The sequence below is a fragment of the Sphaeramia orbicularis genome, chromosome 3 (genome assembly GCF_902148855.1).
Source record: "Sphaeramia orbicularis chromosome 3, fSphaOr1.1, whole genome shotgun sequence".
Lineage (NCBI taxonomy): Eukaryota > Metazoa > Chordata > Actinopteri > Kurtiformes > Apogonidae > Sphaeramia > Sphaeramia orbicularis.
Window position 1 is genome coordinate 53,458,407 of NC_043959.1, and position 273,313 is coordinate 53,731,719.

Sequence of the window (273,313 nt, forward strand, 5' to 3'; positions counted from 1 at the left end):
TGCCTGCAAGGTGTACTTTTTAATATCTTCTCGTCTTCTGCTTGTAACCCCCTCACCTTAATGGCATTCAGACTTCTCAGAGCTGTTTATTTCCCATGCCACTCCTGCATCCACACAGCTCAACCATCTGCTTCAGAGATGAACTCATGAGGATGGAAGGAACTCAATCTGAAGTCTCTGGAGCAGAGCTGAACTCGGTCCTGGCTGCTCTTCACTAAATCCAACTGCAGAACATACTGGTATTTATTATTCCTAAAGTAAGGACCAAGGCATTGCAGGCTACTGGCCACTCTGATGTGTCCGTACAGATATTATTTTGACCTTTGCAGCTACCAGGAGTTTGTAATAGAAAGAAAACTCAAGAGCACTTTCGACTTCATTCCAATTCATCAGCTTTGATAATTAGTAACTGCACTGTATGACATATAATAATATTTTTTCCATTCTTCATCTCATTAAAAATTTATCTTTAAGGCAACCTGTGGGCAAAAATCCCTTTTTTGCCATTGATTATCTCTTCTCACACATATTTATTCATAATGGATCAATGTTCTTTTCTGAAATTGATTATTGTTATGGGCTTTGTTACTAGCGTGTGTGGCTTCATAGGCAAATAAACATTGCTGTTAATAAAAACATTAGCAAGGACCAGTCGGTGATTAATTCATGTTTCAGTGACCTACTGTTTAGCTTCACTCCCACACTGGTTACACTTCTGTGACGGCCCGCTGGTTTTAAGATGATAAATCCCTTTTACACATACTTGTAAATAAAAAATATTAGCAATAAGAAACAATCGTTAAAATTCTGAAGTGTAAGCAGGTGAATATGACCTTTGAAAAGCCCAATTAAAATTACTGGACCTACATTAACATGCATTGCTGGAGGGTGCCCTACATGCTCATCAACCACTTGACACACTTCCAAGATTCACAAACCCAAGCAAGGCCAGATGGATAAAGCTTTATTGACTAAGATCTTTAATTCAGCCAGTACACAAAAGGGGAGGGGGTAGTAGCTCTCTAATGGATTTTTTGGGTCTATCAGAAATTAATGTTTTGAGGACAGTGTCCCTTATCACAAAGCTTTGTTTGGTATTTGTATATGTAAATATCAGGAGAGGGTAGAGGTGGATGTCTTTAGTTTTGGATGAGAGCAGTTTTAATTAGAATAAGCCTGAGTCTAATCAGGTTTATTCTGCCTACAGCTGCTCTTTTTAACAATGTAGAGAGGCCATTTCAGAATTGTAGCTTTCAATTTATGGTGAGGGAGTTTTGCTAAACAAGCACAGTGATTTAATCTGCATCACTGCATCACTGTTCTTGTTCTTCCCGATGAACTGGTGTTTGGTCTTATCAGTTATTTAGAGCTTTCTGTAAAGCAATGCAACAGTGAACACTGGGCGTCCAGAGAGACAGAGAGAGAAGCTAAAGGTTCAACTGCATCTAATCCGGCGGCTGCTGCAGCAAGGACACATTGAAAACTATAACTATTCTGGCTGGATATACACTTGCTGCCTTGGGCGCTCATGTAAGATTCATGGTTAGATCGTCAACACAATTCAATTCTGTGTGTATGTGTATGTTTACATTTATTTATGAAGTGTTGGTTTACTTCTGTAGTTATATGGTAAAGTAGGCTGTGCTGATGCTGAAACCTTGGCCCTGTTTATGAGGACACTGCATATTGTACCAATAGAATTCACTGCATCGATCCCCAAACAAATCATAAATGGATGTCTTATTTATACTTTATGCTTAACCCTTTTCCCTACAGCCTCCAGTTCACCTTACTTGTCAAATGTCCGATATTCTATATATTAACCCTATAATGCCAAACGTATCATATTTGATACATGAGTTTTGAAGCCCTCTACATGATCAGTGTGATATTCTTTTTCTTGAAAAACCTGATGTATACAATTACATGCATGCAATACAAGGATAATCCACCAGGGGGAAGGAATTTGTTCACCAGAGGCCTTTCCAGTGACACTTAAAGATTGTCATTAATGAGGAAGGAGGCAGAACTTTGCCAATTTTGAAAAGGAAGTAAAAATTTGTTAGACACATTTTTGTTGTACTATGTTTTGTTAAAAAACAACAATAATAATATTTGAGCATTGAGACCCGATGTATCAAATATGATACAAAATTGAAACTCATACATGGAACTTGATATTTGAAAAATAAAAGGTTTTTGGCTGTTCAGAAGGAACAATAAAGGCTCCAGTTTCAAACAACCAGAATTTTCTGTCAGTAATTTAACGGTTCAGGCGTTACAGGGTTAAAGTCCAAGTGAAATCTCCAGCCATGTTCTGATATTAAGGATGTTTAGTTCAAGCCATCAAGAATCAGAAGCAGACAAGAATGTGTTAAACCTAACCAGCTTTGGTGTCACCATGACAGGATTACCACATCAAATGTGAGGGCAGTCTCCTGCAGTGGCATCCTGTCGGTACAGGCCCTTTCATGTCCTGTTAAGACCCGAGGCTTCGCTGTATGCACTCCCCCAAATCCCCTGTGTAACTAGGACACGATGAAGGTGCTGTGAGTGTCTGTGAGCCTAAGTGTGTTTGGTTGTCTGGTTGAAAACGTCTGTGTCAGCACCTTCAAAAACGTAACACCTACAGTTCAAATTATTAGGCATAGTATGCCTTAAGTAGCAGATATACATACAAAACGTATCGCATCATATCAGGAGCATTTTAACCAGTGCAGCAATTAGTTCCACATAAGTCATTTCATGGCATGTGGAAATGTAAAAATATATATAGAGCGCAGACATATTCAACTTCAAAGCAGAATAACCACAAGTTAAAAGCCAGGTTTTTCTGTTTGGCCCACACATACACAACACATTTACTGAACATGGTTTCAAATGTCTTTCAAAGGTAACATGAGCAATAGTCCCTGACCAGGTCTACAAAAAAGAAATCTAAAAACATATTTTAGAGAGAAAAAAAATGTAAGGGAAGTTGAAAGAAATGGTGTGAAAGGGAAGTTGCTGGTGGCCAAAGAAAAAAAGTGAACAGTCAGTTGTAACAGAAATACTGAAGTAATAGGATTATAATTCGACAATAGAATTATAATACTGAATGGTAATGCAGAAAATCCAGTAAAATAAATCCGTTAAAGTAAGTCCAAGAGATGAGTAGAGAGAAATGAATCTAATGAAATATGCATGCCTAGTGAAATAAGTTCATTTTGTCTTTTAAAATTCATTCTCACGTTCCTGGTTGTAAGAAATTCTGAGTGGTATTTATAGTAGTGAAATTGTTTTTATTTTTGCAACTCCAAGCCTGACCGGAGCAAGCTCTTTCTTGTCAAAAAATGAATTATTCGAATCATAGGGAGGCATAATTTACAAAGAGCAGATGTGTAGTGGTGTTAAATATTCAGCACAAGAGGAGGAAGTTATATAAGTTGTCAAATTCCAAGTCCTCTTAAGAATAGAGTTAATTTATACTGTATGAAGTGTTTATTCTATTCAGTGTGAGCTTTATTGAATGAACCGCAGGGTGCTGTGGCCTGTAGCTAAAACCAAGATAAAGAAATTCTGCTGCTCACTAGGTTATTACCTCAGGCTTGGTGGAGCTAACCTGATAACTCCTGCTCTCTCTCAGCTGTCTGTCCATCAGCCCCAAACAGCAAAGCACATCCCGCAGACTCAAGGAACCACGAACCGCAAAGGCACGCTGGCTGCAACATGCACACTGCAGGCATTTTTAACAGCTGACATGAATCTAACCTCCCTCCTATACGTGCACGATAAGGGCCGTTTCCAAACCAGTCGAAACATACTGTAATAGTACAAATGACCTAAATTCGGAGGGGTCAAAACGCTGTATGTTTGCAATGCATTTCATTGAGTCTTTTGCTAAGCAGATAGTCTCTGTTTTTCATTGATGAAAGTGGATCATAAATCAGGAGGAGTAGTTGAACTCTAAGGAAGCCGTGTTCCCTACAGAATAAATACATTGAGTCGAGGTGCAAAATATGAAACTTGGCCTGCCACTTTTATTTATCATAAACCTACTGTTTGAATTATACATGAAAAGTATTTTATCATTTTAACACACTTGCATCAAAACACATCCATATCCACATCAACAGAGCACTCCCATCTGCTGATGAAGACCATGTCGTACAGTTTAAAGCTCTTGAGGAATGGCTAGACCTGCAGGAATTGGACTGTAGGCTTAAGTAGATTAATTAGAATAATTCAGAAAAATATTACCAGTCATGTGTAAAAATCTTTCAGACCACTGTGGAGACATCTGAAGTGGTAGCAAATAATTAAAGAGGTTGGAGTTTAGAGTTGGAAAAGTGCAATTCCTGGTACTTGATTTACTTTTCCTGGATTTAAAGTTGTTTTTTCTACACTAATACATTAATGCCCAAGTGTTACCTAAAGACTTAATAGTACAGTAATTACTAAAATGATAGTTTGTTGTTTTGGGTTTTTTTTTAAATCAATTTTATAATGTTGGTTCAGCACCAGGGATGAAATATCACTCAAATTAAAATGGAGGAGCTGTGCATTATTTCAGTTGTTATTTTTGAAATATAAGTGAATAAAATGTATAAGGCAGATATTTTGTAGTAGATATATATTTTCAGAAGCCTGAGGAATTCGACATCTGAAATTGGTTCAATTTACAGGAAAAATTGCAACGGTCTTGAAAGCAATAGCATTTCTCAGAGAAGGTTGTGACCTATCAACAACGGTCTTTCTTTGAAGAATACATTTCAACACACATACACACACACACCTACACACATAATGAAAACATGGCCTGTGTAATCTTAGCTCGAAATGGACGTTAGTTTTATTCAGAAATAGTTTTTTCTCTCATCACTGTGATGTAGAGTTTGTGCACTTTTTTTTTATTGCCAGAGATTGTCATCTTGTAAAAAAAAGACAGAATAACATGGTTGAATTTATTAACCCTTAAAGACCCAAACATCCACTATATATTATATAAGATTACATAAAATGTTTAATAACTGTTGATCCACTAATCCTATCAATCTGTGTAAATAATTGATGTAAAATACAGTTTGTCATCTTTTCGTGGTCATCAGATATGACCCATTTGGACGTTCAGAGGCTCCGTAGTTACCATGGAAACACTGTCATCTTCAACAACATTGATTCACCAGTAAAACCCATGGACTTTGATCAATGACAGTGGATGGACACACTTATTTTATGTTCAGTTAACTATCTTTTGCAGGTTTCAGGTTTCTTTGTTTTGAATATAATAACCCTCATCTTTAATCTGAGCTTTAATGAATATCTACATACTTTTTCACTAATAAATATAAAATACAGAGCATAATATTAGAGTAAATGGTGATAAATCACTTATGAAAGGTTAAAATCAGAGAAAAATTCATTTGGGAACTGCCACACAAGCAGCACTGGGTCTTTATGGGTTAACTGACAACAGCTTAATATCCACATTTCTACATTAATAAAAAAGAAAAAACAAAGCCCTTCCATCTTAAACAAAACTACTGTAATATTTGAATATTTCAACCACCGTTGCCTTAAACTCATGTATTTTCTGTCATGAAGGACGTTGTTAACTCTATCAAAATGACAAAATGACAAAAAGTCACAATGCACTTCAGTTCTGTGAGTCTATGTGTGTTTTTCTCTTGTTGACTGGTCTTCCGATCAGACTTCTTGCTGAGTCCAGATGGAATCAGTTGGGGGTGACCGCTCATGCCAAATATCAAAACTGAAAAGTTTGTCTTGTATGAATCAGAGATGAACAGAGTATGGATGAAAAACAAAAAGGAAAGAAAAAGAACTTTGGACAGTAACACCCATCACTGGAAACAAAGAGAAGGAGCAAAACAATGTTTGATGTAGAAATGCAACTATGTTCATATATATATATATATATATATATATATATATAGAGAGAGAGAGAGAGAGAGAGAGAGAGAGAGAGAGAGAGAGAGAGAGAGAGAGAGAGAGAGAGAGAGAGAGAGAGAGAGAGAGAGAGAGAGAGAGAGAGAGAGAGAGAGAGAGAGAGAGAGAGAGAGAGAGAGAGAGAGAGAGAGAGAGAGAGAGAGAGAGAGAGAGAGAGAGAGAGAGAGAGAGAGAGAGAGAGAGAGAGAGAGAGAGAGAGAGAGAGAGAGAGAGAGAGAGAGAGAGAGAGAGAGAGAGAGAGAGAGAGAGAGAGAGAGAGAGAGAGAGAGAGAGAGAGAGAGAGGAGAGAGAGAGAGAGAGAGAGAGAGAGAGAGAGAGAGAGAGAGAGAGAGAGAGAGAGAGAGAGAGAGAGAGAGAGCTTCCTAAAAATGACCTTTTTGCCTAAATTGTCAAGTACTGAATTTCTAGTTAAATGTTTTAGTGTTTCCTGAAAAATCTGGAAAAAAAAAACGTCAACAATTACTTAAAGCAGTAGATGATATGATATATTTGTTTCATTACTGTTTTGAATAATATGGAGAGTTTCAGTTTCAGGTTTTTATGGAATATCTATATATTTGTGTGTGTTTGTATGCTTGTGTTAGTGCCTGTTTTTGGACTGGTAATTATCTTTGATGACTAACTCCATTTCTAAACTAGCAGATGTCTATGATTATCAACAACAGGTATATTACAATTAATGAAATTTAAATTTTGAAGATCTGGCAAAATAATAAGACGAAAAAAAAAAAAAAAATATATATATATATATATATATATATATATATATATATATTAGGAATTTTGTCGTAGAGTACAGCCACTTAAAGTTTGTTTTTTCTTAGGGTTTCACAGCTAAATTTTGATGAAGCAAACATTTAACTCATGTGACTGATCAGCTGACTATTCAGCTATATGTACAGGTTATGAGGGGCTGATGATGGTGGCCAAATTATTGAAAAGAAAAGAAAACAAACATATTAAATGGAAAACAGTAATGGAATCCTCTACTACTTCTACTCCATTTATTAGAGCTGTGTGTGTAATGTGGTCTGATGAGTCCAGATTGACCCTGTTCCAGAGTAATGGGTCCATCAGGGTGAGAAGAGAGGTGGATGAAGTGATTACCCATCATGCCTAGTGCCTATAGTACAAGCCAGTGTTATGATCGTGGGTTGGTTCAGTCGGTCAGGTCTAGGTTCAACAACGATATGTGTCCATAAAATGAGGTCAGTGACCCTGAATAAACTGAATGACCAGGTCTGAACATCAGTGGGTTTTTTTCTTTGCTGATGACACAAACATATTCCAAGACAACAATACCAGGATTCATCATGCACAAATTGTGAAACAGTGGTTAAGGAAGCATGAGACATTATTTACATTCATGGATTGGCCACCACAGAGTCCACACCTGAATCTTGTGTGTTGGAAAAGACTTTACCAGTAGTCTGACTCTCCATCATTAATACAAGATATTGGCCAAAGATTAGTGCAACAACTGATGGAAATAATTGCAATGACATTTACAGTGACATTGCACAAGCACTGCATGGTTAATGTGTCCTGAAATAAAAGCTAAAGGCAACCCAATGAAATATTATGTGTATGACTTTTTTCTTTTTCTTTTTTTTCTTTGGAATTGTCATATTTTTCTGAGACTGACCAATATTACCTTGATGTGAGTGTCAAGTTACTGCTCACAAGTTAGCGTTAAAAACAAAAATATGTCTGCTTTCTGTTTTTGCCTGTGGCAGGTGATTGACATTAAAGAGAAGTTAAAGGAGTCCAAGCGGTTCTGGTCCAACCTGCCAGATGACATCTGTGCCAAGGGCAAGCTCACAGAGTCTGATGATGAGCAGTGCTGGAACAGCCACACTAAGGGCAGGTGAGGACTTCTACCACTCTGTATAACAACAGCAAAGTCAGCTGGCTGTCTGGTTATCACACTTTGCCTCCCAGGGATTAAAAAACCATAGTGTGGTCTCAGATTAATACTCTGTGTAAGTACAATGGTTGGTTCTTATACGAGAAGTTCTGTATAAGCTCTGCGGCTATAATACCTCGAGGACTGTAAAGTTTCCATCACCTCTTTTAACCACTGCAGTGAGTTCAGTGTCACAGAACCATAAAGTAGACTGGACGGTCAGTTGTGTTCTGTGACAGTGAGTCACTGGGGAAAAAAAAAACAAAAACTGGGCGATGCCTCATTCAGACTCAGGTCCTGGGGTTGATTGGCCATCACCATCTTATCAGTCTGGATCTGACAGTCCCACAGGATCTTGTCCTGCTTTTCTCTCTATCACCTTTGGGGGTGTTTCCCATTTTGACCCTTGGACCTCCAGTCCATACTCAGTACAGTTGTCCCTGTACACTATACCCACTACCTGGTTTATGCTGCTCCATGTATGCCTGGCCTGCATCTTACACCCCGCTGTGACATGTGTATATATATATATATATATAGTTTTTGCCCTTTCTAAGTAACAAAATACCAGATGGTGCAACAAAAGACATGTTAATCCGCATCTTTGTGCCAGTTATTAAAGTTATGCAATATCCCTGTATAATATGAATTATGTGCAAATTGTTTGTGCAATAATCCTCTGTTTTTGCAATAACAATGTACCATAACATAAATGTACCATTTTTTAGACTTGTGCATAGATATACGTACTGTTAATATTGTTAATATTGTGTCTATTTATCTTTTATGTCTATTTTTATTTTATTCTACTTTTAGTTCTATTCTACTTTTACTTTTTTTTTAATTTTGCATTCTATCTTATTTTACTTATTTTAATTTTATATTTGCTCTACTCTTAGTTTGTTATTTTTTTTTATTCATATTGTAGCACTCCTAATTTCATTGCACACAAATGTGCAATAAAGGCTATTCTGATTCTGATTTCTAATTATTCTGAATTGTGTTTTTAAGTATTGGTCTAAAGCCGGTAGGTGCAGTAATAATTCAGCCAACATGAAAAAATAGGCTACAGTGTGTGTATTAGGAGTGATTTCATTTTTCTTTGTTAAAACAAACTCAGTGTAAAAAATGAGTTTAATGAATGCCAGATCTGTGTTTAATTATTTACACTGTACCACATATTCATAACAAATGCACAGCATAAACAATGCCAATTACTGAACCTTCAGTAAACACAGGTTGTCTGTATTATGCAATGAATTTGATATACAGCCAAAACAGACTGAATTTAGTCTTTCCTCAGAAATTTTGAGAGCTCTCTGTAGGGAAGTGCAACCACTCCTAACCTGAAATTGGCTGTTAAGCCTGATTACACACTTACATTGTGTCTGATTTCAACTGCTACTGTTTGAAAAAATAGCTCTTTTAATTTATTCTAATTTTAGTTGATCTAGTTTCTGACTTGTCACTCTTCTACTGTACTATTGTACTAAAACTATGAAATATTACCACTAAAGTGACAGTATATTGAGATAACAGGTCACGCTGACAGTGTGTCATACCTGGCTGTTATAAACATCTTATGACAGCCCATCTAATAGTACTGTCAGTGGTCATAAGTCGATATGAATTGCTTTGTTACAGCTTTGGTTTTTCATCCTTGTTCAGATATTTCCCTGAAGTAGTGAAGGAGGGTCTCACCAACCAGATGAACAACCCAGAAGTGGATGTGGATATCACCAGACCTGACACACTGATCCGACAGCAGATCATGGCTCTGCGTGTCATGACCAATAAGCTGAAGAACGCTTACAACGGAAATGACATCTACTTCCAAGATTCCAGTAAGTTCTCCAGTTACTTGGCTGGTAGAGAAAAAAAAAAGAAGAAAAAAGCAGAGATTGATATCAATTTGTGTTTGCTGCAGAACACAGGCACATCCCAGAATGACAACACAGCCAACCCTAAATATGACCTTAAAGCAAGTCTTCAACCAAATACTGAATGATTTATGTTATGTGGATGTACATTTTGTCTCCATATGGGAACTGAGTCCCCATAAGCAGCTGTATAAATAGATTTCTATCACCATAATGTACACACACACACAAACACATATAATCATATTTCCATCACCTTAGGGCACACTGCATTGACTTAGATTTACATTTATTTCCTGGCGTCTTACACTAACCTTAACTAAAACTACAACGTGCATAAACCTAATCTCAAGCTTGAAAGAAATACTCAAAATCCATGTCCTTGCACACATACACGCCAACGAACACTGTGACAGAAATATGAACTGTTATTATGGAAACAAGATCTCAGGTGTCATTCATATAACAATTCATCATACAACTCCACAGACTGCATCAGTGCTGCACCAAGGCAAAACCGACATTATTAGCACAGAATAAATAGCTGTAGTGTGAGTGTGGTGACAAATTCTACCATGACAGAAACCAGTCTTTCTGAGTCTGTGGATCCTATTGAGCTGACAAGATGGGTGATTTTCTGAACTACAGGTAATATCTGCAGTTGTGTGACTATAACAAAATGTTGTACACGAGCTTGATTTTCAATGTTGTCACCATTGTTTTATTTTTTGTTAGAAGCCGCATGTTCTTCATCATCGGTACAAGACAACTCAAAGAGCTCATGTGCTGGAGTTGTTCATTTTGTTGCACACCGTTTTAATGAAATCTAATATATGTATTTACTCATACTTCTGTTTTTATTGAATTAAATCATACGCAGGAAACATTAGACTGGATTAGAAAAATGCTACTGCTGTATGTTTTGCTGGTGCAACATCACTTTCCTTGTTACATGATCAAGAGTTTGCACTGTTATTCTTTTTCTCTTTATCACACATGGGTTTTTTTTTGGGGGGGGGTGGCTCTTATTCCCATAAAAGCTTTGTTAGAACAACTGTATTTTTCAGGGGAAAACAGTTCATTTAAAGCCATTTGCCAAAATTGGCTGAATGTTTTTTCAGGGTGAAGTAAAACGGTGAAGTACTTCAGCATTCATTTTTTTTGTCTTGTGTTCAATTCAGTGAACTTTGAGAGAGTAAACACATTTTTGCAATTAAACTGAAGAGAACCGAAGAGTCCAGAGCTGAGAAAATGTATTATGCTATGCCAGCCGCTTTTAATTAACATATCTGTAGTGGATGTTTTTGTATGTGGCAGCCTTGCTTACAGGCTAACTGACAATCAGGTAGGTAATTAGCTTAAAGATTTAATGTGACAGGGAAGAACTGCCATGGATGTGACATACTAGTGTGTTAGTTGACGATTTACAGTATTTTACCGACAAGCCCTGCTCAAAATCATTATGGTACAGAACCTCTTGCCCACATACTGATGGAAATTGCAAGGCTGCTTCTGGTTTGATGCAGTTTGTAATAATCTTTGTATGTGATTTGTGTGATTTCGTTGCTGCAGGTGACGAAGGCAGTAGTTCTGGCAGTGGCAGTGGCTGCACTGACGGTTGCACAACAGAATTTGTTTATGTTGGAACAGAGGCTTCTGTGATCGGGGTCGACAGAAGCAATGAACACGCGGCGGCGGCAGGAAAATCAGTTTCCTGCGGACCCTCCCTCCTGCTGACGATGGTGGCCGTCACAGTCCCGCTCTGGGCAGTGCAGAGTCAGTGGAGATAATACACGGGTGTGGCCTGGTCACTGACTTTCGTACTGTCACATACAGTGCGTTTAACTGCAAGTTCTACAGCTGTTCCCTTCACTGAACGTGTAGAACCTCTTGGAAACCTGTTGTGGAAGGTTTACTGTATGGTGTGGTAGGACTGGAAGTGAGTGCAGTGCTGCATCCTGCTCGTCCCCCAAAGAATGCTCGGTGCCATCACTGAACCAGCTTTCACATCTCTAAAAATAAGAAAATGTGGTGTTTTCTCGATATTCTAGTGGGGTTTTGTTTCTCAAGAAAAAGATGCTTCTCTTTTAAAATGGATAAATTGTCCTTAAATGGTTATGTCGATGACTTTACAAATAAAGGGGAATCTATTTTTCTTTTGCTTTGTATGACAAAGTTGTGTAAACGAGTTAACACCCATTTTTTTTCTATTAGTTTTGTCCCCTTCAGACAAACGGTGAAAGTCTTACTGTGTGCATGCATGGAAATGATGTTAACTGACAAACTTTGTTTTAGGTTTTTATTGCAGGCTACACAGTTTTGGGTTGTTTGGTACAGGACTGTACAGAGCTAGTGGTTCACCTGGTTTCCTGTTTGGTCATATCAGTGTGGCTTCTGGAAGCAGCATTTCCTACAGCTACTTTATAGTTGCACATTTGATTATCTCTAAGAAAGTACCACTGTACTGCACTAAGAGAACTACTTTGCACAAATTATTTTTGTTGGCTTCATAAGTTTATAAAGCTACCGAAAACATCCAGTCCATATAGAAAAATCTATATTTTCAGATCATTTAACTGATTGTATTGTACTGTACCTATCAACAGTTACGTATTTCACTGGAAGGTACTGTAATGTAATCTTGCTGGTTTAGTTAATGGTTACATTTTTATATGTGTATTATTTGTTTTTAAAAAAAAAAAATATCCGATCATCTGTAAAATTAAAAAAACAAGCTTGTCTCAACATTAGCCATTATACTACAATTTCCTGCTACTGATGTTCAATTATCTGATCTACTCTCTTGTGCTTGGGTACTTAACATGCACTCAAACCAATTTCCTTTTTGTTTTTCAGAGGATATATTAGACATATTAGGTATAGGAGTGAAATTTAATGAAATAGTCATTTGTTTGTTCATGGCTCAAATGCTTTAATTATTTTTGATGAGCACATATGTTGTCCTCTGATGAGCTCGACACTCTTGCTCACTCACACTTTCTGAAGCAATGCAGTGAAATTTGCATGTGCTTGTTTGAAAATTCTGATCACACCTGCCCACAGCCTACAGGGTAAGACTGTAGAAGTGGTCATGTTCTCTTGCAAGGCATGTACAAAGTCAGCAAGTTAAGAAGCATCGTGCCAAGGTTGGACGAATACAGTATGCCTCTTCCTCTAGGTTTATTATTCATAATCTTTGTTTTACTTCCTAAAGGATCTGACCTTTGATGAGGTCCAGGGGCTTATGGGGGAAAACCAGATACTTGCACTACCTGCCCTCGCACCAGTACAACATGATGGCAGTGACCTTGGGTCACACAAAACAGTCCCAGAAACATTCCAGACAAACTCTGGAAGCAAACAAAGGTGCCAATGTTCACAATGTTTCACAAAGAGGGGCCTCAAATCAACAGCTCTCATGGAGTATTCAGATCAAACACGTCAGTTAATAAGCACCTGAAATGCTTTCATGTATCCAATAAGCCAGTCTCCTGTCTCCACAGGGGCCTTCCACACAACGCAGCTCTGTAACAAATTAACAGCTGCTGTGAGCATCTCAAAGAGCCTCTGAGCTCCACATAGAATACTAAAGTTAGCATGGGGTGCAAGACTTTCTCCTCTTTGTCTCAAGCAGCAGGCATCAAGTTGCCTGTTCTGAAAATGTGGTTATTGGATTTTCTAGCATAAATGCCTGAAGCCGGTGCTTCTGGGCCTCCGTTAAATGAGTGAGCACATCAAGTAGACTTAGACCCACATTGCCAAAGTTTTCACCAGCAAAAGAGTTGTCAGCACCTTAAGGTACATCTCTCTTCTATAATCTCGTATGATTTATCAGAAAGTACAAGCTCCATAGAAAAAGGGCAAACAATTGACCTCTGTCGCCTCACTCTCTACAGAAACAGCTTTAAGAGAAGGTGACTGTACAGCAGCCTCCCAATGAAACTATCACGACAAAAGTAAATCACTGACACATGAATGAAATGAATGAAAGTGACTGACATAAGTACCACCCAAACAAAAAACTGACCATTGCAGGAGCACCAAGATGAGCTAGTACATAAAGAACATGACAAACACCACAAACAAAATGCCAGCATCACAACTATGACACAGTCACTATTGAAAAGGACAAATTAGGAGACTGTGTTTGAATAACAGCCAACATGGGTATTAATGAGGCAGTTGGAAGCTCTGGTTTCCCGATTTGATAAACCGTTGTTGGTCGTTATTAGATGATGAGTGTAGAGAAAAAAGGGTGGATGCCATGGTCAATGAGATCCATCCACAATAGAGGGACACAAGGCCACCTCTCAATGGTTAAGACACTTCAGTCACTACACTGTAGAGCAGATGATACCTGGTTAATATTAAAAAAAAAAAAGATAAGCTCGGTTTCCATGAATCATCGTAATTGGTAGAAACATCATGTAAATTGGACTGCATCGTAAAGAGTGATTGAGCAGACCTGTTGAGTTCTTCAGAGGGTGACGCTGTATGGGACAGGATGGAGACAGTGTACAGGAGACCAAACACATAAACACGCCTTTACCCATGTTTTAAAGACAATACATAAATGTCTGTGTAAGCCATGTTCACACAGACATTTATACAGAATTAACATGGGTTTAACTGTTTTGTTTGATAAAAGACTTTTCTAGAGCAGCTGCTATCCATTTTGCCATGTGAATATGAGGATCCAACTGGAAATATGCCACTATAAAATAGTATGAAACTATACAGTGAACATCATTAGATATCAGGATCTATTTGTGTTTTCTCTACGCATCAGTACAGTCATTGAAAGTTCATTTCTGCAAGTGAAATTCAAGGATGTCCATCTTTCATCTTTCATTTAGTTTTATATTTCTTTGAATATTCTACATACTACATAGGCTGCAGAGTTTTTAGGCATTTACAGTGACATAAAGTGCATATCTCCACAGCAAACAATGCCACAATGTGTGTTAAAACTATTGTAGATTCAATTCATGAGATTCTAACATTGATAAATTCAATAAATATGCAGTAAACACTAGGAAGAGGAAAAAAAAGAGTTGTTTCTAAGTGGAAGTTATATATCACTGGAGTCAAACACAGCTATATAAATTCAGTTTTCAGTATTACAAAAAAAAAAAAAAAAATTGTGGAGGCAGATATTTTTAGTGAAGGTCGGAAGTGAGGCGGAACAATCAGTGCACTGTGTTTGCGATAATAAGGCAGGAAGTTTGCTGTGTGGCTTCAGATATTGGCATTGTTTCAGCTTTGGCTCTTCGCCTTCTCAGTGAGGCTTGACGATTCTGTTTTAAAAGCATAAAACTCTGTAACAGTCTGCAGCCGCACAAAAGGTCGAATACACCCTTAAGAGCCTATGCGAGATCTGTTATGGCAGCAACAAGAGTCCGGAATGAGCATTAGGCAGGTTTTTACTTTGTCTTCACCAAACACAGAGAAAAATATCTGACTTAAGGAAGATAGTTTTAGTAGTGGGTCCAATTTTTTTCCAAAGAGTTCGTGTCAGTGCAAACAAGAGTCATTAGCCATTTCCAATGTCTTGTGTATTCCTCTCTCCTTCCTGAAAAGCTATGTAATCATGGTCAGACATGCAGTACATTATCACTGTCTGAGATGCTTCAGCAATTAACTTAATTTGTCTGTGAACCATATTTATTTTGTTGTCTTTTCCCTCCTTGTTGGCATCGAAAAATTTAACAAAAAAAAAACAAAACAAAAAAAAAAACAAGTAAAGTCATGGTTGGCTGAGATTTTTAGGGTGTTTTTTTTTTTTTTTTTCTTTTTTATACAGAATGTTAAGAAGAAAATGTGTTATGCAAGATGTTCTCCATTTTGATGTTAATCGTTTGCTGCACTTTTGCTAAAACATGCTGTGAGTGCGGTAATGTTGTGATTTGTAAAATCGGATAACTAAGGAGCACATTAAGATTTCTGGAGCTGTCAGTGCACGCTAGTTAAAGTGTTTTGGGGGAACTGAAGTTGATGGTTGTATAAGCAGACATGCCTTACCATTTTTTAAAAGACTAAAATGGATTGCTTATTTGGCTTTTGTTACACATTCTTGTATACAGAAAATACTACAAAGATAATAATAAACATTTTATTAAAAAAAACATATTGTCGTCTAATGTGTTTTAATGAGACTGTAGACCGACAGATGGAGGTCATGTATTTCCACCATGCCAGTTTTAATGTGCATAACATAATGAGATGTATTTCCTGACTTTTCCATAGTGGAGGAATAAGAGGGACAGATAAACATAGAGCTGATGCTTCTATTACATACGTTACACATTGTGTGTAGGACACTAAGTGCAAGTAGGCATTAAAATAACTAGGGATGTGCACAAATAATTGATTAGTCAGGTTGTCACGACGGTAAGCGTAGTCTTTAATCTTTCAAGAAGAGTTGAGTAATTTCTATCTTAGGTGGGAGGAGATTTGTGTTTGACTTCATATAGAAGCAGAACTAATGTTTAGGGTCTTGCTTCTGTCTGATCACTGCTTATGTAAAGTCTGAAAAAGTGTTAAAAAATGATTCAGTGTTGTACTTCTGCTCAGTCCCTCCTTGTTTGGCCAGGATAATAATAACAATAATAATAATAATAATAATAATTATTATTATTATTATTATTATGTTTATGCATTTGGCAGACACTTTTTTCCAAAGCAACTTACAGGGGAAAACCAATCAAATTACTTAATCAATCAAATTTTATTTATATAGCGCCAGATCACAACAAAAAAGTTATCTCATGACACTTTATATTTACACTTTTTACTATTATTATTATTATTATTATTATTATTATTATTATTATCTGGGGCGCCACTAACAATTGTGGGCCCTTCATAAAATAAAGTATCTGTAAATTTGTCACTGGACCCCGAGGGGGGTATGTACGTGGTGTAGGGGTGGGAGGTATATACATGGTGTATTCCATAAGTGCTATAACTACCGTATCTGGCGTGAAACCCAAAGGGAAACTTAACTTTGGGAGTCCCACTCCCGGCTTCTATGCCTCTGGAGCTTACATGATACACAACTTCTAACCCAGTGTTTTTCAACCTTGGGGTCAGGACCCCGTATGGGGTTGCCTGGAATTCAAATGGGGTCGCCTGAAATTTATAGTAAGTGATAAACAATTAAAACTTACTAATACAAATTTACATTATATATCCTAAATGTTGCCTAAAATTAACATTTATTTGCAACATAGTATAGCAAACTATTACATGATCAAAACAAACTAATTTTAGCCACAAAAAAAAAAGGCTTAGTTTTCAATGTCTGGGGTTGCCAGAAATTAATGATGTTAAAATGGGGTCACAAACCACTGTTCTAACCTATATCTACTGGGCCCCCTGGGAATGCTGGGCCCCTTGAAATTGTCATGTTCACCCCCCCAGATTATCATTATTATTATTATTATTATTATTATTATTATTATTATTATTATTATTATTACTAATTTACTTAAACTGGTTTGATTTGTTTGTTTGTGTTAATTCCTCAAAAGAAATATGATCATAATTATGCAAAATAATCATTAAGATTTAAGATGATGCTTACTTAAAACTGGTACCAACACATTTACAGACAATACAAGGTAGATTTACACACAAAAAATGAACTTTTGTGTTCCATATAATGTGTGTCTGTCCTCAGTGAGACAGTGGGTAAATGGATCCATCACTGGACCCTTGTGTGGTTTGAATCCATGTACTATAGATTTTTCATTCTTATTTTTATTTTTATTATTATTTCAATTTTCTTTTTTTTTTTTTTAACAATTCCACTTTTCAGTCAAACTACTTTTAAGGACCAAAACTATTGCATAACAACTTCAACCAGGCTGCCAGGTTTGTGGGTGTATTTATGGGTTAAAGACTTGAAATGAAATTGACCATTTCAAGGTGTTGGAAAGTGTTTGCATTCTGGCATAAATGGACAGAAATACTGGAACATTTCACAAATATCACACAGTATATACACATTCCCATTGATTTTAAACATTATCATGATGTAAGAAGTCATATCAGTTTTTGTCAATAGCTATCATACCATTACACATTTTAAACCAATATACTATATATTTCTTTTGAAATTTAAGGGCTGGGCTTTCTTTCTGGCTGACATCTGAAAAAATCAGGTGGTTACTGGTAGTTTCAGATGATTTCTTTATGGTCACAACACAACAAATATGTCAGAAATCGAGCGATAGAACATTATAATATTAGTATATTATTTGTTTGTGAAGTGTCTTTGAGTGTCCAAAAAGCGCTATATAAGTGTGATATTATTATTATTATTATTATTATTATTATTATTATTATTATTATAAACAATTGTAATGCTTCTAAAAGTTCAGTGTTGAGAAAAATTAAGTAAAAACAAACTGGTCAAACTCTTTTTTTTTTTTTTTTCTTTCCAGAAATTTTATATGACAATGGCAACTTATTTCTACAGATAAAAGATAAAAATGTTTATTGTACTGATATTTATCATAATAGAGCATTATATTATGACAATTAGTCATTATAGTTGCACTTGTTAACAATGAAATTCCTGAATTCTAATATCTATGTAATTTATCATGAATTAGAGAAGGTATAAATATTGTTAGCTACACACAGATTGGGGAAAATAAGTCATAACTATCACCCCTTAGACATGTTTTATTTAATTTTATCTGTATTATAAAAGCCAAGTGGCCTCAGTGTGTGTCTGCATGCATGTGTGTGTGTGTGTGTGTCTGGGGATTCACACAAAATCGAGAAAGAGCTGACTGCTGCAGTTTGGCATACTTGTGTATTTTTAGTCACAGAACAGACTAGTGAAAACAGCTAGTTAATAGGACCAATATTTTGGGAGATATTAGTAATTTTGAAATACAATAGCTTTACAATCACGTTGCTATGCCCAGAACACTTTGGCGGTGACTGCTGGACAAATGCGGTACAGCATGCACAAATACACAACAGCATAAAACAGTCCCTCCAGGAATTTGCGTTGTTGTGATCACAACTAACGCAAATTCAACCAATCACTGCGAATTCTGCGCGGCGCTGCAATTTCGTCCAATCACTGCGAATTTTCTGCAAATTTGACAAATCACCTTAGCCCCCTTTCGCCCACCCCTGTCTACATGACATGTACGTCATCACGTTCACTTGCTTGTTGACGGTTGAGAAGGTGAAGACATGTGCGATTCAAAACACTCACATTTAGCGACAAATATCACTGCCAAAGTTCGCGCAAGTCAGTTTCCAGATGTGTTACACAAAAGCGGAAGTATACTGTTGTGCACTGCCTGCAATATTGTGGTATGGCAAGGCAATTGTCATTTTGTCTTGATCATCTTTATTAATGTGTTTTCTCTGATATTAGTTCCTTGTACACAAAAAATGTTTAAATTTTTCTTCTGCTCAAAACAAATAAATGAATGAATGAAAAAAGCCTGTTTTGTTTAAAATCATTGCTTCCTGGTGCGTTTTAAGGCTAAAAACTCAAAAAAGACTGTTCTGGGTAATTTGCAAATGCCCATGTTCCTGTGACTTTAAGAAAAGAAGCCTCAAATCATCGCAACTTTCACTGCAATTTTTTTTGGGAAAAAAATCTGGCATTTTAGGGCTCAACAATCAAAAAAAAGAAAAGACAAAACAAAAAACCGCGAAATCCTGGAGGGACTGATTAATAATGTACTACATGTATTTGGATGAAAGTCATGTTGTTCTACATTGCATTTGTATATATGTTATTTATTACAAAAAATGTTTGCTATAACTGTGTAACAGCACAAACAGGAAAGAGAAAAACTAAGGATCATGCTCTCAGGTTGTGTGACCCTATGCTCTCATTGGCTGGCGTTCTGTGATGCTGTGCTCTGATTGGCTGGTGTTTTGTGATGCTGTGCTCACACTAGCTGATATTCTGTGATGCTGCACTCTGATTGGTTGATGTTCTGTGACGCTGCGCTCTCATTGGCTGGCGTTCTGTGACGCTCCGCTCTGATTGGCTGATGTTCTGTGACACCGTGCTCTCATTGGCCGACGTTCTGTGATGCTCCGCTCTCATTGGCTGACGTTCTGTGACGCTGTGCTCTCATTGGCTGACATTCTGTGACGCTCCGCTCTTATGGCTGGAATTCTGTGACGCTGCGCCCTCATTGGCTGACGTTCTGTAACGTTCCGCTCTCATTGGCTGACGTTCTGTGACGCTACGCTCTCATTGGCTGACATTTTGTGACGCTGCGCTCTCATTGGCTGATGTTCTGTGATGCTGCGCTCTGATTGGTTGATGTTATGTGACGCTGCGCTCTCATTGGCTGATGTTCTGTGATGCTGCGCTCTCATTGACTGACGTTCTGTGACACTGCATTCTCATTGGCTGATGTTCTGTGATGCTGCGCTCTGATTGGTTGATGTTATGTGACGCTACGCTCTCATTGGCTGACGTTCTGTGATGCTATGCTCTCATTGGCTGGCATTTTGTGACACTTCGCTCTAATTGGCTGGCGCTCTGTGACGCTTTGCTCTGATTGGCTGGCGTTCTCTGACGCTGTGCTCTCATTGACTGACGCTCTGTGACGCTGCGCTCTCATTGGTTGATGTTCTGTGACACTGCACTCTCATTGGCTAGCGTTCCGTGATGCTTTGCTCTGATCGGTTGACGTTCTGTGACACTCTGCTCTCATTGGCTGGCATTCTGTGACGCTGCGCTCTCATTGGCTGATGTTCTGTGATGCTGCGCTCTGATTGGTTGATGTTATGTGACGCTGCGCTCTCATTGGCTGATGTTCTGTGATGCTGCGCTCTCATTGACTGACGTTCTGTGACACTGCACTCTCATTGGCTGATGTTCTGTGATGCTGCGCTCTGATTGGTTGATGTTATGTGACGCTACGCTCTCATTGGCTGACGTTCTGTGATGCTATGCTCTCATTGGCTGGCATTTTGTGACACTTCGCTCTAATTGGCTGGCGCTCTGTGACGCTTTGCTCTGATTGGCTGGCGTTCTCTGACGCTGTGCTCTCATTGACTGACGCTCTGTGACGCTGCGCTCTCATTGGTTGATGTTCTGTGACACTGCACTCTCATTGGCTAGCGTTCCGTGATGCTTTGCTCTGATCGGTTGACGTTCTGTGACACTCCGCTCTCATTGGCTGGCATTCTGTGACGCTGCGCTCTCATTGGCTGATGTTCTGTGATGCTGCGCTCTCATTGGCTGACGTTCTGTGACGCTCCACTCTTATGGCTGGCGTTCTGTGATGCTGTGCTCTCATTGGCTGGCGTTCTGTGACACTGCGCTCTCATTGGCTGACGTTCTGTAACGCTCCGCTCTCATTGGCTGACGTTTTGTGACGCTGCGCTTTCATTGGCTGATGTTCTGTGACGCTGTGCTCTCATTGGCTGACGTTCTGTGACGCTCCACTCTCATTGCCTGGCATTTTGTGACGCTGCGCTCTCATTGACTGACGTTCTGTGACGCTACGCTCTCATTGGCTGGCGTTCCGTGACGCTCCACTCTCATTGGCTGCTCAAAACAAACAAATGAATGAATAAAAAAAAGCTGGTTTTGTTTAAAATCATTGCTTCCTGGTGCTTTTTAAGGCTAAAAACTCAAAAATACTGTTGTAGGTAATTTTCAAATGCCCATGTTCCTGTGACTTTAAGAAAAGAAGCCTAAAATCATCGCAACTTTCACTGCAATTTTTTCGAAAAGCTGCCGCAAATCAGGCATTTTAGGCCACAACAATCAAAAAAAAAATCCCGCGAAATCCTGGTGGGACTGATGAAAACTACTACATGTAGAACCCGTGGATCCCTTGTGGTCAACACACTATTTTTATTACCTCCGCCAAGGTGGTTATGTTTTTGCCAGGGTTTGTTTGTTTGTTTGTTTGTCTGTCTGTTTGTTTGTTTGTCTGTCCGTTAGTGTGCAACATAACTCAAAAAGTTATGGACAGATTTGGATGAAATTTTCAGGGTTTGTTGGAAATGGGATAAGGAAGAAATGATTACATTTTGGTGGTGATCGGGGGTGGGGGGGCCCACGGGTGGGGGCCACTGATCAGCCTTGGCGGAGGTCTGCGCTCTCAGAGTGCTTCTACTTTTATTTTATTATGATGATTGCACATACTACACATCTTTGGTGTGTTTGGAGGGTTTTTTTGTTCATATATGGTAAAACATTCACACATACATACATTCATGTCTTACATGTAACAATGGTGATGAAAATACATGTCTCCAGTTGAAATTGGGAGGATAACATAAATCAATTCTGTTTAGAGCATCCAAATGGCCAGCAGCGACACTGATAAACATATTGACGTTGGGTTCAAAGCAGCAGAGGATGACACAGTCTGAGCTGAGTGGCTCGAGCTCATGCCAGGAAACACTGGATCCTACATTTATCATAATATCACCAAACACCATCTTTTATTAGATCCTCCGTATCACTGGGTTTTCAAATGCAGCATACAAAACTACTTAAAACGCAGATGTGTAAGGGAGGGCTCGATAAACATCTCTTTACTTTGAAATCGCCGGGGCTGCTCTCTTTCTTGTAAGTAAACTGACCTTCATCAGTGGGCTGTGTCTTTCAGATACAGTTAGTTGTATGAACACTTGTGTTCTCCAGCATGGCTTCAAACATTAAACCAACTAGAAACATACTGGATTTTTTTTTTTTATTAATGAGCAACATAAAATAGTTGTAAGCCAGTTTACAAGATTCAACATTAATACAAAGTGAAACTGTCCTCTTTTGTGAATGTAAGAGTTCTTTTACTGTTTGATATTCCATTACCAATCAGGATTTATACACAGATACTCACATTTTGTCCTCAGGTGTAGTTAATTATCCAATGCTATGAGTGTTTTTTACTCACAATGCGGGAAAGTTCAGTCATTATCTTGAAATACAAAAGAACAATCTATTTGATGTGACTGCTCCAAAATGCACTAACGAAGCCTCATATTTCAACTAGATTGTAAATTAAAATGCTTTAACATTTGGTCTCTTTTTGCATGCTTATTTAATTGCTCAGATTTGCTTTGTTGTTGTTGTTTTTTTGTTTTTTTTTTCTTTAAAAACCCTCATAGTAAAATCATTACATTTCAGATTTTACATTTGTTTATATTCATAAGAAAACACACTTTGTTAATTGGTCCTTCACAATATGTGAATATTTATTTGAAAATTCAGAAGATAGTCAAACGTGTTACAATGTCTGTAGAGTCACAGGTTAACAATTTGGATGTCCAATATTTTTAAACAAAACACTTATTGATGCTTTTGTAATTTATTGTCCAAAACAGACACAAGTGGACTTCAACTATTATTGTCTACAAATGTGAAGGAACTGTTTGGTCTATGACTTACAGGCATGGTGTCACTTCAGAAAACAAAAATGAACATAAAATATTAAAAAAAACAAAAAACAAAACAAGACAAAAACTAGCACACCTACAGACTCACCTAAACCCCCATAAACATAATAACCCCCTGATCTTCCACACATAACCCAGAACATGGCACACAGTAGAGTTGTACAAACATCAGAATTTAATTCAATTTAATTAATGACTTTGAACTGACTCCACCCTACAGAATATTGAATTGAATTTGAATTGGAATTACAGGAAGTGGAATTGAAATCATTGCAATTCAGATAAATTCACTCTTATCACATATCAGTGAGAATATGATATTTTTAACATACATTTTTTCCCAAATGTAAGTACAGACACTAACATTAAGCATACATTTCCTTAATGTTGAATAATTAGCAATATCTTCATTTCAAAGTAACTAAATGAAACAATGTTTTGGTAAATGCAATTATCATGTATTAAAGTACTTTACGGGGTAACGTTGTTGCATCTTCCTCATGTTCCTCAAATGTTTTGTCATTGAAATGGCATCGTTCTGGTCTGAATATCTTGCCTGTAACATTTAATATCCTCTCAACAGTTGCAGAGGATGCAGGTATGGCCTGATATTTACATGGAAGTACAGCTAGGTTGGGGAAACTGTTTTGGTTTTCTTTCCAGAACAATAAAGGATCGGCATCCACAGCCAAACATGGTGTTCTCAAGTAATCTGGGAGCTCATGTGAGGCTGGGTCATATGGGACAGCAGTTGTTTGAGTCTCCATGTAGAAAAATGTATGGGGCGTCTCCTTGTTTGAATACTAATGTTAGAGGTGGCACTGACTTCTGGGCAGAAAGACTCAACTTTTGCAGTGAGGAGAATTTTGATTATGATCTGTTCTTCACCGTTACACCAGTCTGGTTTAAATCTTGGATCAAGCGTTGCAGCAATCTGGAAGCATTCCATGTCCTCAAATTTTGTATTGTGTACATAAAGTTCATACAAAAATATCTGTACGGCCTGATCACAATTAAGGTGTACAAGTATATTTGCATCAGTTATTAATCAGTGTTGCAAAAAGATACCCCCGAAACCCTTCCCAAAATGTTTCTTTGGCCATCTTATTACTAGATCTTGCAATCCTCCAAATCTGAAGAAAATCAGATAAAAACTGATAAAATGGGGACCCAATGAGCGTGAAAACATGTGCGCAATTTTATTGTTATAAGAGAGCAAAATTATTGTACATAATATTTTGTAGCACAATAAATAATTACTACTCAACTCCTGTGTCTTTTTTATTCCAAAATACACACATCATATTGCTTTTCATTTATTGATCATTTTTGTTGAACAGCTGTTTGATTATCAATTCTTATTTTCAGTATTAAGACAATCAACCATTTTGTTGTGAAAACCCTTCTTTTACAGCCCTTTAATTGTAACAATAGAATGGGAACCTGTTATTTAAGTATTATTATGACTAAATATGCACAACTAGACAGATTTTGGTCTGCTCCCTGGCAGCAGAAAATTTGGGAACAATGTGGCAAACGGATGTTTACGTCGAACAGCATGTTTTCAATGGCGCGTTGTTCGCCAAAATTCATGTAGTGTCCATACACCAGTATACTTCCATCAATAATATGGCCTATATGCCTTATACATATACTGTTATAACTTATTCACAAATGTTTATTTACTCCTGTACCAAGAAGACTTAGTTACAGATCTAACAGAGATGTGACCATGTGGTCAGACAGATTTCCATTCCAAACTTGTAAAGTCCATACACCAAGTAGTGTCCATACACCATATCAAAGTATGTGGGTCTAATTTTATTGTTTCTGTCAATATATGGAATTTTTCAGCACGCATGCTTTGGACACGACATCTATGCAATAAACAATGCATGATTATCCTGAGTGCTGAAACACTTGTATATCTTTGTAGGCATTAAATATGGAGGCTATTAGGCTGGAGTGTCCGTACACCAAATAATTTCTGATTTGACAGGGGCAAGCCTGTGAAATTTTTAGTAGACACCATATACAAAAATATTGTGGACTTTAAAAGAGAAATATCAGACAAATAAAATGGCCTGTCTGATTTTTTGATAGAGCAGTATTATTTTTTATCTATCTGCTTGCCCTTGATTGTGATCAGACCGTGTAGGAAATTCATGTTGTAATCATACGTAATAATGTAAAGCTTGTTTGTTAAATACACCTTATTTACATATCATGAATTTCTTTGAATTTCATGGAATTCCAATTCTCCTTCCTGCAATTTGAATTTGACTTGCAATTCTGCGTCCTGTTTGCAATCTCAATTCAAATTCAAAGTATTGAATTTGATTTTCCAATCCAATCCAACTTTATTTGTAAAGCATTTTAAAATAACCTCAGTGGACCAAAGTGCTGTACAGAACAATAAATATAAACCAAAATAACAGAGTAAAATACAAGAATAAATTAAAAAACAGAACAATTTAGAAGAATTTAGGGGTCATTCTCAATTCACTTCTGAATTTTGTACAACCCTGGTACATAGAATGTCAAACACCCACAATGCAATGCAGCAATATACCCACAGCATGCCACAATATTAACTTACCTCAAACTGAAGCATGAAAACATTATATTGTCTGATTGTAATACAACAGGAACTGATTATAGATGTCTGTGAAAGTAAACACAGCCGAAGGTTTATAATTCAACATGTGCTTATTTTCTGCTTAGAATGATATGCGAAGGTATTTATCTTTTAGATGAGTGTCTTTTTGTAATAAAAGAGACTACATGCAGAATTTCTACTTCTTAGTGTTAAGAATTACCTAAAATTATCATTAGAGTGTTGAAACTAAAGAGCTATGAAGTTTTGCCAAAGATGCATATGTACAGGGTTGTAGAGAAATGAACTGAATCTACAGTCTACTCTCGTTATACCGCCAACTTCCGTTCACAGCCAAATTGGCGGTATAGCGAAAATGGCGTTACAACGGGTTGCGTCCATAATGTGCATGTCTTTACTATATGATGTCTATGCCGCCTCCGTTAACCCGTTCTAATTGCGTTTCTAAATAAATCTTGATTCTGTTATGTTGTAAGGGATCATTTAAAGTGGGGAAACATTTTAAGCATTATTATACCGTGTCGGGAAATGACACCCCATCATCTTGAGGCTTTGGCTTAATCCCACGTCCTCTTCCCGACATCCTGACCTACTGAGTGTTCTGCGATAAATGAACGGTGGCCGTTCCGTAGACCTACTCGTAGCTTGTCGCGATCAGCGTCTGGCGCGTTTCTTTCAGTGCATTGTTAAAATTTATGTGTACTCGATGGCAATCACGCTGGCGGTATAACGGTCAGGAAATCAATGGTATAAGTGTTGTTTGTGCATGGAACTGGGCTGGCGGATGGCGATAGGCGGAAATGGCGGTAGCTAATGGAATAATGCATTGGGGATTTCAGTGCAATGGTTTTGGTCAGCGGTGAGCGAAAATGGCGGTATAACGGCGGGCGGTTTAACGAGAGTAGACTGTATTTACACTCATGGTTTGGTCAATTTCTGTGACCACTAGAGGGAGTAGTGAGTCATTCTGTGTTTCTATTGGTGAGGAAAACTAATGCCATGGGGACCAAAGCATCAAAATGTGACCAGATGAGCATGAGGACTTTTTTTTTTTTTTTTTTTTTTTTTTAAGTCAAAGAATATGGCAAAGTGATGAAAGCTAGAGCCACTGTTGTTATTTTCACCACTGGACACAGCTGTAAATGAAAATAATGGAATTCAATCACAGAGTTTCTTCTACACAAGTGAGTTTGATTATGAGGCTTATGACAGCATAAAAGGGTGGTTGTGGTTTTACTCTGGCTGTTTTCTTAAAACAGAGTTGAGTTAAGATAAGACTTATAATCTAAACTGTCCACTGGCGCACTACATTAAGTCAAAGTCATATTCAGCTTTTTTTTTGTCTGTTTGCCGCATGCACAGTACAGAAAAACTGAAATTACGACCCTCTAAGATTCCTGGTGTCACAAGGAACATAGTAAAAAAAAAAAAAAAAAACAGAAAAAATGGAATATAAATATACCACATAACTGTAAACATGCAATGTGATTCTAAGCAGCAGGGGCTGGAGAGAATAAATAAAACTATAAAGTGACATTTTTCATTAACACGACAGGTGAACAGTAAAGTGTCAGAGGAATTATTGTTATAAGATTAAGTCACGGTTATTTTGACATACTGTCAGAATAACTGGCTATGACTTTTTATTTGAAAAATAAAATTTGGCAATACCACAGTGTGTGGCAAATGTGTAGTATTAAACAATGTATGCTGTTGTTGACAGATAGGACTGTATATATATATATATATATACAGGGTGGGGAAGCAAAATTTACAATATTTTGAGGCAGGGATTGAAAGACAGTGTATGACCAATTAGTTTATTGAAAGTCATGAGAATTTATTTGCCACAAGAAAATTTACATAATAGAAAATATTTTTATTCTATGTGTCCTCCTTCTTTCTCAATAACTGTCTTCACACGCTTCCTGAAACTTGCGAAAGTGTTCCTCAAATATTCGGGTGACAACTTCTCCCATTCTTCTTTAATAGTATCTTCCAGACTTTCTCGTAATAGTTTTGCTCATAGTCATTCTCTTCTTTCCATTATAAACAGTCTTTATGGACACTCCAACTATTTTTGAAATCTGCTTTGTTGTGACGAGTGCATTCAGCAAATCACACACTCTCTGACGTTTGCTTTCCTGATTACTCATATGGGCAAAAGTTTCTGAAAATGTATGGATAATAGTGTTAGGTATGATTATGACATCAATATATGTTTGGTTTCAAAACAATTGATGTAGTGCCTGCTGAGAAAAAACAACTAAATGTTCATTGTAAATTTTGCTTCCCCACCCTGTGTGTGTGTGTGTGTGTGTGTGTGTGTGTGTGTGTGTGTGTGTGTGTGTGTGTGTGTGTGTGTATATATATATATATATGGCCTTTAAAGGAGTGATATTTTTCTTTTAAATGGAATTATGCATTTTAAAACATTTCCCTGTCATCAACATAAACTGTAAATGCTCTGCTTGAGTCTGAATTCTTCATTAATTCAACTCCACAGGTCCATGTTCAACCCTATTTCTGACTGATGACATGAGAAGGGTCATTTTGAGCGCTGGCCCTTTAAATGCAAATGAGCTACTTCATGCCCCACCCCCTCCAGGTTGTTGACTGTGCTTTCTGTCCCATTCAGCCACTTATGTTCCTTAATACAACCAACAACTGAACATTTTATAATTAAGCAGGAATTAAAATGGGTTGTAGAAATCCACTCGATTTTTGCCAAAATGAATATGAAGATAACTTTGCAGCACCTGGAGGGTTCAAATTCAAACTTTATGAACTATTAGGGTCCAAATACACAAGTAAATGTACCAAAGACTAATAAAAGTGGGCTTAGCAAAATATGACGCCTTTAAAGCATTAATATCTATATTATAAAAGCCAAGTGTCCTCTGTGTGTATGTGTATGTGTCCGGGGTTTCACACAAAATCCAGAAAGAGCTGACTGCTGCAGTTTGGCAAACTTAAGTATTTTTGGTCAAGGAAGAGACTAGTGAAAACAACAAATTGATAGGACTAATATTTTGGGAGATATTTGTAATTTTGGAATACAATAGCCTTACAATTATGTTGCTATGGCCAGAACACTTTGGTGGTGACTGCTGGACAAATGTACAGCATGCACGAATACACAACAGCATAAAAACTACCGTATGTAGCACCCATGGGTCCCCACGGGTCAATGCACTAGCAGTATCCTAACCTTTAGTGGAGGCTGAATTTACAGGAGCCTTGTCTTAAAGGTCTGAGTGTTTTTCTATTTGTTATTTCATGAACAGCTGAACAGTTGTACTGACCACAATGAAAACGTATTTCTTTTGTATGTGTTTTATTGTATAAGCTGTATTCTTGTGTTTTTCCTGTGAGATTCTGGATTCCTGATTGTCTCATTATAAATATGTCCTCCCTGTTTTATCAAAGACCTGCAACTGTTCTGTGTGCTAGTTTTAAGTTCTAAGAATTACAGGCAAATTTTCCACGACAGGTCCCCCTTTTAGATGTTAATGTATTTTTAAAAAGCATAATGAGAAGCTGTGTTAATACAGTTCCAGGCTAAATTACAGACCACTTCTTATGAAACAGATCTCTTTCTCTGAAAAAAAAAAAAAAAAAAAAAAAGACAGAAACAAAAATTATAACTACATGAAAGCTAATGCGCTCTAATGAACCTGAGTAAAAATCTTCTTTTATGTCATTTCTTTGAGCTAATTTGCATCCTCTCAAAACAAGGACTCTGCATTTTGTCACCTACTTTTTTTTTTTTTTGTCAATTGTTTTCATCAATGCAAATAGTCATGTATTGTTGCAGCAAAGGGAGCCAAAGCAATCATGCTGAAGAGAAGTTATAATTCTGTGTTATTTTTACATAAATATTAAGTTACATTAGTGTTAGTAGTTTTAGAATAATATGCTATTATATTTTGATGTACATAGACCATAAAAGTGAAATGATTTGTCAGGTAGTATGAGCCCTTTTTGACTGAGATTATAATTATAACTAAGATTAAGACCTTACTCCTACACTCTATGATATAATTACATTCATAGAATTTATTCATGGTGATATTTTACAAAATAATGGTTGCAGATTTCAACCTGAAATGCTCCACTTCTCCTTTAGAGAGAAACATGAACTGGTAAGAAACAGATCTGGAGCCGAGCTTTGTCAAGATGTGATTAATGCATTAAGCGGTTCCTGTGATCCATCAGTCCTTAAACCTGGCTCTGTGTCAGGTTTTGTCAGGGGATGCAGCAGAACATCTGGTTGACAGAAAAATCACAAAGACAAAAAAGCTTACTGCATTGCCACATACAATACGTCTTAGTAGCTCCCCCAAACATCCATTTATTCATTTTCACATGACACCATCAATGAGGACAACACAAAACGGCCTCACATCTGAACCAGAATTATTCATCATGATTTCTCTTTCTGTCTGTACAATTATTTATGTGCTTCAATTATGGATAAAGCAGTGTGAAAGGGCCAAACTCCAGATGAAATACAAAAAGTTTATGGATTTCAAAGACATAGAATATTTTTTTTCTCTCTTTTCTGTGGCATTTACTTGATCATTTTGGATTGCTCTTGGCAAACCCCCTGTGACTGTACAAAGAATTAATTCTGCTTCGCAGTTGGACTGGAGAAATACAGTATATGCTATAAGTGCAGCCGCACCATCTGATCTGCCTGTATTTAAAAAGAAAAAGTAATAATTGAAGCCATTTGTTCTGCACTTTATCTTTGCATTCAGAATGTTTGAATAATTTTTACAAATCCATGGCACTGTAGAATTCTATTAATTTTAGTGATGAGTATTTTCTGTTGCTGTTTCAGCAAATGCTAAAGTAGGCAGGCCAAAATGTTGAGCCAGGAAAGATGATGTAGTTGGCATGAAATGCACTTTAAATACCATTAGGAACAGGATTTTACAACTTTCTTATACTGTAATGCTTCATTAATAATATATCCTGCAATTTGTATACTTAGCTTTATTTTAAGGTCATTTGCACAGTATGAGGTTTATAACAACCTGAACTGGGTTGCTAGGCAATGTGTACGGCAATATCCATTTGGAGTGAATTAGTGCTACTATCTATCTATCTATCTATCTATCTATCTATCTATCTATCTATCTATCTATCTATCTATCTATCTATCTATCTATCTATCTATCTATCTATCTATCTATCTATCTATCTATCTATCTATCTATCTATCTATCTATCTATCTATCTATCTATCTATCTATCTATCTATCTATCTATCTATCTATCTATCTATCTATCTATCTATCTATCTATCTATCTATCTATCTATCTATCTATCTATCTATCTATCTATCTATCTATCTATCTATCTATCTATCTATCTATCTATCTATCTATCTATCTATCTATCTATCTATCTATCTATCTATCTATCTATCTATCTATCTATCTATCTATCTATCTATCTATCTATCTATCTATCTATCTATCTATCTATCTATCTATCTATCTATCTATCTATCTATCTATCTATCTATCTATCTATCTATCTATCTATCTATCTATCTATCTATCTATCTATCTATCTATCTATCTATCTATCTATCTATCTATCTATCTATCTATCTATCTATCTATCTATCTATCTATCTATCTATCTATCTATCTATCTATCTATCTATCTATCTATCTATCTATCTATCTATCTATCTATCTATCTATCTATCTATCTATCTATCTATCTATCTATCTATCTATCTATCTATCTATCTATCTATCTATCTATCTATCTATCTATCTATCTATCTATCTATCTATCTATCTATCTATCTATCTATCTATCTATCTATCTATCTATCTATCTATCTATCTATCTATCTATCTATCTATCTATCTATCTATCTATCTATCTATCTATCTATCTATCTATCTATCTATCTATCTATCTATCCGTCTTATCCATACATTTCAGTTTGCAGTCTATTGAACCCCTCACCTCATCATCTCATCTCCAATCAGTGTTTCCCAAACTGTTTTCAGCTCAAGGATCAAAGTCATCAGTTTTGTGTCTCCATGGGGATAAAATGCACAAAAAAATACACCATGAACTAACATAATGTCTCAATTTTTCCAACATCAAAACAATGCTGAATATATACATTTGTTGGAAAGTCAATCACAGAAAAGATAATGTCAACAATGCCACTTCTAAGAAGTAAATAGCAACTCACCGTAGCATAGAAACAAACACTGTAATTCAGATGCTAATAACACATGACTGACTGAATATTCACCGTTAAAACACAGTCTGTGAAAATCTTCTCCTCGCAGTTGTCTTTGTCCGGTTAGACATTGTCCTTTTTTTGTCTTCTATTGCATATTTTTCATATGTATCCATATATTTTCCTCTTCCGGAGAACACCATTCTGTCATTTTAATTTACATATTATATTACTGTGATATATTTGACTCATGACATTTGCTGAACCAATTAAAATAGCTCTGTGAGTCCAAAACTGCATAAGGCAGTTCTAAAGGGTTTGTACATTCTCAGTCAGTGTAAAAGTGAACCCACGCTGTCTGTAGATCCACAAGGCTAATTCTAAGATACAAAAAGGCTTTTTCATTTTCAGGTGATATACACTACAGACCATATATTTACGGATATATATGGAACCCCTAAATCCACACTGAATACACAGTTCACACACTGAACCCTTATGATCAGATATCTTTGTGGATTTTCTCTTTTTATGACATGACAACAGATCATAACACCCACAATGCAGTGGTTTCTATGAAGAGGTTTCGGGTCGGACTTTCTGCAAAAATCCTTGTGCTCTCTCTTGAGTTCTTCAGTGCCTCTCATCTGCTCACTAGCACAGCAACAGTGTGCAACACTAGATACTTAGAGCTTAGACATGTTTTCAGCTAATGTCAACAGAGGACCAGCTCCCAGCGCAGCACAAACCCCCATACACACCTCATGTCCACACATACACATACATCTTACTATCCTTTCACAGTACATATCTACATAGTACCATTTGAGCCAAAAACTAAGCACAATGTGGCAATTTCTTCCACCTCTGTTACCTTTTGACATCACTTCAGTCTGAGTGTATGAAGACTTCCTGCTGCTGTTTAGATTATTAGCTACTTAACACTAGAATCCTAGAATTAATTTTCCTCAGCATTTAACCTTTCCTAAGAGGATTAATAGTCATGTGTTGTAATATTATTCTCCGGATTTAGTATTTTTCAGTGAAAATTTGATAATTTCCAGTATTTAATTTTCTGATTATGTAGATGTTCCTAAAAATTCAGAGTAAATTCAAAGGTTATTACATCAGATCAGAGAAACTGCAAGAAACCACTATTTGTCTCCTTGGGTTTTACCAGTGAGTCAATGTTGCAGAATATAATGTTGTTTTCATGTTCATTATGGAGCCTCTGAACATCCAAATGGATATATCTGATGTTGCTGTAAAGCTGAGAAACTGCATTTTACCTTATTTTTCCAATGTATTGATGGGATTACTAGCTCAGAAGATATTAAATGTTCTAGATATAGATCAGTAGATGCTTTTGGTCACTGATCTCGAGGGTTGTTGAGATTTAAAAGAAATATTATGTATAAAGTATACAGGCTTAATTTTGTGTTCTGTAACTTAAAAGATTAATTATTAGAAAAGTATATTATAAGATATTAATTCATGGTATTAACATGTTAAAAAAAAAAAATATGTTTCAGTTTATCACTATGAAACAGGTAAGTTTTACAGTAGAAATAGCTGCTTTTTTTTTTTATTAAGTGATGTAGTACATAAAATGTGACAGACATGACAACAAATAAGACAAAACAAAAACAGATACTGATTATATATTCATCGTTATACATTGGTGTGTGTGTGTGTGTGTGTGTGTGTGTGTGTGTGTGTGTGTGAGAGAGAGAGAGAGAAAGAGAGCGAGAGAAATGAAAGAAAAGACAAAGGAATTGGTAACAACAGCAATTGATAATTTGCAAACAAAAAAAGTAAATAAATAATCATTAACAACAGTGATAATAATAGTGATGATATTAACAGAAATCATAATGAAAAAAAAAAAAAAAAAAACTAAACTAAATAACCAATAAAAATAAATAAATAACAATAATAAGGACAGGAATTGGTAATGTGGTTGTATAGGGGGGCCTCCTATAGAGACAAATATCAGTGGTCATTGGATTTCAGGCAAATTACTCTGAGTAAAAATTTTTAAAAAAATCAAAAGCTTAAATAAATAAATAAATAAAAATGGGGGTAGGAAATCAATTTTAAAAATAGACCATGACACAAAAAAAAAAAAAAATAAAAAATATATATATATATATATATATATATATATATATATATATATATATATATATATATATATATATATATATATATATATATATATATATATGTTTCAGTTTATCACTATGAAACAGGTATGTTCAGTTAAGTTTTACAGAAGAAATACTTCAGCATGTAATAGCACACCTTGATCTATATTACAATTGTGAGGGCCATCGTGTTCTTCCCTAAAAAGTATGAGAAACACTGTTATAGATACACCTGGCAGTTAATAAGTATGTTCTCGCTCCTTCAAATACAAGGATTTTCCTTGGAGACAAATAATCATCTCTAATGTCCTCTAGCTGAACACCATTTATTGACTCTCACATTTCAAGTAATAGCAGAAGTGAAAATAGTGCTTTTCCTGTCAGATAAAAGGGTTGGACACACAACAGAAACACTTGTATTATTTAATGTAATATAATGGCGCTGTAAAATGATAATTGTCTCAAATAGGCTGCCTCGCACAACATGCCTGACAATGAGAGCTTTGTCTTCTAATTGTCCTTCACAACTCATGCAGCTCAGTGTTGCTTCTCAAAGTAGGGTGGTGACTGTAAATATTAAGGTCTGAGGACATTGTTAATGGATTCTCTGATGACACATTTCACCCTGGCACTGATTGTAATTGCTTTTTACATGACAAGTAATAGTGCGAGGGCTTTGGAGACAGTCAAAATCCCCTGAAAATAGAGACCTATGAAATTAAACCTTGGTTTTCAATTTTCCCTCCCACAAGACTTGAGCAATTAAATGGATTTAACCCAGTAGTGTATAATAAGGCATAAATAAGTTTCAAAGAGAATCTGAAGTATCATATTTTCTCTTGGACATGCTTCATTAAAAGGTAGTCTTTTTTCTATGATCCACTTAATGCTTCAACAAACAAGAACAGATGCTGGTGTTTTAAACACCCACTCTTTGTGTTTACAATTCACCTGCATGTTCAACACACCAACACACCTACATGGTTTCTGTGATACTGATACGAACTTGAATTAGAATTAGAGAACAAGTAGTGCCAAGTACAACAAACCCTGCCCCTTGCACATATTGTAGCTTATTTTGGCATCAGTCCAGCTGATGTCATCATGTCTATGCATGTGCTGATGTCAGCATAACAATTGCTTCTACATATGTATGAAGTTTGGAGTTAATTGAAACAAAATTGATGTTTTAATTGACATTTGAAATTTTGCCCATTATAAGTAAGTGGGAGAAAAAAAGATTTAAAAAATTCATAAAAAAATTTAACTTTGACCTAATTTTTTTCCAAATTGTAATGACATATATTCTGGGTAACTGGCAATCTATAAACCCAATTTGGGATGAATCCAACCAATAGTTTTGCTGCTACAGACATTTGAAATTCCACCCATTATGGGAAAAAATAATGGGAAAAAAATAAGATTAAAAAAATTCATAAAAAAATTTGAACTTTGACCTACTGTTCCCAAAATGTAATCACATCTATTCTGGGTCACTGACAATCTATAAACCTAATTTGGTATGAATTCAACCAATAGTTTAGCTGCTACAGACATTTGAAATTCTGCCCATTATAAATAAATGGCGAAAAAAAGATGATAAAAATTCCTAAAAAAAATTTGAACTTTGACAGACTGTTCCCAAAATATAATCACATCTATTCTGGGCCACTGGCAATCTACAAACCCAATTTGGTATGAATTCAACCAATAGTTTTTTTCTGCTAGAGTGTTATCAAACAAATAAACAAACAAACTGAACCAAAAACAATACCCCTTTCCTCCCCCTCAGTGAGCAGGGTAATAAGTGAAACAAGACAGCGTGAACCTGCAAGTCAAAAGGACATGCTGTTAAGTCAAAAGGCTGCGGTGCACTTCACTTCTTGAAATTAATCATCGTAATGAAAATAGTCTTCATAATCACGCATTAAAATCTCAGTGCACCTCAACATTAGTGAAGCAAAGTAGTCCCTTGTCAGTTCTCTAAACTCTTAACAATCAACCTACCAGCGGGCACCATTTTATTTTTATTTCTTTCATACATCTGAGGTTTTCAGATAAATTCTCCTACTTCTTCCTCTTTCCACTTTCTCTCTCTCTCTCTCTCTCTCTCTCTGGATTTAGGATAAAGACTGAATTACACAGCAGAACAGTCCTGGATAGCAGAGACAGAGATTACCCTCCCTGATCTTTCTACAGACAAGAAATAGTTCAGTGCAAAGCCTCCCTGAGGGCCTTGCCACCTCTGTACTGACAGACTGCGTATTAGCATGCATCAGAGAAGAGAAAGAAAACGGTTTTATCCTTTTTGACCCACCACTTGACTCGAAAATGAGAAGAATCCAGGCAGCGCATGCGATGGATGTGGGCCTGTCACTACACTGATCAGTACACAGAAAAAGGAACATTCTGCATACTGCTGTGTCAGAGGCGTAGTGCTCCAGTGCCAACAGGTACAGCATGGGGCCGTTTTTAAACAACTGACAAGAGAAATGTATAAAGGTTTAACTCCCAAAGCAGCTCAGATTTGTTGGCTCTGAGCACAACATTTGCAGACAGGTTCAGCATTTTTTGGAGGAAAATGAAAGTTAAACAGTGCCCTGTGAAGGTGGTTCTGTGGTGGCAAGCAAATAATTGCCCACGCTCAATCATGGCGTCAAACCAAAAAATTCTACTGTCACCACATTGATTTTAAAAAGTCAAAAAGATCAAAAGGAATGTATAAAAGGTTCCATATGTAAAATTTGCATATGTGTATTCATGTGGGGGTCTGTTTTGTAGATTTGTTCAGCTCTGTTTCTAATATAATGTTGTCCACATTCAAGATAACAGCCCGTACACTGATTTCTATACTCAGGTGTCTCATTTGGGATTTCCGCTCTTCTGCTCCTCTACAGTGGTAACACCACAGACAATGGATGAAGCCACTGGTTCTTCAACTGCCATATACAGCTCTAGAAAAAAAATTAAGAAACCACTGCAATTTGCTCTGAAATCAGCATGACTGCATTTTTGACAGCCATTCTTTTCCTGTGTCTGTTGAATTCCAACACAAGCACACCTTATTCTACTTAATAAACACCGATCCGTGTTTTACTGTGAAGGAGAAGTATAAAAACCACTACTGTGGACATCACTATCTTCTTGCTATAGGCGAAGCAGTGCTATTAGCAGGGTGCGATTTATCAAAAAAACGTGTGGGGGGGTATTTTTTGTTCTTGTCAGAATGGGGGGTGGGGGGGCAGCAGTTATATAAGTGGGTGTGGGGTCCATAATTAATGTAACTAACGCTGCCGTGAAACTTTACATGTTTTTAACGTCCAACTCCCAGGTTCTGTTCCTCTATTATACAGCGGATCTCACACGAACTTTTCACAACTTCTACCCTGTATCCACTGGATCCCCTCCACTGCTCTATGGGCCCCCCACAAATGCTGGGCTCCATGAATTTGTCAAGTCACCCCCCACCCACCCCACCTTTATGGTGTTCCAGTGCATGGGGATGTTCGTCAGTTCTGAGACTGCCGACAGTTCGGTTCAGGTGAACATTAGTGCCAGTAATGTAGGATATAGGTGTAAGAAAACTGTCACAAACTTACTGTTATTTCAATTGGTTGGTTGTACCCCCCAAGGATGAAATTCATTGAGCAGAAGTAAGGATGTAAAAGCCAGAGGGGGGGGGGTTGATCCCCCTCATCCCCCCCAACAAATCGCACCCTGGCTATTAGTACTGCAAAAGTAAGTGGAATCCAAAAACAACTATTGAAAACTACTGGACTTCTGCTCTGACAATGTTCCCAAACTCTGAGGACTGCTTTTTCTATCAGGACAATACTCCTGGCCTCAGCTAGGTCAATAAAGGTGTGGATGACGGACCACCAGATGAAGACCCTGTCATGGCCAGTCCAATCTCCAGACCTATACCCACTTTGAAAACTTCTGGAGGAAGATGGATGGTCATAAGCCATGGAACATGTCTGAGCTTCTTGAATTTCTCTGCCAGGAGCTGCATAAAGTCATCCAACAGCAATGGTGGAGAGCCAAGACATGTGAAAGCTGTCATTGAAAATCAGGGTTATTCCACCAAATATCGATGTCTGAATTTTTCCCGAGTTACAACATTAGTATTGTGTTGTTTAGAAATGAATATGAACTGTTTTTTTTGTATTATTTGAGGTCTGAAAAGACCTGCATCTTTTTGTTATTTTGACCATGTGTCTGTTCTGCAAATACATGCTCTAAATAACAATATTTTCATTTGGAATTTGGAAGAAATGTTTTAGGTAGTTTAGAGAATAAAAGAAAAATGTTCATTTTATTCAAACACATACCTATAAATGGCAAAATCAGAGAAAGTGATCATTTTGCAGTGGTCTCTTGGTTTTTTTTTCCAGACCTGGAGAAGACAGTAGTTTGCAATTTGGCCATCGCTGAGCCAGAGTTGACTATGTTTAGATAAATGGGGCCTAACTACAGGAGTTTAAGGGGTCAGAGGTCAGCTTGATAAGTGATAAACTTCATCAAGCACTACAAAATGAAGTTTTGTTAGTGGAACCGACTAACCACAGTGGAGCTGTTTGTCAAGAATCTCCAACAGTCGGACTTGGCAGGTGACTGCTTTGTCATACAGACCTGTTGCAGTCAACACAGCAGATACAGAAGCCATGTCTTCGCCCTGGGATAGGATTACCAAAGGAAAAATTTGATACACCGCCAGATTACTTAGAGGTTCCAAAGAAGCCAAATTGGGTCAGAATGATTCCTGGAAAAAATTGACTTAGCACTCTATGGTGTAACTCTTTATTTATTTTTTTTTTTTTTTTGGGGGGGGGGATTTTCACTTTATTTTTTGGGAGCTTGATGGTCTCTGATAATACATCCATCCTAAAATCTGACACCCCCACCCCCTTCCTTATTTGATTTGTTGCCTCAGGACAGAACTGTGCTAGATGGATTCTAGTACGCCAAGGTTATCAATTGTGATTCTGAGAAGTCCTATACAAGTCAAACAATATAGTATTTCGAAAGCAAGTTCATTTTGACAAAAAATAAATACGCTATGGTTTCCACCAATGAAAATAAAGAACAAAAATGTTCCTGGTCCAGGTATGTGGTTTGCTGCCTGAGAGTAACACCATGCAATACAGGGTTAGCTTTTTTTTTTTGGCGTGAAATTTAATGAAAGTCTCCATTTGGAATAATCCTTGGTGGCCACAAGGTTTATTAAGATACATCTGCATAAGCTTTTCACTGACTCCTATCATTATTTGAAAAACATTTCCTACTGAAAGGGTTCTGGTGACTTTAAGGGTGATCACAAGTATAAGTAGGCCATACTTTTAACTAAATAACCTTTTTTTGCTTCTTTGCATGTTATATAATATAAATAATAAAAACACCACCTCTGCACCCTCCTGCTGTCATTTCAAATCATATTTTGTTTGGGAAAGCAAAGTCGTGTCGAGAGTACCATCCAAAACCATGATCAACTAAATGTCTCGCTCTTATAAGCCCCTGCTCCACTACCTAATTAGGAAGCATGAATAATGTAATGACTTGTGTCATAAATGGAACTGGCAGTACGTTTGCCCTGGATGCAGTGAGAGGATGTGTCAGACCTCAGTCATACACCAATATTAAAACAGGACACCCACCTTGCACTGAAGAACTACAGCAAAATAAAATGGTGATGGTATTTGAAGAGGAATGTGAATAGATATGCAGTGGTAGCTGCAGGAGGCGAATATTAGGGCATGACTGATGTGAAAATGTAAAATTTTTCAAGAGTAAGTTTGGCTTGTCTGGCAAATGGGTCAGTAGCCATGGGGACGGTCTTGGTAGTGGCAGCCATGCTGGTGTGAGTGCTGATAAGTAGGTCAGTAAATAAAATGGAGCTCTCCTCCCAGAACATAATGGAAAGTGAGGATCATGATAAAGGATACAAATGTAAGATATTACAACTGAGTAACACAGAAGCGCATATTAACTAAAGCTTTCTAATGTTATTTTCTTTCATTAAGCTGCTATAGCCTGCTGACGATTTTAGCAATAAGGTGTAAACAAAGAGAAGATTAATGAAATCCCTTCCTTTCTCCTGAACCTGAAAGCATTTACTGCACGTTTTCACATTTTAAGGATTAGCAGAACCATGACTTATTATTTCATTGTGAGCCAAATCAGACCTCTGTTTTGTGACCCACTGCCTCTGAAGGCACACACAAAAGTGAGGAAAATGAAGATGAAGAGGACAACACACAGTACGTGACTCCAAGTCCTGGTCACATGGGGCAGGAATCAGCTTATTCCTGATATGCTAATTCTGTAACCACCACTCTTTCCTGGAAATAATTATAGGGGAAAAGTGTTTTTCATGTCCTGTATTTTAGAATATAATCTTTGCTGATTTTTTTTATATCTGATGTTTCTGGTCTTGCCTTAAAAAAAAGAAAAGAAAGAAAGAAATACAATATACCTAACTTGATCTAATTTAATAGGTTTTCATTTTGTTAACCGTCTTCCAATCCATCATTCTATGTCATCCACTGGTGTTTCTCAGCTCCCCTTTAACTGCCCTAGATTTCTTTCTCCAGAAGGCAGGTTCACTTGACACCACAGCGGTACATCAAATAGCATTTTTATAAATGTTGGAAACCTGCAGACACATTTCATGCTTATTTATGGTCACTTATCCTCACACCTGATCCCCAGTTTCCAGCTCATGGAGAATGAACCTGTGGCTCACGTCCCAACAAATCTGACAAACGTCAATTTCAGGTCAAGGTAGCAGATACCTACAGTATACCAAAAAGTAGATACACAATAGATGTCCAATATGTTGCATATGTTATTTCTCTTCTAATAATTCTAATATATTATGGGCCATTTTCATCTAGTACACTCAGTATATTCATATTTACTAAAAGGGAAGAATGAAAATGCTGTAAAAAACAGTTTATTTAAGCTATAGGAGGAGAAAAAGTTAGGCAAATGTGAGAAAGAAAGTTGGAGGAGTGAAAAAAAAACAATGAGCGATGAGGAAAGCAGAGAAGGAAAAGGATGAGAGGATTTATTGTGAAACCTGTGCTGTAGTCCTGTCTGATCATCTGAAAGCAGTGGGTGGGTAGACAGCAGGAAAACACTATATTGATGGGACTGTTTACTCCGTTCGCTAGAAAAATAGCTTGAACACAGAAAAAGGGAGAGAGTGAGAAGACATAGGCTGCTTTCTCTGGGAGATGGGAAGGTTGTGTGCATGTATATGTCACTGGGCTGTGCATTCATCTCACTATTAACATCTAAAAACACACATTGAGACATGTAAAAGTACCTAAGGGGCTGTAGAAGGACTCCATTTGCTGCTCATTGGTTCTGACTGTTCCCTTTTCCCTTGAAAATGAAGAAATGAAATAAATGAATAATAGAAATGTTACAGTGCAGTCATGAATAAATGCAGGTTCTTAACCTTACTGTTGAATCCAAGCTTTGGATGTTCAGTTAAATATACCTGTGATTATCCATAATGTCTTTGTATCATTACACTGTGCAGGTCAACAGCTGCACTTGACCTGATCTTCACCTGTTGGCACAAGTACTACTGGTCCCTACTTCAGTTTGTAAAAGTGCATTTGGATATTAGCTTTCCTTATGCATAGGGAAGGTTTGTGTAATGGCAACTTAGAAATGAGAGCTGACTGAAAATTGGATTTTCCACAAACAAAGCAATACTTGGTATTCAGACCTCCACCTCATGCATGCATATCTTTCTTAGAATTACAGAGGAACATACCAAGCACTGAGGTTTGCTGTAAAAAAAAAAAAAAAAAAAAAATTAAATAGGGACATAAAATATGCAATTAATGCAAACACATTTGTTAATACTGTTCTGACTTTGAAAAGTACAAAAGCCCTGCCAGGCAAGAAGAAAAATTCAAGAAATTCAATGTTACCAAAAGCTTTCTTTGCTAAAAACGGCCTTGTTCAAATTTAAAAACAATTCATCTCCATGGTTCATTCAAAGACATGTCCTGAGTTCACGGTTAAGCTTCTAAAAACACCAGCCTCCCTGTGAACAACTTAAAGAATGATACAAAGCCCTGTCTGCGTCTGCACCGAGATGATTAAAGCTAAGTTGAGGCTAAACGTTAGCGCTTGTCAAGGTCACAGTAATAATTCTGAGTGAAACAGAAACCTCGATGGGAATATGAAATTAATCTCTGTATACATTTAAGCGGCGCTCAGCAGTATTCTCCTCAGAAGGTCCCAGAAGCTGTTCTTCAGTATGCAAAGATAAAAGAGTCCAAAGACAATGGTTCATACTATCTGAGGCTGTACCTCAGAGTCATTTTTAACACACCAAAGTGTATTGTAATTAGACTCTCCCCAGCATAGAAATGCTACAACAATGAGAGGTGTTCAAAACTACCTGTGCGCACCTCTTTAAAATGCAGGGACTCATTACAGTCTTTTTTCATTCCTTGGTCTGTGTCGAACCTGAACATTGTCCAGGTTTCTCTGCTCTTAATTTGTAATGACAAAAAATATTACAGAATTAAAGAACAGAATTTCTCCAAAGAATTACCTCAAATATAACATTGGGCCATTTTATTTGGATGATCCAATTTGATTTTAATATTTCTTGAAAATGTTTTTTTTTTCTTTTTAATTTGGACATGATACAGTATGAACAGTATTGTTTTAAGGCTACTAGTTAGCTAAACTGTACATAGTCAATATAAAGGGTGAGTGGAATCTCTAAATAAGCCTTCTGCAGTTCATATATCTGTTTTTCCATTTAGTGGTTCAATACAGAGTTCAGACTCTGTTCAGTCTCCTTCTTTGGTAGCTTGTATTTATCCATTTATCCATGCTGTAAATGCAGGCCACATCAAACCTGATCCGTGGCACTCCTGTGTCTAAAAGGTACAAAAACTGCAGAGTATTGCCTTGTCAGTATGTCCTTGTAAGTATCATGAAAACATTTGACATTGCGGCTTTAAATGAACATCCATGACACTACAAATTATTGATTTAATTACCGACACAGTAAAATGTTATACTTACAGGACCCACACAGGCAGCAACACTGTAATAGTAAAAAAAAATAGTTCATACATTTATGTGAATGTACTGCATTCATCACATAGATAAAGAAGACAAATAAGAGATATATGGAGCCACAGTCAACTGTTTTGTTGAACCATCACACATTCACTGTGGCATCAATTCAATTCATTTAAGCAATGTCAAAACATTAATTTCTACCATTTTTTGAACACATAATATTTCTGAACTTAGACTAGTCTGACTGAACCAACCTCAGAGCTAAACACTGCCCCCACAGGCTTATACTGTAGGTACTAGGCATGATGGGTAATCACTTCATCCACTGCTCTTCTCACCCTGATGCATCCATTGCTCTGAAACAGGGTCAGTCTTGACTCATCAGACCACATGTCCCCTTTTTTCCATTGAAACACAGTCCAGTCTTTATGCTCTGTACAAACAGATGGTTGTTTAAGAAATGAGAAGATACGCACTGCATCAGTTAGCGAACATGTGCTGTAGCTAAAACACATTAATCACTGCAGTAAATATCCAATGGAAGGATCTGAACTATTTCCTTAGTTAAATCCAGGAGAGGACTTTTGTTTTGTTTGCATACTCAGACTGAGCATATCTCCCTGAATGTGGTCTCTTCAGTTGTGATCTGGGCCACTTGTAGGTCCCTAAATGAAATACAGATCTAATGTTTTCCACTTGACCTCAGTCTGAACAGTCAGATCATAATTCATGTGACTTTTATGTCTCTTTAGGGTGTGATTCATCACAAATCTGCACTGGAGGGAGACACTCAAATTCTATAATAGTCCAAATGAACTCAATGTTACATCAGTTAAATGCAACAGAAATATTTATCTAAAAACATCACACCCAATACTGAGAGGAACCAGTTTAGTGATCATGACTAGTTGATAATATTTTTTTTGTGATATAACTTTTTGGATACATTACATCTACCTGTAGTAGTATTGTAGTAGTATAGTATTGTTCTTCTCTGTAGTAGTGTGATATGTAGTATTTTCAGTGATATTAGCATTTTAAGACAGAAACAAAAACATCTGAACTGTATATCTGAGCAGTAAATTTCAGAAAGAGTTTGAATGCATCGTAGGAAAATCAACTTTCAACAACAGTGGTGAAATAAAAAAAAACTTCAGTCACTTTATCATAAAATATGATCGATGAAATGACCCAACAGTATGAAAGTTGTTAACATGGACTCCAAGAGCCATGCATCATTAAATCTGTGAGCTGAATTTATGGATATACATGATCACATTCACATTCAGGCTGTCTTAGTTGACTAATGTTCACTCTCCGGCAGCGATAGCTAAACAATAACAACCTATGAATATAATAATAATGTCAAATAATCTGACATCTGCTACATTAAATGCATTTTTTTTTTTACATTTGTTTTGTATGCAAAAATCCAAATATTTATTCAGTACATAGCCAGTAAAGTCAAAATGACCACAAAGCAGATGCTGCTGTTGTTTTCTAGCCACTTCACATCAAATATGAACTAGATCTCAAGAGAAGACATGAGCTGTAAAATCTCCATTTACCTCTCGGTGTTTTGACCTGACTCGGACCTTTTGTCAAAATACCAAAGGATGAGATCACACATAAATGTCAAAAGTCAGGGTTACCTGGTGATACAGTTATGTGCAAGGACAGAGAAATAAAACCACTGAAAAACATTATATAATCAAAAAATGTTTCCCTTTCATGCTAACAGTAACTATACCTTACCTTAAACAATCCTAGTGAATCATATGTGATGCTGCTGAATAGTGTTTATATTTTATTCACATGTAATCTCATATGATGTATATCAAAGAATTGGAAGAACAGAAACACATACAATGTTGTTATTTAATTATTAAGACTTTATTTTAATACTATAAAATCTAAAGTAAATTTCCAGTCATTGCAAGAAGTCTCGGTTTATGCAAGAGACGCAGTGATTTATGTCTGGAGAGAAACTTCTAGAGTGAGAAGAAAATATTGAACTTTGGATTACACTAACATTTCATGAGCTCTGGAGAAGTTCTTCATGATTAATAAAGGATGGTCTGTGCAGCCCTCCAAACCGGCCCTGGAGTGACTGACACACATCTGTACACACGTCTATTAAAAGAAATCCAGGTGTGAAAGAAATCCACGTGCTCTTCGATGAAATCCGACGCCAGCACGAAAATGCATTCAATGTGAAAAGTCGCACAAAAACTTTCAATTTTCACACAGAATTTCAGAGAGCAAACACTTTAGTTGAGAGATTGTGACACATTGTGGGAACCTGCAGGGTGCCATCTACAGTAGGCATTACTAATGCATGGATTATGACGGTCCTTATCATCTTCCCCCTTGTCTTCCTCCTCAGGATAACTGTCTCAATATGTAGCTATAATAATTACATAAGACATCACACTGATCTCTTTCCTTTAAGTAAAGCTGAACTAATGTAACCTCACATCTATATTTAGCCAAAGGTACCATTGTCTCTGAGCCTGCTGCCAGCTATCTAGTTAAAAAGGTAATACCCTCATTTAATAGTGTCATTAACGCAGTTGTTCAAAAGACAATGGCTGCAACGTTAATATCCTGCGATATAACTGGCTTAGGGGAGCAGTCATGACTTGGTAGATAGCATACCAGCTATGACCACGTGTCACCTCAAAAACCCTCAAATACTGTAAAATCATTAAAAAAACCCCATCAACTTCTTTCAAAGATTAAAGTAAAATTCAGACCAAAGTTTGCATTTTTTGTTACCTTGAGGTTTTTTTTTTTAGCAGAAACACTCAAGGCCCACACTTTATTTTACATCCTGATAAAAGTCTAACCTAGAATACTAAAGGTGAGGATGACTAATGACAACAATTATTATTCATGCTTTAGGACAACTGCAGTGTAAGGAAGGTCGCAGGCTTTTAAAATATGATCATATGTGATATCAAACCGTGTACCTGAGGAAATTGTACCTTTGGCTGCCATAAGAAGTTCTGTGGTTGATAAAAAAAAAAAAAAAAAAAGCTGTGGCTGATAAAACAAAAAAAAAAAAAAAAAAAAGACTTTAAGGCTGAGTTTGACTGTTAAAATGAGCAGAGTATGGAAAGACAGCAAAACGCAGGTCAGACTTGTTTAGGAAACAATTAGCTCTAATGCGGTTTAATAAATTAAGGTCACATCATCTTTGTAAGACTGTTTACATCTTGACAATTTATTAAACCTCACTTATTTACAACGTTAGTATGTCAGTACATTTGGACCCACTGGAATATAAATATGTCTCAAGCCATATTGGAATGTCTCATTAAATCTTCACACTCAGATGCATTTACAGTAACAGTATTTTTTTTTTTTTATTGCATTTTATAATTTATTTATCTATTGCTGTGTTTATGTGTATGTATGTGTTTACCTATGCTACATACAGTAAATAAGGGGCGTTTGGTAGAATATCGTTTCAGGCTCTGCTGCATCTGAATTACTTCACGAGTCTCTCCCAGGCACATACGAGCCAAAAGAGGGAGAAAAAATAAAAAAAATACTCGGTAAAACGCTTTTCTCTCTTCGTCATTGACCAGACATGCATGGCATATGTGAAACAAATCATTTTCTATTCCTCTCCACAAAAACCTGCCAGTAATACACCAATTGGAAGTAGCGGGAAAACACAATTTGATTCTTCCTTAGCAGTGGCTCCAGGAGCTATCAGCTCCCATCCAGGCCTGTGAAGGCAGAGGGGGATTGAGTTTGAAAGATGATAATAGACTCCTGAGAAAACTAATCTATTTCTAAAGAAGAAAGGGGCTATGAATTCTCTCTCTTTTACCACCACCCGTACCTTCCACCTCCACCCTTTCATCATTTCTCTCTGCTGGACCATTACAGGTCAATTTTGCAATTGAAATATGCCAATTAAATGGACTCTGGGATGCATGGCAGCTGTTACAAGTGAGGAGAAGCTTGAATTATTTTCTGTACCTTTTAGCAAAATGAATAAGCGTATAAAGTATGTGCTGTATGTGAGAGCACGGCAGAGGGTTTCAAAAAATAATTTGAAGAATAATCTAGGTGAAATGTCTGGAAAAAAAACACATAGGTTCAGGTGTCACGGATTCTTGAGAAGATATAAAAATAACAGGCAATTTTAATCACGGATTTGTACAAAAGTCATGTAGTCGGTTTTTGTGATGATAATTCCAAAAAGTAATGTTTTAGACTTGATTTACAGCATTTTTTAAAGATGGGCACAGAAAATAAAACTCATCCCATTGCAGCATAATATGCTGAAGCAGATTACAGCTGATTTATATACACATCATATATATTATACGCTCAAGCACAATTAAATTAAACCAAACTTTTACAACATAGAGTCATTTTTCAAAGCCTTTGTAATTCTTGGCATTAATATCAGCTGTTATAAATAACTTACCGTTAGTGCTAATGAATGCCTGGTAATAGATAAAAAAAAACAATCTTCAGTAAATACAGGGTTCCTACAGGTTTCTGCAAGTTCAATTTAAGGCTTTTTAAGACCTTTTGAAGATTACTTAGAACATAATTTAATGCCCATTTCTCACGTCATTTCTCACAGGGGGCTGCAAAGTTAGCAGTAATTGGTTCCTAATTTCAATATAAATTGTCAGGTTGGAACGGGTGGAACTGAGTCGACTAATGTTACTGTCTTTACTGCTTGGACATTTAAACACAATACAGCCAACAGGTTTATGACAATATAACTTAAGACCTACCATATCAAATTTAATACACTTTAAAGATTTTTCTAAGGTATTAAATGCAGATTTGTAAATTCAATACTTTTCGACTTTTTAAGACCCTGTGGAAACCCTGTAAATATTCTCAAAGCTAACGCATATGCTTGGACATGAGCCACAGTGTCTTGTACTTAATACACAGTCAATAGTGTTCACTCCTACCCTGTGTCCTGCACCGTGTGGAAGCGGTGCTCCCTCAAATTAATGGAGCCTTTTTACGTCCATTGGCCATTTCATTTCTTGATAAATAGGCTTGAAATCAAGTCTCAAAAGTTTCATGCTGCAAAAAAGCAGCTGTTACAAGTGCAGGAGCAGATGTAAACAAGGCAGTATCAAGACCCAGATGGCTCTTGTCAATCCTTGACTCCTGGATCTGCCGTCCGTTTCAGAATCCTCGGCAGATGGAGAATGATGATGATGATGATGATGTTTGTGATCACTGGTCACATCTGGACTCACTGAGGAGAGAGCAGAGATGAACATACTAATCAGACGGATTCTCATTATCGTTAAAACATCATAAAGGATGGATTCTTGCTTCAAACAGGAAAAATAGTGTTACGGAAATGTTACCAGGCACTATTAAAACAAAACTGCAAGGAGTTTGTCGCTTACAACTATATATCTTCTCTAACATCGCTTTCAAGACCATCTGAAAATGTGCAATTCTAAAAATGTTAACAAATTATCTTTTCACGGACGTTGTAGGTGAGTAATACAGTTTATTATAATTACTATTGGGTCCGATCAAGTGAAAGTGAACATCAACATGAAAAAGTACATTTGCACACATCATTTATCAAGTGGGCTCATTTTGTAGCTAAAGGAACTGTGGTTCTTTTTAAAATACCACTTGTAGAAAAAAGTTACAACTGATTTTATCGATTGTACTTTTTACGCCATAGCCACGCCTCAGACATAAAACTACAGCTACAAATTTGACGCTAAAAATTAAATGTAAAAAAATTTAAGATGTATTCAATCTGTCACAATTAAAAAGACTATCTGAGAACTGTTACCAATAAATTACTCTTTATTTGCAGTTTACCTCTATCAGTATGAACCACCACAAGTTGTAAATAACACTGTTAGTATGAAATACATTGAATAAAGCATTGTGATTATATCTGGTTTGTTGTTATAAAAAATAAGTCAACATTTTGGGTGATGCATACAATGGTACTACAATGGCATACAATGGTTACTATGGCAACCTGTCCACGTGTTACTATATTCTCATGTCAATAAAACACAGACTTTTCAATATTTTACTCCAAAATGTATTTTCAGCATAGTTGAACATAATATCTAAAAGGTTTTGTCCTACTTGGTATCAATTTCTGTCGAGAACCAGGTGTTTTGAATGTTTGTGTAAAGCTTAAAAAATTGATGTCTGTTTCAAATCCACGTTACCGAACAGTAATTTGATATTTTTCACCTAAAAATTTTATCTGCTTATAAATACCAACTCAAATATGTATAATACATGCATATAAGTTACTCTGCTTACATGGCAGAGACTGTTGAACATGAAATGTATCCACATGTTACCGCTTGATCAGACCCTATTACGTACTATCTGGGTCCAATTTGACTCAATTTGACAGTGATATACATGCTCTAAATTACATTTTCCTTTATTCTGAAAGTTGATGACCTTTGAAGTTGAGCTGAAATGAAAATGAAAACATGTTTGTACACTGAGGCTGAATAAAACTATACTATGTAATAGTGTATGTTTATTTCCTCCATAAATATCAGAAAAAAAGCCTAAAAATACACACTCTCTGCTCTCTGAAACATTACTCAAAAATGTGTCATCAAAATCTTCAAAACTTCAAAAGCTCATACTGTAAAGGTGTAGAAAAAGGTACAAAAAGTGAGGATTAAACAGGCTAAATAATCCATTTGTTTTGGGGATGGATTAGTAATTCCATTTAATGTGCAGTACTAAATATTTAGTGCTTGGGGATCTGCTAAAAAATAAACTACAATGCCTGTGTTCACTGGAATGCAGATGAAAACAACAGAGAAGAAAGCTGAAAATTCTGAAATATAGCCAGTATTACCCTACTGTCTTCATCAGGTAGGCGTTAAAGGCACTATGTGTAGTAGGCCCGTGGATATTCCACCCAACATAAGGGTGAAGTCACATACCAGAACACATTTGCGCCTACCAAAACCACCATCAAATCAACACTATGTATCCACAGACTGTATCATTCACTAAACTCAATGTTTACACACATCTGTATTTGGGTATCATCAAGTTTTGTTCTTCAAATAAAACCTCATTCAACCAGTCAAAAATGACGCTGTGTCTTACAATCTTCATGTGATCCATCAGCTGATAGTTTACATTATAGCTCTGTTAGCTTAGCCCTGTTTTTAGACAGAAAACAGCCACAGAAACACCACAAATCACCTCAGTTTTCTATATGGTTTGTATGGTCAATATCTGCACTAAAAATCTGTTTGGAATTGTCAGTTGAATTTGAACTGTGGATCATCAAAAGTAGCAAATAACGTAACAAAAAAACATAACATAACATAACAAAACAAAAAATATAACAACATAACATAACAAAAAAACATAACATAACATAACAAAACATAAAACATAACAAAACATAAACCATAACAAAACAACAAAACACATAACATAACAAAACAAAACATAAAACATAACTTAACATAAAAAAACATAGCAAAACAAAACATAAAACATAACAAAACATAAAACATGACAAAACAAAACAAAACATAACAAAACATAAAACATAACATAACAAAACATAAACCATAACATAACATAAGTCTAACCTAGCCTAGTATAACATAACCACAGCCTCACAACCTCTCATTTGTCGGAGAAACCATTTTAGCAACCTTCATTCTTATACTTGTGCCTCATGTGTCCAGTGATGAAACAAAACAACAGTGCTTATATTTTTCAAACACTTTTTTCATTTTCTTTAACCACTTTTACACAGAGATCCTGGGAAAAAAGTGAGATGGTGATGCCACTTTTTTGCCACCATTGACTGATTTCCACAGCCAAAGGAGTAACAGAGGTGAGACAGGCTGGACTTTTACACAGCGGACCTGCATTCTGGAATCAAAGGGGCAGTGACACAGCGCAGCGTATAGTGTGACAGCATAGCTAACCTCTCCAGAGTCTGCCTGTCTTTATAGAAGCTCTAGTTAGCCCCCTGAAAAGCTGCTATCGTTTTACCTCTAAACTGAGACGGCATTAGTGTAATAGTTTGTATATTTTATAATGTGCTTAATTTTTTTTATCTCCTTTTTATTCTTTTTTATCCTTTTTATTTTATTTATTCTGTATGTTGTGTGCTTGTGCTTTATGGACCTGTGTCCGCAATAAAGTTTATTATTTCAACTGTTCCACATATGTTAGCATGGATGGAGCATCTCCCCTATTCATCTTTCCGGTCACGTCGATGTGTTTGTTTAACCCTTTCATGCATGAATTATGAGAACCTTAGTCGAGAATTTTTCCTGAGTGTTTTTATTCCTCTTTAGGCATGAAAAAAACAATGCAATTGAATTTTTTTTTAATAAACCTGTTTTTTATGAAGGTAGATTTGTTTCTTTATTGCTTTAACTAAAAAAATTCAATTAAAAAAAGTGTTTGAATGCAAAAAAAAAATTTACAATCCAAAAAATTGCATTTGAACACTTTTTTTCTTTGATTGAAGTGAATTTTTTTAAATCGATTTCTTTCTTTTTTTTAATGAATTTTTTTTTTTTTTTTTTTTGGTTAAAGCAATAAAGAAACAAATCTACCTTCACAATTTTTTGTGGAGTTCCAATAATGTCCACTCCGCTGGACACAATGTGTTTAATTTTTGAATATCAGAAAGTGATATACAAAATCAAAACATTTTTAATGCGGCTAATCTGATGTTTTCTCACATTTTATCATATGCGCAATTTTTATTAGCAATTGATTTACACTCAAACATGTCACTGCAGATCAGGTTTATGAAGAAGAGCAAAGTTATAGTAATGGTATGAATGTCAGTGTATGGGATGATGCATAGGTGTCCACTGAGTTAACTCATATTGAACTAAAACAACAAAACCCATGAATATATTAGAGAATAGATGTAGAATAGCTGTCCACTGTAGTGACCAATATGCATGAAAGGGTTAAGTAAAAGGGGCTTATGATTCTTAAAGTTGTTTCTTGATGGTTCTCATCCCGCACTTACTACGGTGTGGGTTTTGCTTAAAGCCTGCTCCATCTTGCAGCTAACAGTCCATAGCTGTGTTAATTCAGTTAATATCTTTGCAATACCATCCACTGACATCTATAACATAACATGACCTCATGATTCAGGACACTCTAATGATACCTCTGGGTCATTTTTTTTTTTAATATTTAAACAGAGAAATACCACATATTGATCCTTTAAGGTCAAAATTCCTAACCTGACACATAAAACCAAGCCAGAATAAATAGTGAAATGAAAACTCACTTTCATGTAAATAGCACAGTTATATTTACAACAGAGAAGCAGATGATAGACAGTGCGAAAACAAAAATGTGGCACCTTCCCTAGTGAAATAATTTGCTCCCTGTTTCTCAACAGGTGCATCCCTTCAAGGTGCAGCACAGAGCAGTGTGTGTGATCCTTTATGTCAACAACCGTCAAACAGCAGTGACTGTCTGAGCTGTGAACGGTATCCTAACCAAGAAGTTGAGGATTCTGGAAAAGTTTTTAATCAACATATGCGTCTCTTTCTGATAATCCTCGTAATTTATGTCTAGATGCCAGTTTGTAGAGCCACTGTGGAGCTGTTGTGAATGAAAATACTAAAGTAGAAGGAGCAAAGATCTTTGACAGCTTTTGAGGAATCCTCAGTATTTTGTGTTTTTATGTTTTTTTTCTTTTGTTATTTATAAACACAAACCTTCCTCAATACAGATGAAATTCAGTTGTATATCTCTGTTACACCTAATGATCCACACAGGATGCGACCAATAAAAACTTCACTTTATGGAGTTCTTGTTCTCTTTAATGTCAGATTGTTCTTGTTTTTGTACAGAACAAGTGAATTGAAGTCTTACCCAGAACACCACTAAACTATTCAACACATTCCTGTTCAAAGAACGTGAATGAATAAATTGGAAACTGAATAGAAGAGGGGTGAACTGAAAAGTAAGATGAAAGGAGAGAATCTCACCATCATTCACTGACCTGGGATCAGACCTATCACTGAATTTTCATCAGTCACTTTTAATCTATTAGGTGAAAAGATTGTGTTGAGTATACAAGGTATTAAATACACCTACACTGTATCTGAATGAAGATGAATATCACTGATGGTGAGTATGAATGTCTTATACAGAAACACCTCTATACTAATATTAATAGTAATAATAGTAATAATAATGAATACAAAAATGATCTCCATAATCATTTCTGCTGCTGGCTTTTTCAATATCCTCGTTGCTAAAACCCTTTCATTTCATTATTTCCACACAATAATATTTAGACGAGACAAAAATGCACCTCATCTTTATTACATTTTCTGGCTGTTGTATTTGATACTGAACATAAAAAATGCAACAATCTACTGGCTCAGCCAAATTAAACTTTTAACAATAACACATTAAAAGTAATGTCTTCATCAGTGTTGATCAGCGTTTTTACAAACTGACTCGATTATACACCCTTTCTACACTTATGCTGAGATTTTGCAAAACATATGCGTTGCTGTGCGTTTTGGGCCTCTTGTCCACATGGAAATATCATTTTAGATCACAAAAACAGAGATTTCTTAACAGTTTATGTAACAGTGTGGGTGAAAAACTGAGAGAATGGAAAACAGTGGCATCACACTCGATTTTGTGCACATCTGTTTGTGCTTCGTGTGACGAATCTGCACCAGAAACATCAAATCCAGGTGTATAAATCAGTGAATGACCTCCAGTGGATCAAAGTCAGCACAGATACCTTTAGGAAACCAGTGCTGCATAAATCCATATCATGAAAATAATACACTTCAATAACTTCAACCAACATTTAAGGTGACTTAAGTTTATTACTTAACTCATTGTTGCTGCTCACACTCATGACAGATTAAAGCCTCTGTGTCTGATACGTCCAGTATTATCCACAGTTTAAAGTCCATTAGATTAGATTAGATTAGATTAGATAAAATAATATTAGACTTTATTGATCCCACAATGGGGAAATTCAACAGTCAAGGCAGCAACAAAAAGTGTGCATGCATAAAGATAGTGCAAAAAACAAGATAGTGGAACAACAAAACAAACAAGTGGTCCCAGGCACAACAAACCCCGCCCCTCACCCATACTTGCCCATTATGAGTAAATGGGAAGATTTTAAAAATTAATTAAAAATTTCAGCTTTGACTGACTGTTCCCAAAATGTAACAAGATCCATTCTGGGTCACTGGCAATCTATAACGTCAATTTGGTATGAATTCAACCAATAGTTTTGCTGCTACAGACATGTGAAATGTAGCCCATTATAAGTAAATGGGGAAAAAAAAAGATATTAAAAAAATCATACAAAATTTAAACTTTGACCTATTTTCCCCAAAATGTAATGATATTTATTATGGGTAACTGACAATCTACAAACCAAGTTTGGTATGAATTCACCCAATGGTTTTGCATCTACAGACATTTGGAATTTCCCCCATTATAAGTAAATGGGAAAAAAAAAACATTTTCAAAATTCATAAACATTGTAAATTTGACCTGCTTTTCCCAAAATGTAGTGAGATCAACAAAACAAACTATAAAATAATAATAATATTCATTATTATCTGAACCTGCTTTATCCTCACTGGGGTCTCAGGGGTCGCTGGAGCCTATCCCAGCTACTTATGGGCGAAGGCGGGGTACACCCTGGACATTTCACCAGTTCATCACAGGGCTGACATATAGAGACAAACAATCGCTCTCACAGTCATACCTGTGGACAATTTAGATTAACCAATTAACCTATTAGTGCATGTCTTTGGATGGTGGGAGGAAGCCGGAGTACCCAGAGAGAACCCACACAGACACAGGGAGAACATGCAAACTCTGCATAGAAAGGTCCCACCCCCCGTCAACTGGTGTTGGAATCGAACCCAGGACCTTCTCGCTTCTCTCGCTTCATGCTAACCACTGCACCACTGTGCATATTATTACTAATAATATTAGTAATAAAAATTATTCAGACTATATCCATATTTACAACAGAGTGGTTCTGCAAAATGTCAGACAGTACAGATGAGAGTACCAGTTTGTAGTTTTTATGTTGTCATCTGATTTTTTAAAATGAAGGTCGTGCTGACAGAATTTTTGAAAAAAAAAAAAAAAAAACAACAGAGGAAGAAAATATTTGTGTAGAAAAATGTATGTGTTATGAACAGGGGAGTAGACTAACAGACGAGGACAATGATGAAAAAGAAGTATAAAATGAAGACGAAGACAAAGAGGATGACAAAAAATCAAAGAGAGCAAAGACAAAAAAGCCGACAATGAAGATGATAGAGTCAAAGAAGAATAATGCTTTAGGAAAAGTTGAAAAAAAGAAGAAATATACCCGGCAAAATTCCCTCATTCAGCCATATTTCCTCGACCTGAATTCTAGCACCAGTGTAACTCCCCACCTTTAAAATTACACCTTAACAGCAGCTGTTATCAATTCAGACAACTGCACCACACCAGCTGTCAACATCCATCGTGCTGTTTACATCTCTTCGCGGGCCCTGAGTGTGACGAGAGAAATTCAGCGTCCCCTCCCGAGAGAAGCACAGTGGCCTCTTTAGCCCCGCTGATGTTACCTCAGGACGCCTCAGACTGCACACCGGCTCAGCCCACAGGGAAGAGTTAAGGCTGAACCTCCGACAGATGACCGACCTCTCCGGGACTTTCCAGTCTCTCACTTAAGCCTGAGGGTCATAAGTCTGTCGTGAGCAGGATTACTTTAACCGAGACCCTTTCAGAGTCCATAAAGGCTCTGTTATCAAACTTTATCTCGGTAGCAGGAAAAATAAGACCAGCAGCGGAGGCCATTTGTACTCAGTGGACTTCAATTCTACTTTTTATGGTGCAAGAGAAATAGCCTGTAATTCCTTTTCACACAGATGGATCATTTGTTGTCCTAATGGTGAAATCTTCCTTTGAGGGTCAATCAAATGTAATTTCATGTGATTTCATATAATTCTATTGGATCTCATTTAGACTTATACCATATAATACACCATACTTTACTGTTATTAGCAAATTTAGAAACAAGGAAAAGACCATATTTATCTGAACTTGCAGGTTTAACTAGATTTTAATGCAAGGTTCGGATCTAAATAATTGTGTTTATTACCAACCTTTTCCTCTGGCCATTACACAAGCAGTGTTGGAAGAATCTGAGTGTGGCCTGAAATTAACTGCCTATTGATTCACTGCTGAGGAGTCCCCAGGACAGCAATTTGAAGATATACAACTCACACATATCCGTCTGAGTTTTGTACCCAAGAGCAGTGAACTTCAACACTTCAATCAATTCCTTTTACTGAAGCTTCAAGGTTTCTAATATGGCAACAAGCTAGACAGAAGGGAAAAATGCATCTTCTTGATAAATAAATGCTGCACGGCTACTGTTTTTCCTCCGCGGTAGAAAAACAAAAGGAAACCGAGGCTGTAAAAGTGAAATCTGAAGACTTAGATCATCTAACCTTGACTGTAAATCTACGAGACTATGTTGTTGGCACTTAATTAAGAAATATTTAGCCACATAACAAAAAGAACATAAAAGGTGAACAGGACACCTCCACTAGCAATAATATTTTCAAAACTTAACAGTAAAACAAAGCCGGTGAAGCACAAAAGCAGACAATAGGGCTGTGTTAATCTTTGTATGTGATATGGGCAGAATTTTCTGGTTCTTCTTTGAAGGTCGTGGAAGCTTTTAGTCACAGAGCAGAGCTTTTGCATTGAAACACGACTGACTTTCACGCAGAGACAGGGTCAAATGGAGGAAGGATAACAGCAAAGAATAAAAATAATGCTACATTAGACCATGCTCCGTTTCAAATTGAATTAAAGATTCTGCCCTGCAGCACCCAGCTGTGCATTAAAAATAATCTTTAAACCCTAAAATAAAATCTGTAATTAACATGAGAGGAATGGAGGTCTCCTTTCTTGGCACTGCTTGTAAGTGCATAGATGATTATAAACACAGACATACATGTTATTTAATATCTCACATACAGTGCGCACACATTATTGACTACGTTGCAGCTATTAATATGTGCATCACTGATTAAATTTCTGGCTCAGTTCTTTTTATAGATGATAATGACAGTCCAAATGGAGGAGAATAAGACTACCGTAGAAAGCTTGAGTTGAATAAAATACCTCACATAACTGTATCTGTGTTGCTACTTCAGTGGTTTAAGAGTCACAGAACACCTTGAAAATAGTTATTTCATTTTTTAGGGGGAAAAAAAAACATGAATTTTGTGAATTTGCTTGTTGTTATGTGCTCTTGTAATCATATGTTTCACTAAACCCTCAGCAAAGAGGTTAGGATGTTTAAAAAGGTGCTTGGTTTGAAGAGAGACATAGGTCTGAAGGAGAGGCTTACAGCTGAAGTGAAATCAATAGAAGCTGATTCCTGAGGACTTGGGCCAACGATGATCAATACCACGCTAACTGCTCCAGGAAAAAACACAACCGCGGCAATGGAAAGTCCCCTTTGTGTGAATATAAAAGGGTAAATTCACAGTCGTGCGTCCATATCTTCAGCTAGTCAGTTTAAGTTATTATAAACAGCTCCGGTTTGTCAAACTGCATTAGAGCCTGAAGCTACTCCTTTAGTTCTGCTGCTTTATTTCTTCAGGGAGGCAACTCATCTTCACTTTGTGATGACTCCATCTTGGTACTAGAAACTGTATGTAAGGTTGTACAGTTTATTAAAGTTTAAATCACACTGGGTGGAAAGTAACAAGAAACAAGAAAGTATAGTATATAGTATAGTGGCAAAATTATATGTCACTTTATGTAACTGTGAAACCCAGGTCACTTAGGCCGTTCATATCTGACATTTGTGTGATTCTTATCTCACTAGGCATACTCATATTACACTGGGTTACAAAAAAATGTTTTTTGCAAGTTGTCTAGGTTTTTTCAACTGAATTAGGACCATTTTGCACCGCTAAATCCAAAAATGACATCTGTTTTTCTCAATCAGGTCAGGTTTTTTTTGCTAATTTGATTTTGAAAAATTTGATCTTCTCACAAAATTGATGACATTTTTGTTACTTTATCAGTTGATTTTTTATATAGTTCTCACCCAAAATAGGTTTTCAGAGAAAAAAAAATCATTTTTACAAGCATACTTTATGAAACTTGTGACTTGATTCCTGTTAGGTACAATGGTGTATTCAACGCAGATGTAGCAGAATACGTCAGGCTTATTTTTGCAAGATCTTCTAGTCGAAGCCATTTCATTCACCTGTAATATTAATCATAAATTGGCAAAAGTAAAATCTTCAGAACTCGTTTATTGCAAGAAATATGAAAGAATTTTGTATCATATGATGTGAAAATGCCCATAAATGTAAGCAAAAATGTTAAAAAGCCAATATGTAGCATAGTTCAGAAAGTTGACCTGATTGAGCAAAATGAATGTGATTTTTGGATTCAGCACAGCAAAATTATCCTAAATCAGCTCAAAAAACTTAAACAATAAATTTGTTGTTGACCAGTGTTATTATATAACTTGTGTGCCTCTTACTTTAGACCTCTTCACTCAGGACACTCAGGACTAAGACAAACAGACTCAAGCACAGGTTTTACCCATAAGTGGTTAAATGTGTGCCCCACCCCTTCTAGAATGAACAATCTCCACCCCCAGAGTAATGGACAGTACAATAATCACCCTACCTCAGTGCAATAGCCACAACACATGCACCTTACCTGTATATATCCTATTTGTTGTGCATATCTCTCATCTGTAGTATAGCGTTATTCATTCATTTTCTGAACCCGCTTTATCCTCACTAGGGTCGCTGGAGCCTATCCCAGCTACTTACGGGCGAAGGCGGGGTACACCCTGGACATTTTGCCAGTTCATCGCAGGGCTGACGAATAGAGACAAACAATCACTCTCACATTCACACCTATGGGCAATTTAGATTAACCAATTAACCTATCAGTGCATGTTTTTGTGCAGTTTTTTTTTTTTTTTTTAGTGACAGTGACAGTAAAGATCTATTCTATTCCATTCTCTCTGTGATCACGCCGAGTGTTTTGCTGCTAAATTGAACTGAGCTGCTAAACTGATTTTCATTGTTCCTGTGACAGTGACATTCATTCATTTTCTGAACCCGCTTTATCCTCACTAGGGTCACGGGGGTCACTTGGAGCCTATCCCAGCTACTTACGGGTGAAGGCGGGGTACACCCTGGACATTTCGCCTGTTCATCGCAGGGCTGACGAATAGAGACAAACAATCACTCTCACATTCACACCTATGGGCAATTTAGATTAACCAATTAACCTATCAGTGCATGTCTTTGGATGGTGGGAGGAAGCTGGAGAACCCAGAGAGAACCCACGCAGACACAGGGAGAACATGCAAACTCCACACAGAAACATCCTACCCCCCGTTGACAGGTGTTGGAATCAAACCCAGGACCTTCTTGCTTCTCTCGCTTCGTGCTAACCACTGCACCACCGTGTCGCCCCATGACAGTGACAATAAAGAATAGAATAGAATAGATCTTTATTGTCTTTTTTTTTTTTTAGTGACAGTGACAATAAAGATCTATTCTATTCCATTCTCTCTGTGATCCCGCCGACACATGGCGCAGAGCATCCTACACTATCCATATCTAATGTCACAATACACTCTTGGAACATCGTACAGTAGAAGAACATAGACTGTTTTGTCCCTCGTTGGCGCACATGACCAGACCCCCCCCCCCATTCTTACATCTGGTGGTTCTCCCGCTTTTCCAAGTAGAGGGACCCTGGGTGTCTCCTGTCTATCTCATGATGGCTCCATGATGTTTAAACCACTTGTCAGCTGACTTTCACTTTGCCCTCATTTCTGTAAGAATCATGTCTGTCATGCCATATCTAGTGTGTAGAAAAACTCACTGCCTGTGCTCCACCTGACCCCTTTTCCTCCTACACTTTAGCTTTGTGCTTTTGTTAGAGAGGGGTCCTCATTGCAAGAGGTGAATAAAACTCACATGTAACCTCAAAAAGCTTTGACTTTTGTGTTCTCTATTGACAGATTTTTCCACCACAAAAGTAAAGCCAGGATTTAGTTTGTGAAACAAATATGATCATCACTAGGGATGCACCAATACTGATACCAGTATCGGGTCCGCTACTCAGTGTGTGTACTTGTTCTCGTACTCGTAAAAGTACTCCGATACAACCGCACAGATACCACTTATGGCAGTGTGACATTCCCAGTTAAGTGCAGCAGGTACGCAGCAGAGGAGTAATGTCAGCAGTGTGGAGATTTTTCAAAATAAATGACGGTGATAAATGTAAGGCTGACTGCAAGCAACGTTAAAGACACAGACGGATACAGACGGAGCGTTCTGTCTGTCCTCTGCCTACATTCCATCAGTTTTCCAGGTGCTCGTGGATGCGCACGCAGAATACCACCGGGAACTGTGAAGGTAGAGGATCTGTTCAAAGAGCGACTGTGTGAGTTAGAGAAAAACTACTGATATATTTACTTAACTATCCTAACTATTAACTATCCTCATCAATATCAACATTAGTCTACACATTAGTGTTACCTTTGTTGTCTCCATGTTTGGTATTATTTACTGTCTTCTTCTTCTTTTTGAAAAACTTTACTTTTCTTCATCCTATTTGTCCAGTATGGTTAATTAAGAGCAGCGCCCCCTGGTGGATTGATTGAGGAACGCTCATTCCAACGCATTAAGGGGCCGGATCTACTAAAGGTTTGCATGTACTAAAACGTGTGCAAACTCATTGCACATGCAAAAAAAACGTACAAACTGATTTACTAACAGTGTGCACTTAGGGTTGTGTCTTTCAAAGGTGCAAAATAGAGCGTCTGCATCCAGTTCGTACGTTTGCCACAATGAATATGCAATATGATGTGTTTACATGCAGTTGTGCATGTGCTGGGAGGAGAAAATGTAAATATATTAATTTAACACACTCAGAGTGATTTATAAAACCCGAAAGTAATTTTGGTCCTCGAAACTGCGTCTATATTTAACACGTCTCAAAAGGAGGAGCAAACGGTTTGGATGCGTAATTGCGCACACATGGATATGAGACATTGAAATGATGAAACAAGATGCAGAGAACGCATTTTTCACCCTGTGTGAACATTTTTGGAGTGACGGAAGAAAAAATAATTGAGACGTGCCCCCCCCGAACACACACACACACTTTACGGGACTCTTTTCCACTCCTGATGATTGCGATTAAAAATACGCACCGACATTCGGCTACAGTCGGACTAAATTATGTGCGCCTGACAGTCATTCAATCCAACCACCACCACCACCCCCCCGACCCCAAACACACACACACACACACACACACACACACACCTTTAAAATGAAAAATTAATGAAGGAATGAGTCACACAATACCCTCTATAACTCCTCCAACGTCACATTTCTGTCTGTCTGGATCATTCACTGCACTGTTCCCATTAGTGCTGGTTTATCCCAGAGCAGTTTTTACAGCGAATTGTCTCCAGTAGCGCACGCAAAACCCTCATTTAAATAGCGTGGTCTCCAAGACTTTGTACCTGTTGTAATTTGCGCAAGCAATCTTTGTAAATCACCCACAAACCACGGTTCTACCCCACACGCAAAATTCTAGATTGCGCAAACAAATTAGTACGTGCAAATTGGGATCTTAGTAGATCCGGCCCTAAATGTTAGTAGCAGCACTTTATTAATATTAATAATAATAATAATGATAATAATAATAATAATAATAATAATCTTTATTTATATAGCACTTTTCATACATTAAAAACTGTAGCACAAAGTGCTTTACATATCAGTTTAAAAATCAGTACCACCACCCACCCACACCCACACACACACATACACACACACACACATATATATGCAAACCCACAAGCTCACACATACTTAAGAAGACTGGCTGAGCACGGGTAGACCAGAACAAAAATGTAAAAGTAAAAGAGGAGATTAAGTACTCATATTGGTACTCGGTATCAGCAAGTATTCAAATGTAAGTACTTGTACTTGTACTCGGTCTGGAAAAAAGTGGTATTGGTGCATCATCACATCAGTGTATCTAATTCCTCTCAGGATGTTCAGTCTTTTGTTCACCAGAAAATGGCATTTTAATGTCAAGGTAGAACTAAATCTCATTACTGTTACTTCATCACACATTTCAGGGATTCATATTTATTAGTTCCGTGAGAAAATCGAACACATGTCGATGCAAACGTTCATGTAGTTACACAGGACGCTGCTGTTTGTGGGAGCTCTGACAGAAAGTAAGCAACAGCATAAAGTCTACAGTGAGAATTAATGACACTAACACTTAATGATACTGTAAAATGCATGAGCATAAGATGTTAGTCATCAATATAACAGTAGATTTTTCAAGGACAATATGATGACAATATTTTGGAGCAGATAGCTGATTAATCATCACTTTACACGTCCTCTTCTGACAGAAATTAACGACACTACAGAGACAAAACTGTTACATCTGTAACTTGTCACACTTCCCATTCCTGCTGAATTTATGCACATATAGCACTGGATGATATATCCAAAAATGTAACGGTGAAAATGTTCATGTTGGCTGTCATCCATAATTATCACAATAAATGTCAAATCAATGTTTGTTTTAGGTTTACAGGCTTATTTTTCTTAGAGAGTGATTATAATGATTGTGTCAAATTAAGTAAGCATTTAGCTGACAAAGTAAACAAAATGGAAACAACATTAATTATAATATGTATATAATAGAAATGTCATAATATTACAGCATTTGTCACCATCGTTTTATTGCTCAGCCCCATGCCCTGTTAGCAATAAAACATTCAGTGTGTCCCAATAATTTTGTCCACATAGTGTATCTTTGGGTTAAAAAGTTATTATTATCACTTTATAATCATTAGAGGAATGGGGTGGAATGGTTGCAGTTACATCAGGAAGCAGTGGGAGAATCTGCAAAGCACTTATGATACGTGACAGTTAATCAAACTGGACACTTAACTGAATGTGATTGGATGTGACTAGTCAGCTGATCATCAAGCAGCTGATTTATTAGTGACAGGACATGAGAATGATGTCTGTTGTTGATTAGCTGATGTGGACACAACTCCGCTCTAAATTGGATGTGGACAAATAATGCATCTAGACAGTAATTCCCAGCACTTGTTATTTTGCAAACACATACCAGTGCATACGCAGCAAAAAGGGAATTTGTTTCCAGGAAACAAGCCTTATTTTTTCCCTCAAAAAGAAATCTTGGCATGCATGATGATCAAATCTAAGACAGTGCATCTGAGTTTCTTTAATTACAATGTTCCAGCTAATATTGACTATTATTTATTACGATTTAACCACAAAGCTAAAGTAATGGTTTGCATTTTATCCAAACAGAGGAAAAGAATATTTCCCTTCTTCTTTTAAAGAGTGAGACCATTTGCATAATGTCTCAGCTAATAATGCTACATGAAAAAAAAAACAAGAAATTACAGACATAGACTAATCTAAGAAATACATATAGTAGTTGGCATTTTTTGTAAGAAATGTAAATGTTTGATGTAAGAAATCTATCTTAACCCATAAAGATCTGAACATCCACTATCGACCAAAACCATCTACTAATGTAAACTGTTTAATACCTGTTGATCCACTAATCCCTTCAATACATGTAAATAATTGGTGTAAAATGCAGTTTGCCATCTTTTCATGGTCATCAGATATGACCCATTTGGACGTTCAGTGGCTCCGTAGTTACCGTGGAAACACAGTCATCTTCTACAACACTGATTCACCAATAAAACCCAAGGAGCTGGATCAATGACAGTGGATGGAGATACTAGGTTTATGTTCAGTTTATGATATATTTGCTGAAAAAGTCACTTTTTCTTTAGTTGTCTCTGTTTTTGAATATAACCCTCAACTTTCATCTGACCTTTTATGAACATCTGAATAATTAGTTAATTAAACTAGCGACATTGTACCCGTGGTGCCATTGTATGATAGCACCCTCCCGTGGTGCAACAGCGGCATTGCACCTGTACGCCCTCCCGTCCTGTGCTGCAACATTGGGAAACACGTCGGACACGCGTCGGACAAACACGTGCCGGACAAACACGCGCCAGACACAGAATGTCCATTAAAGTAGGATGTAGGAAAATACCAGATTTACACTGAAAAACCACAAAATACAGTCAAAGAAAAAAATATTAGACCATCAAAAGTCATCAAAAACAATGGTTATACAATCAAGCACTAGCTCCTGTGTGTATCATGTGACTAAAACAGACAGAAAAGAAAATATGGAATGCCTAAAAGCACTGTTTTTGGCAGTACAATGCCATAGCTATTGATGTAAGAACTGAAGTGATTTGGATTATTATCAAGAAAACATGGAAAATGCATAGATATCAGCTCTGAAATAAAACTCTTATGAGCTGTTTTTGTTGTTATCATTATATTCATCCAAACAAATGTACCTTTAGTTGTACCAGGCATTAAAATGAATAAGAAATTGAAGAGAACAAGAAGTGGTCTAATAATTTTTTCCGCGACTGTACAGAAGATAATATTACAATAAATGGTGATAAATCACGTAAGGAAGGTTAAATATAGAGAAAATGGCCACAAAAGTAAAAGTGGGTCCTTATGGGTTTCAATAATAATAATAATAATAATTTGTTTATATTCATGCATACTGGGCTTCTTTCTACTAGAGTTGTTTGATGGTGACAGAACTATTGTTTACTTCACACTATCAGTATACTGCATGTCGACTTAATCTTAACATGACAAATGATATTTTTATGTGGTAAGTATGTATTTTGCCGTATATAAATGCATGTCAGTACACCTCCTTTGGATTATTTGGCTTCTGTATTAAACAATCACACACTTGTGAAGAGCTAGGCTTTTTAACAGTATAAGCAGGAGCTTCACCATAGTTTAAGTGCCTTGACTCCTGTGTTATTTGACAGCGTTATTAGAGTACTTGCTGCCTGAAATAAGCCCAAATAAAATCTGAAATTAACCCGAGGGAAGAAACAGAATCCTTTTTTTCAGGCTGTTGTGAACAAGTGAAGTTAGAGGGATTATAGCAGCATTATATTCAAGAAACCAAGAGCAAAAACCAGTGATTCAATTTTCTAATCCTTCTCTAACCGAATGTGTCTATATAGTTTGGTGATAAGAAGTTAAGTAAATAAAAGCCCGGTATCCAGGCTCATAGGAAATTTCTGAATACAGTTTAATCCTAATTAGGATTCAACAATCATATTATAATGGATGACAGTGCTTGTGCGATGCAGAAGTTCTTGTACTAACAGAACTGAAAAAAAGACCACCAATCCTGTTCTAATCTGTTCCTGGGAATGTGAAAATGTGTTTCGCCTGTCTGTATTGTGAAAAAGCATCTGTGTGAAGTGACTCCCCAAAGCCTCCATTCAGGTCCTCCTTTAATATCTGAAGTGTGTGATTACACTCTGTGTGTGGTGAGTCTTGGGACTGCTCCACACGATTCTTCAACTTCTATAAAAAAACACACGTAGCGAGAGCGGCATTTCAGGTTTTGCAAACGTGAATTCACACTGGAAAATTTAAATAGAGAAGAACATAATGTGTGAAGACAGTGTGAACGCCACTTTCTTCAGTGCCTGTTAACATTTGGTGATGGAATGCAATGCAAAACACATCGGGGAACACTTTGCAAATGAAGATGAAATTCTGCTCAGAATTCTATGTTTCTATGAAGTGATGATGCCGACATGATGTTAAACAGAAGCAGCTGCGAGGCTGTACTTCTAAACATTTGTGTAAATACATGAGTTTACTCCATATCAGGACTGTACAAAGACCTAAATAGCAGCTAAAAAGAATCTGCTGATTTCAAATATGTCGTAACTGTTGAACCACTAATCCTATCAGTACATAATTCAGGAAAAATGAAATTTCCCAGCTTTTCATCATCAGATATGATCAATTTAGACGTTCAGACGCCCGACAGTAAACACAGAAATACCAACATCTACTGCAACACTGATTCCCCAGTAAAACCCATGGAGCTTAATACATGACAGTGGTTATAGATGTGTGTTTTTATGTTCAGTTAATGTTACATCCTGCTGAAAAAGTCACTTTTGCATCAGTTTCTTCTGTTTTGATAGAATAACCTTGTAGTCCAACAAAATGTAACAGACATCTACATGATCTGTAAATTACATACAGGAAAATACCTGATTTTCAGTGAAGAAATGGAAAATTCAGAGAGCAATATGCTAAAAAAAGGTGATAAATTACTTCGTAACAGAAAAAATGATGAGGAAAATTCATTGGTAAGGTCTTAAAGGAGTGATATTTTCAAAGTCAAGTCAAAGTCATCTTTATTGTCGCTTCTGCCATGTACATTGTATACAGAGAGAGCTGAAATTACTGGACTCTAAGGCCCCACAGTGCAAGTAAACATAAAGTGCAAATAACATAGAAAAGTGCAAATAACATAGAAGAGTGCAGTAGAGGAGTAACAAAAGAACAATCAAGTTGTATATGTGCATCACTTGCACAAAAGTGGCGATGGTTTGGGGGGGGTTAGAGTCCCGAGTTTGAGTGTGTGAGGGGGGGTAGAGCAGGGAGGGAGTTCAGCGTTCTGATAGCCTGGTGGAAAAAGCTGTCTTTCAGTCTGCTGGTCTTAGCCCTGAGGCTCTGCAGTCTCCTCCCTGATGGCAGGAGGCTGAAGAGGCTGTGAGACGGGTGGGTGGGGTCCTTTATGATGTGGACGGCTTTCCGGGCGAGGCAGGTGTTATAGATGTCCTGAAGGGAGGGGACAGGGGCTCCAATGATCTTCTCAGCTGCTCTCACTATACGCTGGAGGGTCTTTTTGCAGGATGCGGTGCAGGCACCGAACCACACAGTGATGCAGCTGGTCAGGACACTCTCGATGGTGCCTCTGTAAAATGTGTGCATGATAGGAGCTGGGGCTCTGGCTCTCCTAAGTTTGTGGAGGAAGTATAGGCGTTGCTGGGCCTTTCTGGCCAGTTATACGGTGTTTATAGACCAGGAGAGGTCCTCCGAGATGTGCACACCCAGGAACTTGGTGCTGCTCACCCTCTTCACAGTAGCACCATTGATACTCAGAGGAGCATGCTAGGTGTGCACTCTCCTGAAGTCCACTACCACCTCCTTTATCTATATTTTGCTTTTTTAAATGGAATTATGCATTTTAAAACATTTCCCTGTGGTCTAAATAAACTGTAATTGCTATGCTTGGGTCTTAATTCTTCATTAATTAAACGCCACATGTCTTCCTTCAACCCTATTTCTGAGTAATGACATGTGACAGATCGTTTTGAGTGCTGGCCCTTTAAATGCAAATGAGCCACTTCACGCCCCACCCCTCCAGGTTGTTGACTGTGCAGCTTAGTGACTTGTGTTCATTAATACAACCAACAACTGAACATTTTAGGTAATCAGCTCAAAGTTTGGACATATTTTCAGTATGGACTACAACCACTGCTGCTGACAAACAATTATTTATTTATTACCTGTATTTAACCAGGAAAACCTCATTGAGATTTGTTGGCGTTATTATGTCGTACATGGAGAAGTGTTCGTCGGAAGTCTTGACCTTATGTGTGCAAATGTCGTGACGTAACTAGTTATAGACAGAACAAATTAAGCAGGAATTAAAACAGGTTGTAGAAATCCACTTGATTTTTGCCAAAAGGAATATAAAGGTAGCTTTGCAGCACCTGGAGGGTTCAAATTCAAACTTTATGAACTATTAGGGTCCAAATACACAAACAAATGTACCAAAAACTAATAAAAAATGGGTTTAGCAAAATATGACCCCTTTAAGGGTTAAACCTTCATCAAATCTCTCTTGAACGAATGATCTATATCGCAAGGGGTTGAGCAGTGCTTGAAAACCAACTAAAACAATAATATATTTTATATTTAACTGCATTAATCTTCAAGAATATATTAAAATTTCCTTTTGTAAAGCACTTGACAAAAAATGTCTCTGTTAGCAGACCCCTTCCTGCACCTGTTCCCTACTTTGTCGATCAAATCAAACAAACGGCATAAGGCAGAGTTCAGAAAGACGTTAGCTTTGTGTTTAAAACAGAAAACCCTTCTTTCATTTGAATGAAGCTCGGCCAGACATGCAGCAGTGTTGCCAAAGCACAGCCGTCTGGCAAAAGCAGGGCTGTCAGGCAACACAGTTAAACCTGGCTCAACAACATAAAATCCAATCAGGTGCTGCACCGGCCAAGTATGTGCACACATTTAGTGGGTTACTGTTTAATGTTAATACCCTGTATTTCTACTGGTATTTCTTACTGTCCATGTTCTTCAGGTGAATAACGATGAAACATGGTGAAATATTTACTAAAGCTGTGTCTGGGAGAATGTGAGAACAGAGTTACAAATCTTTCACATCTACAATTCAGTCAAACTGGATTTACTGGATAACTTTGCTTAAAAGAGGTATTTATCAAATTTCTACCTTAAAATATCTAGAAAAAAATGTAAATATAGTCATTACAGTTTTGTTGAAATATCAGTTTAGGTGTAATGTTAAAAGTGAATTGTATCGTAGGAACATGCAGCCAAAACCATTAAACAATTGGTCGACTGCGGACTTGAGTCAGCCCTAACAGCATCAGTCCAACAAAATGTAAATAAGAAGCAGTGCTGTTAAAATTGGCCAAAATTATATTCAATTATTTTCTCTAAAAAAACACATTCAAACTATTTGAATATTTATTTTTGCGCATTTTGTTCCTAAAAGGCAGCAAACCAATACAACAGTCATAAACACTGTTACGTTTATTCCACGTCTTTTAAAGATCTATACCTACATGTTACAAAATCAATACAGAATGGCTAGTGCTGTGATTATCCCATGTTTCTTATATATGTGGGTGCATAAGTCAGCGCAGTAAATCGCTGTCTGCACCGACAAATACATTGTTAGAATGAAATCTACATAGAAATACATTTACTCTCCAGTGTTATCTGAGTGTTCACAGTTTGTCTAAGTGTAGCATACAACTTTCTCTCCTGATTCCACAATTTTGTTGTTAACTAGTAAAAAAAAGTATTTCCAAACAAGGTTGATTTTTTTTTTTTTTTTTCCAGCTTGGAGAGCAAATCACTCGCTCTGCATCTGAGTTGGGCTGTGAACTCTCTGCACTCATAGATGCAGGAATGTTTTTGTGCCAAACACTTCTGCTTGACCAACAATTCATTTTAAACCATGTAATGTAACACCATGTGACTCCTGTCCATCAACCATTGTACTCAGAGCAGCAGCCCAGACCCCCGTGAGATCTCCCTAAATCTACAGCAATGACAAGATGATACAACTGAATATTAGCTATCTTTATCAGAGGTTAGTTGTGGTTTACAAATATGTATTATTACCCCACCCCCCAGAGGAGAGGCAAGGGGTATTGTTTTTGTTTTGGTTTGTTTGTTAACACTCTAGCAGAAAAACTATTGGTTGAATTCATACCTAATTGGGTTTATAGATTGCCAGTGACCCAGAATAGATCTCATTACATTTTGGGAACAGTAGGTCAAAGTTCAAATTTTAATGAATTTTTCAAATCTTTTTTTTTTTCCCCATTTACTTGTAGTAGGTGAAATGTCAAATGTCTGTACCAGCAAAACTATTGGTAGAATCTATACCAAATTGGGTTTATAGATTGCCAGTAATGCAGCATAGATGTCCTTACATTTTGGGAACAGTAGATCAAAGTTTAAATTTTTTATGAATTTTTCAAATCTTTTTTTTCCCCATTTACTTGTAATGGGCGAAATTTCACGTCTATAGTAATAAAACTATTGGTTGAATTCATACCAAATTGGGTTTATAGATTGCCAGTCACCAAGAATAGATCTCATTATATTTTGGGAAGAGTAGGTCGAAGTTTACATTTTTTATGAATGTTTCAAATCTTTTTTTTCACCATTTACTTGTAATGGGTGAAATGTCAAATGTCTGTAGCAGCAAAACTATTGGTTGAATTTATACCAAATTGGGTTTATAGATTGCCAGTAATGCAGAATAGATGTCCTTACATTTCGGGAACAGTAGGTCAAAGTTAAAATTTTTTATGATTTTTTCAAATCTTTTTTTTTTCCCATTTTCTTGTAATGGGCGAAATTTCACATGTCCGTAAGAAACAAAACTACTGGTTGAATTTATACCAAATTGGGTTTATAGATTGCCAGTGACCCAGAATAGATGTGATTACATTTTGGGAAAAGTAGGTCAAAATTTACATTTTTTATGATTTTTTTTACATCTGTTTTTTTTCTCCCATTTCTTGTAATGGACAAAATTTCATGTCTGTATGTCACATGTCTAATTTATTTCAAACTTGGCACATATATAGAGATAATTAATATGCTGACATCACCACATGCATAGACATGATGATATCAGCTGAATCAATGCCAAAATAAGCTACAATACATGCGGGGGGTGGGGTTTGTTCTGCCTGGCACCACTTGTTGAATTTAGAGTACTGATTGACAGCTCCAGTAGGAGGTAGCCTAGCTCTACCATTCTATAAAGACACAAATACTATTTTCACATTGCAGGTCGTGAAGCTCAATTCTGAGTTTTTTCAGATTTTTCTTGAATAGTTGTTCACATTCTAATTTATATTGACCTATCATCAGACTCATGTGTGAACAAAAATCTACAGCACTGAAGTGACATGTGCAGAAGACATGACGCCAAACGCAGCATGTTGTGTTCACGTAAAAGTAGTAAATATGAACCCTACCAGGTCTGGCCTCCTCCAACACAGAACTGTCATGTTTATTGTATTTCAGTGATATGAAAGTCAGATGAAATGTGACATGACTGCTCAGACATTGCAAAACATCAGATATTTATGCAATTTAGGACCACATATTAAAGTGGTCTGGGTCTGATTGGAAAAAAACTGATTTGTGCTGTTCAGACTGTCAGATATAAAAAGTCAGATATGGGCTACTTTTACCTGCAGTGTGAACATAGCCACAGTCAAGAGCAAAACTGTCAGGTGACCATTATCATGACCAGCATTTGCTACAGTAAACACTATCCAGAGTCAGAGAAAAGACATAATACAAATATAAGCCAACTGAGCCATTGTTTTCTGCTGTTATAGGCAGATTTATATGAGTACAGAAAGAAATGTGATGCTGATATCGCAATGTCTCTTCAATTTGACAATGTAGCAACAGCTTATAAAGGTGTGAAGCTACTTAAAGTGTTGTTATATTTGTTGAGTTTGGCATTTGTTGCCCCACCCCCCGAAGGGGAGGCAAGGGGTATTGTTTTTGGTTTGGTTTGTTTGTTTGTTTGTTAACACCCTAGCAGCACAACTATTGGTTGAATTCATACAAAACTTGGTTTATAGATTGCAAGTGACTCAGAATAGATCTGATTGCATCTTGGGAACACTAGGTCAAAGTTAAAATTTTTTATGAATTTTTAAAACCTTTTTCTTCCCCATTTACTTATAATGGGCAAGATTTCAAATGTCTGTAGCAGCAAAACTACTGGTTGAATTTATACCAAATTGGGTTTATATATTGCCAGTGATGCAGAATAGATGTCATTACATTTTGGGAACAGTAGGTCAAAGTTCAAATTTTTTTAATCTTTTTTTCTTCTTCCCATTTACTCATAATGGCTGAAATTTGTCTATGCTGTCTATGTCTATGCTGACATCAGCACATGCATAGACATGATGACATCAGTTGGATCGATGCCACAATAAGCTACAATACGTGCGAGGGGCGGGGTTTGCTGTGCCTGACATCACTTGTTGATTCTTAGTTCAGACCAAACAGAAGCAGCTCTGACCTTTTAGTCATAACAGTGGAAAGCAGACATTTCAGCATGGATCTATAGTGCAATTATTGTCAACACAAATTATACAGAAAAAACATCTTTAATAATGATTTATGAGTTAACTGTGAGTGTTTTCTGCTAAAAAAACTGTACTATAAATTAGGGCTGCTCAATTATAGAAAAAAAATAATCACGATTATTTTAGCAATAACTGAAATCATGATTATTAAAAACGATTATTTGTTAACCTTAAAGTTGTTTATTTTTTTCTTGCAAAACAATGTAAGATATACTCTTTAAATATAAATAAAGCTTTTAACCATTAAAACAAAGTATGTTCACTTTTGTACAAAACAAAAAAATCTTTGAATGCAAATAAGTATACTGTAAATTCAAGTATGTTTCCTTTTGTAAACAAATAGTGCACTGGAATTAAACTGCTCTAGACTTGCCATTGAACTGGAGCAATAAAAAAAAAAAAAACTCACGTAAAGTGCAAATTATAAATTCAAGTATGTTCAGTGTAGTACGAAACATAGTAAATTCAGTGGCGTTCCGTGAGGTTTCAGTTAGGTTAATACGGGAGTTGCAGCGTAAAGAGATTCGGAGACTGAAGATTGCATTGCGGACGAAGTTGTAGACTGAGTTTTTTTTGTGTTTTAGTTTTTCATAAGATTATGATAAAGGTCGCGGTGGTTAAACTTTAGATGGTTAAAAAGGTTTGCTGTGTTACCGGTCGGTGCGGACACAACTACGAAACACTTTTTGCACGTAATGGGTTTTTGCTCTTCATCAAACCCAAAGTGATTCCATACAATTGAATTTGACTTGCCTTTTTTGTTTACCAAGCACTTCTGCTGCGATTCTCCTGCTATTTTCCCAGACCGCTAGGTACAACTTTCCTCTTGGGGTGGACCTGTCGGCTAGCAGTCAGCTGTAGCTTAGAGGGGGGCGGGGCAGAGCAGCCCATGGTAGCTTGCGTGCGCGTGAATTAAAAAACTCAAAATTAATAATAGTTTTTTCTCGATTACATAATTTTTGTAATCGTTGCGTGTAATAATCGAAATCGTAATTGAATTTCGATTAATTGCACAGCCCTACTATAAATGTAAAACTACAGGACACAAAAAACACAACAGTGTCATCACAGTACATCTGTGGTGATACACTGTGAACAATAAGATCCAGACTTTTTTCAATGAGTAACTGACCCAATTTTGAGTGTAGTGGTTGGTGAAGGCTGATTCTTTGGGCGACACTGTCTGGTACATTACTGCCTCCTGCTTTTGTCAGTTATTGTGAATCACTGCATCTTAAAATCATGAATTACTCCTTTAAGATGCTGATGTATGCATTAACAAACCCCCCACTTGGCCTTTTAGATGCCCATGCACATACAGGACAGACAGTAGATACAACTGACATCTCAGTCTGAATACTATCTCGTATTTCATCTGTTGCGTCATTTAACAGATGCTTTAATCCAAAGTGACACATAAATGAAAACCCATCCAAGTTACATTTTTAGAAGCAAGGAGAAGTCATTTGGAATAAGTAACTCAACACACTCATTACACTAGAGAAAGTTGCCACAAAACTTGCATATGCAGCGAGTAAATGCCAAGTTGAGTAAGAGAAGGATCAAGAGCTAGAATGTGAGGGAAAAAAAGTGTTTATTAAGCAAGTAGTATTCCTGTAAATTAGAAGTCATTAGATAGTTTTTGAAGACTGAAATAGACGCTGCCACTGACTCAAGTTTGCCACTGCAAAGGCTCTAAAGAACAAGAATAATTAGTAGTAACTGTGATTAATTTGCAGATTGTAGTGAATGATGACCGTAAATTATCCCTGAAACACATCCAAACCATGCCCATGTAAAAATATTTTTACAGTTACAGACATATATATATATATATATATATTAAAAAAAAACACACTTTACACACACTGCACATTCATCCTGACAGCATTGGTGCCTCAGGGTTTTAATTTTTAGCTTTAATGATCAGCCTATAACTCAATCTAACACAGAGAGAGCATTCAGCAAATGCAGCAGACGGTATATTTTTAAATAAAAAGACAAATGCATATTTCTGAATCACTTGTTTTTTTCTTACCCTCACAATTGTTTTGTTTACACTAGAAGGAGATCAACTGAGGAGAGAAGCTAAATGAAGAGAAACCACCTGAGACCTCTTGGAGAGAAGGCTGAGTGCTCCCATTCTCAAACAGAACAATTGAATAGAGCTCTGTGCTAGAGACGGCATCCCCATTCAATTAGATTCAGACGCCCAGAGAAAACGGAATAAATTAACTCTTTATCCACAAAAATCATATGATTTTGCACAATTTCATTCATTTTCTCAGTCTGTACAATTACAGTGTTTAATGAATAGTTAATTTGTGATGACTGATCCTCTGTGAGTGAGCCTCTCCACTTTTCTTCTCTCTATTTTTCCGAGTTGACATAATAAAGAACTGTCACATCTACATTTTTCAGCTGCCACCACTATTTACTCCACAGCAGTATAAGAGGAGAGCAGTATAAGTGTGCCACATCTGACTCAGAAGCAGAATTAAACCCAAACCAGAGGATCAAGTAGCCAGGAACAGTGACAGGAGCTTATTTATAACATTACTAACATTGTAATGACCTCAAGAGACACACATATGAATACTTTACATTTTTTATGCTAGAAAAAAAACATGCTGTCTCTGCTTTATTTTATCTTGAATTTATTTGCCTCTGTACACCATCAAAGTGGATCAGACATAAAGGAATCATTATGTTATTGAAATGTGGGCTGTCACTGTCCAAATTCTTCTGGACTTGACTTTGTGTGGCAACTTTATTAAGATTTGTAGTCTCTCCATTATTTTGAAGGCATAACATGGTAAATTTGTACAGTTTGGGACCCTGAACATCTAGCAATCAAGTCATCACAAAAACTGTTGCAGGTACAGCTGCCATTTAATTCTATTTATTTATTTGTTTATTTAATTTTTACATGGTAAAAAACAAACACATAATACCTGTTGGTTAAAAATTGTGATAGATGGTTACCAAAAACCCTCAAGGGGCTTAACAAGTAACAACATCCAGATTTCAAAGGTTATTTACAACTGCAATTAAAAAAAAAAAAAATATATATATATATAAAAAAAAAGTACTTGCAAGCTGCATAAAATACATTTTCAACAAATAGAATTCCACAGCATTCAAAGCTTGGAAATGTATCCCATATGGAAAATTACAATCACTCAGGAGCAGAGTAAATTTTCCATCACGACTGAATTATTATGAAGCATCATATGTGCAAATACAATGCCAATATGTACATAATATTTGAATTTAAATCAAAATTTACTTCTTTTTTTCTCTTTATATTTTATGTTTCTCTAGTGTATATTTTCTGTTTTCTGTCTTTCCTGCACTTTATTTTTGTATCTGCTGCTGTCAACTATAGAAATTCCCCATTGAAAATCTGTTGTATCGATTTGTATCATATCATATCGTATCGTATTATATCTTATCTTCTGAACCAATCAGAATCTGGTCATTCCTCCCCACAGCCATCAGACTGTACAACAGTACACAGTGACCCTCCACCACCCCCATATCACATCATGTATATGAGCAATCACTATGTAAATATGTAAATATCTTTAAATTTTATTCTTAAATTTTTATACTTTAAGAACGTTTATTTCTACCTGCCTTTTTTTGTACTGATGTGTTGCATATTGCTGCTGTAAACTGTTAAATTTCCCCGTAGTGGGCTCAATAAAGTCTTATCTTATTTTAAGATGGTTAAGGAGATATCTATTTTCTAACATTATGCTTTGACTCTCAAGGATGGCAGTAATAAAACATCATATACAACATCATAAACTGTTCAAGGGAAAAGTAAATGGTAACATTCACTGAGAATGAAAAGTACATAAAGGAGACAATGAAGCACAGGTGCAACAACTGAAAAATAAAATGTGAATCTTTGTGTTGAAGTATTAAGTTACTGAACTCATACTGAATAGTTGTCACTGTATTGTCACTTTAGAGAGAAAGATGCAAAGCGTTTAACACTGAGTTTCTTTTTACACCCACACTGAATTCACATCTCTGGATAACAATGTGTTATTGACAACATAGCATGTTACTGTGTTTGGTTCAGGAGATATAATAAAAAAATATATTTGGTTATTTCTGAGAGAAAAAAAAATCCACATTGAAGCATTTTTTGTACTGGCTTCATTTCTTTCTTAAGCTTTAAAATGTTCCCAGTATCACATTTTTATGAGAAATGTTTTCGTTTTCTTATTACAGTATCACCAGGACCATCTCGGGACCTCTTCCTAACTTCTATAACTCACTATACTTAACTTTGACAACTGTTTTGATGACATTTAACACACACTGTGAGAATAACTCACAAGTACATAAATTTAGCCAGCAATAGCATGAAAGCACAACACTGTGGTTTTTAGTAAGCTTTAAACATGTATTGGACTAGTCCAATCATTGTTTTGAGTGGCTATTAATAATTTCTTTGTTAATACATACTTGTTTAATGAAGTATCAGGCTTTTGATTTCTGGGCTCCATGATGTTTTTATTGCTGCTTTTCTCTGAGCTTGGCTTATTTTGATCATTTCTATGTTGACTGATATGTGATTTTCTCTTAGTTTATCTGGGATTTGTGTATTGTAAATTTCATTTTGTATCTGTTAATTTACTGACTTGTCCTGTTTTGTCTGGTGTTGAGATTAATTACTTTTTGAAAGCATCAACCTTGTCTTAGGTCCAATCCCAATTCATCACTTGCAACTCTGTTTCAAGGGGTAGTGCCAAGTGTGAGGGGTAAGAGGGAGGGCCAAGGGGTGAATTGGGATTGGGCCTTAGTCTTGGACAAAGGGTCAGGTCAGGGTTTAAACACTGGTCAAGATCACAGCTGTAAGGATTATCAGTCATTTTCTGGTGCTTTTTGTGATTTGTTTGTTAACATTAATATGTTTATTTGGAGAAAAATATTGAAAACATTTCTTTTTGGTGTAAAACTCGGTGCCAATTCTTGATTCTTCTTCTCATAAGGTGTCACATTCAGCTACTCACTGGAAAATGGGAATCAAGTGTGCTTGGTCCTGGCACATTCTGGTCTTGGACATGATTTGGTCTGAGTTTAGGGTGGTCTTGATTATACCATTAACCATCATTGTTTGTAAAAGGGGGTGCAAATCTCAAAATCTCACCATGCTAAATTAAGGCTATATAGAGAGAAATAAAATATGAAGATAATATGTGTGGAAAATATGAAGAATATGTGTGGAAAATATGAAGCTGGAGGAGGTGTCTGGGGAGAGGGAAGTCTGGGTGTCCCTGCTTAGACTGTTACCCCCGTGACCCAGCCCCGGAAGAAGTGGAAGATAATGGATGGATGGATGGATAATATGTGTTAAACAGCACATCAGATGATACCAGAACAGTTTGTTTTTAATAGGGGAGAAAAGATAGGCTGTTGTTCGGTGTTGGTTTTGGTCATTCTCGTGTGTTTGTCGAAGAGTTTTAGAGGCCAGACTCATTTTTTTCAAAGTGAAACATGCTGCCTATATTACATGATACAACATCCCATCAACAGCCCTGCAGAGAGTGAGGGCTGCATCCACAAATAGCTGCACCCTCAGATGGTAAATTTATTGGCTTCCTTGGACCTTTACTGCAAAGCAATCAGCAACCAGGCAGGTTGGTAAACATAAACATACTGTTTACTGAGCACAGTGTTTATCACATGACTGTTTGTGGAGATAGTACTTAGAAATGGAAGATAGCTGCCTTTACTACAGCCGCTACTATCAACAGTCTAGTATCTACATTTTATTACAAATAAACAGCTGTTGTAATTACCTTTAAAAATAATCCATGGAGCACACAATTAGAGATGATTTAATGATTAGTAGCAGTTAATAAAAGTTTAAAGTTAAATGAGTTTTTTAATAACTCAGACACACATGTTTTCTGTCCAAAGATGAACACTCTGACAACTGTCTAACAGTCAAATCAGCTTAAACCAGGTCAACCAGGCTTCTGTCTGATTTAATTTACCTGCTGTACTTAAGCTAAAGTATTTCAAATGTCTGCTCTGACCCTCAATAAAACCAACATCCATCCTGTTTGTGCAATTATAGAGAAAAGCAGGATCAATGGAATCTAATTTAAGGCAGAAGCATTATTCTAAAACACAGAGCCCTGTGAATCTCTGCATGGAGCCAGCGGAATGATTAAGTGCCTTGGTTATATCCTGTATAGCTCTGCTGCACATGCCACAGAGAAGAGAGTGTTCATGTCCTGGATCCCATCACCCCAGCCTCTATTACATCCTCAGAGCAGTCAATACTGGGCTCTGACCGCCAGTCAGTCACTCTCAGGTTGCACACACAGCCAGAATACAAATCAGCTTTGAAAACTCAAAGCCCTGCATCCGCTCTGTGCCCACACCTTTTCTAAGAAGGCTGCTGTTTGGACAAACTACCTCCCACAAAATTGGTATGTCATGCCGCACACTAGAGCCTTCAATAAGGAGACAGGGATATATAAATTGTGGACTCTACAAATTGAGGCAAACTGATTTGATCCATTCTTATTAAAAGGAAATTAATATATACATCATTAGGTTATGACTTTGTAACCCCGTTTTCTTGGTGGGTGATGACTCCAGAGTCTATGGGCTATGGGCTATAGTTTCTCTGTGAATAATCTTCTTTAATAAACACCAGCACTGCAGGATGGTACACTCAGCTTTTCTCCCTACTCTCAGCTGCACACACACACACATGCATATCTATCTCGCCATAATCACTAGTAGGAAACAACGTCAGACACAAGCCACTTAAATGTTAAACATATAGTTTCATATATTAGTTAAACCAGGATTTCTCCACCTTTTTGACCATGTCCCACTAATGGCATCATGAGCCTACTGGGGCCCCCTCTATGCCCGAAAAAATGTGTGTGTGGTTGGGGGGGGGTATGTGGAGGAAGTGGTGGGTTCTATAGCTCTGTAGATAAAGCTGTGAGAAAGTGAAAGTGAGCTTATCACTGACTACCTACCTGCTGCCCCCCGAAAACAAATTTGTGACCAGGTGGAGGGGGGGAGTGTGTGCCGAGCGATTTATATTGTTGTGATGTACAACTGTAGTCGCTAACACACCCGCACGCATGCACGACGATGTCACTCGCGACCATCCTCATGTGCTCGCGCCCCCCAGTTGACGACCGTTGAGTTAAACAGTTTCCGGTCCTGCTATAGTCTGTTCTTTATGATGCTGTTATGAATAACAAACTATTAATTAAGAATGGCAGAGAAATTGTTTGCTAATGTGTCGCTGAGCAAGGCATTTAACCCATTTATTTGCTCCCCAGGCAGTGTGCAGTGCATGGTGTGTTCCTGCATGTTCAGCTAATAATGGCTTGAATGCAAATGGTAAATTTTGGTGTGCGTTGCATATGCGCATGTAAAATATATACTGACAAATAAAGATTCTTAATTCTTTGATTCTTAATAAGGTCACTTTCAGCTCAGTTTTGTATCAATATTGTTTATCAAATTACTCATTTCTTCATCAAGTGTATAATTAGCAGAATAGTGCACAGTGTGAAATAAAACCCCTCATGAAACTGCATCAGCCTCTCAGAGTTTATTTTAATACCAACCAACTCGCTCTGCATTATCCTCCTTATATTAAACAATGAAATATTGGAACTGATAATAATATAATAAATTCTATAATATGGTCAGTTCTAACATAAACATGAAGTTATGCACTATAGTTAACAGTAAAAATGTAGTGTACATGTATTAAATTTATTATTAGAGTTTGTCTTGTGTAAATGTGCTGAGTAATAAGTAAAGACTGATGGTTTGAGATACTGCTAACACATGATCAGGCTCAATAAGCCAATCTTTGAGCTCTGTCTGGATCTAATGAGACTAATTTAACAGGCAAAATAAAAATAAAAAAAAAAACTTAATCTCTTGTGTTCTTTTCTGGCAGGCGATGAAGACAAGCCCCAAACAACCCTGTTAATATTGTATCAGATGGAGTCAAGAGTGTTAACAAAAGGAGGGGATGTGTTCAATTTTTCATGTGCAGTTCCTTTTTCCACTGAGGAAAACAAAACATACAGGCCTGATCAAACCAACATGCGCTGGTAAAGGTCTCTGCAAACCTGCCCTCTCCAGCTTCCCTTTCTTTTGATTTCTAGACAGCTGCTCATATGCTCTGAATTAACCCCAACTGAGGTGAACTGAGTGCCATGCTAAGCTATTTAGCTGCTTCAATAAAGGAAGAATTACACTTCCATGAAATGTTTCCTGCCATAAAAATGACTTTAATAACTATAAATCAACTTTTATACCAGTCAACCAATCATTTGTGATTTTTTCCTTTTTGGCAAGTTATCATTTTGGCTTCATTTGTGAGCATTGCTGACTGCAGATGACTATCAGAGGGACGTAGTGCTGTTCCAGCTCCACACCATTATGTCTGAGTATATGCTGAGCTCAGCATGACGTTTACTGCATCAGCGGCCAATTGAAACGCAGTGGCCCGGCTTTTGATTATGTCAATAATAAACCACACAGTCAGACAATGTTGTGCAAGAGTTAATTAAAAAAGGAGGAGATTACAAAGCCACACCACCAGTTCCAGAGGTTATGATGAAACACCTCTATCAAGTGCTATTTCCCAGTTTGACTAAGTGGTTCATGCGCCATCTTATAAATAATGAGATCTGCTCTTAAAATCATATCTCGAAGGTGGCTATATTTTAAGTAATTTATAGAAGAGCCACAAATTATCATGACCACATAACAACTAGATATTAATCTTCTCAGAAAACATGATTTGCATAATAAGTTTTCTAAATTTGCACTGTTCCCTCTCTTATTAACCTTCCATTAACCTTTAGATAAACATAGGCAGCTCTGAGCGTTATTCCCTGGGATCACACACCGAAAGGATTGGCCCAAATTCATCAGACCAGCTGTGGAATTGCTTATGGGCGATTAGACCACTGATAGTGCTTCGCCTCACTGAAGATGAAGATCTTGCAGAAGCTGCTCAGGATCAAAGAGGTTACAAAAAAGGATAGACTTTTCCTTGAGACTGCATCCTCTAACACTCAAGTAAATTGGAGGGATATGGTGGTGATTGGTAAATCAATAAGAGGGGAAATACAACGGTGACACTTCAGAATAGTGTGATGATTAGCATGATGATGGTACGCTGTCTGGAAAGTATTTAGTAGAACTAACTAAGTACCAGTTGGCACTGTCAGTCCTGGTATCAACCAGCACTAACAACTACGCAAAAATGACACAAAAATGAGAAATTGCAACAAAACAAAATGTCTTGGTCCTGAAAAAATATTCTTTTTTTTTTTTTTTTTAAACATGACAAATGATCTTGTCCAGCATGTTTCACTTTCACCTCATTTTGTATCTTACTTTTAGGACAATGCAGCTGAGCTACAGCATGTGTGGTGTGGTATGTATAACGTTTCTGCAGAAGAACAAGATTTTATTCTTTATCTTAAGAGAGAGACTACTTGTGGACCTTCTCTACTGAGAAAATTGTTATTATTATTATATCGTGCAATAACCAGTGCAATAAACTGTATCTCTATCCAACCAGTGGCATAATCAGCATGTGCAAGTAAATAGAATAAATAGCTTTTTTAATTTGTCTTTATTTTTAATTTTGCACTTCTTTTGCTCTTGTTTGCTTTTGTGCTTTGCTGCTGTAAATCTGCCATTTCCCCTTGTGGGACTAATAAAGGCATATCTTATCTTATCTTAGTAAATGTACCTAAAATTACTTTGCTTTTGTAGCTTGTAATCAGCACAACTTCTTTATTTTGACATTTGTTTTAGTGAAAATTTTCATTGCCTAGAATCTCTATTTTACTTTAAGAAATGTCACAAAATTTACTTTTTTAGACAAACAATATAGGTATATTTCAGAATTTTGGGCTTATTTATGTGGCTGTAAATCATTAACTTTAAATAAATAGTGCTTTGGTGCAGGTTTTCCTATAGTCTATTACTGCTTTAAGGATATGTGTGTGTTCCCAGAGGGACAACCTAACTGAACTGGAGGAACAGTGGTTCAATTCCTTCAGTTCAGTCAGTTTCTCCCTCTGGTTGATTAACTTTGTGATCCATTAAGTGGCTTCATCCCCTGAGCAGGAGGAAAGTGCCCTCTACTCTACCCTCTGAGGATTAGGGGAATCCCTTAGACATCATCAAAGGGACTCCAAGGTGAACAGTGCTGCTGACTTTCACTGAAGTCAGTGAAGACATAGTGAAAGATGAGCACCTTGAATGAGCTAAAAAAAAAAAAGTCAGCTCAAATAAATAGGTTCGGATACTGACTTTGACTTTAAAGCACAGGGTTTTATTTTCACCACTTGAATAAAACAGAAAGTTCACTCTTATTAGACTTCTTGTGTAATTTATATACCCATAAATGTTCTGCATGTTTAAATGTCAGTGTACTGATGTGTAGACACTATGTAAAGTCAGGTCCATAAGTATTTGGACTTTGACACAAGTTTTGGAATTTTTGCTCTTTCCACCATCACAATTTTAATCCAAGGGGTTTAGAAAAGCTACTGCAGTAACATTTAGAAACTAAAACCATATTAAACATAGCGCCTCTACCAAACGCCTACTTTCCTCCCAGGAGACGCTTTGTCTTTATTACAGCCGTCTTCAGTTTCTGTACTTGTAATCATCCACTTTATTTGTCCTCTGAGGTCTGCCAGGACTCTCGGTGTTGCTGAGCTCACCAGTGGATTCTTTTCTTTTTAAGAATGTTCCAAATTGTTGATTTGGCCATCTTTCTCATATATTTATTTTGTTTCCTCAGCTGAATTGTATTTTTACTGACTCCTCTTTGGACCTCATTGTGATAATTCCAATGAACAGCTATCAAATGTTAATTCAGCATCTGGAATGAAGTCCAGACCTTTGATCTGCTTCATTTGTCATAGAATAACCAGGGAACAGGACACATCTGGACACGACGCTGCTGGTCAGTTACTTATCCTTTTAATCTGAAAATAGAGGGACTGCATTTACAAGGGTTGCAATTTTTAAATGTTAAATACAAATAGTTTGTTTAACCCCTCAATTCCACACTTCAATCACATTTTAATTGTTTTGTTAAATCCATCCTGAAGCAAACACACCTAACAGTACACTCCTCTAAAGACTATTCCTTTAACATAGTGAGAATTCAGGGCTATTATTCAGCTACTCTGGGAATAAACAACGTTGTTTGCAAAGATTTAATTGGTGCGATTTTTTGTGTTATTTCATCCTTTTACATTTCTTTCGAGTCTAACAATGTGCCGAAGGATAACCAAGATGCAATGCAATTATGAACTGCTCTCAGATTATCAAGCAAACAATAAAATGATGTGGGAAGTCTGAAAGGAGGAGGTCAGTGTAGTACTGTCTTGAACTGAACAATTTGCTGTGCAGCAGCATTGGAGCATTCTTAAATTCAATGGTTGTTGAGAGGTGTTAATCACTTCAAAACTCAAAAAGCTGAACTGTAGAGACTGTTATGAGATAGGAGCATATTATAAATGGATGTGGGTGTGGATAAATACAGTCACTTTAACTGAGGATCAAATATTGTGCGATTTTTTAAAGTGATTTTGTAAGTATGAAGACTGATACTATGAAGTATGGAACCATCGCTGCAAAGATGACAAAATACTTAATATCTGAATGAGCCTGCCTGTTGCTGAGTGTGCGATTTGACACTATGTTATGTCATTTTTACTCTAATCTCTTCATTCACCACTACTCACATCTTTAGCATGGGTAACACCGAGCCCACCCATCATCCTGTAAAATGCCAAGGTTCAGTAATGAATTTAAAAACACCGAATTATTCTCTCAAATGATGCAGTCATCTATTTCAGTGATTGTCGCCTTTCGTCACATATAATAAGTTGAACTATAGCAATCAGCTGCAATCATCTTTCAAGTTTATTTTTTTTCTCCTTCTTCTCCAAGCGGCAGTTTTGTTTCTGTTTTTCCAGCAGAAATCAAGTCAGAACTATACAGTTAAGGACGTCACACTGCAACTGAGTAGAGCTATGAGTTGTTTGAGGTTTGAGGCTGCAAGGCCACAACTTTCATTTTAACTTTTCCTCAACAAGCCCAGACAAGGTGTGAATGTGGCATGAAATGAGGTACGGAAGCGGGGCCAATTGATATTTAATTAATGCTGGGCCTGACTGGAGGGCCCAGACTCATCTGCTGCATGTCTCATCCAATATGCATGATTTACAAGCAGGCCTCATGCCACAGCAAACTTTCCACGCAATGAGAAACATCAATGTGAAGTGGTGTACACAGCCAGCACACAGAGGAAGCAAGGATTCTGGAGCAAGACTCTGTAAATCTGGTCAAATGCTATGTACACTCTGCCAGCATACAGTATATTAAATACACAAATTCTCACAAAAAGCAATGAAATCTCAAAGGGTCTCAAAGTGGTTGAACTTTGGTTTTTTGTTAGATTTGTGTTCAAGGGCTTTGTAAATTTATTTAAAACATTTATATGTGAAGCAAAGTATAAACACCTTTGCTGTTTTGGGACACTTCCTTTATTCACATCATACTGTTTTATTAATAATCATTGACTTTTAAGAATAATCTTGTTCTATACAGGGTGGGGAAGCAAAATTTACAATATTTTGAGGCAGGGATTAAAAGACAGTGTATGACCAGTTAATTTATTGAAAGTCATGAGAATTTATTTGCCACAAGAAAATTTACATAATAGAAAATGTTTTTATTCTATGTGTCCTCCTTCTTTCTCAATAACTGCCTTCACACGCTTCCTGAAACTTGCGCAAGTGTTCCTCAAATATTCGGGTGACAACTTCTCCCATTCTTCTTTAATAATATCTTCCAGACTTTCTCCTAATAGTTTTGCTCATAGTCATTCTCTTCTTTACATTATAAACAGTCTTTATGGACACTCCAACTATTTTTGAAATCTGCTTTGGTGTGACAAGTGCATTCAGGAAATCACACACTCTTTGACGTTTGTTTTCCTGATTACTCATATGGGCAAAAGTTTCCGCAAAGGTATGGATAATAGTGTTAGGTATGATTATGACATCAATATATGTTTGGTTTCAAAACAATTGATGTAGTGCCTGCTGAGAAAAAACAACTAAATGTTCATTGTAAATTTTGCTTCCCCACCCTGTAGCTGAAATAAAACAGGATGTTACAAACCCTGCTTGTAGGAAAATATGTATGAACTGTTTTGGCATTCATTTTAATGTCGCTGCTGTCATTATTGTAAGCAAAGACAGCTGTAAATAAACACTGTCACAAAAAACCTGTATGTGGACACTGATTACAGGCTTCACAAGTATTAAATGAATGTTACTGAGCTTCTAGAGCTGCCAAACAAATGTTACAGAAGCACACACCTGTCAAACCTCAACAAATCAACTATACAATCTTTGACAGGCCTGAAGAAATGTAATACGAATGTTGAACATTTGTATTGTAGCTTAACAACATTTATCCAAGTGTTAAAGAGGCAGGTTATAATTTCTTGATGCTTTAAACAATGAATATTTCCATTCACAAATATTTGACAGTTTAGATCATTTCTACATTCAAATCTTGCTATTTCTCTGTTGATAACATTTAATTTCTTAGATCTACCCTAGTGTTTTGGTGGGACTTCTTGTATAGGAAAAGAATAAATAATAGAGATTTTCAGATTTTCAGTGGGTGGCATGGTAATACACTGGTTAGTCCTGTGACCTCACAGCATGAACATTCTGGGTTCAATGCCAGTACGTGGACCTTTGTGTGGAGTTTCAATGTTTTCCTAGTGTCTGTGGGTTCCTCCTCCCACCGTCCAAAGACACACACCTTAAAATCTGTAGGTGATGCAGTCGTCTATATCCATAGGTGTAAATGGTTGTTCATCTGTATGTGAAATGACGACAGGCGTTGACATCTGCACAATCCTCCAGTGGAAAAAGCAGTTCAGAAAATACATTTTCAGTTTACATACCATTAATTTATAAGAAGAATGTATTATATACAAACTACAAAGGAAAATAATGTTGAATCGTTCATTCTGAATACATCAGTATAAAGTTCACGGTCATTGTCTATTTTGCCTAAAACAACGTATTTTATAGCGATGGGAAATGATAAGAATTTAGCAATTCCGATTCCATTATTAATGGAATTAATTATAATTCCATCGATTCTCATTGGGTAAAGGGATAAAAGAGTATATACGGGTTTGTTTGCATTAACTTTTATATTTCCATCTCTGCACAGAAAATATAACATATTCACCTTTTCACAATAGCCTGCCTCCCATAAGCTCTACTCTCCATTCTACAGCTTCATTTCTATATATAGTAATTATTTGTTTTAATCAGTTTATTTCTTTGTAATTTATGGAGATTGTTTTATCTTGTTGTACAGTGTCCTTGGGTGTCTTGAAGGGCGCTTATAAATAAAATGTATTATTATTATTATTATTATTATACAGTATGCACAAATAATAATAACAGATGACCTCACACTATATGGCTGTAAAAAGTGAAAGTTACACTTAAGACACTTTACTAATTCCTCTATGTCTGCTGCTGTTATGCACCTCATTTTCCTTTTCCCTTCCTTTGGAAACTTATATCTGAGGGAGCAGGACGTTTGTTGCCCCCCCCGAACCGGGTCCAGATGACACTCTCACAAGCGTTGCAAAGTAGCCTATCAAACACGTGACATTCCTGCAAATGAATTACATGCTGTGTGGACAAATGTTTGAGCATATTGGAGGGATTTCCCCCCTCTGAAGAAATGGAAGCTCTGCAAGTGTTACAAGTGGCCCTGGTGTCCTCTTTTCACGTGAAATATAGCCATACTTTGGAGCATTTCTGCCTCAACGCCATGTTGGCTACGTTCTAAACCAAAACAATGCAGCGTACGTGTGATGTCATCACGCATGTGCAATGAAGGCGGAATCGATAAGCAGAATCATTAAGCAGGCAGGCAAACAATTCCAAGGAACTGAGCTACTGAGAACCAGTTCTTTTTGAGAACCGGTTCTCGATTCCCATCCCTAGTCTTTTCCAAAGTAAATTATTACTAATATTAATAGTATCTATAATGAAGTCATGTAGGTTATGTAACTGATACAGAGAGATTGTTTTCTTGGCTGTAATAACGAGATACCGTGTTGATTTTCCACTGTATGACGTATTCTAAATCTTCCCTGTGTTCTATGAGCTTAAAACAATACATACATTAGAAACTGCAAAACCTGGATCTTTGCCACAAAAAAAATCACACCTCATGGTTTGGATAAAACTACTTCAGTGAGCATAAACTATCCTGTCAAATTTAAAGCACGCTTCATTAAGTAGTAGGATGCCAGCAGTTTGGACAGTTCATAGACATAGTGGTTATTCTCAAAAAGATACCCAGAGAAATAAAAAGTTTTTATTTCCATTTAATCCCTACAGAGACTCTAAGGCAGTGCCTTCCCTCCCTGGTGGTTGTCCTCCATGAATTCAGCAGGTAGAGGTAACAGGACATCATTTTTCCAGCCTGGGCCATCTGTCAGCCCCCCAGCATTGCCCACGTTACATTAAATAAATGCCTGGCTTTTCTCAGGAGTCCACAGCAGCGTTATTAAACTGCCTACCTGTGTTACAATGATAGATCTCCCCCAAACTTTGGACCCCAGCAAGTCCAGGTTACCCATAAATGTAGAACATAAAGAGATTGCTTGTGTGGACAACCAGTATAGGCAATGAAATCAGGCTCACCACAGCTGACTGGGTCTCTATTTGGACAGAAAGCTGCTGGAGGGTTGGAATGATAAGCAGTTGGCAATGCATAGAATCTGCAGGTAACATAAGTATAGGGAATAGATGAAAAAAAGGGAGTTTTAATCACAATGCTGTGTCTTTTTGATGAACTTAACGACTTTCTGATAATGCATTAAGTAATGGAAGCAAACTGAAATCCACTGACATTTGGTGAATTATTTACTGGTTAATATGGATCCAAACCCAGATTCTAAAACACAGAAGATTAGTTGAAGAAGAGTTGTCTTTTTCATCCTTGACTATTACTTAGTGTAGGTTAAATATTTCAATTTATAGAGAAATACAGGAGTCTGAGTCCAGTTGGATTTCACCAGAAACAATACTGATCGATGTTTGAACAGAGTTTAAAAAAAAAAAAAAAAATGATGAAAAATTGTGTTTAAATACACAATTTCTTGCAGTTGTATGAGTAAGAGCATATTTTAAAAAAAAAGTTTTTGGAACATTGATCACATTACTTCTTATTCATTTTAAACATGGTTGTTTTTATTAGGAACTTTTCACAATTTTAGCCTTGAATTAATCAAATCTTCACAGCATAGATGAAAGAGTCATTTATTATTATTACCTCCGCCAAGGAGGTTATGTTTTTGCCAGGGTTTGTTTGTTTGTTTGTTTGTCTGTTTGTTTGTCTGTCCGTTACTGTGCAACATAACTCAAAAAGTTATGGACAGATTTTGATGAAATTTTCAGGGTTTGTTGGAAATGGGATAAGGAAGAAATGATTAAATTTTGGTGGTGATCGGGGGTGGGGGGGCCCATTTCCAACAAACCCTGAAAATTTCATCAAAATCTGTCCATAACTTTTTGAGTTATGTTGCACACTAACGGACAGACAAACAGACAGACAAACAAACAAACAAACCCTGGCAAAAACATAACCTCCTTGGCGTGGGGGGGCCCACGGGGGGGGCCACTGATCAGCCTTGGCGGAGGTCTGCGCTCTCCGAGTGCTTCTAGTTCTTATTATTCTTATTTTTCTTCTTCTTCTTCTTCTGTTATGATGATGATGATGATGATGATGATTATTGTTATTATTATTATTATTATTATTATTATTATTATGTGTTGCATCATGTCAACAAATTTCATCCATACATGTTGTTTTGGGAGTGATTTCCAATCGCCCTATTCTGTCAGGGCGTCTGTGTCTATTTGTCATGTGCTGTCGAAACTGTTGTCTCAGAGGGAATGGACAGAAAGAACTTTTAGACAGCATTTCATAATGAGCAAAGGATGCAGTTTCACTACTGATTAATGTGATGGTTATTATCTAGACAATTAGTCCTCTCTGTGCAGTGTTTATCGATGTTTCTGTTGTTGAAATATGACTCTTCCATTGAACTACCCATTCATTATTTAGCATTTTTCTTCAGTCCAAGGTTTTATTGAATAACCTAATCACTTAATTGATTATATGACTAATTGTTGATTTTTTTATTTTTTTGGTCAGCTGATTAATCAGTTCATTGACATGTGTCAGCACTCACTCCCTCAGATGGCGTCTCACTGCTTACCCATGATGCCATTTTAGGAGTTACATGTGTGGCTAATGTTACACATCTACATTACATTGAACGTACGAGTTAATATAGATAATCAGTGTTAGCATTACAATATTCAGTTTATTTTATTAGTTTATTTGACAGAGACAGTCCAGATTAATCATATTTCTGTAAATGTGCCAGAATTTGCTAGAATTAGGCTGTTTTCCATCTGTTGTCCCTGGACAAATATTGTGTCACCATAAAAACAGAAGGAAAAAGATTACAGTTATGGTAATCCTTTACAAGATTGCATAGGAAATAATAAATAATAATAATAAAATACCACTATTTAGCACAAAGACACCGAAAAGAAAGTACAAGTGAGTTTTACTGTTGTCACTGATCATTAATAAACCAAGATATGGCTGTGACCTCTGAAAACACCATGAATCGGAATTAAGTTTTAAGATATAAACTATTTAACTACATATTATTATTACATTACAAGCCATTCTTGTGAAGTAAGATGTTCAGAAAATACATTAAAAAAACAGTAAGTGAAACCAGGAAGCGGTTTAGCAAACAACTACAAATAAATGGTGTCAAATATTACCTAAACATCCCAACAGGTCAATCTCATAATGAACACACCCTTTAAGATAGTTTTGAGTTTTATACGAAGACCTAAGATTAAAATGTAATTATTTGTCTACGGCCAAACTGAAGCATTACATAACAGTCAACTAAAGATTTACCATTTGGGCAAGTTATAATCCACAAACTTCACGCATACTATAAAATCCACATATTGTAGCTCATGCAAAACAAAACAGCAGCCCAACTCACCAACATAAAAACACTTTTCACATATTCTAAGCTGTAACACAACTATACAGTATAGGCTTAAGTCGATTAATTATGCAATAGCTTGCTGACAGAAACTACAGAATCTAAATCTGCTGCTGCCTCACAGTCACAATCATGTCTGCTTGCCAATTTCCCACCAGGCCTCAGTGACAACTCTGTGGATGGCGAGTGTGATAATGGATAGTTCTAATGGTCAAGCCTGGACCGCACATTAGGAATCCGGTCGATTCTCAGTATTGCACACAGGAAGTGCTGCCAGCAATCAATGCTAGGCTAATGTGCGAAAAGGAGTAAGTTGAATGTCAGTCCTGCTAATCAATAACTATTCATTTTCAGCAACCACATTTCCACAAATAGGACACTTAATATTGTGTGATTGGATAATTACCATGCCCAATTAAGGATGTGTGACACTAAGCGATGGATGGTAGATGGAAAACATCTGCCACAAGGTGCTAATGGAGACACACGCCAGACTCTGATCGACAGCTGGGAGATGGATCTTGATGTCTGCAAACTGTGGGACGCCAGCTAAACCTGCAGGAGTCAGATAATCCTCTCTCTACCTTCACGGCACCAGAGATAATGGATGTCCGTCCTCTCAGATTCTGCTCTAACAGGAAAACACTGCTCTAAAAGGAAAAGGACACAACCACTTTACAACCACTGCATTTATGGCTAATACTCTGCTTTTTAAGTCTGTTTTTTTAACTACAGGCTTTTTTGTCTTCAGAGAAACAGCAAATGTTGTTTCCTTTCTCATCAAAACAGATACGCTTTTATTTGGACAGAAAGAGGAAGCATCAGAACTTTTCCGATTTTGATTCTGCAGCTGCTTCAATTGGCTAGAACGTAGGAGCAGGTTCAAACACATTCTAGGACCAAGGCAACAGAAGGTCAGCGCAGATTATCTTGTACAAGGTTGAAGTGGCTTCTCAATCCAATTCTTCCCCATCCAGCTGATTTCATATCAGTCCCTGCTGATAATGTCCACACATTTACTTATTTATTAAATCTCAACACACAAACTCCAGCAAGGCACTGAAACATTTAAAGCTACATGTAGCCCACTCATCCTGCAAGGCAGATCTGAGTTTTTGACACAACATGCAACGTGGACCTTTCAGGTCATGTCTTGCCAGTAATCCTTAGTGAAAATAAGATTCTTATCTGGTAAAAGTCAGTTTTAAAGCTACAGCCAAGATCCAGATCCAACTCGATAAACTGGCTCTTTGCATTTCTTCTGCAACTACGCTCAAAGCTAATAAGTTTCTGTAATGCATTATAATTTATAAAATATACATTACAGTCAAGCTCATACTGTAACAAAACTATCTGTGCTTATCTTACTTAGAGTATAAGTTCAGTTCTATAATTTTGATTTAGTTGGGCTAACCATGAAGATTAATAATGGGAAAATACAGCACCTACTGAAATGTAATATAATGTGTAGCAAATGCTCTATCATATTTTTAACAGATAGGTATTGCTGTTTCATATGCAAAACATATTTCTTATTGTCTGTCAGTACTGGAGGCAATGGAGCAGATTAAAGTGATATATAGGCTGATGTTGAACACATTCATCTCAGGACAATAGTATTTATAATGTCAAATGAAGTAAGGTGTATGAGGCATATTTACATGTATTATAGATAACAAAGACATACAGGCATCATAGCATAATACTGTTTCATGAGGGCTGTTCTTTTGTTGTTGTTGAATTGTATTCCAGTATTAAAACAAATACAACTACGATTAAATTAACTAAAGCACAAAATAGTATTGAAATACATTCATCAATATAACATGAAATGATCTGAATATCTCTTTATCTGGAGTATTTTCTTTGTTTTCCAGTAGAAAATACTGATAACCATTAAAACTGACCTTAAATTTAAGTGCTATTTAAAGCTATACCTACCGATGTGGCATTTCTCACAGCACTTAGTAAAAGTCTGAACATGAACAACCCACTTCTCTCCAAAGCCCCGCCCGCTTCCCCCTGCCTGAGCTCAAACGCTCCCCTCCTCTCACTTGATGCGCGTGGTGGAAGCAGAGGTGGAGGTGGAGGTCTGGTCCACTTCAGTGTGTCCGCAGACCCCCCCCTCAGCAATCAGACACATCATCCACCTGCCGCGGCTCCTGTTTCATCAGTAGACCCTGTATTTAAGGGGCTGGTCTGTGCAGTGCTGGGTCAGTCTCTTCAGTGCACCTCATCGCCCAGGTGATGGGCACTGGCACTGTGAACACGTGGCCTCTGCGAATTTTCCATGGACATTTGAGATTTCATAGTCCATACATTTATCATCCTACATTAAGTGACACCAAGTACATGTACCTGTATGAGTCCCACGGTCATAAAAGATGACCTTTGTGCAGACCTGTCTGTTTAGTCCAGTACACCAGACTTCCGGACTTTTATTTCCATCTTTCATTCATCGGACTCCTGTTTGTTCCCCTTAGTTGTTTTCTGTTAATAAATCTGTTTTTTTTTTTCCTTCCACATGTGCATTTGAGTTCTATCCATACACATCCTTAGACAGGACTGTGGTCAGTGACAGGAGAAGCAATGTAAGTGAAGCGTCACATTCAGAGGTACTCATATCAGATGCGGAGACGGCGATCATGGATCAGATGCGGGACGGCCGTAATGGATGATTGACAGGAGGCTCAGCCAGGCTCGGCCAATTATTTCATTCAGACCGAATAAAATGATTGGTCAGAATTTTATCAGAAATATGAGCAATATATGAGAATTAAACATTTTTGAGTTTCAATACCTGGTGGATTTCTTTCTACATTTTAGTTTGACACATGCTTATTAGGAGCATTTTAAGATGACAAAAGAAAAGTGTAAAAATGCCACATCATACGGTATAGCTTTAATCAAACACCCTTCTTGAAATGAGGAAATATTGTTATAAATGGAAAGACAGGTTTTTGACAGCCAAAGTCATTTGGAGCTCTCAAAATACTGATTATCTGCAGAGATACAGGCTACCAAGGACATGTATGCAGAGACACCTCTGCATATGAAAACATTGTAATAATGGCTGTATTTGTTTTCTTTTTTCTGTGCTTCACATTCCTGATGTGAACAGAAAATGAAGCATCCACCAGTTTTATCAATCTCACAGCTGCAGTGCATGAAGGACAAAAAACTGATGGGGCTTCATGAAATCAGTATAAAACAAGAAAAGCACTCGGAGAGTGCAGACCTCTGCCAAAGAAGATCAGTGGGCCCCTGTGCCCTCCCAGATCACCACCAAAATTTAATCATTTCTTCCTTGTGCCAGTATCAACATTTCCTGAAAATTTCATGAAAATCCATCCTTAATTTTTTGAGTTATCTTGCTAAAAAAACAAACAAACATGTACGCACGCCCACAAAGCAAAGTGATCACAATACCTCCTGGCGGAGGTAACAAAATACAGTGGTATAGTGGTGTCTATAATCTTAAATTGCATGCTAGATCACTACAGGTAACTTATTTCCGAGTCAAGGAATAATAGTAGCCAAATCATATTAAAGACAGCTTTGTAAAACTTTGCTTTTTAAAACATTATTTACAAGATACAAACTAATATTTTCATTTAAAAGAAGAAATGTGACAGACAATAGAAGCTCAAGAGAGGTTTGGGAGACTTCATTCTGGAAATTCATAATACAGAAAATGTCAAGGCTGCTTTCTGCTTTATACTTCATAAGCACCAGGAGAGATAATGAACCCTTTCAACATGGGCCTTAATGGAGAATGTAATTGCTGAAAACCCCACCCACAACGTAATCTTTGACTGTATTTCACTTTATTTCTTTTTGACAGAAAGTTTGTCTGAATAGCAATGAAACCTATTTAATGTTGAGGTTGAAGAGGCTTTAACTCTGCAGCAGCGTTTCACGTGCGAGTTAGGATTCAGCTATACATTTACCCAGCACTGTGTTCAAAATAGTACATGTAAACAGTGATAAAAATAAAATCTATTGAGATCTATCTATTAATGGGTTTTAACTCCACCAAATAATGTGTTTAAATATAACCTTAGCCTTTTATGTTTGATGGAACAATTACTGGGTCATAAATGTTTATCATTCTTTGGCAGCAAACAAGCTGAAACCATTAACCAGCGTGCAAAAGCTGACCCTATTAACAGGTTTTCACGAAAGCAGAGTATTCATTTTATTACCGTGTTTCTCCTTGTAAAGCTTTGGCAGAGGTGGACAACATGTAGAGTAATAAAGCATTCTGTAATTCAAGTCTTTAGGAAAATAAGGATCTGCTTTTCCCTAAATGTTTTATGTGTCTCATTGTTAAACACAGCCTCAACTGCTCTGAGTTAATTGAAAAGGAATAAAGAAAACCTATTACAGAAATCATAAAAGAGGAAAAAAAAATGTCTGTGTGCCAACTGCTCCAGTTTTGGCATGTGTGCCTTTTACAGTGCAATCATTCATTCATTGGATGCATTCAAATGAAAATATGAATTTTGGCCAGAGATGGAAAACATTTTCTCCTGCTCCAAGAGGAAGCACAAAAGGCTGTTAAATGCTCTGCTTTAATAAGGAGCATAGTCTGTGTGTCTGCGTAGCTGCAGGGTTTCTGTTTTCTCTATATGTTGTTTGTGCTGTGCAGGTGACAGAATGGTTCACTTATTAGAGCTGCAATTACAATTATTTTTCTTTAAAATATAGCCTGCTAAAATCATTTCAACACCCTCGACTCTTAACCCGGGCAGGTCACACCTGACTCTAATGGGAATCGAGTGGAATCCTCCAACATGCTGCCAGTTTAATGCAGTCTGACTTGTTATCAAAAACATCAACATCTTTTTAACATTACATGCACAACATCCTTTAAAAAGCTTCATCCCCTTTGACTGAAGTGAGGGGAGCTTAGCATGGAATAATATCTTTGCTAAAACCTTTTTACAGCCAGAGGTGTATTTTCTGGTGCAGCTGTAGCCTAGAATAGATAAAGAGACAAAACAGTAGATGGTAAACAGAGAGCAACAGGCTAAATGTTCAGGATGAGGAGTCTTTGGGAGAGTTTTTGACTCATACAAATGTATGTGTTTTGATTAGCTTAGGAGTGGATATATATGGATTTTAGAGCTTATAGGGTGGCTCACTTTATTATCCACAGGGAAATTCAGCCTCTGCATTTTACCCATCCTCACACACAGCACCTGGCATTAGCATTAGCATTTGGCACATTAGGAGTGGTGAGCTGCCACTGACGCCACTTGGGGACCAACTCCAGGTCTTCATCAGTACCATGGTCAGGGGTGCTGACATATTAACATATGTATATGTACTGTATACAGTACTGTGCAAAGGTTTTAGACCAAGTGGGTTTGTTGTTGCACCAAGAGTATAATGACATATTATAATATACAAATGCATCTCAGTTTCTGTCAGAAAATTGAACTGAATTATAGACATCATTAAAAACAAGTTGATCCTCTGTGTTTAAGGTCTTGAACTTCACTGCACAAACATTATAAGATTTACTGAACTAATCTTCTCATGTTTTACACCAGGTTTCATTCAGCACGTGTTTCTTATTCTTTGGGCTATTTTTTGTCATGGGAACACAAAATACCGACTCTAGAGTGTACTGTAGAAGCTCTGTAGTTTATATTTTTGCCAGTTTTTAATGCCGTGCACAATAGTCCCCTCTATTTTTAAAATATTTACCCCACCTCCTGAAGGGGAGGCAAGGGGTATTGTTTTTGGTTCAGTTTGTTTGTTTGTTAACACTCTAGCAGCAAAAATATTGGTTGAATTCATACCAAACTGAGTTTATAGACTGCCAGTGACCCAGAATAGATCTGATCACATTTTGGAAATAGTAGGTCAAAGTTCAAATTATGTTACGACTTTTTAAAATCTTTTTTTTCTCCCAAAGGGGCAAAATTTCAAATGTCTAAAAAAAAAAAACATCAATTTTGTTTCAATTTACTTCAAACTTCAGCACATCAGCACACGCATAGATATGATGACATCAGCTGGATCAATGCCAAAATAAGCAACAATACATGCAAGGGGCGGGGTTTGTTGTGCCTGGCACCACTTGTTTAAAATAGACTAAGAAATAGATATAGTATTCATTACAACAGCATAAAAACAACATAGTTAAGGGTGGCCTAAAACTTATACATACACAAATATATTTACTTGTCATTCTCTTTTCTTCAGATACAACAAGAAAATACTGGAAATCTGTGCACAGCCTTAAAAGACACACAAAATTGAACTAAATGGGTTCTAAAGGTTAAAGTTACAGTTTAGTGTGACTCTTGACCCCATGACAAGAGGCAGCACAAACAGTTAGAAACATCTGACATGTGCTGAATGAAACAATAAATTGCATAGTGTCTAAAATAAGAAGGTTAAAGACACGTTCAGTGCAAAGGGAGGTCACAATAAATACTACCACTTTGGTTTATAGAAGCAGAGAAACTTTGATTTTTCATACTGTACATACTTCTCATACATCCAGATTAGATCTTAAAACAGAGACTGGAAATGCATGTGTGGTCATTAGAACTTTACTAAACCAATAAACCTAATGTTGGCCCTAGACTTTTGCTTAGTACTGGACCAAAGAGAACAGTCAAACTCCACACAAAACAGCCCAGTCCAATTTGCTGTGAGGCAAGAAAGTCTCACCATCTGACCACCCACAACTTGGATATAAAGTCATTTTACAGGCTGTTATTATGGATGTAGTCAACGGATAATCTTCAGCTGGGAAATGCAGTTTGGTAATGTCCACAAACACACAGCACCTATCACAAACCACTGCATATGAGAACTTTACATACTGAATCTCTACATAGGCAAAGTATTCATTTATATAACTTAATTGTTTTTGTTTCAGTAAACTGTATAATGAAATTGTCCTGAGTTTGAAATCTGCATTCAGTGTAAAAGAATAAGTTTAAGGCACATTAATGTCATTTTGATGTCACAAATAAATTTTTCTCTCTTAGTGATGTGAATGTTAACCAGTTTCAGTCTTCACCGATGTAAATAATTATTGATTTTCTCTTCTTTTTCCTGTTTATTTTTCCCGATTCTTGCTTATTTTAGGCAGTAAAATGTGGCAGTTCCTTTGCAATTTGCATAGTTTTCTGAATTTTTTCTCATTCATGCCACAGGCTTTGTTTTCCTGGTACTGGGATGAAGACATATGCAAATTGCGCAAATAGAAAATGTAAAGTGAAGCCTTGCATATACAATTGATGGCAGTCATAAATCATCAGTTAGTTCAACAAGGTGAAATGATACTGATAGGGAGCACACAATACTTAGTGTTCAGTTTTTATTTATTGCGGCTGTTTATCACAATTGCTGAGGGAATGCTGCTGTATCACTGGAAAGTTTTCGCATAGAATATGAGGGTTGGGTTTTTATTCAGAAACTTCCCATTGAAACTCAGAGTCTTGTGCAGTTTATTAACATATTATTATTAAGAATATAAAAAATCTGTTTTCAAAATGTACCAATTAAATTCTAATTTCCTCATGCGGTACTTCACCTTGAGATCCTATAAACAGTTTTTCTCTGCCAGGCTGTGTGTTTTGTACATCTTGCATGTTAAAAATTGTGATTCAGCAGATGTGAAAGCGTCGGAGAGCTGCTCGCAGTGTTGTGACATTCAATCACTTTGACGTGGGAAATGAGTCTTTGTGGGTCTTGAGGAGGAAAACCCGAGAAAAAGACGCGAGTCCCACAGGGGGATAACAGATCACTGACACATATCAGCTCTCTGATATCTGACTGATATGATCATGTGGTTACGTTACTGTTGACACTGGTACATTTTCAGTTCCAGATGGTTATCTTTGTCCAGAACTCATTCTTTTTTCACCCTCAGGATCCGGAGAAGCTGCACATTGTTCATTAAGACTATATAATTCTACTTATTTTGGACCATTTTGTGCACATTTCATGCACACAATTGGATGTCTTGAAGCCCTGATTGGCTGTTCTAGCAGATGCACTTAAGTAAACAGGGTGAATAGGTTAGTATTACGCATAATTGGACAACCAGTTCCAGATCTAACAGATGCTTTAGGCAAGAGTTCAAGGAAGACCAATATGTAGTAAGTGGTAATTTTGTAAGCAAAAACATCTTATCAGTGGGAAAGTTCAAAGGGGATTGGAAAGAGTTATTTAGACTAACAGGACTGCTGCGAGTACATGAAAAGTGAAGCAACGTGCAGGAGGCTGTATTGGTGCCATGTCTTCTTGAACCTTGAAAATCTGCAGGTTACGGCACTCCAGAAACCACACAAGGCTGTGGTCCTGTCAGCTTATAAGAAGAAAATGAGACTACAGAGGGCATGCAGTCAACAAACCTACTGGACTGCAGAATGAAAAAACCAACAATGAGGTGAGAATTCACAGTAAATTACATCCTGCATCTGTCCAGTATGGTGTCTAAGGAACACACGGTGATGGGGGTGATTGTGATAAGTGTTTCTTGGAACAAATTATTATATCTATTAGGCCTGTAACGGTACACAAAATTTTCGGTTCGGTACGTTTTCGGTTTTCAAAGCCACGGTTGTTTTTTTTTTCGGTTCAGTACGGGAAGAAAGAAAACCCCCCAAAATGTCTTTAATACATTTATGAATTTTTGAACATTTTCCCCCCAATTTTTGGACACAATAGAATATAGAAAAACAAGAATAATATAATTCTGCTGCTACAAATCAAATAGAAAATAAAATAAATTATTAATATTACTAAATGTATTTTAAACATTAGTACTGCACTTTTCCCTGAAAGGTAGTTTTGAACAAACAAAAAAAACCTAATCACAGTTCTGTCAGTTCACATTCTGCAGAAAAATAACAACAAAAAATTCTGCATGAAGTGCAACATTAACAGGAGGGTAAACTGGTATTCTGTTTAAACAAACTAAAAAGCAACATTGACAACACAATGAACCAAATTATTTATTTTAGGACAGAGAACAAACTGTTTAGGCCACTTTGTGTGTGTGTGTGTGTGTGTGTGTGTGTGTGTGTGTGTGTGCACGTGCGCGCGGAAGGTGCGATTTGTCTGGGGGATGGTTTGTTTGTTGTTTTTTTGTTTTTTGTTTTTTTTTTTGGTCAGAGTGGGGGGGGGGAGGTTGCGGTCCGGTCCATAACTAACATAACTAACGCTGGCGTGAAACGAAAGTGAAACTTTATTTTTATATACTTTCAACGTCCAACTCCGAGTTCTATTCCTCTGTTATACAGCATGCGTGAGAGAGAGACAGACAGAGCTAGTGTGTTTTAGAACTACCGTAGTTCCTAGGGGCCACACAACGTCCGTCTTATCACCGTCTCTTTCCTCGTTGTTGTCTTTCACCGGGACCTGAACTGATCCAAACGGGACTGTACTGACGGTGGAGGGTCTGCAGTCTCTTCCCTCCAGGTTCACATCATATTTGTTGTGCTTTTTTTTTTTTTTTTACCTTATATCAGCTGCTATTTCGTATTTTGGGTCAATGTGTGCTCCTTCAATATGTCCGTGTGAAACTTGCGCGGATTTAAAGTTCCGCATCAAATGACGTCTTTCATTCCTTTTTCTTTTTCTCATCGTGCTGTGCCGTTTCGGTACAGCTGTGTACCGAACCGAACAGGTGTGTACCGACACGGTTCGGTACGTGTACCATTACAGGCCTAATCTATCTATCTATCTATCTATCTATCTATCTATCTATCTATCTATCTATCTATCTATCTATCTATCTATCTATCTATCTATCTATCTATCTATCTATCTATCTATCTATCTATCTATCTATCTATCTATCTGTCCATCCATCCATCCATCCATCCATCCATCCAACTAACTAACTAACTAACTACCTTTGAACTCAAAGAAATAATCAAAGAGAGCTTGATGTGACTGAAAGGAGAGTTTCAAACCCATCCTGAACTCCACAACAGCCTTTTTGTCCCCATTGTGTTTCTCCACAGCAGACCTCGGGCATATGAATTGAAAGCCGATTATCACAACTCTGTATGTTTTCATTCAAGTCACATAAGAGCGTTTGAGAGAGTGTACTTTTAATGACCATGTAATGACAGCTGCACAAAAACACACAACCCTGTTTCACCTCAGAAAATAACATCATTGTATATACATATATATATATATATATATATATATATATATATATATATATATATATATATATATATATATATATATACACATATATATATATATATATATATATATATATATCGCCTTCTTTGGTGGCCATGATAGACGTGAAGCCCCTGTGGCAATGTTTCCAGCCTGAATATCAGTCTTTTCCATCATTTCTCATCCATTATCACTGAAGGTCAACAGAAAACATCAGTAGTCGAGTAGATTCAGATTCCTTGTTCCTGTTGGACGACTCAGATTTTCACCGGTTCACCTGGTGTGTTTCTCTGATTGAGTGCGTATGTGAGTGAGGCTGTGCATAGCATTGAGAAGGACGGCGAGTCAAAGGCTTTGGCAGCAGACATACAGTAGATAGTTCTTATTCTGCCTGGCAGGGCAGACAGAGAGGGGGAATGATGGGAGAGAAGTGTGTGGGTCTTCCAGGGCTAGTGATGCACATCTAAGGATGACCTTGGAGGTCTGAAGATGAAGGCTGAGTGAAATTTTCAGAGGACATGAAGAGGAAGGATACAAAACCTGCCTGTCATATGTCACTGTGATGACAAGCAGTGTGGGCCAAGTCTACTTTCATGTAGCCACAAGCTGCAATAAAAACTTCTATAAAAAAAAGCACATGCTGTACAAATGTAATCCATTAGGAATGTTTTTTTGTGTTATTTTTGAGCTCAATTGTGTTACACATTAAAGAATTAGAGCTGCTGTATGTTTAGTGGATGTAACAGTTATCACCTCTTTATAACCACTGACAGGCAAAAAAACATACTGCCATGTTACAATACAGTTAGATTCAACATTATACAACAGAAAAATCCCCCACAGAACATTTAATATTCCCATCTAAAAAAAAAAAAAAATAGACCCAGACTCCACTAATCTGCTGAGAGAGTTACGGTGAAGTCATATGTTATGGTGCTGTAGAGTAATGGTTCATTCAATATCAGCAATAATGAAGATAAAGTTCTCTCCTAGTCCTCATCTTTGCAAGGATAGTCCTGCAAAGGAAGTTGTTTTTTTTTTTGTTTTTGTTTTTTTATATTAACCTTTACTCTGCTGGCAATATATTACAAACTGTTTCAGGATTGTATACGGTGTATTGCTTTGCATCTTTTCTCCATTTCCTGTTCTCAGTTTGTGGCTTTTAGTGTGTTTGTTTCCCTTTTTTTCTACATTTATCCAGTATGTCAGTTTAAGTGAAAAAGGCATGAGTCTAGCAACAAAGCAGATGGAAGCAGAAATGCATTAAATCATGAACGTGGCGATGAAAATCACTAATTTAAGAAAATGGATTCATTTCAAGGTGTTTTTCTTTCTGGGAGAGCAGCCGTCCCCTCCTGCTGAATTACACTGATGGTCACATTTGTCCGAAACTGGCCTACTTAGCAGATATCAATACAAGGCAGAAACAGCACAGTGGGTTTGGTTTCAGACAAAATGAAGAGCCTCAAGGGAAAAAAAAAAAAACTTTCAACTGAAGAATACAGGAGAGATGATTTGACATTGAAGTTTTCATTTCTAGTGGCTTCCCCTCATGTCAACATACACTATCTAGTCTTGTATTTCTGCCATTTACTCAGTTTTCCCAAAAGTTTGCATGCTAATGCCAATATGATATGTTGCATGCTCTCTGCGAGTCCTGCTTCAGGAAACATCTCTGGCTTTGTCCATCGAGTTGGAGACTGAACTAATGGAGGTACCACCAGACAGGAACCTGACGCTTCAGCTCACACACACTGACCTTGCTCCTTTATGGACACTGGTTTGCAGTAAATATCCTTTTCTGTCAAAATGGGTGATCGAATTCCTGTTGGCTTTCACAAACACCTATTTATGTGCGTCAGGATTTGCCACAAAATCAAAGGTAGCTGAGGGCAACTTTGACTGGTAGTCTATGTGTCAGCCTCTCACCCATCCCACCACAATTTGATGTCATTATTTCCCAGAAGCAAGCCCAAGTGTTTCACTGATGGTAAGCAGAATATTTATTTCAGTGATTATAGCTGACAGTTAAGGCATTACCAGTCTAATTCTCAAATAATACACCCAGTGTAAAGGTTCTTATATGACCAAAGCCACAATTAACTGAATTAAGATCTGACCTGAGGCCAAGTGGTGCATGTGTGGTCTGAAATAAGTCAAAAGGTCTATTCATTGATAAGTAGGGATGTCCTGATCCATTCAAAAAATCGTTATTGGCTCCTATCTGGCATTTTTTAGAAGATTAGATTGGATTTAGTCGCGAGATTGGGTCGATCCGGGCCCATTTCTGGGGGCGGGCAAGAGGGGGCAATGCCATCTTAAACAAATGTCCTGCATGATCATATGAAAGTTTTCAAAGGTAGGGAAAAGGAAAACAAGCTGCACAACAGTGGGAGAATTACACTGTAAAAAAAATCCTGTTGTTTTTACAGAAAAAAAACTGGCAGCTGTGGTTTCCAGAACAATGCTGTAAAAAACACACCTAACTGTAAACATATTTACAGAGTAACATGTAGATTTAACATTTTAAACATGTAGATTTAACACCAGATTTAAATGGCAAATGGACTGCACTTATTTAGCACATTTTATCCACCTTCATGGTGTCCAAAGTGCTTTCCAAAGCCACCAGGTCCAACTGGGAGCAATTTAGGGTTCGGTGTCTTCCATGGACACTTTGACATATAGACAGTCGGAGCCAGGGTTGGAACAACCAACCCTTTGGTTATTGGACGAGCCGCTCTACCACCTCTACCAACCCATTAATTTACAAACCTAAAATGTTACATTGTTAAATGTTTACTTTTTTAATAACATATATATATATATATATATATATATATATATATATATATATATATATATATATATAAAATATGCCGTTAATTCAACATTATGGTCTTGCAATTTTAACGGTACCACAATGTTTTTCAATTTACAGTTTTATTTTTTAAAAACAATAAAAATACATAATTTCTACATACAAATCTGGTTTTGTTCACATACTCTTCCTGTAAAAACTACAGCTATATTTGATTTAATTGTTAACACAAAAATCTTTTCAAATAAACAACTTTGCATTGTATTGTCACTTACAGTTTTTTTATGTTGCAATTTTACAACTTTTTGGTGTTAATTCTACAGTAATTTTTTACAGTGTAGTAAAGCATCTTAAGTTCCACTTTCAGTTCGTATCGTCATATTGGTCTGTGCGTACTCATTGTGAGGTATGTACACACAGAACACATGCCCCATATAATCCCTGGCCGGAACTGTCCAATGACATGCTATAATAGGGGTGGCAAACATAAGGCCTGCGGGCCAAAACCAGGCCACCAAAGGTTCAAATTTGGCCCACAATATGACTTTAGAAAGTGCAAAAATTATACTAAAGTCATTAAAAGTCAAAGGTGTCATACTTGTTCAGGTTCCACATTCAGCCCAACTGTGATCTCAAGTAAAATAATAGCATAATAACCTATAAATAATGACTCCAAATTTAAATCAAAGTTTCAAAGTTAAAAGGATCGGTATAGGATCGGTACCCGCAAAACTAGACATAAAAAAAATTGGATCAGAAGCAAAAAAATCCAGATCGGGACATCACTATCGATAAGGGTTATAATGTAAACACTTGTCCTTCAAACACACACACTATAAGCTTACAGAAGGAACATGCTGCTGCTTTACTACAGAAAAAAAGAATAAAAGAAAAATAAAACTCTAGTCACAGTGGGGGGTGTGTTGCCTATTACAGAAACAGTGACTCATGTTGCGTTCAGGGGTTCCTCCTAAGGCGAATCTGGAAGATTCTTTCACAGGGACAAAAATCAATGCCCAACCTGAAGAACTGTAGGTGGCAAAGCATCATCATATCAAACCAAATCTGACCCACCCTGTATGAGATAAACGGTTGTGATCGGCTCAGCCAGATCATCGCTGAGTCAAAACCAGTTTGAATGGGACCAGCGCCAGACTGATCCGCCAGAGCAAATCAAACCCTGGCACCAGTGGGTGCCTCTGGTTCTCAGGCTAGATGACAGTAGCATAACACTCATTTATAACCCAGTTTATTTTTGCTCCTTTTCTTTCTCATGGTTTTTTTCTCTTCATTTTGGAAGATAGTCCAGGAAAAGGTTTCAAAAATCATAAGTGGGTGTTGAGTCACAGCAGGTTGAGAACTCCTGATCACTATTGCCCTACTGTTTCTGTTTGAGTACAGTAATACATCAACACTGTGGTTGTGCACTGAAACAGAAGGTGAGGGTTTTTGCAGTGGATGTACAGTTTGTTTAGAACTTAAGAGAACTGCTGGCCTATTAATACTTCAGCGTATTTGTGTAGTAGCAAAGGAGATGGAGAGTAAAAGGCAAAAAGATGAAGAAGTAGACAAGCAGTGGGTAGAGGGTCAAAGTCGGTCGGTTGCTGGGCCATCAGAGAATACGTTTTCTTAATGAAACGTTCAGCACTGTGCTTATTGATAGAGCAGACTTTTGTTAGATGGGCTGTGTCTGACTCGGAGCTGATTATTAAAACAGTTCACACAATGATGTGTGCTTGCCCTTTTCATGGTTCATTAACGCAATGAGATGTCCTTCCATATGCAAGCCGCAGCTCATTAAGCTAGCCATTAAGTCATGCATGGTATGAGAAAATGATTGAAAAATACGAATGTGCCATTGACGATAATGACAACTTACTCCTGTTAAAAAGCTTTGGTTAAAAAAAAACAAACACCTGGAAGGAAAATGATAAAGAAAATGCAAGGTTTCTATTATCTGACAATAAAAATGTCATTATGTTTACTGTGGCAAATCAAAAAGGAATTGCATTTCATTTTCATCCACGCATGGATTGAGTGCAAGCAGCCAAAGATGTTCAAAGCACATACACAGGTGTGTATTTCATCTGGAACAGAATCCAATCTGAGCTGTGACCATATGTTAATACACAGCAGATATTAATCTGCATGCTTTCATCTGCCTGCTTTGTGGCTTACTTATGTGAAAGGGGGAAGAAGGATCAAACCTTTATTTTTCTGTCTGAACAAACACACAGCATTATTCCCCTGTGCACTGGAAACAAGGCGCTTGTAGTTAAACAATACAATTGATTGTAAAAACAGACCTACATCCCTTCACTTCATCAATATTATTTATCAAACAAGCGTAAATATAGATCCAGATTTTCAAAGGTCTGATGTTCTTTCAGTGTATTAACTAATGTACACATTCAGATACTGTCAAACTGTGTCAGCAACCACAACAAGGATTGCAAACATAGGAAGGCACCGCTGCACTCAGAGTGTTTTTGCTTGCAATACACTTAATTTTATTTGTCATCTGCAGTATTTGAAAGCCGACAGAGTTAGAGAAAGGTGCACGATTATCCATATGAGTTAGATAAGCCCACAGCAAACGGGGGAGGCATTCATGATGAGTCACAAGAGACTGATTATATAAACTAATCCCACAGTGAAGCTAAAACCAAGAACAATCTGTGGATGAGTAGGAGGCAGTTGGGTTAATATGTTGTTAATGTAGTTTAATAATATAGGGCAAGTCAAGGTAACCTACATTCAGCCAAGAAAACATCAACACAGAACAGATTAAAGAGACTAATAATGTAACCCAATTATGTTACGATAGCAAGGTGACGTACAAAAGGCTCATACTCATTTACTTTCATTTTATAGGGCAGAAGAACTCTAAATGTGAATAAGAGAGACATGTGTATTCATTATTGGGTAAGATGACTGATTGATGAGGAGCATGAATCTATTTTTACTACTAGAATAAACAATATATTTGTCACCATGCAAGTGTACAGAGGGTTTAAACCTAACTGTGTATCCTGCGGTAAGCAATCAACTTTCAGGTTATTTATTTATTGTGTTATTTGTTATTTATGTGGCACCCTGATCCTCTGTGAAATCCCATCTCGTTCCATTGTATGTATAAAACATGCATATTTGGAAATGACAATTTAGCAGCCTTGCGTTGACTTGAACGCTTTCCACAAGTAGATGAGAAGCAAAAGTCAATGCAGGAAAGCCAGTTATACTAGCAATGAGAAATGTCTTTTTTTTTCCCCCTGAGCTATAGTGATCAAATTCTTGTTTATGAATAGAAAGCTTTATGAAAGAAAATAACAAAAAGCAATAGTATGTCCTCTTTAAGGTCACGGAAATGAATATAATTATCACCATGACACATGAGGAAGTTCTAAATGTCAGTTGCTTTTTTTTTAACCGCAGCTGTAGATATGTAATTATAACACTGTCCATGAGAAACACCACCTTTCGGAAATATCCAAATTAAGATTATATTCTTATTAGATTCCTTTGTCCAAAAGCGCCAACGCCCATACGTAATGGCAGATGGTGTCTTTTTTTCTGGCAGTCCCTGGCAGTCACATCATCTATCTGCTGATGACAGGAGCGATTTTAATAATGTACTCATGAACGCTTCCTGTTTCATAAAGTGCCCTTGACGGTCACCTCGACTGTCTCCGGCTGCAGCACAGGGTGATGGACTTTGGGTGGAATCATCTGCGCAGCGTAAGGAGTTTTTCTTTCTTGATATCAACAGCTTCGATATCCTTTTCCTCTACTATAATAGGAAGCTGTGTGTGTATTGAGGTGACACTTGTGCACACTGATTGCTGCTGCCTTTCTTGGCTCCCCTTCATGGCTGCCATATGTCTATATGGTTCTAGCAACTGTCCTTTAAATGGTCAGTAATGTGGCCTTCTGGTCATCCAACCCCTTCACTTCCAATTATTCTCCCTTCATGTTCTCATAGCCTACAACATTTTTTCACTCCAAATGGCCCCCCCATTGACATTTTCACAGACCCTTTTTGTCACCGAGCTTGATGAGCATGTAGAAGAGGTGACTAATCGCGGGCCCTCTCTTGATCTTATATCCACAGTGACGGGGTTAAAGCCTATGTAGAGCAGCAGGGGGAGCGTGAAAGCTCAATACAGAGCAGGAAATGATAGTCACTTGTGTGATTCGCTTTGACAGAAGCTCTTAGTGGGTTTCTCCATTGAGCTTCTGATGTTGTTTCTTAGTGTCTTGTTGACCTTGTGTACTTTGAGACTGTCAAGGATCTATGAACGCTGCATTGAGTCTTTTTCTTCCTGTTCAGACATCAATGTGGAGACACGAGTGAAGTCATGAGAAGATTTTTCCACTTTTTTGATATCTATGTCATAATACTGGAAGGGCTCAGAGCGTCTGTAGTCGCTTTCCCATTGGACATCTGCACAAAACTTTACTGATATTTACTAAATGTTGAAAAAAACAGAAATGCCAGTTCCAATAAATCACAAATGCGATGATTTGTTTATTTATTATCACGAGATGACACAAGAAGTCATTCCATAAACATGGCGACGAACGTAAATATGGTGTTGATTTACAGATATATTCATTATTATCATATATTACCCCTCTATCTTGTACTAAATTAAAAAAATGATTGGGCTTCCTGGTGTGTCCACACATACCGTGACATGTTTCTTCTTCTTCGCCGCTTGTTGTAACGTCTATGAACATCTGTTTTTTTAATTCACCTGACTCTAGTTGCGAAAAAAGGTCTTTCCATTGCAGTTTTGCGTGATATACCATTTGCACTATGCCCGAAAAACCACCTCTTGCCAGTGCAAAAATTTTTAATCAAAAAATTAGACTTTCGGCGAAATTGTCATTTTTCCATTAGGTACATTTTTATATGCAAGTTATATTTGCGCAATTTGAGGGCCAACGGAAAAGTGACTTATGTGTATGTGTTTGTGTGTGTGTGTATTGGCACAATTATGACAAATAGAGACGTATTTACCATGCCAATTTGGTACCTACAGTTGAGGAATAGTCCTGTCTCCACATTAAATATCTCAGCAAGTTGATAGGACCAATATTTTCTGAGATATTAGTCATTTTGGAATACAGTAAGTGTAGTACCACGCCGCATGATGGGAAATGAAGTTAAAAACAGGAACGCCACATTTTTCCGCTGTCCTGACATATCGGTATTAACATTGGTGCCTGCAGCCTGGGCCACCGTTAAGGGGTTAAACATGACAAATTCATGGGACCCAGCATTCCCAAGGGGCCCATACAGCAGTGGAGTGGGCACGGAGAGTTTGAACCGCTCAGACAATCATGGACACCCCCCGACAATCACAGACTGCAACACCCCCCCCACACACACACACATCTACAACCCACGTACTAGTATAAATACAATAATACAATACAAAACAATAAAGATGAAATACATAACTTCAGAACATTAACCAGTTTCAACAGTATGAAAAAAATAAAATAAAACAAAAAATAAGATATTCACTGATTTACACAATTTTTTTTCATTAGAACTGAACAAAATAAGTTACCACAATATTAATGTATCCACCAACTCTTTGCTCAGATTTGTCGGTTACCACTTGACAGTTCTTCCCTCCTTCTTGGCGCCAGCATGTTATTACGCCTAATAAACATTTTAAAACTGGATAATAAAGTTGCAAAGTCTTAAATATAAGTAAATAAACATTAAAAACATAGTATAAATATAAATCAGACAGTGTCAACCAGTACTAAATAATTCTAACACAAGAAAAAAAAAAAATCACACCCACCCTGGTGTGTTTGGAGCAATGTCCACTCATTCACTGCATTTTAATTTCACATCTTTAATTTGCATTAACTGTAATGATTTACAATTGTATACAATTTACTGTGTAATTTAATGACATAAATCTGTTACATGTATGGTAAGTAGTTACATCCCAACATTGATTATTGGTTACTGGGCATTAATTTGGATAGTGACAGTTTCAAAATTGAGAATTATTAGTTTCATTCTGTATTTTTAGCTTTTTGTTTTAGTAATAGGGGTTGGAGTCTTGTATTAGCAGCTGTTTTCTTTCCACATAATACTATTTATTAAACATTTCTTGTTAATTGGGCTTAAAATCCAATAACATACTTGAAAATTCACCACATTTCTAGCATGATACACAACCTGATCTGTTGCCACCCATCCAGAATATAAACTAATGACACCTCTGGTCCATCATGTCATTAAATCTTCCTGTTACCTTTAATTAAAGGTCACTGGTTTTGCTTTTCACCAGTTTTCCAATTTACAAAGCAAATTTTTTTTTTGACAGAGGATGATTTCATGCACTGACTGCAGCTTAAATATGTGAAAAGGTGAGGCATAATACAAAGGCTTGACACATGAAGCCCTTTGATAAATCACTTACTTATTAGTTAGATCAGAGGGTTAATCGCGCAATAATCAGACAACCTAGGAGTCCACCCAATAAGGCTCGCTGGTTGAAGGCTTATGAGAGGAGCTGCCGTAAATGATTTTAATCCTATTATTACTGGCACAGGGGAGGGCAGGAGTCACAGCAGGTGACCTAATTTGATCTCACACTATAATGAGGATAAAGATCTTTCTAGGAGGCACAGCCAAGTATCATTAAGGGGCCTCAATGGCAAACTTCAACAGGCTTCCCAGTGATGGGCCTATAACTGCCTCTCCAACAACGGCTAGATATAATTTTGTACGTCCACTTAGCACTGGGACATACAGTATACAAACCCTTGAAGTATTGGACAACACTGCCTTTGCAAATGTGCATATCACCCTGTTGTGAAGTCCATTTGCACTTGGCATCAGAGAGCGGTGGAGTCATGCTGTACATGTTAAAGGTTACCAAGGGCCTACGAGGCAGAAGCTCAGATAACATCAAATATCCTCCTGTTGAGACACTATTAATTAATAAGAGTCATGCAGAAGAAGCCTCTCCCCATACCACATTGTGCTTACTTGCTAGGAATCGATTTGTGTCTCTCCTGCTGCCAGTATGTCTGACAGATTCTTTTTTTTTTTTTTTTGGCAGTACAGTGTTTATGAGCAGTGTCTGCAGCTGAACTACACCAGGACAGATAAGAGGCCTTGAGCTGTCTGTTGGGGTTTCTATATTTAAAAAAAAACAAAAAAAAAAAAACACTTTGTTGCTTTGGTCTTCACTGCAGGGAATGTTGACAGGTCACAGAAATCTAAGATGTAGTATTAGATACACTACAGCTGAATAAAACATTGATCTCATTCTTGACCGCATGTGTACTGATTGTAATCAAGTCAGAAACTGTGACTCACATGAAAGGCATCTTTTGTTTTCTACCCGTGGTAAGAATGCCAAATTTGGAGTCATTACTTATTGCTTAAGGCAGCACAAGGCAAGGTTTCATATAATTAAACCAGGTGTGTAATTATCTCATCATCCTCAATCATAAAACAGAGCCACTGCGGTGAACTGTCTCCTCCCTTCTACTTCAGACAGTTCAGCTTTCACCTACTCACCACGCCAAAATTATTATATTAAACCTCAAAAATGTGCTTTTATTACTTTTATTGTCATCAAATACACTTCAGTCATTTAATTCACGCTGCGTAAATATAACAAAACACATACACTCATACAACATTTGTACAGCACCATGTATGTAGCATTAAATTACAACCTTCTTTATGAAAATATAAGTTATGTGTATTTAATCACTACTCACGACGCTGGTTATGATCCTCTGCGTACATGCATGTATTGTCAATGCAACACTGGGATACTTCAATAATTTTGAGAGCAAGGCAAAATTCTAATCAGTTCTAAAAGATTTGGTGTATTTTATAGTGGTGAAACGGCAGATTCCATCCAAAAGAATATCCCATCACCTTCTACTGCAGTGGCCAAAAAACAGCAAAGGTGTCCTGCAGAATCATAACTCTAGTCCACACAGATAGAGCAGGTTATAGTAATGTATATTAATGCTCTGCTGCAAAAAAGGAGAGGATGTGGTGCCAAAAAACAACAAAAGCAACACACTCTAAAGTAAAGACAACAATTTTCATTTTCATGTGATTAAAACATAACTATGAATATTATTCTAATTTTTTGCAGTTAGAGACTCCTAAAGTTTCCAAAATCTGACAAACTTGGCCTTAAAGGGGTCATATTTGGCTAAACCCACTTGTATTAGTCTTTGGTACATTTATTTGTGTATTTTTACTCTAATAGTTCAAAAAGTTTGAATTTGAACCCTCCAGGTGATGCAAAGCTATCTTTATATTCATTTTTGCAAAAATCGTGTAGATTTTTACAACCTGCTTTAATTCCTGCTTAATTTGTTACATCTATAACTAGTAATGTCACGACATTTGCACATATAAGGTCGAGACTTCTGACGAACATTTCTCCGAGTATGACATAATTGTTTATCAGCAGCAGCGGTTGTAGTCCATACTGAAAATATGTCCAAACTTCGAGCTGACTACCTAAAATGTTCAGTTGTTGGTTGAACGGGACAGAGCAGCACAGCCAACAACATGGAGGGGGTGGGGCGTGAAGTGGCTCATTTGCATTTAAAGGGCCAGCACTCAAAACAACCTTTCTGGTGTCATTACTCAGAAATAGGGTTGAAGATGGACCTGTGGAGTTGAATTAACAAAGAAGTCAGACCCAAGTATAGCATTTACATTTTATGTAGACCACAGGGAAATGTTTTAAAATGCATAATTCCATTTAAAAAAAAAAAATCCCTCCTTTAAAATGTGGATTAAATATAATTAAAAGTAAAGCAATTTGATGAGCAGCCTCTAAATGTACAGCAGAAACAGATCTCTGTGTGTAAGTACTGCACATCCATGTTGAATAGGACTCAGTCAGTCAATCATTTTCTGTTTTTTGCTGTGTGGGTTCCATAAATGTCTGGGTTTTACGCAAACAGATGAGCCTAATCATACTTTAACAAATGCATCGACTCCACCAGGTGGCTCTTCTATCTGTCTTGCTGTAAACACAACCTTGCTGCAACAGGCAGTGTTGGAAAATCCAAGAACTCTTTCAGCAGGATAAACTGCTCACATTGTTGCTTCTTGTCACATACATAGCATTCTCACACAACAGTAATTCTGCTTAATGAGGATAATCCCTTAAATCAGGCTTGTACTGTCAGTGTTGAGCTTATTCCATTTTATTTCCTTATCATGCTGATCTATCCTCAGCATGTTGTGCTGATAAACATCAAAGACACAAAGGAAAAGGATTATGGATAAATTGATGGGAAAGAAATCAAATTAAATTATACATGGTGCTTAAGCTCAGTATCTCTACTCAATTTACTCTGATACACTGGCAGAAAATGGCAGCTTGAAATACAGTACAGTACAGTAGTAACTTCTGTATACTTTAGTTTCTATTAAACAGAAAAAAATCTACATGCAAACCAAGTAAAATCCTATTTTTCATAACCCTGTTTTGTACACACAGCACATATCATTTATCATTGATTTCATCCATGTGGGGATAACGCAGCGAGGTCAGTTATGTTTTTTAAGTTCTTTACTGCACTTCTGATCATTTTTATGACATTTCATGAAGTTGCTGGTTTTCATCTCATGTTCAGGGTTTTTACACCTGGTTGTATAGCTGCATTTGCTTCTGGTTGCGTGTTTATATTTAATATTGTATCTCCGTCTCTTCGGGTTTTCACAGGTTTGCACACTGACTGAAATAAAATCTAACCATGTCCATTAATACTGTATCTACACCACAGTGGTTTAACCTCATGGCAGCCAATTTACAAGCTCTGTTGCTACAGTAGACTAGATTTCAAGCAACAAATAAAGTAAAAGGCATCACGTTTGTCTTCCACTCTTCATGTGTTGATCTAAAGAATTTATAGAAAGTTCAGTACATGCATATTTCATCAGAAGTGTGTATAGACATGCACAAAAATTGGGTGCCAGCACTACAAAACTTGGACTGGTTATTGGAAATGCTAAACAAAAAAGTAAATAAAACAAGCATCCAGTTCGCAGTCAAAGTAGGAACACATTTTGGGCTGAATGCGGACATTTGCACCAGGGTCCAGATGGACCTTTATGAACATAGCTTTGTGGCTCTGTTCGCGATCTGTGACTAATGTTAGTTTGGCAGTCTTTTCTACTGACAACTGGCTTTTACAATAACAATAAGCTGACTCTGTAACTGAATTACTACATCCCTAAACTGATATTTGTGCACACTTCAGTCCCTCTAAACCAAACATGTAGAGCCTGAGTAGTTGCATTATCTTAAATCAGATATATTGTTGTAGCCAAAATGCAATTTTTGTCTGTTTATTCCTCTTTTTTTAATTTAATAATTGGTTAGTGGGTGTGGCTGTGATGATGACCACACATGCAATTCATCATGGGTGTGGGTATGGGTGTTGTGAGGTTACAAATACCTGCTGTGTGATGTGGGCGGAGTGTGTAAGGACAGCCCCAAAAAATTTCCTGACTGTGAGCCACAGTGTGAATTCAGTTGGTCGGCGTTTTCAGTGTGTTTTTTATGTGATATAGCCTATTTTGTTTATTTACGGAGAGTATTTTGAACATCAATTGTGACCTATTTTGAACGGTTGGACTTGATATTTGTCAATAAATGGATTGGCATATCCAAAGACAAAGAAAACCATCCGGATATTCATTCATGCACGCGTCAAAAAATACAACAGGTTGAACCCTTCTACACTATAGTAGTGGCTAAAGGTAAAGCACCTACATAAATAATACATTTCTAATCATGCAGAAATTAATCTGTCAGCCTCATTCAATGGTATTTAGATTCTTGTCATGTTTTACACCTTAATGATCTGAACAAAAGCACATTCCAAGGGCAGGTTTTGTGTTAATGCGAAATCAGGTGTGTTGATCCTAAATAATAATGTCATACGATCAAAGCACGGCTCAAATGAGGGTCTAACGTGTTTATTACCCCGTGTTTATGTGCGTCATACATCATTTTGGCTTCCTTGGTTACAATATTGATGACTGATGGCGGAAAATAATTCAGGGGTTGCTTTTTCAGTGACTTTCAATTATTCCAACAGGTTAAAGACGTGTCATGTTAAATTATGCCTCTGATTCACACAGGCATAAAAACATCTACACTGATTTATGTTATTTGAAGTATATTGTGCTGATTCTGCCTTAAAGAGTAGATTCCAGGAACAGTATTTTTAGTTTGGTATGAGCAGAGGGCATGTTTTTGCTCCTGTTCAGAACATAAAATGATAATAAATGCTTAAGTATTTAAGGAAAGAGAGAAAAAATAAAACCTCGTGTTTCGGCTTTCGGCTGCCTGAAATCTTCTATTTCATCTACCACCTACAGTCACCAAACAAAATGCTTTTAAGAGGAAAAATAGGCTGTTTTGTAGCAACATTCGCACGGCAAAATCCTGGAAGGTCTGACCAGAGGTCTGGTTCAGGTGGGGAATCCTCAGTATTTGTCTAAGGGTCAGGCACCAGGGGACAGATGCTAGACAGAGGTCAGAACAGACAGCGGGTCATAAATACGGGAGACAGGCTGATGTGGCCTGTGACAAGGAAAGGGCGGCTCTACTGTAATGGGTAATAAATGTCACAGCCTCCCTACAGCCTCAGATGAGCGATTGTTAAGCGGCTTCTCTGAGCAGGAGTTGCTAAAGCCTCGAGACAGACTGACAAGCAGTAGAGGAAACATTTACACCAAGAGAATGACTTGTTTGGATGACCCCCTCCCTTCCTCGCTGTCGCCATAGGCAGAATGAGACAGGTGATTAATCAGGTTGTTAGCATGTTTGATGGAGAGGAGAGGAGGAATCTATGTGCTGAGGGGAGAGGAGAATACGAAAGGTAAAGGCAAAGTGGTGAAGAAAGCTCCGCCGCTCTGATTCATATGGGGTTATTCATCCTCTGGGGAGCAATAATTCTAAGAGTAACGGGCCTTGATTGCAATAATGTCCCCATAGCAACTATTATCTTTAATGACTATTATTATGACTGTCATAAAAGGGAGACTGGAGCAAGTCTTATTAAAATACAGCATTATGCAACTGCGCTTTTGAATGTTTTTACTGGTCTAAAACTTTTTTTTTTCTTTTTATGCAACTTTATAGAGGAAGAAACTTTACCATGTGAATACACACACTGTACTGGACTTGAAAAAGATGTCCACTATCATTACATGAATCACTGATTTTCTTTGCCTTTTGTGTTGAACAGAAAAATGTAAAATATTCTCAACAGTGCCTTTTTATTGAAAAGTGTAGTTTTTATCCACTAGGTGCAAATGTATTAAGTTAGTAAGTGGTTCATAGTTCAATGAAATGACAAAAGAGATTCAACTTACATTTAGACACCCTGGAGACTTTCCTCTTTACTTCGCCACCACCTGAACCGACACAGCCATCCTCGTCGTCGCAGTCGCCACTGTAGCGTCCCTCTGCGTCTCCACTTCCTGTTTCTATCTGATCCAGTGTCCCCAGTTTAGGAATGGACTTTCCCTGCAGCAGCTAAAGGGAAAAAGTACACAGACAAAATAAAACCTTTAAGAATGAGAGAAAACACAGTAATGGCTTAAACTAGTTTTAACTGAATTTTAACGTATCAAGAGAAGCTGCCTTTCCTGCTGTGAGAAGAATTTTATTATTTAATTTTCTTTTATTCACAGTAGAGCACAGTGAACAAGGTCTTGTTGTGGCAAGCAGTTTAGTATGTGTTTTAGAATATGACGGAAAAGCAAAAAAAAAAAAAAATCTATTGATTTTCCAACGATTTAGTTGCTGTCCTTCAAGTAAGTAGATATATGAAGGCACAATGTTTGTACAGCATGTCTCATTTCATTTGCAGCATTGCTTTGCAGATATTTGGTGTATTTTTGTACAGGTTTTTGGAGCACAGAATATTTGCAATTGAGCAAATGAAAACATAGCCTACCCTGAGGTCCAAAATCTAAAGATTGCATTTAAATGAATCCATAGTATGAGTTCCATGTGTCTTAACCTGGGTTGCAGTGGCCTGCAGGGCAGCTAAACTTTCTGCTTTATTGCTGTGCAGCAGAATCTCAATCAAAGACTTTGTGAACTCGATACCAGGGGAAATGCATACGCTAATTGGCTCATTTAAATTCATAGTGCATCATTGGAAACAAGAAAGAAAGCTTTGTGTTGATCAGAAAGGTAGTGTCTATGCTAATTAGTTACTCTTGTGGTTCAGTGCAGGGGAGCAGTCATGTCAGGGATGCTGCCATGGCTAAGCTGGGACATATCTGTGCTGATAATGAGCCCGTCTGGAGTCGCTACTTCTGAATAGTGACAGGCTAGAAGATAGAAAACCCTGATATTTTGGCTCCTTCCATTTCTGTAATTACAATGATTCTCCTTCCAATTATGTAAGAAATCTGACCAAATGTACACATTATTCGCAATAATGAGATTCTGGCGCCTGGTCTGGAGACTGAATTTGAAATTTGTGCTTCACAGTCCACAAAGTTTAGCAGGTTGATTATCAGACAAGTGTGTGGGGTTAAAAGCCTGCAAGAAAAGTGCAAACAGCCTCTCTTACAATAATTATTCTAAAGATATAAGAGCCTGAGCTTTTAGTTTCACTTGTTTATAGCCAAAGTCAAAGTCAGCAAAAAGGTAAGACTGGGGGCACCAATAAGGGGGTGGAGTAAACATGACAAATTCATGGGGCCTAGAGGAGGAGGTCCAGTGGATGCAGGTTTGAAATTGTGAAAGTTTTGTGTACGATCCGCTGTATAAGAGAGGCCTATAGAAGTCGGGAATCAGACATGGAAAGCATATTAAGTTTCAGTTGTGTTTTCACACTAGCATAAGTGACGTTATGTGTGGACCACACCCCCCTCCCGCGTTGACAGGTCAACAAGATACTGAATTTTATGAATGGGCCCACAACGTTTAGCTTTCATGGGGCCCACAATTGGTAGCGGCGCCCCTGAAGTAAGACTGTGAATAAAATAATAATAATAATAATAATAATAATAATAATAATAATAATAATAATAATAATAACTAGAAAAGCACTCAGAAAGCGAAGACCTCCGCTAAGGCAGGTCACCCCCCCAATCACCACCAAAAATTGTATCATTTGTTCCTTGTGCCAGTATCAACATTACCTGAAAATTTCATCCAAATCCATCCATAACTTTTTGCGTTATCTTGCAAACAGACAGACAAACAGACAAATAGACCAACCCCGATAAATACATAACCTCCACCGTTCCTTGGCAGAGGTAATAACAATAACGATAATAATAATAATAACAATAACAATAATAACAAGAAAAGCACTCAGAGAGCGCAGACCTCCACCAAGGCCGATCAGTGGGGCCCCCCCGTGGGCCCCCCCACCCCCGATCACCAACAAAATTTAATCATTTCTTCCTTGTGCCAGTATCAACATTTCCTGAAAACTTCATGAAAATTCGTCCTTAACTTTTTGAGTTATCTTGCACACAAACAAACAAACACGCATGCACACACGCACACAAAGCAAAGCGATCACAATACCTCCTGGCAGAGGTAATAATACTAAGAAGAAGAACAAGAAGAAGAGGGTGACAAACTCTGTAGAGCTGACTTTACTTGCCTACAAACCTATAATTGAAACTCACTCAGAAATATGCTTTCTGTTCATAGCTCTCTTCTCTGAATGACATTGTATTGCACAGTTTTTTAAGAGACCACAGTTATTGTCTTCATGAGTCAGAAACAGTACTATCACATTGGCAACACACAAATGAAAAAGAAAAAAAAACAGGCGTTCTTAATGTGTGTGGCTGTGTGTGTGCCACCGTTTTCATCAAACAGCAGTGGTGTAATAATCAGGCTTTGTTAGCTGATGATATTTTACAGCAAACTCATTTGTTCCAAAGCTGAAGAAACATTCATCATATTTGAACAAGACCGCTAATCAGCAGACAACTTAATTCTTCCACTCTTCAGGCCCAGGGGAGTATATGCTCTGTGTTTGATTGTGTTGAACAGCTGTACTACTCTTTCTGACATACAGTGAAAGGAGGCTGAATAGTTATTAGCCCCCATTGTATGAACGACACGGGGCTTTGTCTAACGCTGACTGTGAGGCAGGTGCTCCGGTTCGTTCAATGCGTCTCCAGTTGAGAAGCTGCTTAGAGTCATCACGCTGGGCAGGCCTCTGGCTGTTTTTCCAATGTGAGGAGCAATAATGAACAACTAAATAATACCAGTCATTTTTTCCACAAACAAAAGTGTCCACATGATAACAAACGGCATGACTTCTCAATTAGGCAGAATTTTCTACACACACTTATTTCTTCTAATTTCCTCCTTTCCAAGATAGCACTAGGGAAGGTAATGAGTTGAAAGGATGTAGCACAGGCCCTAAAAACACAAACAGAGCACACAAAAACACATACAGCCTACCATAATCTATACAGCACCTAACATCTCCACTGTTACCCATTACCTTAGACGGGGGGTGTCAAACTCATTTTAGTTCAGGGGCCACATTCAGCTAAATTTGATCTGAAATGGGCCGAACCAGTAAAATAATAACATAATAATATATAAATAATGTCAACTCCAAACTTTTCTCTATGTTTAAGAGTGAAAAATGTAAAATTACATTATGAAAAGGTTTACATCTACAAACTATTCTTTCAGACAATGTGAATAACATGAACAAACTGAAAAAATATGTGTAATTTTAACAATATTCTGGCTCAGTTTATCGTTTACACATGTACATTATGACTTTAGGATCACAGTGGATCTACAAATACACCAAAACATTTAGTAACAGGCAGAATATTGTTAAAATTGCACTTACTTCTCTTAAGACATTTCAGGTTGCTCATATTTGTTCACATTATTCAGATTTTTTGTGAAATTATACTTTGTTTTAGTGTTAATACATGAAAATATTTTCATTTACAAAGAGAACAATTTGGAGTTGTATTTATTTTTATGTTATTATGATAGTATTTTACTGGTCTGACACACTTGAGATTAAATTGGTCTGAATGTGGAACCTGAACTAAAAGGATAGTTAATATCTTAGTGTAATTTTTGCATTTGACAAATTCATCCCAAGGGCCGAACTGGACCCTTTGGCAGGCTGGATTTGGCCCCCGGGCCGCATGTTTGACACCTATGCCCTAGACACTTATTCAGGGAAGTCAGACTCAGTTTCTTTCAGGGGCCACATTCACCCCAATTTGACCTAAAGTGGGCCGGACCATTCAAATAATAACATAATAGTCTATAAATAATGACAACTCCAAATTTTTTTCTTTGTTTTAGTGCAAAAAAACTCTCCACTAAATTATAAAAATACTTACATTTACAAACTATCCGAACAAAAAAAAAGATGTGAATAACCTGAAAAAAATTACATTTATTAAGAAAAATAAGTACAATTTTAACAATATTATGTGCATTACAGATTGGATCTACAAAGGCACAAAATATATAATAACAGGCGGAATATTATTAAAATTGTAGTTAATTTTCTTTAGACATTGTTAATCCATAAAGGCCCTAACATCCACTGGCTACCAAAGTCATCTACTGATCTAAAATGTTTAGTACCTGTTGATCCACTAATCCTATCCAAACATGTAAATAATTGGTGCAAAATACAGTTTGTCACCTTTTCATGGTCATCAGATATCCATTTGGATGTTCAGAAGCTCTATAGTGAACATGGAAACACTGTCATCTTCTACAGCGCTGATTCACCAGTAAAACCCATGGAGTTGGATCAGTGACAGTGGATGGAGACACTTGGTTTATGTTCAGTTAATGATATATTTTACTGAAAAAGTCACTTTTTCTTCCGTTTTCCTTGTTTTTTATGTAAAAACCTCAGGTTTAACCCTTTCATGCATGAATTATGAGAGCCTTAATCAAGATTTGTTTTTTTTTTTCCTGACTGTTTTTATTCCTCTAGGCACTACAAAAACAATGTGATTGAATTTTTTTTTTTATGAACCTATTTTTCATGGAGTTGCAAAAATGTCCACTCAGCTGGACACCATGCATTTATTTTTTGAAGCAAAAAAACATATTTACTGATATACTGTGTGAAAACTATGAAATGAAAACATTTTTAATGCAGCTAATCTGATGTTTTCTCACATTTTAATATACACTAACACTAGTCATTACTCACCATGGAGATAAAAAGTTTTTTTTTTTTTTTGGCATATTGTTTTTTTAAAAAAAAAGGTTAATTACAGTCTATTAACAATAATAAGCAATTGATTTACACTTAAACATGTTACTGCAGATCAGGTTTATGAAGAACAGCGAAGTTACAGTAACGGTATGAATGTCAGTGTATGGGATGATGCATGAGTGTCCACTGTGTTGGCTGATATGGAACTAAAACGACTAAATCCATGAATATACACGAGAACAGCTGCAGAATAGTTGTCCACTGAAGTGACCACTATGCATGAAAGGGTTAATCTAAGCTTTTACGAACATTTTCATGATCAACAAATTAAATAATGGAAAATACCTGATTTTGACTGAAAAAAATACAAAATACAGAGAATAATACTCCAATAAATGGTGATAAATTATTTAAGAAAAGTTAAATCGAGAGAAAAATTCATTTGGGAACTTAAACAAAAGTAGCTCTGTGTCTTTATAGGTTAAAGGATAGTTTGTTAATGTAAATATTTTTCATAATTTCATGGGTGTTTTTTTGCACTAAAACAAAGAAAAATTTGGAGTTGTCATTATTTATAGGCATAATGTAAAATTATTTTCACATAAAACAAAGAACAAAATTTGGAGTCATTATTTGTAGGTCATTATGCTGATATTTTACTTGACATCATATTGCTCTGTATGTGGCACCTGAACTAAAACCAGTTAAACACCCTTGACTGTTATTATCTTCAGTGTAATTTTTATTCATCCTGTGGGATGGATTGGAACCTTTGGTGGACCGGCTTTGGCCCACGGGCCACATGTTTGAGACCCTGCACTAAGTAATGTAAATAAATAAATAAATAAATAACAAGTGGTGCCGGGAAGAACAAACCCTGCCCCTCGCATGTATTGTAGCTTATTTTGGCATCGATCCATCTTATGTCATCATGTCTATGCATGTGCTAATGTCAGCAAATCAATTGCGTCAATATATGTGCCACGTTTGAAGTAAATTGAAACAAAATTGATGTTTTTATAGACATTTGAAATTTCGCCTATTATAAGTAAATAGGAGGGGAAAAAAAAAATCTAAAAATTTATAAAAAATGTGAACTTTGACTTACTTTCCCAAAATGTAATCAGATTTATTCTGGGTCACTGGCAATCTATAAACCAAATTTGGTATGAATTCAACCAATAGTTTTGCTGCTAGAGTGTTAACAGATAAACAAACAAACAAACAAACAAACAAAGCAAACCAAAAACAATACCTCCTGCTTCCCCTTCAACAGGGCGGAGTAAATATACAAGAAGCAAATAAAACAAAGAAGTAGAAGCAGAAGAACAACAACAACACCAGGAATGAGAACAGCATGAAAAAGAACAAGAAGAAAAGAACACCATTTAATAAACACAATTTAATTAAGGTTAAACTGATGACTGAAGTAGTTAAAGACAAGAAGACGAGGATGATTTAAAATAACTGAAAGAGTTGATACATATCATAAATTGTGAGTTTTTTCAAGGAGACGGAGCTTTGTACTTCAGCAATCTGCGAGCAACTTCTTTATGATTGGAGGGACAAAGAAAAATGGAAAGAAAGAAGAAAAATGGAAGTATGGAAATGAAAGCTGTTTTCACATAAGGATGACTGAAATCAAGACATTTGAAGATAAAGTCAATCTAATAAAACTGACAAAAAGATAAGATAATAATAAAAAACATATTTTTAATAAATTTTCTTTAGTTAACAGTGTGAGGTGGTGTGACAGTTGAAGAATTCAGCACAATGACTATGAATTGACAACATTTCCAGTCTGAGTGAGTGTTGTTGCAGATATAAAAACCTTTTTATATATAGGAAAACTCCACAGAATAACAGATCAGGCAAAGAATATGCAAATGATAGGGAGTATAGTATCATATAACTGGGATATTTGTTTTATGAGATATTTTACATACTGTACATTAAACACCACACACCCTTCAATCATAGAAAAAGGCCGTTTTACAGACAATGGAAGATTTGTTTTAGTCCTCATTTACAGAGTTAATTTGCTGTAACTGCTGTTAATGTTAATGAAGTTTCAAACACATTCCCCATCTGTTTCAAACTAAAATATGTCTAATTAGAAGTATTTAGTCAAAGACAACCAGAATTAAAGTACTGAAAACTTTAAAACAAAAATCACCATGTCCTTGTTCCAATTTCCTTGAGTCGTTCATCTGTTCATTTCATTCCATATAAATAACTCACATTTTATGTACATATTCAATATGACAGCAACAAATACATGATTATCCATCCCAAATGTAACTTTTGACTTACAAGCATTTAACACCAAATTTGAGTATCCACCATCACTCCAAACATGCAGTCAGTTTATAAGAACACCATTCCTCTGTCCTCTACAACTTAAACACTATCCATATTCAGTATTATTTTTGTGGATTTCCTGCTCGTTCTCACATGTTTATTCTGAATCTTAAATGACATAGTATGTGCTGGTTTGTGTGGTCAAAAACTTGTAGTAAATGCAGAAGTGGTCTTCACATACTGCACAGATCGAGTATGCTTCAACATCTCATCCAATGATCCTTAAGATGAAACTTTGGTGCAAAAACGTTTTGCAGCATCACTTTGAATCTTTGAATGAGTGGAAACAAGACTTTTGCCGTGTTTCCACTACGTGGTATTGGCTCGACTCGACTCGACTCGACTCGGCTTTTTTGCTTTTCAATTTCAAAAAAGGACCTGGAATCTGGTACCCAGAACTAGTTTTTTGGTATCACCTCCGCTGAGGTTCCAAGACTGGGGACCAGATACTAAAAGGTGACGTGTAAACACTGCAGACCACTGATTGGTCAGAGTCGTCTCTGTGACCCACTGTTTTACAAAAACACAGATGCGGAAGTTTACAGTAAATATAGTGGTGGGGTCAATCCACATGATGACAGCCCGCAAAACTACACCGTGGTTTGTCGAGGAGATTCTGACGTAAAAATTCAGCGTGAGCTCAACGGGACAACATGCAACGAGTGAGTTTATCAGCAACTCTCTGAGCAGACGACACGGAAGTAACGCACCACATCACTATATGACGACCAGGTACTGTGAAGTCGGTAGTATTCTGTAATGGAAATGGTCTCCAGGAATAGGACCTGGTACCCAAGTCAAGTCGAACCGAGCCAAGTTGAGCCAGTTCCACGTAGTGGAAGCGTGGCATTTTGACTCCTCCCTTTTGACTGAGGAACATGTGATGGCTAATTGCTGTTAATACTCCATTAAACCAAGTCTAAATCTTGGCTCATCACAGATATGACATTTTGGCTTTACTTTTCCACAGCGGTACAACTCATCAGTGTATTTAGACTTCTGATGTGGATTGAGAGGACAGAGCAGAGGAAGGATGGTGTGTATTCTATATAAGCTGTGGCATTTTTTTTCCCTCATTGGTTTCTGCCTGTTCTGTACAATAATCTGAGCTTTGTGTTTGCAGTCAGTAAATATCGTATTCTACTTTGATTGGTAGTCTGCAGCCATGCTACCACCTCCATGAGGCTCAACGTATGGAGTTAAGGTGTTTACTGTACACGCTGGTTGGGCGATGAATAACATACAAGTGGTGCCAGGCACAACAAACCCCACCCCTCGCACGTATTGTAGCTTATTTTGGTTTTGGCATCGATCCAGCTGTATGTGTGTCTATGCGTGATGTGATGTCAGCATCTCTATATATGTGCCAAGTTTGAAGTAAATTGAAACAAAATTGATGTTTTAATAGACATTTGAAATTTTGCCCATTATAAGTAAATGAGAGAAAGAAAAGATTCTAAAAATTAATAAAACATTTAAATTTTGACCTGCTCTTCCCAAAATGTAATGACATCTATTCTGAGTCACTGGCAATCTATAAACCAAACATGGTATGAATTCAGCCAATAGTTTTGCTGCTATAGACATTTGAAATTTCGCCCATTATAAGAGAACGGGAAAAAAAAAAAAAAAAAGATTTGAAAAATGTATAAAAAATTTGAACTTTGACCTACTTTCCCCAAAATGTAATCAGATCTATTCTGAGTCACTGGCAATCTATAAACCCAATTTGGTATGAATTCAACTAATAGGTTTGCTGCTAGAGTGTTAACAAACAAACAAACAAACCAAACTAAAACAATGCCCCTTGCCTCCCTTTCAGGGGGGCAGAGCAAAAATGCAAATTTGCATCAGACACTTAAACAATAAACTGTAAGTTTTAAATATATTTGCTCATGAACATTTGACAGAAATTGTAATGGATCTGACATCACCTGGAGATTCATCTGCATTCCGTGTTTATAGTGCATCTGTTCCAGTGTCTTCTGTTTTTTTGGGTTTATGAGCACTTAGTGCAAAGTGGAACTAATTCACATGATGTTAATAATACAGAGGCTCCTCACTATAACAATGTAAACAGCCAAAACATCCTGACCACTGACAGGAGGAGTGGTACAAATATTGATTATTTTATTGCGATGGCACTTTTCATTGGGTTGGATGTATTAGGCAGCAACTGAACATTTAGTCCTCAAAGCTGATATGTTTAAAAGCAATAAAATGAGTAATATAAGGAGCCGAATGACTTTGAGCAGGTCTTGTAACGGTGATGACTGGGTCAGAGCATCATAACAACTGCAGGTCTTGTTTGTTCCTCTTTTGCAGTGGTTAGTACTGACCAAAAATGGACTACGGAAGGACATCCAAAACTCTGACCAACTGATCATCTGTGGGAGGTACTGGACAAATACATCTGATCCATGGAGGTCCACCTCTCTATTTCCAGGACTTCATGGATCTGCTGCTAACATCTTGGTCAGATACCACAGCAGAGGTCCCGTTAACCGAAAATATTTCATCACTGACAGATTTTTTTAAAAGATGGTGGAAAATTCTGAAGGCTGTCCGTCATTTTGACAGATTAAAATACTGAGGATAATCTACCAAAGAAAGGTTTCATACAACACTGTGAACAGAACCTGCTCACAGGATCACTGGTCTGTCTGTCTCTTAATGCATCAAACAGTCTGTTACAGTATCCTACCTGTATATAACCTACAGCACCACTGTTCACAACTACACTGAATACAACACCAGTACTTCTGTCAAATGACTCACCGTTAGTTCACCTGTAGTCGACCTCCTGTCTGGTTGATGGTGAGTTTGCAAATTAATCAGTCATTGTCAAGTCTTGTCTTGTTGTTTAGTTGACTTTAGCCAAAATTATATGCTGCTTTGCTAGAGCAAAATGTCAAAACAGCCGAGTCTCCTTAATTATTTTAAAAAGCCCAGTAAATGTGATGGCATTGACAAATGTGGTGAAAAAAGAGGGACAGATGTGGTGGAGAATGAAGAACAAGTAAGTAATACACCAGTTCTTATGGGATTTGGAGTGTTATACGTACGCATTTTATACCTATATATATATATATATATATATATATATATATATATATATATATATATATATCGTGTGTTCTTTAACGCCGTCTGATGGCATTTCAATCTATGCCAAGATCTCCAGTTCAAATAACCTTAATCCTCAGTGCGTGGTATCTGACGGCGTGAAAATACACACGGAAAGCTTATAATGCATACAGATAACACAGCAATTAAAACTGGCGTGTATATTTAAGCAAGTTTAGAGCGACATTAGACAGGTGGTAATAATGTCCCGCTCCCATAGATGCTCCATTCGTTGAGATCTGGTTGTTGTTCTTTAGATACTTTTGGTGGGTACTAACCATTTTACACTGGGAATGACCGACAGGATCTGGAGATGCTCTGACCCAGTCATTTGACCATCACAATTTCACCCTTAACAAAGATCCATACTCTTGCCCATTTTGCTGTTTCTACTTCAAGGGGTTAAATGTTCACTTGCTGCCTAATATATCCCACCCACTGACAGGTCCCACTGGAATGAGATAATTACACTGAAAAAATTAAAATCTTACCAAGTGTATTTTTCTCATTTCTTCTCAAAATATCTCATCACACTTAAAATAAGACATAATCACCTAAAGAGTAACTTTTCAGTCTGATATAAGATCTTATTTTTAGACAATAGATCTTGAAAATCATATTTCAAGAAATCTTATCAAGATAATTTTCACTTGTTCCATCGGCAGATTTTTTTTTGCTTGAATTAAGCAAAAAAAAAAAAATCTTGAATTAAGCAAAAAAATTATTGAATTAAGCAAAAAAAAAAATCTACCAATGGAACAAGTAAAAATTATTTTGGCAAGATGTCTTGAAATAAGATTTTCAAGATCCATTGTCTAAAAATAAGTCCTTATATCTCACTTATAAGTTACTCTTTAGGTGATTATGTCTTATTTTAAGTGTGATGAGATATTTTGACTCAAAATGAGAAAAATACACTTGGTAAGATTTTGATTTTCTGTCATTTTGTGTGTCCTTTTTCATACAAACAATGTGGCTTGAGGTCATTACTGTCCCATGTCCTTCTCACGCAAATGACTGGTTGCATTTATTCATCGGCAAACTCAGAAAAATCTACCTTTTTTTAATTAAAGTTGTTCTTTACGTATTTTATACTGATTATAGTTTTAGTTGTTTGAATTTTCTCAGTTTACTAACAACTTTTCCATTGATTTACTTAAAAAAAATACATGAACTTAAGTTTTTCCCAAGTTGTTCAGGACATTTTTGATGTTTTCAGAGACAATGTTATCTCTTTCATTTCCAACTCCCAAATTTACAGCCCTGGCCGCGCAATTTACACCTTTCTTACTTCATGGCTGTACACATCACAAACTGCCTCCTAACACCAGTTTCTTCTTCAGGAAACCACAACAAAGACTGTAGTTCTTGAGGCGTATCAAAAGATTTGGCATGGGAAGCGCGCCTTGGCTTAACTTTTATCACCGCACTAGAGAGAATATTCTGACAGACTGCATCATATTATATGGTTTGGCAGTTTTGACAGTACAGGACTCGAAACAGCAGCAAAACACTGTATAGCCAGCATCAAAAATTACTGGCACCAGACATGCTACAGCTCTATGATATCTTCATTACCCGCTGCATAAGGAAAGCCCAAAGCATCATCAAGGACACCAGTCATCCAGCCCACACACTATTCTCTCTCCTGCCATCTGGAAAACACTGCTAGAGCATTAAATCAAATGCCGCCCATTTCAGAGACGGTTTCTTCCCACAGGTAGTCAGAATAATGAATAGTACCCACACACGGACATGCACACGCAGACACTGAAACTGAGCATAAATGCTGTTTGCTATATATTTCTATTGTGTCTTTATTACATTAACACTTCACTCACATGTCATCTCTATTCCATGACCTGAAGCAATTAAGATTCAGCTTCATCTACACTGACGGAACAAAGTGACTGTATCGTAGTTCATATCTTGTAAGTGTAAGGGCGTTATTTCTCTATGTGAATAACCTTTCAGCATGCATTTCCAACACAGACAAAGCAGGTTTAGTCCAAGTGACAAGCAACAGCATTTCATTATGGTCAATTAGACTGCAGACTGTAGACGATACTATAAATTGTGTATAGTACATTTCCTCAGGAGGTGCAGGGTGTCAGGTGGCAAAATGAATCGCACCTATAGCGACGCAAGAGATGATTCAAGCTTTGTGTGGATTTTTAAGCTCATTAGTATTCTCTTTGAACATGTTCTACTATCTGTAAATAGAGGGTAGAGGAGAGATCTTACAATGATCATATTTGCCAGTCAGAGGAGAAAGCATCAGGATGTGAATCTGCTCCCAAGACACATGCTGTCATTCTCCATTTCCCTCACTGCAGCAGCTACTCTGACAGGGTGTTTATCTGGACCTAGTGCAGCAGCAAGGTGGTAGATCAGTGAGAGAGGGGCCAAAACAGAAATTAGACAATAATGGGGATTTTGGAATACATTTATTGCTTAATTTAACTCTGTATGTAGCCAGTGAACATCCACGTAAAAGGCTGGGACTTTTATGTACGTGCTTGCAAGGTAAGTATGAAAGTATACACATGTAAGTGAATTATACAGATGGAGTTATGGAAATGCATTTTTTTTTTATTGCTTTTTGTATGTTTTAGTTGTTATTAATGTCTGTTTTTTTAATTATAACATCAGCCTGCCCAGGGACTACAGGTGGAAATTAGCACTAGAGCTACAACCTGGCACACTACATCCCTCCTTTTTAAGATTAATGTATATTGTGCATTGTCCCTGTCTAAATAAATAAATAAAATGGAAAAAAAAAGGAAAAGGAAAATGGCAGTCCAATGTGTATTTATGTTACAGAGGTGGGTTTCCTTAGCAGTACCGCCAGATTTATATGCAACGACTGATGTCCAACTTCAATTACAAAAAGAGGATTATGCAGGTGGATTTTTATCTTGGATAAGCAGGAACAATAATTTCAGATAAATTTATTATCTACAGGTATGCAGCTCAGCTGGATTTGTCTTATGTGAATGTTTCTATTTATTGCACGTTTCATATGTGCATAAGCAATGAGCACGGCTTAAAAAATAAATAATTTCTCGGCAGGTTTTTGGGGTTTTTTCTCCTGTCACGGCTCATTTGCCCAGTCCTGACACATCTGACTTAAGAGATTCGTTGCTGGATATGAACCTGAATTTATCTAATGAAATGAATTTGTAAGCCCCACAAACAGTAGCGGGGTAGCGTTGTGTTAAATGTATTATTAATCTAGCGAACAGGGCAACGCTTATGAGCAAGATTGTCTTTTTCCTTAACTGGACTTCTGTCACAATCAAATATATGCACACTTATCAGCACAACAAATTCAATGTGAATATATTCTAAGTGTTAATCCTTTGGACTAAGAGCAGAGGGATATGAATAATTCAGAAGCAAAACTGCTGGTCAACCACCACATCAATGACTGGTAAATAATTCAGCCGGCAGACTGGGTGAGGAGCTGCTTGCCCCTGATTTTGATTGAGAGACACGGGGACAGGGCCTACTTATAGATTCTTGATGGGTTTTACCACATCAAGAGGAGAGGACAGGCAAGGAGGAGTGGAGCCAACAAATAATTCATAGAAAAGAGCTGCTGATGAGCAAGATGATGAAATCCAGAGTTTGTATGCTCAGATTGCATGATGAATTTGTCAATAGCTGCATTGCTGTTTTGTGTTTTCCTGCAGTCTCGGCTGTGGAATAGTAATGATACATTTCCATTTGGTTCTTGGAAAACTGGAAGCAGTTTCTGCACTTTAGTTAGTCAAGGTCAGGGGCAAATAAATGAAAATAGCAAAGTGCATTTCTGATATGTAGATGAAAAACATGAAAAAACAACATTTGCATGGACACATCATTCTTATCCTCATAAAAATGCCCAACAGTGGCGTTTTCAAAGGTAATAGAATTTCACCTTTTACCTCCATCTATGCTTCAATGTTACTCTCCACTTTTTTTTTTTTTTTTTACACCCAGACACACAACAAACCATTCATCCACACATGCATCTTGCAGAAAGTTCCATTCTATTATGTGCAGCCATGTGGTGGGGATTTATAGGATATGTTTTAAAAATAACATCCTCTGTGACGTAAATTGAGATGTGCACACGGCTCCTTGTGTATAATGAATTAAATGTGTGCACTGGAATCTGTAATTAATGTCTTTGCTGGTCATAAAGTGACTCCCTCCACAATGTACGCACGCATCCACAAATTCAATTAATTTAAATTTTAGAGAACCACCATTTAACACTGACAGCATATTAAATCATCCAGTTTCTGACCCACATATCCAACTCGAGCTCCAGTTTTCATCCTGAACAGCCATTGTCGCTGAATGACATGATTACCACTTCCTGGGACACCCTTTGGTGCAGCGTAGTAAAAACATGCCTGAGTGGCTCATAACGTGTGTGTTCAACGCCTTTAAGGCAGCAGAGGAATAAAATATGAGGGCTGAAAATGGAAGTTAGATGACAATTCAGGTCAGACACACACAGGCTGGCACTTCTGCTGCACTTCACCAGCTAATGAGATGCCAATCAGAACTATTTGCAAATCAGACCCATTTGCAAATCAAGTCCCAATGAGATGATAATGCAAACTAGACTCAAGAACTGTGAACACACAAGCTGTTTAATGAATCATACCAGATGTATCACATAAAGGTCTGCAATTCCTAGACACAAGCGTACTTGGAGGAATTTTCACTCCCCACTGAAAAGACAAATGTATTCTATATTTTTGACTAACCAGGGGAAAACAAGCATATCCGTTCTGTGCAGGTTGCTTCACACACTAAAGATGTTGGATGAATGCGTATGAGTGTTTGGTGGTGGTAAGAAGGGCTGTTTGGTGCAAATTGGCAGCTTCCATCAGTCTGCCCCAGGGCAGCTTTGGCTACTAATGTAGTTTACCACCACCAGAGTGTGAATGTGTGAGTGAATGAATGATGGATCAATAATGTAAAGCGCTTTGGGTGCCTTGAAAAGAGCTATAGAAATGTAATCCACAGAAAAACAAAAACACATAAACAAAGGGAAAATCATACAAATAAATAAACCAAAAACAACAACAACGACAGAGTAATGACAAACAACAACGACAACATCATATTACAATGAAAACGATAATAAATGTAAAGAGTAACTATACAATATAGCTTGGTTAGGGGTGATAGGGAAAAGGGGAAGAGGGGAGTGTGAATGAAACTGAGAAAGACATAGGGAGAGTGAGGGGGAAAATAATAACACTGGGTTAAAAAAAAATGTTTTTTGCAAGTTGTCTAGGTTTTTTCAACTGAATTAGGACCATTTTGCACCGCTAAATTAAAAAATGACATCTGTTTTTCTCAATCAGGTCAGGTTTTTTTGCTAATTTGATTTTGAAAAATTTGATCTTCTCACAAAATATAATAATTAATACCAAAATAAGATTGGTAAGCACACTTTATGAAACTTGTGACTTGATTCCTGTTAGGTACAATGGTGTATTCACTGCAGATGTAGCAGAATACATCAGGCTTATTTTTGCAAGATCTTCTAGTCGAAGCCATTTCATTCACCTGTAATATTAAAAAAAAAACATTAATCATAAATTGGCAAAAGTAAAATCTTCAGAACTCGTTTATTGCAAGAAATATGAAAGAATTTTGTATCATATGATGTGAAAATGCCCATAAATGTAAGCAAAAATGTTAAAAAAGCCAATATGTAGCATAGTTCAGAAAGTTGACCTGATTGAGCAAAATTAATGTGATTTTTGGATTCAGCACAGCAAAATTATCCTAAATCAGCTCAAAAAACTTAAACAATAAATTTGTTGTTGACCAGTGTAATTGTTGTAATAATACAAAAATATATGGTAATAATGCAAGTGGTCTAATTTGCTAGTATTATTGTGGCAGCAGTAGCGGCGGAGGCAGCCACAATATAACAATGTATTTAATATTTGTAATAATGTATTTGTATCAATTACTATCCGTTTGAGTTTATATGAATTAATTTAAATTAATATGGCAATGGGGGGGGGGGCAAGCACACAGAGCCCGAGGAGGGGAGGACACCATCAACCCCACACAACCTCCAGCACCCCCAGCAACACAGCCTCTAATCTAATCCATTATTATTATTATTATTATTATTATTATTATTATTATTAAAGATCACCATTGAAGCCAAATATCTAATCATCTCTAACAAATTATATACAATATTACTATTAAAAACATGTGTCAGACCCATTGGAATCAAGCAGGCAAGTAGGCTACAAAAAAGTCTACATACGAGTGCATTATTTAACCAGTAAGGCTTATTAGCTTCAATCTGACCCAGAGATTGAGTGTAATTTGGCTTGTGTGTGCTCAAGATGTTGCTACAATTAATTTTGGCGATTTGCATCTCAAGTTCCCACAAAACCCAACAAAGCCTCGGCATTAACGAAATGAAGCAACAGCTCATTGAGCAGAGGATCGTCATGGTTTGTGATTGTACAAAACAGACAAAGTTCACTACGTTTTATCCTTACTCTGACTAACTGTGCTACAGGCAGTACTGGCACTGAGCATGTGCATTTGGCAAGCATCACTCGCAGAAGGTCAAACAGTGGATTTCAACACCAGTGGATTTTTACAAGAAATCACACTTCTGTGAGCTTTCCTGTAAGTGTTTCTTTTATATCGATATTGCCGTTACTTGCTTTTCTATCAGAGACTTTGATGTCAGCAGTGAAGGAAAACATTTGATGGAATTAAATAGATAATGTCAATTTTTGGCACTGAAAGGCTCATATTAAAACCCACAAGAGTAGTTTGATGACAATGTGAAATAGCAAGGTAACATGGAAGTTGCTGTTTTCACTGCCATCACTGATAAATATCTATCTGACACTATTCCGGTAGAAAGCTGGGAAAGATTTGTATTATATTTCTATTTGTTGACTGTCATTTATACTCATAAAATGGCTGCAAGCAAACCTCATGTTTAATGTTAATATATTAGATAAATCAATTCATCTAATGGTAAAAGCTATTGACTGCTTGGTGGCTTGCTTAAGACATTGATCACACATCAGAGTAAGCTAGATCGAAAGCAGAATAAATGCTACATTTGACATGCAAATATATGCATTGTGACAAAATCGTTCTGCTTTATTAATTAAAGCTGCGGTTTCCACAAAACACCTGGAGAGTATTGACATTAATGTGCAGCTAATTAATGCTCCCTGTGGTTTGAGTACATCTAGTGTTTGTATGTTCATGTGAATGGATTGTTAACACATAGAACTTAAGTTCTGTAAAAAGTAAGCAAGATGAGGCTATGATGCTCTACTGCAGTGGTTCCCAACCTTTCTGGCTCATGACTTTGACCCATTTTAACATCACAAATTTCTGGCAACCCCAGACATTCAAAACTGAGACATTTTTGTCTTGGAGATGTCTTAGTGGGGCCAGGCGGGTGAAGAAATCTTTCCCATTCTCTGTTCGGTCCAGTTTTCTGACTCCGACTGCATCTGGGCAGGCTGAAGCATAGTAGCTAACGCACGCGGTCACATGATCGGGTCAATCAAGATATGCCCTATCAGATATTTTATCCTGCATTTTATTTGAACTTGATTTTTATTAGGAAAAGTGTGTGGTGTTTTAATTATAATGAAATATATATTGAATCACTAAAAAATATTTTCTATTTGTAATTTTTTTTTTTTTTTTTTTATCAATTACTAGAAATTTCAGGTGACCCCATTTGAATTCCAGGCAACCCCACATGGGGTCATGACCCCAAGGTTAAAAAAAACACTGCTCTACTGTTTAATGAAGTCAGTTTCTATCTGTATATGTGTCCATATATGACACTGACATGGGGATGTTCTTGAGCAGATTTTGTAAAAGTGTCCAATATCATTACGTCAATGGATTCTAAGGTGATAACAGTTTTGGAGTTTTCATTATAATTTAGTTTTATTTAGTTTTGACTTTTTTCTCTAATTCGGTTAGCTTTAATTAGGTTTTAGAGCAGGTTTGCAAGTTTTTATTAGTTTTATTTCTGTCAGCCTGTCCCAGGGCAGATGTGGCTACAAATGTAGTTTACCACCACCAGAGTGTGAATGTGAGAGTGAATGAGTAATGGGTCAATAATGTAAAAGCGCTTTGGGTGTCTAGAAAAGCGCTATATAAATCCAATCCATTATTATTATAATTTTTATTTTTTATTATTATTTTTTTTTCCTAAATGCTCTTTTATCTTTCTCGCTGTCATATTCAAATAAATCCCATACAGGACTCTGCTGCTTTCTCTTAACTTTTGTCTCTGTGTTGCCAGGTAGAGTGGGGATGAGAAGTGAAAGACTGTGAAGTGCCGTACGGTGCCGCCACCTAAAATTGCCCAAGCGAAATAAATCAATTTCATATCAATCCGACAAGACAAAACAACGGCAATTTTATCCATAATTTTTTAGATATTTTAGTTAGTTTTGTAAGCACACAATACAATTTCAATTAGTTATCTTTTTTCTTTTAATTATAGTATTTATTTATTTCAGTTAATGAAAATGTTTTTTTCAATTCTAGTTTTCATCATTTCTTTAGTTTTCGTTAATGCTAATAACCTTGGTAGATTCATGGATTCATTTGACTGTGGGCAAATGGTAGAAGTCATTTCTAGACATTATGTAGAGGATGTTACTCACAGAAGGCTTAACTCTCATGATAAAACAAATAGTGGATAATTATCCCCTTCCCACCAGACTCTGTTTTGTGTTTGTGTATTAATAAACTATAACTCAGCTTTGGAGAAATGTTCCTACAAGAAACTGCACTCAGACGTCTTTGACAGAAATCATCCATCTGTTCTGTTGTTTTTGCACCGTCTCAGGTTTCTCCTCCTTTCTTTTCTTCAAAAATTCAAGACAAAGTGCAGGTGCTGAAAACTGAGAAACTGAGGCAAAAAAATACACCTCAGACACATTGTTACTACTGCATTGACTACTGTACCAAGTGTGATTCAGAAAATGATCAATTCCACATTTGTTTCTTTTGCTAGCCCACAAAATCTCTTTTGTCATCCAGTAGAGATTTACATGTCAGACTGATGAGGGACCTGATAGTGACATACAACACTTATCAAACATCGCATTAATGTTAAATCTATTTGCAGCAGCACAAAGAAGTTCACACAGTGTCTTCCGTTAAAACAGTAAAACAAAGCTAAAGAAGGAAGAAGACGGCTTTAGCTTGAGGCGTAACTTAACTTCTGTTAACATAAACAGAAAAGCAAACAGATAAGCAACAAAGAAAAAGACAAAACAATATGCCCAAATAGGACAAGTTTTAACAACATTAATATGAGTTTGAATAAAACTTGAAAAAAAAAAAAGTTTTCACTGTGTTTCTTAATGATGTCATTTGACATCTGATAGACCCCTGGTCTATTTTTCTATTCATTATTGACACAAACAAAGCTTTAACAGTTAAAACCACATTAGTCTTCTGTGTATTCAGGAAAATGCCTGTTGATAACATGTGTAATAGCACGTAGGGATGGGAATCGAGAACCGGTTCTTTTATAGAACTGGACCCCATTAGCTCGATTCCTTGGAATCATTTGCCTGCCTGCTTAACGATTCTGCTCATCGATTCTGCCTTTGTTGCACATGCGTGATGACATCACGCGTACGCTGCATTGTTTTGGTCAGGATGTAGCCAACATGCTGTTGAGGCAGAAACAGTTCAAAAATACGACACCAGGTCCACTGGAACACTGGCAAGGTTCCATTTCTTCAAAAGGGTGGAATCCCTCCAATATGCTCAAACATTTGTCCACAGCATGTGAGTCATTTACAGGAATGTCACATATTTTATACACTACTTAGCGGCGCTTGTGAATCTAGCAGCAGAGTGAACACCAGGCTGTCATCTGGGCCCAGTTCTAGGAGGGGGGGCAACAAACGTCGTACCCCCTCAGGTACAAGTTCCTGAAGGTAGGGGAAAGGAAATGAGGTGCACAACAACGGGAGCCGAGCCGAGTCAAACCAGTTCAACGTACTAGAAATGCAACGATAGCGGAATTAGTTTCACTTTCACTGTAAAGCCCCCCCCCCCAAACCGGGCCCGGCATCATCTGTTATGATTATTTGTACATACTGTATATGTTATATTTTCTGTACAGAGATGGAAATATAAAAGACAATTAATGTAAACACACCTGTTTGTACTCTTTTATTCCCTCACCCAATGACAATCAATAAGAGAATCGATGAGGAATCGGATCGATAAGCAATATCGATGATGGAATCGGAATGGTTAAATTCTTATCGATTCCCATCCCTAATAGCACGTCTAGTAGCCTTACCTTTACAAAATCCATCTGTGTTAGAGCTGCACAATATATCGTTTGAGCATTGTCATCGCAATGTACGTGTGCACAATAGTCACATCCCAGGTCCTGCAACATACGAGGTAAATTAACTCAACATGTTCTCATCTAATTTCAACCTGGGTACCTGACACACACTGCGCACAGCGATCCACCAATCACAATCATTCTTAATCAGTTTGCTGAAGCTGACCGCGCCCCTGCACATGGAGTGAGTCGCTGGTAACAATATTGAAAAAGGAGCAATGAACAAGAGAAAATCACTGAAAACTAAGAACTGGCGTCAAAAACAAAATCAACATCAGTTATCTGGAATTATTTCGGCTGCAAGAAGGATGATACTGAAACACGTGTTCAACGAGAGGAAACGCAACTAATTTTTTTAACCGTTTACGTCGGCACCACACAACTATTGTATTCTCCTGAGTATTTTTTCATATTGCAATATAAAAAAAAATAGCAATGTCAGTTTTTTCTAATATCGTGCAGCTCTAATCTGTGTCAAGTCAAAGGTACAAAAAAAGCGAACATTAACCAAGACCAACTACACAAGGACGAAAAGAACAGGTTACAAGCTAATGATGCGGAAGAAAAGACTAATATTATCAGAGAGTGAAGTTAATGAACCCAACAGCTGGACTAACAGAAGTGTAAGTTTTACTAAGTGAAGAAGTCGATTGCAGCAATTATAATTTTATTACATAATATAATATGAGCTCAATTAGCAATCAAGGGTTGTTGCACTGGGAAAGTGTGAACATCAGATAAGCCATGTCATGCCAGAAGAATTTTTTCCCTTTTCCTTCAACAAAAATCTCACTAAACCACAAGGACAAAGAAGCACATTTAAGATATGAGCAGCAAAAACATGATATACACAGTGAATGTCAATGAGGTAGATCAGGGGCTCTGAAATGGTTATGATATAGATTTATGTGCTCTGACACCCCACAGATGGTGTGAATTAGTCAGGTGGGGGTGCCAGCACGAGGTCAAGAGAAATGACCTGGCCTTCAGCCTGCCATTTGGGAAACCAAAGCAACAGACATGTGAAGGAACTGCAGTGCAACAACCCACAGGATGCTCTAGCAGTTGTTATTGAAGCTACAGAAGAGAAAGTGCTCCCATATACCACTCTAATCTTATCATTCTAAGAGATAAACAGCACTGAAAGGAGCCACAGCAGCACAAACCTGCGTAAAAGCAGACTGGCTGATAGAAAAGCTACATTGATTTTGACAAAGAGCAGAAAAGGAACTTTGTAAATAAGAAGACGCACAAAGCAGATCAAATGGGTTCCTAAATATGTAATGATTGATTTCCTGTTTTTCTAAATGCCTGGGGCTGGTTTAGCTTTTGAGACTAGTTTTCTATTAGCTGGTACTTACCGGTACTATATAGAATGATATAAATTAATTATCTCTTTATAAAAAATATTTAAAAGAAAAGAGTTAAAGCCTTCAGCTTTGTTAGAAGGTGTCTATGTACCACAGTATGCCAATGCAAGAATGGATATTTCAGAAAAAAGATACTTCACGTTCCAATAAACTTGTAACAAAGAAGCTGAAAGGGTTTGCAGGAATTTATCGAACACCAAAAGACTGCATTATGAAGGGCAGATATAGGAACTTAAAAGGAAAAAAGGCCTGAAGGTAAAATGAATAGAAGGAAAAAAGACACACACTGTAAAAACTGAGAGAAAAAGAAACTCACCTGATTGATGTGTTTCAGTTTGTCAATAATCTGGTTTATCACAGGGTCTGCTTCCTTCACTTTGACTTCAGGGTTGGTACTCTGAGCCTTGATCCCATTGCCCACCACTCGGAGGGTATAACTGTGAACAAAGTACATAAGACAAAGAGGTCTGTAAGGCAGCCAGCTTTACTTTAAGTATTCTCATCTATCTTCAGGCCATGTTAAGACATTACATGAGGAACACATTGGCAACATGTTGGAAAAGCAAACTCAACACTCTAACGCTGAATAGTCAGTTTTTTCTTCTGCTAGAGCACAAATGGGAAAGAAATTATCAATATTCTAAACCCACATAAAGGTGATAGCATAATTCATTTGCAGCCATATAGACCCTGAGGTTAAATCTGCATTTGCGGTTGCATGATTCACCTGCGTCGGCACATGTGTGCATCAACGCATATCCCAGCAGAGCGGGTAAAGCAGCAAATTATATGTATGCTTTCCAGAAAACTATATATCAGGCCCATTATGACTTCCCTTGGAAATGAAACTATCAAAGCATACTGTGAGTCTGCAACTAATCATTTATGATACGCACCTTAAGGTTTCAATATGCAGCATTAATCCTTGTTTTAAAGCAGTTCATTGTTGTTATAGCTTGGTAATCGGCATCAGAGCACTCGAAGGCCTCCATGCTCTTTAGTTTTAGTAGTCTGTCAGCTGTAATGACTATGACCATGACCGTCTGCAAATGAGCAGAATTCACTCACATTTCAATACTTTCTTTTTGGTAAATGATTTAATCGAGCTACTAGATCAAGGTGAAGTCACAGCAGCTCAGACTAAAATGTCGACCCTGGAAGTTTCAGTGTGAAATGTAAAAATAGTACAGAATAAAAACAGTCAGTCTGCTGTTTATCATTTGAGGTAGATGACACAGCTTCGTGCTCTTTAAGCAACACAAGGTCAAGAAGAAAATGTATGAATAATTAAAATGTATGAAGTATGGCTGCTTAATTTATTTAAAAGAAAAGGTGGATAGTAGAATGTCCTCAAGAGGTAATTTGATGTTAATTTCCTACTGACAGCTACTAAATGTGATTTTTTTTTTTTTTTCAAACAAAAAAAATACAGCCACCATTCAACGTCCTTTAACTTTTATCCACAGTTAAGCAGTTAACTTCATTTCTTTGCTCATGCGGCACTTTCTTCTTTTTCTTTTTTTTTTTTTTTTTCTGGCCTCCGTCCCTTCAGTGTCTGCTGTGGCTGCTGTATTTCTTCTGGCAGCTCCGTCAAATTAAATATTAAAGCGAACATTTAGAATCTGTCTGCAATAGCACTGCTTTGTATATCAGCATCTGTTCTAAGACTTTTTTTTGTTTTTTTACATAAAAATCTAAGAATTTTGTCCTGCTATTTGAGATCAAGGTTGATTTTCAGATCGACTGAATGAAGTTAATCAGATTTAAGTAATGATAGTATAGCGCGTTACTTGATGTCATGTCTGGAAAGCCTCTGAAAACTAATGCGGCCTCTCATTCATAATTTTTTCTTCCATCTGTCCTGTTAAAAAATTGAAACATGTTCTTGGGTTTTACTGTCCATACCTAAGGGAAAACTGGCACCTGCCACAGCATGTTAATCCAACTGAAGCCACAATGGTTTTAAAAAGCATATGATTATTATTGTAAAAGTCATTAATTTTATTTTTGCTGCCTGGAAAAAAAAAAAAAAAAAAAAAAAACATCTATTTCTGGATAAAAAAATATAGTCAAAAATTTCAACCCCCAAAAGCACAGCTCAAGTCTGTGAAAGTAGTGACATTTCAGCATCAGTCCAATGGGAGATGGCATTTGGCATTTGGCAACAAAAATAGAAAAGTTGAATTAAAAATCATAAAAAAAATTAATTTTCTGAGATGTTTGTCATCTGCTGGATAGAAATGAAACAGTTTTCAGTGGTGCTTTCTTACTGCTGGAACATAACTTGAAATTCTGTTTTTACTTCAGACTCTGTGTGAAGGAATTTTTACAGTGAATGTGGTAGACCAACCACAACACCTTTACAAGGATATTCTTCCTTATTTTCAATTTTGAGGATGCAGGAAACTGAAACAAAATCCTGCAGCTGCCTATAATCTCACTAAAAGGCAATATTAATTATTAAAATCTCATTCTTCATTGCACATATACTGAAAGCAGAAGTTTTTCAATTCTGATACTGATAAATTGGCTGCAATACCTGTTCCTAAACTGCATTTTTCAGCTCATTCAGTCCAATTCATCTTGAAGAAAATGACATCACACTTTTTTATTACAGCTTTCAGCCCTTCATTAGAAGTTACTTTCAATGAGGGATTATAATTTAACGGGATTATATGTTGTATTGATATTCATCACTTGCAACAGTAGGGGGACATCATGTATGCCACCAACAAATCAACACTATACACACAGACTGCATCACTCACTGAATAAAGTATAAAGTTCACTGTTTACACACATCTATATTTTGGTATCATCAAGGTTTCTTCTTCAGATGAAAACTCATGGTCAATTATTTTAACAGTTGCACAAAATAACACTGCGTTTTCTAATCTCCATGTGCTGCATCAGCTGATAGTTTACATTAGAATAGAGATCTTTACTGTCCACATTGTGGAAATTCATCTTTGGCACCACAGAAACATAAAACAAACTAGAAGCACTTGGAGAGCGCAGACCTCCGCCAAAGCTGATCAGTGCCCCCCCCCCCCCCCCCCCGTGGGCCCCCCCATGCCAAGGAGGTTATGTTTTTGCCAGGGTTTGTTTGTCTGTTTGTTTGTTTGTTTGTCTGTCCGTTAGTGTGCAACATAACTCAAAAAGTTATGGACAGATTTTGATGAAATTTTCTGGTCTGCGCCCCCCCGTGGCCCCCCCCCCCACCCCCGATCACCACCAAAATTTAATCATTTCTTCCTTATCCCATTTCCAACAAACCCTGAAAATTTCATCAAAATCTGTCAATAACTTTTTGAGTTATGTAGCACACTAACGGACAGACAAACAAACAAACAGACAGACAAACAAACCCTGGCAAAAACATAACCTCCTTGGCGGAGGTAATTATTACACAAAACTTCACAGCCAGTACAACAGACACACAAGAGCTTCTCACCCCATGGGCTTACAGACACACAAAATAAGCATGGATCAAGTGGCACAACATAAACAGCGGTATCAACTGAAATGCTAAAATAATAATAATAATAAATAATATTAAAATAATAATATTAAATACATAAAACTGTCATTTTTTATTTAGTAAAATAATAGACAAGGGTATGAAACATTTCTTCTAAATGTTTCTTGTTGTTGAGGGTACTCTGTGTCGTCTTCCTGAGGGGAGGTTTTCAAATTTGTGATGAAGTGGATGTGTGGGCTCCTGAACTATTTGAAAGGCTTTCCTCCTGGTTTCAGTTGTGTACAATTCCACAAGCTGTCTCTGGGGGTCCTGTATGATACTTATTTGCTGTATTGATAATTTGTGTGAGCTTGGTTTTGCTCCCAGCTCTCCATAGCTCCATAGCTCTTATAACAATTTCTTTTCCTTTTTTGTCAGACAGATGGAAAAAAGTTAATTTTTATTTATTCATTTTTACTTTTTACCTCCGCCAAGGAGGTTATGTTTTTGCCGGCGTTGGTTTGTCTGGCTGGCTGTCTGTTTGTCTGTCAGTGTGCAAGATAACTCAAAAAGTTATGAACGGATTTGGATGAAAATTTCAGGAAATGTTGATACTGGCACAAGGAATAAATGATTAAATTTTGGTGGTGATTGTGGGTGGGGGGGTGGGGGGCCACTGATCTGCCTTGGCAGAGGTCTGCGCTCTCCGAGTGCTTCTAGTTTCCATCTGCCAAAAAAAAAGAAAAAGAAATCTTTATAAGTTCTAGTAGACAGTATGAACCTAATCGGACTCCATAGCTGTTAGCTTTGCTTTGTTGTTAGACAGAAAACAGACACAGTATAACCACAAATCACCTCTATTTTCTGTACAGTTTGTCAATAGATGCACAAAAGATCTGGTTGGAATTGTCCAAAAAGGTCGGAACTGTGGATCAACAAATAACTTATCAAAGAAAATAGAAAGAAAATAAAAATAACATCACACAATAACTTTATACCTTCATAAGCCTCATAAACAAACTCACATGTAGAAGAAACACGGTGGTTTCAGCATCAAGCTCCATTATTTTCATTTACAGCTGTGTCCAGTGGTGAAAACAACAACAATGATTCTTGTTTTATCACTTCGTCCTTTTCTTTGACTCTAAAAGTTGGTTCTCAGCGTTTTTTTTCGGATCTCACTACTGTCTGATGCTTTGGTTAAAGGCCCCATGGTGTTAGTTTTCCTCACCATAGGAGACCAACAGAGTGACTCACTACTCCCTCTAGTGGTCACATAAATCCTCTGGCCCATCAGTGTAAATAAATTCAGTGCATATCTCCAATAGAGGGTATGCACGTGACGTCACCGCTGGCAGAAGTCACCGTGGTTACGCCCACTGAGTGGCAGAAAGAGGGAGATGAGTGGCAGCGTTGGCTTCAATACTGTCTAAACTTAAGAACAGTATTTAATTTTAAAAAAAAAATAGTGAAGAGCTGTTGTGTGATTGATTGTATGAACAGGTTTGAAAAGCAGTCGGAGCAATGGTTTTACAGACACCGAAAGACAAAGAACAGAGAAGCAGATGGATCCACAAATCCAGACAACCAAACCTAGATCTGTGGATCCCGTTTGGTGTCAGCTAACATTAATTTATGCTGTATTTTTGGGTCAAATCAGACCTTAAATGATGTTTTGATTTGGCTTACGTCACTTCTTAGTAAAGCTCTTGGTTTCATGATCAGATCTTTCATGGTTTTTGTCTTCATTTTGTGATTATGAACCTTGTGCTCCTACATGATTAGTAAAATAACTTAAACTGAAGCTAACCTAGTTTTTCAAATACGGGGGAACTGGAGAATAAAGCTACGACGGAGTATTAGGACCTCATGAGAAAATAAAAACACTTGTCACTACAAGTTTAAAGTCATAAAATATCAATATAAAACCCGTAACTTTATGAGAATAAAGTCAAATACAAAACAAATCACAATGTTATGAGAATAAAGTCGTAGTTATAAAAAAATCATAATTTAACAAAAATGTCACTCGTTTTTGAGATTAAAGTCGTCATATTCCAACAATAAAGCCATAATATTACAATAATAATGTCATAATTTAAAAAACAGGTGGGAAAAATATCATAATTCACAAGAATAAAGTCGTACCCTGCTCCTACAAAGCAGTAGTATCCGTTGTATAAAGTACTTGACATGAACTAGACGTAAATCTCCTCAGTCCCAGTAGATCATGCATATATTCACTGGAGTCAGTGCACGGTCTGCTGTAAATGCACTTTGGATCAGCTGGTTCTGGGCCCTAGTTTTGGACCCTGGTTGTCAGTGATGATGAAACCATGTATATTTGTTTCAGGTAAAAGTAGCGATGATCCCCTCCACCGTGGATGTCAGGATATTCCATTTGTGTCCACATGTCGGTGTCCGTGGACCACTTGTTCTTTGGTAGCTCGTACAGATCTATGTCCAGTCCAATTGCCCTTAATTAATTTCATATTTCACATTTTCCCAGTCTTGGTGTGTTTACTGCTATACTCCGTCATGTTGAGCCGGTTGGTTTTTGCCACTCAGCCTGACTTAGAGGGGCATGGCCCAGGGGGGAAGTGACGTATGTGCATACCTTCTATACAGCGTCATGTTATGCACAACCTCAGAGCTCTTTGTTCTAAACACTGTAATAATTTTAGTTTTTTTTTTTGTTTTTTAGTTTTTTTTTTTAATATTCAAAAGTAGAAATAAACTGTGGATTACTTTTCTGTCTGATCGTCTTTGGATCAAATAATTTGGCCTCATGTGTGCATGGAAAGGTACTGATAAATGAAAATACACTTCTGACACTGAAGACCTTGTTTGTTATGTACAATACATATCTGCACCTAAAGGCTCATGTGTTGAGATGAAGTTCCAGCTGATTTCTATACCATATACCTGCTGAAACTGGTCTTTGATAAGGTTGTGCAACTATATATTTTTGAAGGACCATTTACTAAAAAATAAAGGGAAAAAAAAAAATCAATATTACAGTCAGATTACGTCCACTTGCACTTGTAGTCTTTTATTTTTTTCATAGTCTAGTTACATTTATCGAGAGATGCCATCCTCTGGAAAGGAAAAATGCACAAAATCTACCTCTTCATGACCTTTACTGCAGTCTTTCTCCTCCTTTCTCTACAGCATGATTAATGGCATATTCAAGAGATTATATCAGAGCCATCTGTGCCATTTCTACCCAGTGAAAATATGTAAGACCACACATCCACGTGAAAAACACTGTATGATATTGCCTGGGAAACATGCATGCATTTAGATGTATTTCAGTGTAGAAATGAAAGGGAAATATCATCTGCATTCATGTACACACACATATATAAAGTTATTCCTGCATTCATAAGAAATGTCAGAAATATATTTCATTATGCCACTGGGATCCATAACTTGAAACACATACAAGCTCTTGTAACATCCTGCAGGCTGGCAATGCAACACAAAGACTCTCAAGGGGTTGCAATAGCAGAAAAAAAAGGTGCGTGTCTTAAAAGGTGTCAGATATAAAAAACATTGATCATAGTCATCATATATTCTTCAGGGTGCGTATAAAGCGTAGAGCAGCACCAAGCACAACTTACAAGAGGGTATCAAACAGCTGAGTGATTGCCTGTGTCTCTGTGGACCAGCAGCAGGATCCTATAATCCATATCCTTCTCCCACAAGGGATGCTTGGTTTGCATCTCATCTCTGCTCACAGGGCTTTTCAGCCAAAGATTGAAAATTTCAATCATTTTATTCTTGGCTCTTAACCCCATCTCATTCAACAGTACGTATGTGTCTGTAAGAGCAAAACCTTCACTGGAACAAAGAAATTTGAGGCTTTGTGTGTCAAAGTAATTTATTCTGCTCCTAGCACAGAGACACATATCCTCAATTCAGCGTACTGTAACATATTGTGTTTTTTGCATAAAACAGTGATGCAAGTTATTGTGCAACATTTAAGCTTTCACTTCAGTGTGATAGGTTATCCGAAGCACTTTGATAACGGCTGTGACAAGAAACAGATGAGAATTATGCCGAACTTGACCGTTGTATATTAAAGGAACATTTTGTTTGCTGCAGCAGTTTTATGGAAACTTTAGTAAAGATTAAAAGGTAAGAAGTTTGTCAAGTTAAATTAAAAGCAACACTTGCTAACTATGTCACACCTGTGCCTATTTCAACTTCTGGAAGCAGTTCCCAGATGGCAGCTAAACATGTCAAACACAGCTTAATTCACAGTTCACCGTGTTCTCAACAATTTTTAAACCACTAATGTGCATTCTGTCGATGTAACAACCATGATTTATATCTAAGTCTATGTGATAAATATTAGTAGTCATATGATCTGTCTTTACACTGTCTTTTCACATATATGATAATAAGCATAAGACATTAGTCAGTGTTAATTTAAGTGAGTTTTTCCTAAGATGTCACCGCCTTACTGTCTGTGTAAAACTGTGAAAAAGAGACAATAACATCAATGAAAAAAGAAGGGCTCTCACAACAATGAAAATTTAGTTGGTAATTAACTGACATAGAAATAATTATGATAAATTATTTAACTGCTTTTTTTTCTGTTAATTGTTAGGATTACAATATAAGCCTATTAACGTTGCATTATACACTTACAGCCCATCTTTTGTAGAAGTAGTATCTATTGGCATTAAATAAATGGCATATAAATTGTAACTCAAAATAAGAAAGACCTGGTTATGGCAAAAGAGAAAAACATGATATTAACAGTATTTTGAGATGTATTTCATTAGACAGAATGAAAGAAATCACTGACAATAACAGGTAACAATACAAATCAGGAACGGCAGGATAAATAATTGGTGGAGTTTATTCAACGTTCTATTGCAGAAGAAGGAGACATGACAAAATGATGACAATAAAGCAGTGGTTCCCAACCTTTTTTGGCTCGTGACCCCATTTTAACATCACACATTTCTGGCAACCCCAGACATTCAAACTTCATTTGTTTTTGATCATGTAATAGTTTGCTATACTATGTTGCAAATAAAAGTTAATTTTAGACGACATTTAGTCTGTATAATGTACATTATTATGGACAGAGGCAGGTGTGGATTACTGCACAAAGTCAGACTTTTATTTTCCTTGGTCAGGATATGTACACTCAGTCCAGCTTGGATTTACAAAGCTGACAATTAATACTGAACAACAACTCAAAGTATGAATTATGAAAGAGCTGCAGCATCTGAAACCGACCACAATGAAAATTTGAAAGATAAACAGTACCACAGTGCTTCAGTTTCAGCTTCACAGTTTGTCATGTCTTTTATGTATTGGGATTGTCTGTCAACTCACCATATATTTTTTATTAGTAATTTTTTTATTTATTTATTTATTTTTTTTTTTAAATCACTAGAAATTTCAGGTGACCCCATTTGAATTCCAGGCAACCCCACGTGGAGTCCTGACTCCAAGGTTGAAAAACACTGCATTAAAGAGTAACTTTAACTCCACCAACAAAATCAGGCTGAGATGGAGGTGATTTATGTCCCGGTGTGGATCTGTGACAGCAGTAGCTCAGGGACAATCATATGACAGGGAATCACAACACACTAATGCAGAACCATATCAGTCTCTGAAAGGGTTACTTTCAGTTTTTGTACTCGTTTTACCACCTGAGAAAGACCTGCCTGAAAATCAATATCCATTTACATGCACACTATATTTAGAATACTTTTGTCACTGTCATACAGGCCTTTCCTATGGTGAAGTGAAGCTCTTAAACCTACCAGAGTCCAACCCAAAAAAAAAGTTATTCTGCTGCCTGTGGTGTTATTGTTGTTACTGCAATGTTTTTAATATATTTCATTGAAAACAAACACCAAACATGTTAACTGACTAAAGCAGCTGGTGTGAATCCAGTGGTTCGTGTCGAAGTGGCTTCAAGGTTTGGCAGAATCCCACTGAAGGACAGATGGACTGAGCACTTCTAAGTAGAAGTGTTAAGTTGATTGTTTTACACAAATTTCTTGCTGTAGAGTTCTACTAAAACAATACAACTGCAGGTCAGCATTGAGATGGAAAACCTCAAGAAAATTTTCAAAGAGGAAGTTGAGCTGTTTTCAGCTAAAACCGAGACCAATGCTGAATGTTGTAATGACCCCTTAGACCCTTTTTGACAGTAAGGGCTGTCCTGCACCTATACCCCTGTTGCCCCCAGCTCCCAGTATCTCCATCCCCTCACCTCATCTGTACCAGTTTCCCCCATCTGTTCCATGACCATGCACTGGCCCCAAAAGACCTGAAAAACGTAGGTCAACATTTACGTCCAAATTTGAAGCGTTGACCCCGATTTGACCTTGAAAATAAAGGTCAAGGTCAACACCCAAAAACATCACCCAAGAGCTTCCCAAGTTCAACCTAAATACTAAATATGATGCAGATCAGGCCATTTGGTTAAAAGTAACTGCACTGACACTAACAGATGCTGCAGGGTACAACAATACCCCTGTGGGTAATGGCAGAGGGATAAAAAATTACATGCTACATTTTGAGATTTATATGTATTTTCATCAGCAGTGATGTGTTTCATTATAACTGAATTATATGATTCAAAAAGATCAAAAATATACTGTAGTTTAATATTACTTTACTTTAGCTAGTTTAACTTCAAATAATGAAAAATGCAATATCTAACATTGCTGTTAATCCACCTCTTTTTATTAGTGCTGTCAAACTATTTAAATTTTTAATCAGATTAATCACAGGGTTGCTGTGGATTAATTTTGATTAATCACCATTAAATATCAACCATTTTTAATCTTTATTAATTCCGTTTCATTTTGCATGAGCAAACAGATTTAAGAAAGATGGGAATATATATGCAGTTAACGTGTTTACTAAAAACCTTCAACAGTTTCAACTAAACAGCTTGAAAGCACCCTTCCATCTTGGTTTTGTCATCCTCATATTTCCATCCAGAGGGCCAGCATGCTGTTTAGCGTCTTCCATCTTTATGGGTTGGTTCTGCTGACTGTCACTACCAGATCAACTGCCCATTTGCACATGCACGACGGTAACTCTACTTGGACAAACTGCCCGAAATGTGTTAGCAGAGACATTTAGAGTCATTCTGCACTGCAGATAGGTTAATTGTGTTAAAATTTTTAATCAGATCAATCATGATGATGGATTAATCCGCGTTAACGCATTCATTTTGACAGCCCTAGTTTTTATATAACTGAATTATGACAGATATAATTAATGATAGGTTAGCTGAAATAAGAGCTATATTAATATAATCACAATTTATACCAAAACGATTTTCATTGCTTTTTTTCAAAGAGTTTAAAAAAAAAGAAAAAAGAAAGAAAAGAATAAATTGTTTTCTGCTGAGCCTTAAAACACCTTCATCAAAATGTTATGGAGACAGGAGTTCACTGGCTCTGCAGATGAAGGGGGTAAACCATGCACACTGTTCATGGTTGGCTGAGTGAGAAACAAAGCAGGCATGTGGTTAGCAGTCTATAAGGCTATACCTGCTTCTAGTTGTCACAGAGGAAACAGAAGTCCTTCTGGCCCACTGCAGAGCGCAGACAGGATGTGGGAGAGTCCACTACTTCAAAACAGCCTGTTCATATAAGCTCAAAACACACACACACACACACATCAGCCAACATATGCAGTTGAATGTGTAAAATGAAGACAGGTGTGCTTCAAACAAACATCTGTTTGGCACACTAACCCAGAGTTAATATGGTAATAAAACAAGCAATATGACAAGATATCATTTTCCTAAAACCTACACTAGGTCTGATATATTCATGAATTTATGTACCAATTGTGAATCAGATTAATTGACTGACAAAACTTATTCAGATGGGTTGAAATAGTCTGACAGGTTGTAATAAGGTGTTTTCATAAAGGATTATTCTAATCAGGATTACAAGGTTTGACAGTATATGTGGATCTAGAAGTGTGTACCTGTACTGAGAGCTGTGACAAAGAGGATAATACAACAGCACTCAACACTGCCTCTGGCAAAGATTTAGCTCCAAACATCACTACTGCCATATTTGTTCCAATTACTCAGAAGCCCTGAGCCCTACAGTTCTATTGACTTGTGCGAGGCAGACACTATGGAATTAACAGGACAGAGCTGTTTGAGTAAGGTGGCAGCTGTAATTAATATGGACTGGTAGCTGGTCAGTGGGTAATGGGCATTTTGTGTTGGGGATCTGGACTCACTCTGTTGTACTGAGGCACTGGGATTTGCTCCCTTGTAGACACGGATTAATTACACTTTCATAAATCCACGATTTTACAGGACAGAGCAAAAGCACTGCAGTGGCAGACTGCATTTGAGCTGGTGGAGCAAACTGTTTTCATTTAGGAAAGAGAAGTCAAGATGTGTAACACTTAAAACATAGTGGAAACATGTGATGTGTGTTTGTGTTGGATTCTATACAGTGATGTATACATGTCCTACCTACTTCTGCTCACATTATAAAAGGAAAGGGAATGTGCAACATCTTTAAGCACAATTTGTGGAGAGACTGACCCAATCCCAATTCACCCCTTTTTATTTATTTATTTAACCTTTATTTAACCAGGAAGAAAATCCCATTGAGATTAAGAACCTCTTTTCCAAGGGAGTCCTGGCCAAGAGGCAGCACAACACATAGTTACAACATACAGTTACATTATACGGTTACAACATACAGTAATTTACAGGACCAGTCAACCTATGTAAAACACATGCAAGTCATTGAGATATTCTCTAACACTCTGAGTTTGGATTTAAAAGCATTCAGAGAGATCAGTTCAGTCAATTTCCAGTCTCTTAGCAGCATATTCCATGAGCAAGGCCCTACCCCTTAATAAGGTAGGGGAAATACACTCCAGTGAAATGAAACAACCCTTCGAGACATGTTACGTCATCAGCAGAAACAGACGCAACAACTTTGTTTGTGAAAGTATTCACCATTCCGTCAGCAGCTGTAACCCTCTCTGTTCCATGGGCTTTGGTCATCTTTTTGCAGCTATCAACCACAAACTGCAGAAATATGATCTATAACACATTGAAGCTGCATTAAACGGTCGATCAAATGATTAAGTTGTTTATGAAAAAAACATGTACATTTGTGTGTTTCTTTCATCACACGGCTGCATTTTTTGGCTGTGTTTACTTCTATCTTGCCAATGACTCAAACTGAATTATGGGAGATTTCTCATACCCCTCCATTTGTAGTGTGGTTCTGAAAAATCTCCGTATCGTGGGCCAAACAGCCCTCCCCCAGAGCCCTTCCCCTCCGACTCATCGAGAATTGGAACACCCCTGCCCCTTCACATGAATGTGCCAAACAGAGGGGTAGGGGGAAGGGGAAGGGGGAGGGGCCAAGGGGTGAAATGGGATTCGGCTACTATGTGATTGTCCTTTAATTGTTTTTATACTACTTATATCTTATATGTTTAAATTATATCTTATATCTTTTATTCTTGAGTGTATCTTTTATACTTGTACTCTAAGAGACCTCTGCATAATAATTCTTGTGTACCTGAATGTGTACAAATGGCAAATAAACTATCCTATCCTATCTTATCTTATCTGATGAGTTGGTTGTTTGCTGATGTTAAATAACTCCATTAGCACTCTAAGTGTTAAGAGTATCTAGTGTTGCACACTGTTGCTACTATAGAACATATGGACAAAAAGATCTGACCCCTTCACTTAGAAGTCAATGTGCAGACTGTTACATCGGATCTAGGAAACCATGATGGTAATTAACTTAAAAGTAAAGCTATCTAATGCCAGTAACTGATTCTCAATCCAAAACATGCACATGCAAATGTTACAGTAGTGCCTCAGATGCAAAACATCTGTACAAAAATGAATAGATTTTCTAAATGTACCTACTTTTGAATGAAAACAGTATTATTAATATATTTATATTTATCCTGTACAACATCCTATCTGAATTTTCCATCAGTGACAGAGATAAAGCTTTTTTCTATGATTTGATCTAAAAGATTTACAATAAATACCAAAATACCAAAAAGCTTCACTTTTTTTTTTTTTTTTTTTTTTTTTTAAATCAACTCACAAAGCAGAATGCAATTATCCAAAGTCGAGTTTCAAGGAGGAGGTTCAGCAAACTCTGAGCCAAACCCTGAACTCGATAAACTGTGACACAGGAAAGTTTCAATTTTAGACGAGCTGATCAGAGTTAGTTAAGTCAACTCTGAGTGTGTTCACTGAGTTCAGCACAGTTCAGGCAGTGACTCATCAAACAGTGGAGCTGAAAATAGATGTGTATGTGCGTGTGTTTGCAGATGATGTGTGCATTTATCTTAAAGAACAACAGTTTACTGAAAAAACAGACCCAATGATATGAATATCAGTATTATCTCCTGCTGTCCATTAATTCATTATTTATCATTCACTTTCCTGGATCATGATTATTATAGATTATGGTTAATTTAACCTGACAGTAAAAAAAAAAAAAGCAGGAGGTACCAAAAAGGCTACAAGTTATATAGACTTGTAATATACAGTAAGTTATATTTCAGTGATCTGAAAATGGCATCTTACTAGGACTAATTAGGACAAAGCACAACTAATTGAAAGTGCAACATATACTAATCTTGAAATATATGTGTTATAACATACCTGAATTTTGTCTCAGTGTGACTCTGCACATCATAAAAGAGATGGGTATTAATTCATCAGTCTAATCTGCTTTTATTCTTTAATGGAAACAGAGATTTGGCATATGTTCATTGAGCGTTTTTGTGCAGACAATAAGCTGCAAGTCGTGACACGCTGTCAGCTGTCTTAATGTGCAGAACATCACCTGGTTAACCCATAAAAAATCCACTTGGAAACAGAGAAGGAAAACGCAGATTTCACTCCGAGCTGAGTGAATCGATTATGTGTAATTTGTGAATATGAGGGAAGAGGTTGTGGTTTAAATTAATCACTGCAACATCAGAGCAGAAATGGTAGTATCATGGGAAACCAAGTAATATAATATAAAACAGGCTATAACTGATGGAGGTTTGTGTGGTTCAGAAAGGCTGTTATATCATCTGTAGCCCGACTAACAGGGTGGAGACACACCGGACGAGTCAAAACCTGCCAGCGAGCCTGTTAATTTAACTGAACTCAATCTGTGGAACTGAAAATCCAGACTTTTCCTCATTTTAGGTTCAGCAAACTTTGGTCGTAGTAGTAGTAGTTTATTCGGTCGTTTATTACTTTAAACAATAAACAACAACATATCCATTGTTCCATATGCAATGCGACTGAAAGGGTTTAGGCTGAAGTTAAGACTTATTTTGCCTAACCCTATTATTAACTATATTAACACAATGTTTCCACAAGAAAACAAACAAACAATGATTTTTTTTTTCAATGTAATCATTGCTAAATATACAACAGAAGAGAATACATATTTAATTTTAATTCAGGTAAATCATTTCCTTATCTCAAGTACCAATATTGATCCTAGTCTTTTAAACAAATATTTTCTTTAGTCAATCCTGAGCTCTATATTTTTGAATAACAGTTCATTTGTACATCTTTCTAAAAGTTTTAATTGTTTTAGATTGTTTTAATCGATCCTCCAGGCCATTCCAAAGATTAACCCTGTAACAGAAATACAGCTAGTTTTTTATTTGTTCCTGCCTTAGCTTTTTTTTTTTAAATGCTGGTTCCCCTGAGGCTATACTGACTTTTCCTCCATTCAAACATCTCCTGGATGCAAGGAGGGAGAAGATTATTGTGTGCCTTGTACATCACTACCACTGTATTAAGGTCAACAAGATCATGTATTTTCAGTAAGTTAAGCTCTGTAAAAATAGAATTTGTTAGTGCATAAAAATCTGCATTAGTAATAATTCTTATTGCCTTTTTTTGAAGTAAAATATAGGATAAATATTTGAATAGTAGTTGTTTCCTCATATTTCTGCATCATAACTTCGGTATGGAAGAATAATAGAATGATATAGTATAAGAAGTGAATATTTATCAAGTATAGTTCTCATTTTACCAATTACAGCTATGTTTTTCACCAATTTTGTCTTTGACATCTTTATATGTGACTTCCAGTCAAGTTTACCATCAGTGGTAACACCTAAGAACTTACTAGCAAACGCTCTATCAATTTTTATGTCAGAGTTCTACCTCAGAGTTCACACTAAAATTGCTTATTGAAACAGGTCCAAGTTTAATTGAGCTCAGAGGGAATCTATAATGTGTAGTGTGTTCGTGAGGGCAAAAGATCACAGCATATCAGAATGTAAAAGTTGGTAAACAAGCTGATATAAAACTACTAAAAGTGCTGTGATATTGTTAGTATGAGGTAGGAGCTACATGTCAACCTGAAAACTCAAAGGTGCAGTCGATAAAAATTTATTATTAACAGCAACGACCACAAAGTTGCAATACTGGCAAGCTATTTCATAATGATAAACTCCACCTACTTTAGTGAGTAACAGTAGTAGCAAAGCACAAGTAATGTGTTAACAGGATAAATCTGGATGTTTTTCTAATTGATTGAATTGGGCTCTGATTTGAGATGCTTTTAAGGAATATTTTTGTTATACGTTTAGTCTCTTTTAAAATAATGGTGTTTTATAGGTATGTTCTTAGTTTAGTGTTTTATGTCTGGTTTTAGAAATGAATTTTATTGTGTTTTATGTATATTTTTAGTGTGGCTGCGATTTCTACCTTGTGTAACTTCTGCTGCTGCTGCTGTCTTGGCCAGGACACTCTTGAAAAAGAGATTTTTAATCTCTTTAATCTCTTAATCTTTTAATTTAATGATCTTTTTTTTCCTGGTTAAATAAAGGTTATATATAAATCAAAGCACACAAAGCATTACAAGTATTTATTCAGTTCTTCTGCTGAGGGTTGGGACCAGGAATTAGGAATGGAGCTGTTTTTATTGAGTCACTAATGATCAGAGAAGATATAATAATAACATGATATGTGCATTTATTTTCCTAATGACAACAAAATAGAAGCACTTCCTGGATTTGGATGCTCTGTGATGTTTTCGGGATGACTGAGTCAAGGTCAAGGCCAAGGTCAAGTTTATTTATACAACACATTTACAACAACACAAAGGGCTCAAAGTGCTGTACAAACGTAGAAAATTGCAAGATATGATAAAACTAGTAAAAATATAGATATATAAGATGTACTAAAACTGATAAAAACAGATACACAACAATAGGATAAACAGCATCTAAAAACACAAACAGGAGACAAAACTAATAAAAGTCACACATTTGTGTTAAAAGCCAATGCAAATATGTGCGTCTTGAAATGAGATTTAAAATCAGTGGACTGTGCACATGCAATATGTTGTTGATTGTTCCAGAGCCTTGGACCTGCCAGAGAAAAGGCTCTATTACCTTTTGTCTTTAACCCATAAAGATCCAAACATCCACCATCTACCAAAATCCTCCACTGATATAAGCTGTTTAATCCTTGTTGAGTCACTCATCCACGTAAATAACTGGTGTAAAATGCAGTTTGTCATTTTTTCCATGGTCATTATTTCATGGGCCCATTTGGTCGTTCAGAGGCTCCATAGTGAACGTGGAAACACTGTCATCTTCTACAACATTGATTCAACAGAACAACCCATGGAGTTTGACAAATAACAGTGAATGGAGACACTTGGCTTATGATGAGTTAATGATAGATTTTGCTGAAAAAGTCACTTTTTGATATAATAATCCTCAACTTTGCTCTGAGTTTTTTTGAACATCTACATGATTAGTAAATTAAATGTAGGAAAATACCTGCTTTTCACAGAAAAAAAACACAAAATACAGAAGATAATATTACAATAAATGGTGATAAACCACTTAAGGATGGTTCATTGTAGAGAAAAATGTATTTGGGAACTGCCACATACGTCACACTGGGTCCTTATGGGTTAAACAGGTTTTTGGTACATCTAAAATCAGGTGTTTCTCTAACGGGAATGTGCACAGTTAAAACCTCTGAAAGGTAAGGGGGACTAAAGTGATGTGAAATGTTGAGGACAGGTGTGAAAGACATGAGATGAGAACAATGTAACAAGACAAATATGATGTGTATGATGCAACAAGATGAAAATGAAATAAGAAAGAGTCTTTCATGCAGTGTTTTTTACAAAGGAAAAGCCAGTCAGCCATGTGCTTGCGTACATTAGCATATGAAATATTTGCTTCATGTGTCTGTTGGTCAGTGACGTTGTGTTGCTGCTGAGCCTCACTTGTCAGTATTAGAGGCGACTGTTGCCATTATCTTGACTTCCGTATTTGAGCCCCTGACATTCCTGCAAAGTACATTTAAGTCTACTTTGTTTATATGGCTCTTTCCACTACAACAGACATGGGTCAGTTCTATGAAATGGGCATTTATTGCTTCTCTGACGTCTGTCCTAGTTCTTATATGCCATAAACATGTCATTTCAGGGCGTTTAGCATGTAAGCAATCAGAACATAAATGGCGCTGGCTTTGACAAAAAATGTCTTTTCATCCCCTTGCTATGAAAAGTGGTTTGTGAGTCCATGCGAGTGCCTTTGGCTGCATGCGTCTGGTTTCAGAGGTCTTTAGTATGACTGTGTGTGATGTAGCAGAGCCTCGTGGCCTCTTAACACTGACCTCTACTAACCTTCAGGTCTATGAGGGGCCTCTGTTCAGTTTCTGCTAGTTAAACTTCTCCTTTTATGCAACAATTACAAAAATACATCTAATGACTTTTAATTTGAACCTAGCAAATCCTGTCACTCCATGAAATTAGATTATTTATCAATTTTGTATTGCTAACATACAGTCATAGCTAGGGATGCACCGATTCCGATATGAGTATCGGGCATCGGCTCCGATACTCAGTGTGTGTACTTGTACTCGTAAAATATATAGATACAAATGCACCGATACCACTTACGGCCGTGTGACATTCACAGTTCAGTGCAGCAGGTATGTGGCGGTGGAATAATGTGTGGGGAGTGTGAAGAGTGTGGAGATTTTTCAAAATAAATGACAGTGATAAAAGTAACGCTGATGGCAAGTAACGTTAAAGACACAGACAGATGCGTTCTGTCTGTCCTCTGCGTACATTCCATCCGTTTTCCAGGTGCTGGCGGATGAGTACCCAGATGGAAAATACCAGCGGGAACCGTGGAGGTAGAGGATCTGTTCAAGGAGTCACTGAGTGAGTTAGAGAAAAACTACTGACAGATTTATGACAACTACCCAGGGCTCGGCCAGGGGTACGGAGCGGTGCAGACCACCGTCAGCGGAAGTGAAAACGAAACTTATTGCTCATTTCTCTTTTCTCTACCTGCTGAAGCTAAGATTTTAAACCTTATCAGAGAAAACGCTGCAATATTAGTATCACATTAGTGTTGCCTCTGTCGTCTCCATGTTTGTTGTTACTGACTTTGTTCTTCTTCTCAAAAACTTTCCTCTCCTTCATAGTATTTGTCCAGTATGGTTAATTAAGAGCGGCGCCCCCTGGTGGATTAATTGAGAAACGCTCATTCCAACACATTAAATGTCAGTAGCAGCACTTTGTTCCAGTCAGACTAATGACAACGACAACAGAGCACATTTACAAAAGCAACTAAGAACCAGAATGGGATTATTAAGTACTAGTATTGGTACTCGGTATCGGAAAGTACTCAAATGTAAGTACTCATACTCGTACTTGATCTGGAAAAAAGTGGTATCGGTGCATCCCTAGTCATAGCCTAAAATTTGGGGAAGGACAAAATTTTTGTTTTCCAAAAATCTACTGCCTAAGTTTTTATTTATTTATTTATTTATTTATTTATTTATTTCCATGTGTTTCTGAGGTACATTGTAGAAGAATTAGAATTATTATATAGATTTCAAAGACATTTATTGACAAATGAATTACATTTAATCAAAAAATCCATTTGCTATAACTATTGATCAATTACGCAACAGCACTAACAGTAAAAGTTTAATTTTGGAGGATTTAGTAAAAATATGCACATCACTGGTTTTCATGACACCCTTTTATAAGTTTTGCATCCTGGGCAGACAGAGAATTTTTTTGGGGGGGTGCTACTGAGCTGAAAAAAATGAGGAACCACTGGCTTACTGTAATATATATGTGATATGACATTTAACATTTCACACTCTGGTGGTGCACAGTCATAACTAACTGCAAAGCCTGTGGATCACATAATATCATCTGTGTTGTAAATCTCTACTGCAGAACCATCACTGTCTGAAACTATTTCAGCTTCATGCACAAAATACATGAGCACTATCTACAAACACACAAATGTCTACTGATTGTTAGACATATTCCTAAGACACTGTTGAATAATTTAGTCAAACTGTTTAGCTCAAGTAAAACAATAAACTAAATATTCCTATTTTCTAAAATAAGGTATCTACAGTGTTTTACATGCACTAATGTATGCAGTGTGTGACTGTACAGCAGACACACCGACTCCACACAGGCCTGTGGGGTGTCTGTGAACTTGTTTTTTTTGTTTACTCTTTCACTTTTGTAAATGGCAGCACATTGGGAAATTACAATTACTTGCTCTTTAAATATCAAAGAGCCCCGAGATCCCTGCACTAGAGACACCAGTGTGGGCTTGTTGAACAGACAGTGAGGTAAAACAACAGGGGTCATGTCAATACATGAATTAAAATCTGTTCACGGATTCTTTCAGAAACAGCCCTACGCTACTAGAGCGCTTTAGTGTAAAGAGGCAGTGACGGCAACAATTTTTACTTGGATTTTTTTGTACTTACATTGTCTGGTGTAGTGAGACAAAGGTCTTAATATTCAGATTAGCATTGTCAACATACCATGTTAATTTAGATTAATTTACTGTCAGTTGCAGCTGTATATTTTATTATATTTCATTACTTATTTATATGTGTAATAATTGTTTTTTGTTTTTTTTTTTCCATTAACCTTTATTTAACCAGGAAAAAACTCGTTGAGATTAAAAATCTCTTTTGCAGAAGTGTCCTGGTCAAGACAGCAGCAGCAAAAGTTACAAACATTTGAGATTTCATCCATACATCCCACTAAAAATGTACATAAATCACATAATAAAACTCTGAAACCACACATTGAACACTTAACTAAAAACATACATATAAAACACCATTGATAAATTCAAAGGTACTAAAAGTGTACAACAATGTTCCTTAAAAGCATCTCAAAGCAAAATCAGATTCAGTCAGTTACAAAAACATTTATATCCAGATTTATCCTTTTCCCATTTCAATTCCTAATTCGTCGTTGCTTGTGTTATGTTTATAAATCACTTTTGAAGCTGTTTGAATAGCGTTGACTGGTCTGAAAGGTGGTATATAAATAACTCATTGATTTTAATTAATTTCAGAGAAAAACAACGGATTAACACACTCTTGTTAACACACTGTGAGGCCCCTTGACCCCATACGTGACTGAACCCCATGCATTCAGTCCACATCAGCCTGGTAAACACGTTGGAAGCAGATAACAGAATGCAGCTGGTTCCAGTGAATGTCAAGTCAAAAACACCCATAACAGAGCTTCTGATATGAGGACTGTTCTGCACAGTTTTTGCAATAGAGTCATACTACCTGAGTACTTCAAGCCTGAAACAATACTTCAGTACTTCAACATACAGCACTCAGCAGTTCAAAGGTCAGAGATACGTCACTGTGAGCGTCCAGTTTCATGAAACCACTCACAGAGGTGTTCGGACATAAACCGAGTGAGATGTGACTCAACTTTAGAGTCGATCTGTAGCTGTTCACTGATTCACTCATCATCCAAAACCCCTTGAATGTTTAACCCTTTCATGCATACTGGTCACTACAGTGGACAGCTATTCTACAGCTGTTCCCTTGTATATTCATGGATTTTGTTGTTCTTTTCGTTGTTTGTTTGTTTTGTTTTTTTACACATATCTTTATTAAAGTTTTAAGACACTACATATCTTTTCTGACATGAATTGGTAACATTATGTAGATCTCTCCTGAGCATGAACCACCAGAATCACAAGCCCTCCCCATAGTTTTCACACAATGTATCAGTAAATACATGTTTCTATGCGTCAAAAATTAAACATGTGGTGTCCAGCCGAGTGGACACTTTTTCCAACTTTATGAAAAATAGGTTCATAAGATTTTTTTTTTTTTTATGTATTTTTTAAATTTTTAAAATTATTTTTATTTTATTTATTCATTCATTTATTTATTTATTTATCTATTTTTCAGAAGAAAATTTTCAATCGCATTGTTTTTTTCATGCCTAAAGAGGAATAAAAACACTCAGGAAAAAAATTTGATTTTGAAGTTTCTCAAAATTTGTGCATGAAAGGGTTAAATGCTTCTCACTTTCAAATGCTGATATATGTTCTTTTATTCTCATATATTTCATATCACATGTGAATCAATCACAAAGCGTGTGCTGTATTCTAAGGTCCACTCCGTAAGATTTAGGTGGATTTATGAGGATCTCAGTGCAGAAATACAATTTAAATAGGTCACCTCCACAGAACCCACCATGTGTCAATCGCAGCTCAGCTTCTATTGAGAATTGAGAATCTGCTTCTGTGTGATGCAGCCACACCTTTTGAAACACAAAAAAGGAAGATCCATTTCGTGGAGCAGTATCTGTTTTGGCCTGATGTGCGTTTGGACGCCGGGACGGATCTGCCAAGCAGTTTTGGGCTGAGTCGGTCAGCGATACTGTTCCAGATCCGTCCCAGTATCTCTTTGCTATCTGGGAGAGCTTCAACTACTGTGGACCAGCAAGGTACGACTTTATTCTTGTAAATTATAAAATTTTTCCCACCTGTTTTTAAATTACGACATTATTCTTGTAATATTATGGCTTTATTGTCAGAATATGATGACTTTAATCTCATATACAAATGACATTTTTGTCAAATTATGAGTTTTTTTTATAACTACGACTTTATTCTCATAACATTGTGATTCTTTTTGTATTCGACTTTGTTATCATAAAATTACGGGTTTTATATTGATATTTTATGACTTTATACTCATAGTGACAAGTGTTTTTATTTTCTTATGTGGCTCTAATACTCCATCGTAGCTTTTTTCATCAGTTCCCCCGTATTTGAAAAACTAGGTTAGCCTCGGTTTAACCCTTTCATGCATGAACTGTGAGAACCTTAGTCAAAATTTTTTTCTTCAGTGTTTTTATTCTTCCTTAGGCATGAAAAAAACAATGCGATCAAGTTTTTGTTTTTTATGGAGTTACAAAAATATCCATGCATTTAATTTTTGAAGTAAAGAAATATGTGTTTAACACCAAATATCAAAAAGTGATATGAAAACAATGAAATAAAAACATTTTTAATGCTGCTAATCTGATGTCTTCTCACATTTTAACATTCTAATGCCAGTAATTACTCACTTCATGGAGATAATTTGCAAAAAAAACCTTCATGTCTAACAAATAACACTTGATTTACACTCAAACATGTTAGTGTAGATCAGGTTTATCAAGAACAGCAAAGTTAAAGTAATGGTCTGAATGTCAGTGTATGGGATGGTGCGTAAGTGTTCACGGTGTTGGCTGATATGGAACTAAAACATCAAAACCCATTAAAATACGAGAGAACAGCTGGAGAAGAACTGTCCACTGGAGTGACCTATGCATGAAAGGGTTAAGTTAGTTTACTAATCATATAGGAGCACAAGGTTCACAATCACAAAATGAAGACAAAAACCAAGAAAGATCTGATCATGAAACCAAGAGCTTTACTAAGAAGTAACGTTAGCCAAAACAATACGTCATTTAAGGTCTGATTTGACCCAAAAATACAGCAAAAATTATAGTTACCTGACACGAAACGGGATCCACAAATCGAGGTTTGGTTTCCTGGATTTGTGGATCCATCTACTTCTCTTTTCTTTGTCTTTCGGTGTCTGTAAAACGATAGCTCCGACTGCTTTTCAAACCTGTTCATACAATCAATCGCACAACAGCTCTTCCTCATTTTTTATTGAATATTCTTCTTAAGTTTAGACGGTATCGAAGCTAATGCTGCCACTCATCTCCCTCTTTCTGCCACTCAGTGGGCGTAACAGTGTCGACTTCCGCAAGCAGTGACATCATGTGCATACCCTCTATAAACCACAGCAAGTCAGTCTCACTCACTGCCCTGTGTTTTGACCCCCATTCTACACGCAGTGTGGGGTGGGGGGGCACTGAGTATGCTCAGATGTCTACGGAAGAACAAGGTCTATTCTATCTGCACATTTGGAAAATTTTCCTATTGAGCAAATAGTTGAATTTTTATGTATATTTCAAATAAATCATTCATTCAGAACACTCACCACAGACATGTCAGGGGTTAAAGGGTTTGGTATTTTGTATTTTTCAGCAGATACAAAAAAAATTACTACCACAAACAGTCCTGCTATGACCTCTGTGTGTATCATCCCCTCTCTAGCAATCACAGCGTAACTATATGTAAACATCTAGAGCATGGTGTACATAAAATAACTTCCCAAGCATTTCAGAAACACATTTACATAAACAAGTGCCAGCATATGGTATAGTGGCTCTCATAACACTGATGCCCAAAATGACACCTACCTCACATTCATACAGATCCATTATTTGGGTCATAAAGGGCGTGTTATATTGTACCGATAATTTCTGTGCAATGCTAAGTGGCTCTGTGTGCATACTCGCTACTGCATCATTCACACTGTTAATGCCAAATAGATATCAGAAGTCCTCAAATAGCAATGGAACTTTTCTAACACCTCTTAAATATTTGAGTTTTATGGGATGTAATAAGGACAAATGGAAAAGTTGGCTATCTAGGAGGTACAATGGCCTCATAAAACCAGATGGTCACTGAAAGAGGGGATTTTTAAAGATGCTAATACCCCATAAGGGCAATAATGTTCAGGATTAAACAGATGCGGTAAGAGCAGGGCAGACAATAAAAGACTCATCAGAACTTTTACGATGTCAGCGACCATCATGCTTACATCCAAAATTATGTTCTGCTATATTTTCTTTACAGTGCATACACACTTTATCTATTGCATGTCTGACAACTGAGAATGGAAATACATATCCTGTACATTTTCGTGCACTCATTTAAAAAAATTTTTTTTTGTCTCAATCAAAATCATCACTCTCATGAAAACCATTTTTCCTCTCTGGCACAAAATTTAAGAGGCTGAGTCATCTTCACCATCATCATCTATTGACCAAGGTTGTCTAAATATGGACACCTGCTTCATCAGAATGTGGAAAAACACACACACACAAACTGAGAATACGATTATGAATTCATGAGGAGGAGTTCTGTAAACAAGCATAAACACGTCAACAAGCCTAGAGAAAACACCTTTAGTCCCAGGTTATCAAATAGATGAGGCAGCAAGGACGTCAGGTTTAAAGTAAACACTTCAGCAATGACTGGATCTCCTTTTACGATGGCACTGTTTCATAATAAGTTATCTGTTCAGCCCAGCACTGTAGCCACAGCAGCACAAATAGTCATAAGGCTACATAACTCCTGTCTAGCAATGTTAAAGCATAACAGCAAAATATTAAAATATAATTCCTCTGTGCGGTGCTCACAAATGCAACTGTAGGATGGAAACTGTAAAAAAAAAAACAAAAAAAAACAACAACAAAAAAAAGTACTAAAACCAAAATAGAAGACTTGGATTGAAAACCTTGAATACACAATTTTTTAAACACATACAGTATGTTAACGTAAACTGGAAAGATAACCAAAGCATGCCTTGGCTTACTGTTTTGTTTTTTGTTTGTTCTGTTTTTTTGTTTTGTTTTGTTTTAGACTTTATTAAAGTAGGACATAAGTAGATGTTGCCAGGGAAGAAAAGAAAAATTAATGAGTAGCGTTGGTATCATGATATATCATAAAAAATATATATGGTTTTCTTGTTATAACAACCTACTCTCATATAATAATAATAATAACAATAATAATAATAATAATAATAATACATTTTCACATTATAATAAAATAGCTTTATAGGTATACAACTTCAAATGTTTCACCTCAAAATGTTCTAAATTAGTGAAATAAAGTATTTCATGTTACATCATAAATCACACTGTTAAAAAAACTACACTGACACTATGTACATGTCTTCTACTGCATTTTAAAGGGTCTATATGCAGCATTTCTTCTTTCAAATATTAAAAAATGCCTAAAATTATAATAGTGTTTGGAATAAAGAGTTCTTAAGTTATGCCAAAGATGTATTGAATTGTGGAGGCAAATTGAGGCGGTTTGGGGTTTTCTGTGACTGTTTTCTGTCTAAAAACAGAGCTAAGCTAACAGAGCTATAATGTAAACTATCAACTAACATGTCACATGAAGATTATAAGACATTTTAACCCATAAGGACCCAAACATCCACCATCTATCAAAATCCTCTATTGATCTAAACTGTTTAATCCGTGTTGATCCATTAATCCGATCAAAAGATGTAAAATAATTGGTGTAAATGTAGTTTGTTGGATAACCCTTTCATGCATTTTGGTCACTCCAGTGGACAGTTCTTCTCCAGCTGTTCTCTTGTATCTTCATAGGTTTTGTTGTTTTAGTTCCATATGAGCCAACACAGTGGACACTTACTCAACATCCCATAATACACTGCAATTCATACCATTACTATAACTTTGCTGTTCTTGATAAACCTGATCTGCAGTAACATGCTTAAGTGTAAATCAGTTGTTATTTGTTAGACAAAAAGAGTTGTTTTTTGCATATTATATGAGGTAATACCTGGCATTGGAGTATGTTAAAATGTGAGAAAACATCAAATTATCAGCCTCAAAAATGTTTTTATTTCATTGTTTTCATTTTACTTTCTGATATTGGGCTTTAAATACATATTTCTTTACTTAAAAAATTAAATGCATGGACATTTTTGTAACTCCATGAAAAAAAAACTCAATCGCAATTTTTTTTTATGGCTAAGGAGGTATAAAAACACTCCAGAAAAAAAAAAAAATCTTGACTAAGGTTCTCATAATTCATGCGTGAAAGGGTTAATGTTCAGTTAATGATAGATTTTGCTGAAAAAGTCACTTTTTCTTCAGTTTCCTCTATTTTTAATACAATAACCCTCAACTTTACTTCTGAGCTTTTATGAACATCTACATGTTTAGTAAATTAAATGTTGGAAAATACCTGATGTTCACAGAAAAAAAATACAAAATACAGAGGAAAATATTACAATAAATGGTAATAAAGCTCTTAAGGATGGTTAAATATAGAGAAAAATGGGTTAAGCAACTGTCAAAATAAACAGGTATGAGTTTTTGTTTGAAGAAGACAACTTGACGATATCATAATACAGATGTAAACAATGACCTACTGGTGGTTTTGGTAGAACTGCGTATCATGGAGAAGAAAGGTGATTCAAGTGACTTTTAGCATGACATGATTGTTTGAGTCAGATGGGCTGGTCTGGTATTCCTGAAACTGCTGATCTACTGGGTTTTCACATACAACCACCTCTAGGGTTTACAGAGAAGAGTTAGAGGAAAGGAGAAAATATCCAGTGAACAGCAGTTCTCTGAGTCAGAATGCCTTATTGATGCCAGAGGTCAGAGGAGAATGGGCAAACTGGCTTGAGCTAATAGAAAGGCGACAAATAACTGGTTATAACTGAAGTCTGCAGAAGAATGTCTCTGAACACACAACATGATGAACCTTGAAGCAGATGGTCGACACTCACTGGCCATTTTATTAGGTACATGTACTACTAGCAACATATACATAAAACGATAACAATATATACTGCAAAATAACTTCTCCTTGATAGAAATATCCATGTTTTGACAGACCTAAGAACAGCCAGTCATAATTAAGTAGCGCTGCATCGAACCAATTAGTTTTAAATATATGTACCTGTTTTATTTATCTGAAACAGTTGTATAATGTTCTTCAGCACATCTGTCATGTTCAACCTCTGACAGAAAACACATTATATTTAAATCAAAAATAACCTTCTGATGTCTTCACAACTAATTTATGAGTAACGAAAAATTTAAGCTTGACAAAAATAGTGATTTGATTTGTATCGTAATACACCTCAACACCGTCTGATATAAAAAAATATATTGTGATATGTGTTTTTTCCATATCGCTCAGCCCTATGTATGCCTAATGATATGGCCGATGAGTGTATTTTATCATAACATATAAATGAATATTGTGATATACAGATGAAAACATATGCTTCTTTTTTTTTTCTCTCCCGACAATACTCTTCCACAAACATTCTCTGCCCACTGTATTAAAAAACATGAAATCTCCTCTCACTAATGAAACAAGGCAAATCTTCATTCAGCCTTCTGCATACCATCACTAGAACCGTCAGATGATGGCACAGGAAATCAAAAGGGGGACTTGTCAGAGATTTATTTTGTTTGAGTTTGCCCACTGAAAGCAGAGAGTCGAGTAGTTTATGAGTAGATTACTGGAAAAATATCAAATGGTTTTGTAGTTACAGTATGCTCCAGAAACTATAAGATAACAAACAGCATGATGGACAAGACAGACAGAAAGAAGACAAAATAGCAAAGCACAACATATACACTACAAACAAAAAGTTAAGGATATTTCTTTTTTTTCGTCTTTTTTTTGGCATTTTTACCATTTGTAAATAAAGCTATGTCTGGTCATTAACCCTTTCATGCATAGTGGTCACTACAGTGGACAGTTATTCTCCAGCTGTTCTTTTGTATATTCATGGGTTTTGTTGTTTTATTTGGATATCAGCCAACACAGTGGATGCTTATGCATCATCCCAAACACTGCAATTCATACCATTATTGTAACTTTCCTGTTCTTGATAAACCTGATCTGCAGTAGCATGTTTCAGTGTAAATCAATTAAAAATCAATCTTTTTTTTTTTTTTGCATATTATCTCCATGAAGTGAGTAATAACTAGTATTAGACTATGTTAAAATGTGAGAAAACATCAGATTAGCGGCATTAAAAATGTTTTTATATCATAGTTTTCACACAGTATATAACTCTATTATTGCTATTATTGCTATTTTTTGTCACTTTAGCCACTTTAACAAACTTTTTTTATATTTTTATCTCTTTATTTTTCTATTGTATTGACGCATACTGTCTTGCACTGCTGTACACACTTCAATTTTCCCCTTGGTGGATCAATAAAGTATATGTTATGTTATGTTATGTTATGTTATGTTATCTTATCTTATCTTATGTTATCTTATCTTATCTTATCTTATCTTATCTTACTTTCTGATGTTGGGTTTTAAATACATGTTCCTTTCCTTCAAAAATTAAATGCATGATGTCCAGCTGAGTGGACATTTTTGTAACTCCATGAAAAAAATGTTCATTAAAAAAAAAATTAAAAAATTCAATTGCATTTTTTTTCATGCCTAAAGAGGAATAAAATCACTCAAGAAAAAATATTGACTAAGGTTCTCATAATTCATGCATGAAAGGGTTAATAGGGGTGTGAGAAAATATCGGTTCTGCAATATATCGCGATATTCCATTTCACAATACTGTATTGATATTAAAAAGTACTGTATCAGTATTTTTAGGTATTTATCCAAATGCAGATATGGCAGAGGTTAATTTTTGTTTTTTGATTTTCTTTATTGTTTATATCTTATTCATTATTATGTAACTCTGTTTTCTTAAATGATGGTTATTTGAAGCATCCTAACAGTACTTTCTACTGTCTGAGAGGCAGATTTTAGTTCCTTTGTTGGAATTGCACAAGAACAATGTTATGGTGTTAGTTATGAACTAATAGAATATGAACATTTGAGCAGGATCTTAAACTGTAATGTCTGTAAAACATAGTTTAAGTTTTAACACAAGAAAATTTTGTGATGTAGCATTAGATCCTGTTGTGATCAAATAAAAAATGTGTTTAGTATTTGTACATAATTCTGGTGTAATTCAATTCTTCCAGGAAATAATCATTTTTAAAACAGAAACAAACATAAAATGGCCTTTTTAACAGTATCATGATATATCGTATCATGACCCTACTATTGTGACTTGTATCGTATCGCTAGATTCTTGCCAATACACACCCCTAGTCTTTAAAAAAACATGTGTTTCAATTCAGTTCACACACAAAGAAGTAAAAAGCGCTGTGCAAGAATCCCAACTGAAAAAAATAGCCCAAAAATTAAAAATATCCTTAACTTTTTGTTTGTAGTGCATGTATAAAGAAAAAAAAAAAGCCTGAATGGTTTTCTAGTGATGCTCCAGAAACAAAATGATGATGGACATGCTGAAAGGGAATTAAGCTAAGCCATGACTCACATAGAATGCATCTCTCTAGCGCTTAAGTGAGTGAAGTCAGATGCAAAGATAAAATCAAAACAGCCCTTTTTGCTGAGTATGAAGTAAATCCAACTTAACTATAAAGTGGCATTCATATAAAGGTATAGCAGTGATAAGGACAGCCACAACGGCAAGCCAAAAGTAAAAAAAGTCAATGATAGAGATTTACGTAAGCAGGGAACAGTAGGAACCATAATAAAGGAAAGACACTGAAGTTAGGTTTGAATATTTTAATACAAATGCGATATGTACATAGAAAGAAACCTCCTCTCTATACTGAAAATAGAGATCCCTCCAGTGTGAGGAGAAGATATCCACAGATGTCTTCTGTTAAAGGAGAAATGATTATATTTCTAACTCTGCATTATGGGCATTAAGCGAGCACATCATTACCACAACTGGCAGGAACAAGTAGCCACATCTGCTGTTTCTCCAGGCTGAGACACGGAGCTCTACCCCACTGTCACTACACCTCAGAGACAACACAGTAGATCTGCAGCAGTAAACAGCACATTGGCAAAAGGGACCAAAATACCAACAGCCTAATCACTCCTCTGAAACTGCTTGTGCATATTTGCTCTCACCCCATTCTTCTTTCCCCTCGCACTATAAGAGCGGCTGATTTAGAGGAGGGGAAAAAAGAAAAAAAAAGAGAGAGAAAACTGCCGCTAATGGTAAAGCAGCTCATAAACCTCAGCAGGCCCTTGAAATCTCCTCGATGAATGACGGCTGCAAAACACCAGTCAGAGTGATTTGAGGTCTATTCAGAGCTCCTTCAGATTAAGAACGCCGCATGTCACCAAATTTAAAAGAATAGCAGACATCATTTGGAGGGAAATGAGCGCAGATGCAGAGAAGGAAACATGGGGATTCAAAGCCGTTTTTATGTTAAGTGTGGGTGGATGTTGCTTTACTTGATGCACACACAATATCAGGGCTGAATTGGGCTTTATTTTGTGTGTTTATGCATTGTTAAAAAAAAAAAACTGACAGTACTCTGAGAGGCTGCTAATATTTTATCTTCTGTTAGTGTGACAACTATTCATATCCATATTGTAATGTTCAAACCACAGACTCCACTAACATGAACCATAAAGCTGAAACTGTGTTGGGTAAAGATAAAATCCTGTGATGTGTGGTCCAGAAAAGCTGGAGTCTTAAATCATTTCCAGTAGTTCTCACACATGTGTTTTTTTAACTGACTGCTGACCTTAATGCTGCATGAAAGACAGTAAACACACACAAAGAGAAATGGTGGGCAAAAATGTTTGTGAAGTCAAAGTACGCAGGAGGAGTGAAATGAAAAATGTGTTGAAAAAGAATGAACGCCAAAACAACTACATAAATGATAAAAAAAGAGCGCAGAAGCTTTAAATGTACCAGAAAAGGAATGATACCGGATTTATTTTTTGATGTAGCATTAAATGTGAATGTTTTCATATTTAAAATTACAGTGTGGTTTCTGTATTTCTATTATGTATTAAGAGAGACAAGAGAGAAGCCCTCTCCAAAAGTTAGCAGTGACACATGAAACTTGATTTTATATGAGTATACACAGGGTGGGGAAGCAAAATTTACAATATTTTGAGGCAGGGATTGAAAGACAGTGTATGACCAATTAGTTTATTGAAAGTCATGAGAATTTATTTGCCACAAGAAAATTTACATAATAGAAAATATTTTTATTCTATGTGTCCTCCTTCTTTCTCAATAACTGCCTTCACACGCTTCCTGAAACTTGCGCAAGTGTTCCTCAAATATTCGGGTGACAACTTCTCCCATTCTTCTTTAATAGTATCTTCCAGACTTTCTCGTAATAGTTTTGCTCATAGTCATTCTCTTCTTTACATTATAAACAGTCTTTATGGACACTCCAACTATTTTTGAAATCTCCTTTGGTGTGACGAGTGCATTCAGCAAATCACACACTCTTTGACATTTGCTTTCCTGATTACTCATATGGGCAAAAGTTTCTGAAAAGGTATGGATAATAGTGTTAGGTATGATTATGACATCAATATGTTTGGTTTCAAAACAATTGACGTAGTGCCTGCTGAGAAAAAACAAATAAATGTTCATTGTAAATTTTGCTTCTCCACCCTGTATATAAATACATATATATATATACATATATATATATATATATATATATACATATATATATATATATATATATATATATATATATATATATATATATATATATATATATATATATATATATATATATATATATTGCAAGAATCAACATGTAAAGAAAAAGAAAACTGTAAAAGGAATTTCTTTAAGGATTTCAATTCCCTCTCTTATCACTTCTATTTTTTTTAAATATACGAGTACAAATTGGTCCGTATTTTTGGCTCATAGAATACTGATTTGCTGATACTACACTAACTGCTGTATGATCAAACACAACAAAACACTGAAGATGAAGATATGGTTCTTGGAACATTTGCACAAATAACCACAGGATTCCAGCACTGAAAACTAACAGAACGTACAAGAATAAAGCATTGAACACACACACAAAGCCTGTTCATTGTAAATTTTGCTTCCCCACCCTGTACATATGTTTGCAAACGCAGGCATGGTGGTAACCCTTAAAGACCTACAACTATTTTTATGTTGAATTCCATATTTATTAATCGACCCTTTCCAAATGACTTATCACCATTTATTAGAAAATCAGGTATTTTCTGATCCACTGGGAATGTCCAGTCATCAAACGTTTCTGGATAGTTGTAATTTATACTCTAAATAACTGGTTGGACAGAACTGTGCCACTTTGTCCAAGGCTGTGTTTACTGGGTGAAAAAGGACAGATAGCTAATGTATCAAATGAAAAATTTTCTGTGATCATGGTTGGGGTTTCAGTAGCAGTCAGGATTATTCTTAAGCACTGGAAAACACCTAAAGCTCCACAGTTTTAAGAATGGGTTAACAGGGTGATAAAGACTGCTTCATATGAATGTACGCTTCATAAGGTCAATAACAGGCATGGAATCACAGCACCAGTTTGGGAATCATTCTTGTCTTATAACTATGATTGACAGTCAGCAGGATGATAGTTAAACTACCTCCCTCATCTATTTAATTAATTAATTACTTACCTATTTTATTTTTTATTTTAATTTTTTTTTCTTGAGACCTTCCACGCTTTGTCGGGGTTTTTTTTTTTTTTTTTTTTCTTTTTTGATATTTTTCACGTATGTACAGAAGCCCTCTATGTTATTATTAAGCAACATTGTATGAATGTCATGATCCAAGTGAAAACTCAATAAAAACTTGAATTATAAAAAAGAAAATCAGGTATTTTCTGATCCACTGTCTGTGGGAATGTCCAGTCATCAAACGTTTCTGAATAGTCGTAATTTATACTCTAAATAACTGGTTGGACAGAACTGTGCCACTTTGTCCAAAGCTGTGTTTACTGGGTGAAAAAGGACAGATAGCTAATGTATCAAATGAAAAATTTTCTGTTATCATGGTTGGGGTTTCAGTAGCAGTCAGGATTATTCTTAAGCACTGGAAAACACCTAAAGCTCCACAGTTTTAAGAATGGGTTAACAGGGTGATAAAGACTGCTTCATATGAATGTACGCTTCATAAGGTCAATAACAGGGATGGAATCACAGCACCAGTTTGGGAATCATTCTGGTCTTATATAACTATGATTGACAGTCAGCAGGATGATAGTTAAACTACCTCCCTCATCTATTTAATTAATTAATTACTTACCTATTTTATTTTTTATTTAAATTTTTTTTTCTTGAGACCTTCCACGCTTTGTCGGGTTTTTTTTTCTTTTTTTTTTCTTTTTTGATATTTTTCATGTATGCACAGAAGCCCTCAATGTTATTATTAAGCAACATTGTATGAATGTCATGATCCAAGTGAAAACTCTAATAAAAACTTGAATAATAAAAAAGAAAATCAGGTATTTTCCTACATTTAATTGACTGTTCATGGCGGTGTTCATAAAAAATTAAACGGTTCTGGGGTGAATGTTTAAAGAGTATACATGATTGTTCAGTCAACGCCAGCCACAATCAAATACAGTTTAACACATTACATAGACTCTACTACTCAAGGGAGAAGTTAAATAGCTTTTTTACTGATGTGTCACCAGTTTGCAACCGATGCAAGTCTGCAATCGGCAACTTGATGCACTCCCTCTGGTCATGCACTAAACTTTAAGACGAAGACACACCAACCCGATTTTCGGCGGTCAGACGTTGTCGGGCAGTCTGGTGGCATGAGTCTGGTTGGTGTGTTCCATTTGATCGGCTGTTGTTAATGCTGTCACCAGTCTTTTCAGCTGATTCAACATGTGTAATCGGCCACTACCCGTTGTTCAGTCGGACCGATCTGATTGGTGGAGGGAACGCCCTTGACTAGTGAATCAGTGCAGGAGAAGTTTCCATGTGAATACAGCTATGCCAAGGTCTTTCACACTATTATTTTCTTCTATAATAGTGCATTCACTGCTCATATCGTATCTGAATGAGTGCCAGTCAGTGTTTTGTATGGACTTCATTCATTCCATGAAGCGAACACTGTTAGCATTGTTAGCATAGTGCCATTTCTCCTTAGTTTTCGCCTGAGACATCTTTCGTCTTCCACAAGAAGAAGCCCAAGAGCTGACAACACCAGTATCTTCTTATTATTAACCATCTGTTCAACAAGGACAACAACCCTTCTGGACTACTCAACACTCTCTGTTGACAACAACGACTGACCACAGCGAGATCTGTTTTGTTTAACCCTTTCATGCATGAATTATGAGAACCTTAGTCGAGATTTTTATCCAGAGTGTTTTTATTCCTCTTTAGGCATGAAAAAAACAATGCAATTGAATTTTTTTTTTTAAATAAACCTGTTTTTTATGAAGGTAGATTTGTTTCTTTATTGCTTTAACTAAAAAAAATTCAATTAAAAAAAGTGTTTGAATGCAAAAAAAAAAAAAAAAATTACGATCAAAAAATTGCATTTGAACACTTTTTTTCTTTGATTGAAGTGAATTTTTTTTAATAGATTTTTTTTTTTTTTTTATGAAAATATTTTTTTGGGTTAAAGCAATAAAGAAACAAATCTACCTTCATAATTTTTTGTGGAGTTCCAAAAATGTCCACTCCGCTGGACACCATGTGTTTAATTTTTGAATATCAGAAAGCGATATACAAAGTCAAAACATTTTTAATGCGGCTAATCTGATGTTTTCTCACATTTTATCATATGCGCAATTTTTATTAGCAATTGATTTACACTCAAACATGCCACTGCAGATCAGGTTTATCAAGAAGAGCAAAGTTATAGTAATGGTATGAATGTCAGTGTATGGGATGATGCATAGGTGTCCACTGAGTTAACTCATATCGAACTAAAACAACAAAACCCATGAATATATTAGAGAACAGATGTAGAATAGCTGTCCACTGTAGTGACCAATATGCATGAAAGGGTTAAAGAGATGTTCCGTCATTTCCAGGTTTATGTCTCACACAAGTGCAGAACGTACACTCGCGTCTGTAGTTGATTTGATGTGTTCTTCCCACTTTTTTGACTGTGTCAGGGAGACGAGAGCCAACTGATCAGTCGGGCTACCTTTTCTGGTGACGATTGGCAGTTGTGTTGATGTGTCTTCACCCTTACTCATTGTGGAAGAGTATTTTTCATTGTTTTTCAGTGGTTTTTGGGAAGCACTGGGATCCAGATTCACTCATTGCCATTATTAGGGCTTCTAGCGCTTTACCATCAGCCAATAAATATGAGAAAGTTGCCGTTTTGTTTGGAATGGTGATTGCTAAAAAGTTGATTGTGAGAGTGTAGAAGAAGTACTCAGTGCCTACGTTTGACCTTTGGGTGGGGGAACTGGTAAACACACTACATCTGGAAAGATTAAGGTATTATAATGATGATAGTAGGTAGATAGCAAAGTGTTTGACCTGATATGGGACCCTGTGTTAAAAGTTCTTCAATGAGGTGATTGATTGAGTGACGGACCTTGCTGCTTTCTGCATTACATACACTTTTCTCTCTTTTATTTGATATACAATTGGTAATTTGTAATATATTAATAATTTATTGTTGCCAGGACTGTGTTGCTGTAAATTCTTTGATGTGTGTGTTAGTGGCCGGTTGATAGGTTTATTATTTTAGATTTTTCTTCCTTTTTTTTTTTTTCTTTGTTTTTATTTATTTTTGGTTTCTGTTGGATTTTCTTCCCATTTTGTTTTATTGTTGCCACACCCTCTTTTGGGATATAATGAGGCTGATTGCCACACACCTGTTTTGCCACATGTATACTGAACAACAAAAGAAATGCAAGTTTTGGTCGTTAATTTAGGCAAGAGTTCAGCTGTCCTGTTGAGTTGTCAGCTGAGATACACATTAAAATAAGTGAGTTGTAACCATTGGAGTGTGTGTTTGCAGGCAAACACGAGCACGAGTGGTGTTGAGCACGTGTACAAAGTGAGAGAACGCGCCATTGGTATGCTTGATGCTGGTTTAACGGCTCGCATCAAGCATACCAATGGCGCGTTCTCTCAGATTATCGTTAAGGCGAGGCATCGTGGTAATGCAGTAACTTTTGAATCTTACCATTTCCAAAGGGAACTGCCACTCCCATTTGTTGCTCCCACTACCATATCACTCAAAACGTACCACACCTCCAATACTTTGTACACGTGCTCAACACCACTCGTGGTCGTGTTTGCCTGCAAACACACGCTCCAATGGTTACAACTCACTTATTTTAATGTGTACCTCAGTTGACAACTCAACAGGACAGCTGAACTCTTGCCTAAATTAACGACCAAAACTTGCATTTCTTTTGTTGTTCAGTATATTTGGTTTGCCACACAGAGCAGAGCAGGACTGTGCTGAACAAAGAAGTGAGGTGAGCACAAAGAACATTTGAGTTTGATTTGTTTGACACATTATTTTGAACAAATATCAAGCTTGACAGTCATGTGGAATGGGTTGTTTTTTTTGTTGTTAAAGCACAGTTTGGTTCGCATACCTGTTGTTATACACTGGATGAGTGAGGAGTTTGCACCCTTGGTAGGCGGAGCAAGGTATGTGTTAATTGTAGTGGCATGTTTTGTTCTTTTCTTTGTTCTGTTGTTTGAAATGTGTGTATTAAATTACAATTTTAATTATGAGCAATATGTCTTGTTTGTAATAATGTATGTGCTTTTAAAGAAAATGTAACCTAAGTAAACTTTGTAAAATAACTTATGTACAAATGTTTGTGTTTTAGTTTCACAGTGCATGATGATGAAATAAAGATTTGCACCAGTCGAACTCTACACCGTTTCATTGATGCCAAGGGCCGCTACAGTGTGTGTGGGGGGCTGTTTTGTTTACGTTTTTTGTAAAAATGGATGAGTGTGTGTGTGTGTATTTATATATATATATATATATATATATATATATATATATATATATATATATATATATACACACACACACACACATATATATATATATATATATTTTTTTTTTAATTTAATGGTGATCATGTCAGAACAGAGAAAACTGAACAAAAAGTGACTTTCTCAGCCAAATATATCAATAATTGAACATAAAAAAACTACAGTTACTTGTCACCCTACATGGGTTTTACTGGTGAATCAAAGTTGTAGAAGATGACGGTGTTTCCACATTCACTCTGGTGCCTCTGATTGTCCAAAATAACCAACATCTGACAATGCTGAAGAGCTGAAAAGCTGCATTGTATCTGAAGTATTTTATTATATATTAATAGGATTAGTGGTTATTATAACCATTTGATTAATAAATGCTTTTTGTTGCCAATGGCTGTTCAGGTCCTTGATGGTTAATGAATGAAAAATATGTTGAGCATGTATTCTCATTTTGTGAAAACAAAGATGATGGGCATCAGTAAACATAGCTACTGAGTGCCCTGTAGTTACCAGTCATTAAGTATGCTGTGTAGCAGACTGACTCAGTCATTAGGTTTGTACTGCAACAGTCACTGGCCACTTTTATGCAGAGATCCTGGAAAAATAGGCAAGATGGTGATCCCGCCTTTTTTCCACCATTGACTGATTCCCACAGCCAAGGAGTAACAGAGGTGAGACAGGCTGGATTTTTCCACAGTGGACCTGCATTCTAGAATCAAATGGGTGATGTCGCAGCGTATGGTGTGACATATAACTTGCGTGTCGGAAATACCTCGAGCATAGCGGTGTTGCTAACCTCTCCAGAGTTGGCAAGTCTTTCATCGTTCCACAAATGTTAGCATGGATAGAGTCCTCCGCCCAAAGTGACAACAGATCGTGTATCTCGACATCTCCCCAGTTCAACATCTTTCTGGTTGTGTTGATATGTTTGTTTACTGTACACGGCCCGCGCTCATTTTTAAATCCCTCCGGTGCGGGGATCGCACACACAATACATCATCAAAACATCACACCTTCGTTGCAGAACGAGAGGTGTTCCTTTTACATAGTGTTCCAGAAGGATTCCACCAGTGTTGGGCAAGCTACTTGGAAAATGTAGTGAACTAAGCTACCAGTTACTCTGCCATGAAAGAAGCTTCACTACACAGAAGCTACCACCCAGTCAAATGTAGCCAGCTAAGTTACACAAACACCACAGAAGTAGCTCACTACATGTGAAGCTCCTTTAAGTTGTGCCTTTGGGGAGAATACATTGGGGTAAATTGTGCCAGTAATTATTGAAGTAAAACAGAACATTTTAATCTCATAAACTGTAATGCTATATAAAAGCAAGACAAATTCAATACAAAAATCACTCATTTAAGGTTTATTTAAATATCGTCACCCTATTAAACTATTGACATAAGTCATGTTTTCCAGTTTTTGGGAAAACACAAAAAAACCTTAAATACACATATATGGTACTTGTGAATCATTTCAGGCAAAATGGCTTTGGCAATAGATGACCGTTGACATACATAGAACGCTGTCTGTCATACGTAACATATAAGAGGCCACTTAAAAACTGAATAAAACTCGGTCCCCTTCAGAAAAATGTGACTGTGCGATCACATAATTCATTGCATAATCAAGCGCACTACTAGCTACATTGTATTTTAAACTCCCTCAAGGGCGTTTTCAGCTCATTTTGGGGGTGCTGAAGCACCCCTAAATTGATTCCCAGCACCCCTAAAATATTTTAAGGTTGCTGAAATTTTTCTTGTTTCTTGTGTACTTTACATCCATACTTAACATGCTAGAAAAATGTCAAAATCATATACAGTACATGGTTGAAACGCAATATTATAACAACAAAAATACAGCACCCCTCACCCATCTAGTTTCGAAAATGGTTTGATCCACGCCATCCCTCCTCCCTTTCCCTGACTCGGACTCTGGGCTCTACCTGTACAGAGCAGTGTGCAGGCGCTGCCTTCTGGAGTTGGGTACAGTAGTGGTGGAAGTACCTGGTGTAAACCAGGACATTTGTTTACTTCTACCACTTAATACCAACACATTATTATCATCACCAGTCCCAATTTTAGCTGCATTGAAACATAGATCACTGTTTATGCTGTTAGGTGGGAGTTATCTGATGTTTTTTCTGCCTAGGAAATGTTCCATGTGGTTCAGTCCACCTCTGTCCTCTGAACTGGACTGACAGAAGCTGCTGTTGTATCTGTGCATGTGTTCAGATTAAACACAAGGTGATACTAACTTTATCTGACTGGATAACTGACTAGATGACCATTAACTCCTAGTGTGTGTGTGTGTGTGTGTGTGTGTGTGTGTGTGTGTGTGTGTAGACAGGAACATACGATTGTTTTTTTATTTGTTTTTTTTTTCTGAAAAAAAAAAAAAAAAGTGCCAGGTTCAGGTAAGAGTGTAAGATCAACTTGTATAACTCATTTTCCACAACAACCAAATATTCTATTACAATGATGTTATAAGTTCAATAAATGTACCAGTTTATATATCTTATTAGATATAAAACACATTGTTTGGTTATTTGCTTTTTGGTTAAAGCACAAAGAGAGAGAGGAGAGCAGAGAGATACTTAACATATACACTGTTCTACAATTTTTTTTAGAAATTATCTGCCTCAGAGATTAAATGTGCTAAATGTTATGTATTTTAATCAGATTAATTGGAAAACAAATGACAAAAGTGCTGGTTTACTGATGTTTTGACGGTATATGATGGTGTGCTCTTCCACATATATCTTGGTTTCTGTCCATTTATACAACAGATTTAAAAATGTTCCACTGATAGAACCTGTAAAGTGAATGTATTGTCATGTGCAGACAGTGTTTTGAAGTAGATCTGGTAGATCTGACACTAATATTCCTCTGGAGTTACACCCATTCTTGCGTATATGTATATGTGTAGTATATGTATATGTATACGTAGAGGAGCTGCTGTATTAAAATGGAGGATTGTCCTCCACCAGAAACTAGGGTTAGGGTATATTTCTTTTATGATTCCAATCCATTCCTCTTTTACTGTGGCTCGGCATTTAAATGACTTTTATCAGATTTGATGGTTTAGTCACAGAGTTTCTCATACCCAAAAAATGTTACGCTTTTCTTTCACAAATATGGGAACGATGGTCTGAAATTGTGTTAAAATGTATTAAACAGTGAAATTTCTCTTGCTTGGCCAGCCAGCACTCTGGGTGCTCAGCACCCCTACACCTCTGATCCTAGAATCCCTCCTGAACTCCATTCAACATACGTTGGTGCATTAAAGAATATCACCACAATCATGTTACCAGCATGGAACATTGTAAATGGTCCTAATGGAAACATTTGGACATTGGAATGGATATCACCTGCAGTGATAATAATCATCTATGAACTTAAAGGCTCTAATAGCCTATTCTACCTAACTTTTGTGAAGCAGTAATTTATTTATTTTTAACACATGTCAAAGCCATGAATGTTCATGACCTTTTGGAGCCATGATTAAAAAAATCACTCCCCTCCAGAAAAACACCATTATGTGGCTGCATAATTCAATGCCTATGTCAAGCAAATTACGTACATTATGGGGGTCCACATTTTTTCAAAAAGGGCAATAATAATGTCCTGTGAACATAAAGGCTCTAATTGATCGGTCTAGATTTACTACTTAAAATCCCACTTGTCAGTGGTGCAGCCCTGTATGTCTTCTGTTTATAAGTGCTTGGCATGATGGGTTTTGGTTTAAAATTAAGAATGTCATATAGTTTTAGTGATAAAATGTAAGTGTACAATATACATTCATTCATTATCTGAACCCGCTTTATCCTCACTAGGGTCACAGGGGTCGCTGGAGCCTATCCCAGCTACCTATGGGTGAAGGCGGGGTACACCCTGGACATGTCTCCATTTCATCACAGGGCTGACATATAGAGATGAACAACCAATCACACTCACATTCACACCTATAGACAGTTTAGATTAACCCATTAACCTTTCAGTGCATGTGTTTGGATGGTGGGAGGAAGCCAGAGTACCTGGAGAGAACCCACACAGACACGGGGAGAACATGCAAACTCCACACATCGAATGGTGTTGGAATTGAACCCAGGACCTTCTTGCTGTGACGCACAAGTGCTATCCACTGCACCAGACAAGAGTCATTTTTAGATGTTACCTGCTTGACAGTTTCGACTGTTTCGAACTGCAAGCAGGTAACATCTAAAAACTATTCCTTGTCTGAACAAAAGAAAATACTATATTTACATAAACAGAAGACAAAATGAACGTCTTTAGCCTTATCCACTGCACCACCGTTCACCATTCAATATACAATTACTATAAAATAATATGTTGAAAATAATCAGAAGTGGTGACTTGTGCCACTGGCACAACTGAACCCAGGCCCTTTGGCACAAATCACCCCAGCCCCACCATTTTGAAAAACTAGCATGATCCAGCAGTTTAGAGCTAACATCATGTGTATCACATAGACTCATTGTGTAGCCTATTAAAGCACTAAAACAAATGTGAAATGTTTTAAAACTTGTATATAATTGTTCAGACACAAGAATCAAAAAACCTTGATTATAGGAATTTTACTTTGAAAGGCAAAAAACCGTTTTGTGAGCTAAAATGTGCTTACCTCTCATGCCATGTGTCTCTCTTCTTTTTAGGATGAGTAAAATGGATGGTTCTTGGTCACATGACCAATTTCTTTTATGGTTTTCTAGAAACAAGGGGTGGCACTACTTCCCCCCTGGCACAAATCACCCCACTCTCCCCTATTACCTACAACTTGCTCCTAATCAAGTCATAATAATTTTATAATAGTGACCAAATACTACTGACAGATTTTTTGGGTAAACTAAATAGTCTTACATGTCACTGTTTCAAAAACAGGGCGTTTTTCTGGGCTACTTAAACAAAATGCAAAAATTGAGAGTCTACCCCCTTCTCCAGGGACCACTACACCACTGACAAACTGGTTCCTTTGGTGCTTGTGTCACAGCCACTAACCACAGAAGCAGAGGGGAACTGGCTGTAATGCTCTTTACTGTGGGTTTGGCGGCTCTGAAAAGAACCTGTGGTGTTCACTGTCCACACACCTCAGCCAACAACCATCTGATGTTCAGCAGAACACCGTTTCCTTCTGCACTGAAGTGAACGCTGTCATCTGACAGGGGCTCCAGGATGGTACCAGGTGTGTGGTGCAGGTCTCATTTCCAACTCCTACATGGAAACTCAGCCCCACATGACGCACCTGGTCCGCTCCATCCTGTATCCACTGTCCACTCACTGGTACTGACAGCAACGACGCGGCAGGAGGTAGGGGAACATCAGTAAGGAAGTGGAGGGAAGCTCCAACACTGCCCGGATTCTGCTCCGCGGTCCTTAAGCTCGGGCACAGCGCTTCCAAGAATGTGCACGACAACGTTCCAGTAAACTACGCCCACTCCGGGTTAAACGCCATGTTTATAGTAAGTCCTACGCAGACAGAGTGTGTGGCCCTGTTCCAAACAATCTTGAGTGCTTGTGTTGTGCATGATATAATTGAATTTTTCTAGACTACAAACTGCTTCTCCACTGCATATAAAAATAGCTTCTGTAGTTGTTACCACGCTATTTGATCAATAAAAGAGTTAAGCTACTGAAACGTTACTTGATTCAGGAAATAGTGACATTACCACCAAGCTACTGAGAATTGTAGTAAGTTACTAGCTTCGCTGCAAGTAGCGACGCTACTGCCCAACACTGGATTCCACCTTTATCACGGCTCGGTTACTACCTCCAGAGGCGTTACAGTCGCGATAAAAGTGGGACCAAATGATTCCACCATTTTGTTTACACAGACGGCGTTCCGGAACAAAGGTGAAATATTCCCGTAACAGAGGTACCGTGTAAAAGGGGCTACTGAGAACTACAGCTACATGATGTGGTGAAAAACGTTTATTGCTATTATTGTGGACAATTCTGATTTCAGTCTCTTTACTCGTGTATAAAAAAATATGCACAGACTGCTTTCTTCAAATCAAAAATAAAAACATGTAGTGACTTTCCTACATATTTTACAGTACCTCTGTGATACTGAATCCAAAATTGAGCCTTTTCAGGTTATATAATTACACAGACTAAGATGCAACTCAATTAATTGTGCAGCTCTTTTGGGATCAGTCTTCATGTGTGTTGTGTCCCGGTTTAAAAAGCTTCATTAACTCATTAAGTGGGTGCCTTGTTTAACACTAAACAGTTACTACAAAAGCATAATCGCCTTCATAAATGTAGGATTTGTTGTATAGTTGGTGTATCAGTTTTAGCTACATGGAACTGAAGAAAAAGTCCACAACTGACTAAACCCTATTTGAGGCTAAGCTGAGAGAAAAAGCACCAGAATACAGTAGGTTTGTTTAACATTTTGCTTTTATGTCATATCACAGATCTTCCTTGAGAGACAGTAAAACTATTTGGTCTAACTCAATTTTATAGTTGACTGATCACATTGCTTCTCTCCCTTCATCCTCTGATAGGCTTATCTGTGTTTATGTTTCCATGTGCTATCGGCCCACACCCGCATCAGTATGGCAAATCACAGGAGAATAATACAACGGCAAAACTGCACCCCTAACTGACTGAGATGCCTCCACACACTACTGCTGTCTCCCTCAAACCTCCACAGTGATCCTGGTCATCTTTCAGTCACTCTCTGTTGTATGGTAAATGAGTCATTATGCTTTCCCCTCAGGTAGGGCTTACTGGCTTCGGCAATTAATGACATTTCCAACAAAACTCTAGTCTTTAGATGTTGTACTCACAGCTGCAGCAGACTACCAAAAGCTTTAAAACAACACATTTATTCATTTAAAGATGGATGAGAAGTGACGTGTTGAACAGTAAACAAACAGTGGAGAAAAAACAGTTGATGCATGAGCTTTTGTCGCTAATTCTGTATTAGCATATTCAACATTCAACAAACAGCCCATGCTGTTTCGGATGGTGTGTTCACAGCTCCAGTGCACCATTTTACAAAGTAAGATTAAAGTTACATGTTTATTCATTTTAAATAGCACAAATTGGGCTGATCCTTATTAGCACAAACTACGATATGCTTCCTTGTTGACTATAGATTTTAGAAGAGAAAGTAATTCATCTTCCCACTGTCAGCTTTGTACAAATAAGCCTATCCTGCCCACTCTGAAGATCAGAATGAGTTAACCAAGCAGCCCTCTATTTACATTACGAGGTATTTAGAATACCTGTATTTATGAGTCTGAGAACATCTCCACATTAATAAATACCACCTCATGCCCACTGCCTTTTTTCTTTTCTCCCCTATGGTTTAATAAATGTTAAAATAAGAAACCTTGGGTCTTTTTGGGATTATCATGTTCCATGTTACTGTGTTTTTACAACATGCCCTCAGCACTGGGCACAGCAATTAAGATTCAGTTGGTTCTCAAAGAGACTAATTTACCAGTGCCACAAGGTTCTTTTACAACACTGTCGTGTCAGTGCAATTAAAATGTCAAAACAATGCCTCGACTGTTGTTTCACTATGGAGGGCAGAATCATTTGCTCTGTAAATCCAGACTCTAAAAACTTGACCTGAGTGTTAAATTAATTACAAAAGATTTTTTATTACAATACTAATTATTTAAGATTAATTTAATAGTCAAAATCTGTCAACAAAATGCTCCTTCCACAAGTTTGTAATTAATCATCATTTTCATTATTTTGTGGTTTCAACTTGACTAATTAACATTTAAACTTCCTAAAACTTTTGACATTTAAGTCAAGAAAATGTAGACAAATGAAGACAGTTTGCATTTTTAAAAACTCTTAACAAAAAACTAAGTTTACCACACACTAGTACAAACTTTAGATATTTCTTGATGCATCTTTAGACCTTGAAACAAAGTTCACTCTAAGTCAGAGGTAATTCACACCTACAACATGGAATGCAGTAACATTTCTAAAGAGTAAACATAAAAATGCAAAACCAAAATGGAGCACAATAGCTAAAGCATTCAACATCCTTTCAGGCTTGAATTTTTAAAAAAGCAAATGAAAAGAGAAAATTCATGCATGCAGCAAGAATTTACTGGGTAAAATTCTTGCTGCATGCATGATTTTTTTCAGAAAAATACATCTTTATTCTGAGATTCAACTTATTTTATATCACACAAAAAGCGTTCCCCTGTGCAATACTGTAAAATGTCAGAGTGACAAATGGAGCATACAACGTATTTGGGTTTGCTCATTTTTGACTGAAGCAGGTTTCCAGGCTATGCAGCAAGTAGCGGCGCTAATCTTCACAACCTCTTCACACTTTTTCAGCTTGTGTCAACAGCACTGTGAGTCAGTTAGCCATTCATATGCTGCTACAGATGGTCCCATCCCTCTTCTTCAGCTGAGCCGCTGACATGATTCATGGGGCTCTGTGTCTTGATTTAGGGTCTCTTTCATATTTCTTCTAGCCTACAGCAGAGAAGCATTTCTCTAACACACCCCTGAGGCAATGACCCTGGTCTGCCTGGCCTGTCTGCCTGCCCGAGGAGAAAAAAAGAGCTCTGCTGGGCAAAACTGGACTCAACACACACACACACACACACACACACACACACACACACACACACGTACTGTATATATAGTATGTAGATATAAGCTGATGCGAGCTTACATGAGCAAAGGCAAACAAGTCAAAGTCTTTGCCTTTTCTTTCTTGCACACACGAAAGGAGCCTTAGTGTAAATAAAATTATGAGTCACAATTAGACGAATAGCAGAAACTGTGCAAATATGCACTCATTTGTTGATACAGCTGACAAACTCATTAACAAATAATAAAACAGACCAGTCAACTGCATTTTCCACTTCCCAGATGTTGTTCGCTTTCTCAATTTCAAAAGAAAATGCATGTTTCTAAATATGAGAACAGCAGTCACCTGTGATTGTTTCTGCATTCAATCTCTGTTTGTTGAATTTGTATTGTAATAACCTAACATGTTTCCTTTCTATCTGGAGTCAAAATTTTCCTCCAATTTAGTCTCTATGGGCCACAGATTGCCCTGTCAGAAAGCACTATAACGAAAGACTGTGCGCACCACTTCCTTATCACTACCAGTAAATTACCTCAGGATCAGATACAGGCTGCCAACTCGCAGAAACTCCTCTCAGCAGACACAGAGACAGGAAAAGAGGAGATAGAAAAGAGAGAGAGAGAAAGGAAAAAAGTGTCAAGACATGACAAGAGGAGGAGAGTAGCCCCATGGAGACTGATAGTCTCTGCTGCTCTCAAAGGTCATCTGATGTTATCTAAAGATCATCTTCAGTCACCAACACTCGCCTCTTACACTCAACTCAACAGCTGGAGTCAAGCACCTGTCAATCAAAACTTTCATAACCTGTAGCTGCAAGACAGCGCCTGCAGTTTTCACTTCCCTATCAGAAAGTCCATTCTCACTGAAGTATTAACACAAGCACCAAATGAAATGAAATCAGGAAAGAGGGTGGAAAATGTCACCAGCAGGAAATTATAAAAGGTATCTTTTGTCACTTCTATTTCATGCACCGTTCAACAGGAGAACATACCAAACGTTCGATGTATAGAAAAAAAATCAATGAGAGAATGAAAAGAAATGTGATCCATTTAAATTCTGTTGTTTACCCTGACCACAGATTACCATAACTATAATCACACTTTAACATTAAGGTTAATACCTATATCTAAGCTAAGAAGGATCTGTTTGCAGAAATATAACATCATATTCATAATTATGTCTTTGTTAGCGTATAATCATATGAAAATCTCAGTATTTTTTTTTTCTATGGAGGAAGCAGGTCTACCGCATTTTGTGTTCAAGTTTTTACATCCAGTGTTAAGGCACATTACTGTCACCTATCGACCAGAGTGGAAATAAAAAAATATATTTTCATGTCTTCAGCAGCATGGTAGGGGTATGTAATTGGTTGCAGTGTTTAAAATCATCACTAGAGGCCACTATTTTAAGCACATTATAAAATACTTAAAAGTGTAGTTGTTATATTCGACTTCAAGGTAAAAATGACAAAAACTCCTCACATGACAAACCATTCTGAAAACAGAATAATTGATTGTGTGTAATGCAAATATTAACAACCAACCATGATGATTAATTAAAATTTAAGTGTGTTTTAAATGCGCCTAATGCACTGAATTCAGACATTTCCTTTCTATGAACTTAACATCAAAATGACTCATTTTTCTTCGTCTTCCATTATAAATTACATCTACTGCTAATGCAACAACCTAGTTCAACCACTTTTATACAAATGTGCAAAGCAAATTCCAGTGATGTCATATTTTATTTAGGAGTGTTTTATGCTGTGTATGGGCAAGGCCAGTCTAATTAAACCAAAGGCGACAATAACATCTATATGTATGGAGATAAAAACAACTATCTTAGCATTAATATGTCGAGCTGAGGACTGGTAAAGCTTTTGGTTGAAAATTATCTACACTGAACTGTGATTGTCATTTTGTTTTATTTTTATGCCTTTAGTACAGCAAAAGTTTATTTCTATACCTACAGGACACCTAATGAAGAAGTATTTTAAATACTCAGACATATGACAGAAAACTGCACTTCTGTTTGCCTTTTAGTGTTTGTGCAAAAAAACTGCACAAAGTAGACATAAATAACTTACACACACTGAAGTATACAAAGAAATTACTGATTATGACAATAGAAGGTACTTAACAATAAACGTTTAGTGCCTTGATGAAGGGGACACAATGAGAAGGAGTCATTAAAAGGGTGCCAGTCAAACTGTGGAAATGGAGGCACAAATATGGCATTTCTGTTGTATTCAGCTGTTTCTTATACAGGTAAATGGAAACAATTATCACAATTATGCTAAATAACTGCCTCAAATAATTGCATTTACATAATAATTATGACAGGGCTAGGAACAAAGAGTGTTTGCTGCTCAATGATTAAGATTTTTTTTTTTTTACTATTATTAGTGACCGATATCATAACAGTGACTCATCCTGGTCACTCAGGTGATATAAACCAAGTGGCCTCAGAGAGTAGTTACTTCAGTCACTTGAGCTGTAAACGTATGATTAAACTCGAGGCGAATCATCTGGATGCAAACAGCGGTAGCAGCACACTTTTTCACTATCGCCGAGGGACACTCGTACTGTGGTGCAAACGTGCCTCGACTCCACTCTGCAGCATTGTGGGGCGCTGCTCCAACGTGGCGGAACCGAGCAGATGGTGAACGTATGCGCCGTTCATGCATGTCATCATCACCTTTATTAGCTGAAGGTGACATATGACATCATCTGGCCCGTGTGCATTATGAGGGCCAGAAAGAGTTGTTTGCTTCTTTTTTCTTCTTTATTGCAGCACAGTTCAAGGTTGTTGATGGGAGGTATTGTGAGTAATCACAATTCCCCCTCACACACACCTTCCGTTAGCTACTCCTCCTCAAGCCTCCCCCGTTCCCACCACCTCCCAGCATTAAGGTAAATAAGGGCTTCCAGCAGAGAGCCAATGAGCACGGGCCACTGAGCAGAGATGCATGTTTGTGTTGCCTTCCTCCCAGGACCCTGCTCGTTTATCTTGGCTGTCAGGTAAAGGGCAGACTCAGAGAAGGTGAAACTTTTTTTTTTTTAATAAGGCCGGCTTGGTTTCCTTGGAAACTGCAGGACAACATTACAGGGACAATGATAAGAGAGCAAAGCCTGGACTCGGGGCATCCCACATTGTGCCACATTGTTGTTGGAGACATTTGTGTTTACGTCAGAGAAATGAAAGAGCTATTTAGATTAATTCTCAGGGAGCCTCCAGACTCAGACCTTTTACTGCGGGAGGTGAGATTAATGAGAGCATATTCACACCTAGCTTTCAGCTGAGGTCAGGAGCTAAAAGGTAGGTTTCCACTTATAAAGAGGTGCTGAGTCTTCTGTGGGTTCGAAGTCCCTGATAAAGGCAGAATTAACCTCAGATGACTGTCATGCTTTTTCGATAAAGGAACTGACACTGCACAAAGTAATATTTGAAGGATAAAGAAAGGATATGAGAAACTTCATTGGCTGCAATAGTTTGCAAAGTAATAAATAATAAAAGACAGAAAACCATGAAGGTTGCCTTCTCAACTTGTCAATATTCCAAATGCAAACTCTACGCGTTCAGGAATTTCTCCAGGCGAAAAGTGCATAAAGAAGAAACAAATTGCACAGGTAATGAATACTTAATGACTACTACATTTTTCACTTTGTGGCAGTAAATGGGAAGCATGTTTAGTTAACAAATGAGTGGAAAATCAAAATGAACAGACGGTACCACACAAATTGTCAAAAGCCTGCAGCCGTGAGATAAACCAAGACAATGATACAAAGATATGAGGCTTTTCTTCCAACCACACACCCGTGAGAGAGAAATTAAGTCTCCTCTGGAGCAGAACTCAACATGGATATGGTCCACATGTAGACAATATGAAGTAAGGCGTCGTCGATAAGGCAGCACACAAGCCTAATTGAAACTAATGTGAACACATGCTTAGGGCTACTGCAAGAAAGTGAGGGATTCAAGATTAGGCATTGAACTTTCATTAAATATCCATATAAACCAGTAAACGAAAACACTGCACCAGCCATATACAACAAAAATATACTGTGGGTATTAGTGTAGAAGTCCATTACTGAAATTGTTCTGTCGCCTATTGTTTTTCTACTGTTGTGCAGGAATGTCTCAGCTAAGAACTGTGAGAAGCAGCTTCTGCTATCCAAGCTGCATTGCTGTGTCTGTGCGCTTAAATCACAGTGTTGGACTTTTCTATCAGCATCTCCAATTCTTTAATGTTCTTTTATGATGAAATAAACAGTTCCCTCTCACACTATGGGTTTTCACACCAAAGACATGCAACTCTTTTCCTGTTTTATGAGCATTAACTTCACATTTTTTCCAACGCTTTGTTCCCAGTTTGTCAGCAGGCTCTGATTTATACGTGAGGTAAAGAGGAAGAATGCTCCGCCGGGACTGAGCGCGTGCACTCGACAGCCTGATATCACACGAGGGTGAGGGTGTGCTCTGACAGCTCATCAGCGGACAATAAGGCCTTGGCTGTTAATGTCCTGCTACCTGGCACACTGCAGGGTCACAATCTGCTCCAGATGCTGGAGGCATGCTTCCAACTCAGAGCAGGGAGGAAATCAGTGTTGGAGAAGCAAAAGGGAGTGGACTCACTGAAAAATGAATGGGACCAGATAGACACACACATGTACGGCCAAGTCAGAATTTACTGTCTCTTCTGCGGAGTGGTCTCACTGGATGAGGCCAGCAGTTACTGTAGCAACATCAGGGATAATATCTGAGCACAAATAAATGAAATATCTCTTTTCCAGACAGCTAGATTGAAAATTTATCTGCTGAGAGCAATCATGCATAATTCGGGAATGGCTTGGCTAAAGTAGACACAGGGACATGCATGCACACACATATAAGAGGGACTTATGAACTCAATTTAGTCAGCTAGACAGAGTTCTTGATTCTGTCACTTGGGATAATCGTCAGGATGTGGTACTTTGACCGAGCCCTACGTCTAAACCCAGGCAGGATATAAGGTCATGTTGAAGTGCAACTCTAGCCATGCAGCACCCAGACCTCAAGTGCTCCAGTGGTTTTGTGGTTATCTGCAGTAGCCAGCTGTCGCAATACAGAGGAGCTCTTCAAGAACGTCCCCTCTCCCTCTCATCTTTCTCTCCTCGTTCTCAGTCAAAATCGTCCTAACCACCCAGCCATCTCTGTCTCTTCTCTTCTATTTCAGGGTGTGGAAATGTATACATGCTCCAAGTTAATTATTGTTTTAGTATTTTTGTGCAGATTAAGCTATGAAATACATCACATTTGACTTTGGAGTCCTACAACCAACCATAACATTTCCCAACTGGATCCTGCAAAGAAAAATAAAAAAAACTACGCTACTATATTTGTATTCAAGTTTTATGAACTGCTGGTTGTCTTTGAGGAATCGGGATTCTTTGCCACATTTAATGCCAGTTGTTTTTCATGGTACGCAAGGAAACAACTCTTACTTTCTTGCATGAGAGTGACTAAGAGGATAGCTATGCATAATATATTTGACAGCGCATGTTTAAAAGGTTATCTCTTTCTGCTCAAAATTAGGTCAGTTCATCACTGCAAACCAACACAGGAGGAGGCGGTGAGACTTGATGTTCTGCAGCGTGTCTGTTTATCATTTAAATTTTGTCTTCTGTCTGTCACTGTCAGAGAAAACGTGGATAAGAACCACCGCTCTGTGGCATACATGATCAAAACTGATGCAGAGAAGCAGTAGTCTGATATGTCTTTGCTTTGTGCAGAATGCAAAGTACTGAGCTCCACCTGCTGGCCAAAGCGGGTTATAGCAACACTACAGCTGCACAGGCATTCGGATTTACGACTGCATTGACCACAGTCATTTTACTGAATATAATGTTATAGCTTGGCCAACAGAATTATTAAAGCAGGAGAGCGGTCATTGCTATAAATACTAGAAAAATAAATAAATTGTGGAATTATGTGTATTGATGACTGTACATAAAGAAGTCCACAGTGTAGTGAAGATAAAACATTTCTTTTCAATATACATGTTATATTGTATTATTCATTGTGTGGCTTTTCCTCATTGTTAGACTGTGTGGATTTTGCATTGAATTTTAATACACCCTCAAATGAATGAGTCTCTTCCCGGAGCAGGCTGGGATTACCTAAGCTCTTGATGCTTCTTCAGTGGATTCCTATTAGCGGAGCTTAAAAGCTGTCATTTCAGTTAAGCCAAGGCAAATTACCTGAACTTCACATCTGGTGGTGGGGGTGCAAAGAAAATCAGGTGAATAGAATAGAATAGAATAGAATAGAATAGAATAGAATAGAATAGACTTATGTTTAAAGAATCAGTCATTTCCTCTAATATGAGACCACGCTTGCTGGAAAAATTCAGGCTATGACTCCAGGGCTCTTATTACCATGTGATTAACCTCTTCAGGATTATCCGGGCAGCAAAGACATGGGAAAGGTCAGAGGTCAGCACTCAGACAGCCACTCCAGCATGATGGGAGGCCTACTAAAACAAAAGGCCACGCTCAGATCAGCCCATCTGTTTTCGAGCATCTTTTCGATCCAAACTGCGTCAACCATTGCGCTTTCCTGATAAACTCCAACAGCAAGCAAGGTCAGTTGTCTTATTATCGTAAAAATGAGAAAAACTGTTGTAGGCCTACTCAATTAGAAAAAAGGCACTTTGGAAATATAAACACAATGCCAAACACCTGGTGTGTGTTGGCAGCCGTGAGACAGACTGCAGGTGGGATGAATTAAAGCGCATCTACACCGAAGGAGGTAATCATGAATAAAACATCACACTCGTACTTGTTGAGGCTGTAGCTTTTTAGTACAGCTATAACTCCTAGTTGTTGTCTTCCATTGGCAGGGGAAGTGGGGAAAAAAGGGAATTTTATTATAAAATACATTCTGAAATAGATTTGCCATCTTTCACATGCTCGCATATACGTTTTATGATTGGGTGCCAAAACTAAATTAGCAAGTAAATGAAAAACAATGAGAATCACCGTAATCTCTTCCCATGACTAATGCTATTTAGTTTTTGTCTGTCTGTTTCTCCAACACAAAAGAAAAAAGACAAGGTAGCGGAATCCATGGTGTTTCATTTGTTTTCCAAGTCGAGCCTGGCACCAAACCTGCAATGTGAGAGTGTATGGACTTATAGAAAAGGGGCAGCTTGGGGCAACTAGCCATTACTGCACTGTCTATGTGTGTATCCATGATGGATGGAGAACGCATGTGGGAATGTGCTAACCTTTCTGCCCAGATGGGTACAGTGTCTTCAACCAAAGAAGATCACTGTCCTACCACAGCTTTATGGTTTATATCTTGCTCTTCTGTGACATCAATCACAAGAATTTTTTAATCAGTTGTGTAGCAAGACCCTGAGGGCGTACAGTCATAATCCCAACATCTCTAAGACACATACACTGAAATGGGACGGCTGCTTTTCAGATATCACAATGAAAACAACTTCAAGACGAAAAAGTCTACATCATTTAAAACCCATGAATCTTATATTTTCTATGTAACAAAACAGAACAATAGAAAAGAAAAATATTAGCTCCTGCCATGAAAGAACTTAAAAATATAACACACTATCGGGTTTAAATGATTATGGGTGCTTCCATGAAACTGATCCCTGAAAAACAGAACATGGGGGCTAAACATTCAAACCAGATGTAGACTAATGTTGTGAAACAAGCTTGGAAGCACTTTGGGTCTATTTTGAAAATAAATACTAACTGAGATAAAAGAGAAACTATTTTTCAGATAAAACGCATTTTTATATTATTTTACATTATATTTAATACAAAAATTTGCCTGTAATGCGGTCAAAAGGACACAAAAATTACATGCTACTATTTTTTTGAATATCTCTTTATTCTCTCACAGGTACAGTTTGGAAATTTGACTAATTATGCAAGGTAGAGTGTGTTGCAAAATCATTTGCGATTTATATGTAATTAAATGGGCAGGTTCTGCATGTAACATGAGTGGACACGATGGGTTACTTACAAAACCTGGAATGAGACTGAGATTCATGAAAAACCCACATGACTGGATTACAAAAACCACTAGGATCATCAAATTTAACACAGTGTCTTTATTTATAGCGCTATATAAGACCATTTAAAGCCATGTTTTCCAGATCAAATGCACTGACACTTAGGTAGCTTTTCATGTCCTAATTTTGGTCCTATTTTTGGCCCCAATATTTTATTAAAAATGCATTAATTTATCTTAATTTACTTTATCTGAGGTCATCATTAGGTACATCCTGGGGGGAAATATGTCTACATTTCTCTTTTATTATTGGGTCTAAAAAGCTGACAAAGTGTCAGGTACCAAAATGTACCCCGTTTCATAGAAGCACTCATATATGTGACCAAACACAGCTTGGGTATGACTGGCTATCAAATCGATATGTGGGAAACAACAAGTATCAGAAACTTAAGCACCAGACATCAACCATTTCTGACATTTGGTGGATCTGACAGATCGATTTGTACTAAGACAGGCTCAAGTTCAATGGCCAGCCATAACAAATAGAAAAATGGAGAACATTCTTCAGTTTCAGAACAAAAAAGAACAAAATGCCTGTTACACCTCTGCAGATATCTATATTATAATAAAGATTTTTTTTTTTATTTTTTTTTTTTATCACTATGTATTTTTTTTTACTTGGTTTCTTTAGTAAATAATGTTGCACCAGATTGCACAGTCTTACAGTTTGACGCAAAAGGTCCAATGAACAGTTTTTACAGGTAAGATTTCCCATCAGACTAGATGACAAAACTGTCAATAAGCGAAGCACTAAGCTGAAAACTCCATGTCCAATCTTTATTTTCCCCCTTGTGTGAGTGTGAGAAGGAAACAAACAGAAAAAATATATTTATCAAAACTCCCCTGAAGCGAGACCCTATCATCTGCATTCATACAGACGACAAGACGAAAGCTGCTTGTGTTCTTCTTTCGAAATGCTATCTGATTGTTCTTTATCTTTTTGTTTACCAGGAACCCAGATGAGGACATGCATTAAATCCACCCTAGGATCCTGTGACATGTTTTAAGCGAGTCCTTTTTTTTTTTTTATTAAAAAAGACAAAGCTGTCGAACATCTCACAACTTCTTTAAGACCATAAAAAAATCTGCAGCGACGCCACCAAGAACTGTTATAAAAGGCATCGGCACAAGCTTGAACATATAGTTTTACACACATACACACAAAGGAACTGAACCAATCGTCAGAGGTCTCCGAGGCCTCCATAAGCTTCTGTAAATCAGCCGCCATCCGGCAGTGAGTTTTATTCCCTTCTCTCTCGGTGGATGTTGGGTTATGACCCGTAGGCAGGAGGTTATTTATTGCTTTTGTCTCAGCTTGTGTTGCCTCCCGGCCACTCATCTATGGTTCTAGGCTAATAGAAAGCAACACAGGGCTGTAGATCTACGGGGAGTCTGCTAAGCTGCAGGGACTGAGCTCTACAGTCTCTTTAGAGCCTTTCCTCCCTCAGATTCCAAATGTTTTTCAATTCCTCAGCATTTTTTTTTTTCTCCTACTTTCTTGGTAATGACCGACTCAAAATGAAAACCCAGCGAGTTAACCTGGGGTGAAGGAGCTCCCATCAATAAGTGTGATGAGGAAAGAAAGAAGGAAGGAAAACAGGAAGGAAGACTTACAGAGCCCACAGACCGTAAACATTTCTCAGAGGACGCTGGAAAGGATGATAGACAGTCTGCAACCTGCTGGCCTGCCTCTTTCTCCAACACACAAGAAACATCTCTATTCTCAGAGACGTCTTTGTAATGAAAACGTGATGTGTTATGTTAGAAAATAGCAAAGATGAAAAGACTAAATTGTCAGTGCCGGGATGAAACCTAACCTTGGTAATCTGTCTCCATAGTGATGCCATTTTTGACAAGTAACACCAACCACACGTCCTTAAGAAGCCTGTGCATCTCTCCAGTTGCTACGAACACTATGAAAGACCTTCCCCTTCTCTCTTACATCTTTCTTACTCTCGCGTAGCAGCTGTGAAACAATCTCAACAAGGCTGTCATCCTTTACAACGGACCATCTAACCTGAAGTGGCAACTCCAACCTCACTGTAGTCTGAAATACTGGCCCACCTGCCATTTCAACAACGCTGACAGCGGCTGACAGTTAAGAGGAACCACCACAGGCTGAGGATATATGAGGGGGTCCTTGAGTAATGACAGCATGGGCAAGATCGAGAGCTGTGATGTAATGGAGACAAGGCCGCTGACTGATACTGTGAAAGAAGCCGGTTTGTCTGCCCCGGTTCACAACCATTCATATCCAAGATGTATGTGCACTAACAGCTAATTCTACATCGATGTTGGGTGGTTCGTGAGGGCGTAAGTGAAGGGTGTTTGAGTATTTGCAGTAGGTAAGGGTCAAATAATGTAAAAAAAAAAAAAAGACACCCTACACATGTCTAACAGATCTAACAGTAGCACTGCAAAAATCAATATCTTACCAAGGGTATTTTTCTCATTTCTAGTCAAAATCTCTCATCACACTTAAAATAAGACATAATCACCTAAAGAGTAACTTGTAAGCAAGATATAAGAGTTTATTTTTAGGCAATTGATCAAGAAAATCTTATTTCAAGAAATCTTACCGAGATCATTTTCGCTTGTTCCGCTGGCAGATTTTTTTTGCTTAATTCAAGATTTTTTTCCGCCAAAAAAATCCGCCAATGGAACAAATTATCTCGGTATGATTTCTTGAAATAAGATTTTCAAGATCTGTTGTCTAAAAATAAGCTCTTATATCTCACTTACAAGTTACTCTTTAGGTGATTATGTCTTATTTTAAGTGTGATGATATATTTTGACTAGAAATGAAAAAAATACACTTGGTAAGATTTTGATTTTTTCAGTGAGGATGGTTCAGTCCGAAAGAAAATGTTTCACTTTGCTGTTATGAGAATATATAAAGCTGGGTTTTCACCATGGTCACATGTTCATACAACATATAAACATGTAAAAGACAGATGTGCAAAAGCCTGAGGACAGTTTGAACTTTTCCTGAACTGGATCATATAACGTTTCAATCTCTTCCGTGTTTTGTCAAAGCCTTTGTCTAACATTTGTTTCTGCAGGTCTTTTTACATGTTGTTTCATTGCTGTTTTCCATCTAATATGGCATTCCTGTCTGTTTCTTGTATTAATTTGGTCAACGCTGCAGGCTCCTCAGTGGGCCACACATGCACGTACATGATTATTGGCTGAATTCATTTGCAGTTGATTCCATTGCAGTTATTCACATTTACCTTTCAACACATTTTCCACGTCTCCCAAGTGTAATTTCTTGGCAATTTTTTTTTTACTTTTTGATTTTTGTCATGTCTGGTTTTAATATTTGCAAAATGAAAATGTGAATAAAACTAGCTCAGTCAGACAGCTTTGTACGAAGCTAAAATACTTTAAGAATGTTCTGAAAACCCTATGAATATTAAGGGATTAGACACCAACTTTGATCTTTAATAATAATGTTTTATACATGTAGAAATTATAATATACTTACTGAATTATATTTTAATTTATAACACAAATTTTCAAATAGGGAAATAGTCAAATTTATTTATTCACCAGCACAACTAAAAAACACATTGGTAAAAGATTAAATGTGTATTTGTATGTGTGTATGTGTACTTGTATGTTGTGGGTATATGTATAAACGTATGAACGTATGTATGCGTATATGGATGAATGTGTGTGTGTGTGTGTGTGAATAGATATATAAATATAAAAGAGTAACGGAAAAGGAAGAGGGACATATATTTATATATGTATGTATGTATGTATGTATGTATGTATGTATGTATTTATTTATCTATTTGTTTTAGGCAGAGGGGGTGAGATTAAATAAGTTACACTTCTTTCCACCCCTTTTCGGGCATGTAAATAGAACTATTGTGCTGTTCCTCTGTCTAAGATTGTTATGATTGTTGATATTTGTATTATTATGTTTTGCTTGTTCGCATATATGTTAAATTTCATTGCATGTTCGGAATAAATCACTAAATCACATAAATCACTAAATCACAAATGAACCTTTTCATCACATGCAGTATGAAAAAGCAATACATGACATTTACTGCAATCACAATAATCAACTGTGATAAAATAAAACGTTCTTGTATCATATTAGATAAAAGTGATTTGTTTTGTTTACTTCAACAACCACCTGATGATTGAAAATACATTATATGTTTTTGTAATATTATAAAAAAATATGATGGTAAGTATCATTATTTGTATGATTAATGACATTAACATGACATTGCCAACATCCCGACACCAATCTGGTTCTCATCCTTTAATATGTTGATTATAGGTAATAGTAATATTTCATTGCTTCCACCCTTGTTAGATAATTTACTTGACTTTCTGAATACATGCCTGCATACGAGCACTATTTGTGGAACCAAAACTATTTCAACATTATTCTTTATCTACCAACCACACGTTCTTTGTGGAAACTTCACACTTTTTGGGACATATCACTATATTTGCACTCTTACTCTCTGCCCCATTTGCATATTCATTCAGAGTTTTAAATTAGGGAGACAGAGGAGATGTCATGAATTCCAACAAGCTAATTAAACTTTTCTGGACAAACTGTGCCCAATCGTGGCCAACCAGGCTGGAGCGAGTCGAAAGATGTCTAAAACAGAGGATGAGCAGTACGTAATCTACACATTGCCACACAGACAGGAACGTAAACTTTGCTGAAAATGAGTTTTATGATATTTTTAGGGGATTCTCTAAAGTAAAGGCACCATGTTTTTTTTTTTTTCATGCATTTTTATTTTCTATACTCTCATTATCATGGAACACGTGTAAAATTAGACTGTACAGATGTATGATTCATGCGTGAAGGTGACTCATTAGCACTTGGCTCTAATAAGCATACCTGCATGCACACTGTTCTTCCCACCGTCTTCAATAATATAATCATAAATCCCTTCAAGAAAAAGCAAATCCACACATGAAAAGGCATTTCTTGTTTTGGCATTTAAAAATGTTGCTCCTTCTTGGCTTTCGAAAACAAAAAAAAACCTTTTTGATACGAACAGGAGTACATGAGTATAAATAAATAAAATTTAAGACATAAAAAAGTGACCTTGTGCGGTAGATTTATAAGACATGTGAGACTAAATACAGTAATTATTAAAGAGGTGTCTGACACAGAGAAGAAGCAGAATCTAGAGTATGCCAAATCTGCTCTGGCATCTTTGCTGAGACAGGACCTTGCTAAAACTATTACTGTTAGTCCTTATGTTGTTTTTTTTTACCCTGCCCCCTGAAGGGGAAGGAAGGGGTATTGTTTTGGTTTGTTTCTTTGTTAGTTTGAGTCTTAACACTAGCAGCAAAACTATGAGTTGAATTCATACCAAATTGGGTTTGTAGATTGACAGTGACCCAGAATAGATCGGATTACATTTTGGGAAAAGTAGGTAAAATTTCACATTTTTATGAATTTTTCTTTTTTTAAATTTTCCCAATGGCCAAAATTTCAAATGTCTGTAGCAGCAAAACAATTGGTTGAATTCATACCAAATTGGGTTTATTGATTGCTAGTGACCCAGAATAGATGTCATTACATTTTGGGAAAAGTCAGTCCAAGTTAAAATTTTTTATGAATTCTTCAAATCTTTTTATTCTCCCATTTAGTTATAATGGGCGAAATTTCACACGTCTATAAAAACATCAATTTTTTTTCCAATTTACTTCAGCCTTGGCACATATATAGAGGTAATTGATATGCTGACATCAGCACACACAGACATGATGACATCAGCTGGATTGATGCCAAAATAAACTACAATATGTGTGAGGGACGGGGTTTGTTGTGCCCGGCACCGTTGGTTTGTTTGTTTGTTTGTTAACACTCTAGCAGCAAAACTATTGGTTGAATTCACACCGAATTGGGTTTATAGATTGCCAGTGACCCAGAATAGATCTGATTAAATTTTAAGAAAAGTAGGTCAAAGTTACATTTTTTTATGAATTTTAGAAATATTTTTTTCTCCCATTTACTTATAATGGCCGAAAATTTCAAATGTTTATAAAAACATGAATTTTGTTTGAATTTACTTCAGACTCGGCACATATATAGAGGCAATTGATACGCTGACATCAGCACATGCATAGACATGATGACATCAGCTGGATCAATGCCAAAATAAATTACAATATGTGCGAGGGGCGGGGTTTGTTGTGCCTGGCACCACTTGTTTTTTTTTTCATTAGTTTGCATCACTGACAAACCTTTTGACGATGTTGGTTCCATTCCAGCAGGACAGTCCATCACCAGGAGTCAGCTCACTTACACACAGCTGATCCGCCAGGCCACCGTAATACGTACGATAGAGACGTAAACTGCTCAGAAAGTCCCTGAAAAACCATCAGTGTACAAGCACAAAGATCAAAAGGCATGCTTGTTTTTACACTTGTACAGGTAAGGAATTAAAACCTGGCAATACCACAAAATAGGACTTCCTCTTTTATATGTGCACACATTTAATATCTTTCACCTACTTACTTCCTTCTGATTGCCAGAGAATCACCTGACACTCTGACCGGGTTTTTTAGAGGGAGAGACTCTCTGCTGCTGCTGCTGCGCTGAATGCTGACAGACTGCGCAGGCCTCCTGCTTGGCGGGCCACACAATTTATGCACCTATTACCACATAAACACATAGAGACAGACAGAAAATGTAGTCTAAACTCTAGAGGACAAACATGCATTTTAAGACTTTGCAAATCTTGTTAAATTGCACCAGTGCATGACGAATGGGCGTTATTTTGGATGGATGAGTGACAGATGTTTATACCAAGGCCATTAGTGCAGCCAAGCCTATCATCTTCAATTTCTGAGTGAATTACATGTTCTATCTGTGAAGCTGCAGTGACAGGAGGTGACCACTAGATGGAGTTGTAGCGTCTACATTAGTGCAGCACTTACATAGTGACTCAGAACAAACACCCTCTCATTTTATGGTAAAAGAGTAAATTGCACTTGAAGATAAAATCTTTATATATGGACTCATGTGGATTGAATGAGTTTCATGAGTAAAGAGTTTAGATAAATGAGTCACAGTCTGTGAACCACTGTGGATTTGAGTCACATTCTAACAGGCACTTTAACTGCTGAGCTTGTGGCCACTTTGGGGCTGCCCACATGAATGTATTTCTAGAAAGTTTCAGTCTGCTCTCGACAAACCCACTGTTGTGTGTGGTATGTGCAATTTCAAGCAATTTATGTTGGCTTCCGCACCACATACCCGTTTGACAACAGGTTAACAGCTAGAAGAGAAGAAGTGCAAAATAAAAATCTGTCCACCACTGACTGGAAGGTTTTATCGATCTACACCATCAGATTCACTGATGGCACCGTTTACTTCGCTTTCTTCAGGCACAGAGTACAGCTTCAGCTTCAAGTCAATACTCATTCATAGAAATAATCCCCTCACAAAAGAAGATCTGACCTGTGCTGAGAGGCGGGGTCCATTTTTCTGAGCATGTCCAACAGCATCGTGAACCAGTGTATGAACTCCTAGAAGGACTTGCTCCAAATCCTGCGGTCCTTGCATCCGTGCTGACAGGCCCTCCAGCGAGCGAACAAACTCCCTCCAGTGGGCGTCAATCTCAGCCATGCTTGCCAAACAGCCCCGCATCACATTGAGGCAGTAGCCCATGCAAGGCTTGGACTGAGTTAAGCCCTGTGAAGAAAATTACTTCAGGATCAGAGAAAGGAAAGGTTTGAATTGATGATAAATTTAATCTAAAGCAGTGCTACTCAACTTGTCCTATTAAATGACAGACGGAACGCTAGTGTTTCCAGATGAAATTAGTAAACATTAAAGGTTTAATATGTAAGATTTGCATACGCTTGTGTGTTTATGTGAAGTTTGTAAGAGTCTGTTTTGCGCTCAGCCATTTGTTAACATTTACTAGATCCATTTCTGCTCTTACCATCTCTATCTACTTTGTCTGAATCCATGATAAAACCCACTACACTGATTTCTTAGAGGAGAATTAAATATTGAAAAAGACTGTAACTCATCTTTGACATTTATTTTCAACTTAACTGACATCAACTAAGTCAGCATGATACAATTTGATACTAGGCCTCTATCACAGAAAACTCAGACGACTCATACTTCTTTGTTTAGCTCTAAATGTCGTTGTGACACTTAAAAATGCAGGAGGTAGAAATCAGTGATAAAAGACACTGTTCTTCTGCAGCTCTCTCTGTCCAAATGAAAAGATTCAATATACAGATACAATACATTTACATAAAATACATTTACATGAGCCTCTATGTCAAGCAGTGGGATGAAGCTGTCACATTTCATAGAATCTGGAATAATGTTGTCGATCCCATAGCTCTAAAAACACCTCTGATTAGCCAAAATCGCCTCTCACATACAGTTTCTACGGTCTGTAAATAGAATGAATGGAGGTGCAGACTTCTTGTTTTCTATCTGGCTGCTTGATTTACAATATGCTCAGAGGAAGTTACAGATTTTCTATCAAATGTGAATTAAATATTGAAAAGGACCATAACTCATCTTTGACATTATTTATTTTCAAGTTAACCCTGTCATGCATGAATTATGAGAACCTTAGTCACAATTTTTTTTTACCTGATTGTTTTTATTCCTCTTTAGGCATCAAAAAAACAATGTGATTGAAATTTTTTTAACGAACCTATTTTTCGTGGAGTTAGAAAAACCATGAAACAAAGAAACATGTATATCAGAAAGTGGTGTACTGTGTGACAGTTATCAAATAAAACATTTTCAATACAGCTAATCTGATGTGACTAGTTGTTACTCACTTCATAGAGATAACATGCAAAAAAAAAAAAAAATGTTTGAGAAAACTGTTTTTCTGATAGTCTAATTGCAATTAGCAACTGATTTACACTCAAACATGTTACTGCAGATCAGGTTTATCAAGAACAGCAAAATTACAGTAATGGTCTGAATGTCAGTGTATGTGATGATGCATAAGCGTCCACTGTGTCGGCTGATATGGAACTAAAACAACAAAACCCATGAATATACAAGAGAACAGCTGGAGAATAACTGTCCACTGGAGTGACCACTATGCATGAAAGGGTTACTTGACATGAACTGCAGGGGTTGGACAAAATAATGGAAACACCTTAAAAAATCAACAAAATATAATTTAATATGGTGTAGGTCCACCTTTTGCGGCAATTACAGCCTCAATTCTCCGAGGTATTGATTCATACAACTTGTGAATTGTTTCCAAAGGAATTTTAAGCCATTCTTCAGTTAGAATACCCTCCAACTCTTTTAGAGACGATGGCGGTGGAAATCGACGTCTTACTTGAATCTCTAAAACTGACCATAAATGCTCAATAATGTTGAGGTCTGGGGACTGTGCCGGCCATACGAGATGCTCAACTTCATTAGAATGTTCCTCATGCCATTCTTTAACAATTCTAGCTGTATGGATTGGGACATTATCATCTTGAGGTGAAGGTGTTTCCATTATTTTGTCCAACCCCTGTAAGTCAGCGTGATACAATTTGATACTAGGCCTCTATCAACAGAAATCTCAGACGACTCATACTTCTTTGTTTAGTTCTAAATGTCTTTGTAACACTTAAAAAATGCAGGAGGAGCTCTAAAAACACCTCTGATTAGCCAAAATCGCCTCTTACGTACAGTTTCTACAGTCTGTAAACAGAATGAATGGAGGTGCAGATTTCTTGTTTTCTATCTGGCTGCTTGATTTACAATATGCTGAGAGGAAGTTCCAGATTTTCTACCAAATGTGGCTGCCAAAAAAGTAAAACAAATCACACAATGAACCTTAAAACAGTTAAAAAAAAAAAAAAAATCCCAGTGAGAACCAGTTTATTTTGAGTGTGAATTAGAAAACAGTTGGTGAACCAGCTGGCACCCTACGGCAGGCTGTAGAGTATCCCTGCTGTAGAGACATGCGTCAATACCTGGCAGTGAGGACAGTAGTGCATCTTGAGAAGGGCTCGTCTACACTCTCGACTTAGCTGCAAGTGGTCTGTTGTATTGATGACTTCAATGCCAAGATGCAGGGCCTGAAGCAGAAGCTTTCCAGAGATCCCAGAACGGGTAATCTGGTCAGACAGGAGGCTGGGCACCCCACCAAACGGCCTCACATCACGACTTGAAGATCTTATACACTCAGCGTAACCTGGAGATACGTCACTGAGACCCGGGTTGATCAGGTGATTGTAGACCAGTGGAAACAGAGCGTCAAAGAATCGCTGTACTATGTCATCGACGTTGAGCTCTGACCCGAGCAGGAAGAGGCCGATGTCGGTGAAGAGTTCCCGTACGGGGCCTATGGTCTGGTCTGCCATGGTCCGGTATGACCCCTGAAGGACAGCGTTAGTATGGTTCTCCGCCTGCCTCATCAGTACCTCAAAGGCCTCTGTGGGATGGACAGCAGGGGAGAGGGAGAAACAAATACAGAGAAAAGACCTGAGATTAGAGAGAGAATCAAACTCATTTTAAAATATTTTCTTCTTCATCTCGGTTCAAAGATATGTTGCTGTCTGGTGGGAGCCAAGGGTACAGAAATGAAAGTATTCACAATGCAAACTCTACGTCGGCATTCAGAATATAAACCATGTGTCAGAAGAGAAAAGAAGGAACAGAGGAGAAGAGAAGAGTAGATGATGAGGAGAGGAGAGGAGAGGAGAGGAGAGGAGAGGAGAGGAGAGGAGAGGAGAGGAGAGGAGAGGAGAGGAGAGGAGAGGAGAGGAGAGGAGAGGAGAGGAGAGGAGAGGAGAGGAGAGGAGAGGAGAAAAAATAGAAAAGAGAAGAAAAGAGAGAGGATGAAAAGAGAAGAGAAGAAAAGAGATTAAAAAAGAAGAAAAGAGAAGAGATGAAAAGAGAAGAGAGAAAGAGAAGAAAGAAAAGAGAAGAAAAGACAGAAGAGAAGAGAAGAAAGAAAAAAGAAAGAGATGTAAAGAGAAGAAGAGATTAAAAAAGAGAAGAAAAGAGAAGAGAAAAAGAGAAGAAAGAAAAGAAGAGAAGAGAAGAAAAGAGAAGAAAAAGGAGAAGAGAAGAAAAGAGAGGAGATGAAAAGAGAAGAAAAGAGATGAAAAAAGAAGAAAAGAGAATAGATGAAAAGAGAAGAAATAAATAGAAGAAAGAAAAGAGAAGAAAAGAAAAGAAAAGAAAAGAGAAGAAAAGACAGAAGAGAAGAGAAGAGAAGAAAAGAGAAAAAAGAGAAAAGAGAGGAGATGAAAAGAGAAGAAAAAAGATGAAAAAAGAGAAGAGAAAAAGAGAAGAGAAAAAGAGAAGAGAAGAGAAGAGAAGAGAAGAGAAGAGAAGAGAAGAGAAGAGAAGAGAAGAGAAGAGAAGAGAAGAGAAGAGAAGAGAAGAGAAGAGGCCACTCCAGGACTCCCTGCAGGAGTTAACAGTCCATGTGCTCTTTCCAGCGGGGAGCAGAGAACGTGTAGGGAAGCAATTTGTCCTCTAATCAAAAGTCGAGCTGACAAAGAAAAATGGGAAACAGGCTACAATACATCAGAGTCAGAACTGCTGTGATATAATATGAACTGTGCTATATATACTGCTTTAATAAACCAACCGTTTCTATGAAAGCGATGCTAGTGCAGGAGAGGAGAAACTGCAGAAGATTGTGTCATTGGAGAATAAGTGGATAAAACAGGAAAGCGAGAGGAGACAGGAAAAAAGCAGAGGTTAAGAGACAGAAATGAAGGAGGATAAAGGTTAAGAGAGACGAAGAGCACAAAGTTCAGAAGTTCAAATCTTCAAAGAATATGCATTTAACTTCATGGTTCTATCATTTGCATAAAACAAACACATGCTAACCACTAACAGTATGCACACTTTACACCTTCAAAAACCTGTGTTATCAATTCCTAAGCAGTTTCTCCCACTTATCTTTAGGGCTTTAAAAGTAAATGTCAAGAAAATGTTGATAAACTGTGCTGTGTGACATAAATCTAGAAAAATAATTACTTCTGTTTGAATCTGATATTCAAGCAGCGCATCAGCCACAGGAGGTTAAAAAAAAAAAAAAAAAAAAACATTTCTTGCTGTTGCTCGTTTGTTTGCATGTTTCCAACCCTGCAAGTACCATCTAGCTTTGGTTGTTGGGAGTGTTTTTCAATGTGTTTGTGTCTAAGGGGGACATGTTTTGGAGAGAGGGTGGATTGTGCAATACTATGGCATCTGACAGCTGAGTTAAGAAGAAACAACGCTCACAAAAAAACACACTTACAAAGTTAGATTTGTCACAGATAATATAAACCAATGCATGAATACACATCATATAATGGTCTACAAGAAAGGTTAGTAAATGCACTAGTGACATCTTACTAATGAATCATAATATTAAGATAAAGTATTTGGTCTTGACTGTCCCATTTTTCCAATACACAATTTATTAAGTAAAGGTCATTATTGGCAGCGATATTTCATTTCATTTATTAGTTTATTGTATCATGGACAATCCCAATTAATTAACTGTATCAATAACAGTAAAAAGGGGCAGCTTTAGCCAACATAGCTAGTATCATGTTGTAGTCCCCAGCCAGATGGCAATAGGCACCCTAAAAAAACAATATATTACATTATTATTATTATTATTATTATTATTATTATTATTATTATTATTATTACCTCTGCCAAGTGTAACGGCGGACGTTACGTTTTCATCGGGGTTTGTCTGTCTGTCTGTTTATCTGTCTGTTTGTCTGTTAGCAAGATAACTCCAAAAGTTATGGAGGGATTTTCATGAAATTTTCAGGAAATGTTGATACTGGCACAAGGAACAAATGATTAAATTTTGGTGGTGATGGGGGGGCGACTGATCTGCCTTAGTGGAGGTCTGCACTCTAGTTACCTCCGCCAAGGAGGTTATGTTTTTGTCAGCGTTGGTTTGTCTGTTTGTCTGTCTGTTTGTCTGTCTGTGTGCAAAATAAGTCAAAAAGTTATGGACGGATTTGGATGAAAATTTCAGGAAATGCTGATACTGGCACAAGCAACAAATAGTAAGTAAGTAAATTTTATTTATAGCGCACTTTTCACAGACAGAGTCACAAAGTGCTTTATCAAATCAAATCAAAATCAAATCAAATTTACAGAAACCCAACAGAATCCTCCAATGATTAAATTTTGGTGGTGGTTGGGGGTGGGGGGGCCACTGATCTGCCTTGGCGGAGGTCTGCGCTCTACGAGTGCTTTTCTAGAAAAGACAGCGCAGACCTCCGCCAAGGCAGATCAGTGGCCCCCCCACCCCCAACCACCACCAAAATTTAATCATTTGTTGCTCGTGCCAGTATCAACATTTCCTGAAATTTTCATCCAAATCCGGGGCAGTGATCTGCCTTGGCGGAGGTCTGCGCTCTCCGAGTGCTTCTAGTTATTATTGTATTGAATGTGTATCCTTTCTGTACTGTATGTGAAGCAGACATGTGCATACACATCTAAATGAAAAAAAAAAATCAAGTAAAAATCAGCATTGCAATATTGAATATTGAATATAATGAGCTTTAAATCATTTAAAGAATAAAAAGACTAAAGAAAATTTTTCACAGAAAGCCGGTGCAGCAAGTTCACCTTTATCCTTTTGTCTCTTTTTTTTTCCATTTTTGTTTGAGTTAAAACCTGAGCCACGGCCATTCTCACATCATGTGCTTGTCATGAGTTGAGGAGTGAGATCCAGGGTGAAGGCCTGGAGCTGCCTTGGGGGCGTGTGTCTGACAGGGGGGGGCAACTGGTGTGATGAGGGCTTAGAGGGTCGAGCCCTGTACAATATGCACCGACGTGTAAAGACTGACCGAAAGCCCCCCGAAGAGAAGGACCGGGTGGGGGAACAGAGAGGGGTCTGGCATGCCTAGAGGCGCACTGATTCATGCAGGTAGAGTTAAACACTGAGGTGCCGTGTATAGGATTTGACTGAAGGTCTGCTGTGATCAGACACAGACGTGATAGGTCTATCAGCATGTAAGATACAAAGATGTTGGTTTATGTGTGGATGAGAAAGAAAGCTGCACCTCCTACACAGTGAGAATTCTGGTCAGAGCACAGCATGAAAAACCCAGACAGAATGTGTTGCAGAAAGGATGGCAAAGACAAGAGTGGCAGCTGTGATGGTGGAGAGTGGGGAGTGTGTGAGAGACTGTGAATGAACGAGACAGATAGAAGACAGGCTGTGATGAGAGAAAGAAATATGTGCTCAGACAGCTCTGTCAAAAATTACTGCAGCTTTCTTTGTATTAAGTAAGTACAAAGGGTCCCACGGGGATTAATGCACATGCTTCGAGGGGTTTAGTTAATGAAAATTCCACCTGTTGAACCACATAAAGAATATCTGTATAGTAAACTAATTTGTCTTTGTAACATCCCTGCTTTCTGCTTGAACCAAATGTAAATCTTGTTATCGAAGAATTAGGCATGCGCTTAATTCTGAGGTTTGGGGACATAAAGGTAAAGTGTCAAATGCATGGATAATAACCTTATCAGTACTTCTGCTGTCTAAACAAGTCTGCTATATCAGGAGAACACCCACACAGAAGTTACAAGCTGTGCAGTCGGTGTTAGAAGACACTATTGTGCACCGAAGACAAAGCGTGAAGCCGTGTCTCTCACTTGGAGGCCTGGACCAGCAGCCAGGCTTCTGGGCATGCCCGAGGACAGAAATAAGACAGTAGCACAAAATGAGGAATAAGAAAGAATAATGCAACAGGGTTGCAGGGAGCTGGATCAGATAAGGGTGTGTTTGCACCATTTTGCAACAAAAAGACCTATTTTGAAAATGTTTCTTCAAGGCTAAAATTCCCTCTCTGATACATGTTACGTAGAAAAGTTTGGATATCATTGGTTACCAGTAGGTTCACACAACAGCACTGTTCTATGTTATGATGACTTGTCATAAATAAATAAATTATCCTTGCAGTCAGCACCAATCACCACTGTCTGTTATTCTGAATGCAGCTGACAACGATGCTGCTGCTGCTGCATCTAGATGAACAAATAGAGTGAATTAAATATAGCATACTTCTTTTAATTTCAACACAGTACTAAAGAAAACGAGGAGATGTGTTCTACAAAAATAAGGAGGCATTAGATACTGCTACCTATAAAGTTAGAATAAAATATTTTAACTCTTCTCATGAAATAATTGTGATAATGTGATTTATTCTTGACATATAATAATAATAAACTTTATTGCAGACACTCGTCCATAAACCACAAGCACACAATATACAGAATAAAAAAGAATAAGAAGGAGATACAAAAATATAAAGTGTAACTGGGACTCAGTATGTAATCATTGTACCAGATCAAAGTTGATTACTGATGTGTATAAATAGGAATAAAGAGGATTGTGTCTGAAAACAAAATTATACCAACTTTATGGGCAACAGTGTATATTCAATCCATTCAGTCTAGTCTTGTGTTTTTCTTACTCATTAGGATTCAGGCCTGGTCTTTTATTACACATGTTCTAGTTCCAGACAGTTAACAGCAATGGCTGATCATTTTTATGATTATCTGTTTTTTAAAATCTGATATCAGATGAAATAAATGGAAAATCCACTACTGTGGCTCTGATGCAGCCATCTCCATCTGGGTGTAGTCGCCACTTTGTGATCATGAGGAATGTCCACAGCACAATCAGATCGGCTCTATGTCACGACTAAAAGCCTATCAGTACTGAAAAGAGAAAACATTCAATTATGAGAGATTTTTCATAATCTCTTGAGGAGGATGTGAATAAAGTTGATATGTCGAATACTTTATTTGACGTACTGAATACTGAGTTGTACTTTCGTTATTTCATTTGACATCAATATTTATATTTTTATCACAATTGCAACAAATGAAAAACATTCAATCCAAAATTCAGCAATCAGTCTTCTTTGATTTAACTGACAGTTGCTTTTTCTCCATGTTATTTTTCAGTGCTTGTAATTGCATGGAAGTCCATTTTCAAGACTGCTGAAAAAACAGATATAATGAGGTTGTAACAATGCTATGTGTCAGTGACCCAGCTGATAAGAGGAGAGCAGGAATGTTTGCATTTCTGGCAGCAGGAGAAACACCGAGAAGAGGCTGAGCCAGCATGATAGCAAACACTCCCAAACAGTATTACTAAAGGTCTGGCCTGTTTCAATTACCAAGCAGCGGGAAACATGGCGAGAATCACAGTTAATGAGGTGAAGAGTTGAAAGAGTGGGTTGAGTGTGAATTAGTGGAATATTATTCACAGTAAATGTAAGTCCTTCACACAATCCAAGTACAAAACAAAAACTGGACTAAAATGCTGAGTATCGATAGGACGTGAAACACATAAAGCGTAAAATAAAGCATATATGCACAAAATGTCATGTGGAATAAAACGACTGAGGAGGTGGTTTCACTTTCACATTTAAGTATAAACAGATTTTTGTGTATAAATATTTCGTTTTCAGATGATTGATTAAGACATTCTCTGTAAAATGTAATCCCCGCTGTGTACGATTACAACATGCTGCTAATCTGTATGCAGACCCCTCACTAACCTGCCTGTTAGAATGCTAAATAAATTCTCTGATATATGAACAATTAATGTCTAAAAGCTTGGGTATCACTGGCTATCATCCACATACACAGGCCATTACATATCAGTCACAAAGGCCCTTCAGTATCATTTCCCAGTAGTCGAGTTTTTCCTCCATGTCTAAAAGGCTTTTAAATCTGAGCTCATTTTCTTTCTTTCTCCTATAATTGCTGTGCTTTTCATTTTCTTTAATGTAGGATGATCTGGTTAACTGTGACAGGGGAGGCTAACCGAATGATGAGTTACACTTGAGGTCAGGGCTGCTGGCAGTTGGCACTTAAAAAAAAAAAAAAAAAAAAAAGACAGATTTTTATTTCAGCCTATTAGACCATGTCTCTCTGTCCCTCTGTGTGTGATTGGTTTCGAAGGTGACTGTAATATTTGCGAGCAGATCGAAATTTAGATGCAGATGAAAAGGAAAATTACTGTGGAAATTGTAATACGAAGGTATAGAAGGAAGGATGTGCAATAAGAAGGTGTAGAGGGTTACATTGTCCAGCAGAGGGAGACATTTTTAATTAAAATTTTTAAAAGAAAAGGAGATTTCCCCAGAAATAATGCTGTTTTTTGTGACCACTTTATAAATTAACCAAACATTTTGCACCTGAAACTACAGACATTTATTATATTTACCATGTAAAAACCACAACAGTCACATCAGCTGCTTCCTTGTGGATATTCCTCTCAGTATGGTGTGCATATCAGTATTATAAGAGTGTCACTGAGGAAAGAGATCAGTCAGTTGGATGAGCCTTTGTAGCTGAAGACCCTCTCAAAACACAAACACACCAAAAGCACCCTTTCCCTCTATCACACACACACACACACACACACACAGACACACACACAGCTGATACAGTATACACATCCTAAAAGTGCACTGTAACGTGTCTAAAGTGATCACATCAGCAGCAACTAAACCTGTGTTTGAAGTTTTGCCCGTTTCCAGGTTTACGGAGCTCAAATGCCACCGGCTGACCTCAGCTGTGCTGTTGAGCAACACTAAGATGTCTTTTATTAATGTGATTCATCCTCTCTGAATGGCTGTGACCACAACAGAGGAGAGCAGTGACATCTGATAGGCTGCAGAAAAGGCCATTCTCCATCTAGAGAGGATGAGTCAGTGGCTCTGTGGATTCAGCCATCAACTCACAGAAAAAGGCGCACAATGAAAGTCAATGACTTACAGGGCGGCGCAGTCAACACAAAACTATTTCTTCATTGTGGTATGTTGGTGGAACAGACCTTGCGTGCTTTGTTGTTCTAGGACGTTGTTTGATGATAGTGGTTTCATGACAAATATTTGCAGTGGAAAAGAAAAACTACAATGCTGCACTGATAATGACTTAAGGCTTACAAAAGTACAAGATTATTACACTACACCTTCTAGAATTTACCTTGCATCAAACACTCATTCTAACTTTCCCCCTATATAAATCACCTTTCCTGAAAATGTGCTCAAACTAGCTTTAAATTGACTTGGTAATAAATAAGGGCTATTTCAGTCTCCCTCCGCAGCTGTAAACTGCAGATTGGGTTGGTCTGACCGAGTTATCCTAACAAACTAACACACTCTTAAGCTGCCGGATATAGAATGTAAAAATAAACCAGGCTGTCATCTCTGTGAGAAGCCCCGTGTACGTTTATACTGTTAAAGCATGCTCACCAAAAACCACAAAATACAGCTTGTCAGCGTCGTGATAAGAGTATTAAATTATCTTTTCTGCTATGGCATGGCAGATTTCCACACAGGCATAGCATGCTATTTTCTGAGGGCTGGGCAAGACGGTCTGTTATCACGTAGGTGTGGGTACACAATGTAAAGCTTTTAGATAAAAGAAAAAGAAAGTTTTTGGCAGTCATAGCTTTGTATGTCTGGTGGAAGACGAGCAAACGAACAAGCAAGAAACAAAAGAGTGACATGAGAAAGGATCGGGCAAATAAATCTTTGTGATATGACAGCATCCAGAAAACAAGTGACACCTTGTAAACAGTCCAAATTTAGAAGGAGATCAGAGTAAAGAAGGTGTCATTCAGTCTGTGTGAAGGAGCTCTGTACACCTGATTTCTATTTTATTTCTACAAACAAACCTCCAAGTAAGACTGGGCCTTTATGGAAGTGTGCAATCACGTCGGAATGAAGTAGGAGAGTATAACATCTAAATCTGGAAAGGCCATATCAGACTGACCTGTGTTAAAATATTTCTTTTTGTGTAAGTTATGCAGCAGTGCTACAGCAACAACCAACAGAGTGGCCATTCTCACCTGAACAAGGCAGAGAACGGGAGAAGTTTAAAAAGCCCTGGGATGTTTTCTTTTTTCCTTCCATCTTTAGTTTCAACAAAGAGGGCATTGTTTTAAAACTGAAAACAGTTGCCTGCATAGAGGTGTTACAGAAGTGTGTTCTGGGTCAGGGAGGGAGGGGGGGAGAGGAGAGGAGAGGAGAGGAGAGGAGAGGAGAGGAGAGGAGAGGAGAGGAGAGGAGAGGAGAGGAGAGGAGAGGAGAGGAGAGGAGAGGAGAGGAGAGGAGAGGAGAGGAGAGGAGAGGAGAGGAGAGGAGAGGAGAGGAGAGGAGAGGAGAGGAGAGGAGAGGACAGGAGAGGAGAGGACAGGAGAGGACAGGATTAAGACTATTAGTGATTTTAAAATGCTTTGCCTGGAGTCAAGCGTGGCTTACCATCCACTATTATCTCTGTGTACTTCCTCCTCCACATCAATAAACACACTCCTCCGTCTAACACAGTTGACAAACAAATATTTATATTCTGTCATAAATCTGAATACTCCCACCTGAAACACAACAAAACCCACTTCCCCTCTGTCAGAACATTTCCCTAGTCCATCTCTCCGCTGCTCTCTCTTTCCTCCACGAGGCTTAAAAGTCAATATTTGAGGATCTGTTGCAGCTCTTGAACACTTCAAAGAACAGAGCTCTGCTGTGAACATAGCCCTTAATATGCCGTTCAGGAAAAGAAGCAGAGAGGGTCAATAAAGTGGGGCACAAGTGCTTCTTGTAGAGAACTGTGTGTGCGTGTGGTATGTACGGGTCAAATATCCTTTCATACATGCAGCATATGTAGAAACACAGGTCAGGTTTAACACAAATTGACGTCCAAATGTTTTCAGAGAGCGCATACGCACACTGAAACTCAGACAGAAAGACAAGGAGAGTGAGCACATGGAGTTTTAAGAGCCAGAGTGAAAATAATAAAATCATAATAAAGCTTTCATTAGCTTTCAAAGGTGGCTCTGTGTGAAGCTGTTGAGGGCTTCCTGTGGCTGGCCTCAGGGAGCTGTTAGACGCCAGTGGAGGAGCCAACAGGGCTGTCCTAAGCATGAAAAGAAAACATAATGCACACAGCACGGCAGTGATTACACTATTGAACTGGATAATGACATTAGATTTATAAAAAGATAACATGGAACATTAGGTTCAAGGGTCTGAAAATGGAAGGCTTGTGCAATTTCGCCACATTGACTGGGAGGCACCATTATATTATAGATGAGCCTCTAATTACAATAGATCCTGATGGAGTGTATGACTTCTGAAGGCACCGTGAACATGTCTGCAAAACAAATGGATGCATCCGACATTCATTTTACCGACAAATAGATGTCAGTACCGTTTGGGTTTCATCATCTTCTGTTGATGCTGCTTCGAATGGGCATCAGCATCTCAGGCTACAAGAGGGAAAGTAATTGAAATGTCTGGCTTTAAATATTAATGAATGGTTAGATTGTTCACATCCCTGTGCCTCTGACAGCAGTTGAGTGATCATATAAACACAGGGCAGTGTGTAGGTCATCAATAATAATTAACAATGATATGACTGTATGAATATGGATCATAAAAATTGAAGATGGGTGTTACATTGATTTCTGAAGCACATCAATATTAGGGGTGTTAGAAAATATCAGTTCAGCAATATATTGCAATATTTCATTTCACAATACTGTATCGATATTAACCCTTTCATGCATAGTGGTCACTACAGTAGACAGTTATTCTCCAGCTGTTCACTTGTATATTCATGGATTTTATTGTTTTAGTTCCATATCAGTCAACACAGTGGACGCTTATGCATCATCCCACACACTGTAATTCATTCCATTAGTGTAACTTTGCTGTTCTTGATAAACCTGATTTGCAGTAACATGTTTGAGTGTTGAAGGGGTGGGATTAAATAAATTATACTTCCTCCACTCCTTTTAGAATGTGCAAATGAAGTCATGTATGTGCATAAGTTTTGTTTTTGTTTTTTTGTTTTCTTCCATGTCCTCTTACTACCTGTTTTTTTCCAAAGGACTAAGTAAGATTACTTTGTCTTGTTGCGTATTCAAAATAAACTAAACTAAAAAAAAAAAAATCAATTGCTTGTTATTGTTACTCAACTGCAATTAACTGTTTTTTTTTCTTAACAAAAAAGGGGTTTTTTTTGCTTTTTTTTTTGCATATTATTTCCATGAAGTGAGTAATGACTAATATTAGAGTATGTTAAAATGTGAGAAAACAGCAGATTAGCAGCATTAAAAAGGTTTTTATTTCATAGTTTTTACATGATATATCAGTAAATCCATGTTTCTTTGCTTCCAAAATTAAACGCATGGTGTCAAGCTGACATTTTTTTTAACTCCATGAAAAATAGGTTCATAAGAAAATTTTCAGTCACATTGTTTTTTTCATGCCTAAAGAGGAATAAAAACACTCAGGAAATAAATGTTGATTAAGGTTCTCATAATTCGTGCATGAAAGGGTTAAAAAGTACTATATCAATAGTTTAGGGATTTATTTAAATGCAGATATGGCAGAGGTTAATTTTTCTTTTTTGTTTTTTTTTTATTGTTTATATCTTATTTATTATTATTTAACACTGTTTTATTAAATAATGGTTATTTGAAGCATCCTAAAAGTACTTTCTACTGTCTGAGAGAGGCAGATGTTAGTTCCTTTGTTGGGATTGCACAAAATAATGTTATGATGTTAGTTCTGAACTAATAGAATATGAACACTTGAGCAGGATCTTAATCTGTAATGTCTGTAAAACATAATTTAAGTTTTAACAGGAACATTTTGTGATATAACATTAGATCCTGTTGTGATCAAATAAAAATGTGTTTAGTATTTGTACATATTTCTGGTGTAATTCAATTCTTCCAGGAAATAATCATTTTTTTATAAAGAAACAAACAAAAAAAAGCCTTTTTAACAGTATCATGATACATCGCGACATATTGTATCATAATCCTAGTATTGTAATTTGTATCGTATCGCCAGATTCTTGCCAATACACACCCCTAATCAATATATCTTCAAACAAGATACAGAATAAGACACCATTTTAATCAATACAGTTTCATGTTGCATGAAGTCGTGTCAGTTTTAATGTTTCTCTTTGCTCATTGCAGTCACCCATGATTCAATTTGCACACAGCCATATTTAACATTAACTTCTTAAAAAAACATCTTAAAAAGTCCACAGCATTATATTTTGTGACGTTCCTTGCTTTGGCAAAGGTTCTGTAAAAAAACAGGATTACTACACCGTCTGACATCTGCAGCCTGAGTTACTAGTGTGTGAATCTGAACACAGTCAACATCTAACTTTATAACATTTCAGCAGTGACAGAATGAAAACATCACACAAACTACTGCAGGTCAAAGCAACAGGAGACAATAACAAAAGATCAGAAATAACCCAACATGAATGGGAAGCTGTTTCATGCTGTTATGGAAAAAAGACGCCACTTTTCCAGGCTTCTGTTTAGTGACATGGGGTACAGCAGTGAGTCATGTCCAGGTCTAAACCGGGTCTGATCAGCAATTGGTAATAACAGCTGTCAATCACATGTTTAACCCCCTCCCTGTCTGAAAACGCCTGACGAACTAAATATTTTCAACAGCCTGAAACAACAATGGGAGTAGATGCAGAAGTCTTGTTTCCTCTCAAATCACTTTAGTTATAATGTGCTGAAAGGTATTTATGGATTTTTTTGCCTGGTGATGTTAGAGACGATTAACACTGCAGCTTTAAATTGGAATAACACACTTTGAAATTCACAATAAACAGACTTCGATACACTTTATTATTATCAATATTTTATTCACTGTAGATCTTACTAAGGGTGGGAGGAGGGGGGGTTAGAAGGGTTTTTTGTTTCTGTTTGGAGTGTTATACTGTTGTGTTTATGATCATATATTCATTAAAATTGAAAATCAATTAAAAAACAAAAAAACAAACAAAAAAACAGACTTAGAAATACCTAAAAGCATTAATGCTAAAAAACATACCCAAAATGCTGGTAACACTAATAAGGTGCATTTTTTCATTTATATTTGTTATTCATAATATAAAATATAATGACTTAATAGTTATGAAACAAAACCTGTATTTGCATTTTTTTCTTATTGGACTATTGGATTCTTTTGATGAAAGTGCCTGTGATATTTCACATTCAGGCTTTGAGTATACTATATATATATATATATATATATATATATATATATATATATATATATACAATATAAATCCACTGTAAATAATGTATACAGAGACATATATTTTTAATAATCCGGTTCTCCGTTCACATCTACCTAGCTATTCATATTTATCTTAACTATTTCCAACCCATTGTTGTCCTTGTCTCTAGTCAAATGTTTGTTTATATTAGGTCTATGTTTAAGTGTGTTTGGGTTTATGTTGAAATTGTACATTAGGGTGGTCCAAAACATTTTTTTTCAAGATTCTCTGGATTAGAACCCTGCATTTGGTTCCATATCTGGCCAAATTACTTCGGTCCAAATTTTATGCAAATTAATTAATATTTAAAGGTTGCACAAGACACGTGAAGATTGCTCTATATACTATAACATAACTAGCCAAATGAATAAGGCATATTACAATAATTTGTAATTTTATTCTCAAAATCAAACTGCAACTCACATAAAAATATTACTTAGAAAGTCCAGCCACCACTGTTGCTTTATTTAAATTTACAAAAAATGTTCATGTGTTCTTTGACAACTTGGAGTAAGTACTGTTTGTGATCTTCATTTTTTGTTCGGCTACAGTTGAAGTCTTGAATAAGCTCCACCCCTCTTTCAGCAACATCATTGACAACTTTTCTGGAATGCGCAGTTTGAGCAGCCTTCTGAAAGTCTTCATCATCAGCCCAGTCTTCTGGAGGAATTCTGGAGAATGTTTGTGGCAGATCCAAAGTTTCAAAGAAACGCATGGTGCTGGTGGGGACAAAATCACTGATCTGCTTCCCTTCATAATCTGCTGGATTAAGGGCATCCCAACGCTTCAGTGGAACCTCTGAATCTTCATTTTCCATCATGTTGTGAACCATCAGCTGCTTCTGCTCTTGTGCCACACTGGAGTTGAAGAATGCCAGGCCAACCAGTTCTTCACTCCAGTACCACAGATGTGGGCGGCCTTACTGAATACATATATTGCTAGATGAAGCCCTCAATCCTTGGTTTTGATAGTACTACTGCTTCTCTTAGCAGGTCAGCTCGGCTATGCTGAAAATGCAAAACTAGTCAATTTCCAGGAAACTTCCAGCAACTTGTGCAACCTCTAAAATATGTCCTTTTTCTTCCAAATTTTTTTCCTAAATCATCTTTTGAATGCCAAAACCTAATGCAGGGTTCTAATTGAGTTTATTTGAAATTTTATTTTTACCATGATTGTTGGACATTGTGAGCAAAGAAAAACCGAAGCCAAATTTGACCAATAACGTTGATTCTGATTCTGAGTATTAAGCAAATATTTACTTCACTGTACATAAGGTACATAACTATCTAAGGCTATTTAGCCTAAAAACACAGTTAAATGATTTATCACCCAGCCCTAATGCAAAAAAGTGTGATTAAATAGATGCATTTATTGGATGCAGTTTAGACATAACTGGGCTGAGGACATGTTTGACATATTTTTGTTATGACAGTCAGGTGAAGTTTTCTGCTTTGTCTTTGCACTTGATTAAAGAAATGGTAAATTACATGTAACAAAAGTCTTAAAGTCTGAACTCAAAATGACCAAAATGTAAAATGAAAAAAAATGTATAATGAAAAAGATGTGCCAATAGTCCAACTGTGCTATTTTTATCCCATTAGGTTTATTTGAGCTGAGTACAGGAAACCGATATCTCAGAGGGACAAATCAGACAAAGGATTAAAGAGTTTATATCAATTAGTCTTATCACAGCACTGAACTGGAGTCCCACCAGTAAAACAACATTCATTTGTCAGTCATGCCAGGACAGTAGTGATAAGCTGGACAATTATGCCATTATATCTGCCATGTAAGGAGGACGGACAGGATGAGGGGGGAAGAGGAGAGGAAGGGAGACTGGGAGCAGACAGTAGGGTTGGTGTGCTGCTGTGTGTTGCTCTGTTTAGGATTTCATCGCCCAGACGACTACAGGCTAATCCCTGGAGACTCCTTCCTTACTTAGGAAATACTTCCTTCCGTCAGACTGACAGAAGAAGCGATTTCTTCTCTCCAAACAACTATAGTGAAACGGAAAAGCGGAATCCTGAAAAACACATCCTCATCCTAGTGAGGAGATCCACACTGATGTTTTCATAAATACTGCAATATGTTTGTGCTGAAATTCTAGCAGTTCCTCCTTAGTTTTTATTATGGAAATGTTCGGTGAAAGAATCTAAAGTAGCACAGTAAAGTCCTAATTTGAGACTGTTTTACCCTCAAGCTGGACATTTAAATTATTTAAAGAATTCTGGGCAACTTCCAGAAAAAACAAACTATGATGGCTGAAGCTGTTCACTTAACATACCACCAAATCAAAGTATCGTGTTTTTCGTGGAGAGCTGTAAATGCCAAGTCAGTTTTTACTGTACATTGTTAACAGTCGTACATTTTTCTGCTGCACAGTCAGCTCTCCTACACAAACATCACACTGGAACACTACTCTGCTGGTCTCCTCACACCTCGACACTATAAATCTCCAAAAGGAAAGAAACTGTGTAAATCTGTCATATAGATACAGCTCCTGTTTGTGCTGTATCATCTAATCGAGAAAATGGCCCTAAGACAGCAGCCAGCAGCCATAAATCTCCATTTCAAACGGGCACACAGGAGACAAACAATGTAAAGTGCTGACAAGTGTGTGTATTTTTAGGGCTCATCTCTATGCAGTAGAGTGGCTGCAGAGTGGGGTTGTGTGTGAAATCTGTGTGTGTGTGTGTGTGTGTGTGTTTGCAAGAGACTAAATGTAAGACAGATGCAAAGTGAGAAAAAAGTCAGTGTCTGTGTGTCTGCATGATGTGTGAGTGCATAAGTGCTGCTGTCCACCCCGGGGACACAGTTCTAGTCCAGGATTTGAAGACATGTGTCAACTGAGCTGGGTCTTCTGTGCAGCAACAGTAAACTGCAAACACTGGCAGAATGATAGAGAGTCAGCAATTAGGTTCAAGTCTGACACTGTTACAGCACTCAAGAGAAACCTCTCGGAATGCCAGATGAGGATGCTGGGTATTAAAAAGTTATTTAAAGCAGAAGACAATATAAAACTGCAGTTTGCATGCTTTAGGTTTCTGTGGTCGGAGACATTACATGTAAACTAAAATAACACAAAAGAACTAGAGATAAATACTTTTGCAGGGAAATATTTTGTCAATGAAAATGCATATAAAGGGCATGTCATTAGGTAGGAGGAATGACCAAGATTAGAAGTTACACGAAAGCAGCGTGTCTGACACAGTTGCAGCAGAGGAAAAACAGCCGTGGTTCGTCTGAGCGTGTTGTTTCATCGGAGCAGCCCAAATGTCTGGATTGTTGAAGGGTATTGACTCTGAATAATCCTGCTTCCCTCTAAATCCTCATCCTCTGACTTCAAACACTGTGCAAAAGACTTTCAATAGAATCTGGCATCCTCCCAACTTTCTCTCCATGAGTCGCTCATTCTTCTTCTTCGCATTCTTTTTCGCTCTCTGTCCTCCCCTGGATCAGTTGTCCAGCCTTGAATCACAAAGCCAAGCCCAATTCTGTGGGAATCTCGAGGAGGCCCCTGCGCTGCCTGGCACACACACACACACACACACATACACACACACAGACGCACACACGTACACACTCCTCTTGTAAGGGGTGACAACAAAGAAGGCACGGTTGTAGACCCTGTGGACAAAGAAAATGAAAGGTCCCACACAAAGCAACACAGAGCAGGTTGGAGAGGATTTGAAGGCCAGCTGTGAGAATAACCTATGAAAAGTCCGACCACTGTTCAACACATTCAATATTTGCAGCTATTAATCACACGGTTCCTCAGTGAATCAGCATGTTCACATAAATCAGACCTTATAGTCACTTAACTAACATACCCTGATGGTTTCTACTGCTTTACACATAAAGGGAAATAAGCATTCCTTCTTGATGTAACTAATAGTTTGGTAGTGGGAATCTCAAAGTAATAATAACACAGTAATGCAATGTAATCACAATATGTTCCCCACAATAATGCTGGAATCACAATACAGCATTATTACCATGATTACCCATGATTCCCTGATACTTGCAGACATCTACAAGGGTAGTACTGACACTGAAGAAAGAGCTTCAGAAAAAAAAAAAATCACAGTCTATAATAATATATAACCAGTAAAAGTCTACATACAGGGGCAAAAAAATTTACTTAAGTAATAGTGAAAGTATCCAGGGAAAAATATACTTAAGTAAAAGTACAAAAGTACTCATTTTAAAATGTACTTAAAAAGTAAAAAGTATAAGTAGGTTTTTGATCCAGACTCAATAATGAAGTAAATAATGATCAAAAGTGATGGAATTGGACGTTTGGTAAATATACAAAGAAAGAACCTGCATTATAACTGACTGCGCAACTTATTTAATACTGAGCACACAGTAAACACAAGCATAACAAGATCTGGCCTCAAACTGTAAACAGGACCCACAATAAACAGAATCTTCTGGCACAGTAATCAACAGGCCAGACATTTCTAAATCTGAATATTATTAGTATTTATGATTCAACTTCAAAAGGAGTTGATTTTCAAAGTTTTTTTTTTTAAATGAATCGCACCCCTTTTGGAGAGAAGATCAATCCAGTTGTACCTCTACAGCTGGATTACAGTGATGTGTATAGTTGCACAGTGCTTTGTGTGCATCGTAAAACAATCAATTTACAAAAAGAAGAAGAAAACAAACGTAGCGTGTAACGCAAGCACAATTCGAGAAGTACTGGAGTAAAAAGTACAGATACCTGCTCTAAAATGAAGTAAATGTAAAAAGTACCCCTCCATAAATTTACTTAAGTAAACTACAGATATGTAAAAAATGCACTTAAGTACAGTAACGAAGTACTTTTACTTTGTTACATTCCACAACTGTACATAGCTACATATTTGTCAATTATAAGTGACCTCTAAAGTAATGAAACCAGAAAAACTTCTGATACAAAAACACTTCCACATAAAAGCTGAAACACTTTCATGGGATTAGGTGTAAAAACCCTCCCTGTTGAAATGAATAAGATTAATAAAAAAATTTAAAAAAAAAAACAAAGCTGCACACCTTTTTTAACAGAAGACATTAGGAGGTGTGTGTTTGTCAGTAAATCTAACTACTCTAACAGGCACCTCAGAAAGAAATGACACATGCAGGTGAGATGTTCTGTACTGTTTATGGATGCATGATCTGGGTAAATATAACGTAATGAAAATTGTAGTAAATATCATTTCAATTGAGTCTGTTTGCTTGGATATCACTGCATGGGCAAAGACAGGTCCCCATCAGAATATGTTTCAGCTCCAACTAGTTCAACAATATTTATAGAAGACACATCCTATGGTCGTAGAAAAGATGCATGTCTGTTTCAAATTACTGGCCTGCATCAAGCAAAGAAAACAAACTAAAAAAAAATGGTGAAGCTACGAAAATTGGGTTAAGAACTGCATAATGCATTATTAAAACCTGGTGATGAACCAACACCTTCAACTAAGAAATTTGGTCAGGAAAAAAAATCTAAGATTGTGATTGAAAGATCAGTTAAATGTATAAAACAGAAAAACTCACAACTATGTTTAATAGTGAAAATAACAGCATTTCCACACACACACTGTGATGAAAATTCAAAGGACTGAACAGCTGATTAAGTGACTACCCATCATGCCTAGTACCAACAGTACAAGCCTGTGGGGGCAGTGTTATGATCTGGGGTCAGGTCTAGGTTCAGCATTAAAAATGAGATTAGCTGACAACCTTAAGATACTGATCAGGTCTGAACATCAGTGGATTTTTTCCTCTCTGACACACATATATTCCAAGATGATGATGCCAGGATTTAACAGGATTAAACTGTCTAAGAGTGGTTCACATGGACTGGCAAACACACAGTCCAGAACAGAAACTCACTGAGTTGATACAGTGGTCTGACTCTCCCACCCTGCAAATTTTGGTGAAAAATGAATGCCACTATGGAAAAATGTTGTGACACTGTAAAAGCCTATTGAAATCAAATCTAAAAGCGGTTCAATCAAATATTAGAAAATCACTTTTTTTGGGCCAGGCTGTGTAACTGACAGTGTGACTATGATTCAGTAAACTGTGCAGCTCTAGTGCTGTTGTATTTACTCCTCAATACCACAGAAAAGCACATGTACACAGTATGAGAGTCATTATTTTTCTACCACATGATACCACCAAACAGTTAACAGCTGCAACTCTATGTGATACATCAAAAAATGTGTATAATGGATGAAGAAAAACACTCAAACAGCAAGAATGTATGTATTTATATAATGCACTCTGTAAGTTGAGAGAAATTATGTACAAACAAGTGTTCAGAGAACGTAAACCACCGCCAAGCACCCCGAACTGTGTGCATGTGTGGATCGACTATTTCTTTTTAAATTAAACAGTTTCCAGGTTGTTCCATACAGAAGAAAAAGTTGAAGCTTGGTACCAGTCATGTGTATGTCAAATTATATTAAATTCCAATCAGTATTTGTTGAGTTATAATGAAAAATGTGTGGTAAACGGGATTTTCAATGTTTAATGTAAATGTCCACAGAGTCCACATTCCACAGTGGATGTGGACAATTTTGTGCCAGATACAAGATATTGTTATAGGCTACGGGTGGATCAAATTGGAGGCTAATCGGAGTCGTTTTGAATTTTTTATGAATTTTTGAAAATTGCTCAATGATGAGAGATAGGAAAATTGTAGATTTTGTGACCTTGCTGTGACCTTGAACTTTGGCCTACTTGGCCCAAAATTTAATGGGTTGGTCCCAGGGCTTAGGCCTATCTGTGGGTACAATTTTGGTAAAGATGGTTGTAATAGTTTTCCCGTAAAGTTGCTAACAAACATGTAAACAAACAAACACACAAAGCAAAGTGATCACAATACCTCCTGGCAGAGGTAATAACTGGTTAGTTTCAGATTAGCTTGGTCTCACACACACACACACACACACACACACACACAAACACAAACACACTGTAACTTATATTCCACATTCACCATGAGTTTTTATAACTTTGATATCTGAAATGATATCACTCCAGCTATGGTATAAAATATACAAATACAGGGTGTCCACAAAGTCTCTTTACAATTTAAACATTTTTTACAAAAGCAACTGATGAGATTTGTTAATCAGATTTGTTCTATATACTCAGCGGTTATCAACGTTTTTAATCACATTGTGGGATCATGTGCAATCGAATCATGGGTCCATTTTCTTCAACGAGAAATCAATTACTGCAAATGTTTACTTTGACCTTTTGACTGAATATGTGTCACTACAACTGGATGACCTTCAACCAGCCAGCATTTTCCAGGTAGATAGTGCACCATCACACTGGGGACTGTATGTTGGTGGGTTCCTAAATCAAACATTTCTAGACCGGTGGATTGGAAGGCATGGTCCAATTTCCTGGACACCTCGTTCACCAGATATCACTGCCCTGGATTTCGTTCTATGGGGTTATGTTAAAGATATCCTGTATTGAACAAAAATACAGGACATCAACGACCTGAAGTAAAACATCACTGATACCACTGATGAGCCTATGATACAGAAAACATGGATAGAAATCCAGTACCGTCTGGATGTGCTTCATGCAACTAATGATTCCCATATTAAGGTGGATTAAATGAGGCAAAAAAAACTTAAATATCTACTTTTCCTTTTGTAATCTTTTCCACAGATTTGTCTATTCATTAGCTTTTGTAATGAATTTGTTAAATTGTAAAGAGTCTTTATGGACACCCTGTATATCTTCAAGAAAATCAAGTGTAGAAAAAACATAAAAAGCCAGTGTATCTCTGTTAGAGGGGGACGTCTGTGGAATAATCTGGATCAAAATTTCAAAATGTCTTCTTCAATTTGTGCATTTAAAAGGATGTAAAAATCCAGTATAATAACAAAATATAGAACATTATCTGAATGAGTGAATATCTAGTTATAATATAGAAGAATGCATAAAATAAAATATTATTGTGTATTGCCTATTTGATTATCATGATTAGGACATATTATCACATGTATTAATAATTATATTGTAGTAAATAAAGTGCATACAAATATTATAGGTTATATAAAAAATGTTGATTATGCAAATCTGATTGGGTGTGAGGTGACAAAAAAAATTATGCTGAATGGTTTGCATAGATGTTTTGTGTTGCAAAAATGTAAAAAAAAAAAAAAAAAGAAAAAAGAAAAGAAAGAAGAAAAAAGAAGGAAAAAAGTGTGTGATCAAAGCAAAGGAAGCAGAATTAATTTAATTATGTTTGTAAAAAGGGGGTGGGAGTTTGTAAGTTATACTTCTTCCCACTCCTTTTCGAGCACCAAAAGTTTTTGTTTAGTTTTTTTGTCTGTGCCGTATTGTTCTTTGTTGTCTGATGATTTCATGTGCTCAAAATAAAACTTAACTAACTATATGACTGAGTTGATATAATGTGCACTTACCGGCACAGTGGATAGACAAATAAAAACATGTGCTTCACAGTCTAACCATAAACCATTTTTTCATATCAAATAGCATGTTTCATACCCACTGAAGTCATTTTTTTGGCCTGATAAAACAAAATGCCAAGGATTTATTGAAGGGCACGCACAACTCATATTCAAGAAAAGACAAAAGATCCTAAAATGCAGCGTCCTAAAAAAAGCTGCATATTTTCTCTGACTGAGGCAAGTGGCCAGTTTGTGACCAACATAGAAACTTTACTGGAAGAGAACACTATGTTACTGTAGTCAGTGATGCAGTTCTGCTCAGGCCTGGTCACAGCACAATATCTGTCCTTGGCAAGAAATTACTGTTTTGAGCTTGAAATTCTTGGACTGTAAAGGAGTGGTTAGGTAAGTGGCTGCTGCAGCTCTGCTTTTAGAGCTCATTTGTGCATAATATGCCTGGAAGAAAAGCCTGGAATTCACACTGGACAGCTGAAGGAAATAAGGTTGTGTGTTTATTGAAAATCCAGACTCTGAAATGCACTGATTCAATGGCAGAACTGAGCCATAAATGACTAGATGCAGTGATATATTAAACAGTTGATCCAGTAAACGCAACAGCCACAACCGATCAAACTCCATCTTCATTCACATATCTATCCATCAGAGTGCATCATGTATCTGTGACCACAATGATCTAGTTAAATCACATTCCACTGCAAGACAAAAAGAGGTTTTGGACTTTTAAGCCCCAGTTCAGGTCCTATTGGAAACAAAATTTGGGATTTCTAAAATGAACTACAACATGTAACATTAGGAACACTGAAGAACACTGTGAAGGTAGAGCTTTATAAATGAATTTTATGTAAATTTAACATTTACAGAAAGCTAAGGATAGCATATTTTAAGGACAATACAATAATGAATCAGCTGGTATCAGATCTGTGTTCTGCTGGAATCGATAGTTTATAAATCACCAAAGTGAAAGACAATATTACAAGTGCAGAACATATTTCCAAACTACAAATCAACTTTAACTCTTTCATGCATTAATTATGAGAACCTTAGTTAAGATTTTTTTCTTGAGTGTTTTTATTCCTCCATAGGCATGAAAAAAAACAATGTGATCAAGGTTTTTTGGGTTTTTTTCATGGAGTTACAAAAATGTCCATGCATTTAATTTTTGAAGTAAAGAAACGTGTTTAAAACCCAATATCAGTAAGTGATATGAAAACAATGAAATAAAATAAAATCTGATGTTTTCTCACATTTTAACATATTCTAATGCTAGTTATTACTCTTTTCATGGAGATAATATGCAAAAAAAACAAACAAACTTTTTTTTCTAACAGATAACAATTGATTTCCAGTCAAACATGTTAGTGCAGATCAGGTTTATCTAGAACAGTACAGTTACAGTAATGGTCTGAATGTCAGTGTGTTATTATGGGATGGTGCATAAGTGTCCACTGTGTTGGCTGATATGGAACTAAAACAACAAAACCCATGAATATACAAGAGAACAGCTGGAGAAGAACTGTCCATTGGAGTGACCACTGTGCATGAAAGGGTTAAATAGAACAGTAATGACTCACGGGTAAATTACATTTTTAATGAGGAAAATAATAAAATAAATTCTCTTTATCCTCTTTAAATTCTCTAAAATCTCGCTAAAAGTTTTTTTTAGGTATGAGAGATGGTTGGCAAAGAAAGTAAATAAATGTAAATAAATTATATAAATGATATACTGAGAATCACAGACATAATGAAAATGGTACTTGTCATGTTACAGTTGTGTCTGAGACATGTCTCTGGTCTTCTCTAAATTCTTAATTTCCTTATAGTCGGATTCACAATAACACATCCGTCTATGTCGTGCTGCTTCTTGATGTGGTTCAGTATTTTTGGGAGTAAAGGTTTAAGTTTGTTTTGACTATCATATGATTTCTTTCTTCTTTGTATCCATGAAATTAAAAATCTTTATAGGATTCAAACCCAGGATGTTGTGGTTTCAGGGTTATGGGCGTTAGCCAAATAACTGTACTGGACTTGACTAAACCAGAATTTATGCACAAAAAAGGAACTACAAAAACTCTTAATATATCTTCTGCCTAATGGGCAACAATCACAACATCTTTACTACCACCCCTACTGGGAAGTCCTTGTTCGGCACAGAGTGTGTTGTACTAATTTGACAGCTGACTGTGGTCTGCTCTCAGTCAAGCTGTGAGGCCTCTGCCATCAGCTGAGTTCTTTTTTAATTCCAAGAACAGGAGACAACTTTAAAAGGCAGTAAACAGAAGCAGTTATGAGTGCAAACAGCCGTCCCTAAGCACAACAGGTCAGCTTTTTGATACCAGCACTCGGGCCTTTTCTATTTAATCTCAGCACCACTGGTGTTCTTAGTGAAACAGTAGTTCACACTAAGCAGTGCAAATAAAAAGGTGGTCCGACTTATTGTGTCTGCTGGAATCCTGAATCACATGCTGAGTACAACTTTTCTTATTCCCAGGCTGGAAACCATAATGACACATTGACTGGAAGAAAGACCACAAGCCACAAAGTGTTAATGGTCCTGACAGCTTCATGCCCCAGATGTGAAGCTGTCGAGTAGTGAGCAGCATTTAGTTCATAACACACAACCTGAGCATGCTCATCAAGCTGTCATGTAATTGTGATGACTGTGAGGTGGATAATGTGATCCGAGAAGCATGTTTTTATATCAGACAGATATCCTTTTCATGTCTAAATGTTCAGATATTTACTTCTGCCAAATAAATCATGTTTACAAGAGTATCTGTCTATTGATTTGTCTGTCAGCAACATAATGTAAGAAAAAAAAAAAAACTACTGCACCGACTTTCATGAAATTGACAAGATTTCGGAGCAGATTCAGAAAACATGTTTTTTTTATGTGCCCTTCTAATTTACACATTTTTTTTTCCTTTTCTGGTAGAGCCACGTTGTATATCCTTCATGTCTCACGTCTTAATAAAATGATAGCATATTTCTAAGCCAACAGGATGTCACTCTCTCCCTCTGTGGTTAGTGCACAGCAAGAAGTCACTTCAGACAAAATATCAAGATATGTATCAGCAGGCAAGCAAAATATGATGGGATATTATATTTGCCAAACCTAAAAGCTGTGAAATTAGTCTGTGCAACATTTGCAGATACTGCAAAGGAATAGATTGAAACTTTGGGTAAGAGTTGGATATGAAGAATGAAAGAATTCCAATGTCTGTTCTAGAATGAATGTGAAACAGGAGATGATGTGTATAACAGCAGAGGAGCTGAAGAGGAGGCTCTTTCCAAAGGTAAACAAATCTGTCTGTCAACACTCCTTAAAACTCTAATTAAACCACTGTATATTATTTGTTTAGTCAGGGAACAAATTGAAATGTTCACGTGGCACCAGTCAGGCAGGAGTCAGTGCTGGTTGCCTGGCAACCTTTCCAAACTGACCGGATGCCATGGCGCCCATTGAGAAACTAATGTTAGAGTAAGTAGAACACCTAACTTTCTTTTTTCTAACGGAGTGTCAGGTCAGAGGCAGCACAGACATTAGAAAGCAAGCCTTCCCTCCGTACTGCCTGTATCACGAGGGAAACACTGATCATTTTATTTATAGACGCCGCCAGTTCCTCAGTGAGCAGGAAGCAAAGCATCGCTCTCCAAATAAATCCTCAAATCAAAGTGTTGCTCCAGCAGAAGTCTCTTCTTTGATCTGATGATCTCAAAACATTTTGCTATGATATGAGCACCTCTTCTCAGGTACTGTCTCTGGCGTCTCAACAGCTGATTCATAGCAAACCTTATTCCTGTTTTATTTGACGACTGCCCTGTGGGGTGCTGGGATAACACAAGTTGGTTACCATGGATGTACGACAAACCTGTGCAGGATGAAAAAAAAATCTCCCCTGAAGCTCTGCTCAGCAGGCTGCATATTTGAGCATTGTGTGGACAACTGGTGAATGAAAACATGTAGTCAGGGGAGACTTACTGACAAACCAAGAGCAAGGGGGAAAAAGTGACAAGTTGAAAAGCTCAAAGCTATGTGTCTGACAATATTCCATCAACTTAGACTGTGTCCATTTGAGTTGGGTTTTTTTTTTTTCAAATTGTTCAGATTTATCTTCACTGTGAAATGACTTTGAAAAGTAGCAGTCTGGTTCATTTCAGGATAAGACATTGAAATGTTGTGACACTGCTTTGAAAAAGAGGAAAAATGCAATGAAGCATTAGAGTGAGATACACTGCGCTTTGAAGCTCTGCTTATAATTAACAGCTCCAGCGCTTGTTTTGCCTATTTTTGTTAATCATTATTCTAAGGTATTAAGCGTTTTTTCTAAATGAAAAAAAACTGCCCTTGAAGATTTTTTTGTGGCCAATTACAGGAACAAAAACATAAGCATCAATTCCTGCAGGAGGAAAACAGTTTAAATAGCATTTTATGCGTTTGTTTTATTTTACAGTGTCTCCTGAGTGTTTCAGACCATTATCCATCTGCATTCCTCTAATTTCTCTAGCCCCCCTCCCCTCAACTGCATCATATAAAGATGCCTAATTGAAGGGTTTGCACAAAACAAATGACCACATTAGCCTGCTCCCTTTTAACTCGTCTGTCTTCCTGTCCTTGTTGTAATGCATTATACACTCCGCTTCTTCTCTGTTGTCTCTCAAATTACAGCGCAGGCAGCCAGTTACAACAGACTAAAACTAAGGGATGTATTTTTCTGCAAATCCAAACCCACCCAACCCTCCAAAAAAGAAACTTTTTTTTTTTTAAGTTCTTATTGAAGTTTGTTGGGAAGCAATAAGCAATATGGTTAAGTAATAAGGTGTTGAGGGCAGTTACTTAACACTATGGATGATACTGATACCAAATATGATACATCAGTTACAGTATTTTTAACTAACTGGTCCGCTCTACTCCCCTCAAAAGTGCACTGTCAAATCCTACAGATGAATAGCAAATGTTCTGTAAATGTTCCCTCATGTCTGACTAAAACTGTGCATAGAATTAAGGTAATAATGACAGAAAAACATTATAACAGAAGCTACAAACTTCATGTGCTAGATCTCAAAAGGGTGTATCCAAGTGGCTGAGGCGTCTCCGTCTGCTTCGTAGCCAGTTCTAAACATGAAATACATTGTCCAAAGTTTGTATTTGACTACAAGATCATTTGTAAAGTTGTTGGCTCAGATCCACTCCTATTATAATCTGAAAACACCCACATCAAAAGCCACATTCACACAAGATTAATAAGAAACAATTCAGTCACTTTAATTCAGCATCAGTGAACACTCCCTAGATAGGAAAGACACATTAAATGCTTGACTTGTATTTCTTTTATGTCCACACATGAACAGAAAAACAGCTCTTTTTCCACTCTGGTGAGATCCAAGAACCTGCCAGACGTTTCTGTCCCTCCGTGCTTCCCATACATATGGTGCCACAGTGAGTTTTCTCCATGTGACAAAGGCTCTTAAAACCTCCACAGCCAAAAGAACAATGCAGCGTGGGTGGCTCTCGCTCTTTTTTCTTTTTTTCTTTTTTTTTTTTTTGGTGTGCCTGTGTGTGTGTGTTTACAGAACACTGCTAGTTAAGGAGAAGCAAACGGAAACTTTTTCATAGATGTTTTAATTAAAGTTAAGTTATAACACCAAATCATAAATGTTCCTAATTGATTTCTGAATTTAATTTGACTTTTTTTTTAATTATTATTATTATTGTAGACAGTATGACGGCTTTATATTTGAAGTTTTGTCTGGTCAGCGTTATCATTTTTATTTTATTTTACTAGTTTATTTAACAGGCCTATATTGTAAACATACATCCATTTCCGTCATTCAGGCCTGTAACACATTCAAAAAATGCTGTAACCAAGTCAAATATGAAGTACTAATGATAGTGAAATGCTGAAAAATGACTTGATTTGAAGTCATATGTGCAAACTGAGCCAAGGATCGCCAATGTACCCACACTTTTGTGAGAAAAATCCTTGAAAAGTTTAATGACCAGAATGTTCAAGGATGGAGGATCCTCCCAAGTCCCATAAAATCAAAAAGTGATATTTAGAGGTACAGATATTAGCTTAATTCACTGATCTTCCCACTGACAATATAAAGGTTGAGAAGTTTCAGATAAGGACACATGAATAAATCAACTACATATATTGAAAACTTATAATAATGTCAAACATAAAAGATGAATGGACAACAAACAGAAAAGCAAAAAAGGATCACTTCTATGTAAAACTGATAAATAGTAGGAAGTTTAGTGAAGAAAACTGAAAATGGACCAGTTATGCTCCATAGATGACATGTTGACAGAAAGAAATGCTGACAACTATATCCCCATGTAACATATGCAGGGGGGAGAACAATGTTCCTCAAAGATAGAAAGGAATCTGGATATTTCACCCTCTGTGGTGCAGAACAGAATTCAAAGATGTAAAGAATGTGGAGTAATTTATGTGCATAAAGAGCAAGAACAACTGCTGCACAACTTTCATTACCTTTCACAATAAAAGCTTTAAACATATGCACGGTGTGACTGAACCTCCCTGAGAGCATTTCACTAAGAGGTAACTCAATAAAAGAGGTTACAGCTTTATCCACATCACATACAATGATGTATATTCTAGTTAAATATACCAAGTAACAATAAACATTAATGACAGCTTAATACAGTATAACACCAAATGAAACACACATGATTTCATTTAAAACTCTTGACAGAATCTAACGTCACAAGTTAAGAAAATACAACATAGGCCTATCCCATTTTTGACAGTTTAAGCCGGAAACGCTCCATATCATGGGTATTTAGAACAGCTCATAATGTCATAATAATTACAATATTCAATGTAGTTATTCTAATGCTAAAATTCCAAGAAATGGGTTTAAATTGCTGAGCTTCTATTGCCGCTTGTACGGCACAGCCTTGATGTTGGAAGCAGCCGCCAATGTTTGTTGACTGATGAGAGCTGATGTTGACAGGGAACTCTGTTTGGTTTGGCAGGAGTGCACACTGGCTGCCATTCCACAGATGAAACCATGTGAGTGCTGCACACTCTGAGTACTTTTTCAAACTGCTACCAGTTCCTGCAGTCTTATTTGACTGCTGCCCCTGTGTGAGTAAAAACCTCAGCCGAAATGCATTGAGGAAAAAGCAAGGGATTTCTGGAGTTTTCCTGCTTTTTAATATGTTTTCTTACTGTCAACAAATCTTTGAAGAGATGAAAACATAGTATAAGTAGATATGGTTAACAAGCAGAGTCATTTTAAAACACACAACACAAATTATTCATTCAGTTTTCTTACATTTAATGATTATTTGGACACTAAAGTGTACAAGCTGCTAAAACGGCCTATCACAAATGCATGATTCCTGTTTCGGTTAAGTTTGCTAAGAGCAAGACGGAGCCTTTTTAAGACATGAAACTTTATATCTGTGACCTATATTTTCAAGATTTACTCATTCAGTGGGGAGAGATGAATCTGAAGATCCACAGACACTGCAGTAAGATACACACAACACAGTTTTAATTTTGATCTTTAAATTTTCAGAATCAAATTGTAAAGTTCTTACAGCCTAAAAGTCTCACGGCTTTAGAAAATCTTTATTACGTCAGCGTTAGAACTTCCATGATTCCTAACAGTTTTACTATAAACACTCAGTATTTTAGTTCATGCGCAGAGCCTGAGCAGACAAGTGAAACATCTGAAAAGAGGGCAATGCCCCTGCAAACCACAACTAGAACACTGTGATCATACTAGACTCTCCTATACAGTATTTGAGTTCAGGAGGAGGATAAGAGCACATCTTTAAACTAAGAGACATCGTTAGACTGAATTGGCTTAATGATACGTCTGAGACTGTACATTTAAGTCATAAGCTCTGTATTTGTTGTCTACCCAAATGAGCCGTCATATGATAGCTATCAGCTAGAGTGGGAGAAACATCCCACATTGGGCAGGGAGAGCGCACAGACAGAGGCAAGTTGTTGCCTGCAAGTAAACGGTCAGTCACTGTTGCAGAGAGATAGATGGAGAGGAATGGAAATAATGACACAAAGAGGTTAAAACCGAATGCACAGTGTACGTCTGGTTTACAGTGTGTCTATTATGGGATAACTGCTCTCTGGGACAATTAATGTAAGCGTTTGATGTCCTTATCTGGACACTGAACATCTGTAGACCATCGTGTTCTGCAACAGAAGCATTAGTAAAGGGCTGAGACGTCCCTGATAGACATTCGCCCCCACAGACGGCCTCCGAGTCTCCAACAGGTAAAGCCAACCTATCTAATCTCCAGATCAGAGTGTTGTGTTAGATCTGGAAGGAGGACAGACAATGCTCTGTTTGCTCCAAAGTGAATTCTCACTGAACATACACACACAAACAACTGACTCATCCACAGCTTTTGCAGCACCCACACAAACCCTAACTACTAACTAAACGTACACCCCAGCCCAGAAATACACACAAACACACACAAACATACAATTACCCACAAACTTTGTTGCCCTCATCGCTTATACACATATGACGCCAAAACTCACACACTAGGTTAAAGTTTACCTTGAAAAGTAGCCACGTTACGTGAGATGAGAAACTTGAGACTGGAGCTGGACATCTGAAGGAGGTTCTGGATGTCTCTACGAGCTGCAACCTGGTACTTCTCCTCCATCTTTTTGGTGCAGCAGGTCAGGTTCTTGGATGTGCACACCTGAAGGTCTAAGCCTACCAAACCAGACAGAGGAAATATTATGAAGTGTACAAACGGCGAAGAGGAACAAAACATGTTAAATACATACTGTTTGGTCAATCCTCAGTCAAGCAGTGGTGGAAAAGGTATAGAATTTTCTTTACATAACAACACACTGAGAAAATATTCCACTACAAGTAAGTTCTACATTAAAAACTGTGGGTGAAAAGCTTTTAGCATGAGAAAAATGTGCTTAAAGGTATTGATATTATTATTGAAAAATCAATTGTCTCATAATTTAACACATTTGTTATAGGTGGAACCACTTAATACATTAATACTACTAAAATATGAAAATATGTGTTTCATTTGCATTGAAGCTGAGGTAATGTTTGTACACTGTAGTCTACTTTGACATTGTTACTGCACTTATTTTGTAAATGTATAACTTTTGTTTTAAGATTGTTAGTTTTAATGCACATAAAAGAAGAAAATAACCTGATGAGATAAGTGGAAGATGGTTATGTCAAACCATTTCATAGCTGAGTTTACAGAATGATTATATTATGAAATAAATATGAGATGTTAACTGTTACTGTTTAACCTAAAAAGTTCTAAAGTATGTAAGAATTATTATCCTGCCAAATTGGGTTTATAGATTGCCAGTGACCCAGAATATACCTGATTAGATTTTGGGAACAGTAGGTCAAAGTTAAATTTTTTTATTAATTTTTAAAATCTCTTTTTTTTCCATTTACTTACAATGGGCAAAATTTCAAATGTCTGTAGCAGCAAAACGATTGGTTGAATTCATACCAAACTGGGTTTATAGTCTGGCAGTGACCCAGAATAGATGTGGTTACATTTTAGGAAAAGTAGGTCAAAGTTCAAATTTTTTTAATCATTTTTGTCTCCCATTTACTTATGATGGGCAAAATATCAAATTTCTATAAAAACATCAATTTTGTTTCAATTAACTTCAGACTCGGCACATATATAGAGGAACTTAATATGCTGACATCACCACATGCATTACATGATGACATCAGCTGGATCGATGCCAAAATAAGATACAATATGTACCAGGGGCGGGGTTTGTTGTGTCTGGTACCACTTGTTAGTAAAAGTGATCACTGTGCACTAAAATGGTCCGTGTCAGTGTTCTACTATAATATATGATGTTTGTCCATTCATATCACTTCTGTAAACATACACACATAACATTTTAGTAATGGGCATCTTTTAGGTTGAGCTCATTTTAATTACTTTGTGTACTGTTGAGTAGTTTATTCCACATTAATGCATCATTTTCTATATCGACATCTTATATTTGGAGTGTCGCTGTCCTGGGAAAACCACATGAGCTTTGTGACAACATATTTATGTCAATCAAAGCTGGTTTGTAAAGAGTCTATTTAGGTCATGAAATGCCAACCCAACATTAACACACTGCATCCTTAGATTTAACATCAACACATTTGGAGATGTGGGGTGTTGAAAAACTATTATCTAAGAGGAAAAAACAGCTGTCGACAAATGTAGTTGGACTGGAATTATAATGCTGAATATATTTGACTTAAGCAAGTTCCTAAAACACTGATGCCCATAAAGTTGGAATAATTTTGTTGGCACATTCCTCTTTTTATTCCTATTTACACACATCAGTAATCATCTTTGACCAGGTGCAATGATTGCATACTGAGTCCCAGTTACACTCTATCTGTCAAGAATAAATCATATTAGTCGCTTTTCCATTGAGCAAATATAAATTCCACATAAAAATTTACCTAATGGAAAAACGACAATTTCGTCAAAACTCTCATTTTTCGATGAAAAGTTTTTGTGCTGATAAGAGGTGGTTTTTCGGGCGTAGCACAATTGGTACATCATGCAAAACTGAAATGGAAAGAACTTTTTCTGCTACTAGAGTCATGTGAATAAAAAAAAAAAAACTATGTTGACAGACGTTACAATAAGAGAACAAGAGGAGTTTAAAAGAAACACGGCGTGGTATGTGTGGACACACAAGCAAAAAAATCTGATAATGGAACAAGTGAAAAAAAATCTTGGTAAAATTTCGTGACATAAGATTTGCAAGATCTATTGTCTAAAAATAAGTTCTTATATCCCTCTGAAAGGTTACTCTTTAGGTGATTCTGTCTTATTTTAAGTGTGAGGAGATATTTTGACTAGAAATGAGAAAAGTACAGTTGGTAAGATTTTGATTTTTGCAGTAAGGAAACCGAATCATTTTTTTAAATTTAGTACAGGATAGCGGGCTAACATATAATAATAATGAATATATCTGTATATCAACATGATATTTACGTTTGCCACCATGTTTATGGAATAACTTCTTGTGTCATCTCGCGATAATAAATAAACAAATCATCGCATTTGTGATTTAAAGGAAAAACCAACATTATTGACTTCTGTTTTTTCAACATTTAGTAAATATCAGTAAAGTTTTGCACAGATGTCCAATGGAAAAGCGACTATTGTCACAATCATTTCATGAAGAGGAAGAAATATATTATTCTAACTTTATGGGTGGTAAGTGAAGTACTTGAGTGAAGTACTTTTACAGTTTCATTCCATCACTGAAGCATTCCATCAGGTGGATCTGACACATTAAACTGCCTTAAGGTATGAACGAGAAGGAGTGTGTTTAACTGTTTCATGTTTTATTTGTAAGACTGACATGCTCATCCAACATTAACTGATAAAAATCAATAAAGTCCTGTGCAAATATCTTTATTCTACAAAATATGAAGTGATCAGATGAAACACGCTTTACTGGAGCAAGACAACCAAAACATGTACAGCAGATATGAAGTGTTGATCTCAATCAAAGCGCTGTTATCAAGTGATGCCTCAGATTTTTTTCCCCACGAACAAATGTAAGCAATCTGCACACATACGGGGAAAATCAAAACACGTTAAAAGGGACCTAAAACTCTGCAAAAGCCTCTCTGACATGTCTAGGCAGAGTATAAAAAGAGCTGCTGCCAAAGACGCTATCAGCTCCCTGCGAGGTTCAGAGAGGAGACAGCGGCGCAGGCGATGGCACACGTGGAGGAATTCAAACTCCTCCAGATAAGACAACATGAAAGAGCCCCAGGTCTTGCTTTTTTAACCTAAATGCTTCCCAGAACTATTTCCACTTCCGCAGACACAGCTTTTGGGCCAGTGTGATAGACTTCTGACTTGCTGTGTTCTGACCTGAACTGAAGGCTGCCACTGCACTTCTTATCAGACAGGCAGCGTCAAATGTGGAAACAGCTCTCTCGGATTCCTGGAATATTTGGAGGTTGTTTTTCTTAAGTCCACACTCAATTATAGATAACTTCTGAAATCATGCTCATGTAGTAGCTTAGTAGCTCCTCAGCACCTCCCATTACATTATCTAATCTTTTCAGCGCACTATAATCTTTATCCATCGCTAAAATTATTCACATCTTTCTAATGTCAGGACTGCAGTAGCACTTTAAACTGCATACATCTGCCAAAGGTCAGCGCAGGTGCTTTTTTTATTTAACAGTACTAAATGTTTTTATAGGATTGGCCACTAAAACAGGAGCTTATCATCACTTAAACTAAAGGAAGCACAATGCACCTCAGTGAAAAACATTCCACTGTGCATTCAAATAGCAGCTCTGTGACTTCACACTTTATCGGGTAAGTGACTATTTTTGGTCATTTCAACATGCATGTGGTCTGCAGTAAAGCTGCACAATATATCGTTTGAGCATCGACAACGCAATGCATGTGTGCACAATAGTTACAAAGCAAGTCCTGCGATATAGGAGGCAAATGAACTCAACATGTTCTCATCTAATTTCAAGGGTACCTGACACACACTGCACACAGCGATCCACCAATCACAATCATTCTTAATCAGTTTGGAGTGAGTTGCTGATAACAATATTGAAAAATAGGACCAATGGCCCTGTAGCTTACCAGCCAAATGAAAAGCTTTGGGAAGTGTATCCAGATGCCATTTATTATCACCCAGTTCTGTGTATTTATTATATTACAGAAATAGCCTGTGTTTTGGTCATATTCTAATCAGATCTGTAAAAAATTCTAATTCCAACTTGATATCATTGATACTTACTGATTTATTGGATCAATCCACTTCCTATCTGTTATAATGGGAAAATTTTTCAAAGTCGCACCAAATCCAGAATCAGATCTGGATCGAAATAATTTCAATATCTTGTGTTGATATCATCATATACCAAGTTTGAAGTCAATCGGAACTGTACTTTCAGAGAAGAAGAAGATTGAATTTTTTTCCCCATAAGAGCCCATGTTAAATTTTCCATAAGTTCCTGGATCCAGAAGAAGATCCTGATCAGCATGTGGACATTATGTTTTGGTCATCTCCCCATCAGGGCTGGACTGTAGAAATTTACACTGGATATCATTTATATTTACTGAGTTATTGCATTGATCCACTTCCTATCGCTTATAATGGGGAAATTTTTCAAAGTCGCACCAAATCCAGAATCAGATCCGGATCCAAATAGTTTCACTAACTTTTGTTGATATCATCATAAAGAAGCTGTATACCAAGTTTGAAGTCAATCGGAATTGCAGTTTGGGAGAAGAAGACAATTGAAAGTTTTGTAACGGACGACGGACGACAGACAACAGACAATGACAGACACCGCATGACGACAATAGCTTATGGCCTGTCAGCCGGTAAGCTAAAAATGAGCAATGAACAAGAGAAAATCACCGTAAATGAAGACTTTGTGCCAAAAAGAAGAGTAACATTAGTTTTCTGGAATTATTTTTCGACCACAAGAAGGATGATATTGAAACGTGTTCTGTGTCGACAGTGCCTTACACCTGTTGCCGCAAGGAGAGGTAACACACAGCTATTATATACTCCTGAGTATTTTTTCATATCGCAATATATATCGCAGGGTTAAAAAAAAAATAAAAAAATCGCAATGTCTCTTTTTTCCAATGTCGTGCAGCTCTAGTCTGCAGGGTCTGTAAGGTCCACCTCTGCTTGATCATGGTACCACGAAGTAATGGTACTAAGGTAGATAATGATGTTCAAATGGAGAATGTGGATGTTGGCAGGAGTCTGGATCAGCACTTATGTTGGTCTAATGTTCTAAGTGATGTTCTAATGTTCTAAAATATATGTTCCTTTAACTTTACATGTGTTTTTCTTGTATTTCTTAGATTTTTTCTTTTTTTTTTTGCACTTGCAGGTAAGGCACCAAATATGGTAATTTCATTGGCCTAGACTTTCTACATAACAATAAAAAATTTTTTAAAAAGTAATAAAAAAGTAAGTCTCGTCTTGAATTTCAGAGTGTTTCTATGAGTGCCCTATAAAGGGTTAAAACCACACAAACTCAGTTAAGGGACAGAGGTTGGTGATGGTACTTAGGGTTATTTGGAGGTTTCAGAGGCATTTGGGGGTCAATTAAATCCGTTTCCTCACAGCAGCAGAGGAAAGAGGTGATGGGGGGAATGGGGGGGTGTAGTTTGTGGCAGGATGGTAGTTAACACGATTAAGACTTACTTTTCCACGAGTACACAGAGCTCCTCAGCACCGAGCTGTCTGGTCAATGACAGCCCACATGAAATATCCACACCCATAATTCCCTCAAATCTTGTAAAGCATGCCTCATGTGGTATCATATTATGGGTGGTGTTCAGAAAGTTAAGTGACGCCTAGTTTACCTAACTTTACACAAAATAATTCCTGTTTATCCCTACAAGCCGCTTTGGGCAGATGAATGTCCAGACAGGAGTTTCTTTCTGCTCGCAACCAACAAGTAATCTCCAACCACATAGTGCATTTATTTTACAAGATATACAACACATTTCACATAAACATTTATAATAACAGTAGCAGCAGAAAATGAAAAGTTGTGCCTTTAAGGTGCTGTTTCAGAACAAACACAGAGAAATCTATATGTACATGTATTTATTTTTACTTATCATTGAGTGTTTTATAATGTGATGGACATTTTTAACCCTTTCATGCACGAATTATGACAACAATAGTCAAGATCTTTTTCTTTCTTCTTGTTTTTATCCCCCCTTAGGCATGAAAAAAAAAAGCAATTGAGTTTTTTTTTTTTTTTATGAAGTTACAAAAATGTCCATGTGTTTAATTTTTGAAGTGTAGAAAACGTGTTTAAAACCCAATATCAGAAAGTGAGATAAAAACAAATGAAAAGATTTTAATCCTACTAATCTGATGTTTTCTCACATTTTAACATATTCTACTGCTAGTTATTACTCACTTCATGGAGGTAATATGCAAAAAAAAAAAAAAAAAATTTTGTCTAACAAATAACAACTGATTTACACTAAAACATGTTAGTGCAGATCAGGTTTATCAAGAACAGCAAAGTTACAGTAATGGGATGAATTGCAGTTTATGGGATGATGTATAAGTGTCCATTGTGTTGGCTGATATGGAACTAAAACAACAAAACCCATGAATATACAAGAGAACAGCTGTAGAATAGCTGTCCACTGGAGTGACCACTATGCATGAAAGGGTTAATTTAGTAAGAATCTGACAAACTGCATCAAAATATTGTAAAGTTAGTATTATATGTTTACCTTTTAATATGGAGCTGACATGTTTACCACTGAGGAGGTATAAAATGCAGTCTGAGCAACTTCAAAATTCCCTATTGATTAAATGTAGTATTGTGATTACAGTCACACATTGAGAAATCCAAAAGTTGCTGTGTTGTGTTTTGAACCCTCAAAAAAAGAAAAGTAAAACAAAAAAATGTTATAAAACTTCTTCAGTTTCTCTAAGAGCTTAACATGTTGATTCTTAAAAAATAAAAATAAATGTTGCAGAGAAAATACATGGATTTTACAGCTACTCTGTGAGGATTAGGTCCAACATACCTGGTCTGGGGCTTAAAGGCGGTAATTGATTTGGTCCAATTTGTCTGAGTTGGAAAACTTTACGCACTTCGTCGCATCTGTTCGGACTTCCCAAACCCAATCCAAAGCAACACGCCAGGAAGAAAACGCAGTTCGTCCAGAGCACATCCATCCTCATGCAACAAAATCCGGATTAATCTCCCAAATGAGAATGTGGAAGTTCAGGCTTGTATGAAACCTCTGGTCCGCTCAGGTGAGTCCGGTCCACATGTCAGGGTTTCAGGGTTCACACACCACCATGCGCCGTTTCACACTCTGCGTAAAATATCACCCGAATTCAGTCAGGGGGAAGTGGCAGCGGTGTGAAGAGTCTGATCGTACTCGGCATATTGTCCAAGTTGGTTGGACCGACAGCAGAGGCGGAACCGTAACGTTACCTGCACTCTGCTGGAGCAGATCCGCCCCCGGAACCGCAGTCCGACGGCGCCATCTAGTGGACCTGACGGCACACTTCAACTATATGATTAGGTTTCATTACACTGGGTTACAAAATAATGTTTTTTGCAAGTTGTCTAGGTTTTTTCAACTGAATTAGGACCATTTTGCACCGCTAAATCCAAAAATGACATCTGTTTTTCTCAATCAGGTCAGTTTTTTTTTGCTAATTTGATTTTGAAAAATTTGATCTTCTCACAAAATTGATTACATTTTTGTGACTTTATCAGTTGATTTTTTTTATATAGTTCTCACCCAAAATAGGTTTTAAGAGAAAAAAAAAATCATTTTCTGACAGGATGTATTTATTATTTATTATGTATTCACCGCAGATGTAGCAAAATACGTCAGGCTTATTATTGCAAGATCTTCTTGTCGAAGCCATTTCATTCACCTGTAATATTAAAAAAAAAAAAATAAAATAAAATAAAAAAAAACATTAATCATAAATTGGCAAAAGTAAAATCTTCAGAACTTGTTTACTGCAAGAAATATGAAAGAATTTTGTATCATATGATGTGAAAATGCCCATAAATGTAAGCAAAAATGTTAAAAAGCCAATATGTAGCATAGTTCAGAAAGTTGACCTGACTGAGCAAAATTAATGTGATTTTTAGATTCAGCACACCAAAATTATCCTAAATCAGCTCAAAAAACTTAAACAATAAATTTGTTGTTGACCAGTGTTATGTGTATTTGAAATACTCCCAGATAGCAAAATCATTATGGCTTAAATCTGGCCCAAAACTGGCATGCCATTTGGAAAAGTTCTGGGCGGATGTATGGGCCCTAAATGGCCCAAAATAGGCAAGCCAAAATCAAACCAGAAGGAAGCCAAAATTCACCCAAAACTAATTGCGGACTTCCAAAATATAGCCATAATTGTCCCAAAAAAGCCCCAAATCCCCATAATCCAGCCAAAGAGTAGCCAAAACTGACCCAAAGAGAGGAAAGGAAAAGGAAGCCAAAATTCACCCAAAATTTGTGGTGATCATGCTTTTAACCCTGTCATGCATAGTGGTCACTCCAGTGGACAGCTATTCTACAGCTGTTCTCTTGTATATTCATGGATTTTATTGTTCTTTTCGTTGTTGTTGTTTTTACACATATCTTTATTAAAGTTTTAAGACACTACATATCTTTTCTGACATGAATTGGTAACATTATGTAGATCTCTCCTGAGCATAAACCCCCAGAATCACAAGCCCTCCCCATAGTTTTGACACAATTTATCAGTAAACACATGTTCTGTGCGTCAAAAATTAAACGTGTGGTGTCCAGCTGAGAGGACATTTTTGCAACTTTATGAAAAATAGGTTCATAAGAATTTTTTTTTTTTTTTTCATTATTATTTTTCTAATGTATTTATTATTATTATTATTATTGTATTTATTTTTTTCAATTTATTTTTCAGAGGAAAATTTTCAATCACATTGTTTTTGTTTCTCATGCCTAAGGAGGAATAAAAACACTCAGGAACAAAATTTGATTAAGGTTCTCATAATTCGTGCATGAAAGGGTTAATATGAAATGAGGGTTTTCTTCTGGGGAGAAATTCCCGCTCTGCGCAGTGTTTTGGCTTCACAGAAATATGCCAAAACACAACCATATATGGAATAAGATGTTGCCGCTCTTTAGTCAGTCGTCTGCTTTGCCATAAACATGCCATACCATCCCTATATTTGATCCCGCTCTTTGCCTAGTCTTTTGGTTAACCAGACATATGCCAGAACTCAGCCGTATACTGCTGGTGCCTCCATATCTATTATGGATAACCTTAATCATACCACTTAAGCCTGAAGGTTTTCATAATGCCAGAAGAAAGCCCAAAACGCCAAATGTATGCCATAATACTGCCAAAATATTTGCTATCTGGGCTGTGGATAAATATGTCTGGGTTCTGGAACAAAGGCCACTTGAATTAAAAAATGTTCTAATTTATATCAAAACTATTCTTTACCGACCTTCCAGTAATTTTAATGTCTTTAGAGCTGAAACTAAAACAATGTTATTCACATGTAGTCTTTTTTAAGGGAATACGCCTGCCGTAAGCAGATATTTCCCTATAAGCCCTTATTACAGTGCATATGGTAATTATGCATGTACTGTCATACAGTTACAATGCAAATTATAGCCATGTCAAACAAATGAATAAAAATATTATTTGAGGTTTGCAACTTTGTTTTAAGATATGTAAAAATTCTATGTTTAATATAACAGTTAAGGAATGTAACAGCTGATTTCTCCACTAAACTACACCCTTGACAGTTTTTCCAAGGTAACAGGACCAGACCAGTCTTTTCCAGGTACCAAGTGATGTAAATCTACAAAGCTCCCATGTTTGCATCCTATACATGGAATACAAAAAAAATGATTTAATTTCCCTTAATGAGTTGAACTGAAATGCACACTAACAAAAACTAAACTGGATTGCAGGGTTAAAAGGCTAACCATGTAACCTGAGCAGCATAATTGAGTTATCAACATAATAGACTTGGTCACTGTGACAACTTGGTATAATACTGGAAAGACTGACACAAGGAGAAAATCAGACTGCTTAAGGTCAAACACACTACCATCACATTTAGATTTAATTACATTTATTGGCTACATGTCAGTGCTGTTTGAAGTTTTAAATGGGTGACATTACAGGAGATTTTCAAAACCATGACATTTTCTAAAGCTACAACTGTATAAAAGCATTGACAAGAATCACTTCTGTAAACTGTCAAATTTAGCCCAAACTAAAAGAACCAATGTTGACAGCCTTGACACCTGCAGCCACAAGCCTATTCAACTACTGTAATATGTGCTTTTTTATTAAAAACTACAAAAAGACATTGGTGAACACAAAACAATTTTTAATGTCAAATTTAAGACATCAGAATGACAAATACTTATGTACAGAACTGGGCCATAATATGAAAACACTAGTTTACACAGCTTTCTGTGCACAGTGGGGTCATGGTTAAGGTCAGCTCCATCTCTCTACAGGCCGGGACAAGTGCAATACCTCTAGGCATCACAGCATTGCTACCAATCCCCACCTGCACAGAAGGGACAGTTCTAGATCTCCATGTCTAGAAACACCAAGACCATTATATATTAAAGAAAACTTTAGATCAACAATCCACTTGATAGAATACAGTTCATAAACTTAGTCAGTTTTGCATGGATTTGCACAGCAAACTTCAGTAAAAGCTGAAGCAAACCAGCAAAACTGACCACGTAATGATCAGCAGGTAAAATACCATTGATTAAAAATGTATGAGCATCAGTGTGATGCAGTTAGTTAGAAGTACTTCAAGTGCTTACATTGCAGTAGATAGAAGAACACTACCTGCACTATAAGCACTTTAGTACTGCTGAAACTTCAGGCCACTTGATGTCAACTGACAAATACTCACAGTTGGTGCACATTGTTAATGTGTTTAAATGCAATCAGATTGTAGATGATGTGACACCCCCAAACACCAAAACTCTAAACAGGTGTAGAGCAAGCAGGCCACCATCAGTTTTGCATAGATTTGCACAACTCATTTATTCTTGTAGTGCAACTATGCAAAACTAGCAGAGAACTGCGAGAAATTTGGGCCCAATTGGAAATTGAATTGCTCTGGTGGCGCATATCACAGCCCCTTATGCCAGAAGGAGCACTTAGGGCAGTAGGTGCTAGTCTATTTCACTATCTGCACTAGATGCACCTTAGCACAAAGACAGTACTTCAAAAGACATGTAACATCAAAGAAACTGCGTGTCAGTGTCAGAGTATTGCTTTAAGTGCCTCCACTGCAGTAGGTATTGCATAGAACTACCTGCACTGTAAGCACTTTGACAATACACAGACGGATTCCAAGGCCACTGCTCCATCTCTTCAGCAGCATGGACAAGATGGTCACACCATGCATCCACACTGTAAGTTTGCCTGAGGCCCTCTGCTCCAGTGAGTCTGAAATAAAACGTGGGAAATTGCTTCGTTAACACATGTGACTTAATGGTGCAACAAGTTCAACACTTCAGATTTATCAACTGAGCGCCCATGTAACTAATTTCTGAATCAACGCGATGTAAAAAGCGGGCATTTCCCTCAACAAGGTGTGCTCCATCTGCTGCAGTTAATCAATAATTATACGCGGTTGCTGTTTGGGTACAAGATGTTATGATTTATTACAGCAGCACGAGGTCACTAGAAAACATGAATGAGTATGGAAGCCTGCGGCCCGCGTTCCCTGCGACACGGCAGCGCCTGCGCACCGCACGATGTTGATCACCCCTCCCCCACCGTCTTTAACATGGCGCTTCGAAGTGCGCCAACCTTAGCATAAATGACTTTAAACTGGTCAAGTTGAATGCAAACGTAGCATTTAACAATGAAATCTGAATTAGCGTGTTGTTTCTTTAAAAGGGAAAGCCGTTGCGTGCGGTTTTGGACCTCGTAGAAAACAAGGCTACCGTCCATGTAGGAACAGAGGCTAGCAGCACACAGCAGCCGTGCTGCGCTGGTTGAGCAGGTAGCTTAGCGTTAGCCGCTGCGAGCTGGTGTTAGCTTGACGAAAACATGGCAAACCGTGTGGCTGGATGTAGCCAGTGATATCGATAATAGTTAACATCCACCTGCTACATGGGACAGAGCTACCGAGGGGGGGTTAAACACTGCTGGTTCAGTTACATTTGTAGTTTTCAGGCTAATAAAACTGGAATTGAGTTTGACGACACTGACTAGCTGGTTCGTTAGCCAACAACAAACGAGCACACATTAAATAAATACGTGAGCGGTGATATCTGAACTGATTTGTTTGGGTGCCTTTTAGTGCTGAGTGTACAGCTTTGTGTTGGCCTCAAATGGAGATTTGAGTTTTCCCTTAAAAACAACTCCCAAAGTTTACACGGCTATGCTAGGCTAGCTCCGCTAAATCGCGCGGCCTAAAACTGCCCCATGTGCTGCTGCTTTGTTCTGGGGGGCACTTTAACTCACACACCACTGCACTCGAGACTGAGCAGCAAATTAACCAGATTGACAAACTTACTTTTTAAATATCGGACTAGCAAAAATATACAAAGTCGGTAGTATTGTTAAGGTGCCAGATGTTTTTCAACTAGTTGCTAAAGCGCAGCGGAGAAAGCTCCGGACAGCTTTTCAAATCTCCCTCATTCCCTCAATGGTGGAGCTGAGGGGGCTGCCATGCGCCTCACGTTACACTGTTTTCATCGCCAACATATCATTTATGTGTTAATGTTTTAATATTCACACAGACGCGGGTGTAAGGCACGTAAAACCAGGAGTAAAACACACCGGTGATGATTTCATACATCAAAACAGAGGTTAAAAAAGAAGCCAAAACCCGACTTCCTTGCCGATAAACATGCGCTCAGTAGACACTCACCAGCCGAAATCCACCATCTTCGCTCACTTGCTTGGGCTGCAGTGTAGTCTCTTACCGACAAAAGAGGGAAATAAATACGTAACTATTCCGAAAACTTTTCTACAGGCGGATAAAGACGAAACATAAAGTAAAATCCGAGCCGACCATGAGTCAATTTATAGCCCAGATACGCTTGGTAAAAATGATTACGGGGTTAGGAAAGTGGCGCGAAGGCGACCAGTTGGTAACCATGTGGGTGAATGAAGGGCGGCTCCCACTGAACGTAAATATCTAGCTACAACCCCCAACTCCCCCTATTAGCATACATAAACTACGGTACTTCCGACCCACATCTCCAACCAAACAGCCTCCACCTACCCTAAGAAACGGGAGGGAATCCAACCGGACGGACACTGATTTCACAACCTTTTACATTTAGTGAGTGTGAAACATAAAGCCTGTGTAACGGAAACAGGATGATTAGTCATACACTTTAAAGCACATGGAAGTCTTATTTAACAAGATGCTAAATATTTTTTTTAAAAAGAGGGGATTTTTATTATTAATAAAATAATAATAATAATATTATAATAATAATTTCAAATAGTAAAAGTATTCTGTAAATTAAAAAATTTCTCCCTTTAATCTTTAATGTTTTAATCTCATAAGAATAAAAACACAATTTACCTGTTGCTGCTTTACAAACATGCACAACATTTATGTTTTATTGTATTTATGTCAAACAAATTTATTTCATCGACCTAAAGAAAAAATAAAACTGTTTAATTTTATATAGGCTTCTCTTAGAGGTATTTTTGTATTGTTTCGTTTAGACAAATATTTAGTGCTAAATAGGCAACCATCATTTTTCATTCATTTATCTTTTATGATTTATAGATGTGCTTTGTGTTTGCTCTAATTAATGTGATGTAAATGAGAGAAATGCTTAAACCTAAGAGTTTAATGTTGCAAAGTCAGCTTCAGAGCTTTTTTTCCAGAGGTAATACATTTTATTTTTAAGTTTGTTTAACGAAAAAGAAGGGGCTGTTGTTTCTTCAATAAAATCCAAATCTGTTGTGTTTTCTTTTGTAATCTGTTCATATAAATTCAACAACATGTTTACAGTGGATTAATAGTGCAACAACCAGTTGAAAAGCCAGCTGAAACACAGCCTGAACAGGATTTTAAGTAAGTTAAATTTAGCCTAATATTTCTTTTGTATAACAAAGTGCTTTAAAATTGTTCATCATTTTTTTAACATCAATCTATAAATAATGTTTTTGGAAATATACCTTAATTATTGCCATCTATATAAACTAAATCTGCCTGTTTAGTTTACATGGTGTGAAAAGTCATTTTCTAATTGTATCTCCATAAAAACTAATGATCTTGACTGCCTTATGATGTGGAAAGCTTGTTTTTCGTTTTGTTTTTTCACTCCACATTAAACTGAAACCTTACATGCTTACAATTTGCCTTTCCCATTGAGATGTTTTCTTCTCAGGATTAAAACAAAGGAGCAGGATATTGTGGAGACATTATGACCAAAGGCATAAACCATCAACCACAACAGAGAAGCAGTTGAGTACTGCAACAAATCCAGGGCCCACTGACAAGACGCAGGGCCCAGATTAAACACACAACACTTAAGCTGTTTCTTGTCAAACAAATTTATCGAAACAATTGAACAATACAAGCAACAGACATTTTGTAAATGTATAAAGAAGAAAAAAAATCGCATTCTATTGTGAAACACGTGTAGATAATTCTAAACATCAGATGCCTTTTATAGTTTGTAAAGTTATGTTTGTATTTCTAGTTATTCTTCATTTGTAAAAATGACACAATCATCTCAGATATATGTTTTAATATGTTCAGAAGAGAGGGAAACTCAGCCTCAAACTTGCAGCTAATTATTTGTAATTAAAAATGGCTCCTTATTTGCATCATAAGGCTTAAAGTTTATTTTACAACTTCTGCCCTCATACCTGCTCTTTTATTCCATTGCATACAGTGCAACACTCATTAACTTTGCATGTGGGTTTTAAGTATAAGGGAAAGAAAATCTGTCCAGTGCACACTTCAAGTACACAAAAAATGAAAAAAAAAAAAAATATATATATAGAGGTGTTTTAACACCAATTAATGCATTAATGTTAGAGTTCACTGAGACACAGGGGATGTTCCATTCACAAATCTCCAAATTAATAACCACACTCCATCGATTTGATTGATTGTGACAGAAATCTTTACTTTTCATTGCTAAGTGTTAAAACACCAACCCAAATTACAGTTTAATCCATATGTTATATTGAGAAGGTTACACACAGGTTTTTACCCTCAAAACATGCAAATACATTTTTTATGACAAGTTTGAAAACCTCCTCCGACAGTCTACTTTCATATCACCCATTAGAACATGTTCAGTTCTTATCAACATACAAGCAAAACACAATATGGTTGCTGGCCAGCAGAGGGAACTAGCAAACTTTATACTGTACTGTAATAACATGATTTATTTTCAACTGTAAGAGGAAGCACTAAGCCAAACTTCCTCATCACTGGAGTTTCTGTTGTTTTAAAAAAAAAATTCATCTAATTGTAACAGAGGAGCAGTGATGGACTCATTCAGTCCCAGAAGATGATCAATAGATTTAACATGATTAATTATTTACAGAGGCAGTGTTTGCTTCATGCTGATCCTGCCCTCTTTGTCCACTAAAACAAGAGTTATGTGGGTAATTTGTTCTGTGATTCACAGTCCCTCAACTGACCAGCTGTCCGAAAGTTTTACCTCTCATACCAGAATATTTGCTCACCATTTCTCTGGGCACACTGTGGGAGTGGGAGCGCTCAGTCATGACCCCCAACCCCCTACACAAAGCCAGTGGTGGGGCTAGTTCCTCTGCATATGGGAGTGGGGTGGGGGTGGGCGGACTAGTGAAGCAGTCGTCTTCACATCGTCCCATGGGGTCAGATAAAAGCTTATGGCTTTCCTGAGACACCCCCCCCCCCACCACCACAAGCTTTATGCTCCAAACATAAATGATCAGATACTGACGTTGCACAGGCATGTAAATATATAGCTCTTTGCATGGTACTATACTTTTACTTAATAAAAGCAAAGAAAAGCAGTCACACTTAAGGTCAGTGGCACCTGCAGGTTTAAAATCACTGCATGAGCTTTTATGTAGGCTATGAAAGTGAGCAAAAAAATGACATACAGTAAAATGGAAAACTTAAACTGTTTTGCCACTATTTGTTGTTACACTCAAACCTCTAAGATAGATCCAAAATAACTCCTCTGTTGCAGCGCCACTTCTGCTCCTTTTTTTTTTTTTTTTTTTTTTTCTAAAATGGCCTACCATGGCCAGGCTCCACCCACAACAGGGGCCATGAGCCTGGGGGTCTCTGTTTTGTTCTTCCTATAGAAGCCTGACGACCATTGTCTCTGAGTGACCCCGGGGTCAACTGAACTCACCTCACCCGACCACGACCCATTCAGCTGTGAAGCTACACATAGGACAAAAACATCTCACGAGAGCAAGGAATAGTCCTACTTCAAGCGAGGGGGTGGAGACACACGCACATGTACACAGACAATGAACACGCTCTCTAATGTTTCCAAATCACAACCTAGTTTGTGTTTTTTTTCTCCATTTAGCAGGCCATTTGAGCCGTGTGTGATATTTCAGTACAGCATCCAAGGTCAGAATACTTGTGTTCACCTTTTAAAAAATGAGTGGTTGTTGAAATTGGCCTAGATGTTGTGTTTCTATTTTAGCGGTCAGTTAAAGAATGTAATAATGAAGTTATCTTTGACACATTTTCTATTTTTTCCCCCTCAGACACTTTAAACACATATCTTGTCAGAGGGTGAATTACATATTGCTGCAGGATAAGAATGAGGCCATTCATGTCATCTGAGCTCTTTATTGATGCTTTTGTACTGGGCTACACTCCTACAGGAAAAGTGCCCTGTAGAACACTCCCACAATTCAGGCAGTTTTATTTATTACAAGAAAATTAAACAAAGACTCATTTAACAAAAAAAAAGGCCAATTATTCCCTATGTGAGAGTGTTCCTGTGGTTGATGCAGAGCACACGTCCTGAAGATGCTCCAGACTAGCTTCTTGCTTCCAGAAGCAACAGTGTCCCTGGTGGAGAGGAAGCTCATGGAAGCTGACAGGTTGAAAATGTGAGGCATGATGTGGCTGAAGGAGCATGAAACATGCTCACCCATGGATGCTGTGTGCAGAGCCACAGGAGAGGCTGTGAGACAATTAAGTGCTAAGTGTTTTATATTAAATGGTTTGTTTCAACTTTGCAGATAGCTTCACGAGTTTTGGTCACATTACACCGTTATGCAATGAAAAAAATGACAATCAAATTATTTTGGAAAAAGTCACATTTTTTGTCTGGTGTCTTATGATCAGAGGGTCAGTGTCACGTGAATTGAAACTCTGCTCTTGAAAGCTTACTAAAATGTTACTTAAAACTGTTTTTATTTTAACATCTAACCAGATAGGGGGCTGCAAATTCATTTCAACTAGGAACCTTATACATTTCTGTCACATTGCTTCCCCTCTGATGATACCTATGATACTTATGCATTATTAAATAAGCAGAGGTATAACCTTTTGAATCAGTGATCATTTAACATTTAGTCTTTTTCGTCCATTCAGTCCATGTTGAAACACTCACCACGGTGCGTTTACCTGCAGAATGACAGTCACTCTCCCAAGAGTACCATTAAAAATAAATGAAAGGAAGAAGTCCACTGAGCAATGCCTAATTTTATGCATCCAGGTTCCAAAATTCAAACTGAAACTTTGTATTTTGTTTTACATGGCTTAACCCTTAAAGACCTAAACATCTGCCAGCAACCAAAAGCACCTATTAATCTAAAATGTTTAACAACTTCTTAGTCATTGGTAATCAAATAATTCAGGTAAACTGAACATGTAAAACCATCATCATCTCTGACATTGATTCACCAATAAAACCCGTGTAATTTGACAAAGACAATTGTTTTTATGCTCAGTTAATAATATATTTTCCTGAAAAGTCACTTTCTCTCCTGATAGCATAACCTTTGAATTTACACTGAGTTTTAAGGAACATTTACACAGTCAGTAAAATTAGTTATAGGAAAATATCTGATTTTCACCAAAAATACAGTGGCTAATATTGTAAGAAATGGTGATAAATAACTTAGTAAAGGTTAAGTGCATATGTAATTTAATTTCAAAGTCACCAAAAGAACAGATCTCGGTCTCTAAGGGTTAAACAAATAAAAAAGTAAATAAATAAGTCATGTGAAAACCATGTCATTTATTCGTTAACCAGGGGTTTAAATTTCTTAATAACTGTTCAAATGGAGTGATATAATTAGTTGAGCTGCATTAACTTAGAATTATTAAGAATCATCACACACTTGCTGCCTATTAATTCTGTAAAAACACATGGTGAGGAACACGGATTGTGTTGTGATTTAGAAGCTGTTCATTCTGCCTGAAACTTTCATTTCCCGTTTTTAGTACTCTTCCTCTCACTTTTTTTCCACCACTTTTATCTCCGCTCTCACTGGTTTAGAGAAGCACACAGTCTGATTAAAAGATAAGTATCTCATCTAAACTATTTTACAAAACAGTTCTATCATATCATGTCAACCATGAAGAGTTTTGTAGCGATAACAGTAATACGAGGGCTGTTCAATAAGTTCATGGCCTCACCCAGAAATACTGGTTGTTATAATACAGGATGTTACATTCTTTCATGATGGGATAGTGATGTTTGAACATCGATGGACCAAGTGCATTGCTGTAAATGGAGATTATGTTGAAAAATAAAATATAAATTATCAGTCTGTGTTGTTCAGTTCTGGGTGAGGCCATGAACTTATTGAACGGCCCTCGTATATAGACATATCAAATGAGGTAAAATGGAACGTAGTAATGAAATGAGCACTAAATATTTTAAAAGATGAAAAAAATTTGGGGCGACACTGATCGGTGTGACTTGTTTAGATTGATTTACTTCAATATGAAACACAAAATTATTAAAAATCACAGCTCAACAAATCAATAAATAGCATTTCAAACACACAGATTAAAACACAAAAATCAGCATCAACAAATGTTTAAGTGCTAACAAATTTAGTGTGTTGTCCTGTATATTTCGCAGATTTCTCCTTAAAGTATCTATGCTACGTTTTTACTGTACAAACAGTATGATGCCATATTAAGTGACAACTAAATACATTTTCCTCTTAAAAAAAACAAACCAAAAAAAAAAACAAAAAACCAAAGATAAAGGACACAAGTATTTTATAAGATCTGATGATTCTTTGATTGTCTTTTCACTAGAAAAAATGTCAAAGAAACAATAATATTTTATGCACTTGGTTGTCTGTAATAAACTTATTATTTATGTAATACAGCTCTCCAAAAGGTTGGTCACACTTAAAACAAATCATTAAACTGTGCCTTTATGGAAGTGACCTAAGCATCTTCCTTAAAAGTCAAAATTTAGGATTAATATAGTTGTTTTTTTTTTTTTTTTAGAAAAATGGCACTACTTCAGCAAATTTTAGACTTTGTAGTAGATGTTTGTGGCGCTCTGGGGTGTTATTTCCTGAACTATGTACACAGGGGGGCCATAGTCACTGGTCGTACGCTCATAATGACGGCAGATCATGCTGTCCGAAGCTCTCAGAGGAAAGACAACATCGCTGCGGTCTGAGCCCATGTTGTCACTGCTGATGCTGTCCCGTTTCGGTACAGCCAAAGTGTTGAGGGACACGGAGGCCGACTGCTGGCTATCTGGGACACAGCGACGACGGCGGTACCTCCACAACAGGACAATGAGAATTATGATGACCAGAAGGAGGATCACACAGCCGGAGACAACCCACATGAGCGGTCCTGGCTCAGAGCCCCCGTTGCCACTGGGGTTTGTTTGTCCCGTTTCTGAGCTCGCGTCTGTCATTAGAAAGAAAGGAGAGGCAGAAAAGGAAGGAGAAACAGGGATGAAAGATTAAATTAGGACAAGCCGCACATAGCTGTGAAAACAATTTCACTCATTTTACACCCCGGGACAGCCTGATTAGTGTTAACATAAAGAAAACCAATGTCAAAACCAAACACTGGAGAATATGTTTTAATCATTAGTGTCATTCTGGAAAACAGCTTGGTGCCTTTATGTGACAATGAATGGGGCAACGAGTCATGATCAGTTTGAATACAGCAAAATACTGAAGTGGTAATAACACTGCCTCCTCATCTCTTGACAACTGTGTTTATATTCAGGCTATATGATATTGCTCATTTGCAACAAAATAGGTGGTCAAACTAATCTAAATATGTCGCTGTGAGAATTATATTATTACCAAATTAAAGAGGAAGCATTGTCAATAAACATAGTGTACCAGAATGTAAAAACACATGTACAAAATGTTCCCTGACAGCTGTAAATGGAACCATGAGACTGGTCATGCTGACTTTAATTAAAGTAAAATGTAAATTCAATCTTTTCCTACCCTTAGAAAACATGAGCTAAAACTGTGTTAGCCTTGCATGACTAAAATACATTTTTCAGTGTATTATTCTGAGTATCTATTCAGACTAACTGAATATACAAAAACAGTGCTAAAATGTAACAAACTCAAAAAGAGTCAAACAAATAAAAAAGTAAATATAAAAAGTACAACGTATATCATTACTTTTCGTTTGTTTGCGTACCAGATTTGCTTTTAACATCTGTCTGTTTCGTGGAAGGATCCTTGGCCTTGGACTTTGGTCGTGTGGGTGGAAATCTAGTGGGTGACTCCTGCAGTGTTGAAGGTGGGTCTGAAGGACCTGAAAAACAATTAAGTGCTTAACAGATAATCACATCTGTGCACACCATGTTGTGCTGAGTGTGTATTCAGTATTGTTATGATAAACTGAATGACCCCAGGAAGAATATCTGCTTCTATGTAAAAGCTAATGGAGATCTAAACAAACAATGAGTAACATTTCTCACATTTAACTTAGGCTAAGTGAGGTGATATAATGTGAAACTGTTTCCAGTGCAATCCGGCCCCTTGCAGCTTCTTTTTTTTTTTTTTTTTTTTTTTGATTGAACAGTCATTCAGGCAACAGCATGTCACAGAAGACGCACATAAACCATTTTCTTACCTCAGTAATTGAGAAGAGTTCTGTTTTGAGTCAAAACCGAGACTTCACTGGAAAAACTACGTCTAATCTAATGCCAACACTTTTTCTACCAACACATGCATTAGACATAACTGAAAACAACGAATTCATGCTGCGGTTTGGAGAAAAAAAAAAAGAAATGTAAGAAAAAAATCACAGACTTAAACAAGGGGAGATCAGAGTATTCAAATGACATGCTGAAGGAAAAATGGGAGGTTTACAGCAAACAGGAAATCAGAATACGTTACAAATGACTGAAACCACAGAAACTCCATAGATTTTTGAGTTTATTAGTATCATTTCTGGTGTCACTGAATGATTATTGAGAACCAGAATGTTCAGGATTTCACTTCAAGTTATCACACTATATATTAATGTCCTTTCAGCAGATGTGTTTTTGGGTCAAATTTACACCTAACATGATTAGTATCATTACAGAGCATAAAAATGACACCTATTCTGTATTGTATTTTTAAAGGTGTTGTATCTGTATATAAATATAAATCCACAAATAGCACTTGTAACTCCTGTGACATCCAAACTGACTGACAGCACATTTAATACCAGGACAAGCACGGAATTACTACTAAATCTGACTTATTAATCTCCTCTGTAAATATTTGTTTACACCAGTTATGTTAGTAAACACAGGAGGAAAACAGCCTGATGCTTTCATGATTAGATGAGAAACACACGAAATGCAGATTTTTCATCTCTGAGTCAAACTCCTGAATTATGTATATGAAGAATCCTTAAGGGTTTTTTTTTTCCTGTAAAATTACAGCTTACAGTTTTAAGTAGTTTCAAACACACACAGTAATATGGCATCCTGTCTGACTTCTGTGATCATGTGCAGCTCAGTACAGTGTCTTAAATTTGTTGGTATACTGATAAAAATAAAGAACATTGAAAAAACTGTATGTTGTGTGAATAGTGGAAAAAAAGGGTCAAGAAATCATTTAATTGAGTGGTGTGTAGTCTATCTATCTATCTATCTATCTATCTATCTATCTATCTATCTATCTATCTATCTATCTATCTATCTATCTATCTATCTATCTATCTCATATTACTGCTACTTTTGCAACAATCAACTAATTTCATATTAATAGTTTAGATAAATGTCTCTATAAATATTTTAAGATTGATCAGTGAAGAAGTTCATGATCTGCATTAAATTATAAAGTGTGTGATAAGAGGACAAGATCATGAAAACGATTGCCTATTCTGGTGTTCATGGGGGGTCGGGGAGGCTTATTGACATCCAGTCAGTCCAAATTGCATGCAAGATAATACTAATGGCCTTAAGCTGCCAGGGGGTTGAATTGGGGATTTGAGAATATTCATGACATTAATCTCTCCAAAAGAGAATGAATAGATGAACATGATTATCTGACCTCTCAATAAATCCAAAGAGGGGAGCTATTATTGCATAATATGTTATTATTGCATTACACTTGTAATAACCTGAATGAAACAATTGTGATTGTTATTTAAGCATTACTGTGTGTGTGTGTGTGTGTGTGTGTGTGTGTGTAACGCAACTCTCTTTCATTCACACAACCACGTGCTGCCCCATACACATAAAGTACTTACTCTGGCCAACTCTCAACACAAGCTTCATGGATTTGGTTCTGCACACTCCTCCATTAGTGTTATCCAGACCTTGCAGAGAACCAATAGAAGTGGCTAATGCATAGAGAGAGAGGAGGCAGACATAAAACTAGTGTTAACTCTCAAAATTTATGTGCCACACAATTATTAGAATGCAAAATTACTTTAAGGAATGCACAGAAACTTTCTAATATATTTGCAGATGTTGGCCAGTTACTAAATGTTGCATCACACATGCAAGAAGAAGTTCAAAATATCAGATTAGTTTGTATAAGTTTAAAAAGCTCATCACATGCATAGCATCAACACACTGAAACCAAGCTGTAGTGTTAAAAAGCACACACACCGAGAACTCTGTGTCACCCCTGTCAGTCCCGCACACACACACACACACACACACACACACACACACATATACACACACACACACATATACACACACTTAGACTTGTTAGGAGCATTTAGGTCAGATAACAACATCTCGCAGGCTACAAGCTACGTTGCCATGAAAGCTCCCGTCAAATCTGCCTGATGCTGTAAAAGCCTTGTGTGATTTGGGGCATGTAAGCTCTTGGAATCACACTGCCCAGCCAGAGCGAAGTGTGCTGTCAGAGTGTGGCGACGTGGATGAGGCTACATGGTCAGACTTGCTCTCTATCTCATGCATCACTTGCCACTAAGATGCTGGTTTAACTGACAGTGGTCCAAAAACAAGGCCACAGCTTTGATTCTTACATGAACTGACACAGTGAGAGGGAGCCCAAGATGATGGCTTCCTCTTCAGTCAAGAAGAAAAAAATAAATAAATAAAAGAGTTGCTATAGATTCAATTGTTCCACCTGTAGGAACTGTCAGCTTGTGCTTCAGTTCTTTCTATGTTATGCTAAACGTGTACGTACAGGGTAATGGGGACAAAGGTTTGACTCAGGGGTAATTTGCTCACAGGTGATATAATAATCCCTCCCTTTGAGGAACTCCAAACCCCAGAGGTTTGGGCTGAACTCCTGGAACTTGAATGTGAACTTAACGTCCCGGTGAGGTTTGTCACAGTTCAGTAAGGGTGTATCCGTCTTGTCAATGGTGCAGCTCTCCATCTGACGTCTGGAGACCAGGTACACTCGGTAAAACTCCTCCGTTTCCCTGGAGGTGGTGTCTGCCCGGGGACACACAATGTCCATCTTGTCCCCAATCTGAGGATAGAGGACTAGTCCCTTTCCTGGAACGAATCTGTCAGCGAGGAGATAGAACAGTGTTAAGACGACAGTGAGACAATGAGAGTGAGGTCTGTTTTTGTGATGAATCCCAAATAAAGATATGGCATAAGGATCTGAAAATGATTTTGTTGCTAATTAGTCGGTGCTAATGCAAAACTTGTCTGTGGCTAATATTAATTTTTTTAAGCACAATGAAGGACACAGAAAATAAAAACTGCACCTAGAATTACCCTTTTTATAGCTGATTTAATGCTTTTGATTCATTTATAGATTTAACTAGTATTGAACATAAATCAGTTTAATAGTAGTTGTGACATTTATGGAGGGGAGGAGGTAGCACTAAATTGTCTACTTAGCATTAGACACAATTTGAAAATCAATGATCACAATATAAAAAAACCCCAACAAAATCAATTTAAAAAAGTGCAATAATCAATAAATGTCCATACATTTCCAAAGTTGAAGATCTTTAACCCTTTCATGCATACTGGTCACTACAGTGGACAGCTACTCTACAGCTGTTCCCTTGTATATTCATGGGTTTTGTTGTTTCAGTTCCATATCAGCCAACACAGTGGATGCTTATGCACCATCTCATACACTGACATTCATACCATTACTGCAAGTTTATGTTCTTGATAAACCTGATCTGCAGTAGCATGATTGAGTGTAAATCAATTGCAAATTGTTATTAGACTGTAATTAACAGTTTTCTTAAACAAAACGTTTTTGGGTTTTTTTATATTATCTCCATGAAGTGAGTAATAACTAGTATGAGAGTATGATAAAAGGTGAGAAAACATCAGATTAGCTGCATCAAAAATGCTTTTGTTTTATAGTTTTTTTACACTTTATCCCTTTCTGATATTGTATTTTAAAAACATGTTTCTTTGCTTCAAAAATTAAACCCATGGTGTCCAAATGAGTGGGCCTTTTTGTAACTCCATGAAAAATAGATTACTTAATAAAAAAAAAAAAAAAAAAAAAAACAATCACATTGTTTTTTTCATGCCTAAAGAGGAATAAAAACACTCAGGAAAACAATCTTGACTAAGGTTCTCATAATTCATGCATGAAAGGGTTAACCTGATGTGAAACAGATACAGAACAGATCCATACACTGGTCAATACATAACATATGTGTTTAAAAAAAAAAAAAAAAAAGGTTTAAACAATTAAAAGTCAAAATAAGAGACTATTTTTTCCATTAATTAATTACTGAACTAACCAATTAAAACTAGAATTCATCAAGAACTACAAAAACGTCCAAACAGCAGCTTCCTCCATTTCCTTATTAGATCTTAGTACAAGTTCCGTCCCAGTGTGAACCTGAATGATCCACTTACTGTTTATTGGAGCTGCTCCAGTGGATGGACTCCAGAGTGATGGCACGACATGAGCAAATGATGACCAGCAGGATCACGGAACCGCAGCTCCATGTGATTCTTCTCCCCATCACAGGAATAAATCGCATGTAAACGGGCGGCTCGGTATCATAAAACTGAGTCAAAGCAGGACCAAATCTGGTGCCTCTGCATGTCCCCAGTGACTCCCGGTGCGCGCAGAGGACACATTCCTGAGAAAAATCCAAACAAGTTGTGAGTCTTCCCTCTGCACTTGTATGAAATTTTCCACATTGTGCGTAATTGACTAGAAAATCATTCCTGTGACGAAATCCATGTATTGAGGACAGAGATTGTGAGGAGTATTTCAGTCAGTCATCAGCTGACTGGCCGGTCCGCCCATAAAGGCTCCGAGGCTTGTGCGTAAAAGAAGGAGGGGGAGGCGGGCACTTTATTCTGCCCTGAACCTTACTTCACATTTAGACCAAAAAAGAAAAATGTAAGGGTCAAAAATAATATGGAATCTGAAAATTCTTCTCATAAAATGCAACAAAACAAACAAACAAACAAACAAACAAACAAACAAACAAACAAAAAAACACTGTTGAATTGCAAAAAGACAACTACCATAATGTTTTTCTGACCTCATTATTTGCCTCTCTTTTGTGCACATTTTCCTCTAATTCTCTAACTTCTCCCTGTTTAAACATCCATCTTCCTTCTCACTGATGCATTTTACATAGGTCGTTCTATCAGAAAGATTGTATACCTTGTCTTTCCTTATCCTTTATATTTCTTCTATACAGAGTAAACTTTTTGTAGATTTTTTTTTTTTCTAGTTTTGTACATTGTCACTATTTTTTTTTTTTTTTTTTGTATATATTTTCAGTATAGTTTTTGTGTGATAGTTTTCTATACAGTTTTTCTTTTTGCACTTGAAGAATCTGCTGTTAAACAGAAACTGCTAAACGGATTTTCATTGTTTTCCTAACTGTGACAAAAGACCTATTCTATTCTATTCTATTCTATTCTATTCTATTCTATTCTATTCTATTCTATTCAAGATTAACTTCAGCTCAGTTTTTAAAGAACCAAATCAGATAGATAGATAGATAGATAGATAGATAGATAGATAGATAGATAGATAGATAGATAGATAGATAGATAGATAGATAGATAGATAGATAGATAGATAGATAGAACTTATTCTAAAAGTATTGCTAAAATACTTACTCTGAAAACTTCCTGTAAAATACTGTAAACAAAACACTTCTAATTTAAAAATCTGTCAAAAACTAAATGTATTGTCAACGTACTGTATTTACACATTAATCATCAGCTACATCTACATTAACTGTGGTTTGGGTTGATTTTAGAGCTAATTTCCAGGTTCATGTAGTTTTTATGTGACTGATCATGGTGAAATTCATGACTTTCACTGCTCTATATGTAATGTTTGAATGTCCTCATTAAATAGGGGAGACTAGGTATGGTTGTAACATGTGTCTGCTAGTCCAGTTTACAGGATGTGCCCTGGTGGAATAAATGGGATTATTTCTGCCACACAGTGGCAGGGTTGGCCCCTGATCGTCCCACCTCCCACTGTCTGTGTTACTGCTGTGAAAATACCCCCAGAACATGAAAAATAACCTCAGCAGCTACACCTCAAAGGTGGCAGGTTTTGAAAAGACACATATTTACCTCTGCCAGGGAGGTCATGTTTTTGCCAGCGTTGGTTTGTTGGTCTGTCTGTCCGTGTGCAAGATAACTCAAAAAGTTGTGGATGGATTTGGATAAAAATTTCAGGAAATGTTGATACTGGCACAAGGAACAAATGATTAAATTTTGGTGGTGATCGGGGGTGGGGGGACTGATCTGCCTTGGCGGAGATCTGTGCTCTCTGAGTGTTTTTCTAGTTTTACATGTTGTTGTCTTTTCTGTGGGATTAAGGCATTTTAATATTATAACATGCTTCTCTCCTGACATTTTTCACTTGGTGCTACCAATTGAGTATGATTCATTTAAAGAACAATCCAAATTTTTAGTCCTATTCCATAAAAATAATGGATGAGCCTTGCCTATTTCCAATGTTAACACATTGTTAATGCCATAGACATAAGTCTGACCATGTGAGATTATGTGTCTACATTAATTTTTAGCAACACCTATCAAATGATGACACACGGTACCCACATTTGTCTGCTACATAGCACTAGTTTAGATGCCTCCAAGAGTAACACTGACCTCCTGATTCCTTAATCCTTTATCGGGCAAGTGACTATTTTTGGTGATTTCTACATACATTACAAAGCACTGACAGCAACAATTACAGTGAGAACAGTGAGGCAACAGTCTCAGGTCCAATGTGGTCTCCAGGGTCTGTAAGGTCCACCTCTGCATGAACAGTGAGTGTACCTGCTTTGTTAGGTACCATGAAGTAATAGTACTAATGTAAGGAATGATGTCCAAAGGGATCATGTGGATGTGGACAGGGGTCTGGATCAGCACAAATGTTGGTCTAATGTTCCAAAAGTGATGTTCTAATGTTATCAAATACATATTCCTGTCACCTTACATGTGTTTGTTTTGCATTTTTTTATATTTACTTCTTGTGTTTGTTTTTTTTTTGCAACTTATGGGTAAGGAACCAAATATGGTAACTCCATTTACCTTGATTTTCTACATAACAATAAAAAATGTAGAAAAATTTCACAAAAGTAAAAAAGTCTTGTTATGTCCTCCAGTAACACACAAAGGTTGAAATTTTGAATTTCAGAGTATTTTTATGTGTGAACTATAAAGGGTTAACAGGGTAGTTCCTAACACACACTGGAATATTTAGATTAAAAAAGCAAATACAAAATCTGCATCATGACATATGCCTCAAAATAGCAAAAAAAAAAAAAAAAGACTTCTCTCAAACATATATATTTATCAGTACTTAGGTTTGATGAGCATTTTATTACATTGAACTACATTTTACTATATTATTGTCATTATTTTTACAGGTATGTGTCACAAATTTAGCTGGAATCATAATTCTTGCATTTCATTTTCAATTAAAAATGTATTTAAAAAAGTGTTAAATTTGCTGTATATTCTTTGTATAAAATATAGTTTGCATTTCTTAATGTTTTCAATGTTGTATTGTAACATATTGCACCTCTATCAAAAAAACTACATCACATCTAATGTTTGTAGGCCTGTTGTAGAAACTATAAAATCAAAGTAAATGCTTTTAGTTGTGTGTAAGAGACGGATGTAATGCTTTTTACAGATGGAAAACAACCGACCAACCCAGCCACATGTTTGACTCAAATTCCATTAAATATAAATAATGTGACTTTATCTTCAAGTCTTAAACAAAATACAGTCACAGACAGAAAATGCACTTTCCTACATTAAATCCCTAATCCATTTGAGTAGACGGAAATAACTGTATGACCCATCTTATCCTAAATTGATTAAAGTGGTGATGTTATAACTCTTCCATCCAAGGTCTCTCCAATACCTTCTTGAATTTTTTTTCTTTGAACAGTCTTCATTTAATTTAATATGCATGGAAACACAAATAAAGATGGAAAACAAATTCTGTTAACCAGTACTCCATGTACAGTGAAGGCAACTAAAAGAGATGAGATGATGAGATAATAACAATTTATTTTGGTCCTAAAATCAGATCAGTAAATACACAAGTTGCTCCAGTCTGATGCAGCTGAATGTTTGTAGTTACTTGTTGTTAGAGTCTCTGATACAAAAGTGTAGAGGAGAGACAAGGACACGAAACATAAAAGGACAACGGTGTAACTCTTGTTTGATTTCCTAATTCTGAGACACTCTAGATCTGTTTAAAGAGTACACATGGATGATGTTGGCTTTTATTAAATCCTGTATATTCTGCATTTAAAAAGCCATGACTGTAATCCTTCACTTTCAGGGAATCTCAACTAATCACAAAATGGTTTAAAAGCTTAAACTGGGCTTCAGTCACAAGACCTAAGCACCACATATAGAACAGTACAGCAGCAGAAACGTCTCTGTTAGCGTTGGGAGAAGACTGTTCTTTATGGGATGTTCTAAGTTCTGCCAAAATCTTTAATATGTATTGTAGCAGCTGTTTGTCGTCAAATTTAAACAACTTAAAAGTGACTGAACTTAAGACTTCAACATAACTCAAATAACCACTAGATGCACCATGGGTTTGTGGTTTACGCAGTCAAAAATAAAATGTCCGTACCATAGATGTATTCCAAGTGGTTTATTTTAAGGCTTTTCTCCCCGGCAAACAACAACCAAGGCCTTTTTGCTGCCTGTCCTGCTCATCCTGTCTGACTGTGACTGACTGACTGTCTGGTAAAAAACCATAGGCCCACCCAGGTGCATGATGGTCTAACTTGGTGCTGCCTGTTTATACCCAGGTGCCCATGGTCTAAACCAATAAGATAGTGATTTCCAACCTTTTTTGGCTTGTGATCCCATTTTAACATCACAAATTTCTGATGACTCCAGACATTCAAAACTGAGACTTTTTTTTTTTTTTTTTTTTTTGCTAAAATTAATTTGTTTTTGATCATGTACAGGGTGGGGAAGCAAAATTTACAATGAACATTTAGTTGTTTTTTCTCAGCAGGCACTACGTCAATTGTTTTGAAACCAAACATATATTGATGTCATAATCATACCTAACACTATTATCCATACCTTTTCAGAAACTTTTGCCCATATGAGTAATCAGGAAAGCAAACGTCAAAGAGTGTGTGATTTGCTGAATGCACTCGTCACACCAAAGGAGATTTCAAAAATAGTTGGAGTGTCCATAAAGACTGTTTATAATGGAAAGAAGAGAATGACTATGAGCAAAACTATTACGAGAAAGTCTGGAAGATACTATTAAAGAAGAATGGGAGAAGTTGTCGCCCGAATATTTGAGGAACACTTGCGCAAGTTTCAGGAAGCATGTGAAGGCAGTTATCGAGAAAGAAGGAGGACACATAGAATAAAAAACATTTTCTATTATGTAAATTTTCTTGTGGCAAATAAATTCTCATGACTTTCAATAAACTAATTGATCATACACTGTCTTTCAATCCCTGCCTCAAAATATTGTAAATTTTGCTTCCCCACCCTGTAATAATTTGCTATACTATGTTACAAATAAACGTTAATTAATTTTATTATTATTTTTTTTAATTTAACCTTTATTTACCCAGGCAAGCAGTTAAGAACAGAGAGGACATTTAGTCTATATAATGTATATTATTATGGATGGAGGCAGAAAAGCCAGGTGTAGATTATTGCACAAAATGAGAATTTTATTTTCCTTGGTCAGGATATGTACAGTCAGTCCAGCTTGGATTTACAAGGCTGACAATTAATACTGAACAAACAATAACTCAAACTATGAATTATGAAAGAGCTGCAGCATCTGAAACCAACCACAATGAACATTTGAAAGATAAACAGAACCACAGTGCTTCAGTTTCAGCTTCAGTGTGTCATGTCTTTTATAGTTTGTGATTGTCTCTGTCAACTCACCATACATTTTTTATTAGTAAGTTTTTATTTTTTATCAATTACTAGAAATTTCAGGGGACCCCATTTGAATTCCAGGCGACCCCATGTGCGGTCCCGACCCAAAGGCTGAAAAACACTGCGATAAGAAAACAAACGAAACAAAAGGTGCAAAATACTAAAGAATGAAAGCAATGACCATGAAAATCAAAAAAATATATTCTAGATATTAAACAAACAAAAAGCAAACAAATCAAAAAATAAACAATTAGCAAAATATACTAAATTACTGAACAAAAAGGTAAATTAACTTTGAATGGAAACTAAATAGACAAATAGCTCCTACTTGTATAATTCCTGTTAGAAACCTAGAAATATTTTTTGTGTTGATGTGAAAATGATTTTCCCTCTGTATCTAACCTTTATGAAGCGGTTTACCACCATGTATTTTAATATTATCCTCTTCATTTTTTTTTTTTTTTTTTTTTCAGTGAAAGTCATGTTTGTCCTCATTTTTATTTACTGTCAGTTATTGTATCAAAAAAGAGAAACTTGAAGAAAAAGTGAATTTCAGCAAAGTATATCATTAACTGAACATAAAAACATGTCAGCAGCAGAAAATGACGGATCCTCTGAAAGACCAATGGGTCATATCTGATGATATGATGCTGCAAATCTGAAAAAATGTATTTTACCTGAGTGATTTCAATGTATTAATAGGATTAGTGGGGGAAAAGTTATTCAGTTTTTTCATTTATCTGTATGGTTTTGGTTGCTGGTGGCTGTTTGGCTCTTTGACGGTTAAAGTTGTGTTGACAGGAACTACAGAGGAATTTATAAGTCAGACTTTTTGTCTTGAAGCAAAGACACTCAAACTTCAGTTCTTTCTGCTCTTAACTTTATTCTCCTCTTTTCCTTATTATACAGATTCCACACATAACAGAAAATCATATACAGCTGTCTCAGTCTGTCAGACCGTTGAAAGTTCTAAAAGCAGCAAAGCAGTGAAAAAACAGAATCACGTTTTTATCAGACAAATAGAAAAATAAACACAAATAAAATCAATTAAATTTCTCTCGGATCACACAAAACATTTGCATATTTTCTTTGTAACACTGTGGTTAAATGTCATATTTAACTGATTTTCTAAAATGAGCTGAACTGTGATTTGGTTTACCCCTTCCTCTCCTCTGTTTCTAATTACTCCAGTGATATATGAAGTTATCTCTGGTGGCACCAATTTACTCACAGCAGGGGAATAGACACAGCAAAGGGAAATCTATAACCTATTACACAATTTGAGTCACCATGACTAAATGATGCAAAATAACATCTTATGTACGGCTAATGTCAGATAAATGAGGTTAACGGGCATGTGTTACCATCACTTTAACTGCGCTGTTGCTGCTTACTGTGTAATTTTGTACAAATAAAGAATTTATTTCATTGCTTTTTTCCATATTATGATAGTTTTTATTCTACCCAACTTATCTTTTATATTTTCTATTTTTATTCTTTATCTTTCTTAGGCTACAAATCCGAGACCTGGTTAACTATATTTTGTTCTATCATGTACCGTGTACCATTAACTCATAAAGACCCAGTGCTACTTTTGTGGCAGTTCCCAAATTAATTTTCTCTATTTTTAACTTTTTAACTTTTGATTTATCACCATTTATTCTAATATTATGCTCTGTATTTGGAATTTTTAAGTATAAATCAGGTATTTTCCTATATTTAATTTACTGATCATGTAGATGTTCATAAAAGCTCAGATTAAAGGTGATGGTTATTTAATCAAAAACAGAGGAAACTGAAGAAAACGTGACTTTTTTTTTTGTAAAATATGAACATAAACTAAATGTGTCATCCACTGTCATCAATCCAGCTCCATGGGTTTTACTGGTGAATCAGTGTTGTAGAAAAAGACTGTGTTTCCACGTTCACTACGGAGATTCTGAAGGTCCAAATGGGTCATATCTGATGACTATGAAAAGATGACAAACTGCATTTTAAACCAATTATTTACATGTATTGATAGGATTAGTGGATCAACAGGTATTAAACATTTTAGATTAGTAGATGATTTTGGTCATTGGTGGATGTTTGGGTCTTAAGTTATACTTCTTCCCACCCCTTTTCGGGCATGTAAATGGAATTATTGTGCTTTTCTTCTAAACTAAGATTGTTATGATTTTTGATATTTGTATTATTATGTATGTTTTGCAAGTGCATATATGTTAAATTTCACTGGATGTTCGGAATAAATCACTAAATCAAATCAAATCATCATAAATCAAATCAATCATTTCTGGGTTAAACACCATCAATTCAACCATATTATGGAATGAAAGACATAGAAACTCCTTTTTTTGTTGTTTTGCATCAATATGACACTCAAAAGCTGAACAACCAGACTGGTCTATAGCTTTTCTAGTTATATCTATATTATCTATTATTATCTATAATATATTTATATTACACTGCAAACTCAAACCTCCTTAAATTTACACTGCTAAGTATGGATGTTAGTTACTTTCACTCTGTGTCTGTTTATCTGTTGTATTCCTCGGTTGCACGGTGACCTCTTCCTCTCTCTGCAGTAACCACAATTTGGTACTGAGTGATGGTTGGTGCAGGCTACGCCATGGTAACGATCTTCACTTCATTCGTGTGTGATCTCCCAAAGTCAAGTTAATGCTAACATGTTAGGCGTCAGCTGATGAACAACCCCTATCACGATTAGCATTAACCTCAACCTGGGACTACAGTCGGTGGATGTTTCATTAGCTCAGTGATGAAAGTCAAACCTGATGAAAAAAAATCCTGCAGGGGGTGACAGAGACAATGATCACTAGAAGTATTTGACACTTGTATTACACTTCATTTTTGTGATGCAGTTCAGAAACAGTAACAGCTGAGATTCTGGAAAATACTGTTCATTTTTTACAAACATTGGTATATCAGTTTTTACAGTTTCCTACAATTAGCATACCCTACGATTTATGACTCATGAGTGTTCCATTTGTTAACACTTTCACCTTTATATAAACTCGCTGCACAGACACACTCATCCCATTAAAGCAGTAATGGAGATTATTAGGCTTTTGTCTGACTCTGTAAATGAGTGTGACATGTTTGGGACTATCAGGCATCATCTGAATATTAAAAACTGCTTCTGTTCACAACATGACTCTGTAGCTGGATTACAAAGGTTAAAAAAAAAAAAAGGACCAGTAGTTTAACAGACACACAGATGAGGAGGAGCAGGTGGATGCATTAGTGAGGTCTATAATCTGTCTGCAGAAGCATGGAGACAAATAACAGGATGTTACAGGTGCTGGTATTTGTCGATTTTTGTTGAAACTCCAGATACTCATCTAAATTGTGATGTCGTCAGGAAGTATGTCTCTCTTTTATGTGTGTGTGTTTGTGTAAGTCTGTTATAATAGTTATTCGTTTCCACTGACCTGTTGTTCTGTTCGCAGACCGGCAGCACTTCCTCTTTCAGCAGCTGCTCGTTCTCTCTCTCTTTCACTCCTTTTCTCCTCTGCTCTTCTCTCTCTTCTCTCCAACCCCCGCATTTGTCTCTTTCTCTCTCTCCCATTGAACAGTAAACCCAAATGAGGTTCAGCATGGCTTTTATATACTTGTTCATGACTCATGTAAAATCCCCTTCTAACAGAATGACTATTAAAAAGAAATAGAAAATCACGCAACAAATTTGCAGTAAGATGCTATTATCTCATATGTAAATGCAGCCCACAGGAGAGAGAAAAATATTCATTTCTTGAATTTAAATAGGTTTCTTTTCTTTCTTTTTTTTAACAGAACTGCACTGACACATGTAGATGTGATGATGAAAGCAGCTTGATAACATGATATTAAATGTAGATTTTGAAGCACTGGAGCATATTAAAGATTTGACAGGAAAATAGATGCATATGTGCACTTTGGAAAGCATTTCTTTCTCCTCAAACCCGTCTTTTTTTTTAATTTTTTTTTTTTAAGGATTTCTAATTTGATATTCAGAGAGATCTAATAAAGCTGAAACCATAAGGGTTATATATGAAATGAATGAATAACAATACCTCATTTAAAGCATTCAACCAGTAATAGAGTGAACCCTGCTGTCAGAACCCCTCCTCTATTCTCTTTAAACCTCAGCAATCACTGAATGGATGAATAAAGGCTATTGAAACACATTGAATTGTCTCTTTGATACACATTTTTTATGTTTAAACACATCAACTTATTGTGTCTTTTTCTCACAACTGAAAAGTATAAATAGATGAATCAATTAATTGATTTCCTTAACCTTTTATAGGACACTCATAGAAATACTCTGAAATTCAGAATTTCAACCTCAGTGTGTTATTGGAGGAACTAACAAGACTTTATTACTTTTGTAAAATTTTTCTACATTTTTTATTGTCATGTAGAAAGTCAAGGTCAATAAACTTACCATATTTGGTTCGTTGCCCATAAATGGCAAAAAAGGTATGGAGGCTGGTGCACACCTAAAAAGTCTTCAGGGGACAGGTGCGTAGGAGCATGAGGTACGAGTGAAGAAGAAAAAAGGTATCCCACACACTGTCCAATCAACTTGAAAAAAACTTTAATATAAGATAGCAATGTTTCGGTCCTCTGGACCTTTTTCAAGCAGAGATTTCCATAAATGGCCAAAAATAAAATAAAATCAATTATAATAATCCAAGAATTATATATAAAAAATTAAAAGAAAACACGTGTAGTGTGAAAGGAACATGTATTTTCTAACATTAGACTAACATAAGTGCTGATCCAGACACCTGTCCACATTCCCATTCTCCCTTTGAACATCATTCCTTACATTAGTACCATTACTTCATGGTACTTAACAAAGCAGGTACACTCACTGTTCATGCAGAGGTGGACCTTACAGACCCTGTAGATCACATTGGACCTGACATTGTTGACTCACTGTCCTCATTGTAAATATTGCTGTCACGGTCTTGTAATGTATACAGAAATGACCAAAAATAGTCACTTGCCTGTTAAAGGGTTAATGATGCAGCAGTAATGTTAATGTTAGTAATGTTAGTCTTTTCTATAGTTTTTCACATTTACATCTTTAAGCGACTGTGTCTTACGATGCCACCTGTTAAATAAATGAGCATTATGACTGTGCAGGGTAGCGAAATGAAATGGATTTCGTTTTCTGTTACAAGAGTGTCACACGTGGGGATTTTGAACGGGACCCTTTTCCACTAAATGACCGTTGCAAACTATCCTCAAGCGTCGCTTCTAATTGGCCCAGAATCTCACCGCTGCCCTGTTTGCTTGTGGTAACCCAGTAACCAAGTCATATTGCTCTGTTTCTGAGAAGACAAGGTGGCTCCCCATTCATTCTCACTACCTAACCCCTCTCCCCCCACTTCCCCTTGATCCAGCACCAACTGCCGGCACGCTGCAACCTCATGCAATCCACTTTTCATACATAACTCATTTAGTAGACATCACATTCCTGTGAGCATGTTAAAGAGGAAGCACCTCAGAAAAGACACATACATCATACAGTAGAGAAGGGAAAAGGTTGAAAGTACATGAGGAGGCGGGGGAAGAAGAGGAGATGCAAGCAGGGACCCCCCCTTCACATAAATGGAAATTTGCAATGTGTAATATGCCATCTGAGGAGGCTTCAGATCGACAATCCTCACTTCTTCTCTATGTCTCCTCAGAAGAAACTCATGGAGGAAGAACCTTTGTGAGTTTCCCCTTTCTTTAACATCACTGATCAGAAAACATCCAATCATAAGAATTTACATGTGTTTAAAGACAGTGAAAGTACGTGACATTAGGTGTTTAGGGGAATACAGATATTAATTTTCTGTTGAAGTTGAACTGAAGGGACAAAACGTAAAACTTACCCATGATCTTAATCATCACATTCACTCATAACTTCACCTACTTTCAATGTATGAGCTGATTTCATGAATTATTACAGACGAAACCAGAAATGAAAGCAGCGTGAAAGTTTGCTCTTTAGTGTTGTATTTCTGTCTGTCTCATAAAAGGACAAAAAGGTACTTTCTTTTTGTCTGTTTCTTCTGTGCAGATCCATGTCTGTCTGTCTGAGTGTTTCCACGTGGGCAACCTGAGGGCCTGACTTCACTCCGTCTTCCTGTCATATGTGGGATCGGCGTGAGAGGCCCGACAGGCACACAGCTGATACCATCGTTTATATCGTTTCCCCGTCTCTGTACCATCACACTGTTGTGGTTTGTGTGTCTTCAAACTGTGACATATATTGCACCGCAGGGAAAATTTCAGACACGTCACAGCTGGCGGTTAGTGCTAAACGACGTATATGTTTTACTTTCATGTAATTACCAACATCCATCCTTCTACCAATGTCTTTTGCACTGAAACAGCTATTGTTTTACTCCTAAACAAAATTATGAATACCAAAACTTAGAACCACAAAGCAGAAGCCGTCTGTCCTTTCTGTTTATTCACGGTGAAATACAAGTGCTTGGTTTCCCCCGATCAAAACCCCTTGGACTAAAATTAGCAGCTTTAAAGGAAATGTGGGTGAGATTCAGAGGTGGAAAGGCCAACACTGGTTATGATTCAATTCCCCAAACTATTTTAAATACACTCATGCTCAAGGATTTTTAGGTCATTGGAAATGTAATTCAAGCATAATAAACAAGACGAATGCCATTCAATGTTGGTCCACCTATTCATAAGGAGAATTAACCCTTAAGGACCCAGTGTGACATTTGTGGTAGTTTCCAAATGAATTTTTCTGTATATTTACCCTTTAAGTGATTTATCACCATTAATTTTAATATTATCCTCTGTATTTTGTGGGAGTTTTTTTTGTGAAAATCAGGTATTTTTCTACATTTAATTTACTAATCATGTAGATGTTCATAAAAGCTCAGAGTAAAGTTGAAGATTATTATACCATAAATGGAGAAAACAAGAGAAAAAGTGTCTTTTTCAGCAAAATCTATCATTAACTGAATATAAACCAAGTGTCTCCATCAATTGTCATTGATCCAACTCCATGGGTTTTACTGGTGAATCAATGGTGTAGATGATGACAGTGTTTCCACATTCACTACAGAGCCTCTGAACGTCGGAATGGGTCATATCTGATGACCATGAAAAGATGACAAACTGCATTTTACACCAGTTATTTACATGTATTGATAGGATTAGTGGATCAACAGGTATTAAATAGTTTAGATCAGTTGATGCTTTTTGTCGCCATTGGATGCTTGAGTCTTTATGGGTTAAAATACAACAAAGAATACAGCAAATACAAATACTTCTGTCACTTTTTGACAGAGAATGAAAAATGTATTAGATTTTTGAGAATTTGTCAGCACTCATCATGATACTTTTTTTTTTTGTCAGTATTTGTCTCTGTATTTGTTCTTCGATTAACTTTCAGTATTAACTTTGTATCTGTTTACCCATTTGATGTATGTTTGTCCCTTGGTTGTTTATTGTAAATCGTCTTTGCGTACTTAGAAAAGTGCTATATAAAACCAATGTATTATTATTTTATTATTATTATTATGGACATTGTGCACTGACCCAAACATCCATCACTGACCAAAACCATCTGCTGATCCAGAATGTTTAATACCTGTTGATCCACTAATCCCATCAATTCATGTAAAAACTTGGTGTAAAATGCAGTTATTCTTCTTTTCATGACTGCTGTCACCTTCTACAACATTGGTTCACTAGTAAAACCCATGGAGGTGGATCAATGACAGTGGATGGAGACAGTGGGTTCATGTTCAGTTATTGATATGTTTGCTGAACAAGTCACTTGTTCTTCATTTTTCTGTGTTTTGACATAATAACCTTTGCATTTACTCAAGAACATCTACATGATCTGTAAATTAAATATGGAAAAATATATGGTTTACACTGGAAAAAATGCAAAACACAGTAGATAAACAGTGATAAATACTTATGAAAGGTTACACAGAGGGGGAAAATTCATTTGGGAATCGCCACAGAAGTAGCACTGGGTATTTATCCCAGGAATTAAACAGCACCTCAGTGACCTGAGCTCTTCGATGAAGACTAAGCTGAGAAATGGGGGTGTCATCTTTGACCAGGTTATGTCTTTAGAACACCACTCCAAACACCTGGTGAAGAACTGTGTCTATCAACTTCGTAACATCTCTGAAGTCAGATCCACAGAGTCTAACAATGAGCTAGAGATGATTATCTGCGTGTTTGTGTCTTCACATTTAGACTATCACAACAGCCTATGCACATGCTTAAACAAGAAGGAGGTGGGTCACTTATAATTTGTCCAGAACTCTGCTCTGAGGCTCCTGACCCGCACCAACAGGAGAGCCCACATCACTTCCATTCTTAAATCTCTCCATTGGCTCCCTGTTCTGTATTGTTTTCATTTTAAAATTCTGGTGCTCATTTTCCGTGCTTTACATGGCCAGGCCCCAGCATACATTGCTGCTCTGATCCAGCCCTACAGCTCGGCTCGCAGCCTGAGGTCCTCAGGGCAGCACCTGCTGATGGTCCCTCGCACCTGTTTTAGTACAAGAGGTGACAGGTCTTTTAAAGCTGTGGCACCGCGTCTCTGGAATGATCTCCCCCTATGCCTATGGTCCGTGGACTCTGTTGAGATTTGTAAAAAAAACATCTTCAGACACTCTTTTTCAAGCAGGCATTTTAATTCCTAATTGACTCAGGGCTGCTACAACTGATTGCATTTTATGTATTTATTGCATTTTAAATTGTATTTTAAATGTGTTTTATTGTATCTTTAAATGGTATTTTAATTGTATTTTTTACTGTAAAGCACTTTGTCACTCTCTGCCTGTGAAAAGTGCTCTATAAATAAAATGTACTTACTTACTTTATGGGTTAAATGAGTAAAAGTAATTAAAAAAATATATTAGCTGTTTTAAATGACAAACTTACAATAGAAATAGATGATAGATGCTTCCACTGTTGTTCTTTGGAAACAAAACAGAAGCCATTTAATCTCCTTAAAAATGTCTTTTAACACTGATATGGATTAGGTCCACATCTTGAGAGTACATTTCTTGAGAAAACAAACTTTAATAAGCTCAATATGCTTTGAAATACTATCAGGTAAGAAAAACAAAGCGTGTGCAACATCAAATTTAAATAAAATAAATCAAGAAATGGGATATTTACAATCATCATGCCAAGGTTTCCTCCTTTGATGATGCTGCACATTTATTTTTTTTTTAATGTGGAACAACAAAGTAATTCTCTAACTCTATGACATTTGTGTGAATCATACCATGTGTCATGCATCATGTTTCTGTTGAACTGTTATGTGTATTATTTTTTTGTGTGTGACATAAATGAAACCAGTGTATTGACCATCAAGTCACTGAAATGAGGATGAAGAGTCCCTGTAAAATGAGATTACAGATGTACAGCTTAAAACAATAAGAAAAAATAATGTTTTGAATCTTTAAACATTTTCTAAAATCCAATCATAATCTAGTAAAGATTATAAGGTGTTGTTTAAGGAACCAAAAAGGTTGTTTTCCCATTAAAACAGTTCATAATTTGTGTAGTGATTCATAGTTTTTTAAAATGTTGTTGGGTAAAAATCCCCATGGTCTGAAAGGACATGAGACTAATTGTCTACTCTTTACCTGTTTTCAAACTGTAGAAAATCTACCCTATGACAGATTTTGGTAAATTCCAAGTGATTTCAGACAGGCACGGGGAGGTTAACCCATAAAGACCCAAACCATCTACTGATGTAAAATGTTTAATACCTGTTGATCCACTAATCCTATCAATACATGTAAATAATTGGTGTAAAATGCAGTTTGTCATCTTTTCATGGTCATCAGATATGACCCATTTGGATGTTCAAAGACATGGAAACACTGAAATAACATTGATTCGCCAGTAAAACCCATGGAGTTGGATCAATGACAGTGGATGGACACACTTGTTTTATGTTCAGTTAATGATATATTTTGCTGAAAGAGTCACTCTCTCTTCAGTTTTCTCTGTTTCTGAAATGTTTACTCTCAACTTTAATTTGAACTTTAATGAACATCTACATGATCAGTAAATTAAATAGAGGAAAATACAGCATTTTAACTAAAAAAACGTCAAATAAAGAAGATAATATTACAATAAATGGTGATAGATCACTTAAGAAATGTTAAATATGGAGATAAATCCTTTTGGGAACTGACATAAAAAGTAACACTGGGTCTTTATGGGTTAGTCATGTGATTAACAGCTGTGATTACCAATCACTGATCAGATTCTGTCAGACATGACCTCGACTCGATTTTCCTGCTCTGGTCCATTGTCCCTGGGAGCTTGTAAAAGTGGCTTCACTTTTCTTTCAGGTTTTTTTTTTGTTTGTTTGTTTTTTTTCAGGTGCAGAGGGAAGGTGCACATTTTCAAATTCTGTCATATTTTCTGCTGATTTGTCCTGTTTTTCACTGTTTACTGACCTTTAAACTTGTTTTAACACTACAACCTGATTTGTTATAAACATAAAATACATTATTACTGTCATTATTCACATACATCCTGATTATTTAGTTTTAGCTTGTATTTATATAATGATGGCTGAAGAACAAAATATGAGATACTACGGAACTACGTTTATTCTCT

General features: G+C 36.9%; 3 protein-coding genes across 4 annotated transcripts in view; 1 reads left to right on the plus strand and 2 right to left on the minus strand.

The window, feature by feature from the left end:
• Positions 1 to 15,441, plus strand: part of LOC115414915 (glypican-6-like) — a 201,354-nt gene extending 185,913 nt beyond the window's left edge. For both annotated transcript variants that reach the window (XM_030128286.1, XM_030128281.1), the window contains 3 exons: positions 7,683 to 7,813; positions 9,521 to 9,696; positions 11,305 to 15,441. In XM_030128286.1, coding sequence (XP_029984146.1) covers positions 7,683 to 7,813; positions 9,521 to 9,696; positions 11,305 to 11,522 — 525 coding nt within the window. In that variant the 3' untranslated portion in view covers positions 11,523 to 15,441. The remainder of the gene's footprint in view (positions 1 to 7,682; positions 7,814 to 9,520; positions 9,697 to 11,304) is intronic.
• Positions 15,442 to 47,920: 32,479 nt separating this feature from the next.
• gpc5a (glypican 5a) lies at positions 47,921 to 239,313 on the minus strand. Its single transcript, XM_030130951.1, has 9 exons — positions 238,937 to 239,313; positions 231,907 to 232,068; positions 201,766 to 202,226; positions 199,265 to 199,498; positions 198,320 to 198,456; positions 198,046 to 198,171; positions 138,190 to 138,310; positions 115,777 to 115,939; positions 47,921 to 48,435 (listed from the first exon to the last, which is right to left on the minus strand). Exons 1-9 carry the CDS (start codon positions 239,091 to 239,093, stop codon positions 48,275 to 48,277), a joined length of 1,722 nt encoding a protein of 573 aa, XP_029986811.1. The 5' UTR covers positions 239,094 to 239,313; the 3' UTR covers positions 47,921 to 48,274.
• Positions 239,314 to 250,791: 11,478 nt separating this feature from the next.
• On the minus strand, positions 250,792 to 257,527 carry LOC115417084 (ephrin-B2a-like). The gene is made up of 5 exons (XM_030131058.1): positions 257,147 to 257,527; positions 255,530 to 255,813; positions 254,569 to 254,661; positions 252,517 to 252,633; positions 250,792 to 251,757 (listed from the first exon to the last, which is right to left on the minus strand). The coding sequence occupies exons 1-5, from the start codon at positions 257,272 to 257,274 to the stop codon at positions 251,366 to 251,368; spliced, it is 1,014 nt and encodes a 337-aa protein (XP_029986918.1). The 5' UTR covers positions 257,275 to 257,527; the 3' UTR covers positions 250,792 to 251,365.
• Between the last annotated feature and the right edge of the window lie 15,786 nt (positions 257,528 to 273,313).

What these genes read in the sequence shown, in the direction of transcription:
- gpc5a (XM_030130951.1), bottom strand. Translation starts at nt 239,093, where the DNA reads ATGAGGATGGATGTGCTCTGGACGAACTGCGTTTTCTTCCTGGCGTGT. An exon ending in ACTACTGTCCTCACTGCCAG is followed by an intron (nt 199,499 to 201,765) that starts GTATTGACGCAT and finishes TTTTCTTCACAG; the next exon opens with GGCTTAACTCAGTCCAAGCC. An exon ending in GGAACCAACATCGTCAAAAG is followed by an intron (nt 138,311 to 198,045) that starts GTTTGTCAGTGA and finishes CTTTGTTCACAG; the next exon opens with TTATACCCTCCGAGTGGTGG.
- LOC115417084 (XM_030131058.1), bottom strand. Translation starts at nt 257,274, where the DNA reads ATGCGATTTATTCCTGTGATGGGGAGAAGAATCACATGGAGCTGCGGT. An exon ending in GAGGGATTATTATATCACCT is followed by an intron (nt 254,662 to 255,529) that starts GTGAGCAAATTA and finishes TCTATGCATTAG; the next exon opens with CCACTTCTATTGGTTCTCTG. An exon ending in AGATGTTAAAAGCAAATCTG is followed by an intron (nt 251,758 to 252,516) that starts GTACGCAAACAA and finishes TTCTAATGACAG; the next exon opens with ACGCGAGCTCAGAAACGGGA.